This window comes from Scleropages formosus, chromosome 14, assembly GCF_900964775.1.
Source record: "Scleropages formosus chromosome 14, fSclFor1.1, whole genome shotgun sequence".
Classification (NCBI taxonomy): domain Eukaryota; kingdom Metazoa; phylum Chordata; class Actinopteri; order Osteoglossiformes; family Osteoglossidae; genus Scleropages; species Scleropages formosus.
Window position 1 is genome coordinate 26567029 of NC_041819.1, and position 276956 is coordinate 26843984.

At 50.7% G+C, this 276956-nt stretch overlaps 20 protein-coding genes across 43 annotated transcripts; 8 read left to right on the plus strand and 12 right to left on the minus strand.

Moving 5' to 3' along the window:
- Positions 1-1359: 1359 nt before the first annotated feature.
- cpap (centrosome assembly and centriole elongation protein) lies at positions 1360-11249 on the minus strand. The gene is made up of 17 exons (XM_018739811.1): positions 11184-11249; positions 9847-10245; positions 9438-9558; positions 8734-8985; positions 8365-8521; positions 8034-8139; positions 6156-7662; positions 5767-5899; positions 4633-4798; positions 4290-4547; positions 4096-4180; positions 3845-3969; positions 3473-3580; positions 3115-3255; positions 2594-2678; positions 2295-2415; positions 1360-1616 (listed from the first exon to the last, which is right to left on the minus strand). Exons 2-17 carry the CDS (start codon positions 10219-10221, stop codon positions 1424-1426), a joined length of 3933 nt encoding a protein of 1310 aa, XP_018595327.1. The 5' UTR covers positions 10222-10245; positions 11184-11249; the 3' UTR covers positions 1360-1423.
- Positions 11250-12424: 1175 nt separating this feature from the next.
- LOC108926925 (gastrula zinc finger protein XlCGF57.1-like) lies at positions 12425-16045 on the minus strand. Its single transcript, XM_018739934.1, has 2 exons — positions 15909-16045; positions 12425-14673 (listed from the first exon to the last, which is right to left on the minus strand). Exon 2 carries the CDS (start codon positions 14526-14528, stop codon positions 12882-12884), a length of 1647 nt encoding a protein of 548 aa, XP_018595450.1. The 5' UTR covers positions 14529-14673; positions 15909-16045; the 3' UTR covers positions 12425-12881.
- Positions 16046-19039: 2994 nt separating this feature from the next.
- On the plus strand, positions 19040-31502 carry mphosph8 (M-phase phosphoprotein 8). 5 transcript variants are annotated; one of them, XM_029257868.1, is made up of 17 exons: positions 19042-19438; positions 19649-19753; positions 19941-20648; positions 22562-22705; positions 23374-23529; positions 24927-26063; positions 26144-26228; positions 26665-27063; positions 27289-27414; positions 27531-27619; positions 28421-28561; positions 28923-29009; positions 29531-29685; positions 29813-29970; positions 30120-30244; positions 30383-30466; positions 31427-31502. In XM_029257868.1, the coding sequence occupies exons 3-17, from the start codon at positions 20538-20540 to the stop codon at positions 31466-31468; spliced, it is 3039 nt and encodes a 1012-aa protein (XP_029113701.1). In that variant the 5' UTR covers positions 19042-19438; positions 19649-19753; positions 19941-20537; the 3' UTR covers positions 31469-31502. The 5 variants fall into 5 exon arrangements, with proteins under 5 accessions (XP_029113703.1, XP_029113701.1, XP_029113702.1 ...); XM_029257870.1 differs by having other exon boundaries at positions 19040-19753; positions 24930-26063; XM_029257869.1 differs by having other exon boundaries at positions 19042-19753; positions 20262-20648.
- Positions 31503-32187: 685 nt separating this feature from the next.
- On the minus strand, positions 32188-60029 carry pspc1 (paraspeckle component 1). 3 transcript variants are annotated; one of them, XM_018739831.2, is made up of 9 exons: positions 59459-60029; positions 56293-56594; positions 55834-55929; positions 55488-55684; positions 55278-55362; positions 54664-54769; positions 46431-46488; positions 44279-44418; positions 42396-43011 (listed from the first exon to the last, which is right to left on the minus strand). In XM_018739831.2, the coding sequence occupies exons 1-9, from the start codon at positions 59825-59827 to the stop codon at positions 42781-42783; spliced, it is 1584 nt and encodes a 527-aa protein (XP_018595347.2). In that variant the 5' UTR covers positions 59828-60029; the 3' UTR covers positions 42396-42780. The 3 variants fall into 3 exon arrangements, with proteins under 3 accessions (XP_029113706.1, XP_018595347.2, XP_029113707.1); XM_029257873.1 differs by lacking the exons at positions 42396-43011; positions 44279-44418; positions 46431-46488 and adding exons at positions 32188-32242; positions 33107-33234 and having other exon boundaries at positions 59459-60028; XM_029257874.1 differs by lacking the exons at positions 42396-43011; positions 46431-46488 and having other exon boundaries at positions 44291-44418; positions 59459-60025.
- Positions 60030-62053: 2024 nt separating this feature from the next.
- zmym2 (zinc finger, MYM-type 2) lies at positions 62054-81348 on the plus strand. Its single transcript, XM_029257867.1, has 23 exons — positions 62054-62152; positions 64979-65764; positions 66883-67171; positions 67634-67796; positions 67895-68107; positions 70599-70749; positions 70860-70975; positions 71173-71298; positions 71385-71535; positions 72958-73130; positions 73297-73462; positions 73562-73596; positions 74445-74589; positions 75521-75648; positions 76352-76472; positions 76662-76820; positions 77686-77798; positions 77907-78075; positions 78215-78366; positions 78828-78942; positions 79146-79373; positions 79466-79604; positions 80408-81348. The coding sequence occupies exons 2-23, from the start codon at positions 64990-64992 to the stop codon at positions 80625-80627; spliced, it is 4047 nt and encodes a 1348-aa protein (XP_029113700.1). The 5' UTR covers positions 62054-62152; positions 64979-64989; the 3' UTR covers positions 80628-81348.
- Positions 81349-93335: 11987 nt separating this feature from the next.
- Positions 93336-94734, minus strand: gja3 (gap junction protein, alpha 3). The gene has a single exon (XM_018739801.1). The coding sequence runs from the start codon at positions 94732-94734 to the stop codon at positions 93349-93351; it is 1386 nt and encodes a 461-aa protein (XP_018595317.1). The 3' UTR covers positions 93336-93348.
- Positions 94735-102676: 7942 nt separating this feature from the next.
- On the minus strand, positions 102677-105930 carry gjb8 (gap junction protein beta 8). The gene is made up of 2 exons (XM_018739805.2): positions 105678-105930; positions 102677-104400 (listed from the first exon to the last, which is right to left on the minus strand). Exon 2 carries the CDS (start codon positions 104368-104370, stop codon positions 103597-103599), a length of 774 nt encoding a protein of 257 aa, XP_018595321.1. The 5' UTR covers positions 104371-104400; positions 105678-105930; the 3' UTR covers positions 102677-103596.
- A 16575-nt stretch (positions 105931-122505) lies between these two features.
- ift88 (intraflagellar transport 88 homolog) lies at positions 122506-132053 on the plus strand. 9 transcript variants are annotated; one of them, XM_029257810.1, is made up of 27 exons: positions 122506-122559; positions 123196-123301; positions 123509-123571; positions 123706-123765; positions 124408-124461; positions 124569-124632; positions 124752-124821; positions 125250-125340; positions 125588-125692; positions 125786-125903; positions 126021-126135; positions 126227-126458; positions 126676-126746; positions 126841-126927; positions 127021-127120; positions 127492-127578; positions 128343-128529; positions 128745-128853; positions 128945-129095; positions 129192-129307; positions 129404-129468; positions 129558-129623; positions 129715-129821; positions 129946-130006; positions 130821-130865; positions 131335-131448; positions 131776-132053. In XM_029257810.1, the coding sequence occupies exons 2-27, from the start codon at positions 123224-123226 to the stop codon at positions 131895-131897; spliced, it is 2538 nt and encodes an 845-aa protein (XP_029113643.1). In that variant the 5' UTR covers positions 122506-122559; positions 123196-123223; the 3' UTR covers positions 131898-132053. The 9 variants fall into 9 exon arrangements, 8 of the variants coding, with proteins under 8 accessions (XP_029113643.1, XP_029113644.1, XP_029113645.1 ...); XM_029257811.1 differs by having other exon boundaries at positions 125786-125888; XM_029257812.1 differs by having other exon boundaries at positions 125786-125888; positions 129404-129456.
- Positions 132054-132123: 70 nt separating this feature from the next.
- eef1akmt1 (EEF1A lysine methyltransferase 1) lies at positions 132124-134299 on the minus strand. The gene is made up of 4 exons (XM_018739946.2): positions 133931-134299; positions 133569-133651; positions 133125-133402; positions 132124-132645 (listed from the first exon to the last, which is right to left on the minus strand). Exons 1-4 carry the CDS (start codon positions 134066-134068, stop codon positions 132515-132517), a joined length of 630 nt encoding a protein of 209 aa, XP_018595462.1. The 5' UTR covers positions 134069-134299; the 3' UTR covers positions 132124-132514.
- Positions 134300-136849: 2550 nt separating this feature from the next.
- Positions 136850-155662, minus strand: xpo4 (exportin 4). The gene is made up of 23 exons (XM_029257808.1): positions 155573-155662; positions 149709-149814; positions 149473-149614; positions 148657-148795; positions 147829-147945; positions 147591-147744; positions 146163-146275; positions 143829-143986; positions 141907-142081; positions 141611-141787; positions 141341-141483; positions 141094-141239; positions 140428-140605; positions 140134-140293; positions 139879-140048; positions 138898-139072; positions 138515-138808; positions 138221-138401; positions 137950-138068; positions 137739-137869; positions 137497-137614; positions 137325-137417; positions 136850-137047 (listed from the first exon to the last, which is right to left on the minus strand). The coding sequence occupies exons 1-23, from the start codon at positions 155636-155638 to the stop codon at positions 136850-136852; spliced, it is 3453 nt and encodes a 1150-aa protein (XP_029113641.1). The 5' UTR covers positions 155639-155662.
- A 3622-nt stretch (positions 155663-159284) lies between these two features.
- On the minus strand, positions 159285-176136 carry lats2 (large tumor suppressor kinase 2). Its single transcript, XM_029258110.1, is given in 9 exon segments — positions 159285-160819; positions 161745-161851; positions 162791-162973; positions 163856-164438; positions 164539-165249; positions 165251-166017; positions 166112-166244; positions 171693-172405; positions 176024-176136. Coding segments are annotated over 8 exon segments (3366 nt in total). The 5' UTR covers positions 172098-172405; positions 176024-176136; the 3' UTR covers positions 159285-160342.
- A 2654-nt stretch (positions 176137-178790) lies between these two features.
- LOC108926861 (uncharacterized) lies at positions 178791-182586 on the minus strand. Its single transcript, XM_029258111.1, has 2 exons — positions 181884-182586; positions 178791-181203 (listed from the first exon to the last, which is right to left on the minus strand). The coding sequence occupies exons 1-2, from the start codon at positions 182065-182067 to the stop codon at positions 179975-179977; spliced, it is 1413 nt and encodes a 470-aa protein (XP_029113944.1). The 5' UTR covers positions 182068-182586; the 3' UTR covers positions 178791-179974.
- A 109-nt stretch (positions 182587-182695) lies between these two features.
- On the plus strand, positions 182696-183921 carry sap18 (Sin3A-associated protein). The gene is made up of 4 exons (XM_018739958.2): positions 182696-182839; positions 183115-183224; positions 183355-183477; positions 183616-183921. The coding sequence occupies exons 1-4, from the start codon at positions 182768-182770 to the stop codon at positions 183770-183772; spliced, it is 462 nt and encodes a 153-aa protein (XP_018595474.1). The 5' UTR covers positions 182696-182767; the 3' UTR covers positions 183773-183921.
- Positions 183922-184006: 85 nt separating this feature from the next.
- ska3 (spindle and kinetochore associated complex subunit 3) lies at positions 184007-190978 on the minus strand. Of its 5 annotated transcripts, none has more exons than XM_018739956.2 (13): positions 190928-190978; positions 189906-190100; positions 189145-189242; positions 188938-188999; positions 187509-187680; positions 186885-187335; positions 186675-186796; positions 186249-186409; positions 185965-186165; positions 185620-185811; positions 185272-185372; positions 184755-184885; positions 184007-184303 (listed from the first exon to the last, which is right to left on the minus strand). In XM_018739956.2, exons 3-13 carry the CDS (start codon positions 189239-189241, stop codon positions 184098-184100), a joined length of 1896 nt encoding a protein of 631 aa, XP_018595472.2. In that variant the 5' UTR covers position 189242; positions 189906-190100; positions 190928-190978; the 3' UTR covers positions 184007-184097. The 5 variants fall into 5 exon arrangements, with proteins under 5 accessions (XP_018595472.2, XP_018595473.2, XP_018595468.2 ...); XM_018739957.2 differs by having other exon boundaries at positions 186675-186775; positions 189139-189242; XM_018739952.2 differs by having other exon boundaries at positions 189139-189242.
- Positions 190819-193151, plus strand: cox17 (cytochrome c oxidase copper chaperone COX17). The gene is made up of 4 exons (XM_018739959.1): positions 190819-191014; positions 191305-191444; positions 191730-191856; positions 192871-193151. The coding sequence occupies exons 2-3, from the start codon at positions 191320-191322 to the stop codon at positions 191812-191814; spliced, it is 210 nt and encodes a 69-aa protein (XP_018595475.1). The 5' UTR covers positions 190819-191014; positions 191305-191319; the 3' UTR covers positions 191815-191856; positions 192871-193151.
- Positions 193152-195982: 2831 nt separating this feature from the next.
- On the plus strand, positions 195983-201294 carry popdc2 (popeye domain cAMP effector 2). 3 transcript variants are annotated; one of them, XM_029258049.1, is made up of 4 exons: positions 195983-196965; positions 198106-198214; positions 198977-199319; positions 200817-201294. In XM_029258049.1, exons 1-4 carry the CDS (start codon positions 196466-196468, stop codon positions 200897-200899), a joined length of 1035 nt encoding a protein of 344 aa, XP_029113882.1. In that variant the 5' UTR covers positions 195983-196465; the 3' UTR covers positions 200900-201294. The 3 variants fall into 3 exon arrangements, with proteins under 3 accessions (XP_029113882.1, XP_029113881.1, XP_029113880.1); XM_029258048.1 differs by having other exon boundaries at positions 198977-199459; positions 200817-200890; XM_029258047.1 differs by lacking the exon at positions 200817-201294 and having other exon boundaries at positions 198977-199731.
- Positions 201295-201415: 121 nt separating this feature from the next.
- Positions 201416-208315, minus strand: pla1a (phospholipase A1 member A). 4 transcript variants are annotated; one of them, XM_029258043.1, is made up of 12 exons: positions 208012-208087; positions 206948-207058; positions 206426-206645; positions 205521-205698; positions 205320-205428; positions 204407-204508; positions 203867-203959; positions 203538-203705; positions 202790-202879; positions 202068-202176; positions 201833-201988; positions 201416-201748 (listed from the first exon to the last, which is right to left on the minus strand). In XM_029258043.1, exons 2-12 carry the CDS (start codon positions 207015-207017, stop codon positions 201658-201660), a joined length of 1386 nt encoding a protein of 461 aa, XP_029113876.1. In that variant the 5' UTR covers positions 207018-207058; positions 208012-208087; the 3' UTR covers positions 201416-201657. The 4 variants fall into 4 exon arrangements, with proteins under 4 accessions (XP_029113876.1, XP_029113878.1, XP_029113877.1 ...); XM_029258045.1 differs by lacking the exon at positions 206948-207058 and having other exon boundaries at positions 206426-206642; positions 208012-208315; XM_029258044.1 differs by lacking the exon at positions 206948-207058 and having other exon boundaries at positions 208012-208273.
- A 316-nt stretch (positions 208316-208631) lies between these two features.
- On the minus strand, positions 208632-214308 carry hao2 (hydroxyacid oxidase 2 (long chain)). The gene is made up of 8 exons (XM_018739874.2): positions 214240-214308; positions 212900-213052; positions 212277-212428; positions 211605-211888; positions 211232-211450; positions 210987-211145; positions 209881-209950; positions 208632-209574 (listed from the first exon to the last, which is right to left on the minus strand). Exons 2-8 carry the CDS (start codon positions 213028-213030, stop codon positions 209519-209521), a joined length of 1071 nt encoding a protein of 356 aa, XP_018595390.1. The 5' UTR covers positions 213031-213052; positions 214240-214308; the 3' UTR covers positions 208632-209518.
- A 20326-nt stretch (positions 214309-234634) lies between these two features.
- On the plus strand, positions 234635-242309 carry wars2 (tryptophanyl tRNA synthetase 2, mitochondrial). Its single transcript, XM_029258118.1, has 6 exons — positions 234635-234737; positions 239380-239640; positions 240785-240865; positions 240975-241057; positions 241294-241412; positions 241745-242309. The coding sequence occupies exons 2-6, from the start codon at positions 239512-239514 to the stop codon at positions 242191-242193; spliced, it is 861 nt and encodes a 286-aa protein (XP_029113951.1). The 5' UTR covers positions 234635-234737; positions 239380-239511; the 3' UTR covers positions 242194-242309.
- A 6518-nt stretch (positions 242310-248827) lies between these two features.
- Positions 248828-270385, plus strand: tbx15 (T-box transcription factor 15). Its single transcript, XM_029257709.1, has 8 exons — positions 248828-249273; positions 254909-255128; positions 257958-258059; positions 261733-261904; positions 264401-264568; positions 266197-266261; positions 267278-267375; positions 268409-270385. Exons 1-8 carry the CDS (start codon positions 249084-249086, stop codon positions 269221-269223), a joined length of 1830 nt encoding a protein of 609 aa, XP_029113542.1. The 5' UTR covers positions 248828-249083; the 3' UTR covers positions 269224-270385.
- The last annotated feature ends 6571 nt before the right edge of the window (positions 270386-276956 follow it).

The window sequence follows — 276956 nt, forward strand, 5'->3', positions numbered from 1 at the left end:
TATCTGGGAAAGATCGTTATCCGACCCACCACCTTCAGGAGACCTGTGACATCACTATCAGTCCATTTGTCCACAGCAATGATAACATTTAATACTTGACTTGTAAGTGATTTTTACAGGGGAAGAGTTCCAGAGACAAATGGTACTTAGAAACGCACTAAGTGTGGGATAAGTCTGAATCCACTTGCTCTAGCAATTCCTGGTCTTTCCCTCTGACTCATACCACTAGCATCCATGGTTTTACCTTCAGCGGGGGAAGCTCTCCAGGAACCACTTGCTGGAAAGAACGTTGATCCATTTCTTCACTGACAGTGAATCACTGAGTCCACCCTCAGCTGCTCCATAACGCTCTGGTTTGGGCTCCATCACACAGAACAAGGCCAGACTGCAGTGTTTCCCAGTGAGCAGACATGGTCACTGGATGTGATCTGCCAAGATTCCAGGACCAGAGAGCGTTCAGGCAAGACCATAGCAGACCGTTCCTAACAGGGTCATCACATGTTCCAATCCCTCCCACCTGGGCAGCGATACAGGGCAATAAAGACCCAAACAGCAAGACACAAAAACACTCCCCAAACTATCGTTCACCAGCCTCCGAGGTGCACATCACAACCCATATCAACTGTCAGCATCCAGCTGACTTACTGCTCCAGAAACATAGCGTACCACCTGAAGTAGTGTGTATAATTACTAATGTGTTCTGCTGCTGCTACTGCCACTTCTTTGGCCATGTCACTTAGACATACTGTACATCACGGTAAATTACATTACTGTGCCATTTCTTCAAACTTTGCTGCTGTATGGCTACAACACCGTTTTGATGTTCTTCTGCACGGCAAACATTTCTGAAGGAGCCACAGATTCCCACTCATCGCATGTGCAGACGTACTTGGGCATTAGAGTGTTTCCTTATTCTCCTGCTGTGGATGTGATCAAAGTGAACTGAAACATTCCTGCAAGCTGAACTAGCGCACGCGCGCGCGCGCACACACACACACACACACACACACACACACACACACACACACACACACACACAGCAACCTCCCCCATCACATGGCCTTATTTGTGCATTATTGTTTAATTTTGTTGCGTGGAGTTTTCAGGGGAAATTTAGACAAAAACAGCTTTGTGCCTCTGAGCTGTTATGACAGCCCTGGTGCTCCTTCTGTGCCCTTTCATAACTGTCCTGCATGCGTTATAAACAAATAACTCCAGCTTTGATCTTACTTTCAGCTTCCTTGAAATGTTCGTACACAATGAGCTGTTTTCCACAAAAGCCCGCAATTTGTTCAAAACATTTATTTTACAAATACATAGAAAATAATTAAATTTAAATATACGCTATGTACATGTCACTACATTAAAAGGCACACGGGAGGCTCCTGGGACCAACACCTCCGGCAATGGCCATTGCAGAGTGCTAGTTCCTCGCGTCCACGATGACGTGCCCGTCCTTGTCCTTGATGCGCACTCTGCCTGTGGGGTACCTTGTTTCCTGACGACCATCAGAGTAGATGGTTTTAGCTGTACCGTCTGGGTACTCGCGTCTCTTGAACGTGGCCGTATGAACCTCCCGCTGACCGTTGTTGAACCTGATCACCTTGGACCCGTCCCTGTAACAGAGCAAAGAAGAGAGTGTGTCTGACGACAGAGGCCCAGGAGAGGGGACACAATCAACCAGCTGCAGGATGAAAGCCTAGTGTTGGTGCCGCTGCTGAACCCTTGAGCTCCTGGGTTTACACTTGACACCTTTTACATTTACATTTATTCATTTAGCAGATTCTTTTATCCAAAGTGATGTACATCTCAGAGAAATACAATTTGTGTATTACATTAGGAGAAAGAGAGACATAGTTGCAGACGTGTAACTCTTAAGTAAACCTAATTTGTTTCTTTCTATTTTATGCACCGTTGTTCATCTCTCGAGTAGGCGCATAAAACGCAGGATAGATGAACCCTGATCACCTTTCTACTATTTTTTTATAGGTACACAAACATTTACATGCAATACAGCAGTAGTGGCTGTATAAAGGCTTATCTGGGTATGATCGTAAAGTTAAGTAGCATGAACATTTACACCATACATGAACTTGAGAGTTCATGGGCGAAGCGAGTCCAGAAAAGGTGAGTTTTCAGGGCCTTCTTGAAAGTAGACAGAGCTTCTGCAGTTCTGAGTGAGACGGGGAGGTCGTTCCACCAAAACGGAGCTAGAACAGAGAACCTCCGTGCTTTACCTATTATTTTTATGTTGATAGGCTAGAATGCTGGACACATGAGACAGAGCTACTCACGGCTGCACTTCCATGATGGTTCCATCAGGAAATATACTCTCCTCCTTCCCATCAGGAAATAGATTTTTCACCGTCTGGTCAGGGAATGTGATCTCTTTCCGGCCGTCTGGGAAATGCTTTTCTGTTATAAAAGGGGGACAATGATGAGAGTTTAAAAACAAATGTGTGCGTTAGAGGACAACAAAAGAAGAAGCACATCATCACCAAAGAGCTCCAAGCAGCAGGACCGCAACGTAGCACCACACATAGTTGAAGGCAAAGAGCCAGTCACATCACAGGGTTTTCCTCCAATTGCTCACCGATCTGGTTGTTGGGGAACTGCAGAACCTCGATGCCATCCGGATACGTGGTGTGAGTGGTCTGGGCGTCAGCGTAGTAGTAAATCTGAGTGGAGCGAAAGAGCGCTCAGGGAGGCTGGAGGATCGAGGATTACCTCACCCTTCACTAATGCTGACCTTTATTGCAAAGGCCCAAACAACGGAGAGTCTGTGTTTATGGATATTGTCTTCCTTTATCCAAGAGCAAGACAGCACATTAATTTAGTGGAGCTTGGAATAGTGACCGGGAAGAATAACAGAAACAAGACTTTCACATTATCTTCAAATCACAGGCCTTACAGTGGCCTTGGTTGTTCGAGTAGTGAATGAGGTAAGCGAGGGCTGCTAAACTCTGGTTCCTGAAAGCCCAGGCCCAGACTCACACCTGCTTTCCTCCCAGCCCCCAGCATGGCATAAAGAGCATCATACAGAAGAGGACTGAACTGGAAAAAAACAGATACTGTGCAGAAAACCACCCCCCCCCCGGGGGCCTCGCTACTCACCACTCGCTGGTCAGCCATGATCTGCTTGACATCGCCGTTAAAGAACGTGATATTCACCGTCTGCCCGTCAGCTGACACCTCCTTGCGAGTTCCGTTGGGGAAGACGATGAGCCGACCTCCTGAGGGGAGCACCGTCTCGATCTGCAACGCAGAACAATAACACTTCCTGTCATGGGGTGACCCCAGGGTTCTTCTACAGTCTCTAAAGTACTAATACTGGTACACATCATACTCCGTGGACATGTCTTCACCTGGTCCAGCTGTCAGGATGTCACAGAGTTTTTGTAAAACAATTCTTATTAAGGACCTGGTCATCTGCGCCTTGACCCAACAATCCACCCTGACCTGCGCCCCTTACCTTTCCATCTGGGTGGATGACCTCCTCCTGGCTCCCCTTCTCACCCTGGTGCAACTTCTCCTCGTCCTTCACATCACACAACTCAACAGCCTGCAGCTCGCCAGTTTCCTGTCAAGGGCACCAAAAGCTCACATTCAAGATCGGAGGGGTCTGAACGCCTGGCATATTCCACAACCCTCTTGAGGGCAACTGATGGATGAGCTCATATAGCACCGTTCCCCACGGAAAGAATCAGCACTTCCATTTCCATCTCTGCTGTGATGACAGCACCATGCCTGTAACATCTAGAGGAGGCCATTCTGGGAGCCCCACACAATTCCCTCCCCCTCTCCCTCTAAAGATAACCGACAGATAGCTCATTTGTGGACTCACTGATGGGAGGGCGGTGGGCATCTCTGGACTCGGGGTGGCATTCGCCCCCAGGGGCTCAGATACCTGTCGACCTGTGGCCTGAGGGGCAGGGGTGGGAACCAGGAGGGTCTTTGCGTTGGTTTTACCTGTAACACCGAACATCATTTTGCTGTGTGGTAAATGTACAGCTGCAGGGTGAGGAAGGTAAGACTAAAGCAGAAAATCCAGCAAAAGCAAATAAAAACACAACACAACACAATACTGTGACACACTTCTGCCAGGCTGGCTGCTCTCAGGGGAGCCCCTCCTATTGGACACAGGCAGTGCTGGACTTGTCCTCATGGCTCCCGTTGGACTCTGAACACAAGGGAAAATATTAACGTGGTTTGGAACCTTGGACACAAAACAGACACTTAAACAGAATTAAGACCCCTAACAAAGTGGCTACAAATCACAGCACACTCACCACAGATTTGGACCTTGTGGTACCGAACTTCTTGGCACCCTGGGTCGACATGGGACCTTTCTCCGCCTCCTTCTCGGACTCTGCCTTCTTCCAAGCTGCCACTCGCAGCTTCTCCAGAACCCGGACCTCGTCGCGCAGGGCTCCGTTCTCAGCGCTTAGGGCATCCAGCTGTTGCCGGAGGCGGCTGTAGGTGTTGGACCAGCGGGCTTCCCGGCGCCGGAGCTCCTCCTGCAGGGAGCTAAGCTGCTGCTTAAGAGCCTAGGGTCACAGGAGCCGATGGGACAGGAATGGGTCAGTACACTGTCAGGAACAGGACTAGGACAGTACACGGAGGAGGTCTCACCTGGATTTCCTCGCGCTCCTTTTTGTCCGGCAGGGCCCGGGCAGCGGAGGCGTGCATCTCAAACACCTTGCGCTCCCGCTGCAGCTTCCGGGTCTCCTCCTTCCGAAACTCCTCCAGCTTGGCCAGCTCCTCCTCCTTCCTCTTCTCAAAGTCTGCCATCTCCTTCCTGTTGCACATCCCCAAACAGCTTCCCAGTCAGTGTCTTAAAGTGTGTTCACCTGCAGTGTTTCCATTTTTCCATCAGCTTGCCCATCACTGCCTTTAGCTTCCTTGCTTTTTTGTTAGTTTTATGACACTTCCAAAAGCACCACGTGTTTATTTACCACAAAGTAACATTAACAACACGCTATTTTGTCAGCAGAGAGGACCGCTGGCTGTAAGATGCCCAATCTTCTGGGCCTCTGCAATTCCAAGAGCACAAAGAGTGTAGAAAAAGACAATGGAACCTTTCCCACCCAGGTCATCATATGTTCCAATGGTGCAGAGCAGTAAGGACCCAAACAACAAAACACAAAAACAAAACAAAACAGCTTGTCCCCCCTCAAGTCGTGTCCCTGATGAGCCTCTGAGGTGCACATCATAATCCACATCCACACGTGAATGAACAGTGTTGGCACACAGCTCAGTTAAGGTAACTGGTAAAAGTGTAGTAAACCTTAAAGTAATATAATTTATTAAAGTGTCACCTTTACACTTATTGACATTTAGTCCCACTGTTATTTCCCCTACTTTCCTCAACTTCAATATTCTGCACAACCGTTTTTCTGTAACTTACTGCACCATTTACATAGAATGTATTCTCTTCACATTTAATTTATACAGGTTGCAGTACTTTAGTGTTGAGTACTGTCTTGTTGTTCTTTGTGTTAAATGTGTCTCCACAAGCATCCACCATGTCAACATCCTTGTACATGTAAACAAACTTGGCCAATAAAGTTTTATCTTCACTTGCTGTGAGCCGCTGCTGCTGTGCAGAGGCAAGGAAACCTGGACCAGGAACTCAAAAGCACCGACGCTGAGCCATTCCGCTACTTCACATCCTACTGCCTACCCAGCTGCCCCCCCAACACACACACAGGACCTCTGCCACGGGCCAATACACTGACCAGTGTGTAAACTTGACCAGGTATGTACCTGAGTGCCTCCAGGCCCGTCTCCCTCTCCTGCGTGAGGCGAGCGAGAGCAGCGTTCTCCAATCTGAACCGTTCGATCTCCCCCTCCAGCTCCACAAGCCGTTCCCTCAGCTGCTTGGACAGAGGATGGGGTCCTGTGGAGGGGGAGGAGCAATACATCAGGAGGTGGAGCATTCCATCAGCCCCAAACGCATCAAAACTGGTATTGCAGCACATGTGAACAGAAATAATTTGCTGAGAAAAGAATCTGAAAAAGAGTAATTTAATATGAAACATAAGTGTAATGGAAGTATGAAAGACCCAACCCGTGCAGAGTCAGGACTGATTGGGGCAAAAATAGCAGACATTTGTTGAAAGACGAGTGTGATGCTTTAGAGAAACAGGCCTTACCTGCTTCGGGCTCTGCTGCTGTCCTCGGGGGTTCCGCCGCAGGTACAGAGCACACAGCCTTGGGCTTTAGGGACGGGAACAGCTTGGCCACCAGCTGGGAGGTTGGTGGAGGTTCCAGACCATGGTCCAGTTTATCATCATGTAATTCCTGCTCTACCACCTTGAAACCTCGTGATTCCTGCTCCACCCCCTTCACAGTAGCCACTTTCCTCTTCAACACCGATGGAATGTCACTCCAGGCACTGGGGTCAGAGATGCATCTTTCCTCTGGGTCGTTACCATCGCCGTCCTCCTCTTCCTCCTCCGTGTCTTCGGGTTCCTCCACGTCGTTCCACGTGTCGTCATCGTCAAAGACAAAGCGCTCCTCATCGTTTCCGTGTCTTTCCTCTACCAAAGTTGATTCGTTGCCCCTGCTGTTGTGCTCCTGTCCTGAGGTCAAGCCCCCACTGCTGCCTCCTCCTTGGTAGGATGTCTTGTCATATGGGGTACTAGAGGTCACGCCGAAGCAGGGGTTGCTGGACAATACCACTCCTGAAGGAAGATCTTCCTGCTGTTGTGTTACGTTGTCTGGGTCTCCAAAAACCACACTGCTTCGACAGGAGGCATCGGTGGCGTCCTCGTCGTCCGTCTCCAGCACTCCACGTTCATCGGTCCCACCAATTCTACTCACCTTCTCCCCACATCCTGGTTGAAGACCTCTGTCCTTGGTGCTGACTGGAACCCTACTCTTTGCTTCAGCAAGCTGGGGACTTCCCGTACTTTTGATGGGGGTGGAGGAAAGCCGTCGGAAGTGCTGGTGCCCCCTGTTGGTTTGGCGGTCAAGCTGCAGCACTTGCATGATGAAGGACGAGTTGCTGGAGAAGGACAGCTCCTCGGCAGCCTGTTCCAGCAGCTCAAACTCCCCCAGCTCCATGCTCTCCTTCATCCTCTCTGCGTCCCAGCACTCCAGCTTCTCCTGGAAGGACAGCTCGAAGGAGTACTCCGGCTGGGGCTGTAGTGCCACCGGCAAGGGTCTCTCCTGCGGGGGCAGTGCTTGGACCCTGTTTGGCTGGTCCACGTCAGCCACCTTTGCTGCCATCACAGGGAGGGATGTTGGATCTGGCCTTCTGGAATGCGGGCGGGTGGCGGCTTGGAGCTTTGGCAGCTGCAGTTGCAGTTGTATGTGGTCACTCTTGGCTCTCCGAGACTCAGAAATGGCCATGTTCTGCCTCTGATGACTGCCAAGAGCCTTAGGTCGTGACTGGGGGAAAACCAGGCCCTTGTTTTCAGAATTCCTGGGAAGCTGTTCAGGGTGGTTCTCCTTGTTCAGACTGGTAGTCTTGCGTTGGATGGGGGGCCAACGGGGACTGCTGCAGGGTTCAGGGGTACCACCTGAACTGGTTTTGGGTGGTGCTGCAGAGGTTTTTTTCTTTAGGGGGGCAGCTTTCCCCCTGGTGAACCGAGAAAGACCTTCTCCACGCTTCAGAAAGCTTCGTTTGGGGTTTTGTTTAACCTCCTCAGTCGCACTCTAGAAAAACAGAAATGTCATGCCTCCCGTTACAACTCTTGGTACTCAACAATACTTTGGGCAGAGTGTTATGGCCTACAATGACAATGTCAAAGTGACTCTTTAGAAACAGTAAACAATAACAGAGCTCAGAGCATTAGCACACCTGCCTCTCATGACTGTGTTCTCACCCAATTCCATCTTGTTAAACTATTCTGAATGACCTCTTACGGAACAAATTTTCATGTCACGATGGGCATGTGCATCTCTTCATGCTCATCCTGAAGGTGTACTCAGTACAGCAGCCTCACTCTCATGTGGGCACTGTGTTCTAGATACCAAACTCTCCACTGTACTTCCTCTAGAAGAACCACAAGTAACAATCCCCTGACCTGCTGCTGTTGGATAGTTCTCAGTCTCTGCTCCTCCAGCCTCAGCTGCTCCTCCAGCAGCTCCTCAAAGGTCTTCTTCCTCCCTCCAACCCCAGGCTTGATGGGCCTGATCCACAGCAGAGAAGTCCATTAGTACTGTTTCACTGTGACAATGAGAGAAGGCTGCTGCCATGCGGCGCTTTAACTACAACACTGGAAGATTTCTGTTCAGTACTCCAAGACAGGACTGTAAGAGTCCTTTCGTGCGTTTTCTCCAGAAAACTGAGTATCTGGGACCTGGAAATGCTGAGCTCCTAGGACCTGTGAGCACTCCCGACCTGACTTGCCTCACCTGTCGTCTGAATGCGCAAGTTCTCGTGGTTTCTCCTCTGTGTCTGTGCTACATAACTGGACACTATTCTCCAAGGGTCCAGACTCCTCACAGCCTTCGTTGCTGTCATTGTCTTGGTCAAAGCTATGCCTCTCTCTCCAAGACACTGCTCCTGTTCCTGTTCAGGTATAAAAACACAGCAGTCAAGGCCAAGACCCAACTGATGACTCCCAAGAACCAAGTGATGACTGAATCACTAAGTTCAGTAATGAGGTTTGTGTCTCCCGGCTCAATAACGAACAGACGTTCGTCTCTCATTGGAAGTGCTGGAGCCACACAGCTCAAGAGCCACACAAGTCCAAACCTACTCATAAATGGGGGGGTCCCTACCTGCAGTCTTACTAGAATCCTCGTCTTCGCTGCTGTGTGGATGAGGGGTGAGGTGTCCTGCTTTACCCGGGGATGTCTTTTCAAAGCGATTTATACAAGTCAGCTGGTGCGGTGACATGGGACACAGCTGGGGGCCAGATGAAGGCAACAGAGAGGAATCTGACTTGGGCAAAGGGCTAGCTGATGCACCCCTCTGAGAGAGTAAAGAGTCCTCCCAGGACTTATCGCCACTGTGGCTCCTTTCTGCATAATCTGAAGAGAAATAAACATGACTTCTGAAACACTGAAGGGAGAGGAAGGAGAACAAGAAGAACCAGAACCAACATGAATACCAGGGAAATATCTATTTTCCACATCACTCAACCATCTGTCCCAAGTCACCTGTTCTGAGAATTTTCTAGCAGAAAGGTCAGTGGATGCAAAAGAAATCCAGAGAAATACAAAAAACAAAAACTCAAAACACCGCAAAAAAAATGTACTCCGGCATCAGTACTCACCTCTTTTCCCCTGATTGTTAAGAGACATGGGGACAATTGACATTTATTCATTTAGCAGACACTTTTTTCCAAAGTGACATAAAAGACTAAAATTGAAGAGAAGTGCATTTAGCAAACAGAAAAAAAGCATATGCTAGAAACATAAAAATGGTGACATAATGCTGAGTGCAGGAAGTACTGTAAGAGGTAAGTGGGTGGGGCTGGTACCTGCACCGCCTTCCTGGACAACCATGTGCAGGAGATTCTGCTGCTCCTGCAGGAGGCGGCGGAGCTCTTCTGTCTGGTGGCCATTCAGCTGCTCCTGCATGCTCTGCTGCCACTCCATCAGCTGTAAATAGCGCCCCCAGGGGCCAGGATGGTTACTAAACTGGATGGTTTCCTAGCAAAACCTACACAGCCGATCCGAGGTGTACTGTTTGCAGTGACAACGAAAAAATATTAACTCCTTGTGTCTATCTACCGAAAAATCCTTATCTTAAAAAACCCATTTGTTAAACAATATATTCCCACTAATAACTGACTACGGGGGTCTGCTCCACACTGCTGTCATGGAAGTACACTATTAAGTTTAGTTACTGCGAGCTCTGTCCAAGGTGAAAGTTACAAAGCTGCTCACCACTTGGAGTTTCTCAGCAAGCGGACGACCATTTGTTTTCAACTTAGACTCATCTATGTCCTGCTCGCGCTTTCTGACCCCAGACACTTTTTGCAGAGCAACGGCGCTGCCGCTTTCCTGTGGCTGATTCAGCAGACCCGTCTCCACGAGACTCAGTGAATCAACGCTGATGTTGGTGCTGCTGCGTGAGGCAGGGAGAGGTGCGAACTGAGATGCCAGAGAGTCGCTGAAGTCTTGAGGAGCCCAGCTGTCCCTCAGGGAGCTGGTGAGGTCCACGCAAGGGTTCAGAATCACACCGGCCCGATGCCTGCTAGGCATCCAGCGTGCCAGGAAGTTGGCTTCCGAAGGCTGGGTACCAGCTGCGGAGGACAACATGGTGGGATCCCACGGCACTCAGTCCTGATGGGGAAGAGTCCCACGCACAGAAGAGGTCAACAACACAACCAGGGCTCAACCCTCACCGGCCTTTTAATCGCATCCATCTGTGCAAGACTACAGCATCACACACACACATGCACAGAGAAAATCTACACAGTATTCGTGCCTGGCAGGTAAGAAGACAGGCAGGTACACAGAGAGTTAAGGAAATCTCTGGGTAGGTAAGTTTGTGCAAACACATAGTTAAGCATATTGGTACGTCATTAGGGAGGCAGTTTTCTAGACTAGCAGATAGTTACAGAAGTAGGTAAGCAGACAAAGTGTACACTTGGGTAAGTAGTTTGACAGGTTGTTATGTAGGGAGATAAACTGTAAATGTATGTGATGCTTTTCCCCAAAGCAACTTACAGTGTTGTTACACTGCTTTACCCATTTATACAGTACAGTGATTTCTACTGCATTAAGTCAGCGTAAGTAACTTGATCATCAAGGGTACTACAGCTGGGGAGGGGATTCGAACCCAGGACCTTCCGGTGAAAACTCCAAGCACTGCGCCACCTGCTGGCCCAGTTAGGGTTAGCTGCCAGTTAAAGTAGGTACAATAAGTGTGCGGGTATATAATATTATTAGGTATATAAATATAGGTAGATATAAGTCGGTGACAGTTAGTTATTAATCGAAGGAATTCAGTTCGGACAGGTTCCTGTGTAGTTCGGCAGCTCGTTTCCAGCTGAAAACTAACACGTCCGTGACTTTTTTACACCACCAGTGGGTGCAGTGGATCATACACTCCACCACTGTTCACTCGATGATGTCGTGAACCGGACGGAAGCTCTGTAAACTTCAGCTTCCAGACAGACCGGTAACAACTACATTTTACACATTTTACCTCCCTAAAGACTCGCCAGAGCACTGGGTGTGTATTTGTCTTCGTACGAAGCTCTGCGCACAATATTTACCTCAGACATCGGCCGTCTCCACATCCCCTGACAGAGTTGCGTCGCTGATCTTAGAGACGAAAGAACCGCCACAACAAAACAAAGCCCGCATGAGGCCGGAAGCGGAACCCGATGCTGAGGCTTGAGGGTAATGAAGTCCGATAAAGTCTGTATGTCCTTCGGTTAACCCCGGTGTTTCGATTGGAACTACATCTCCCATAATGCAGCACGTTCACCGTACGTTAAACTGGAGCGCGACAATAGGGATAAAGTAGCGCCTTGACGATGTACACATTTTGAAGACGGGGAAAGACACGTTAAATGTCCAATATCGAAATATGTTAGTTAGTTAATTCACAAGTCTAATACCCTATTTTTTTTTAGTTTTGGGACATTAGTAATGTAACACTTAGAAAACAGCGAAATGACGGTGTTGTACACCCACACACAGGCGGTCAAGCACTAGACTAGTATGTACCGGGACAGAACGGCCAGGATGTCCAACATTTAAGTCTATGTCCCACCGCAGTATCTCGGAGACTTTCGCTGACCCCTATATGACTGAAGGCGCTGTTAAATTTCAACGTAATCTGAATCGATTATTTCCAGTTTCCATGATGCCAAGCTAAGATCTGATGCCGAATCGCAGCGATTTATAATCTTCTCTATTAGAAATGGGGTCCAAAATGAAAACGCAGAGTAATCAGTTTAGTCACATTTTTTATTGTTGCTGTTAAATATTAAATACAAAACACACGGAAGAAAAAAAATCAATGCGTTACATCGTTATAAAACTGCCTCAGACATGTCGCAGCTGATATGTTGAATCGAGAAACACTTGAACAAGTTGAAGCTGTGGGGACACGTCTTTTGTAGTCTTCGAAATTGAGAAGATGCCCTAAATAAAGGTTATTCCACCCAGGAAATTGCTTAATACATACAATATGAATTTTAGTACACTCATCCCCTACTCGGTCTCCAGATGCCTGCTTTTCACGAAGCCCGTCCGCAATTATTAATACAATAATTGATACTATGCGAAACGGACTGAGATGCACTGCATTGTGGGAACTATGTACCCACGCTCTCAAGTTGCAGTCTGGCTTGGCAGTTAGTTCATTTACATTACTTCACTGAGCTAACGCTTTTCTCCAAAGCGACTTACAGTGTTAAGTTACAATTATTTGCCCATTTATACAGCTGGGTATTTTTACTGGAGCAATTTTAGGGCAAGTACCTTACTCAGGGGTACTATAGCTGGAGGGGAGACTTAAAACTGCAACCACTGGGTCCAAAGGCAACAGTTGTAACCACTACCCTACGCCCCACAGCTGTGTCTGCACTGCACACACAATTCTCAAACACTTAAATGAAACTGAATAAAATTAAATACTGTTAACTGCTATTCATTCTATTTTACTGTGTTACACAACTTTTACCTTATGCCACTGGGCATCATTTATGGGGACTTTGGGTGAACTGGGATGGACCTGGAATGCATGGGAATTTTCCACATCAAATTATCAAAATTTCACTATCCAGTTTTTCGATATTCGGCCAGTTTTCAGGAAGGAATTAGGACTGGTTAACAGGGATAAGCGTAACGAGACAAAAAATATCAAGTCGTGTAATTATAAAGTGCATACAGTTGTGAGCCGTTTGTAGCTGGATTCCTCACCGTTACCAATTTTGTAGCATTTTGACAATTAAACCGCTTGGTCATTGTCCTGTGTGCGTTTTCTGGTGGTACCACAGGGAGGAAGGGTACGAGAAGCGCTTCCCACACTGCTCGCAGCTGAACGCCTTCTCACCCGAGTGCATCCGCTTGTGCAACTTTAAGGATCCCGCATCGGCGAACCTCTTGCCGCACTCGGAGCAGCTGTGCGGTTTCTCGCTGAAGTGTCTCTTCTGGTGCCGTCGGATGGAATCGAGGGAGACGAAGCCTTTGCCGCACTGGGGGCAGCTGTACGGTTTTTCCCCGGAGTGGATTCTCGCGTGCAGCGCCAGGGCCTCGGCTTCGGCAAAGCTCCTGCCGCACTGGGTGCATCTGTAGGGCTTCTCGTCTGAGTGGATCCTCATGTGGATCGCCAGGTTGTTGGCCTGAGTGTAGCTCTTGCCGCACTGCGTACATTTGTACGGTCGCTCTCCCGAATGGATCCTCATGTGCACCGCCAGGTTGTTTGCCTGCGTGTAGCTCTTGCCGCACTGCGCGCATGTGTACGGCTTCTCCCCAGAGTGTATCCTCCTGTGTATGGTCAGCTGGTAGGCCTGCGTGTAGCTCTTGCCGCACTGGAAGCAGCTGTAGGGCTTCTCGCCCGAGTGAATCCTCGCATGCTTCCTCAAGGTTTCTGCCTCAGCGAAGCGCTTCCCGCACACAGGGCAGCCGTGCGGCTTCTCGCCCGAGTGCACCTTCAGGTGCTTTTTGAAGGAGGATGGGTCCGAGAAGCTCTTGCCGCACTGGGCGCACACGTTGGGCTTCTCGCCTGTGTGGATCCTCGTGTGTCTCTTAAGGGACGAGAGGCTGAAGAAGCTCTTCCCGCACTGGCTGCAGCCGTACGGCTTCTCCCCCGAGTGGTGCCGCATGTGTATCTTCAGCGAGTATGTCTCGGCGAACCTTTTCCCACACTGCGAGCAGCCGTGCGGCTTCTCGCCTGAGTGCACCTTGTGGTGCTTCTTCAGCGACGATGAGTCGACAAAGCTCTTCCCGCACAGGTCACAGATCAGGTACACCTTTTTGCCCGAATGAATCCGCCTGTGTTTCGCCAGGTACTTCGTGTTGGAGAAGCTTTTGCCGCACTCGGAGCAGTTGTGCGGTTTCTCGCCTGAATGGATGCGCTTGTGGATCCTCAACGTGTAGCCTCGTGTGAATGTCTTGCCACACTCGGAGCAGCTGTGCCCGCTCCCGTCTGAATGGACCGGCTGCTGTTGGTCTAAACCGTACACGTTGTGGTCGGAGCCTAACCAACTGGCACCATTACGAATGTCGTTCTCGTACTCTGCAACACCGGTAACGTTCCCAACCGGCTGTTTTCTATCTGGATTTGTGTCGTTGATTTCCCGTGTGCCTTCGACAGCCTCTCTGGATTCACGCATTTCAGTCTTTGGCGTACATTCAGTTAAAATCCCCGGACTTCCACTTGATTCACACTTAATTTCTTTGATGATTATCCCTGCGGCATCAGCGAGCCACGGGTCCACCTGCTGCTCCGCCTTTATGTAGTCGGGGTCCATGACTTCTGTTTTGATGTGATCCAAGTCCAGGCGGTCTGCGCTGCCCTCCTCTTCAGTGTTGAAGTTCAGTGCGGCGGCACATTGTGCTGTGTGGGCGGAGCTTAGATCGGGTTCGCTTTTGACACACAGAGCCATGACCCCGAGTGACCCCAGACTTCCTTCAGTCAGGTTTCCTGGGTTCTGCTGGGACTCCAGTCCACTAGGGGTCCTCTGAAGAAGGTCCGTCTGGGACCTGAACCCTGGAGGGTGCAGCTTTCTCACCGATTGCAGGACACCATTGCTGAACAGGAGAACAGGACATAAAGGGAAAGAGTCAGTGAAGAGAACAACCACCCTCCCCATCACAATACACAGTACATTATGAATTTATTAAAGAAAATATTCTGAATATGATGGGTGTATTGATGCCGGAAGAACATCGAGAAGACTCCCGAATTTTTGTATAGGCTTCCCTCGCATAACGAGTGCATGCTGTACCTGAAACTCTATGTAAAGACAACTCTCGGCAAACAAACTCGATTCAAACGGATGGGGGGAAATTAAGAAATTGTTCCTAGTCCACAGAATGCTCACTGGCTCTAAGAAAATATCCCAGTTCCTGCCTTTTAAACCGTCGCTGAAACGCATAACGAGAGAACTGCCCCGGACACCTTTAAATCCAGGTGCGAGACCAACGCGTTCAGAACTGCTCATCCACACATAACACAACTGTGTGCTTGTTCTTCTTTGCGTCTCCTCCTTTCCTTATTTTTCTTTTTCTTTTGTTTTATTGTGCTCTTTTACTGCTGTGATGTTTAAATTCTGTCACAAAAACTTCTTACAGTTGTATCCTGAAGGTACTGGATACAACTGTAAGAAGTTTTTGTGACAGAATTTAAGTTTTAATTTAATTTTAATTAAAAAACTAATCCCAATTCTCACTTGCAAGACGATCTAGTCCTTCCTTGGTGCCGAGTAGAAAAGTGTCGTCTGCGGTACACAATTATAAATGGAATCACACAAACAAAGTCATTAGTAATTAAACCGCGTTTCAGTCGAATTCTCCGGGATTTATCAAGTCGTTCCAGTGACACGTCAGTCTTTCCTTCTCCCTGTAGCGCTTTTTTCTCTAAAACGTCTCCTCTTCGAGGCTTTTTTTTTTTTTTTTTTTTATTGACGACACCTGATGATGCTTTTACGGGCTTGACTGAGGCGGAACTTCAACTTGTGTTTCTGAGAGACGCTACAGCTACACTAGTATTATTATTATTATTATTATTATTAACAACGACAACACAAGCCAGGGGACCCGACGAGGAGCGCTGCTCACACTTTGTGTCGCTCTTTACATGTTTTACTTGAAATTTTCTGTTCAAGTATCACTTCGCCACAAACTACACTCCTCGCCCGCCGCTTCGACGTCTCGCGCACGGAGCCCGCGCGCCCGGGGGTCACGCACGCAAGCGCGGTAAGTAACGACGGCAAACGACGTTCGCTGATCCCTCACGCGACGGATCGCCGAGAAGCGTCACTCACCGGCGCCTCCGCGGCGCGAGAGCAGCTCGAGCAGCGCGCACACGCAGAGGGGGCGGTGTCGCGCGGGCGGCCCGCACGCTTTACCACAGTACGGTACACTGCGGCGCGAGCGCAACTGTGCGGTACACTGCGCTTCCCCGCAGGGAAACAGAGTAACCGTGCGCGTGCTACCGCCCCCTCTTGTGGCGGAGGAGGAATTGCAGCAGTGAATGAATAGCGGAGGGGGAGGGGGAGGGGGGCGGAGAGAAAGGTGGAGGGGGGGAAGAGGAAGGGAGGAGGAGAGGAGGGGGAAGGGAAGGGGAGAGGAAGGAGGAGGAAAGGAAGGAGAGGATGGTGAAGGGAGGGGGGAAGAGAGGGGAGGGAGGAGGAGGGGAGGAGAGGAAGGTGGAGGGGGGGAAGAGGAAGGGAGGAGGAGAGGAGGGGGAAGGGAAGGGGAGAGGAAGGAGGAGGAAAGGAAGGAGAGGATGGTGAAGGGGGGAGGGAAGAGAGGGGAGGGAGGAGGAGAGGAGGGGGAGGGGGAGGGGGGCGGAGAGAAAGGTGGAGGGGGGGAAGAGGAAGGGAGGAGGAGAGGAGGGGGAAGGGAAGGGGAGAGGAAGGAGGAGGAAAGGAAGGAGAGGATGGTGAAGGGAGGGGGGCGGAGAGAAAGGTGGAGGGGGGGAAGAGGAAGGGAGGAGGAGAGGAGGGGGAAGGGAAGGGGAGAGGAAGGAGGAGGAAAGGAAGGAGAGGATGGTGAAGGGAGGGGGGAAGAGAGGGGAGGGAGGAGGAGGGGAGGAGAGGAAGGTGGAGGGGGGGAAGAGGAAGGGAGGAGGAGAGGAGGGGGAAGGGAAGGGGAGAGGAAGGAGGAGGAAAGGAAGGAGAGGATGGTGAAGGGGGGAGGGAAGAGAGGGGAGGGAGGAGGAAGGGAAGGAGGAGGGGAGGAGAGGAAGGTGAAGGGGGGAGGGAGGAGGAAGGGAAGGAGGAGGAGAGGAAGGTGAAGGGAAGGGAGGGGGGAAGAGAGGGGAGGGAGGAGGAAGGGAAGGAGGAGGAGGGGAGGAGAGGAAGGTGAAGGGAGGAGGGAAGGGAGGAGGAAGGGAAGGAGGGGAGGGAGGAGGAGAGCTGTCACACATGTTTATATTTACTGTATTTATTTATTTACATTTATTCACCACAATAGACAAGATCTACTTATCAGAAGCTTCTCACCAAAGAGACTTACAATTATCTACCCATTTATAGAGCTGGGTAATTTTACTGGAGTAATTTAGGGTAAGTACCTTACTCAACAGTATGACACCTGGAGGTGGGGTTTGAACCTATAACCTTAGGGTCTGACAGCAGCTCTAACCTCTACACCACCCTCATATTTCAGATGTGGTCCCCTGCATTATTTTAGCCCCCCGTTGAGTGTAAAAACATCGCAAGGTACAAAATCTTCTGTGTGCAGCCCTTCTTTTCAGGATGTGTTTTACCATGTTTTTTACATATATTTCACTTTTTTACCTGCTTGGTGCAGGTAGGCCTGTGTGTCTGGCTTGGAAAGCAGCAGCAAAAGCAGAATTTGAAATGAAATTTCAAGAATAATCCCAACAGTTGATATTTTTACCAAAAGACACATGTAATTCAGCCTTTTGATAGTTTAATTTTTTATGAGACCCCCCAGGCTTTTGGATGACGGTACAACGACAAACTGTGCAGTTGTGTTGAACACCTATGGGGGTGCTGTCTGTCCATCCGTCCATCTGTCCGTCCGTCCGTCCATCCATCCATCCATCCATCGTCAACAGCCGCTTGTCCTGGGTGGGGTGGTGGCCCAACGGCGCACCACTCCATCGCAGAGCACCCCAGGGGGATTTGAACCCCAGACACACTACCCAGCAGGCACTGGTCAAACCCGCTGCGCCACCACACCCCCTTTTCCTATAAACGTGGTATTTTTTAAAAACAGCCTGAGACACACAGCAGATATCGGTGTCCTGCGAGTAACGTGTCGCACTGCAGTAAAAATACTGCATGTTATTCGCCCTTAATGTATCCAATGCATGAAGTATTTTTGGGAAGGTGCCGCCTGTTGTAGAACAAGGTCTAAAAATAAAAGGTGACTCTTCGATCCTTAATTTCTCCTATCTTAGTTGAACATTTTTATGAACATTACTCCACATCTGTTTTTTCCCCTCTCGCCGCTCATCTATGGTGTGAAAAACCTGGTAACGTCACTCATAACCCCAGTTCTGCTGAACAAATTCATGGTGAATTAAAGCAGCCAGGCAGTTGTTAATGAGACTTTAGTCTGGAAGGTTCTGGCAGGGGTTCGACTGGCCTCTCCAACACCTCCAGGCCCTGGGGGCCCCGCAGGCGGGATTCTGTTCTAAATAAAGCGGGGGAACGCAGTGCAGCTGTGCGATGCTGTATTAAAAATGAAATATTAGTGTTTCCACACTTGGAAGCAGGAATGTTTAAATGCTCACAGACAAATGTGTGTTGTGTTCATTGGGAACATTTGCAAAACTTTACCACAGTAATGCCGCACACCATTGCCAACAGTACCAAATGACACCCGTGGCAGCATTTTATTGACTGTTACATGTGAGATATTAATGATTTGAAAAAAGATACATTGCAGCAGCAGCAGCAGCAGCAGCAGGAGCAGGGGGTTTGGTGGTGCAACGAGTTTGGCTGGGTCCTGCTCTCCAGTGGGCCTGGGGTTCGAGTCCTGCTTGGGGCGCCTTGCGATGGACTGGCCCGTCCTGGGTGTGTCCCCTCCCCCTTCAGCCTTACGCCCTCTGTTGTCGGGTTAGGCTCCGGCTCGCTGTGACCCCGCTTGGGACAAGCGGTGCGTGCGTGCGTGCGTGCGTGCGTGCGTGCGTGCGAGCGTGCGAGTAAAATCTGAGCGTCGCTCCATCTCGCCGCTAGATGGCGGCGGCGGGCGCTCAAGTGCTGAACGCAGCGCGATTTTACTACAGGAAAGACGCCCTTGAACCCCGCGGGACCCCCCCCCCCCCCCCCCATGTGTTCATACCCGAGACTGGACTGGCGTCTCCTTGGACAAAGGCTTCAGCGGAACAGTTACGTTTAAATTCCTAAAACGCTCACCCGTTCCGGCATATATAAACATGGGTCTCAAGAATATTTTGGAATCATAGCTAAATATATACTATATATAATAATATAGCCACTGAGGGGTAGTAGGTGGAACAAAGAAAGCGAGACAGTAAGTAAATGAAGGTAGAAATTCCGGAAATAGAACTGCTGGTTCTGGCTCAGTGCCCTGCTATTTACTATAGTACAATGAGAATAACCGCGGAGCCGCTGGAATAAATATATTAATCGTGCTGTTTGCCGATGGGCGAACTGCTCTCGCGGCAGGAAAGCGGTACCTTCGACGAGCGTCAACAGATGACGTCAGCGCGGTGAGGCGTTGCCTGGTTTGCGGCGGTGCTCAGCGCGGCGGCGTTGCCTAGCAACCGGTCGCTTGGCGCTGCAAACCTATCCTGCTGCTTGTTGATTGACCACGTTCACGGGAGGGGCGCCGCTCATTTTAACGGACTGAAACGGTAATGAAAAAATATTTGATGATACGCAATAATCCGACATAAAATCTGAAAACTGGCCCAAATTCTGTGGGTGAATTGCAGATCCAGACAGACAACAGGTCATTATGAATCCTTGGGCACAGCTGATCCAGGCCGTTTGCGGGGGCCTCGACCTGTTCTAGTCACTCTGCTCTGTTGTCTAACCGTGTTTTTTTTTTTCTGCCTCTCAAGACCCATCAGTGAGGTTCATCTGAAATGGCTGTTGTTTGTAAACAAATCATGAGCTTCCCATCACTGACACGATAACTTGACACTCTTTTGAAGAGTGGATTGCAGGTTAGTTTCATCACGTGAATACACTTTTTTCCTGTGAAGATGATGACGCTATAAAATTGTCTTTAGTTCTCTCGCTGATGTATATACAGATATATTTTTAACTACAACTACATCAGGGAGAGAATTTAACTATATTTCTATATAGTTAATATTATATTCTTTATTATCTATATTTCTTAACGCCAAGGCTGATTTTCTGGCGACCACTGGATCCAAGACAACCCCACCAGCTGCCGCATCTGCACCAGAGTATTACTGCCCTAAAGTGCGCAAAGACCTTCTAGTTCAAACTGTAACCAACTGTGCCCACTAAACTATCCCCCACTGACGCAATTGCACCTGCTTTACGTCCTGTGACGGTATTGGTTCGCTTTGATGCCGCTCTTTGGATCGTTTTGTCTGATTGGCTGCAGCCAGGCCTTAATGGCCCGCCTCTTGAGCCAAACGAGCTCCTGACCCCGCCCCTGTGTGCTGGAGCGGAAAAAGCTCTCCTGTTATCTCGTTCCAGTTCCGCCGGTATCCCCTCTGCGACGCAACCGAGCTAGCCCTGGCTCCGCCCCTCTGTGCCGTATCTCGTCACGCGATTGGCTGGGGGCACGTCACGATTGCCAGCCCCTTTGGACGAGCGCACGCTTGGTCCCGCCCCTCCGTGCCGGAGCGGAAAAAACTAGCGCTTGCCCAGAGCGCGCGGCCTGAGCGGGGGTGCGGGCGCGAGCGTTCGGGGACGCGCAGAAGTTCGTTTCGAGGGTAAAATAAAGGCGCGGACGATCGAAGACCTGCGGAGATGGAGGTTCCGTGTGCGGGAGCCGAAAGAGCGGAGCCCGGCGACAGCGAGCAGGACGACGAGGGCGATGTGTACGAGGTGGAGAAGATTATTGACATGCGAGTGCAGAAGGTGAGCGAGCGAGCGCCGCCGGAGGGCCGCGCCGGGGTCGGGGAGCCGGAGAGCTGGGGGGTCGGGAGCCGCTTCCTGCTGCAGCCGCCCCGAGGGGGGGGCAAGAGAAAGAGCGAGAGAGAGAGAGAAAAAGAAAGAGAGTGTCCTGCCAGCGAGCGGCCGCTCGAGCCAGCGGTGCTTGAACTCGTCACCTGACGCGTTTCTACCCGCGCACCGCTCTGCGAGCGCTCTCGCTGCAGACGTCGAGTCCGAGCGGAGGCTGTGTGGTGAGTGACAGCAGTGCACGCACTCACGCGCGCGCGCGCGCACACAGACACAGGGCCCCGGGAGCGAGGCGCTAGTAGTGACGTCACTCGATGAGACTTAATTTCACTGCGCAGCGCGTAGAAATTGAAAGTGTTCCGCACTCAGACAGCGAGCTGTTTGTTTGTTTGTTTGTTTGTTTGTTTGTTTGTTTCCTGGCCTCCCAGCTCTGTTTTCCTGTGACTGAGGTTTTCCCTCCTGGCCCCTGCCCACCACCACCACTAGTTGTACAGTAGAACATCAGAGGCCTCAGCGCACACACACACACAGGAACAGTGCCCAACAGACATGTTGCACAACAGTTATGAGCTGATAGGACCCCCCCCCCCCCAGGTCTTCTGGCACACCCCAGACATCATGTCGCGCTGCAATGGGGGGGTTCCACGGTACTCCGTCGTCACGAGAGGGTCTACCATGGCGGCGTCACGTGAAACCTGTGTGTTTGTGCACTTGTGTGTGTCTGTTTCTTTTGGGGGGGGGGGAATCTGTAACACTGGTTAAAAAAAAAAAAAAAAAAGGTTGAGCTCTTCAGAGTGAGTGAGCAAGTGCCAGAGAGCTGTGTGTGTGTGTGCTGTCGTCATCGCAGCGATAAATATGTGCGTGCGTGCACACACACACACACACGCGCTCCCTGTCTGGAGGAGGAGGTGTGTGGCTGTGGCCTCAGTTAGCAAGTGCTGGCAGCTGTCCTGCCTGGCTGATTCTCTGAGGACCTTTATATACACACACACACACACACACACTGGGGGGGTGGCTTGAATAGAGACACCTTTCACTTTGCGCACGCACACACACTCTTGCACAGTCCTGACATTGTAGGGCCCCTGTGTGAACACGCTCCCCGACGGCCCCACGTCTGCAGGACAGCGTCGCAGGTGCTTTGTTTGTTTGTTTGTATTTGGCTGTGCGTGCTGGAGAGGTGCCCAGCTCCGTCGTCCTGTTGGTGGGACCGTGGGCCTCTGCGACCGGCTCTGTGTGTGTGGCACGGCTCTGGAGTCGGTCCACAAAACCTTCGACTCCGACTCCAGTAACCCAGTAGTTGCTTCCGACCCCGACTCCGCAGCACCGGTGTGTTGAGCCCCGTCCTGCTCGCCGCGTGTGAGGACAGACGGTGTGAGACGAGCTGCTAAACACTTATGTCGCTGCAGGTGTCCGTGATGTCGCTGCAGGTGTCCGTGATGATGGCGATTGAAGGGAAATATTTAATTGCACAGCAGTGATTTCCGGGGGGGGGGTCCTGTCCTGATTTTTTTTGTACAAGAGGTTCCAAAAGTCCACTAAATGACAATCTCTCAGTGGGAGAAAGTGTAGGTCCATTCTGGAACTTTCCTTATGTGTATGCAGGTTGATGGAGTTGCTCCCTAGGTGTGTGTGTACACGTGTGTGTGTGTGTGTGCGCGCGCCTGTGTGTGTTGCTCGTGCCGCGGTTAGTCACATGGGCCCAGTACACTCCCAATACACCGCTCCCATCCTTCGAACCCGTGCTCAGGAGCGATCCAGGCTTGCCGCAAGGTGTTGCTCTGCACCCACGGCGCAGTTCGTCTGCAGAAATAGAGCCGCGTGGAACCCCCCATCCTGACCTTTGACCCCTGCGTGCCCATGTCCCGCAGGGGGAGGTGCAGTACCGTGTGCGCTGGAAGAACTACACGTCTGATGAGGACACGTGGGAGCCGGAGGCCCACCTGGAGGACTGCCGAGAGGTGCTGCTCGCCTTCCGGCACAGGGTGGCCGAGAGCAAGAAGGACACGGTGCCGGTGAGTCTCCGCCTCCTCCGGGTCATCGAGGTCATGTCTGATACCGGTGTGGTGGGGGAAGAGGGCGGGCTGGCGGGCGGGGGTGTCTCCGGCTCCCGTCCGGGCACCAATCCCAGATGAGTTTCCACCATCCTCCTCACCGTTATCTGGAGGCGTCCGTTCCAGCTTAAGCTCTTGCCCAGTGGGCGGGGCCTGGGGTTAGGCAGTGTACTTTTTCTGGGCGGGGCCAAGATGGGGAGGGGGTGAGGTAGTCAGCAGAAGGTGGGGTTTTGCCACAGCATTCAGGGTCAGTTATTGTTATTTTATGTCTTTCCAGCATTAAAGAAACAACAGCAGTAAAGCGCTGATACTTGTGTCCAGGCGACTGTTATGTTCCGGTCGGGACCCCGGTGGCGAACGGCTTCGGGTCGAGTTGTTATGCTTCCGTGTTCTTGATGGAGGAAGAACGGTGTGTTGATCCTGGGCTGCTGGACAGCTTTGCGCTGTTTGCACATCCTGCAGTGTAATGGTTTCCCAGTATGCACTGGCGCAGGGGTACACCTTCCCATCCCCCCATCCCTCCCTCCATGCTGCCGCGCGAATCGCACCCCCCTCCCCCCGACAGGCTGAAGCCACGCCCCCCTCGCATGCCCTCTAACCTCTGTGAAATCTCTGGAAATGAAACACAGGTGGAGCAAGGGCAGGCGGTAGGCTCTAGTGCAGGGCAGACGGGTCACCCGCAGGCAGCCGCGCCCCAGGGCATTGTGGGAACCCCCCAGGAGCAGGAGAAGGAGGAGGAGGTGTCAGGCGATCCCAGTGGGTCACAGAGAGACCCACCCTCAGAGGTAAGAGCCTGGCCGTACCTGAGCTCCGCCCACTTCTGTGCCCCCTCCCCCTTCCCCGTGGCGTGGGCGGGGCTCGCATGGCCGTGTTTGTGCGTGCTTTGTGCGGTGCTAGTCTGTGAGGGTGGAGGAGCAGCAGCTTGCGGTGGCTGTTGTGTTAGTAGAGTCCTAGAGTGTTTGCAGGGGCAGAGTCCCGTGTGCGTGTGTGTGTGTGTGTGTAGTCTTTCCACTCGTGTTCCTTTCCAGGCCTTTATTAGATTAACACTATGCTCAATTTTAGTTTTTTGGCGGGAGATCAAAGATCTTGCTGGGGAGTGTTTGCATTTCTGAAATGACGTGTGTGTGTGTGTGTGTGTGTGTGTGTGTGTGTGTGCGTGTGCGTGCGCGCGCGCAAACCACAATCCCTGCATTGCTTGGCCCGTTTTAATTTAAATGAGTTAGAGAAATGACAGAGATGCTCGTGGAACTGTTTTAAATGTCGTACAAATGCTCCCCCTCCCCTTACGGGAGTTTGGGGAAAACGAGCCTCAGAGTGATGGCAGAAAACAGCCCTTTGAACATCGTTCTCATATTCGATGTGGTTAATTATATACTGTATGTACATTAAAAAAGACAATGTAATGAGCTGTGTTTACGCTGATACTTCCTGAAGTGTCAGTCTCCCCCTGCTGTTGGGTGCTTGTGTCCACTTGTTGTTGTTGTTGTTAATAACGGTTCTCTTTGGTGCTCCGGGGGGGAAGAAGGTGACTCTTGTACCCAGAGCCACAGTAAGGGTTTTCATATCAGTTGTCACTAGAAGGTCACCGAAGGTCCACTTGTGACCCGCTTGTGTAACTGAAGGTTCCTCACTTTGCTGTAATAACACAGTGAGAAGTGACTGTCTCCAAGGACGTTGACACCCCCCACCCCCCCGAACCCATGCGTTGGCCCTGCAGGGGAAAGGCATGTTGCTGAGCCCACTCCCCTCTCCCCCTTCATCCATGTACTGCGTCCTCGAAGCCTGCAATGAGACACCAGAGCGCAAAGGATCATGGGAAGAGCTTGGGGCTCATGGCGCCACTGAGAGGTTTGATCTTTTGCAGCCTCTCTGGCTGATGGTGGCTCAGGTTCTAGAACAGCCCCCACCCCACCCCACCCCAACTACCTCGCACATGATATCGCCGAACAAGCGGTCGCTGCGTTCTCTTACCTTCCTTGTTTAGAAACAGAAACGGCGATACTGGCGTGTTCACGTGGCGAATGGCGATGAGCCGAGGGTGTTCCAACGGAGTTTGGCGATTGGCCCGTCGCCTCATGGGAAGTGGTTCTGCATGAAAGTGAAGCTGTGAATGGAATCCTCGAACCCTGGGCCCTCTGTACAGTGACTCGTCTTCCGCCTCTGTTCTCTCCCCTTACGCTAGAAGCTGCCGATGAAGAGCGACCTGTTCGACGCCGACTCGGAGAGCGAGGGTGACAAGAACAAGCAGGAGGAGGCGTCGCTGAAGAAGAAGAAGAAAAAGAAGAAGTCGAAGGCGGAGGCGGAGGAGTCTCCGGACACCTTGAGGAGAGACAAGAAGAAGAAGAGGCGAAGGAAGGAGAAGGACAAGTGGAAGCCGCTGCCGGGACCCGAGTCCGACGGGAACGAGTCGGAGGGGGCGGAGACGGAGCCGGCGCCCAAAAAGACGATCCAGACCAAGAAGCGGCCCGTTGCGCTGGAGGACGAGGACGACGAGGACGTCCCCGTGGCCCCCAAGCGTGTCGTGAAGGAGAAGCCGAGGGATGGAGGGAAGCTCAGAAAGGAGAGCAGAGCGGAGGGCAAGAAGAGGACACCCAAGAGGAAGGAACAGCGGTGCTCGCTCACCTCCACCGAGGAGGAAGAGGGAGCGGCACTGGCTGCCGCCGCCGAGGACGATCGACAGAGCGAGGCCCCTTCGGAGTCGGCCAGCTTGCAGACGGATGACACGACGGCCACGGAGAGCCTGGAGCCCCCGGAGGGCCCCTCCAAGGAGGCCGAGGCCAAAGCCAAGCAGAGGAGGAGCAAGGCGGAGGGTTTGAAGCTGCAGGGCATCAAGAACTTGATCCGTGAGAAGAAGAGCAAGAAACTGCAGCAGCACCAAGCGTCGCCGTGCGAGGCCACGCCCCCTCTGCGGGAGACCGCCCAGCAGAAGCTCAAGAGCCTGATGAGCGCGCGCAGTCTGAGCAGGACGGGCCTGGGCAGCGTCGAGGACGAGCACGTCCTCCTCTCGTCCGACTCGGGCGACGCCGCCTCCGTCCAGCGCAAAATCAAGGGCAAAGGGCAGGAGGGCGGGGCCCAGAGGGCCGCTCCCCCGAGCGGCAGCGGCACGCGCCCGAAGGACAGCGACGAGTCCAAGCAGGACGGAGCGGGCCCGGCCGCGGGTGCGAAGAAGCAGAAGGACACGCCGGAGAAGGACTCCCCCTCCACGAATCTGTTTGAGAAGTTCCTGCTGAACTGTGAGGCCAAAGACCGAGTTCCTCGAAGGCAGACGCTGCACGTGGCCGAGAACCGCGGAGAGCACAACCGTGTTCCCAGCGCAAAGGTGCATCTCCGCCGCCTTCCTCTCCGCCGCCTCCTTAAGGACCGCGGTTGCTTGAACTTTCATTGTATTTTCTGCTCCAGACGGCGGGGAAGCCTGAGAAGAAGGTGAAAGTGAAGGAGTGTCCGGCGAGCAGGCTGGACCACCGGGATGCCAAGAGCCCCGAGGGTAAGGTTGTCGATTTGCGGTGTGAGTCACGCGCTGTAGGCCACCGGGCAGCAGGTGGCGCTTTGCCCTCAGAAGGCATCTCCTCCAGGGTAGTTGCTCTGAAGTGAGATGGCACACTTACACGTATTCATTTAGCAGATGCTTTTCTTCAAAGTGTCTTACACTGATTTACCTATTTGTACAGCTGGAGCAATGTAGGGTAAGTACCGTGCTCTAAGTGTACTGCAGCCAGAGGTGGAACTTTTGACTCCAAAGGCGGGTAACTCCAAAGTAGCTCTAGCCATTACGATACCAGCTGTCTTAGTAAAAATGTGTAATGCGTGGGGGGGGAGAAAGAAAAAACTGAAGACAGTTTGTGTGGGTGTGTGTAATGGTGGTGGGCGCAGAGCCCGGCTGACGGGGTGTGTGTTGCGTGTCCGTGCTCTGGCCCCTGCAGCCCCGCAGCCCACCCACTGTGTGACGGAGGGCGAGGAGAGGCGGGCGAGGGGCGAGCGCTCGCCCGAGGGCAGGGAGAAGCCTGACGCTCGGAGTCGGCTGCCGGAAAAGGAGGAGAGGGCGGACGAGGCCCCGGCCAGGATGAGAACCCCGTCGGGCGACCCCCGGGAGTGCAGGGCGAGGGCGGAGGAGGCGCGCGCCGAGCAGCGGGACAAAAGAGCTGCGGGGGCCGCAGCCACGGTGACGTCCCCGGATGCATCGGAGGATGTGGGCGGAGCGGCGGCGGGGAGGTGGAAGGAAAAGAAGAGGAAAAGGGAGGACAGCGAGCCACGCCTCTACATCGCTTGCGACGACGGGCGAGAACCGCGGGAGCCGCCCACGCATGCCGACAAAGGCCCAGGTACCGCTCGCCACATTCCTCATGCTACTCGTAGGGACGATGGGTGCAGTTCAGGCCAAAGCGCCGTAGAAGAGTGTTTTCGATACGTTCACACGCCTGCTGACAGGGAGAACATCGTTGTCCCTCTCGGTCGCTGCTCCCGGTGCCTGACTGCAGCCACGCGTGGGAAGTGCTTACGCTGTGACGGCGTCTCCTGGTCTCTGCTCTCATACACACGTGTTACAGACAGGGGACAGGCATCTCTAAACCTGGGCGTGGACCTCAAGCTGGACTGGATGACACTGGAGGACTTTCAGAAACACCTGAACGGGGAAGACGAGGACTTATCTGGCGCAACAACGATATCACCTAGTGAGTGAGAGAGACGCACACGCGCACAGTCTCTCCACTGCCATCACGTCCCCTTGCAAGTGGATGCACCCTTCCATCCAGTGTTTGAGAGCTCTTTCCTTCCACCCCCACTCCAGCTGAGCTTCGTGACGCTGTGAAGAGCGGCGACTACCTGGCTGTGAAGCTGGCCCTTAATTCCAAAGAGGACTACAATCTGGATCAGGAGGTACGCTGTGTTCTCTGTGTGTGTGTGTGTGTGTGTGTGTGTGTGGCAGCAATGTAGATGCACTACTCAAAGAGCCCAAACAGTTGTTGGGCCCAAAACTGCTCACGTGACCCTGTCGAAAATTCCCTTATGCTGTATTATTGGAACCTTTACAGACAATTTGCATGCGTGATATATAATGCACACAAATGCATGAATGATGTTACATAACGGCTTCGTTATATAATCAGCTATTCTCACGATTCATGTTAAAATAATGGTAGAGTACACATTATTCGTGTGGATACAAATATAGAGTAAATAGTCTACTGTATTCATGAATGAATGATGATGTTTTTGCTTGTTAGTAATATTAAATATGAGGTAAATAAAAAAAGGGAATCGCAGACAATGTTTTGTAAGCAAAGCACAGTTGCTGCTGGACACACAAACGCTGAGACTGAAGAAGACATACGGTCCTTTGCGGTAGTGTGGTCAGCCCACGTGTTGGACGTTGCGACCAAACGTCGGGACTCGGAAATGGATAGGAAGGGTAATGGGAGAGTCACGTGTGACTGATGTGGGACGGACCGCTAAACTAAAGGGCGGTTTTCATTCAAAAAGCAGGAGAAGATGTACAAATGAGTGAATGATGATCATCATCTTAATTCGGGGCTCTTGAAGGAAAGAAAGAAACAGGCTCCATGTCCAGTTAGGGAAATGGTTCGTGCGAAGCACAAAGTGGGCCGACTAAGGTGGGAAGGATAGGATGGATGATGCGGTCGGGAGATGAACGCTAATGCTGATGCCCCCCCGCCGCAGGACTCGAGCGGGATGTCCCTGGCGATGCTGGCGGCGGCCGGGGGGCAGGACGACATCCTGCGGCTGCTCATCAAGAAGGGCGTGCGGGTGAACGCGCGGCAAAAGAACGGCAGCACCGCGCTCATGCACGCTGCGGAGAAGGTACCTGGCGGACCGTCCTCCTCCTTGCTCGGTCGAACGTTTGCTCCACGTCGCCGCCCTCCTGGTGCCCCTGCGCCTTGCCTCTTTGTCTCGTCTTCATTCACCTGTGCGTTCGTTGATGCTGCTGAGAACGTACGGTGTCCGCTGCGCTTTCCTTTCCTGCTTCGTCCTGCTGCGGCTGACAATGACGACGAGACAGAAATGTCACTAGAAAGATGTTTGCTTTTGGCTCCAGAGTGGAGGCTCTCTTTCTTTCGGACTCAGTTGCAGATGTTGTTTCATTTCCCTCATGTGGGGTGTGTTTTGTCACTCTCCTTCATCTAACCGGATTCCTGTTTTCCTCCCTCCCTCTGTCCATCAGAACTTCCTCACGACGGTGGCCATTCTGCTGGAGGCCGGGGCTTTGGTCAACGCCCAGACGCTGAGCGGCGAAACGGCCCTCATGAAGGTGCGTTTGCGTCGGATTCAGGGTCGAGGCACAACAGAGATGCGGACCAATGATGGAAGGGACCGTGGTACTGAGGAGAACCTTTAGCGAAGGCCTATTTTGGAATGACAAGGAAAGTATTTATCAGAGTACAGAGTAGTAATGGGAACACAAAGCAGCCCAACAGCAGGAGTGGAGCTGTCCTCCCCAGTGAGAGCAGTGAACGCTGTATGCGCTGCGGTCGTACCGGTCGGCTCTGCGCTGTCTGCAGGGGGTGGCTCGCCTTCTTCCTGGAAGAAAATCCTCCTGCTGCCTCGTGCTTTGAAGGCTCAACTCCGGAAGTTCCTCTAGAGGATAAACAGTTCACATGTGGAGATGATGTGGCTCTCGAGAACAGCACGGCGGAGTCGCTCTCTAAGCGCCACGCAGCGAATCGATGCTCAAGGCTCTACGTGTCGTCCCGTACCGGTGACACATCTTGGTAACGTGACTCGCCCGTGTCTGCCGTTAATCCCTTTCTTTGCGAACGTACTGCGTTGCAGGCGTGTAAGAGGGGGAACGTGGACATCGTGCGCCTGCTGCTCGAGTACGGTGCTGACTGCAACATCCTGTCCAAGCATCAGACCAACGCCCTGCACTTTGCCAAGCTCAACAACAACATCTCCGTGTATGAGCTCATCAAGGAGCACATGGACACGTGAGTGTGCGCTCAGTGGGGCGTCTGGGTCCAAGAGGATTCGCTCTCGGCAGGGATGTGTGCGGACCCACACCTCACCCCATCTCCTCTCTTCTCTCCCCTCTCCTCTCTACACACTCGAGTGCAGGCTGTCGAGCGTTGCCGAGGAAACCATCCGGGCGTACTTCGAGACGCGGCTGGCCGTGCTGGAACCTGTCTTTCCTCTGGCCTGTCACCGGCTCTGCGAAGGTCCCGACTTCTCCCGGGAGTTTAACTACAAGGCGCCATTACACAGTCCTGCGGAGGGTGAGGACAGCGTGCACGCCCAAACACACTCACACACGTGCCCTTCAAGCAGAATGCGTTAGTGTGTGGATCCTGCACTCGGCTCAGCCCCTCCCTGCCGCTCGCTCGCTCGCTCGCTCGCTCTCTCTCACTCCCCCCCATCTCTCCAGGGTCAGGCATCCTCCTCTTCATCTTCCATGCCAACTTCCAGAGTGTGATCTCAGCAAGGCTCTGTGGGCCCTGCAGTGTCCATGCCGTCGTGCTCAATGACAAGTTCCAGCTGCCCATCTTCCTGGTGAGTCGTGGGGGTTGTGGATCCGGCTCACAGGAGCACGCCACCGCTAGATTTGCCCGCAGTTCCTGCATTTTTAATAAGCTATGTTGATGGTTTTACACGTGTGTGTGTGTGTGTGTGTGTGTGTGCGCGTTCCAGGACAGCCACTTCATCTATTCGTTCAGCCCAGTCCCGGGTCCCAATAAGCTCTTCATCCGCCTGGCCGAGGCCCCCACTGCCAAGGTGAGACGGCTGTCGATCGCAGGCCTTTCACTTGAGCGCTGGGCCAACAAATGGGCACTGCTGTGCTTCTGGAGGGTGATCTGACTCGCAGCCCTGGGGGGGACAGCAGGTCGCAGCCCTTCGCCTGGCACAGTGCTCTTATGTTGTGGCTCTCGATCCATCTGAGCTTTTAATTGTTTTGCTGTGATTCAGCAGTTGATGGAATTGGTCACAAGATTCCAAGTGCAGTAAACTACATGTTTGCGTAGTATCCGACGTGCCTTTCTAATCGCAAAATTGAATTTGGACTGATGAAAGTAAAATGTTGTGAAATGTTTGAGCGCTCGCAAGAGGGAAGGTGGATTAAAAAAGAGAGTATTCCACAGAAATTAATAATTAATAATCGTTTAATGCATCTTTTGCATAACTCGCATGAGGATGTAGTTGATGACTCAGCTGGAGCGTGAGGGATCAGGAGTCCTCCTCCTACACCACCACAGCTTGACAGACCTGTAGGAGGGGGGAGGGGGAGGAGGAGGATTTGCCTTCATGCTGTGTGTTTGGCCTGTTTCATCACACCGGTGTTGCCCTCGTTCTGCGCCCCTACACGGGTATTTTAAGTGACTTATTGCTTGTTTAACTCAAGCTGGTTACTCTGAATTACCCATAATGTTTAAGTAACTGCCCTGTGATGGATTAGTGTCCCATCCTGGGTGCACTCCGCCTCGCAACCTTCGCTTCTGGGATGGACACTGGACCTCCACAATGTTTGGAGTGATGCGTGTTACACTTGTACAGCACGTTTATTTAGCTGCAGTAATTCAGGCCACATTTGTTGTTCAGCATTATTATTATTATTATTTTTATTCGGTTTATTATCCTTATTATTATTCAATTAATAATAATAATACTGTGTTCCTACTTGCAGTTTCTCACCTGTGTCTGCAAGACCTGAGCTCGTTTCCCTATGTGCCCCTCCAGGTGAAGCTGCTGATTTGCGCATACCGAGTACAGCTGCAGTGATGTGTGTGCGCAGACAGAGTCCAGCTGCACTCAAGCGCAGTCCAGACCAAGTTTAGGGTGTTCCGGTTCCCTAGCCTTGTCCCATAGGCCGCGCCACCCAGGACGAGAGCGGTGGCCAAGTTTCCAAAGTAACTGGATGTCAACACTATTGTTTCGCTGGGAGCTTCAGCCTAGCAGTGGTGGAGCTGTGGCGGGCGGGGTCAGCGCGAGGACCAGCGCTCCAGCGGCGGTGAGGACCCAACATCCTGCCCTTTTTCACAAACCTCTTTCCACGAACATGAGGCTGGCTGCTGCCCTGGTTTCCTGGCCTCACGCTGCTTTTCGAGGTGGTCAAGGGCTGCTCTGTGTCGGGGTGGGTTTGCTCCTGAGCTCTGCAATGTTCACGTTCCACTTTATACTGTTACTTTAATGTATTACTTTGCAGTTACTCCCCTTACTGGGTCTTTCGTAATCTGGCCTCTCCGGTCTAGATGTATATGGCAGTCTAGTAGGGTCAAAGGTCAAGTGCTCCTTCCCGTTGCCCCGGGACCAGAGGATTGGGTGCGCTGTGGAAATTCCAGGGAAGGCACGGTTTGCTGGTATCGTTAACATTTCAGCAGCTCGCTCTGTTCTTTGCCTCCACCGCCCCCACCTTGTGCTGCCATGACACTGGAGTTCCCTATTGCTCCTTATGGGATCCCAGGGGCTGGAGAGGGTCTGCAGACCCCTGAGCATTGCCGTCACCTGTGCGGTAGCTCGCTGAACAGACGAGGGCCCTCGTGCCCACTGGAGCTTCTGGAAGAAATGTATGTTAACACCATGTGTGTAGTTAGTTCACTCTACGGTACCTTTTTTTTGGTCTCTACCATTGTTTGTTACGCTCAATAAAAGCACCGAGAACAGATGAACTTCTCACCCCATTAGAGGAATAGCCATCTGTCACTCCGAGCAGTTTGTGTGGCTTCAGGTATGAGTAACTAGTTTCACAAGACCAATGTGTGTGTATGTATTTTTTTTTTTTTAGTTGTCATACAAAAGTTAGGATCACCTTGTTTGGTTAACTGACCTTTTGGGCTGTTTAAGATGTGCTGAGAATGCGTGCGAGAGGCAAGACTGCCATCTGGTCCCCAGCATTAATTATCCATTCGTTATGCAACGGATACTGGCTGGATTGAACGCAAAGGTGTTACGCCAGTGTGTTGGTTTAGCACAGGAAGTTGACACCGAGACGGCCTTGCGTTTCCGTTACCTGTGGTTTGCACAGCAGCCTGGCACCGCTGAGTGAATACTTGAGAAGGGGAGGTGTGATGTTCTGTGTGAAACATACTCCTTTGCAATGAAGAGCCACTGTTGCTTATTCAGCAAGGACTGTACAAACCCAGTGTATCTGAAGAAATTTTTGAATATGTTGGGTATACTTTTAATCGCTTACACTGTGTAATTCTCGGCATTAAAAATTGAGGCATCTTTAAAAGGACTGGTGTAATTTTGTGAATATTGTTAGGGAGGTGATTCCAAACTCTGCCAATGTACAGGTATTTATCTGCACAGCCAAAACACCACAGCGGACACCACACGTGTTGGATTTTAATTTTTAATTTCAGATTAGGACCCACAAACAGCACACTGCAGATTTGTTACAAAGGGCAGGGCACTTACCTTGTGATGGGACTAATGACCACATTCAGACCTACTGCTGGCGTGCAGGAAAGAGGGGAACAAAGGAGCAGGACTCTTCTGTGTGAGGGGAGCAGCAGCTGCAGCCATGCTGTAAATCCCAGGGACACCTGTCAAGACATGAGGAGACAGTGAAGAGACATGTCCAGACTTATAGTGCACATACGGGGGAACTAAATCTCCGTGACATTAAACTCCAAAGCAGAGGACAGAACTTCACAAACCCCACACATATAGGGAACGGCCCTAAAAGCAGAGGCTTGTTTCACAACCACGAGTGGCGTGTGAGGTTTTCACCAACAGGTCAGAGATCAGATTGAAACCAGCACTTTCAGTTTCAGTGCACGTGGGTGGACACACGCTCGAATACTGCAACCTCTGCACAGCTGATGTGAAAAGAGGATTCATACATCATGAAGTGCTGCTATGAATAAAACCTCTTCTGGGGGGGGGGCTAATGAGGCTCAGTGCAACAACACGACCAGGTACCAGCTACTGTTGTGCTTAATGAATGGATGTGTACCCTGAAGTTTCAGTATTCAAGCCCATCTCCCCACTACTATGCTGAACCACTTCAGTAAAAATACCGAAACGTGTAAATAGGTGAAACTCTCCTTTGCTTTGGATATTGTCACTTGAACAATGAGAAAGCTGAAAATACCTGCAAAGCCTGTTCAATGGACGCCTAATGATAAACTCCAATTTCCATTAAGATCAGCTGGACGGGGACCATCATACCATTAATAAACGCGTTCCTATTATAAAGAGGCTGTGGCCACAGACCCTCCCCCCACCTGTTCCTGGAGAGAGGATGAATGGAGGTGGCAGCTGCCACCAGCAGGGGGTTTCACTGCTTGCTGGAACAGCACTGCATCTGTTCCTGGGGGGGGTTTAGAAGGGAGGGAACCATGGGGCCATAGGCGCACGCACAGGGGCCGTCTCTGTACTGTGGGCTAACGGCTCAGGTTTAAACCCCACCCACCACAGGAGTCTGTGCTACAGGAAATGTAACGCAAAGAATGGGAGAAACTGCTGATCTGCTCCTACCTTTCGTTCCCCCCTGGACATTTCGATCCAATTAATAGCACAACCCTAGATCAAGTCTAACCCTAACCCTCAGGACAATGGGGTTTAATCCACATGAATCGGTCTTCTCATCAGTAATTCAGCACATCACACGAATGCCTGGCTGAAGAGGGAGGGACTGATGGTTTAAAATTATTAGCTGGGTTTCCATCACAGGTTTGGTGTTCAGGTTGTACAAAGTATCTGAAGAACTGAACACACTGCTAGGAGGCATCCGTTTCCAATGCAACCTCAAGCTCAAGTAACATCTCAAGAAACCACACAGTAGTAGCTGCTGATGAATAATTGGAGTTGCTGGTATGATCACTTTTGGACGAACCATGAGAATAACCACTGACACAATGTTCCAAATACACTTGCCCACGGCCATAACTTGCTGAGTGGTTCTCAAGGAGGTGTCTGGAGTTTTCTCAGAAAGAAAATACTCATCCCCTACACAGTGGGGACCCATAAATGAAAAACTTCCACAATGGTTCAAGAAAATACATAACCTTTTTCATACACCAGCTTTATTACTCAGTACAGTGGTACTTCTGCCTGCTACTACTTTGGGTACTTCATTTTACACATTGATTGTACCAGACATCTTGGGACAGATACAGCATTAGTGTCTCACACCCAGAAAGTTTTTTGTCCCTCTCTGGCGTCAGTATGGTTGTTATCTGGCTAAATAGGCTCTCTACATTACTCTGGACAACAGTGGTTGCTACTGTAAAGAAAGGGTAAGGGAAGCCTTAATCTCCATTCAAATGAAGGTCATCCAGTGAAACTTTTTTTAGTAACACTACAACAATATTATTTCTTTAAATCATAAACACCTTTGAAACAAGTTCTCCAAATGTCTCATAAGTTTAACAAAGTGCAAAAGCCACTAGAAAAGCCCGTGAAGCAAGACAGGCTTTAGAAATAATAGAAGTAACATTTTCCTTCTCAGGACCAAGTTTTTTCCCCCCATAAAAATAATGGAAATTCAACACCATCACAATGGGAATTTAACGGGGTCCTTAACTGAGTTATAAAAGGGACGGGTGTGTTGCGTATCACATGAGGTCTACAGGATCACTGGAGGCTGAACTAGGCTCTGAATTTTTTTGGCAGATAGCATTACAAAGTGTACCTCCACATCTAAGCAATTTACGCTGAAAATGGTTCTTATCACACGTAGTTAGGGTCACCACTTTTTCACAGGAGATCCAGGTTCGTTTCGTCTCAGCACAGGTTGTACTTCGTGCTGCGATGCTCATTAACAACAACACAGTGACACTATCGTGTGCTTTTTTTTTTTTAAACTTGAGGTAATGAGGAATCATCATTTCCAAAGTTTCATAGTAGTTCTTTTTCACACAGGATCAAAACTTGTTCAAGTGCTGAGACTTAAACTCATGGACAATATAAATGAGACAATGTTCACCAGAGCAGTCTTTGAGTTATCAAGCATAGCATGTTGAGCCGGCTAGACATTTGACCAACTACAATATAAAGAGAGCAGTTCAATAGAACCGATGAGTCAACCAGCTGAAACATTGCTTTATTTAAGTGAGCTGAAGCCATTTTGAGCAACCCTGCAACCTCAGGACAGCAGGCTACCAGTATCGTGGTTGCAGCCTTCACATTTTCCTAACCTGCTTACTGAAAGGGACACATTTAATTTGAGCTAATTTCAACTGACCAAAACTGTTCATTATAACAGTGATGTTTGGAGAAAGACTAAATTTTAGACGGTTATTACTCCATGAACTAGCTAAAGTGAAACGTGTGTGAATTGAGAAATGAACACAAATGCTCATCATCTGCCCCTGAACGATACTTGAGTGTGTCAGTATTGCCTACCACTGTCTTAAGAGGGTTCCTCGCTTGTTTTTCAGTGCTTCACGACAACTCAAAGTGCATTTCTCTTTAGCTTTGTGGGTGTGATGACCAGTGTGAGGTTCTGCTAGTTTCTCACAATGGTGTCTGAGAAGCTGTAAGGTACTGCTAGTATCTTTGCAACAAAATGGAGTACTTCGGTGTTGAGCCTTGTGGGTAGCACTACACACACTACGCCTCAAGATGTCAAGGCGCAATTCAAGTCAACTTCAAAGCCAATTCCTTATCTGTTTGTATACTCTGACTAGTACAGTTTTGGAGAAAAGCATCTCCTAAAGGAATACATGTAAAAATCTCCACCAGTGGTTTGAGGAGGTAAAGTATGTTGGTTATTCTACACAAAAAGTGGTCTGTATGTGAAACAAATCTTTCATAACAATTTAAACTAACTGGTTTCTCTTCTTTATAGGAATCCTCTCGTGATCTTCAGCACACACTTCCTAATCCAACTCTAAATGTAAAAATTCCATCAGGTCAAAGTAATATTTCTCTCTGCCATATCTAAGTGTGCAAAAATACTGGGGCTAATGTGGTTAAAATTACACAGGTTCCATTTACATATTTTTGTTGTGAGAAATTCTGAGCATACTGTAAACCTCAATACCTTAACAGACACCCAAAAATGCCAAACTGAAAACAGTTACCCATAGAACCTTATTTCTACAATTTAAAAAGTTCTTTTAAATACTGAAAAGCTGCATTTATTTTAAACATTCAAACAGACTGATGAATACAATTATGGAACTATTTTCCATAGTTAGCAGCAGGTATTTAACTTTCACTGTGTTCTTGATGGTAATTGATAATAAACCAAAGAAAGAAGATAGAGCGAGAGGGTTCTGGTAACCAAGCTTCATAAAGAATGAAAGTCAGAGAGATCACACAGTAAAATTCTAAAATCGACATTTTTCGCAGTGCATGATTTTCAAACCATTTTCTTAGTGCACCAAAAGTGGCCACTGAATTAAAAGAAAGTTCAAATAATACCACAAACTGTGAGAAATATACCATACAAGCACAACTTTACCGTACAAACCTTGACATAAGAACATGAAATGTGTTAAGGCTGATATTTCCAAACTAATATACTTTTCATATTTGGTTTTATTTAGTGCTTAAAGCAAGTTTAGCTTGTTTGGAAGTGATGGCCCCAATGAGGTGTAGAGAAAAGTGAGAGAATACCAAATGAAATCAAATCGTGAAACACGCAACATATGGCAGTAAAACACTGAAGATCATCACCCTTCAGCAGAGAGTCCCCCAAAACCTGAGAGTATGATCCTACTGAACACCTGTAAAATGCATCAAGAGAAATGTTAAGAACCCATCAGTTTTCCAGTGTGAATTTTGAGATCAAATACCTGCGGAAACTACTTGGTAAACATGACTTAGTAACAAGCAGAAGTTAAGGCCAAAGGTAGGCAAGTCAGGCACCAATAACTCATTATTTCAACTTATTTCATTAACAACTGTGCCAAAATTAACTGTGTAGAGCCTGATGTTGACTTGTTAAAAAAGTCTTTATAGAGCAATAAAATACCAAGCTTATGGTCACATAATTTCAACAAAATTGTTGCTTAAGAAGATAATTGGCACTTGGGTTATTGTAACATATTGCAAGCAGGTAGGAATGTTTCAACTGAGTACACTATAGAATTAAATACATTAGCACCATGCTCTGAAAACATTTGGACTTTGCTCCTGAGATTTTACATAGATATAATTTGAACAATTGAAGAACACTGTTGAGAGGGTAATACATAAAGTGAATAAGTTGTGTATGGTACCACTGTAGGAAAGGGTTGAGTTTGAGAACTTTGCTTTAGTTTGCAAGGCTAGAGAGCATATGGAGACCCTTGGTCTGCAACAGTAGGACATAGAAGGGACACACATACACTTCTCCAAATTGTACCCATTTTCCCAAACCCATTTTCTGCAGCACAGGTAATGACAGTGAACAGAATAACACACTCACCTGGGAGAAGGACACTCCTGAGGACTGCTGTGGGACAGTGAGCATTCACTGTGATTCCCTACCCACAAATATGTCTTGTGAGGGCTGGGATTTGTGTTTCCTAAACCTCACTGGTCTATGGATGTCAGAAATTATGAAACACACTCCACTTTTACCCTCTGATTAGTTCACACTTCAGTGTAGCCCCTGGAACAACCCATTGTGGTCATACACACATAACTTCTCCGTTCATGCAAGTTGATCAGACGAGTTTCTTTTTGAACCAAGATAGTGTACTGGAGATTTTAAATGGCTTCTATGGCAGACAAGCAAGAAATAGCCTCCCTCAAATTCAAGAAACAGGGTACAAAATTCCATTTATCATACAGAAAAGGTTTTCAGTGCAACATTACAAAGTAAACGTAAAATATCAAGTTCATGATATAGAAACCTTTTTTTGCAGGATAAAAGAGTTATAAAATAGAATCAGATATGACAAGCAGTTTCATGTTAATACTTATGAAGTCTTGGGAAGAAGGGGAATTAATCAGTATGGCCACCAGTTGCTGACCCAGAGACCTAGCAGTGATGAAGGAGCATTTTGAGTAAACGCAATAATCCACAACGTCCCAGGCACGATTTTACAAACAAGCTGTTATACAGCATACTTAAAAGAAGATTATTAAATCCTTTATTTGAACATTTTGACATAAGAACTATGGTTATAGGTTTCCGTGCAAAGAATTTAATAGACACAGAAGCACTAATTGTCAGTAGCTGGTTTGCATGCAAATTGTACTCTGAATCACATCTTTATTTGACATACCGCATGACATCACATACAGCTTGAATGTGTTTTTAAAGTAAATACAAGTAAATTATCATTTTAGCATGCAACTTGTCTTTGAGACTAGACCTAAATACTCAACTTTACATTTTGAGATTTTAAGTTGCTGCACTACAGCCCTGTACACTTGGATCCGCATGTTTTATTTCATAGCTGTAAGCATGATGGTTCAGGTAGATTTGTGAACCCAGAGGACAGCCTACAACTGTACTGCTGAGAAAGGTACTTGACCAGCAGAGTTCACATAAAATGTCCTGCTAAATAAATGGGGAGAGCCTTATCCGGTTTTGGGATTTTAAAAACCACTAGGCTACGCAATACCAGTTTATTTAAATATTAAATTAATACATTGTTGGGGGGCAAAACCATTTAAAGAAAATTGGTATTTGTAAAATGAGTGCAGCACATTGAACAGGATGACTAATTTTTAAGAAACTGCATGGATTATCTCCATTGAACACTCCTGTTGTCTATGATCACATCTATACCAGCACAAATTAAATTTTCAAGTGGTAGTTCAAAAAAGCAAGTTTTGTGCAACAGCTACCCCTCTTTTCCAAACAATTATTGCACCAAAAAAAAACTCACTTTTGCAATACCACTTTAAAATGTTTACATTTCTATTTATTGAACCGACCACACCACTGCACTTTATTCCAGTGTTTAGTAGTTATTGTGAACTGTAATGTAGTAGTGATAATACATGTTGTATGTTGTCTTCTGTTACACCGTGGTCCAGGAGAAATGCTATTTCTCTCCAGTATATGTTCTAAACATATTGTGAAAGTGATAATAAAGTTGACTGACTTTGAAATTAAGCTTCTCCCCCCTCTCAACTTCTAAATGATTTTTTTTGATGCTTGGTTGTACACTTTCATTGATATTCTTGTTTTTGCCTGAAGATATCAGCATTCCATTTTATTACCACAAAAGTGGCAGAATTCTTGCCTTATCTTTTAAACACTGAGAATTAACAGAAGACCAGAAGTTCAGAACTACTCTGGCCCCTTTAAACTAAAACCTACATGTTCAAAGTCATTAATTCAAAACAATTTTTTTTCAGCTCCTTGTTTCAATCCCATTTCCCCTTTGCCCTCATGATTTTTTTTTTGTTTTATCTTTTTTGAGCATTCATTACTACGATAGGTGCTTGTTTTACACATTGACAAAAAGTGAGACGAATTCTGAGAGATGCTTGTGAACAAGGACACAACTATAAGGCAACAGACGCACATGAGAAGCCAACACCATGTGTGAATTAACAGCTTGTCACATGAATTTCAGTATAAAATTCAGTTGCAAATTCTCATGAGTGTTCTTTATACGTGAGGAAGCCTGTACTTATCCATCAAAGCTTTAATTTCACCCATTCTTGCTTAGACAAACTTTGCAATAGTCTCATATAGAAGATTTGTCCTTACTTAATTAGGTTTATATATCCCAAACAGCATGCAATAAAAAAAAAAAAATAAAAATAAAATTTCTTATACACATGAGCAAATAGCTATATTTGTCATGGTGGCTGAAGGGCATTTGTAATAGATCAAAATGCTGTTACTTTAAATTTAAAACCTGCATGTTATTCTAAGTAGACATATTGCATAAGAATTGAATATAAGTAAAATTACCTTTAGGACAATAATTTTCATCTTTTGTAATTTGTTTGGTTATGCCCCTTTCACCATTATACAGAATCTGTTTTATGGCAGTAACTCTCCCTTATAATAACTGATTTATGAAATGTTGAAAGTAATGCCAATTTACACATCTGCTTCCTAGAGCAAGGCCATTGTTTTTGATGTTGTCACACCTTTCCCAACAGTGTGGTAGCTGACCTTGTACTTGAGAAACCTCAGAAAAACATTTATGATTGCAAAGAAGTTGTTCAGTTTTAGTCCATCACTAAATTATCAGAGCATCTGACAAAAAAAAAAAAAAAAAAAAAAAGGAGTATGATTAATTATGCACATTTATTATTCTGTGACAAATTTCAGTGACCTCAGCATGGCATCAATGAGGTCTCTTTCATGAGGCTCACTGTAGAAGGACAGCCATATGTAGTAGCCAGAACTTCTGTGGCCTTATCCATAATTAAGGTTTTCTGAATTTGAAACTTCAATTTGTGTTGAATGCGCTCTTTCAAATTAAACACCATGGAAATACATTATGCTTTTAAATAGGTTCAAAGTACAAATATTTTCATTACTGTTGATGTATGTTTCAAGTTTACTGCTGACATTCACAATCTTCTTAAAAAGCAGTCTAAGCAAAGAAATTGAGTTAAAGGGTAATAGACAAACGTTCAGGTACATGACCCTACCCACATAAAATCAATTCTGTCTTCTGGATACCATTTCTGCACATAAAACACAAATAACCTTAAGTCTACACAAATAATTCCAAACATATTTGCTAGTAACTTGTATGTTGTGTTTGGACACACACTATGAACCAACTTTACATCCTACATTAACAATACCCATAACACAATACAGTAAGAAAAAGTTGAGTAAAACCTTCAAAAAGAACAGCTTCCATATTCACTTGAAGAAAAAAAAAATTACATTAATGGCATATCAGGCTCATATAGAACGATAAGAAACATGTTTTACAGCATGCAACAAGAAAAATTTACTTTTATCTTATGTCCTGATGTCTACTACTCTACAAAGCAGAGACTGAGTGGACTGGGAGAGAATGACAATCATTTCCCCATCAAAATTATTCTATTTGAAACAAATAAAATAGGTCTGCTTAGTTTCAGGACAAAGCAACTAAGTATTTCACCATTTTACACAGCTGAATAGTTTTACAGGAGCAATTCAGGGTATGTACCTTGCTCAAGGGTACTACAGCAGCAACAGGGAGCGAGACTGAAACCAGCAATCTTTAAGCAACAAGGTTACGACATCCTTAACTGCTACTATGCTTGCTGCAACTGTGTGAAGTCTGGACCAAGAAGGTTACTTACATACAGCATCAGTCTGATTTCTACAATAGTTCCTCACATTTTTATTTAGGTTTTCATAGGTGTCACAGCTAAAAAAAAAAAAAACAACAAAAAAAAGTTTTCACATTTTGCAAACTCAAAAGCAAAACATGTGACCTATTGCTTCAAAACAAATCTGGCTCATCTAAAAAAAAAAAAAAAAAAAAAAAAAAAAAAACCTCAAGATTTGAAAAAATTCATTAATATGAAAATATTTTCAAAAGGTTATGAACTGACATTTTGTTATATATGGTATACATAACTAACAAAACCACATACATTTAAACTACTAATACTCGTAATACCTTTCAAGTATCACGGCACACATCTAGTGTTTCAAATCTGTGTTTTATTACAATTACCGAATTTCTGGAACAGAATACGGACTAGAAACTGCTGTATGGAGATACAAAGCAGAAACATGCAGTTCTGAACTGGAATACATACACGCCTATTCTAAGTAAAACTTATATTTCACAAACACTGATTGACCAAAAAAAAGATAAAATGAAGAAATTGATGCATGTGACAAGGCACCAAGAAATATCTAAAGGAATTTTTAAATATTCTGCCTTCAAGAAAATGTATACATTGTCTAAAAATGTTGTTACACAAACTACTAATGTGATTGTAAGTTTAAAAAAACTGTATGGCTTTATATTTAACACTGCAATGCTGACTGAATAATAACTTTCTCTTGATTGCAAATAAAGCCATTGGCCACTGTTACTGCACTTCACTACAATTCTTGGCTCTGGCTGTACCAAACTTTTTTTTTTTTTTTTAGGTGAAATTTAGTCCCACAACAAGGCTGAAAGTATTTGTCCAAAACAAGAATGAGGGGGTGAAAATAAAACAGGGGAGTGTGCCCTGATGTCTGAGCTGGTAGGAAGCCAGGACAACTAATTTCAACTTCAGTATCGACGGCGCTTGTTGTTGGGTCCATCAAAACCCGGCCCACCTTGATTCCCCCTCCCAAAACCTGGGGGCCCACCAGCGCCCCCTACTGGACCCACGCCCATCATGGGTGGCTGCTGCTGCTGCGGGGGTGGTGGCAGTGGCTGTTGGCCTTCTGCTCCTGGGCGGCCGCCTATGGGTGTGCCCATTGGAGGCGGTACATTGGCAGGGGGAAATCTATCGTTGCGCTACATTTGGTTTGGTTTAGAAAACCAAAGTCCAGTCCCAAGAAGCACAGAAGTTTTTTGTAAATCCCCACCAATTTTTTTGTTTTTTTTTTTTTTTGTGTTCCAAAGCCAGCAGACGAGTTGGATGTTGAGAGGGCAGGAGAGTCCCCAGGAGAACCAGGATCAAACATCAGAGGAGGAAAAAAGGAGTAATTTTATTAGTGATGATTTTAAAGCTGATCTACCAGTTTTCCCCAACACAGACTAAATAACAAAATGTGTCTCAGACACTGCTATTTGTGCACAAGAAATTTGTAGCTTTGTGAAACATAAATCCACAGAAATAGTGAAAACACACGTTTGTAAGCACAGAAATGTCAAGGAATTCACTAAAAAGAGTAAGGCAAAAGGTAGGTCTTTTCTATTTCCAGTGAAGGTGAAATGAATAGAAGCTTCATTTCATTACTATTCAAAAGTGATTTAAAAAAAAAAAACAAACATTCTGCCTCACTTAAGAAGCTTTCTGAAATTTTCAGATTTCTTATTCCCACTATAATCTTGACTAAATCTCAGGTAATCCTTGACACCACTGGAGGCAGACTGGCTGTTGTACAGCCATTTTTAACATAGCTACTGAAGTGAATAACCTTGTTTAAATGAACAAAGCAAGTATGTTCTTTAGTCTTAACTACTAGTACTCTGGCAAGGAACATGAACATTATAAAAAGTCAACATCTGCTTCAATTAAACATGCTTTGTGAAAACTGTCTAAAAATTCAGATGTGATACTTCAGTATTAACATATAAGGCATTTTATATGGAAAGATTCAAAGCAGGCATCACCACTGGGTTTTAACCATCAATGTAGCATTGGCTAAGCCTGTAGGAAAGTTTCATACTATGCTGAGGCTTGGTGTACAGTTAGAAATCTGTCAAACAATTCATCGCAAACTACAGTTGAAAGAAATTACTGTGGCTGTTATAAAGAACTGAAATAAATTGCTCAACTAATCTCTATTACAGTCTCATTCTTTCATTATTTTTTGCATGAAAGTACTTTGCTGTATTAAAAAAAAAAAAAAAAAAGCCACCACAGAGTTCAAAAACCCCTCAATCCTAGCCAGTGAAAACATGATGTGAAGCAGTGAGCTTTACACCTCTTTATCCACAAAATCATCTGAGTTCTTTATTTCCTGCTTTTGTACTTCCATGCAAAAACACCCTTGCGCAGCAAGGCATGATGGGCAACGGGAGTACAAATACAAAAAATTCTACGTGGATACGTTACCATGGTTCCATTATCGGGCATCATCGGCGTCCCCATGCTGGCCGCTCCATCTGGACCCAGGGCTCCACCACGGCCCATCACGCTCATGCCCATCATTTGAGGCCCTTGGTTACCACCAGTGACGGCTGGGTTATATGCATCTACGCAAGACAATGCGGTGGTCGTTTGTGGTCATGTTAAGAGTTCTGAGGGACCGTGCTTCAGACCGCAGTACACCGAGGCAGTGGCCAAACTGGACACCAGTATAATTGCTATGAGAACAGGGCGCTAGTGGCAAGCTGTGTGGGGCTGCTTTAGAGGTGATGGTGAGGACTCTGGGCCAATATGGTCCCAAGTTCTCCTTTTGTTTTTGTTCTGATCAGTTTGTGGACAATTGGGACTGCACGTTACTCCACTGTACAAGAGAAAACACTTCACCTACTAATGCTACAGCACAAGTACATCAGCTGCTAATTCACTACAGTAAGATCCCTATTCAGCACAACAAAGATATGATAAAGTATAACCTCTCCCCCCTCCCCGGACTTTCACGGTAACATCAATGAAACAGTTTGTAGTTAGTCAGACAGTTTGTATTACCATTTCGTATTAACATCACAACACCAAACTGTAAATATGCCAGGGTGCTACCCAAAAGCATACATCACAGGAGAATAGGCATCTGTAATGTCAACAGCTAACTGACAGAACCACTGTGACAAACCTGATAAAACGTAATGACTGTTAAACCTGTGAAGTGACCTTATTTATCTTTGTGTCTTTAATGTTTTTCAATGTGTGAATGCTTATGCAGCCAAAACAGAACTTCCTCTGGGATTAAAAACCTTTAATTTAATTCAATTCAAAGACCAACTTAATTGGTGCTCAATGTCAGTCTGAAACTCATTCCTAATTTAAACATTCTTGTTAACTCCTTTAGAGTAAAAACAAACCAAAAGAAATTAATTGCTAAGACACCTTTAACAAGCTTTGAAACCTGAAGTCTCATTTAAAATTATGCAGACAAGGTTATAAGGAAGTTGAAGAGTAAACAAATCTGGTAGAAATATTACAAAAGCCAAGACCAGAAACCTCTTGTTTATTAATAAAATAAATTATGGCTTGAGTATTATTGCAAAGATGTCCAAAGAACCCATAGAAGGATCATCACACAGATTGTGTCACTATGAAATGAAGGTCAGTAAACATATTGAAAAACTTTAACACTGCAAGTTCTGTTACCATTTCTTCTCAGTTGCTGCATTCCTGCACATTCAGCCCTTTTAGATTTCTCAGGTGCACCAAATTAACAACACAGGGCACAAATGTCAAGTTCACAAAAGACAAGAGCACAAAACTACAATACCTGTAGGTACTGCAACACCTGTAGTTTAGTTCCCAAACCAGACAAATTCCCTCTTCCAACTAATTTAAAGATTCAAAAAGAATACTGGCAGACAATTGAAAGGACAGAGTAATTTACACATGTGCATATACTATTAAGTACCATTATCCAGTGTAAATGCACTGGCAAAACGTATATCAGGAAGTTCAAAGTAAAGAATATAAACAAAACTTAATTTAAAAATGTCACAGATCTGAGACTAAAAAGTATATTCCAAATTGTCCTTTTATGAAAGATTCCTGAACAAAATCTCTAGAGGACATATTGTTTTTAAGTGTATCTTCTAAACGAACATGCTACAGCCCTAATTCCCCCTGCAGAGGGTGATGCTTGTAAGCGACACCTAAAATTGAGGGTAGTGTGTGGAACTTCCCAGAAACAAACTGAAAAACCATGTCTTTTGCTTGGTCACAGAAGTCACAATATTTACATGGCATTTCAAACTTAGATGCACACCTACATAGGTAATCTGAGAAATACACCAAGAAGCCCAGGGTACTGCAACAAGATAATGGAGTAGTTTGTACAATATACCAAAAACAGACACTAGAAAGGGTAGATAAAAAGTCATGTTTTCAAAGGCAGGATATGATCAGGGTCTATGATACAAGCTTCGCAACACTTCAGCAGCATGGCCTTTGCGCCCCTTTGTGAAGGGGCTCAAGTGCCTTGCGGAGTGCGTGCAGTCCCGAAGGCCCGCTTTTGACCAGCAAGTGCAGGAGACCCACACAGCTTCCACCACAGACCACAGTGACATCATGACCCTACCTCCCATATTTATCGCTCCACGTGGCCCCATATCACCCATTCTCATATCCTGTTCTCTCTGGAAGTGAAAAGAGTTTGGCACGGGTCAACCTCACACATACGCAGGTAATATTCATGATAATGGCAAGTAGGTCAGAGATGTTGCACAGGAACCAAATTAATACTAAGTGTTAACAATTCTCAACAGGCATGCAAGATAATTATTCCCATAACTGTACAAGAGTATGTAGGAAAAAAAAATCTGTACCAGTAAAATTTGTCATTGCAGAATTCAGTACTTTATAATTCCTGTAGTCAGTTCTGCTATAACGAGGCAGTTACATTCCTAAAGAATGAGTTGCATAGCAGGCTTATCGATTCAACGGTATGTGATGAGACATATTATATCCACTTTTGCAAGGATTATATGGGTTATTTATTTTTTTATTTATTTATTTTTTTAATTATAAGGAGAGAAATGACATTTCTGTCATGGAAATAACAGAATGGGGTGACCTGAAAAAGATGAAAGGTGAAGCCATTATAAAAATTTTAATTAAGTCTTGTAAAATACTCATGAAACAGGTTTCATTGTGTACTTTTAGCAGTGCTTTCATTCTTTCAAACGCATGCCTAGTTCATAAACTTCATTGCACTGAACTTGCAAATGCTGTAAGATGAGTGTTCAATCATTATATTCAATTTGCACAAGTTATAGCAGAAGAGACCACTGAATTTATTCTTATTTCCTAGTGTTTTAGGATGTTCATTAGATACGGATAAGCAGTTGGTCAGTTTGAAGTTGCAGGTTCAAGATCAAAAAAGTTCACTTCAGTTGTACGCTAAACAAAGGTAATTATACAAAATAAAAGTAGACAAAAAACGGTTGTATAAAGACAAACTGAAAAAGGTAAACTTTATGAACATAATATGACACTGCCCAAGTACATACAACATTTAACATACATGTGTCTATATATCCCACACAATGTATAAAACAGAAGAAAACTACATGTGCAGAAAAAACTGACAGTTCAAAAACTAGTGATATACAACTAGACAAGCCACCTATGATCACATTATGCAATGACACAAACATGAATATTCAAGATATACACAATATGAGAGGTACGGTATGTTGATGTTTATAAACATGTTCCTCTGCTCATCATGCCATTCACAGTACGAAACAAAACTGGCTTGCGTATCTGTGTATGGCTACACTTTTATGTGTATTTAACAAGAGCATTTAATGCTCATCTTGATTTAAGGGGGGATAACGGACATTATGAATATCCTCTAAATAGCACAATGAAGTGGTAAATTGTATTACATACGTAATGTGACAGGAAAAGTTTAACCTCCCAACCTATCCAGTGGCAAGTTAGATTCCTCCAAAAAATATTTTGTGAAAAATTTCATGTATGAAAAACTGTTACTGTATTTCTCTGGTTCTTAAAGTTCTGGTCCTTGATGTTTTCGTGTAGGTCTTTACACTTCATATACATTCAGTTAAATACAGCACCCTGAATGTGCCCTACTTTGTGTTAAAATTATGCATAGTGACATACCGAAACACCTCAGCTAGTTCCGTCACATGCAGTCTTTGCAACTGGGAAAATGTCTCCAAAATAACATACACAACATACGTACATATATTGATTATGAACACATCACCAAATGGTGGTCCTGGAGGGCTACTCAATGCACAGGTTTTGGCACAAGGACTTTTTCCTCACAGAGCTAACAGTGTTCCATTTATTGAAAGCTAAGACATAAAAAGAGCTTTGGAAAACCTTTTATCACAGAAATCCCACCAAGAACAGACCTGGGGACCTTCATTTAACATTAAATCAGGTTCAACACTGGCATTGTTTACATAAACAATGAGTGTCAAAATTAACTACATTTCAATTTTTGACAAAATGTAGATAAATGTTAATTTAAATGTGTGCATAAATAATTTTAAGCAAGTCCTGTAAAGCTTTGCAGTAAAGTGGATCATACAAGTAGATCTTTGATTTTAACTGAAAATTTAAAGTTGACATGCTGTGGAAATGTTACCAGACAGTCTATGGGAATTTTACTCAGCTGTAAAATACAGCACCTCCCCAGCTCCAAAAAATCATGTACATAGTCACCCTGTCATTTGGGGGTTTAGAATTAACTCCATAAGTCTGTTTTTACTGCAACTGTTATTCAAAATCAATATACAAAAAGGCCATTAATGCCAAGTTTCAATTCATTGCTTAAAACTGCACACTCACTGTATCTTTACTTTGCACATTTTTCAAATCTTAAAGAACTGAAAAGCACCGAAAAACTGAATAAAAAAAATGTGCTCTACAACTGATGACTCAGTATACACACAGTAAACAGTGAGCATTTAAGATCCATGTAAAACATGCACGTTAAATAAAAAAAAAATTTAAAAAAAAAAAAGACAACAAAAACACTTACCTTAGACTCATTTCAAACAAAATTCCTCTTTGTTTATCCAGAAACATTAGTGTACAAGACGTACCTTGGTAAACTGGAAAAATCAAATTATCATACAGCAAAAATTCTATTATTAGTTGTAACCTGACTGAGAAGTCTTGTTTAATCTAGTGTGCAAAGGAGGCTGGGCACCCACTGGCACATGGACCCCAGGAGATTTTTTTTTTTTTTTTTTGCCCCCCTCATCCCTTAACTTTCAGTTGGGAGTTTTTTGTTCCTTTCTTCCGTGGCCAGTAAGAATACTTATAACTTTGATAACATACATACATACATAGTCAGAGCCGCTTGTCCCATACGGGGTCACGGGGAACCGGAGCCTACCCGGCAACACAGGGCGTAAGGCCGGAGGGGGAGGGGACACACCCAGGACGGGACGCCAGTCCATCGCAAGGTACCCCAAGCGGGACCCGAACCCCAGACCCACCGGACAGCAGGACTGTGGTCCAACCCACTGCACCACTGCACCCCCTAACTTTGATAAATATATTGATAATGTATTCCGCTAGGCTGTAGTCAGCTTTCTTTGTTGTATTTGTTTCTTTGCTTTATGCCTTTGTTCGAGCGCTCTGTGTCATTACAGAGAGCACTCTGTAAAAATAAACTGAATTGAAAAGCATGTCCACGTGCATGTATATACACTTGCACATACATGCATGCGCGCACACATAAAGCTTGCACAGAGGGCTTCCTCTCTTTCATAAAGAGTACATTTAAAAGCTCCATTCTTGTGCGCGCGCGCACACACACACACACACACACACACACAGAAAGACGTGCACAAATACAGGATATACAACAGAATAGGGAAACCTGACAGGTTGAAGTCCTGAGAATGGTTATAAAATGGTGCGCTTCATACAACATGTTCACAATAACAAGAGAAAATATACATTTAGAATTAATGAAATGTTATTTATGTAAATCATCCTGGTGGAAATTGTTTGGCAAAAAAATCTGAATACTACAAAGGCACAAGTTATTAATATCAAGTTTTGAAGAGGATGAAAGATTGCTCAATAACATGCATGTGTTCAAGTGCATCTCAGAAACTCCTAAGTTACGAACAATAATTGAGCACATTCCAGTACTTCTATACGGCAAATAAAAACAGAGCTTCAAGTTCTGTGAGCATTAAACACCATTATATTAGCAAAGAAAATGACTGACATATTAGCAACTGCAATACAACTATGGCTGAAGTGCACAAACAAAGTAACTGGAGTTTAAGTGAGTGTTAGCTGAAGCTCACATCTTAAAACTGACTGCCTCCTAGACAAAATGGTTTTAATCAAAATATGTATTCTACCTTAAATTATTAAGTGCTTAAAATGTCTTCTTAAAAGTAAAATTTTCAATTCTTAACATTTTCCATTTGTGATTTTAAAAATTGGTGAACTGACACTGAAACTACCACCTGATTCATTATTGGCTGGGCAGTTTCTTACAATAATCATGAGCACCCCTATTCTAGAACCACTGCTATAGATACTTGACTTTACTAAAATATCCAACTGAAGACGACTTACTGAAGGCTCAACTGTAAATTGTTCCAAGAAAGGCACAGGTTAAGCTACTATATATAAACAGTACTGAAAATACAGTGGCTCCTTAGCTTTTAAAAACTTAAGACCACAAATCTGCTCATAGCTTCTTTTGTTTGTAACTACAAAGTCAGTATCAACAAAACATTAGTAGCACAGAACACCCCTAAATTTTTTCAATGTTTAGGTTTTTTTTTTCTAAAAGCAGACCTACTTTTAATTTAACTTCAAGTTAGATTAAAACTAATTCAAAATTTCTGATACATAAATAGCTTCTCTACAGAAGCTCATGTTCAATGTTGGCTAATGACAGATTCATCCCATAACATGTGCAATGTTTCTCATCTTTTTACTGATCACCATTGCTCAGAAGCACAATTGAAACACTGTGAAAGTGAGATGAGTTAAGGTGGTCCCAGGCTCCTATTCTGTTTAGGAGCTGTTTAGCGAGGTGAATAAGGTCACATTTGTATTGCTAAATAAAATACATAAGTAAACAAAAGACCATTTAAAGTAAAGTGGAAAACAGCTGTACGTCTGAAAGTTTATAACTTTTAACATTCGCAACACAATGAGCGTATATAGTAGAAACTATCTACACAAGGAAACAAATTTGGTCATGAAAATATTTGTATTTCAGTTGTCAGATATTACAACCATAAACCTAGGACACCAAGACAGGCTAAATACCAGTCTTTTTCTGAAGTTTACGACCATAATAGGAAAAAAAAAACTTAAATTTGACTGAGCTTGGCATTTTTCAGTTTAGTGGTAATATCATTTCATGTTCAGATCTACAGGTGTGATGTTGGGAGGGGAAAAGTTAGAAAAGCACATTATTGATGTCCTGCATAAACAAAAGTAATGCAAAACATTAAATTATTAGGATGTATTAATTTTCAATCTGAAATGAAAAAACTAATATATGCTACCCAGAAAATTGTGTCTGAACATGTTTTTTTTTTTTTTTTTTTACAGTGGAAGCAAATTATACAAGAGTTAAATGTGGTGCTCATGACTTCCTGATCATGGAAACATGATGTTCAGACTAACAGTATTAAGCAGTTTTGTTGGATTAGATGGGACCATGTCTGAAAATTGTAACAAGTTAGGAAGGGAGAGGGGAGTTCTGCAACATGTACAGACATACAATTAAAAGCAGGGAAGAGCACACAGCAGATAAATATGAAATTCTCTGACATTGCAGAGTACTGGTGGGATTATTCAATAAAACTGCAAATACACACTTTAAAATGATATGGGAAAATGAAAACAGAGATTATATATGAAACTAAGGGTATTAAACCCAGGAATTCAGAATAGGTGATTTTGCTGGATATTCTGCATACTTACCAATAAATATGAAAAGAACATTTGGTGTACTGAAAAACATTAACAGTACAAAAAAGCAAAACTGGCTTTAAACAGAATTTATCATATTCAGGTTATCAAATGTTCACTAATATCTAATTTTGCCAATTTAAATTCATGAACCAATTTGTAATAGCCAACTTGGTACAGTAACAAAATTTCCAGATACTCTGGAGTAATTTCAGTTTAAGGAACAGCCAATTGCAACACCCTTAATGAATGTAACAATTACATACAAAACCCAAAAAATGTATAAAACTGACACTGGGTTGGCTCTGCATTAGAGAACACACACTATAATACTTGATATTACTACAAAGCCTATCAGAGCGAGCATCATTCTCTACAACACTTCCTGGAGGTCCTCTGCTTGCAGGGTGCCTCCATAGACAGTGGAAAAGGGGAAAGAAAGGAGGTCAGTGCATCATTCACAGCGACAGTACATATCACACAGTAAAGTGTACCACAGCAGCAGAAAGCAAAGCCAAATATAATGGATCTGCTGCAATACAGCAAGGAGTGGTATTTCACTCCCCAGAAGGAGAACATAGAGACTGGATCCAGCACAACTGTGCATACCTGTCAGAATAGTGTCAGGTCAGACACATTTATACAAGTCTCCAACTGAGCACAGGAACAAACACAGACTCAGGAAAGTACTGAGAGGTCAAAGATTTCACTGTCGATTAACTCAATTTGTTCAAACTAGTATGGTAAGAAAAGATGGAGTAGACTCCTATCATTTAGAAATTATTCTAATAGTATATCTTATAATAACCAGTCAAGCATATATCAAGAGCTGTAGACCTGACCAAATACAAGAAGGACATAGAAAAAGTAGCAGAAGCAAATAGGGCCTTGAGAAAAAGTCTACACAGGTATACTGGGGTAAAGTAAACCCATCCTCTAAGATTGATCATCACCCACACTTTCATTTTAGTCTCTGAGAATCAGGATGCTAGGTGAGAACACAAATCCCACTAGTTCCTCAAAATTTTAAAATGGAACTCTCATTTATACCTTCAAACTTCTACCTTTAAGAAAAACCTGTGCAAATCTGCACTACTGTTATTTGCTGTATCAACATCTGTAAGTATTACCATATTCTCTGGTTCACATTTAAATTTTTAATTATTTTCTAAATAAAAATTTGTGCTTTGGCAACATAAGAACATTGAATTAGAATAATTATGATTACATGTAAAATGAATACCAGACATCAGTGTTTTAAACATGTAAGGAGTTTGAGTTGCACTCTGCAATTTATCAGTCTTCAGTTTTCAGTATGAACATAAGGACCTGACAGTATGCACATAGGCTTATAGAGTTATCCCTACATGTATCAATGCATTTCACACTGTTAACCCATTTATGATGAAAAGAGTTGGTTTCTTTAGACACAGAAAACAGAAAAAAAAATCTGTCCACTGTGGATAATTTCCACAACTTTGTATGAAAATTCTTAAACTTGAAACACATAAATCCCTAAATAATAGTGGAGGGCAAAAAAAACAACAGGTGCCTGACAAATACCCTCCGTATACTGAAGTACTGTCCTTCATTTAAGGCACTTTTCTGCTGCAGAACTCTGTATTAAAAGATCAGAGTCTGAAAAACAGTAAAAACATAAATAAATAAAATAATAATCTACACTTTAAAGGTCGGTTAAAAAAAAAAACACAATGAGAAACAGGTTAACAAAGCAGACAGAGAAGCACCATGCAATCCATGTTGCTATGTGTATATTGATTTGGCTATTGATCAGTCTTTCAGTAAGCAGGCAGGTCATAACCTCAGAAAGCAACAGCAAATGCAAACTTTCCCCAAAAAAGTTTCATGTTGATTTATAATTTCTACAAACTTACAATTTTAAGTTTGAGGGAAACTGTTCCTGCTACATAACCAATGTATAAAACTGAAAAACTTGACGCACATGATCAAAGGCATTTAAATGGTTCATGCATCCTGGAAGCCTCAGACACTTTCCATTTAAAACCATTAGCTACACTTGACACCATTGGTAAAATGGATCTAAGGGACCTCTTTCTACCCCACATCAGCTGTGTGTGGTTTGAGAGATTTACAGTTTACTGATACAGAAATGTTTAACTTGCTGCAATGACCACAGCGTTGAAACCTGAGCACTAAGAGGTCAAATGTTTTGCTTACTTAAAAAAAAAAAAAAAAAAAAAAAAAAAAAAAATCATGCAAAGAATGATTTCGGTTTAGAACAGATCGTTATATGGAGGGTGGGGGGGGGGTGAGCTTGGCTTAAATCCCAATTTAGGCACAACAAACTGGCTCAATATGGTGGACTGGGGTGGTCTTGGTTACATCAAGTAATAACTGAAATTATCTTTCGTAGGTCCAATCAATGATTTGTGGTGTCTCTCCTTATGTTGAGCCAGAGGTCACAGCAAATTGCAAATGCAGTATAAACAGAAGAAGCATCTGCATCCAAGGACCCGTGTGGGAGGTCACTGACCTCGCCATCTGGTCCGTTTTAGTGCGAAGATATCATTAACTTCAGGAAAAAAAAAAAAAAGAACGTAGGCAAAGGGATAGCTCCTTATGATGGAAGAGCAGAGTAAAGGGACTCTCATCCATATTATTTCAAACAGCTAATAATAGTCTATATTATTCCTAATAGCTGAAATCAGTATATTAGTATAGAATGTCCCTGAGCCTCCATGACTACTACTCAACTACTTTTTAAAGTAATATTTGATGAAAGACTGCTCAGTAGATTGCAGGAGAAACAGGACTCGCAACAGGAAAGCTCCATCAGAATTCCAGTGAAGAGGAGAAGGAAAAGCACATGTGGGGGGTATTGGGGTACTCACGCTCTCCATGTAATTGGGCTTAAACCCATCAGGCTGGCGTCTCAACTCTTCCTGCCCACGATGACGCATCATCTCCTCCTCACGACGCCGCCTCTCCTCTTCATGTCTGAAGGGGTATACATGTACAGTGAGGGAAATGTGGAACACCTACCTAAAGATCCAAATTCCTTCCACAACTACCCAAGCATGATGCAGGCTTTACTTCAAAAACAAATTATGCTACTTAACAAGCTCCAGAACTTGTCTGCCATATGAAAGTTAATATAATGTCCCAAGTAAAGCATGAATAATGCAACAATGTATATAAAGACCACATCCGGGAAATTAAGAGAGTTTGTTTTCACAATTAGAGCTTACTAATTGAAGTTATAAGCAGCAATGGACTGTGGCACCCAATCCAACAGACTTTGCTTCGTTTCTAAAATTGCTATTTGAATTAGTTTACTGCCATCAGGTTCAACACAATGTTCAAGTGAATCTGACAAAATTTTCCACATAAACATCTCATTTCCACCACCTCAACATCTACAGAACTTCATGTCCACCCAAACAACCTCACTGTACCACAACATATTTAACCTCTACCCAAACTACAACACTGTCCTACAACATACCTCATCTCTATCTGCTTCCGTTTCTGCAACTCCTGGTTCCTCAGCTCTTCCAACCGTCTCAGCTCTTCCTGGCGCCGCATCAAATCTGTGGGACAGAGAACAAAAACAAAGCTCAGTACTCAAACTTTATACTACATCAGTCAGTGTCACCATATTCTGTGCTGGTCACAATTTTGGCTTTGAGCTCTGGTATTTGGACAAAATACTCACCTTGTCTCATCATCATCAGCTGGTGCTCATGCCGTGCCGCCTCCATCTCTGCCTCCAGCTTCTCTTTTGCCTCACGGATATTGCGGTCCACCTGCTCACGTTGCTGTTTCTCCATCTCATCCAGGGCCTTCCAGCGAGAGGAGTACTCAAACTCAAATGTACCAGGCTCTGCAAATCGTGGCGGCTGCTCTCTCTCCCTGAGAAAAGAACAGTAAATCAATGTATTTACTAGACAACCTGGTGAACAGAACTACACAGTAAAAAACACCACTGGGATAGCCACCACAAATCACTAATGATAGCTCTCATTTTTTAATCCAATAGTGACCAAATAAAGTAAGCATACTTGTGGTACTGTGCAGTTTTTTGCAAAAGTTTTTCAGGAAGTCCATCTTCATCTTCAAACTGCTCCATTGGTTCAACAATAACAGGGCGGGGTGATCTGAGGGCACAAGCGTATAACTATATTTACATTACATTTGTGTGTACTTATTTTGTCAACACATTTTTTTTCCCAAAGCACCCTACAGTGTGAAACTACTTGGTGATTTACAGATTTATACATTTGGATAATTTTTACTGGAGCAATTTTGGATAAATACCTTAATCAAGGGTACTACAGCAGAAGGTGGGACTTTACCTTACCCACACAAATTACCTTCTTATTTTCACAAATAGGAATTTCACTTGCATTACACAAGTCAATTAATTCTTGAATACGTGATAGGGAAAATATAAGGCTTTACTCGTTTTAAATATGGAATACACAATACGGGGCCCTTGGGGTTGGCATTCAGTGACTCACGTGGTTAGCAGGAGGGCTCCCTCTGTGCATCGTTCCAGGGCTTTACGGGCAGCTGGCTTGGAAGCGAATTCCACAAAGCCCTTACCGGTGGGCCTGCCACGGTCATCCACCACCACCACAGCTCTCTCTACAGGGCCGAACTGGGAGAAGGCCTGCTCTAGCAGTTCGTTGGACACCACTGGGTGGAGGTTGCGCACAGTCAGCGCGGAGCCATGTGTGGCAAAGCGGACACGAATGGGCCGGTTCCTCAGCACTGTCCCGTCTAGCTCAGCCTTTGCTATTTCTGCCAATGTCCTTGTTTCCTGTAGAGAGAGATGTGTTAAAACAAGCCAAACACTTATACACTGACTTTCTGAACCCTCTGCAATCGCATCTGGCATACATTACGCTGGACGATAAAACATTACCGTGCAATACATAAAATGGACAATTATAGAAATATTAACTCAGAAACAGGGCAAGATTTCCCAGCTGGGAAGCTGGACAGTCCCACACAAAGAAACTAAGACAATCAACTGTAATGGAATAGCCCAAAAAAAAAAAAAAAAACTGTACAATTGTTTGCTGCCCTGTATATTACCTTAGGATTAACAAAAGGTGAAAAAGAGTTTCAGAGGAACGTCAACAGAAACAACCTGTGTCAATTAAAACAAAATTCAGAGAATCACCACCACGTAACCTCAAATTCAGAACTGAGATTTAGACATTTCACTTGATTACATTTACAGATTCTCATACAATTAATCCCTCACCCAAGCAAATTATAGAAAACACCACTAGCTGCATATTCAGTGCAGCTTCTATAACCAAATCCCAATATGTCCTTGATTCATTCATCCACTACCAATGACCACATGGTCATAGTCATAGCAGTGCACAGTACTTCAAGAAACATATGTAATGCAGTATGACATACTCTGGACAGGACATCAGCTCATTTCTGACTGTGGAAAAGTAAGACTTTGTAATGGGGAGTCCATGGGAAAATGTATCAATCAACTGTACGTTACGAATATGGCGAACAGCATGTAATTCAGTTGTATACCCTAATATTTGGCCAGTAATGGCACCCAGGCAAACACTTTCATTTACGTTTATATATTATATATACATTGCACATAATAACACATTTAGATTGATTTATTATCAGACAAAAAAAAATATAAACCTGGAGGTAAATACATGCCTTACACACAGTACTTAATTTGCAATGTCCCAGCTTGCACTGCACCTACAGGCATAAATTCAGCTGTTTTTGCCTGATTTCATGACTCAAAAGACGTGTACCCGAGTATGGTACGTCATACGGGACTTTTAAATGTTTCTTTGGACACGCTTCAGTTGTTAATAAGAATGATTTTTCATTGCATAAATTGAAAACTAGGTCTCAAAAGTCGAGAACTGTTATGCCAAAATTTCAGAACCCGCAAATCGAGAGAAGCCTGCAGATGCAGGCTTTCCTTTAGTATACTGTATGATAACTGGAGACAGTCATTCTCTACAAATACATACATTTCCTCCTGAGACAAAATAAAGCTGTTTAGATAAATTTCTGCAATTTTTAACAAGTTGTGTGAACTCCTCTTCTAGAAAAGCGGCACCATTTAAAAGCATAAAATGCCCTCTATAAGGCCACTGGGATTCAGTACTGCATCATGTCCATTTTGGGAGATACACTTAAATATGATCTATAGAGTGGACAAAAACAAATACTGTATTCTTCTGAAGCCCAGGTATAACTGCTATTGCGTAGGTGGTCATCACAAGAATTACGCTAATTTACATCCCTTTCTCTTAAGGGTGTCCATTAAAGTGTTTCTTTGTGATTTATTTTTGCATGATTTAATTTCACTCAAACTAGGATAAAATATAAACAAAAACAGCCAGTGTAATGGATTGTGTACTACTGCTACGTGCTGGAAAAATGATTTTCGGAATATTTATGCATCAATTACTATTAAAGTAACTAAAGACAGTAACTCGTTTCTATGTGCGTGTACACGCTGCGAACGGATCATGTTGCGGAGGTGGTTTTCACAGAACGAAGGCAATTTACAACCATTTGTCTAACCGGGTTAACAACATTAAACAGTATTTTTTCATAATTCATTCCTCTTTAGAGCTGGTAACAGTACTCCAAACTGTGATAAAGTACAATAGTGCATAAAAAAAAGGAGGTCTGTTGGTGAAACATTTTCATTGACCATTTTAAAACAACCTTCGAACAACACACCCAACACCTCCTTTTCCCCTTCTCGTTTGTTTTACCATTATTTCCTGATTACATTATTTTGCTGTCTTCTGCTGAAATGCAGTTGTTCGAGCTCAAAATTACAGCAATTAAACATATGTCTGATTATTCCTCTTTACAATATCAAATACCTTTCACTTGAGAACACTGCATTTTAATTGGCTGAATAGAAAGTTCATTAAAATGAAAGCAATAATATTACCGCTTTGCACTGTCTGGGAAATCTAAGCTACAATAATAATGCACAATCAATGTGAATGTATTCTGCTGAAACAATCAATGTTTTCAACAGAACGAGGCAAAAAGACACTTCCAACACACTAAGGAATGCGAGGTAAAATAATAAAAGCCTGGGTACTTTGAGGTAGAAAATCCAGCATTCAAAATAACTGAGGTAATTTAAGTGTTACTTGAGTTGAAAGCCCTGCTGCCTGTAGAGGAGGTGAGTGCCAGGTAAAAGAGACTTTATTAAGCCATATTCCTTTATTAAAGGAATGCGTAAGGAAAATAAAAAAGGACATTTCAAAAAACGTGAGGTAAAATCAATGAGGACTGACGACGTGAAATAAAATACCACACTTGACTTGAATGGCCAGCAGATAGACGAACACGTAAACCTGGTAAAACGGAGGAGGGACATTTGACGTGAAATGAAGGGAAATGTGAGGTAAAATAAAGGAACATTGAGGTACGTAAGAAAGGTCCGTCCGGGGGCTCTGACTGATGCCGCCTGAGGCGGCGCCACCGCCGCCATCTTGAACCCGCTGCGTCCAGACACACACAGTCACAGCACCGCGTCCGTGACAGAAACACGTCCCGACACGCACAGCGGCCGTGTGTGAAGGTACAAAGAGAGACTTTACGGCACCGCGGGCGGGTGAATGTGTGAAAAGCAAGGCCGTTTCGGAGCCGTACCAGGCGGATGAAGCCGAAGCCGCGCTCCCGGTTGATGAACACCTCGTTGGCATCGCCGTACTTGGCGAACATCTTCTTGAAGTCCTCCTCCGTCAGGTCCGTGGGCAGGTTGCCCACGAAAAGGCGGCAGCGCTGGGTGAACGTCTTCTCGCCGGGCCTGCGGAAGCTCTTCAGGTCCAGGGTCATCTCCATGGGCTCCCCCCCGAGCCCCGGCTCGGCGCTCGTCTCCGGACCCGCCGCCGGCGCTCCCGCCTCGGCGCTCGACTCCTGCTCGGGCCCGGCCGCCTCAGGCTTCGGCTTGGCGCTCGGCGGTCGGGGAGACGGTGCATTGTTGTTCATGTTCATCGGCTTAAAGTTTCGGTTGGCCATGGCTGCGGGTGTCGCCCTTTCGGCCACGGCGTCCTTCTGTCCCCGTGAAGCAGGAGCGCGTAAACGATTAGCCGCAGTCCTTTCCAAGATGGCGCCGGCTCGCGGCCCGCTGCTGCTGCAGTTCCCGTCTCCGTGACGTCACACACAGGCCCCGCCTCCTCCAATAAGCGCTTTTCTCATCCGCAATTTGCCCTGGATGCATCACGTTTTATCTCATCGGTAAAATAACCGAAATTATATATGCCGAAGCATTACAAGTGATCCTTTAAGAGGCATGATGTCCTAAGTGGCACTACATTAAAGCAGAAGCAATAATGAAGCCCCACATATCCTATCTCCATAAAAATGGAAATTAAATGGACAGTAGAGTTCTATGAAACAAAGAGGCAGTATTTAGCTACGATTTTGTCTCTCCGGATACATTAGTCTAAGTGACGAACAGTCAGTAAGCTGAATGAGTCTGTACGGAACCACTGACTTACAGGCGGCCTGTCCGGTGTCGTTACATGCGTGCACGACTTTCACGAGAGCATCCACGGAGAGGCGTGCCACGCGCCACTGTCAATTATTGTGCACATGCACTCTGTAAACAACGGCATGATATTACAGGGGACACAGTCACGTGGTCGTGAAAAGCAGAGGGGGATCCATCGTCATCATCCATTCGTCATCCATTCATCAGACATTCAATGTAACAGTGCCGTCGGCAGTCACTAGATGGCGCTACTGAGGGAACTTAGGACACTCGAGTGAAAACGCGCAAAAAATATGACAGTGGTGCAGGTAAATTAATAATTTACATTTATTCATTTAGCTGACGCTTTTCTTTAACGCGACATACGATGTTAAGCTACGTCCAGATACGTATCCGTTCATACAGCGGGGTAATTTTTACTGGAGCAATTCAGGGTAAGTACCTCGCTCAAGGGTACTACAGTTGGGAGGTGGGATTTGAACCTGCGACTTTTGGGTCTGACACGAGCTCTAACCAGTCGTGCGCTACCAGCTGAATAATCATGCCCCATGCACTAATACAAATAATAATAATAATAATAATAATAATAATAATGGCGAGAAGAAGAGATGTTTCTTATTCACCCTTTGCGATGTTTCCAGTACCATGGCATTATGCTGCACAACACTTTTTTTTTTCATATATTATTATATGGCGCTCTACCCCGAGGACAGACTCAATGTATTTGCAAGGTTACACGTCATGATTAAACAAAAGTCAGAGCGTCACAAACCGCAGACGGTTACAAGGCACTTTGTACATTACAGCGAAAAGCGGCACGGAGAAAATAAGGGCAGAACTAACCAGTTCAGCAAACGAACAGGAGCTTCGAGAAGAATAAGAATTAAAGTCAACAGCGAGCGATGTACTCGACGGCCGCTCACGTGCTGTGCTGTCGGGACCCAGCGCAGCGGCCTGTAGGGGGAGCCGCTGAGCCGCGCGTGTGACCCGCAGGCGGTCGAGGGAAGCGGTCCTGCTGTTGTACTACGGTGCGGTGACGTGTCCAGCCGGAGCTGCGTCATCACTCGGGTGGACACGTCGTGTCCATTTAACGAGCCGAGTGTTCGCTGTGAAAGAGGCTGGATGAACAGCCGTGTGTAAATAAATTGTTGACGAAGAACAGGGGATTCAGGGAGCCGTCACGCGCCGCAGAGTGAGCGGGACTCGCACGTCCCCTTCTGTCCACAGTCCGTCTACACTTCTCCTTATCCCCCACGCCTTTCCTTTCTGTCCATTATCCTCTTCCCCACACAGCCATCCTCAATTTCCAGTTCGCAGTGGTGTGTGTGTGTCTCTGTGTTTGATCGTTCTCTGCTCGACACACGGCAGTTGCACGTGCGACACCTGGACCGTGAGTGTACGAGCTGCTTGCGGCGCAGTGACCCGCCGCGAACGCGGCGCTCGACGGGCGCCCTACCATTCTGTGCACGCGCACGCAAAGCTTAAGGAAATCATGGTGTGGAGTCCGGACGTTCAACGCTGACTCAATGAATAATCATGAGGGGAAGGAAATTAACAACAAAACCTTAAAGGGCCCCATGGAGAAACCACCCATGTCTCATTATGGCGCTTCCTATTTGTACATTTTAACAGAAGCTTCGCCTAATTGCACGCTCTCTTCGCGGCTCGCTGATTGGAGGCACTGCGCATGCGCAGCGATGAAAGGCGAGAAACGGGCGACGGGGGGGGTGATTTCGCGGACAGCGCAGACGCCTCCCACGCGCAGCGCACGTACCCGCGTTCGCGCGCATGCGCCGTGGGATTCATGTCAAGGCACACAGTGGCGCTATATCGTTCCCAGCTCGACTCGGGTAAGACGTCCGTGGACGGCGCTTTTTTTATTGCAATTTACTGCTAATTGGCCAAAGTTTTGGAAAGTGTCGCGGGTGCGGGTCGGGCGCGCGTGGCGGGACCCCCCGCGGCTTCCGTGGCGCGGTGGCGCGTGCTTTAGCGGCGCCCCGGCGGCGAATTGCACCCCGCCTGTGATTTTCTCCCCCAGTCCGCGGTGGCGGGCTGCTGCTGCTGCTGCTGCTGCTGTTGCCGCCGCCGCCGCCGCCGTGCGCGCGCCTTAGCGCGCGCGCTCTCGCTCTCCCCCCCTCGCTCTCGCGCATTGTTCCGCTCGCGCTCTAATGGCGGCCGGGGCAGCGCCGCCGACTCGAGGGGCAGATAGAAACCCCGCACGGGGGGCAGGAAGTGAGGCCGCGCGAAGCGCGCCGCCCACAGGACCGGGGCACTTGGTGCGCGTGGGGTACGTAGGCGCGTGTGCGAGGGCTTAAGGCGTTTTCGGGGGGAATAATGGGGCGCCAGCGGGCAGAAAAGGCGGTGTGAGAGCGCCCCTGGCGGCCGCCCGCCGCACTGTGTGATTGCCCGCGGCGGGGGCTCACGGGTAACTTTCCAATTAAACGGGGTAGCGGAGGCGCGAGGCGCCCGTGAACGTGCGGCGCCGAGGACGAGCGCTGCCGTGGCCGAAGAGGACGCTCTTCGACGCCCTTCAGCGCGCCGCCGCCCGGCCGGGGAGGTAGGGCGCCTCCCAGCGGCACCGAGGGGTAGTTTGCTGCGACAGGCAGGGGAGCTCCGGTTCGTGTCGCGGTGGCTCGAGCCCCGGAGCCGCGCATCGTCTCAGGCGCCAAGCCTGGCTTGCGACTAATTGTTTAATTACTGCCCCCCCCCCCAGAATGGCGCAGTCTCGTGCTGGCAGCAGAACGGCTGCGTGCGCCACCAAGCCGGGGTGCCTCTTGCTCGTCCACCACGCCGGGGGGGGGCATCGGGAGGATGTGAGCAAGATGACAGGGTGCAGGTGGGGTCAGGGTCATGGTTGGGGTGTGAAGTACGGTTGAGAATGTTGGTTGGGGGGCGGGCAACTGGCGCAGTTGACGTGCGGTCGATCCCCAGCCCTACCGCCGATGCTCGGGGGCCCTGAATCTGACCGCTGATCGCCTGGTCTTCACATGGCAGGGGGCAACGGTCACTCTGGACTCGATTATTGATTATTATTATCGCTTGTATTTCACTTTTATTGCTCTGTGGATTTGCCTCCAGCATTGCTGCGTCAGCACCTCTGGGTGTTGACAGTGGGACAGGATGGTCGTCATGGAGACCTCCTGAGGGGGGCGCTCTTCCTCGGGGTGCGTCGTCGAGACTCGGCCGCCAGGGACGCCCGTCGGGTCGGGTTGGGTCGAGACGACCGCGTTGAGGGTTCTAGGTTCTCGCGGGTCGGTTCCTGTGGAGCCGCGTTGCGGTCCCGTGCCGGAATGAAGGGTGCGGTGGACACCTTGGGGGTCGCTCCCCTCTCTCGCCCACGCGGTCATCCGCCTTCCTGCATCTCTCTTTCTGGGGGGCACCTCCGCTGCCCGTGGGTTCGAGGACGTCCAGCAGGGGGTGTCACAGTTGAGGAGCTTTCGGCTGGGCCTCATAATTTACTGATGGGAGTGGTGTTTGAGGATCCAGAGCAGGCCAGCGAGTGGCACGGTGCTTAGAGGTGTGGTCGAAAGGCCCTGGGTTCGAATCCGTCTCCTGCTGCAGCACCTTTGACAAAGGTACCTACCTTGAATTGATATAAACAGGTAAATCAGTGTAAGTAACTTAACATCCAGACCTCAGTCTGTAAGTGAACTCAGAGTGAAGCATCTGAGGTTAATAAAGGCTATTAATAATAGTAATAATAATAATAAATAATATAGAAGGTGAGGTCATAACGAGTGACGGAACGTGAACCTGAACCATCAGGGTGGTGTCACATGATATCTGTAATTATTAATTCTTGCTGGAGCAAGTTGAGTGACATGGAGAGCCGTTGTGTGTCACTGTGTTATGCGTTTGTTTTCTCCCCTCGTGCCGATATTCCCCACAGGAAGTAGTTTCTCGTCCCCGCGAACGCCGAACCGCACCAAAGCAGGGGAGTGTGGAGTTTGCGTTTTTCCATCTGGTTGCCGAGTTCCTTGTCACTCCGTTGATGTTTAATTTATTTCATTTAAAAAAGAAAAATCCTTCTCCTCCTCCATAAATTCCGAGATGACGGCTGGTTACGGTTATGCCGCTACGCTCTGGGGGTGGAGCCTCCTGGGAATGAGCGGGTGGTGCCCCGACGGCCCACGCTTCTCTCCACCCACCGGGCACCACTCCCACCTGGTGGCGCTGTTTGTGCGTGTGGATTGGATTTCGTCCCTTCGCTCGGCGTTGCTCTCTGGGGGTCGGGTCTGTTGCCGCAGCAGCGGTGCGTCGGCGCTGAAAGGGCTCGGAGCCCCTCCCCCGCTCCACGCTCGCCGCGTCTTTCGGCCTCGCAGCTGCTCTCCGTGCCACCGTGTCTAGCCTACCCAAAGGAAACCGCGGTCTCATCGCCACGGCAACAGAGGAGTTGCATCAACACCTGTTGTTAGGTGGGGGCCGGGGCCGAGGGGAAGGAGAGGCGGTGTGTGCCCGGGATGCGACGCTGCCTCTAGTGGCGGTTTGGGGCTAATGGGGGCAGGTGTCGTACCGGTGGCAAGAAAACGTTCCGTTGTGTTGGCTGGGTTTGCTTTTGCGAGCAGCTGGTCCACGTGCAATTTATAGCCCCGGGGGAGGGTATGGGGGCACGTCCCGCAGTCGTACTTTACTTCTTCGCGCAACCGATAGGGTTTCTGCGCTCTGCCCGCCTACAGGTGCCTAAGTGATGGACGAAGGCTTGACGGAGGCTTCGGAGGCCAGCCTGGGGTGCGAAGACGCGAACGTGGCGTCGGAAGAGAGCTGCTACCAGGCTGCCACCGCTGCGGGGGACCAGAGCATGAGCGGCGAGTGCCAGAAGGCGGTCGGCTCCAAGACGACTGTCCCCCGCGGGCGTGGCTACGATGACGATGACGTCGTGCTTGTGGAGGCCACGCCCTCGGCGACGGAGTCCGGATCGAGTCCCGTTCCCGCTCCGGTATCTCGGCCGTCTTCCGCGACGGAGGCCCCAGGTCCCAAAGTCGCGGAGGTCACAGCGGCCGCCCCCTCGGCCCCGAACCGCAGCGAGCCGATCGTCATCGACGACGAGGAGGACCCGGCGGCTCCCCCGCGCTCCCTCAGCAGCACGGAGCCCGACTCGGAGATCCGCATCGCCAGCGTCACCACGTTGGGCTCCGCGGGATCTCAGGCCCCTCCTGCTGCCGTCGCTACCTCTGGTTCAGGCCCGGGTGCTGAGCAACGCGACATGAACTTGATGATCATGAACGTGACCTCGCTGCAGGATGCTGCCCCAGCAGCAGGGGGCGCCGTAGAGGTGGAAAAAGGTCTGCAGATCAGCAGCACGTTCAGCCTGAACCCGGAGGCCCAGGAAGGGCACGGCGAGTGTCCGGCGGGCGGCCGACCGACCGCGCACAGCGGCTCTTCGGGCACGTTCAATCCCGGTCGGGTCAGCACGGCGCGCGAGCCAGTCCAGAACGGCGAGACCGGGACGCACCAAAAGCCTGGTACGTGTGTGTGCGTGCGCCTGGGCGCAATCGAGGGCTCAACTTGGTTTTCTGCCTTGGTCCTCCAAACTTGGTACTTGCGTTTTGGGCCCCGGTCCAATATTGGGACGAATTAGAAAGATAAAAGTAAATAAATGGACACAATTTCCATACACAGTTGTTGTCCAAAAAATCACCAGTGACATTTACTCTGCTGCCTGGCAGACACACCCCAGGAGGGGGTGTAGTGGTTACACCTGCTCCCTTTGGACATGTGGGTTGTACGTGTGAATCCCACTTCCTGCTGCGGTACCCTTGATCAAGGTACTTACCCTGCACTGGTACAGTAAAAGCTACCCAGTAAAAATGTTCTATTGTGTTGTAATATGTCGTCATTCTCTAATTTTTTTCCCTATTTCCTGTGAGATCTGCATCCCCCTGCTGCTCGGAACGGTCGATTGTTGAGTGTTTCTCCTCCGTCTTTGTCTGCCCTCCTCTGTGTCACTTTCTGGTTACGCTGTTCTACTGACAGCATTTCGTTTGAGGGAAGTGCCCAAAATGGCAAAATATTGAGGATATTTCTCTTCTTCTATGGCAAATATGGGCTCTTTGCAGTGAGAAAACGGTTCCGCAATGGAAAATGCAGGCGACGCGATCGATGACGTCGTAATGAAGATGACGTGACGTCGTCCTCGTTCTGCACTGAGCCTCTTCCTATTCTACCTCGATTTGGTGTTCAGCTCTCAGGAAATTTACTGTACATTTATGAATGTATCTCACACTTTCTTCCAAAGCAACTTGCAGCATTAAGCTCTTTACCATCTTTCACCCATTTATAGTGCAGGATCATTTTTACTACATGGATTCAAGGCAAGTACCCCGATCAAAGGTGCTACAGTAGCAGGTGGGATTTGAACCTGCAACCTTTGGATGTGAAGGTGGCAGCTGTAACCGCTGTGCCGCCTGCAGGTATGATTCCTGTCAGAGTAAAAACGTTGAAGGGAACAGCTTGTGCCAGACAGTCGGACACCTGTTAACGTTGAGCTCGTGTTTGTGGATGGATCACCGATCTTGTATCGTCATCTGTCTTTAAATGAGCGTGAGGAACTTTTCCGACTTCTGTCTGCATTTTCCGGCAGATTCCTGGATCTCGCAGTCGGCCTCCTTCCCCCGAAACCAGAAGCAGCCGGGTGCCGACTCGCCCTCGCCCGCCGCACCCCTCCCGAAGCCACCCGTGCGCTCCCCGCTGGGGTCGCAGCCCACCACCCGGGCCGTGAAGGTCACTTGCGCCAACTGCAAGAAGCCACTGAAGAAGGGCCAGACGGCCTACCAGCGCAAGGGCTCCGCCCACCTCTTCTGTTCCACCACCTGCCTGTCAGCCTTCTCCCACCGGCCCGCCCCCAAGAAGAACTGCACCATGTGCAAGAAGTGAGTGGCTGTTCACACTGAGGACTTGGTGTCCTCCGAAGTCAGCTGGTAGTGCAGCGGTTAGAGCTGCTGCCTTTGTATGTGAAATTTTTGTGTTCGGATCCCACCTGCAGCTGCAGTGCCCTTGAGCAAGGTGCTTGGCTTAAATTGCTCCGGTAAAATTACCCAGTTGTATAAATGGGTAAATAACCAAGTCGCTTGAGCAAAAAGCGTCACGCAAATCAATGAATGTGAGCGGTAACTTACTACTTGTTTACTGTATCGATTCAGGATAAGTACCTTGATCAAAGGCAATACAGCCAGAGGTGACCTTTCTGGGTTCCCTAACGGCATTTGGAGCCGCTATTGTACTTGCCGCATTGTTACCGGCAGGCTTGCTGGCAGATGGCTGCCCTACCTCCTCATTTCCCATATGGACCTCAGTTTGACCGCGATGTGCACGGTCCTGCTCTTCTTCCCCAGGGATATCACGACTATGAAAGGCACCATCGTGGCTCAAGTGGACTCCAGCGAGTCCTTCCAGGAGTTCTGCAGCACCGGCTGCCTGGCATCGTATGAGAACAAGCAGAACCCGCCCAAGACGCCGGTCAAGACTAAGTGCACGGTGTGTGGGAATCTGACCGAGGTGAGTTGGTTGGGGTGGGGTCTGTGCCAGCTAGAACCTCTGCGTGTTTGTTTCTGTGTGTCTTGCCGTCGCTTTCAAACCTTTTTTTCCAATGCTAGATCCGGCATGAGGTCAGCTTCAAGAACGTCACGCACAAGATCTGCAGCGACATGTGCTTCAACCGCTACCGCATGGCCAATGGGCTCATCATGAATTGCTGCGAGCAGTGCGGGGACTACCTGCCCAGCAGGGCTTCGGCCAACCACTTCCTGGTCATCGATGGGCAGCAAAAACGCTTCTGTTGCCAGAACTGCGTCCGCGACTATAAGCAGGTGAGGTCCCGCCCCCGTGGTCCCGGATTTTTTTACCGTGCTCGCCGTCTCCTTCGGCATGTCCTCGCTCGATGTTTGTCGCAGTCAATCGCTAAGCAGCGGTACAGGAGACATGACTGTCCTTCACTCGGGATTTTTCTTCCGCTTCTTGACGATTAAATTATCCGATTGTCCTTTCATAAGACGGCCAAGAGGGGGTCCAATGATAGTGGTCTGTGCTCCTACGTCCTCAAGCAGACTGAATAGAGCAAACGTTCCAGTTTTTCTAAAGGAGAAGCTGTGGAGGAATTGTTACGGTAGATAATCGGTTATGGTGGCTCCTCGTGTCGCAAATGCAGATGCTGCTCGACTAACGATGGGGTCACGTTCCGATAAACCCATTTTAAGTGGAAAAATCATAAGTCGAACAAGAGGAGTTCCCGCATCTACCGACCATCATAGCCTAGCCTATCTTAAACATGCTCAGAACGCTTACCATAGCCTATAGCTGGGCAAACTTAAGCAGGAGACACACATGGGTATTTAGTAGACGTGATGCAAACTCAAAAAATGCTTTCAACACAGTATCGCTTGTTTACACTTGCGGTTCTTTACGCTCGTTGACATGATCGATACAGAGACTGTGAACGTGGTTGAGTGGATGCTGCGACTCCCTGCCATCGCCCAGCATCGGGAGAGAGTATCGTACTGCATATCGCAAGCGTAGGAACAGATCGAAATTCAGAATACGGATTCTACCGAATGCGTATCGCTATCGTACCATCGTTGCTTTGAAAAATCGTAAGTCGAACCATCTAAGTATAGGAGCGTCTGTATTTCATTTAAAATATATATTTGTAGCCACACAATTTCTTTGTTTCTAATCAACTTTTTTGTAATCTTATTTAAGTTTTAAAGACGTGCTTCCTTCACAACAAACATTTTTATAAAATTCGTTATGGAGTAAAACCTGCATTTCTACCCCCTGCCACTAGTTGGCAGCAAAATGCACTCAAGCGGAATATTGGTCCAAGTCACCTGTGGGTTTCATGCTTTTGCAGAATAAATGTCAATCAGTTATTGCACTAAAAATATATTTCCATAATTTTAAATGTTAGACTAGCTTGGTGTTAAAATGCCGAAATAAGTTTCACAGCATTTGTATGTGCTACTCAGGAAGTGTCTAGAAACGCTTTTCATTCGGACACACTTCTCTCCTGGTTTCCTGACGGCTACATAAATTTGCTTCGTATCACGCCTGTTTGCAGCTGGCAAAAACCGCAGTACTGGGCAAACTAAGTGCTTGGAGAATCGCACGTCTCCCTCTCTGACGCACTTATTTCCTTTATTCTGTGCTTCACTGTGGAGAAAAGCATCTGCAGAATGAATAGACAAACACATCATGTTAGGTCTTTTGTAAAACCTAATGGTTAAATAAATCGAGGGATGTCGGTATTGTCCGACTGTTGTGACAGGGTGTAAAAGGGACATCAGACCTTTACAATTTGAGTTACGGTTGGACTTCTGGTCCCAGTTGAGGAGCCAGTACTCTGCTAAAACCTGTAGATCCACGGTCAACACATGATGTATGATTGATCTGCACACAGTTCCCAGCTCTAGGGTGCCCTGCTCTGCGTCGTTTTCATTTACACTGTTCATCCATTTGTGACCGTGTCTCACTTGAAAACACTTCATCCCCGCGGACACGTACCTACGTCCTCAGAGGGGTTTATTTTGACCTTGAAAGGAACCAAAATTTTTATTTAAAAAAAATATATATATATTTCCTTTGAAAATACTTTATTATAATAATAAAATATTTTGCTGGTGTGCAAACAGATGTGGTTCCCACCCACGAAGTGAGAGAGCATGCCTCCCTTAAAGTGACAGTACACCCTTAAAAAAATGATATTCCCGTAATAAATAACAAAAACAGAAAATATGCATCTTTTGAGGAACTGGGGAATTTTTAGGGCAGGGGGATGCAAGTACATCGTTACCCAGCACTGTACTGCATGTGTTTGTGTCCTTTCACTACAACTGCAGTCATTCACCATGCTGCCATAGTGTACATACAGCACCCTAAAGAATTAACCGAAACAGTAATTGTTACCTAATATTTTGTCAGTAAAGTAATGAAAAATGAGGATGGAAGGTAGAGATGCGTATCGAGTTTATGAGCCGTTCCATCTCACGTCATCCAACTGCACTCTGCTCTCTACCTCCTAGTGCCACTAAATGTACATTTATAGAGTGTGGCCACCACCCTCTGTTCCTCCCTTTATTCATGAAAATTGACCAAACGTTAACCATGTTCTCTCCTATTGCCCCTGGGCAGGACACCCCCGCTGTGCGTGTCTTTAATAATACCTGTATGGAGTAATAATGCCCATGAGCTGCAGGGTCATGGTGTCATGACCCGCGTTCCGGCGGTGCTCTCCAACTCGAACCCGTAGCGCCGAATGTGGCTGCCTAGGAAGTGACGCTTGCGGTTGTGTGTGTTGTTTTTCAGGCGCACGGGAAGCTCACCACCTGCAGCGGCTGCAAAGCCCCCTGCAGGTCGTTTGACGTAACGCACTGCATCGGTCCCAGCGGCACCATGGAGCCCTACTGCTCCACCTCGTGCATGACGGCGCACAAGAACAAAGCCACCGCCGTCCTGGGTGAGTGTTGGGGGGGGTGGCTCCGGGCCCGACGTGATCTGTGCCGATAATCTGATCGGTCAGTTGGTCGATTGATGGCTCGGGATCTTTAATCACGTACACCTCTGCAGAGGCTGAGCTCACCTGTCATTACTGCAAGCGCAACGCTTTACCGCAGTACCAGGCCACGCTGCCCGACGGGAAGGTATACAGCTTCTGCAGCTCGGACTGCGTCACCAAGTTCCAGGTATGTTTGCATGTTTGTTTACATTCATTTGTTTGTATCTCTATCCTTTGAGTGTCATTCCAACATGTGAGGTGTGGTGGGAGTCCTGTGATGAGTCCGCCTTGTATGGTGAGGTTTTACCTGGTGTGCATTTGAGGTCTGGGTGGGTGGTGTGTTGTGGGTAACATGCCCTTGATTCCAATTCTCCTCCCCCCCAGAGTGCCAGCCTACTGGCCCCCGCCAACGGAGAGCCGGCCCACTCGTCCACGGCGGACGCCGTCCAGCTCAAGTGTAACTACTGCCGAGGGCTCTTCAGCCTCAAGCCGGAGATCCTCGAGTGGGAGGTGAGAAGGAAAACCCCGCCTCCCGGACAGAAACCCCGCCTCCCGCGAGTGTCGGTGTGTGAGGTGGTCTCCGTGTCCCCGTGCAGAACAAGGTGTACCAGTTCTGCAGCCGCACCTGCTGCGAGGACTACAAGAAGCTGCACTGCATCGTGACGTTCTGCGAGTACTGTCAGGAGGAGAAGACGCTCCACGAGACGGTTAAGTTCTCAGGAGTCAAGAGGCCATTTTGCAGCGAGGGTGAGACCTGCGTCAGGGCTCCTCGACTCTGAAGCATGGGGCACGCACACACTTAGCCCTAGAAAGATTGTGTGTGTGTGTGTGTTTGGGGGGGGGGTGTTTGTTGTGGTTGTGACCACCTTCCACCACTAGATGGAGCACTTTCATATACAACCTGCAGCTGCTTTGCAATGCAGGTGGTCCCCAATTTACAACGGGGTTACGTTCCTCCAAACCCATCGGAAGTCGAAAATGCATTTGATAAACACCTCTGCGCGACAGACTGGGAGATGCGAATCGCTGTCGCTGCCCAGCATCGCAAGAGAGTATCGTACTGCATACTGCTAACCCGGGAAAAAATCAAAATTCAACGTTCGTAGTACCGTTTCTACAGGACGCCTATTGCCAGCTCACCATCATGAAGTCAAGAATCGCAAGTCGAACCTTCGTAACTCGGGCACCACCTGTATTTTTGTTACTAATCTTTCATAACTGATCTTTGTCCAAGGTTGATGGGTGTTTGTTTACCCCCTCGTACTGCAGTGTAATTCTTACTCTTGGTTGAAGGTCAGTATCTCGCTCAAGGGCACTGCAGCAGGAGGTGGGATTTGAATTCCCGCAATGCTTCAGAGCTCAAGGCTACACGACAGAGTGCGCTTTACCGTTGTTCGGCAGGTTTCCTGACACTTCCACCCAGAGCACGTTGCGATGTGGAGACTCGAACCCAATCCGGCTGTCCCCATTACCACGCTTTAGTCACTTCTGTACTTTAACTCAGGAGCTGAGCCACCAGATGGTGGTGTGTTTGGACCCATCGCCTTGCAGTCAAAGGCATGGGTTTGAATTCCTTGATCAAGGTATTTCCCCTGAACTGGTGCAGTAAAAATGACCCTGCTGTGTAAAAGGGTAAACCAGTGTAAGTAGATCAATGTAAAAATGTTAGAAAGTGACTCTGGAAGGAAGTTTCAGTTACAACAATAAACATTAATACATTTCACATTCGCGCGACTGAACTAACGGTGGGGGTGGGGTGCTCAGTTGATCGCTCGTACCAGTGTGTTGTATGTGTGAAGTTACTTTAGTTACTACCTAGACATGGCAGTAATTTTGTAGCATGTGATGGTGTCTTATTCAATATTTAATACAATATTTGTGTTCTCCAAGTACGTGGTCACCCAAGGGTCCAGTCATGTGCGAATGGACTGCGGTAGCAGCAGGTTTGCCATTTGTTGACTTGATATTGACATTTCGATGTACCTTAATCGACAGCTGTGATTGGCTGACGCTGACCGTGTGAAAGGAAGTGCGTCGCTTTCCGGAGTGCTGCAGTTGAGAAGCTCTGCTGGCATCGCGTTCGCGAGGGTTGAGCGGTAAAACGTGACAGGCGCGCTCTCTCTCTCTCTCTCTCTCTCTCTCTCTCTCTCTCCCCCTCCCTCTCGCCAGGGTGCAAACTGCTCTACAAGCAGGACTTTGCGCGGCGCCTCGGCCTAAAGTGCGTCACGTGCAACTACTGCTCGCAGATGTGCAAGAGGGGCATCGTGAAGCAGGTGGACGGCATGCAGCGTGACTTCTGCAGCGAGTCCTGTTCCAAGAAATTCCACGACTGGTACTACAAGGTGAGGGGGTTGTGCTTGTGCTCTAAAGTGGCTGTGGTTTGTAGGGCAACCCCTCCCCCTGCAAAGTGAGGGGAGTGGCCTAGCGAGCTGGCGCACGGGGACTCCGGTGACGTGGAACCGAAGCCCAAACTCGTGTGTCTGAACGGAACTCCTGCGCCCCCTACAGGCGGCCCGCTGCGACTGCTGCAAGCTGCAGGGAAACCTGCTGGAGATGGTGCACTGGCGCGGCGAGGTGAAGCACTTCTGCGACCAGCAGTGTCTCCTGCGCTTTTACTGCCAACAGAACGAACCCAACATGTCCACGCAGAAGGGTCCGGAGAACGTTGCCATGGGTACAGTGTGTGCGCGCGCACTAGTGTCCTCGAGAGTGTGCCATCTTCCACCGTTGTGGTTCCAGTCCCACTAATTCAGAGACTGCCTTCTCTCTGCAGGCTACGGGTCACAGTCGCAAGGAGCCAAGACACCGGTGAGTGGTGTGTGTGTGTGTGTGTGTGTGTGTGTGTGTGTGTGTGTGTGTGAGACGATTGGATGCGGTCTACTGTTGGTCCTGCTCAGAATGGGCTCGCTTTTCCTCCCTGTCCCTGACAGGTGGGCACCCAATAGCACCTGGACCCCCAGGGGGCTTCTCTCCCCCCCACCCCCCCCCCCCCCCCCCCCTTTTTTTTTTTTTTTTTTTTTTTTTTTTTTTTAAACCCCTGGGGGTCTTGTTGTTTTCCTCTCCTCAACCACCTGGCTAATTTCAGATGATGTATCTCCAAGACTCCTTTCTTAGTGTTGAGGCGGTACCTCCCATTGTACACATGAAGGTCCATCAGGTTTGGGGACCTTCTCCATTCAACTCCACTCCCCTCCATTCCGCAGTATCTTCAACCCCACTCTGTGCTCTCCAAAAGAGTGAATTATTTGACAGCTGTGGCCGCAGCTTTCTTCTCATCTTTGCCAGACGAGTACCTCCTTCCCCGTGACACGCCATCCTCTCTGTTCCGTTTGCTCGAGTTACCATTTGGAAAGCGTGCTCACGGCCGCTCTTCCCGAGCTCTACGCCCGGATCGGCCGCCCAGCTGCGGAAGCATCGCTGTCGACCCAGTTTAAACTACAGGGTGTGAAAAGTAACGCGCCGAACGGAATCGGGTCTCGACCTCGACCCGCCACTGGGCGGCCACCACTCTCGCAAGGCGGGTGCAGAGCGGTCAGCCTCAGCTCCTCCGTCAGACGCCCGTCTTTGTTTTGACTTTGCTCTCTTCTTACCGCGGTCCAGCAGGCGGCGCAGGGCAGGCGTCTCTGACCCCCTCTCGTGCTGTCGCTCCAACGCAGGGCTACAACCAGGCGATGGTGCCGGGCTACGCCGGGGGCGGCTTGCTCAAGGACGCCAAGAACAAGGCGGTGCTCTGCAAGCCTCTCACCATGACCAAGGCCACTTACTGCAAGCCTCACATGCAGAGCAAGAACTGTCAGACGGGTGAGCGGCGAACCCCGAATGCAGTAAAATCGTGGCACAAACTCCTCTCTTGCACGGCCTCATTTTAACGAAAGGCACACGAACGCGCAGGTGGCTGCGCGGCGCAGGAGAGACGACACAAAAGGTGTAAAGTGCCGCTGCCCTCGCGCTGTACGGCGGGACTGCGCTTTGCCGTAAAGCGCGCTGCGTGAACCGTAAACATACAGACGATTAACGTGTGAATGTTTCTTTGTAGAGTAATTGTTATTCTTTCTTTAATCTCACGTCATTGACATCAGAACATATGTAGAAGAACAGTAATTGCAGTAGAGTACCTAAAATGAAATACGGTGCAAATAATTACATATGAATACCGTAGTAAATGCTGAACCGTAATTAAGTGACTAGTATGTTTTTGCTTGTCAGTTGTATTAAATGAAACGTGACTTGAAGGGAATCGCAGATGAAAATGTTGAGACCCAAACGGTAGGTGATGTGGTGCCTTGCGGCAGCCTGGTCCACCGGTGGTATCGCAACCTGGACCGCGTTGGGCGCGCCGACCGCCAGGACGATCAATAACAGGACGGACATCGACAGTCCGGTTGTTCGTAAGTCGAACGCATCGTGACTCGAGGAGAGGCTGTACTCAGATGTGAAGGAGCAACACGCAGAGAGGACAAGTCCGTCGAGGGTGAACTCTCTGTAGTCCTAGTCCCGTGAACTGGGTCGCGAACCAGTTTTGCCTCGTTTTGACCTTTAAAAGACGCAAATGGTTCATGCGTTCGATACCACTAAGGCAACGGTCCATTCAAACGCGTTTTACACCGAACAGGTGAGTGACTCGGGTAAACGCTCTGAGGTGGACCAGCTGCGGTCCTAGGAGGACTCTGTCCAGATGACCTTGACTCTGAAGCTGCGTCCCTCAGCGACCGCTGCGTGACGTGTCTTTCAGAGGAGCCCGGCCTGGAGGTGGTGAAGAAGGAGTATGTTCCCGTCCCCATTCCGGTCCCCGTGTACGTCCCCGTGCCCATGAACCTTTACGCTCAGACCACACCTGCACCTCTGACACTACCAGTCCCGGTAAGACGAGTGTTCTGATAACGGTCAGTACCGCTCGACCCAGTGTCGGTCCGGTCAGTTTTCCTTTCCGTGAATTTATCAGATGATTTTCTCTGAAGAGAAGCACACCAAGAGTAAACAAAAGTGCATCAGCAACAGATAAAGAGCTTTAAACACAGATACAGGATTATTGATGCACAGCTTATGTCCAACACCACCATGTTGCAGGTTCGCATCCCCCCCAGTAGCTCCTGTAGAAGTTAGATTTGAATAGCAAATACACAGATAATCATAACAGGTGGTGTTGGACTCATTTATAGAGCTGTCAGGAGATCAGGGGAGAAGTGGCTTTCAAAGAGATGGGTTCAAGACCCTTCTTCAATGTGGGAGGGATTCAGCAGCTCTGAGGGACACAGGGAGCTCATTCCACTAATTGGAGTCAAAACTGAGAACCTTTGGTCTTTGTATTTTGGGCACCTTGTGAGTGGGAACCCCAAGCATCAAGAGGTGGAGGAACTCAAGTGCTTTTGCTGGAGTTCAAGGAGCGATCGGTTCCTGTAGGTATTGGGGTTTGCATCCTATGTTCTCCTTTAACGTTCTGGTTACAGCCTTCCACTAGCAGAAACAGGAAGCCAGCAGGGAGATGGAAAGAATTTGTGGAAGCATTCGATGTCTTGACCTGTGTCCTGTGTTGCCCCCCCCCCCATCCCGGCATCCCACCCAGATTCCTGTTCCCGTGTTCCTGCCTGGCACCAGTGGAACAAACCCAGTCGCCAAGACCCAAACCCCTTCCGACTCGGCGGAGAGGACCGAAATGATTGCAGAGGAGAAACCTGACCGTGAAGGTGGGCTTTCCAGGCGTGTGCGGTAAATATCGCCGCTTGAGGTTATGGGGCTGCAGTGCGGTCTCTGTGCTCCGGGTTCGACTCCGGGAAGAGGTCGAGTTTTTCGCACTACGGTGGAGGGTGGATGGGCTCTGTCCGGTGTGCCGTCAGTGCGCTGAGTCCCGTCTCCCGCTCGACTGCGACCTCCAGAAGTGAAGCTGGAAGGCGTGGAGGGCGGCTGCGTGAAGGACGAGCCACTCAAGAGCGAGAGCCGCAGCTGTTCGGACGCGGGGGAGCAGGACGAGGAGGACGAAGAGAGCGCCGACCCGTACGACACTGACCTCGATCTGGAGGATGACCTGCCCCAAGGTTCGCGCGCCGTTTCTTCCTTTGCTCCACCCTGCGTGAGCTCTTGTCCTCGTGTGCAGGGCTGCTCTTCGGTTCCTTCGCATTTATTGTTCCACGGCGTGACGTTGAACCCGACGCATGCAGCAGGTCACGTGGGGTGTTGAACGGTCCAGTGATGCAAACTCCGCTGTGGTATTTCTGGCGCCGGGGTGTTACCCATGATCGCCGTAGTGTCTGCTTTCTGGATTTGACCTGCGTGTTCTTGAACATGTGTGACCGTGCGCATACGTCGATGCCCTCTCTCCAATTCGTTCTTAGCTCAAAACTCACTTTGCTAATAAGTGGCAGTCAATAAAAGATTAATAATGCAGAAAGTATGATAGTGTTAAAATGTTAATACTTCATAAGAAATTTTTATTTATTAAAAAAAAAACCTTACTGCTAAATTATCAGAATTTTTGTTAAGTACCATTCAACCGCTTCATCCCATGAACGTGTGCAACTCCTGATCACGACACCCAGGAACAGCAGACAGGAGCTGTGAACACCGTGGAAGTGAGCTGAATTAAGACGGCCCCACACTCCTGTGCTGTTTGTGTGCTCTTTGCCTCGGAGGATAAACGCAGGTCATGTCACTAGGCTACAGACGGGAATTTTAGGAAATGGGGTTTGGGGGCAGAAATGCAGCTGGGAAACGTTTGTGTCTCAAACTCATAACCCAGCTGTTCGAAACACACGGAGGGTGTATGGCAGTGAAGGGAAATGTGTGCTCATGCTGTTAGTGAGATCAAAGTGAATGCAACTGCAAGTGTTTTATGTGTTTGTCCACCTTGTATAACACCTTTGACCATGGTGTCTTTGGGTCGTTTTTCCTCTCCTCTTACAGTGCCGGGTCTGGACCCAGCAGCGGACCTCTTGATGGCAGAAATCAGCTTCTCGCTGCCCCCCATTTTGGGAGAGGAGAAGGAGGACAGCTCTCGACCCGTGATCAGGAGGAAGGTGCGCCGTTCGCTTCCTGTCCGGGGCGACCGTGGACCGCAGCACCTGTGCTGACCGTGCCGTACCGTGCGGCTGGAGATGTTTTAACCGTGCGTCCTGTCAACTTAGGGACACAAGAGGCGAGCGGCAGAAGAGGGCTCCGCACCGGCATCGCCCAGCGGCCCCACAGAAGACACCCTGTTTCCCCTGAAACCTCGGTACGGGCTGAATGCCTGGAAGAGATGGGTTCTAACCGTGACCACCCAGGCGCATGAGAGCAAAGCAGAGCTCCAAGAAGGTGATCGTCTGCGACACCAGTGTTTGTTCGAACTGTGAAACAAGAAAAAGAGGAGAGGGAGAAAAAAAAAAAAAACCTGGCTGTGTTCTCAAAGACGTCTGATGTTCCCCGTTCTCCCTCTTCCTGGCGCCCTGTGCAGCGAAGCGGGCGCGGTTGAAGCGGAATGTCCTGTCGCTCGGCGCCGCGGAGCTGAACCACGCATTGTCCCGTTTCGTCAGCGAGGTGCGCCGTCCCAGCGGAGACTGCTACGCACCCGACTGCATCTTCTATCTCTGCCTCGGCATCCAGCAGGTCCGCTGGGGGGGACGGGGGGGTTGTGTTGTGTGTTTGAACGCCGGCAGTGGAAGGAAACGTTCTCACGCCAACGTGAGCGGTGATGAAAACGTTACGTTTATCCGTTTGACGCTTTTCTCCAAAGTGGCTTACGGCACGAGGCCTTTCACACTGATTTACGCACTTATGCAGCTGGGTCGTTTTCTGCTGGAGCAATTTAAGCCAAGTATGAGCAGAAAGTGGGGTTTGAACCTGCAACCTTGAAATGCCAAAATCAGCAGATCTAACCACTACGCCACCTGCTGTTCACACTCAGAAGTGCTCCAGCTTCTCCATCGTAGTCTGAGGACACCGTTCTCAGGTCTTAATGCTAACGAGTTATTGGGGCCGTTTCCTCTTGGCAGATGGTCAGAATTCACGATTTTTGGACCGCCGGGATGTCGGCAACGTGCTTCTAACATCACGATTTTTCTCTGCAGCATTTGCGTGAGAACGGGAGGACGGACGACATCTTCGGTGACCCCTGCTACGAGCAGTTTGGACAAGCGCTGACAAAAGTTCTCAAAGGCTGGCAGCCCAGTGTTCTTCCTGACGGTAAGCTGTGTGCCGTGTGTTTCCTAAAATTCGCGGCTGACTGGACGTGAGCGGTCGGTCCTCCGAGCCACTAGACGGCAGTAAAATGCACCCAAACGATCAGAAGTGTGGGATCCGTCCTCCCGTCTCAGGTGGACAAGCAAGTGCTCAGACCCTCCTGATGCCCCCCCGCCACGTGTCTCTCTGCCTCCCCCCACCTCCAGGCTCCCTCTGGAGTCGAGTGGAGGAGCGGTGCCTGTGGAGCTGCCGGCTGCTGGGGGCGCACTCTCCCGCCTCGCTGCTCCGCTCGCTGGTCTACCTCAACACAAAGTACTTTGGCCTGCGCACCGTGGAGCAGCACCTGCGCCTCTCCTTTGGGAACGTGTACGGCCAGCGGGGGGGCAGTCCGCACGCGTGCATCCGCATCCCCTCCATCTCGCTGGAGCGCCAGGGTAACTAACGCGGGCTCGCGCGCCGTTCCGGTGGCGGACGAGGCGTCGGGGGGGGGGGCCAGCTTGACCCGTTCTCTCTTTGTGGCGCGCAGTGAAGACGGGCTCAGGGAAGAGGAAACGCAAAGACGAGGACGAAGACGGAACGGCGGACGACGACGGCGCGGCGGGCGCCTCCCGCTGCCCTATCAAGAAGCACGAGTGCCACTTATACGAGCTCTACCTCTCCAAGTGGTGAGTGGTCTCGTTGGGCAGGGCTCGTTAGGACTACGTTTCCCATGAAGCACTGCTCCTGATCTCCCGTAGGCCGCCTTGTCGCTCGCTCTTGCGTTCGTCCCGAAAGGTGACTAATACATTAATACACGGTTGATACACGCCTCACTTTATGGGGTTGGTTAATTTATGAAATGACCACAGGTCAAATTAGTGTCCTTAAGGTTTTGTGTACAGCACTGTATTACTGTTAATGTTGTTAAAGGTATTTGTATTGATTTGCTGAGTTGAGCCGTCTTTAAAAGACACGGGTTCAAATCCCACCTCCGCTCCAATAATCTTAGGTACTTAACTGGTTTAGTGCAGTAAAAATTACCCCACTGTAGGAAACTGGTATAAATTGAGAGTAGAATTGAATCTATTTAACTAGTAAATTAGATTTACCATAATGTCGACGTAAGGGTTAGGATAGGACATCGTAGTCGTGCAGAAAACAGCTGGATTGACACCGAGGGACAAAAAAACTCTGGGTCTGATACCCGAGCCGTGTGGGTCTGTCCCAGATCGTTGAGTGGAAAGAGTCGCCCAGAATAAAATGCCCTATGTGGAAGTAAGAATCGGCCGAACGGGTGAAAACACTGTTGTACAGGATGAGGAGCTGTATTGCTGCGTTGTATGAGAAAAGGGGTACATTTATTTTCATAAACCCCAGTAGCACTTGCTCATTCTACAGGGAGCCCTTTGAGGGCGGAGTCTGTTTCCAGCCTGTATGTTTTCTTGTTTGGTGCTCTCCTGCTAATCCATCCCCCCCCCCCCCGCTGCAGCCCGGTGTCCCTGAAGCAGAGGACGGACGTGTTCTACGTGAAACCCGAGACATCCTGCAAGACGGACAGCCCCCTGTGGTACAGCTCCACCCCTCTGGAGAGGACCGCCCTCGAGAGCTTTCTGAGCCACGCCCTCCTGACCAAGGACCTGTACATGGAGAGGAGCCGTTCCGATGAGGAAGAGGATGAGGTGGAGGAAGACTATGCCAGCAGCCAGTAGTGAAGTCCCCTCCCTCCCCCCAAGCCCCCCCCCACCCGGAGTCCAGCGACAGCACTGAAGTGGGGCAGCGTTCCAGAACAGACCGCCACCCTGCGCTTCCTGTTCCACTGACCTCTGATCAGCGACAGCTGTTGTGTGTCAGGAGGCCTCATGCGGTGACTGCTGAGTTGAGACCAGTGCCGCAGAGCAGGGAGAAGTGGCGGCACATTTTGAGGAGCGCTTGCTTGACTTGTTTTTGTTAATATATATATGACACCCATATATATATATATATATGTGCGCGCGCACAACACACACACACACACACACACACACACACACACACACAAAATCACCCTCCCAGTGTCACAACAGGGCCCCAGAAAGTGCTGCATCTAATTCTCGGGGAAGCCGCGTACGCCTGATGTAGCAAGCTCCGCCCCCCAGCCATGTGGCACCGTGATTGGCTGACCTCGGGCCGCGGATGAATTCGGAGGGAGGGTGAGAGGAGCCCGACGACGCCGCCGCAGGCGCACGGACAGAACCGGTTGCCCTTATCTCGGTTTTAACCTTGGACGCCGCCTTCAGAATAAAGAATGTTTGTTTATTTATTCTCCGTTATTTTAGGTTTGTAGCTTTTCTTTATGATGGGACAGGATCTGAACAGGGTTGTGCCATGTGTACCATTTGTTTTCCCAGCAGAGCATTAATTAAACCTTGCTGCAACTCTATCTACCTCTGTCTTGTATGTGTGCCCTCCTTACGCTGCCCCCTCTTAGGTCTTGGATTTTTCAAGGTACATTTTCTGTTTCGTTTACTTTTCTTTGCATTTTCCCATTTGTTCTCTCAAATGTCTGTGGCAGAGTGAACGCAACCCGTTTCCCCTCCGAGCCCATAGGGGGCGGTAAAGAGACGAAGCAGAGCAGTGTGGTACAGTACCGCCTTAATCCAACTCGCTTCCCCAGTGCTTATAGCTCCTGGCTACTGTCCCTGAGCGTCGGTGATGAACAGGTGTTTATGGAGACTTTTTTTTTTTTTTTTCATTAATTTTACATTTAATGTCGTTTAGAGCAACATTAAAGTGAGGGATATAATTTTCTGCAGAGGCTGAGCAGTGACTAAACAGCGGGATGTGTGTTTACTTTTGTATATATACATTTATTTGCTCTGAGTTGCCGGTAAATGTGACGTGTTAGTGCAGGAGCTGGTGTGCTGCGGTACTGCAGTTATTCACCTGCTCAAACACCTTGCTGTTTACTGTGAGCGTTGTGACACTGAAAGGTACAACAGCGGAATCCTGCCCATCATAGGACCGCCAGCAAGTTGTACTGCGGTCGCCTGCATCCCGCTGTCCTGCTCCCTGTCCTCTGCGGTGTAATGGACACGGCTGCAGGACGGAGGTGACTTGGGAGCTGTGGACGTTGAGAAGAGGCTTTGCTTGGGGCCCTGGGGTCGAGTCGCACCGGTATCGGCCGTGTTGAGGGACACTGTCGGCGCTTCCTCTGGAGTTGGAAGGGGGCAAGGGGGGGGCAAGCCGCCGCAGGGTCGCGGCTGGGTGAGTCATGCTTTCCGTGTCGTCGTGGGGTGGGGCGGGGGGGTCTGCTTCCCCTGCGCTTTCCAGCGTGTCATCGAGCGGAGAAACATCCATTGGGGCGGGGGGTCCGACAGGCCACACGGGGGCGTTCTTTCCACACACAAACGGCAACGCAGCCACGTTCACGTGTTAACTGTCACCCCACACTGTCCCCCCACATGGTATGAGTAAACGGCACGCTGACCTCCGACCTATAAATTCACCTTCACCTGAGCGTATGGTTCAAACGGGAGGCTGTGCACGTGTCACCGCACCAAAGGCTCCTTCTGAGATTCGTTACCCTATTAATAATATTTTGATGTCCTTGTGCTCAGGGACACGGTCAATTAGTGTAAACGGCGCAGCTTATGGGCCGCAACTCCTTTTTGAGAAATGCCAGCATTAGAAATGTGTTTGTGATGTGATGGAATTCACGCTACGTTATTAGTGTTACGCACTCAGAAACAAGCTGTTACCACGGTGATTTCGGACACGTGGGATGGTCACATGACCACATTGGCAGCGGAACCTTCTGCACAGTGTAAATGTGGAGGCGCAGCAGTCAGTCGTCTCCTTGAAGCTGAAGGAGTTGGGTTTGAACTAACCGAGGTACTTACGCTGAATCGCTACCGTCAGATTTACCCTGCTGTGCCAATGGGTAAAGTGGCATAAGTCGCTCCAGAGGCTAGTGTCACGTAAATAGAGGTTGTTATTAATAATAATTAATAAGCAGGGTTGAAGATGAGTATGGAAAGAGTGGAGTGATGAGGGGAGGAGGGTGGTCTGCAGATGGGAGGTCAATCCTGGTCAACAGAAGGGGGCGCCATCATCGCCGCACTTTGACAGGCAACTCTGTTTTCAAACGAGAGGGGGGTGGAGAGGTGGGGGGCAGGTGCGTCAAAACAGCTTTGCTTTTCTGTACTGAGAAGTAGCGCTGACCCCACACACGCGCGCACACACACTTGCATCTATATCTGTGCACAAAGGACGCGCCCCTTGGGTCACCATGGAAACCAGGTGATCCTGAGCGACTCGCGAGTAGTGCGCCGAAACGATGGCTACCGTTATTAGCGTTTCCCCTTGCTTTGTGTCCCTTTGCGCCGGCGCGGGTTCGAGCTGGCCGGACTCCAGGCAGCGTGCGCCATTCACCGCGCGGACGGCCGAAAAAACACTTTTCACCCCCGCAGTCCTTTTTGTTTGGGTTCGATCCCAGCCCTTTGAGGCGGCACAAAAGAAACGCTGCGCTCAGCAGGGTCACGCGGACGGCCCGGCCACGCGGGCCCCGGGGACGAGCGCGCCACAGCGATTAGGAGCTCTAATGAGCGCCGAAGCCCCGTCGAATCACATGATACCGGCTAAATGTGTCCGTTTGATTGTACAACAAGAGCGAGCGAGACGGGGCGTGCGAGCGCACACAGCTGTGGGGCGGGGTTGGGCGTGGGGGTGGGGGTGGGGCGCAATGGAATGGATGACAACTGCATTTTTAGGGCTTTGTGCGCATAACCCGCGCATTGTGAGGCCCGCGGGGAAACGGGCTCCATAAAGGAACAAAAGAACCGAAGGGGCAACTTCTCTTCAAAGATTCAAAAGTTCAGGAAGCGGTTAAGGCATCGGCGTTTTCCTTGTCCGCGCGCTGCTTTTCCACCCTCCTATCCAGCAGGCGGTTTGCGTTTCTGGATGTGTCCTCAACAGTGTCCTCTGCACCTGAGGTCGCTTTCCACGTCATCCCTCCCCGCTGAACCCGCGTCGCCGGGGGGTCCCGCCCCTTGGCCCGGTCCCTGGGGCGGGCGAGCGAGCGAGCGAGGGAGAACTCGCGTCGTTCCGCTCCTGTTTCCGATGGGAAACCTTGTGGTTTGTCCAGCGCTGACCCTGTCAGTGTCCCCGTCCACCGGGCGACGAACCGCTGCCTGCAATTCCAGGTGCGGCCTAAAGGTGTCACTGTGGAGCGACACCTCACGCGCACCCGCAGGCCCCTGTGACCCTGGTGGTCCTCGGCGACCATCATCATCGCCGGGAAAGATGAGGAATAAAAACGTGTCTCGTTTTCTTTTGTTTTATTTTTCCTCCAGTGCGGCTCACAGACCATCATACCGTCCACATGGTGAACCGCGAGTGACCGGAAGCTGGAGCGACCACACACTCCACCTCATCGCCATGTCTTTTTTTTACATTTATTTACTCCCCACAATTATAAGAACCGGTTGGCTGTTTGACCAAATCAAACCCAAAATTAAACATTAAAAATATTTTAAAAGTCATAATTTGATTTTTTTTCTTGATTTTTCTGCTGCGTCACTCAACTGACAACAAAAAGAGTTGAAATAGTTGAACCCATGCCTCGTTCATAAATAACTTTTATTTCAACGTTTCAAGTGATCTGAAGCACAGAGTTCAAAATGCGCAACCAAACAATTTTTTATTAAAATGTGCTGAAAGTTCTGTATTAAATCGAAACATTTTTTCTTGTACAACAAGACCGCTGCGGTCATTCACTCGGTGATCAGGGTCACGGCGGTCGGGCGCCGATCCTGGGCTCGGGCCACCAGGCTGGGAGAGGGACGTCCGGGACGGGACGATGGAGGCCGAGCAACTTTAACAATCATGTATATGGGATGCTGGAATGAACGGTCAATCACATTATGACTGGACCCCCATCAGTGCGGTCATGTGCGGACATTCTGTGTTCCCCGATCGAGTCCCTTGGTCCAGAGCATGCGCACGCAGGGGACCAGTCTGTCCTGCCCTGTCCCGTCCTGTGATGGCACGGCGCCAACCGGCCCTTCGGGGGGGGAGTTGGCAAAGGCATTCCGACCGCAGGGCGCAGCGTGAACATGTTCGCTGATTATGGGGTATAAATAGCCCCCCCGGCCTTTTTTTTAGCCCCCTCCTTGGTGTCCCCTTTGGCCATTGACAGACACCCGAGTCCACAGCTCACTCGGCATTCGACCGATAACGCGGTCAACAGCCCCGTCCCCCACCGCTCAGCCCCGACATCGTGGTCCTGCCCCCCCCAGATCCACTACTCCCCACCATGTTTGTTCATGGCCCATGAGGGTGACAGGTGGCACCGTGGTTAGAGCTCTTCTCTAACATTTAAAGGACCTGGGTTTGAATCCTGCCTCCTCCTGTAGTACCCTTGGCCACCATACTGACCTTGAACTGGTACAGTAAAATTTACCCTGCTGTGTAAGTAGCTCACATTGTAGAAAAAGCATCAACAATGTGAATATATAGATAAAAAAGTAGCTTTTGCTCTTCGGTCAAATCCTTTTACCACGTTTCCTTCTCTTGCTTCTTGCTTCCTCTCATCTGCCCTTCTGCTCAGGGGGATCAGGGGTTCTGCTCAGTGCCCATGTAGCGCTTACCTGTCACCTGTAACCTGTGACCTGTAACATGTCACTCACAAGTTGTAGCCCCAAACCCATCACCTGTAACCAATAACCTGTAACCCGTCACCTCCCTCCCATCTCCTGTCGGTCTCTCCATGGGAAGACGTGAGCACCCTTGTCAGTGAGAGATGTGTCAACATGCAGAGGGTGTGAGGGGTACGGGGGTTGGGGGTGGGGGTGGGGGTGGGGCATTTCTCACAGTCACACGCAGCTCCCAGCCCTCAGTCGAACCCGGAGCCCAAGCCTGCTCCTAAAATCCAGGTGTTTAGGAGGCCAGGGTACACAGCAGTAGGTGTGATTGGGGGGCACTTTGGACAGAAAAATCAGGAGGTCGTGTCACTATCAGAAGCCTGTGTGTGTGTGTGTGTGTGTGTGTGTGTGTGTGTGTGTGTGTGTGTGTGTGTGTGTGTGTGTGTGTGTGTGAGCGCGCGCGCGCACACCACAGGACACCTACTTGCATGGGTCCCTGTCATCCTGTCAGGCATGTAGGGGGAAGTCTCTCGATCACAAACACATGTCACACATGTCCCACCATTCATGGGTCTTGACTTGCAACCGAAAGGTTGTGGGTTCCAGTCGTGGGAAGCAAACAAACAAACCTCCTGCAGTGAAAAACAGCTGAAGTTGACAGTAGGCAGAGATGAACGTGACGATGCGAAGGGAAAGGCGGATCGTCTCGCACTCTCGTCCCTCAGCTTAGTCCAGCGAGAAGCTGTTTGGTGGGGACCGTGGGACCGATTTGCACAGGACCATGGAGAACCGCATCAGAACAAAGTGTGTTCTGTGCCCAGCCTGAGCATGTGACAGTGAGAGCCCAGTGAGCAAAGTGGGGCTGCGCCTCAGGGTCCCTCCTCAATGCTCTCCTTCATGGCGCCCCAGCCACACGCTTGCTTGTTAGTCCCAAGCTCGGGTCCTGGGACACGACTGCACGTTCACGGTTTCCTGGGACTGGAGCGTGTTCTCACAGGAACGCTAGAGCGGGAATGACATGGGAGGCGAACGGGGGAAGGGAGTCTGGGCTGGGGGACGTGATTCGGGTCCAGTGGTCCGTGGTGGACCAGGTGTCTGGAGACACGACACCCGCATCACTGGTCGGGACTCGGGAACAAGGACATGTGGCGGTGAGGGATCAATCAGAGCTGCAGTGAAGCATCTCGTCTCCAGGCCCTGAGACGTGTCCTCCACAGAGCGCTGAGAAATTCGAATGCGCTGAAGAGAAATACAGTATTAAAAATGCGGTATCTCTCAGGTAAGACATACTTGGAGCACACAGTTACACGTTAGAAAGTGTGGTCCACGGGTGTGAAAGCTGGACACTGGAGAAGCCAGATCAAGAGACACATGGACACATGGGAACTGTGCGGCTGGAGGAGACTCCTCAGGACACTGTGGGCATACAGGACACAAACAGGTGGATGCTGGATCAAACGAGACCAGAACCAGCAGAGACGATGAGACTTAAGGTTGTCGTGTTTTGGAGACGCCGTGAGAAGATGAGATCCTCGGAAGGGAAGGTTTGGTTCTTCTAATGGCTGGAGAAGCTGCAGGGGACAAGAAGAGAAGGACTAGTAGCGACCAGAAGGATGGACTCACCCTTCCCTCAACCCTACCAAGAAGAACATTGAGATAGTGCTCAGGTTATGTGGTCAGCAGGAGTCAACATGGTCTCCATGGCAACAAACAACAACAACAACTGGGAATGAAAGGGTATGAGATCCATTCTCAGCCTGGTTAGAATTTAGATCCTTGGTGCGACAGGACTGGTGGTCACTGGACCCCCCTGAGCTCTTCCTGGGAGGGGTTCACACATGAGGGTGGGGCTGGTGTGCAGCAGACCAGAACCAATGGGAGGCCGGAACACAGAGGGAGAACGTTCCGGAGGGAAAGGGGGCAACGGCCATGCAGGCAGGAGGTAAGTCGGGGAGAAGCCCAAGGTCCGAACAAGATGAAGCTACTAGAAACCCCATCATGTGATCAGCGAGGTCTCCCTGGAAAAGTCCAGACCTCAGAGCTGCGGTACAAGCTGCAGTGTAACTGTGGTATTTTCCAGGAGTTAAACATGTCCAGGATTTTTTTTGTTGTAATTTTTTAATTGTTCAGATTTTTCTTTACATTCATCCATATACTGATGAAGGACCGCAGTTTGCTGTAGGACCACTCTTGAGTTCGCTCTGGGATGTGTCATGAGGTGTAGCTGACCAGTTCTACCCACCTTCTCTGTCATTTCCGGGTTTTACCAAGTTCTTGGCTGAAAATTAACCCAAAAATGTGAAAAGTGAAACATCAGCACTGCAATTTACATGACGAACTGACAAGCTACAGACTGACTGTTCACTGAATGAAACATGTTCTCTCCATTCCATCAGAACCTCTTTCCTCCACAGAAGATCTGTAGGTGTTCCTCAGGGAGCAGTGCTGGGACCCCCTCCATTCTTTCTCTGCTGCTGTTCCTCAGTATTGCTCTAAAGTCACCCCATCGCTGTTCCTACCAGCACAATCTAGATGGTTCCCAGATCTTCCTGTCCTTGTCCTCCTTTAAACCCTTCATTTCAGAGCCAGTCTGCAACTGAATAAGTGACCATGACCTTGAAGTTAATCTGATGTCAAACAGACCATTCTGCATACATCTCTTTCTTCTCCCTCCACAGACCTTACTTTGAAAGTTAGAGGTTGCTCTTCAAAACATCTCATCCTCTGACCTTCACCTACTGTAAAAAACCCCAGTGTCACCCTGGTTGACCCTCTCCTTCACCCATCATGTCTCTCCACTGACCTAGTTCTGTTACTTCTTCATTTCAAGTTTTCCAAAGTCCATCTCTTCCTCATAGACATGGCCTGTCATCACCTCACTCATTTTCTTGTTCCTTTAAGATTGGACTGCTGCACCTTCTTAATGTTTGTTGTCATCCTCATGTCATCTAGCAGGACTTTGGTCCTCAAAACCTCCACCTTCTCTACGGCGTCCTTCACAAATGCTCCATTGTACCACTAGGTGTGCGGCGTCTCGGTGGTTCCTCCCAAGCTGTGAAGCAAACCTGTCAACATCAGGTCTGCTCCTGACCTCAGACACCTCCTGAAGACCCATCTTTTCATGCGACACCTTGAGACGGTTAACGCTCAGCTCTGCCCCCTCTGTAGTGTTGCACCACATTGCACTCGTACTATTGCAGAGTTTTACCACATGGCACTTGTACTATTGTGGTGTTGTACCACATTATACAATTATACTATTGAAGTGTCTTACCGCATTGTACTTGTACAACTGTAGTGTTTTACCACATTGTACATGTACTGCTGAAGTGTTTTACCACGTTTCACTTGTACCATTATCCTCTACTTTCTTGCCACTCAAAGTCATCTTGCAGAAAACGGTCGGCCGAATAAGGAGCAATTCTGCTGATATGGTACAAAAAAGTTTATTTAGTAACAGTTTTGTAAACATTTGAGGTAAATGAACATTTACATCAACTCGTTCTTACACAGTTTTGTACACAAGGCACTTGTCGTCGAGACAGCGTGGAAACAGGCTGCCGTTCCCGGCGCATCTAGATGATTCCTACTCCCTGACTGGCCAGAGACGTCTCGCTCGGCGCGAGAAATTCTACGACAAAACATCCTTCTCCTGGTCTGGGGAGGGGTCTTCACAAGCCACCTCCTTGCGGGGGTACTTCCTCACACCTATGTGACTGCATTTGCATCTGGGGGCTGTTTTGGGAAGTTGAGACCGGGGGGTGGGGGCTTAGGCTTAGCTTAGGAGGGCTGGGTGAAAGAACCATGGTAAATGCTGGGCTCTCGCCAGCGAATGAGATGTGGGAGGGGCAGGTGGTGGGGGGGTGGCTGGCAAGGTGGGGTTTGGCTGGACTGATGTGGCTAGAGCTGTGGAAGCAGGGTGGAGAGCGTGGCTAGAGTTGGGAAGGCGGAGTCAGTTTGCAGTTTGGGGAGGTGTGGGTGTGGCTACACTTGGGGGTGGGGGTGGTCAGGGGTGTGGCTCGATGTGGGGTGGGCGGGGTCGGGGGCGTGGCTATACTTGGGCATCTTACTTACCAACAAGTAATGTCAACATTAGCGTGGCGCTGTAAGGACACGGTAACATTGCTGTAATGTCACAAAACTGTTAGAGGAACGTTATTAATGCGTTGAGGAAGCGCCCGGGGGGTTTCCCTCCCTTGGCCATGTTCTCCATCATAAATATTCAAACTTTCTGCAGTCGTTTCAGACAAAATTAAGAGTCCTAAACTCAACAAATAAGCAACTTAAGTTATCACTATATCCTACAAGTTATGTTTTAAAATCACATTCAATATTTTTCAAATATTGTCTCTAATCCAAAGAGCCGCTGTGTTTACTATTAAGACATTGTCCTTTAAGGATTCATAATCATCGGCAGAACCTGTTGTCCATTTCTTCCTCTCTCTCCTACCAATATGAGCTTCATAGAACAGCGTTTAGCCTAAATGTGCAAATCTTCATCTACATGCTAAAATGTAAACTTTAAGAACCAAAATGACAAGATACCACACTTTTTTTGGTGTTTTTTTTGATACATTAAAATAGGTGAAAATAAAATGATACGTACATCTGAGAAAGGAAATGTTCATTGTTTTGGAAATAGTAAAAGTAGCCCTGTCACGAAAACGATATCTGCACAGTGTCTCCTCCGAGTGAAGGTCTCGCACAGAGTTCTTCAGCTTATACTGACCAGTGCAGTACTCCTATTCTTACCATGTTACTCTTTCTAGTATCAAATGTGTGTTATGAGCCCATTCATGAGAAATGAAATTATGATGATACTTTAAAAAAAAAAAAAAAAAAAACATCTACGTCATCAAAGGCTTTCTTATTTGACCGCTTTGAGGTGTTTGGAACCTTTGTACGCTAGAGTAGAAAATAGAGGCAAAGTGCATTCTGGGAGTTACCAAGAGCTTCCCTGTCATCGCATTTTTGGATCACTTGTTCGGGCCTCTCAGAAGAATCAGATATGCTACAGAAAAGTAGAAAGTATATAAATAGAAGTACATAAGATGGAGGACTGTGCATCGGTTTGCCGGTAACAGCAGTAGCCAGGTGTGTTCTGGGAAGGCGATCCAGTGAAAAACTAAAGACAATAAACGAGGGCGGAAGTGGGGTCTCGCGGTGGGGTGATGGACACGGGTTCGTACGGCCTCCCTTCACATTTCGCTTTCATTCTGTAGTCAGGTTCACATTTTCACATTAGCTTTCCTACCGAGTGGAATTTTTTTTTTTCCACCCAGTACCTTCCAATTTATATACAGTCTATATATATATATATATTAACTGGAAAGTATTGGCTGAATATATATACCTTTTTAAATAATGAAACCAATGAAAATTTAAGGCATCACACATAGCATTAAAATGTGTGTAGGCTACTCGTCTATCCACAAGTCATTCTTGACACCAAAAAATCATGGATTAAAAAAGGGATCGCGGTGTTTGCAATGGCACTAGGAAACACAGTTGGGTGGATTTAAAAAACTGTCGATACTCCCAGTCAAATCAGAGATTTAGACTGAATCAAGTGTCGTGCTCCTTCTTTGATGGAACACAGACAAGTAAAATATGAACATGTTGTCTGGAATTGTCGGGGTAGATAGAACACTTTGGAAATCCTCATTTAATATGTAAATGTGTGTGTCCACTACTTCAACTAACAGATGACTACTATTATCGATTTTTCTTTCGGGCGTTCGAAAGTAGGCGCACTTTCGGATGGCGGCGGCAGCGCGGCCGGCGGTGTCTCTCGTAGGGCCGCGGTTGCCCGCGCTCCACGTTCACAGTAGCTACGCGTCACGCGCTCCGTTAGCCGGCCGCGCTTTGGTCATTTTTTCCATCTGAGTATTTTCTTTTAAATCGAAACCGTCCCTCACCGGTGTTTCGTCTCTTCTTCCATGGGTTAGTCACGTTTTTTTCTTTGTCTTCCGATAGGAGTCCGAGCTGCAGCAGAGCCTCGGCACGTCGCCTTTCTTTAGGAGTTCAAACACACGAAAGAAGACCCGAATTCTCTGGACATAAAAGCAATAAACAGCATGACAACATCAGAGCACATTCAGCTCTTGCTTTAACCCACGGTGTGTCCCCACCAGGGTTTTTTTTAACCCACAATCCCTTTGGGCTTTTCTCCACTTCCAGTGCGAAGTCAAAGTGCACAAACAAAACTGTGCCGCAGCTTCCTGCTGTACACAGGGTTATTGGGATTTGACTCTGTGTGTATGTGTACCTGTGTGTGAACGCCCTCGGGAACTGCTCTGCTCTTACTTTGACAAAACAACAGACTCGTTCAATGGCAAAGGCGACACTAGTAGCACGAATGGCCTCTCAGTGGAGCCGATACCATTTCCCCGTGATGGTTACTCGGATTGGCTGCTGGTTTTATCCCGGACTGTGCGATTGGTCGAAAACTCATCGCAGCCTGTGTGATTGGTTGAAAACTCATTGCAGTACGCGTGATTAGTCAAAAACTCATCGCAGGCTGTGCAATTGGTGGAAAACTTATTGTAGGCTGTGCGATTGGCAAAAAACTCATCGCAGGCTGTGGGATTGGTTGAAAACTCATCGCAGGCCATGCAATTGGCCGAACATTCTAGGAGAACCCAAATGATTGGCTCTGCAGAGGTAAAACCGAGATATGTGGTGCTCTTAGACGCGGGCTTTTCAGTGAGCTGTAGTTTCGTGTCGACAGATTTCGGGAGGATCCTCGTTCAGCTAATCAATGTGGCCTTAATAGAGGGCAATGGAATTATGATATGATGTCAGTGCTGACAGATGGTCAAACACATATCAAAGGCGATCTTTTGTTGGCTGGAAGGAAAGTCGGAAGTGTCTGACAGGCAAAAGATATATTTCTAGCTTTTCTTACAAAATGTTTGAGGGAGAAAAAACAATTGCCGCCCATAAAGTATTAAGTACCAACCAGCCCAACACCATGTAAGGTTGCTGTGTGCAGTTCCTCAGTTCGTACAGAAGGCCTGCGGTCCTTTGGTCTTCGCTGCTACCGGGTTTACTATGAAGGGGACACGAGTGTATCAAACACCATGCTAGCATTAGCATGCGCATTAGCACACAAACGACGCAAGACAAGACCCTTCACTTGGGTGGTGGAGACCCCCAACATGTGTGCTAAAGAAGATGATGGTCTGACAGTGACAGACACTCCCATGTCATCTCCCACACACTCGAGCAACGGTAGTCATGGTCCATCGGTGAGAAGCACCTCCGAGGCAGCAGTCAGAATCACAGTGCTCTTACCCTCCTGCCTCCTCGTCCTTTGGACCTTTTCACGAGACAGAACGAAGACGTGTCTCCTGAGACCACCAGGTCTTCTGGGTGTATCAATGTAACGAAACCACGAGAAGCGGTTTGACCAGGAATACCGGTCCACACAACCCAACAGCTCTTCGTAAACCTTTCGCGAATAAAATCAGTAGAGTGGGACGAGTCATAAGTGCCTTTCTTGGACATTTCTAGCCACAGGATGTACACGTTTGTTTCAAAAGGTCTCACTACGTGTGTTCAACTGGTGGAGCTTCTGTCTCGCTTCGAAGTTGACGTGTGTGAGCCTCACAAAACCTGTCGCCACGAGGTGCTACAACTCACTGAGTGCTCCGCAACGCCCTGCTGCTCGTACATTTTTATACCATGGAAACCGTAGCCTAGAGCGCCCTGCTTCACGCTGCTTCTCTTTACGTTCTTTTGGGGGGGGGGTTTTTGCTATTTGTGATTTTCTTACATAAAAGTGGGAGGGCGGGGCCTGCGGGTGGGACTAGACGGCCAGGTCATCGGGCCTGGCCCTCACGCTGCCAGCCTTGCTGGCTCTGCTCAGGCGCCGCGTGTCCGCCAGAACAGCGGGCGGCGGCTCGTGCATCTCCACGGTGGTGGTGAGTTGGCCCTCTTCCGGCCCGCTGGAGCTACCGGACATCGGCGGATCGGCACTTTTGGAGCGCTCCGCTCCTGACTCGTCGTGGATGCTGCGGCCGGTCGGAGAGGAAGCAGAGGGCGAGGAGCAGGCCGAGGAGGAGGAGGAAAGGGACGCGGCATTCCTCTCCTTAGTCTGCTGCTCGGTGGCCATGTTGGCCCAGTTCTGCTCCGAGGCCAGCTTGTGGTTGTGGTTGCTGGTGGCCCCCACGGCCCACTGGGGCCCCCCACCGCCGCTGCCCAGGTAGAGAGTGGTGGCAGTCTCCCGCACCTCCTCCCGGAGGGGCTCTATCTTGAACTCGGCCGTGGGCGCATACGTGGACCGCGTGGCCACGTCCGTGTAGTTCGGCGGGTAGCTCAGGCTCCAAGGAAGAGTGGTGGCTCTCGCAGGGGCCGTGGGCTCGGCGTCAGGCTCCGCCTCCGCCTCCACCTCTGTGTGTGACGGTGACTTGCGGTCAGGCCGGAACTCGTCAGCCATTCCCTGCTTGAGCTTCTTCCATCCCAGGTGGTAGATCTCCAGGAGGTTGAGCAGTAGAGAGGCGCAGGCCACCACCAGCATGAAGATGATGAAGATAGTCTTCTCCGTGGGCCTGGAGATGAAGCAGTCCACGGTGTTGGGGCAGGGCCACCGGGAGCATTTGTACAGCGGCCTCAGCCTGAAGCCATACAGGAAGTACTGACCCAGAATGAAGCCGATCTCGAACACGGTCTTGAAGATGATGTTGAAGACGTAGGTGCGCAGCAGCGCGCCCCGGATGCGGATTTTCCCATGCTCGTCTCGGATCGGCGGCTTCTCCTTCTTGCCCCCGCCGCCCTTGCCGCCCGCGTCGCCTCCTTCCCCTCCTCCCATTTTGTAGAGGAGCTCCTTCTCCTCCTGGAGCCGGGCTGCCTTGCGCAGCTCTTCCTCCTTCTCCTTGCGCTTCTCCTCCATGCGGACGATGTGCAGCACATGGCCCAGGTAGATGAGCGTGGGCGTGGAGACAAAGATGATCTGCAGCACCCAGAAGCGGATATGGGAGATGGGGAAGGCCTCGTCGTAGCAAACGTTCTCGCAACCGGGTTGCTGCGTGTTGCAGGTGAAGTCGGACTGCTCGTCACCCCACACCTCCTCGGCGGCGGCCCCCAGCACCAGTATACGGAAGATGAAGAGGACCGTGAGCCAGACCTTTCCAATCACAGTCGAGTGTTCCTGCGCGTTCTCAAGGAGCCTCCCGAGGAAGCTCCAGTCACCCATCCTTTAAGATTCCTAACCTGCAGAAAGAGGACAGTTGGCAGTGAGACACACGGAGGTGAGAGCGAGGGACACGTTCATTTTCCAGCAACGTTTTACAAAACCTAAAAACATTCAGAAGTTTTTTGTGGAAGTAAAGGACATTTATAGGAGGCAGGGTCGCTCCGTCAAGGCCCTTTGTCAGCTTCTCTTGGTTGGGGTGGGAAACAACACAGTGGGACCCTTTCTGTCCCTTCTCAGTCAGCTGAGCAGTGTTCCAGCACATTCCCGATGTGACGCACGCAAGATGAAGACGACATTTGCGCCTATTCACAGAATGTTTCATATGAACATTAAGGCATATGCCATATGGAGATGTGCATTAGTGAGGAGCCATTAACCTGTGTCTAGGGGTAAACAAGTGAGTGACCTGTCACAAGGTCAGCAACCATTAAAAATGCGATTTGTCACCGTTGAGTTTGCTGAGTAGCACCATGAGTGGACCGTTCGTCAAAGTTTATAATGTAAAAACTGGTACACAAGGCCTGGTGTATGTTGAGTTGCAGATGTATTCTCTCTGAAAGACACTTAAACCTTACAGATGAATTGCTAGACTCAAAACCAGTTTGGCAAAAAGTTTACAAAAATGAATTTCTAATTTGATTTTAAAAACTGTGCTCTTTTTGATTATTTTTTGGAGAAAATGCAGCACCAGTACAAAAACAAGCAAACCAGAGTCCCGCCCACTAAATGAAAGCGACTACTTCAATTAAAGGGACAGTGCACCCTTAACAGCAAACATAACAGAGAAAAAACAAGAACCTTTCAAAAAACAGTACTTATTTTCCAAAATACGGAAATTCGCCGAGGAGGGGTTACATGTACGTATATTTGTCAGTCTTTATGTATTTTGTTGTCACCACTTAATAATATTGTGCTCAGTTCACTGTGTTTATATAACGCTGGTACAGCATCCTAGGCTAATGAATTCACACAAATACACAACAGTAACTGATAATTAAACCGTTATTTAATATCAAAGCAGTGAAATAAATAAGAACAAGGATGGAGACATGAAATATAGTAACAATTGGATAAGAAGGGTAAGATAAATATTATGAAATCTTAGGATTTACACCAGGTGACCAGCTTTGTATATTTCCTCTACTTATCTACCAAGGGGTTTTGAAAAGGCACTGAATCCGAGCGCCAGGAAAAAGCAAGAAAAACTCAGTAGATCTCTACGATGTTCCGTCCTTCAGTGACGTCACAGAGTTCGCTCGTTTCCCGCTCTTTCTTACGGGAAATACGCGCCGTTACGCGCTTTCGCGGAACGTAGCACAATTGAGGGTCGTGCGGCGGGGACCCCCTGTGGTTCGTTCCTGCGAAGCAGATCTGCTGTTTTCAACGTTAAAACACGACGCAATAATTATGTCCCGTATCGATCATAATATATATATGTCACAGTCACAGTCACGCGCCGACAGTGTTTATTTCAATTTGTACAATTCTTGTTTCTATTATCACTAACTGCTAATGTTACAGTCTGTTCAGCCTTCATTTTTATTACCTTTTATTTTGTCTCTAGTTTTGCCCCTGTCATTATTAATCACGCTTACATATTTCTATTGACATTGCTATCTCCAATGTTTTGGTTGCATTATTCGTGACTGTAACAAACTCCTGTTTTAGTTACTGTTACCCTATGAAGATACAGTTTAACTATCAAAAAGTAACCACACAAAGTTATTTTTTTAATGTTCAGCTGAAGACAGTGTAACTGATTTGTTCTGCATTTTGGCTGAGAAATATCCTCGGGTACAGTAACCTGAATCAAAGTAACATTTTATTTTTCTGACTCTCTTCAGATGAATAGACCGGATAGACTTTAGTCCGTTAAATATTTACATTTATACTGTTATCACTTCGTTGCTCAGTGGAGGATAGATTAATTCATTTTTTAATTAGCCAAAAGAGTAAACGAAATTGTGTGCACAAGCGGATCAGCACCTCTTGGAAATAAATTCCAACGTAAAATTAACATTCTTTAGGAAGGGTGAAAAATGTTGGGCTCCCGAACTAATCTTTAACTACGCACTTGATGAGCGAGTCTCGGGCGCATCTCGACACACGTGATTGCGCACAAGTATCCCCCCCTGCATCCCTGCATCATCCCTCCATCAGCCCTCCATAATTCCTCCATCATCCCTTCATCATCCCTCCAGAACCCAGAGAGCCCAGCATAGCAGCGCACAGAAAGAAGCTCTACACCAGTCACCGTGTTTCCCACAGAAGGGTAAAATGTACTCAACATTCCTCAAAGGAACGCGGTGCTTCACACCAAGCGGCTTTTCTTGGTGCGCGCGCGCTCACAGTGTACAGCACGTTCCCCAAAGCGAGAGAAGAAGGAGAACTTACTAAAATGCTCTGGTGTGGCGAGTAACAAATCCATCGACTAGGGCTCTAAAACTGTGTAAACCTGGAAAGGAAAAAAAAAAAACGTTCAGTTAGTGACTGGAGCAGAAGCTAAAACAACAATAAATGACATTAATCAATGAATGAACTATGAACAGGATACGATCCATTGCGCGCGCGTCAAAACGTGTTGCAATTATTCTTATAATTATTATTATTATTATAGAAACACGCAAAAGAGAATAATAAATTCGATGAAATTACGCAATAAAAATAAAACTACTAAAACCCAAATCGAATTTAATTTTAGGGTTATTTTTTCACGAATTAGTTAGTCTACCATGAAAAATAGTACAATTTAAATTCCATTTTAATTTTGTGTCGTACTCCATGTTTGAATTTTATTCAAAGAATAAACGTATAAAATGTATTAAAATGTATGCATTTTTAATACCTAAAGCAAATGCATTTTAATACCCAAATCTATTTAAGATACTTTTACATGTGCGTCTTTTGAGTAAAAGTTTTGTTCGGTGATGAAATGCAATCTTTGTACGAAAAATTCACTCAGTGACGTTCGGACTTTCGGCTAATTCGCAATAACTAAACGTGTCATTTCATTAACTCGGTACATTATTTTTGAGGAAAATAAGTGAACTTACGCAAAGGAAAAAAGGAGGATGTGTGCACTTATTTTGTGTGAATATTTGAACATGTGAAAACGTGAAAGTGCGCAAATGTGAATAACGGGGGGGGGGGGGGGGCGCTCCCGTCCCGCACAAATGCTACTCTCATCAGAATCCAAAGTGCTGATGGATGCGAATACCTTTGGGGGTGGGGTCGGGGTGGGGGTGGTAGCCAGCGGCCCCCCGTGGCCCCCCAGCGGCCCCCAACAGGACTCCGGCACGCCATCAATAAACAGATTAACGTTACAGTCACACCTGTTTTTTTTTTTTTTTTTCCCACAGGTTTTACTGTATTTACTATAGTATCCATCCCTGAGCCTACTGAGGTACACTCCCGGTTGTGTCTATTTTTTACACCACTATCTGCTACCAGGTTACCATGTTTACTGTTACTGCGCATCCAGGTGAGAAAAAACAAACCCGAAACAACCGGACTTGAGCTGAAGGAAGGAAGATGGAAACACTGTTTTCCCTCATATAAGAATTAGTAGAAAAGCGAGTTACGAACAAAGTTCTATTCCGCACGTGGACACAGTAGTGAGTAGATAATAAAGCGGTGCGCGAGCTCGGTAGCACCGTGACCGGGTGGCCGGAAACTGGAAAGAGCCCGAAAATGGTAAATGGAAGAGAAGCGGAGTGTCAGTCATAATAATAATAATAATAATAATAATAATAATTAACACTCGGCTGACGCGAACTTGGTTACCTCACACTCTCGTGCCACTGCTGGTGCCAGAGCCCGAGGGCGCGAGGCATCAGCCAGAGTCTCGCGCGCAGCAGCAGCTGAGCAGCAGCCCTCCCCTCTCTAACCCCTCTTTCTCGCGGCCCCCCTCCTCCTGCCTCTCGCGCAGTTTGTGCCCCTCTGTGCCCCCCTCCTGTGCCCTTACCAGCTCTCGGGAAAGCAGCCGGCCACGCGCGCCCCTCCGCCGCGCACCCTCTGCTTCGCACGTGGAGCCCCGAACGCGCTCTCGCGCGCGCACGCACACAAAGGAGAGAAAGAGCCGCCTAGTTTGCGGAGGCGCGTGCAGCTCGCAGTCGGCAGTCCGCGAGACGAGGCTGTCGCCCGTTCCCGGCCATCGCGACCGTCACATCGTGTGAGCACGCATGACCGAACCGTGAGAGTCATCACTCTGCACGCGCGCACGCCACGCCCCTGTCCACTCCCGAAAAGAGTCGTCAGGCGCGCGCGGGGGCGGGGCGGGCGGCGACGGCGGCGGTTGGGGGTTAGGGGTCCGAGTGCGAACCCGGGACACTTGTCACTGTTTCGTTCGTTCCCCCGCAGAGCTTCTGTCCGCCGTCGGGTGCGCGAGCCGCCCAGCTTTTCGCTCCTTCCTTCCTGCTGACCGCGTTTTAGGCTTTTTACCTCCTTGGAAAAGTTGAAGGGCTTGACTCGAGCACGCGGTGCGGTGCGCATTGGCAGAAGAGTACGTTTTTACCGCGGTACAACGCGGTACAACTCTATACCCGCTGTGGATAAATAAACAGCAAGTAATGACGCGCGAGACCACGGACACAGACCGGAGCGCGCGCCCGGGTTAAGCGATCTCCTAACGCACGCGTTCCCCTTGCGGTCAGCCTCTCCTCTGGACCACCGTGGCCGCTGGAACGGACCGTCTCGGGGTCGCGGTCCACTCTGGGGGTTCGAGCCCAGAGAGCGCGGGGCGGGGGCGCTGGTGTCATGACCATGAAGTTCCTGGGAATCCAAAAGCGGTTTTACCGTATTTTGTGTGTTCAACCATAAAACACTGGGTTCCGCGCGCGGTTTCCGCCCAGCTCTTCCCGCACTTCCTTCAGGTGAACGATCGCCGTCCTCCAGGGCGCCGACTGTACCAAAACCCCACGTGCAGTGGCAGATGGTGCCCTCTGACGCGACCCGAAAAGGCCGGACATCTATCGCGTCGCCATGTGGTCCCCGTGGGGCGCGCGGCTATGGAGCGCGCGGACATGATCATGTTCAGAGTGTGGAGCACTTGGAGACACTCGCGGTGATGGAGGTCGGGGCCGTGCGGTGTCAGTGTGCACTTTGTCATCATGTTAATAAAGAAATGGGAATAAAAGCTTCGTCGCCTTCATTTCATATTTGTTTGCATGTCATATCTGGGGGCTCCGAACCAGTGCTGTACTGATGACTGTTCGTCGGGTCTCCAAGTTATTGCACTGCTGTGATAATTTAATAATTCCAATGACCCTTCAGCTCGTTCAGGATGCTGTACTTACACTGTGGCCACAAAGTGAATTAAAGAAGTTGGCAACTGAACAATTTCACTTTTCTCCAAAGTGACTAACAACTTAACATTTTTATATATTATTTATTTATAGAGCTGGGCAGCTCTATAAATAAATAATAGATAAAAATGTTAAGAGTAAATACCTTGTTCGAGGGTACTGGAGCTCAAGGGGAGACTGGAACCTGCAACATTTGGGTCCAAAGGCACCACTTTGGAACCACCAGCTGCTCCACTGCAAACCCACAACAGTAATGCCAGAACTGCTAAAATATGAATTTATGAAGAAATTTATGAAAAATTTCTCTGCTTTGCAAAGTGATTGTTGACTATTTGACGAGTTCTTGTTTTTTTGTTTCTTTACACGAATATAGTAAGTTTGTAGTCACTTTAACTTTGTGTGCTTTCTCACTTAGTTTGGGGGGATTGCATCTATTTCCAAACCACCTAATATTTTCTTTAGAAGCGCTGATTATAACCATAAAACAAAATATTTTATTGAAAAAACTATTTAAAATGACACTCTCAGTTTCTGTAACATTTAAATTAAAGTTAAAACGTGTCTCGCTGTGGTTCCAGTGACATGATCCTGAATACAGAATTAATGTCATTTCTGCGATATCAAATGAGCTGGGATGGGGGGTCTATAGAAGTCAATGTGAAAAATTGCGGACAGGTGTAAAAATTGTAAGGCTACTTATTTAAATCAATTCCTAGAAAACAAGTTAAAATTCTAACTGTTCTCATCTTTGTCGGCTGACTGGTTGCACTCAGGGTTCGTGATTTCGGCCCCAATGAGGTGAAATGATCCCCCGTGTCCCTCAGAGCTGCTGAATCCCTCCCACATGGAAGAAGGGTCTCGAACCCACCTCTTTCAGAGCCACTTCTCTCCTGACCTCCTAACAGCTCCATCAATGAGTCCAGCACCATCTGCTATGATTACCTACGTATTTGCTATTTGAATCTAACTCATATAGGAGCTACTGGAGGGATGTGAACCTGCAACGTGGTGGTGTCACACACATAAGCTGTGTTCTGTACATTGTTTTAGAGAAAAGCATTTTGTAAATGACTGAATGAAATGTAAATGTAACCCTTGAGAAAAGTGGCCCCCATCCAAAGGCCAGTGTCTGGGTTTCAGTTTTTATCTGTGGATGTGAATTTCACCGCATGGTGGCGCCATTGAATTGGTGACCAAATTTCCACAGCTGAACATGATAAAAAAATCCTAGAAAAGTGGAGCAGTGATGGTGAACAGAAGGTGTGTGTGTTATGAGCACTGGAGTGAAAATGAACTCTCTTCCCCTTTATGGGTAGCACATAAGCAGGAAATTACACAGGTCCCAACACGGAGCCCTGAGGAACTCCATATTTAACGCTACTCTTCAGCGATGAGGTTGAATTACCAATGTTCCGGATAGCGAACACAGTGTGAGACAAAGCGGGGGACCACTGCTCACACACTCCAGTGGTGTTGGATGTCTCCAAATGTTCATTGCTTTTGTGAACTTATTACTGAGGTCAAGTGTTTGTAGGGCACTGGTTGTAGAAGCGCTGCTGAGACCCTTCTGGTGATGTGGTCATGGTCATGGCCTTTGGTTTTGGATGTTAGTGGTCCACTCTGACCTCAGGCTGTATTGTGTATCATTGCATTTCTAGAATATTTCTATACATATAAGGGGGTGCGGTGGCATGGTGGGTTTGGCTGGGTCCTGCTCTCTGGTGGGTCTGGGGTTCAAGGTTCTCTTGAGTGCCTTGCGATGGACTGGCATCCCATCTTGGCTGTGTCCCCTCCCCCTCCAGCCTCGCGCCCTGTGTTAACAGGTGGGGCTCCAGTTCACTGCGACCCTGCTTGGGACAAGCGGTTTCAGCCAGTGTGTGTGTGTGTGTGTGTGTGTATATATTATATTATATATATATACACTTTATATCGCTACTTAAAAGAGAAAACACAAAACGAATTTAGTCGAGTGAAAACAAAATGTTACCCTCGTTTTGCTCCTCAGTCACACTGTGGAACATCACACCCTGGTTGACCATGATTTACTCCACAGCAGAACATGCAATTTGCTCATTCTCTGTACAAATACAGTACTAATACACACACACACTCTTTCTGAACCGCTTGTCCCATACAGGGTCGCAGGGAGCCAGAGCCTAACCCGGCAACTCAGGGCGTAAGGCCGGAGGGGGAGGGGACACACCCAGGACGGGACGCCAGTCCGCCACAAGGCACCCCAAGCGGGACTCGAATCCCAGACCCACCGGAGAGCAGGACCTGGTCCAACCCACCGCGCCACTGCGCCCCCCAACAGTACTAATAATAATACAATAATATCAATGGTAGTAATAATGATAACAACCTGGAAAATTATCTCTTTTTATTGAAACAAACAGTAAAAATGAGAAATCCTTCAGTGGATAGAAATAAAATTTATATTATTTGTAATTACAAGTGTAAAGTGACGTGAAGCAAAACGAATGCGACACGGACAAGGAGGCCTTGTGCGACACGTGAGAAAACACAGGTTGGACATCACTCACAACTTTCAGTGCTACACACCAACTAGTGATCAGCGAAACAAAATCACAGCATGGAAAAAAGGAAACAGAGTCCAAGGGGTGCGAGAGTCTGGGGGGGGGGGGGGGGTGTTCTGGACGGATGGAACGGAAGATCTTAGTGGTCAACAATGTTCTCACTCTGCTGTGTCAGAGACGTGTTACGTGGCTTTGCGTCATACCAGCAACGCTGTGCCAACGGGAGAGCAAAACGACCGCATGGAAAAGGCCCTTAGAAACCTCTCCCGGCGGTCGCCTGTGGTCGACCCAATGAATCGGTTTCTTATCTCAAGTCACTCACAGTCTTTCATTTTACTAACGGGGTTTGAAGTCGAGCGTTAGAGCAGGACGGCCCGTCCGTCAGGGTTCAGGGTACAAGTCCACATCTTGAACCTCGAACCCTGAACCCAGCTGCTCTCTCCCATCTTCAGATGGTTATGAGTCCTTCCGCTTTGCTCACAAACGCTGATTTTGTCTTCATGTGTTTCACAGATGGATGCGACCTTTGCATTTCTCAGACCGATGATTACAACAGCAGGTCCCAGTTGGGACTTGATTTATAACCAGGTCCTTAAACGCAGGAGCACAGAGCTGTGGCACCTCAGGAAGGACATCCCAGCCCTGTGCCAGACAACCCTGTAAGTGCACTTGAAATATTTCCAAGGTGGAGCGCTGACCGCTGGCGGGAGGAGTGACCGTCAAGCGAGATAAGAGTGCTGCGTTCGGGGAGCCCGGTGACCAAAGTCCCAGTTTGTAGCGTTAGTCAGCACACAAAGGCATAATGGATGTGGGCCAAATGGCACGCAGTGTTTGTTTTTCCAGCGTAGAAAGGTGGTGTTTAATTAGCCCCGCCTCCTCAATTAGCCCTAACCCTTACATTATCCCCACCCCCTTCGACTAGCCCCGCCCATTCCTTGACCCCAGTCTCTTCCAGGGAGAGTCACCAGGGGGCGCCGTGGAGCTGCCGAAGCTGTTTGCAGCTGTTTGCAGCCCATCGCCGGTCAAGGCATGCTGGAGGACAAAAGTTCGTTCTTTTGGTTTTCCAGGAGGCTCTTGTCGCTAGGTTTGGAGCCCGAGTGGGCGTAGGAGCGCCTCCCGGAGGAGCACCCAGAGCACCGCATGAGCTCCTTGATGACGAGGTAGAGCAGCTCGGCCACGTTGAGCACGATGCAGAGGCCCGAGGAGGCCACCATGAAGAGCGTGAAGATGGTCTTCTCGGTGGGGCGCGAGATGAAGCAGTCCACCTGGTTGGGACACGGCCACTGCTCGCACTTGACGAGGCGCGGCATGCGGAAGCCGTCGTACAGGAAGTAGAGCGCGTACATGAAGCCGACCTCGAAGAGCAGCCGGAAGAAGAGGCTGCAGATGTAGGTCCACCAGAGCAGGCCGGTGATGTGGATGCGCTGCTCCTTCAGCACCTTGATCTCCTCCTCCGCCTTGTCCCCTTTCTCGCGCCGGATGGTCCTCTTTTTGCCGTGGTGGCGGTACGCCACGTGCATGGCCACCAGCAGGGCCGGTGTGGACACGAAGATGAGCTGCAGGCACCACAGGCGGATGTGCGATACGGGGAAGAAGTGGTCGTAGCAGACGTTCTTGCAGCCGGGCTGCTGCGTGTTGCACGTGAAGTCGGACTGCTCGTCGCCCCACACCCTCTCGGCCGCCACCACCAGGATCGTGATGCGGAAGATGAAGAGCACCGAGAGCCAGATCTTGCCCAGGCTGGTGGAGTGCTTGTTCGCACCGGTCAGCTGGGCGTACAGCGACCCCCAGCTCATCGTGCCGGCACCAGTGGCTCCTCACAGCACCTGCGGGATGGGGGGGGGTTGGCGGTCAGTCGGTCCACGCGGCTGTGACGTGTACTTTGTTTCAATAAAGAGACTCATTGTTTTTCAATCAAATCAATGCAGGAAAGAAATGCTTTTTTTAATCCAAAAAAAAAAAAAAAATCACATCCTCAAAATATTCTAGTGTATAAAGCATTGAAACACGATTCACTCGCTTATACATCAATGTCTTCTGTATGTCTGTGGAGGACCTCAATATTCAAAGACACCGAAACATTTATTCATTTAACTGATGTTTTTCTCCAAAACGACTCACAGTGTTAAAGTTAAAAATTAGTTAGCCATTTGGGTAACTTTACTGGAGTAATTCATAGGAAGTACTTCACACAATGGTAGTAATGGCTAGAAGTGGGGATCAAACCACTGACTTTTGGATCCAAAGACAGCAGCTCAAACCACTACACCACCAGCTGTCACATGGTAAGACCCCCCCTCCCCCCCCCATCTGGGTACAACCCTCTACAACCAGCTGAGTGTGAAACAGATGAGCAACTACTGAGTAAACAGGGTAAGACCTCACAGTAACCCTAACCTCAACAACATCTCAAGAGAGAGAACTCAGTATCTCCTCACAACATGTCAAGATCCCTCAGCACAGCAGGAAGGCTGAAGATGTGCTGCTCTCCTTCAGTTCAGCAGCACTGAGGAACATTTTGCTCTGAAGGGCAGGTTTCTCACAGGGAGAGAAGAGGAGGAAACTAAGACTCCTTTATGGTCTGAAATACCACTATCATGTTTCATGAAACCATGAACCAAGTGTCCTTGTTTCCACACATTTTTATTGTTACTCTTTACTGGACATTGATACACGAAACGTGTGTGTTGTGTCCACTCAGTGAGACCACACACCACACGAAACCGCTCGCAGGAGCCAAACTCAGTAACGCAGGACGAAAGGCTGGAGGCAGAGGGCACACACCCAGGACGGGATGCTAGTCCATCGCAAGGCACCCCAAGCGGGACTTGAACCTCAGACCTACTGGAGAGCAGGACTCAGGAGAACCCACTGTGCCACCATGCCCCCCTCAGTGAGGGAAAGTGTTTCGCCTTTACTCCCTTCTGTTTCGTGAAACACAGTAAAATGCAGTAAACCCGTGATGACTTTGTCGAGAAAGAAAATGAATCTATTTATTCGCTCCGAGAAAAGGGGATAAAAGGGACCAGATGGTGAAAATCAGACTCATATTCATTTCATAACCATAGTCGAGATGAGAATCAAAAGCTGTGTTTCTTCTCACCTTCTTCCCGACAGCCCTCACAGCAGCGCTATCCGCGCTCCTCGCGCTCCTCGCGCCGCCGCCGCCGCCGCCGCCGGTACCACGAGCTGCTCCAAGGACTCCGTGAAGGAGAGTCTCGCGGCTGCACGAGCTTCGGAGGCACTTGACTTGGGGCGATGTTGGGAGGAGCTCCGCAGCGCTGACTTCTCAGGTCTGATCTTCTCAGATCTCTCCAGATCTTCTTCTCGGATGTTCTAGATGTTTTCCAGCTGTCCTCCGCACCAGCTTTATAGTCACCTGCGCTGCGCGCGGGGGGCGGGGAGGGGGGGGGCGACACCTGGTCCGCGGCACTTACCCCACCTGCCCGTTCTTTCCCACGTTGCGTCGCGGCTCCTCGCGGCTCCCTCTGGGTCTCGAACCCAAAGCGCAGCGACGAGACTGAACCAAAACGAGGGACAGCAGTCGGGGATGTCGCCCTGTAGCGTGAAGGTTGTTGGTTCGAATCCGCAGCGCCTCTTGCGCTATCGTTGGTCAAGGATCCCCGTGAAACTTACTCTGCTGCATAGGTGGGTAAATCCCTGCGAAGTTCCTTATTCAACAGTGGTGAAAATACAGCACTAATAAGGAGGTAAAGTGGTGTACAAACCGTGTTTTCACTATGTTGTCCACCTGATAATGTATGGAATTTGGAAAGTGCACTTGTTACATCATATCCTCTTTATATCATTTCCCTCCTTTTGAAGCTGTTTGGAGAGAAGAGAACATCTCCTGCATGCGTGTAACACACTTGTGGGAAAAGTGAAGAAGATCTGGAGATGTACAGAGCAGCTTCTCATTGTTATATATCCTTTTTCCTCTGTCTGTGTGTGGTCATTTACCACGGTGTGTGTGTTTGTGTGTTCGGGTCCCCCTGATGTTTGCCGGAGCCCCTTTCCCTCGTTTCCATCACCGCACACAAGGGCCCTTTCTGGGGACAATGCGGCGTGTGACCTGTCCACACCCGTGACCCCAACACCTGGATGGAGACTAACTAGGGGACGGTGAGCTGAGGACTGATCTCGGAAACTCGAGGAAAGAAGCGGAGACACATCCCAGACGGCAGATCACCGTGTCCTTCATCGCGAGGACGGCGGAGATGTCGAAACTGGATGGAATTAGAGGTTCTCTGAGAGACGGCCGTTCCTGCCACGAGTGTCTCCCTTCTTTCTCCCTCCATCACTCAGCTCTGGATTACGAGGCATTTCCTTGCATTTATGATGTCCTGACGGATGTGTGGAGCGAGACACTCTTCTCCAAAATGATGTACACTGATTATTAATAATAATGCTTATTATCACTGTTTTTAATTATCTGACACCTTTATCCAAGGTGACCTACAGCAGTAGATGCACTAGACCCCCACCTTTCAGAATGATTTACCCATCATACAGCAGAGCAATAGAAACACACACACACACACACACACACTGCAGGACTTTTAGATTCACCAGGTCCCCTGAAATGTGTGTCTTTGGGACATGGGTGGAAAAAAGAGCACCTGGAGGAAACACACACACAAACACACACTGAGGAACATGCAAACTGCACACAGCAAGTCAGGTTGAACTCGCATCAAACTGCACTGTTCATGTACTGTGAGCCCCCCCCCCCCCCCACACACACACACACACACACACACACACACACACACACACCACTGTGTCCCCCAGAGCAGAAACCAGTCACTATGTGCTCGTTCTCACTTTCAGTTTGCCTCACATTACATCACATTCCCAACCCCTGTCAGCCCTTGTTTACTAGTTTCACCTGTTCTAAGATCACTGATCATGTCCCTGTTTGGACTGTCCAACCCTTGTCCACTTGTCCACTGACAGTTACTTCATTAACATTGTCTCCATTCATTTCTTTTCCCTTCACTCCTGTTTTTCCATGAAAGGTTCAATAAACACACACTGAGTGTTATATTGTCACGACCATGACAGCACCTTAACCAGGAGCACCTGGCGCCAGTCGGAGCACTCGACTACAAAAAAACCCTTGCCTTGCTTTTCCCCCCAAGTCCTTTCCCTCCTCGTCCCCCGGTCTCATTCCACATCTCCTTGGAAGACCACCACCCTCCTTATCTCCCGACCACGACTTCTGATTCTCACTTCTGTCCAGTTCACCGATTGACTGACCGTTCACCCGTCCCGACCACAAGAACACGTCTAATCCGTGGTTCTAAATAAATGATCCTGCACTTGGGTCCAGCCTCCCCCGTGTCCTCTGTTCTGCATGACACGTGTGTGTGGTGTACAGTGTGTAAAAGGTGTGAAAGAGCCGAACGAGTGCAGGTAGGCAGTATTACTAGAGTATTACAGTGTACAACACAAGTGAGTACACCCCTGTGCAATATCGGTGGCGCAGTGAGTAGTGCTGCTGTCTCATAGCACCTGGGTGGTGCGAGAGGATGTGGGTTTGAACCCTACTCAGTCTGTGTAGAGTTTGCATGTTCTCCCTGTTTCTGTGTGGTTTTCTGCTGGGTGCTCTGGTTTCCTCCCACACTCCAAAGACATGCTGTGGCAGTTCACCCATAGTATGTGAGTGACAGAGAGAGTGTGTGTGTTCCACTGATGTATGGATGAGTGACCCAGTGTAAGTAGTGTATCTAGCAGTGTAAGTCACTGCGGTGAGTAAGGTGTGTGGAACGATAACACTACACAGAGTTCATTGGAAGTTGCTTTGGAGAAAAGTGTCTGCTAAGTAAATAAATGTAAATATGACTTAAATGTGAAATTATTCAAGATTGTATCACCTTACAGTAATTGCATTACTTCTAAGTTGGACAATAGGGTATTTTCTCTTATGTAAATTATTAAAATTATACTCTTATGTCAAATTTAAAACTAACAGTGTAGATTTACTATATTAAAACAACAGGCCCCACAGTAGGAACTCAGTACACCTTTCGTTACTGACATTCAGATCTTTTATTTTTTCAATACTTCGAATGTCCAACTTTATTTTTGATGACAGATTCAATCACCACCTCGGCATGAAGGTGATAGAGGTGTGTCGCACAAATTTCTGGAGAAATCTTCTGCCATTCTTCGGAAACAATGGTGTTGTCTCCGAGACAATGTGCTGCTCTACCTTCCTCTTTACAAATACCCCAAAGGTGTTCTTTTGGAGTCAAGTCATGCAACATACTTGGCCAGGTAATAGTTTTTAATTTTTTCATCTTTAGAAACTCTTGCGTGATTTCGGCAGCATGCTATAGATTGTTATCATGCTGGAATATTACTCTTCTGCCAAACTTCTGCAGACTGGGAATCATCTTGTGAGCCAGTATTTTGGTAAATCCACAGGCATTCATGGTGCCATCTATAAATGTCATCTCTCCAACACCTTCTGCGCTCATGCAGCCCCATACCATGACACTCCCACCTCCGTGCTTCAGTGTCGGGACTATGCATTCACTGTGGCGGTCCTGGCCAGGTTCACGCCAAACATGCAGGACCCCACCTGAGCCGAACAAATTTATCTTGGTCTCATCTGACCAAAGGATGTGCTCCCAATATTTATCTGGCTTCTTGTCATGTTCTTCGGCAAAGTCTAACCTTGCAGTTTTGTGCCGAAGAGCAAGCAAGATTTTTTTTTCTTGGATGCCGTCAATAGAGGTTGATGTTAAGCAATGTCTTTCGCATTGTCTGAGCTGTCACGGAAATGCCGATTTCCACTGATAACCCCTGTGCCACGTCTGAAGCACTTGCCTATCTGTTCTTCAGAGCTAGATTGTACAATTAGCGCACTGTCCGTGGCGTCATTTTAGGAAGACGGCCACTGCGGCTCCGATTAGTGGTGCTATGGTTCGTTCTACATCCACTCTTTACTGCTGCAGCTGTGTTCAAACTGATTTTTAGTTGGTCATCGATTTTCCTGTATCCCTTTCCATCTTTGAGAAGTCTCACAATGAGCTCTTCAACTCCTCTGGCAATTCTTTTCCATGTGGGGCCATGATGCAGACATGCAGATAGACAGAGCCCACAGGTCCAATACTGAGAAAGTTCTGGCGTTCACAAGTCATTTTATAACCATGTTCATGCAAGTAGGCTAACTGGAAATCACAGGTCTCCTCAGTGATGTTTCAATGATCTCAGGTTTTCTAACGCGTGTGTCCGTGATCACAGGTGTATTCACTTGTGTCTGTTGTTTTGTTGTCTGGACTCTACAGACATGAGGAAGTGAGTTGGTGCTGTCCCTGGAACGGAGGTGTAACAAAGAGTGCGATTATGTGACAACCGGCTTCCTTGTCTTGGTCGTCTCGGTCGAGGCGAGAAACGGGACCGAGGACAGTTCGGAAGTTCCTGGAAGACGATTGATTTCTCCGCGTTCTGCCAACGACACAGCCAAACATATCAAACAGATTGTTTATGAGGTGCAAGAGAAACAGCTCCTGAAAGATTATTTTCCAGCGGATGAGGTGAAAAACCTCCTTTGTCCTACTCTTCACAAACGCGACATTGTTTCCGTTGAAAAGAACTCTTTGGAGATCTTTCGAGCCGGTTTGGTGGACCAGTCGCCAGCTCCGGGGTCACGTTCCAGCACATTCCACTTCAGTTCCACTGGCCCTGCAGGACAACGCCCTGTCCTGCTCCGGGGGGGCAGGGCCGGGGGACAGGTTGACGCCGGTGTGGTAACCACGTTTTTCACGTTTCTTCAGGTTAATGAGGCTGAAAATGGGGCGACTCGAGCGCCTTCCTCCTCCATCCCTCATGACAATGTGGTGTGTGAAGAAGTCACCGAACGAAGCCACAGAACTTCCGTTGTTCCAGCTCTACACTCATACACCGTGTCATTTAATGGGTGACTTCCCATAAATGATTGTCTACCCAAGACCTTGGCCCGGGAATTGGACGCTGCTGTTGGTTGTTCGGAGCGCGTTTGCGCCTTTCGATCCAGATACTAGAGGGGTAGTTGACATTCCTCTGTCTGCATCACGGCACCACTTTCAACTTTCCATCATTAGCTGGGAATGCGGTCACGACGAATGTGTTTTTGCCTTCGAGCTCAGTTGAGTCCGTCCCCAGGCGACTCCGTGCTCCGGCAAAGGCTCTTTCCAGCGGTTTCTGCAGCCATGGCATTCGAACCTCGGGCGTAGGAGCGGAGCTGGAGCACGCAAGGAAGCCCAGGGGTTCTGTACAGCAGGACAGTTTTGCAGGGGTCATGGTGACAATCCACTGTGTTACCACTGTGCGGGTGTGGTAAATTTGCAGGGGTAAAGGAGCGCGCTCAGACTGAACCCTTGCACGGCCTCTTGACCACTGACACACAGTACTTCACACTCCTCTCACTCAAGGATCCTCTTCTGGTCACCTTTTCCGTTTGGTGCAAGACCAAAAGAGTCACCGGGGCCTCTGGGAAACGGGAGGGTCGAGGGCATGTGTTACCCGACCGGCGAAAGCGCATCGGTTCTCCACGGTACGGTGACACGAGGGGTTTGGGTGTCGAAGGAGAACTCCAGACGCGGTAGGAGGCCACTTCCTGCGGATGGCAGGTCTGGGCTCGGGTCTGGAACAGCCGCATGGCTGCGATCGTCCTGCCGCCGCACCGGTAGATCGGCGGCTCTCGATGCTTCTTCCTGATGAGTTGCTAGAGTATAATTCGTTTTAAAATTTGCACGAACACCGATTTCTTTCATAAGAACGAAGACTGACGTGAGTCACTTTTCCCACATGAACTCTTCACCTTCATGCGGTGAGGTCAACGAAGCCCGTGAGACACCTGAGCCCATGAGTACAGATCACACCCCACGGGGGGTCACATTGGCCCTATCTTTTCATTCTTGACAGAAACCAGAGAGCAGGTTTGACCGGAGGTGGGATGTGACGAGTTACGCTTGCAGTTATACTCTGTTACTTGTACTTTAGTACATTTCTGGAATAACTGCACCTTTCGGTGGAATCTTTGGCATGTCTACTTTTACTTAACTTCGCCTTTTTTTCACTCAGCATCACTTTGTCACGAGTGACCGACATCACAGGTGAGGAGATAAGGGCTGACGGCGCGGAAGCGGTCCAGTCCCACCTTCGCCGACACGCTGCGGAGACGTCGGAGCCGCTGCTGCGAAGCCAAAAGGCCATTTTCTATGTCGGAAAAAGATGCGAGATTCTCCTCGGCCAATAAAACAACGAGACGACGCTTTTGTTCTGCTTCGGGAAGAAGGCCTCAGGCTGGAGGTCATTACACGGAAACGGGTTCCTTCTGAGAAGCAAGAAGGTCATAACTTTGACATGATGAGAGAGATGGTGTTGAAGAAAGGACTCAAACTGGCACCGAATGAAAACGTGAGAGGAAAGGCCTTAAGAAATGCTGCTAAGAACAAAAAATCTTGTTCCCTCTTCTTCTTCCTCGTACCTGTCTGTGGTTCCCTGCACGACTACCTGCATTTTCCTGCACGGTCAGCACTTTTCACGTCTTCTGTCCCCATGGCCTGTCCTCACAGCATGGACGGCTCTTCTCCGGGTTCCTCCGTCTGAGTGACGGCCCTTCCGGGACCCGCAGTGCCACGAGAGCACAAGTGAAGGGAACACATATTTGTAGAGGGAGAAGCACCTGTGGCGCTCCACTCCGTTCCTCTGCTCCTTCTGGTTGGAGGCGACAGAAGCACCACTGAGAACAACCTTACGTTTTACAGCCACCTCTGTCACACGCATCTGCAAGGCATCTAGAAAAGAATTAAACATGTCCAGCTCTGCAAATGACTAAAGTCATCAGTCCGTGGCTACCTGAAAGCACGCACACACACACGCACACACACACACACACACACACACACTGAGACACACAAAGGAGGCTCAGTATGATGCTCTTGTTCTCTCGAATCTGAGCAGGGCTCCTACTCTTACATTACTGCCTGTGAGGAGCTACATTCACTTTGGGATGAAACCCCCCCCCCCCCCCCCGTGTTCCCAGAGGTCAGCAAAGCGGCCGATCGGTGAAGACAGACTCACCTTCCCGAGTCACGTTTACTCTGATTTTTACCTTCATCCTGAATGAAGGTGAAAGGAGCTTGTTACACCCCAACCACGCTGCTACACTCCTCCAGCTCAGCCCACCCGGTGGTCCCACACACAAAAGGTCCACAATCAAAAGCACAAAGGTTTTCGGTTCAAGCTGCGATGTGGTGGAATTACCTTCGCCTGTCACACAGAACTGCTGAATCTCCCCCTTCGTTCAAGAAGGTTCTCAAAACTGACCTCGTTCACACCCACTTCTCCCCTGATCTCTTCGGCAAAGGCTTTATGTAGCTCCTCATGTGATGTACACTGGTTTATACTGCGGTATGAGACAAATGAACTGCAGTCTGGAATCTGCATCCAAATCTCTCCTTCTGGTGATGCCATGAACTCATTGTATTTTCTCTAAGATGTACATCATATTTGGAGAAAAACATCTGCTAAATGAATAAATGTAAATGTAAAGAACTCAGGACCTTCTGCTCGCAAATAATAAATGACCAGCCGCCACCTCCAACAAAGAGTTCATGTAAAGATCTCAGGGTCGCAGGAGGTCTAGGTACACGTAGGGTGTTAACCCCCCACGAACCATAACATACTGCAAACAATTGACTTCTGGCCATGACCACACAGGGAACGGTGAGGGGTATTGAAAGGTCAAGTTCAGATGATGCAGCTCCGAAAGCCTTTTCCCTCCAAGACGTCCCGGTGGACCAAGTGGGCAAAAGCAGGTCGTGGCGGCTGGAGTCAAGACGCGATCCGTGTTGGACCACGCAGTGGAATCAAGGATAGCATCGGGGCCTCCAGATCCTCCTTGAAATGTTGTTTTAACCAAATTCTCACCAAATCTGAACCGCTTGAACGTCCCTGCAGCTGAAGAGCAGGACGGAGCTGAACATCTGGAACCATATTGAGACCCGTTGGATTTCCACAGTCGCTCTTCAGACTTGGTCATCATCAGAGTCATCATTCAGGTCGAAGACCCATCCATCATCATGATCCACACTCCAGGACCACACATGACCATATCAGTGTGGTCACCAGACAGACTGCAGTAGCGTCCATGGTCACCGTCCATCGCAGTCCCCCCCAACCATGGTACTCATGGTGGACACCAGGCCAACCACAGCCCTTCTGCACCATTGACACTGGCAATCCAAGAATGGCCCCGATTCCAAACCCAGGTACCATCAACAGGGTAAAAATAAGCAGAGTTCACTCTGTGTGCAACGCATGGCATCACAGGCCATTCGGGTTTCATCACCTGCCCATCAGCGAAAGAAAAAAAACAATGCGGCGAGAGACACGGCTAGAAGATCTTGGCGGCGCTGCACCATAAAGAGATGCAAAGTGAATCGGACCGGGGCGGCCACACCCCTCCGCACCGGGAACACTGAACTTTTCCACGCCGGCGTTCCCAGAGTAACGTGAACCCGCTGGAGCTGCAGGCTGCCAACACGTTGTGCCACGTGGTGGGTCAAGTTTCTAAAGTACCACGTGTCCCATGATTTGTACCACGAATACAGGCTGCTGTTGAAAAGCTCTGAAGAAAATTCTCAACTCCTACATTCAGCCTCCGCAGCGCGATCATCCAGGAGCGAGAAACAGAGGTGCGTGTCTGGGGCGATCAGTCCACACAATGTTATTGTTTGTTATGATACCTGACGCTCGTCTCCAAGGCGACGCAAGCGTGAGCTTTCTACACTAAGCTGCTTACACCAATTTACTCATTTGGTCAGCTGGGTAATTCTGGGTAAGTACTGTGATCATTGGTGCCAAACAGGAGGGAAGGTTCGCACCCAGGTCCTTTGACCAGCGTGGGCTGCATCAAAAGTACGCAGAACGTCACGGTTGCAGAGTGACTGCAGTAAATCTGTAGAGTTCACTGTCTTTACTCTGCCTTTCCACCCGAGATACTCGGGCTGTACCCGGTGCCCATCGTCTCAGCTCAGCCAGGCCTGTCGGTGGAGCTACGTTCTTTCCGCCACATCCTCGAGGGACCGCGACTCATCGAACCCTCGTCTTCGGACGTGCGCCGCGAACCGAGCGACTGGAAAATAACACGAGGAAATGTGTACCGTGGTATATTGTGGTATTTCAGGTCAACGGTGACCTGGTCGCATCACCTGTCTCGCCGGCTGGCGGACTCGCCAAAAGCGGAAAGCGATGCCTCGCCACCGGGACCGGCGAACAGACCTGCGAGTGGCGCCAGGTTCTGGGAAAACGACGGGACAAAGAGATCTTCCCTTCCCTCTGATCCCGTTACTCTGCTCTCACCATATTCCATTACTGTAATTGTCCTTTCCACTGTCCCCACAAATAATAGGAGGACACCTGGGGGGGTGGGGGGGCTGAGAGATGGGAGGGGGCGCCGCTGCCGCCGCTGTCCTCTCGGGTTACCCGGCCGATGGGGGACACACCGGGATCCAGGGGGGTTCTCACACAGTGCGGCCTTTGTGCGCCGCCACCACGGTACAAGGGGGCCGTTATCCTCGGGTCAACGGCGCCGCCGGACTGGTCCCGCCCCCCTGCCACCGTACCCCCCAGGGGTTTTTCCTCAGGGTGCTGATCACAGACACACACACACACACTCGCTGATGCACTTTGTGAAAACACACATTTTCTCCAGGTCCTCGCCTTGGACACACACACTTGCACACATTGTCACCGTCACTTATTGTCAAGAGTGTGTTTTACACTTCTGTCCTCAACTTCCCCTGCAGTTTCATTCTTCTCACACCACCAGTTTTTCTTACGCATCGTCATTCACTGACTCACCTGGAGTGACCTAGGTTTGCACATTAAATTATTCACTATTTACTCTTTTAAATAGCTGGGTAATTTTTACTGCATCATTCTAGGGTTGATCCACAGTACAGCAGCAGGATGTGGGGTTCAAACCCAGGACCAGTAGAACGAAAGGCAAGGGTTTTAACCGCTTTGACACCTGATGCTCTGAACCCCGTGGAGAATATATATGGGGCGGCATGGTGGCACAGCGCCTGGGTGGTGCGAGAGGACATGGGTTCGATCCCCACTTGGTCTCTGTGGAGTTTGCATGTTTCCCCCCCATGTCTGTGAGGGGGTGCTCTGGTTTCCTCCCACCCTCCAAAGACATGCTGTTCAGGTTCCCCCATAGTATGTGAGTGACAGAGAGAGTGTGTTCCACTGATGTCTGCTAAATAACTAAATGTAAATCTGCAACAATTGGCACAAAACATGTGTGTAAAATGGAGATGTGCCTTTCTGTCCACAAGTTCAGTTCCTTAACCACTCTCTTCCTCCTGGAGTCTGTCTGTGGGCCTCTTAGTGATGTGCTAACATGTTGAGGCAGGAGGCACAGTGTGTGCGCTACTTCCTGCATGGGGGTTATTTACCGTGCTGGGTGTGGAGGGTATTAACTGTGTTGCAGGTTCCAGAAAACACACCTGAGTGTGGAGGGCGAGAGCAACGTTGCAACATCGGCCATCGTTTCCCGTTCGGGAGCCTTTGGGTTGCAGTGGCGTGACCCAGCCGGATCATCGCGGATTGTTACCCCGACGGCCCTGGAGCCACACCGACACCGCGGGGCGCATGGGACGCTACGCCGGGCCGGCAGCCTTCCGTGGTCGGACCGCATTCTTGTCCTGCCACAGTCACCATAACTCAGCGCGTTCGGAGGCCGAGGAGAGAAGGATCCGGAACAACCTGCCCGGCAAGAGCTGCAATTTATGTGCCGAAGCACAAAGAGGAGGCAAAACCCCGACGGAGAAAGGTGACGTAGAAGAAAACACACACTTCTGTAAACACCTTTAACGAGCAAGAAAACAGAAAAGCTGCATCTCGCCATACCCAGGGTTGAGAAACTCCGTCGAGTCACAACAATATGTGAGCTTTTCTGTAACTTTGTGGTACCAGCCTGAGCTGCTGGGTCATCTGAGTCACTCTATAATTACTGTCGATATGACCGTAGCTGAAACCATCCTAAGGGGAAAAACAAACAGAGAAACACCATTGCATATGTTGAAAAAACATGGAACCCAGCCTTCTAGAAAGATCTATGGACAGATCTGTGGATCTATGGAACATAGAGCTATGAGCTATCAATGGACATAGATCTATGGATCTATACCTGCATGTACAGCTGGTAGTATAATGGTCAGTGCTACTGCCTTTGAATCCGAAAGGTTGCAGGTTTGAATCCCCCCACCAGCTGTAGTACCCTTGAGCAGGGTACTTACCCTAAACTGCTCTGGTGAATTTACCCAACTCTATAAATGGGTAAATAATTATGGGTATCTCAACATTATAAGATCCTTTGGAGAAAAGCATTGGTTACCTGAGTGGAAGTCAACCTATGGTACAACGGGGCTCCCGCTGGTATTTAGGCAGGGATTGTCCTTTAGGTGACAGTATGTCCCGCTCACTGTTTCCAGGAGAAGCTCCTTCCTCTTGACCGTCTTGAGCTGGGCCTCCATTGCGCTCAACTTGATCATCAGCTCTCTTGTTTCACTCAGTCATATGCTTACAGTAGAGTAAGACAAAGGAAGTAAAGAGTGGTAGGAAACACAGTACGTGTTTGTGAAACTCATAGCCACTATGGTGAAGATCACCAACACATACTGTCCTCGCCGTTTCCTTCTCGGTCAAAATGGGGTCTAGCGACGGATGTAAACTCGTGAAGATTGCAGCTATTACGGTTGTTACCTGGAAGACGCGGTTGATTCCCACGATGCAACGGTGGAATTGACTGCAAGTGGCACAAGACCCCGACTTCACAAGGTGGACACTGTGGACGGGATGGCTGAGGAGATTCGAGGAGACTCAAGGTTTAAGGTCTTTGTGAGGAGTGAGTTTTCTGGTCGACAGATGGATGTGTGGCTTCAAATCCCACTTTTGGAAAACTTGTTATGGGATTGATTTCCAGCAGAAATCCTACATATTAACTGTGTATCACATTGTCATCCCTTTGAAGATCATCTTATGTCCCCAAGGAATGGTAGAGCCCTTAGGAGGTTTGTCAGAATGGCTGAGGGGTCTAAGGTGCTGCACTCAAGATTGTCTCCCTGGCTGAAGGCTGGGTGTTCTGGTCTCCCAAAAGAGGTGTAGGTTCAAATCCCACTTCTAACACCACTTTAATTTTGTAGAACTTGTTATGGGATGTGTTTCTCACCAGAGCACTGTAATCATACATCCTAATCGCTGGTTTCACAACTTCCTAACTTTGTTTGATTTACACAGAAAAAAATTCTTATATCACCAAACAATGTTTAAGCCCTTTGTGACTTTGTCACAGCAGCTGAGCGGCCCAAGGCCACAGACTCAAGGTTCTCTCTCTTCCTGAAAGCTGGGTGTTCTGGTCTCCAGACAGACATTTTGGTTCAAATCCCACTTCTTACTAGCCAACGCTCTGTAATGATACATGCCAAAGCACCAGAATCAAGGTCCAATAGGTGTTCTGGTGTCCTAAAGGAGGTGTCGGTTCCAATACCACTCATGACAGAGGTCTTACTTTACAGACATGACGATGGAATTAATTTCTCGCCACTGAAGCATAATGATCTGATCCACGCTGGTCTAGCTTCACATTAACAACTCTTCAGTGATCCACTTACGTCACTCGTGTGTTTGTCGCCTTACCCAACCAACCTAAATACTACAGATTCCGCCGGTTTTGCGTAACACAGCACAAACCTGGGCGGAGCGGCGGAAAGCAGAACCAAGGCGCAAAAACACAGAGTGATGGAACTGGAGCACCGCCCACTACATCGAGTGCCAAGGGACTCAGACTCAGGTCTACAACAATTCACCGTCCGCACTGATTCACGACACCTCCCTCGCTGTTCGTGGGCGCTCGTCCAGGGTGATGGCGGTGACTTGTGAACATGCGGCCATCGGTGGAAAGTGGCTGGAAATGTATAATTTAGTTTGGAACGGTGGAAACGTTGCTTCTCACAGAGGATGGACGATGGCCGGGCCTTTGGAGCAGCACTTTCTCGGAGGTGCAGCTCTTACGAGAGAGTCTGACAAGACCGGCTTTGTGCTCGCTCACGTTGACCTCAGGCACGTGGGAGAGGCGTGGAAAGCACGAAATATTTTATTACCCGCAATGCCACATATTTCTTTTTTACTTTATTCAGTATCATAAGAACAGAAATGAAACTTCCAATATTCCAGATCACAAATCACAAACATAAAATAACATCCTCACATTTCATTATAAAAACATTTCCCGACACAAACGTGACAGGGCTTACTCACTTCTCCAAACATCTTGTTTCACTAACACAAAAAGTATTAAACATCAGAATTTAAAAGCAAATATAAATATCCATTATGACAAAAGGAACCTGGGACTTGAAAACCCTTCGCCGAAAAGTGGTTTAAGTACAAGGTTTAAAACACATGTGTACCACACCCACAAAAAAATAGTACCAGGCACCCATGCCAGAACTGCCACATTCTGATTTAGCTCCGTCATTAAAAACCATGAACATCAAACAGTCATACTAAACACACAAAAACAAAACACTGTAAACACTATAAAATCTACAAATCAAAATCAATTATCCAAACAGTTTTTCTAAACAAAAATCTCCGTCCTCCACAGCTGTCGGGTGGGACTCTTCCCCCGGCCCTGACGAACCGAACCTGGGGGGGAGACCCCACCCGAGAAAAGTCAATAACTAATAATCCCGAGTGATCGAGTACCGCTATGGAGGAGGGAGCATCTTCTCGGCCCTTTCGAGTGTTGTAGCGGAGATCGACCCAGCCCCCCTCCCTCCTGCGCCTTTTCTTCTTCCTGCTCACTCCCACCTAGTCCCATGAAACATCAGGGAGAGCTGGGAGTGTAGTGGTTAGAACAACTCCCTTTGGACCCAAAGGCTACAGTTTTGAGTCGTACCTCTGGCTGTAGTAGCCTTGAGCAAGGTACTTACCCTGAATTGCTCCAGTAAAATTCCCTAGATGTATAAATAGGTAAATAATTGTAACCTTAACATTGTAAGTTACTTTGGAGAAAAGCATCAGCTAAGCGAATAAATGTAAATGTCCAAGTGACCAGGTACGTCCCTCTCCTCCTCGGCCCCTCAGAAGTGCCCAGTGGAAAAGGAGACCGTGCCGCACTGGCCCCGGACAACCCCCGACAATGCCACGTATTTAACCCAGTTGCCGGGAGCGGAGAGATGAAAAGGCCGCTAGCGGAGCACCGGTGGAGAATAGTTAATCGGGACCTTCGGTGACCCTTCCGAGGGCCACTCGGTAACCGGCGGGACGACTGTTTGCTCCGGCCTCTGTCTGATAGTTCAGGTATTTCCGTGGTTCCGCAGGTAAAGGGTCAAAGTCCTTCCCTGGTTTCACGTCGAGTCCTGCAGCGACCGCGCGCCGGTGACGGAGGGCGGGTGGGAGGGAGCGGGAGAGGGTGACGTCCCGGGGTCCGAGACGAAGGGGCAAAGATTGCTCGAGGGAGGCCCGGGGGTGAAAGGGACACGGGTTCGAAGGCTGACATGCCAGCAGTGTGCATCAGCAAAGGCTACATACACAAAGACAAACACTTAAATGGTGAAAGTGATGCAAGAAGGAACATTACAGCATGAGCAGGGCTGGAGAGATGGGGGGGCAACGTGGGGCCATCAGTGGAAAGTGGCTGGACATGACTCTGTTTTTGCGGTATTCTTCCTACATTAGTCAGAACCGATTTCATTTTCAGTAAAGTTGTCTGCTTAGCCGCTTGATTTGGGCTTTGGGTTAGAAAAAGCATCAGGTGACACGGCTGTGGGAATTAATCGTGACGTGTGGGTGCGATGCCGTTCACTCGGAGTCCCTGTGGGGACAAGTATCGCATCATTCCGTACGTAATCAGCCACGGGATGCATTGGGTCCCATCCAGGGTGTACCCTCGCCTCACGCCCAGCGGGTGGCATGGGTGGATCAGCGGGTCACCGGTGGAGCGGGTCACCAGCTTTAAGTTTCTCGGCGTCCATATCACCGAGGATCTCACATGGACCACTCACACTAATGCAGTGGTGAAGAAGGCCCATCAGCGCCTCTTCTTCCTCAGACGGCTGAGGAAGCTGAGGATGAACCAGAAGATCCTGAAAACCTTCTACACCTGTGCAGTGGAGAGTATCATTACTGGCTGTATCACCTCCTGGTACGGTAACAGCACTGGACTCAACCGTAGGTCTCTCCAGAGGGTGGTGAGGACAGCCAGACACATTGTGGGGGTTGAGCTTCCCTCCCTCCAGGAGATCTACAATAGGCGGTGTGTGAGGAAGGCACAAAGGATCATTAACGATCCCAGCCACCCTAGTCACGGACTGTTCCACCTACTCCCCTCAGGTAGACGGCACCGGAGCATCCGGGCCCGCACAAGTCGGCTAAGGGACAGTTTCTTTCCTCAGGCCATTAGACTGTTAAATACGCAGGGCAAAGACTAAAATTCAAATCCGCTGCTTTATTTCCCTGTATTCTCTGTTTTGTTTTTTACTTCTCTATTTTTCTTAATTATTTATTTATTTATTTTTAATCTATTTTTATTTATTTTTTATTCTTCTTATGACATACTTTTAATACTGTACTTTCTGGAGCTGCACTCAAGATTTTTCACTCTTCTCTACATGTTATGTTGATGATGATGTGACAATAAAGCTTGTATTGTAGTAGAGCTGGTGTCTCAGAACGCCTGGGTGGCGCATGAGGACGTGGGGTCAATCCCCACTCGGTCTGTGTGGAGTTTGCATGTTCTATGTGGGTTTCCTCTGACTGCTCTGGTTTCCTCCCACACTACAAAGACATGCTGTTCAAGTTCACCCACAGTACGAGTAACATAGAGTGTGTGTTCCATTGATGTATGGATGAGTTACCCAGCGTAAGCAGTGTATCTAGCAGTGTAAGTTACCGGGGTGAATAAGGTGTGTGGGCTGACAACACTACATAGAGTTCATTGGAAGTCGCTTTGAAGAAAAGCATCCGCTAGATAAATAAATGTACATGGCCTCTGCTTCTGGGATAGGCTCTGGACCACCATGATCCTGCTCTGGACAAGTTCATCGATCATGTTTGGTCAGTGAAAACCTCCGAAATGCAGTTTAGCTGTGCTGTTGCTGGAGGTAAAATAACTGGATCTGTTACATAAACAAACGCACTCGGGTCTCCATCGCACACAGTGCGAACACCACGTGTGGAGGGGAAGGAAGGCGTCGCAGTGAACGGAATGTGGATCCACCGCTGTGCTGATGGAACTGCTCAGACAGGTAGCTCAGCGGTGCGAGAATAACAGAAATTCACGTAATCAGGTGTAAATCCCATGGTTATGTGCAAACATCATGTCATTGAGGAACTGCAGGTGCTGTGCTGTTGCTGGAAGGATGTGGCTTCAAATTCCCCTTCCTGCTTCGGTACTCTAGATACCATGAATTACAGTGCAACGTGACCCAGCTGTGTAAATGACTCGACCACTTCAGCACCTTGAAAAAAAGCATCACCAGGCAAGTGAATGACTCACTGCATTTAAAGCACCAACTCTTTGCCAATAAACTCTGTTTTTGGTGCTGTGTAGCACACTGCAAGATTTGTATTTCTGTGTCATATTCAGTTTTAAAGTAAAGTTGTAGAAAAGACGTTTAAGAGAAGTGCAGCGCATTACACAAGAAAGTTTCAGGTGCATAAGCGCACAACTATGACGTGACGTTATTTTCTAATACGTCATCAAAACTCGCCCACTTCTAGCCGTCAGCTTCTCATTTTGTATCCTAGTAATGATCTCCGACCAATGAGAATACTCGACTTAGAGTGTCAGAAGGAATGACTTGCCTTTGTACCAATCACCATTTTGAACGGGTTCCTAACGCCCGCCTACGACCCGCTGCATCCTGGGACATGGCAGCCTTGGATTCGTAACCGTCAACAAGCGGTTCTCTCGTGAGGTATTAATATTCTTGATTTTATCAGTATGAAATGCTGTTTTTCGGGGCGGTTCTACTTTTCTTATATTTTATACGCGACAGAGGAGTTGTTTGGGCGCGTTGCTGTGCAGAAGTGTGTCCCCATCCCTCGCGTTCACGAGTCGAATGTGTCGAGTCGAGATAAATGATAATCATGTCATGATGCTAGCCTAATCATGAAATAAATTCTGTGAAATATTAAACTTTAACAAAGAATAAAAGTATAAATATATCTTCCGATTTGTCACTGTTTAACGCACCGTGGCGACACGGACAGTATCAGTATATAAATTGAATTCAGGTAGTGTTAGTTACCAAGAACAAGTCAAGTCTTTGTATAATTAATTATTGTAAGGTATTTATTTTTTCATAATCATCATTCAGTATTTCAAGCTTGTATTTATTGCTGGGTTTTCCAACTGCAAAAACATGTCCAGAAAGCGAAGCAGTGTAGCTTCCTCTGACTTGATGAGAAATGGTGTAAAACAGGGTAACGATGCCAATAGCGATGTGTAAAGTGGGTGTTGTGCTGTGGGGCTGTAAACGCGGTACAAACCTTGGGCACAGTCTCACACACACGCTCTCTCTCTCGCTCTCTCTCGTTCCGTTTATGAAAAGTTGCGTGTGGCCACCAGCCATCGCCACGATGATGGAGAACGTCCACCTGGCCGACGAGGACGACCTCTACTCCGGCTATGACTACAATCCGGCCTTCGACACCGAGGTGAGGCCACCGGGTGGCGCAGCGGTTGAGGTCAAGGGTTTGAGCGTTCACCTCCTCTCAGGTGTTCACCCAGGAGCGCGACCTGCAAGTGACGCTTTCGGTGTCCGGTGGTTTCTTACCAAAGTAAAATAAGTGCGGTGAAGAGTGGCGATGAGTAGCTCTTGAAGCTCCCTTTCTCTCCGCTGCCTTCACCCGGCGTGTCCTCAGGAGCTCGACAACGACCCCGGCTTCCAGCAGGCGGTGCGGACGAGCCACGGAAGACGGCCTCCGGTGAGAGACCTCGGCTTCCCTTTGTGGGCCGCGAGCCACTCGTGCGCCGACGGTTCCCAGAACCGCAGTCGGAAGGAAACCCTGTTTGCGGCGCCCGGTCCGTAAGGAGTCCGTCTGCCTGCTTTGTGTTTCAGATGACGGCCAAATTTCCTGGCACATCCACCGGAGGACGGCCCGTGGGCACCTCCTTCGGGGTGAGTGCCGCTCGCGATTTTGCCTCCTGCTGCTCCTGTGTCATGATTGGTCACCTGACTCATCTTAGACAGCCTCCGATTGGCTGGCTGTCTGAGTTCGTAACATTTACATTTACACCGGTTCATTTATCAGAGACTTTTCTCCAAGGCGACGTACATCTCGGAGAAAAATACTCTCTAGTTCATTACATCATACATTAGAGATTTGGATCCAGACACGTAGCTCCAGAGTACGGTCAATTTATCTCATACCACGGTATAAACCAGAGTACATTACACAAGTAGCTGCATAAAGGCTTTTCATTATTAAACAAATAATTATTAAAAGAAATATGGAAAAGGAAAACTGTTTCTCTCCTTGCAATAGATTTTCCTCCAGCTTATTTTAACCCTGTGGGGACATGTTTACTGGTGTAACGCCTGTATGACATGTGATCAGCTCACGAGCATCGTTGATACAGCAAGTTATCAGCACTTATCGTGCACAGAAATAATCCCAGTGCCTCATATTGAAGCTGTGTGTAGATGCATGATTTGTGTTTTGCGGAGGAATGTTTGTTTGTTTGTGTTTCGTCTCTCTCTTCGGGATCAATCAAGTTCTCTCCTAATCATGGGATCCAATCTCTTTGTTGGAAAACGCAGCTCCGGAACCCGATGGCATCGTCTCTGGGGCGGCCCATGACGGGCGCCGTGCAGGTAGGCGTTGGATGGTCCCTGGTTGAGCAACTCTCCGTGTGTGCGTGCTTGTGTGCGTGCGTGCGTGTTACCTGACCACACAGTGACCGCGTGTCCCTGTGTCTCAGGACGGAGCCGCTCGACCGATGACCGCGGTACGAGCAGCTGGGTACTCCTCGACGATGGCCAGGGGTGAGTGACCGTCCCAGGGCAGCCCCTCCAGGTTGGGGGGAGGGGTTGGGTGGGTGTTTCTACGTAGGAAGTGTTTCATAATCAGGGTTTTATTCACAGTTTAATCCGGACTTTTCCAGGCTCCACCTTTGACCCCCTGGGACAGTCGAAAGGAGCCGCCCCCCCCCTCGAGTCCCGCAATGACGACACGTGGGTTCACTCTCTTGTTGGTGTAGAAGGAGGACCAGGCACAAGCTCACGATGACCTGGTCCTCTTGTGGTCCTCCTCTCAGTAACAGCACAAGGAGCGCCCGCACACACACACAGTCGTTCCTCGTTGCCCTACAGCTGGTTGTTTGTACATTAAAGATGACAGAATCACATTAGATTAACAGTTATTTAGGGGTAATTGGTAGAGTAACGGATAGAGCTGCTGCCTTTAGATCCAGAGGTCACAGGTTCGAATCCCACTTCCTGCTGAGACTTCATTAGTGATGTTGGGACACTGAACAGTTACCATACCGACACCATGACTGCGAACAGGTGACTGTAGGTACATTCTGCGCTTCCAGTGTGTTCAGTCACCTGATCAAAGTTTCTATGCTGTTCGGTGTTTTGCGCATCACATATCCTTTCAGACCGGAGGAGAAGATAAAGATCCTGGAGAAGAAGGTGAACGATCTCATAGAGGAGAGCTGCATGGCGCAGAGTCGGGGAGACATGCAGCTCGTAGGTGTTCCCCATCGTGGCCTCCACGTCCAGCACATGCCTGTGGCCCCTCCCCTGTTAAATGTGGCACATCCCATAAGCCCCTCCCCCATTACAGCATCCTCGTCAGGACAAATATTTAGCTCCTCCCTCTTACTTTCAGCACATGCTCTAAGCCCCGCCCCCACCGCCACACCCATACCTAAGCCCCTCCCCATTAGAGTGTGCGTGAGGAGCTGACTTTGTCCCACCCGCACTGCTCCCCCAGGCTCTGGACAAGGCCAAGGAGGCCGGGCGCAAGGAGAGGGCGCTGGTGAGACAGCGGGAGCAGACGGGGACGGCTGACCACATCAACCTGGACCTGACTTACTCCGTGAGTCACCCGCAGCCTCCCCTCCCAGGGGGGGTCGACACGAAGGATGTGTGCCGGTGCGCTGAGTGCCAACGGTCTCCCTTCCCACCCCAGGTGCTGTTCAACTTGGCCACCCAGTACGCCAACAACGACATGTTCCCTGAGGCTCTGAACACCTACCAGGTCATCGTGAAGAACAAGATGTTCAGCAACGCAGGTGAACGGTGGAAAGGTGACCACAGGAGTAGGGCAATAGATCACAGCCAGTTTTACTCTCCATCCTCCCGATGTTTGTGTTGAGTGACAAGTCTTTAACCCTTCATCAGGACCCTTCATTCTTGTGCTCCAGGGCGGTTGAAGGTCAACATGGGGAACATCTACTTCAAGCAGAAGAACTACCCAAAGGCCATCAAGTTCTACCGCATGGCGCTGGACCAGATTTCCAACGCTCACAAGGAGATGCGGTGAAGTGGCCTCACACAGCTCAGTAGGCCAGCTTCTGCCTGGTTCCGGCATCCGACATCCACCAACGTTCTTCTCCTCGTTCTCCTCCAGCATTAAGATCATGCAGAACATAGGCGTGGTCTTCATCCGCATGGGCCAGTACTCGGACGCCATCACCTCCTTCGAGCACATCATGAGCGAGAGCCCCAACATCAGGACGGGCTTCAACCTCATCCTGTGCTACTACGCTGTCGGCGACCGCGACAAGATGAAGAAGGCCTTCCAGAAGCTCATCTCGGTGCCGCTGGGGATCGACGACGAGGAGAAGTACATCCCGCCGAACGTGAGAATGCCCCTCGCCCCCAGCGTCCTCAACGCAGCTCATCGTACACACACCGCAATCAGCAGGGCTCTGCACTCCGACACACGGTGCACCTGTCGATCCTTTGCTTCCACACCGGCAGAGGATTCAAAGAGTTAGGCCTAGAGGGTCTGGGGACCCCCAGATTGATGTGTGTGTGTCAGAGTCTGTAAGAAGTGGCCTTGCTGTGTGTTCACAGGATGACCCCCACACCAACCTCGTCCTCGAAGCCATCAAGAACGACCAGCTGCACCAGATGGAGCGAGAAAGGTGTATGGAAGTTTCTAGAAGCTTCTCAGAAGAATATGTGTGTGAACGGGGTGATGATGTCAGAGCTTTGACAAATGTCCCGCGTTTTCCACAGGAAGGCGCTGGCTGAGAAATTCATCATGACTTCGGCGAAACTCATTGCCCCGGCCATCGAGTCCTCCTTTGCAGCCGGGTTTGACTGGTGAGAGCGGGGAGGCCGACGCGGGGGTGTCTCGGGGTTCGACAGCTCGATGTGAACACCCAGACACAAGGGGCGCTGTTTCTTCCTGTGCAGGTGTGTGGAGATGGTGAAGAGTTCCCCGTACGTGGAGCTCGCCAACGACTTAGAGATCAACAAGGCCATAACATACCTGAGACAGCGGGACTTCAATCAGGTACACACACACACACACACACACGCACACACAGACACTCTTCTACCGGATGCAGTGCGATGACGTTCCGTCTGCCCACCTGTTCCACGTCTCCATTCTGTCTTCACCTCACGGTGTCTCTTCTGTCTCTGGCTCTCTGGCTGTCTGCATGGACCTTAAGAATGAGGTATGTCCATATGTGTCCTTCCCCCTGTATCTGTGTGTGTGTGTGTGTGTGTGTGTGTGTGTGTGTGTGTCGTAGTGTTGTTATGTAGCATCTCCACGTCACCATGTCATTGCTGCCACCATCGTAGTTGTCGTTCCACCCCCATCCCTTAAAATAAGAGCTGTGTGGTTAAAGTACCGTGGTGTGTGTGTGTGTGTATCTGCAGGCTGTGGAGACGCTCAAGATGTTTGAGAAGAAGGACAGTCGGGTGAAGAGTGCTGCCTCCACCAACCTCTCCTTCCTCTACTTCCTGGTGAGGGAAACACACTGAACGTGCACACTTGGTGTCGCGGGGGGGGGGGGTACATTACTCAGGTAAAAACACAGTTTGAACTTGTGGGAAAAATGATAGTATTTAATATCTGTTCAATAAGTGGGATGTGCTGTTCCACTAACAGTCCATACTGTGAGTTGGACGAATGAAATAAATACAGAGCAGAGTCTGCAAGGTGTTACTGACCATCATTCTTGTGACACCTGCACTGGCACATGGGTATGAGTTTTACTGTGCTAATTCAGGGTAAGTACCTTGATTCAGAGTATTACTGTACGAGTGGGGATTGAGTCTCATGTCCTTGGACCGCAGGGCTCCGCCTCTCACCACCGTGGCACAAAACCAACGTTTACATCGTTTGTCATTTAGCTGATTCAGCACCGTCATCCAAACTAATAGGTCTCTGTTTCCCAGTGAGTGTTTACTCTCGACTATATTTACACTGGAGTATTTTTACACCGGACTATTTTGTTGTAAGTGTGTTGTACGAAGGTAAATATTAAATATTTGGAATATGAAATATTCCAAAGTGGTCAGAGAAGTGGCAGAAAAGTAATGGAGCAAAAGCACATTGATGTGAAAATGGAAAATCACAGTAAAAAGTACAAGTAACAGAGTAAAACGTAGCTAGTGAGTAACCCAGCTCTGGTTTAAAAAAAAAAAACCCTGTTTTTTTCACCCTGGTATTCCAGCTGTCTCACTCTATCTGTCCCCATCCCCGTCCCGCCCCCGCGGCCCTGCAGGAGAAGGACTACGAGCAGGCGGACCGCTACGCCGACCTGGCCATGATGGCCGACCGCTACAACCCGGCGGCTCTCGTCAACAAGGGCAACACGCTGTGGGTTCGAGGAGATCATGAGAAGGCGGCCGAGTTCTACAAGGAGGCCCTGAGGAACGACGCGTCCTGCACAGAGGGGCTCTACAACCTGGGTGAGGACACACAGACACACACTGATGCTTGCAGACGCTGGTCTTGGGGGCGCAGGACTCTCGTGTCTTTGATACTTTGTTTCACAGCAAGGTGGAACAACACCGTGGAGTTACTGTGTCCAGCATGAGCAGAACGTGTGTGTGCATGTGTGCGTGCGCGTGCACGTGCGTGAGCACCTGAGAATGACCTGTGCTGTGGCTCTCCTCCCCCACAGGGTTGACCTACAAGCGCCTCGGTCGCCCAGAAGAAGCTCTCGACTGCTTCCTGAAGCTACACGCCATCCTTAGGAACAGCGCCCAGGTCATGTACCAGCTGGCCAGCTTGTATCCTCTACCCAGGATGCCTCGCTGTCTCACGCACGCGCACATGCACACACCTGCCGAGCTGCAGAGCCTTAACCGAGGGGGCGCGCAGGTACGAGATGCTGGAGGACCCCACGCAGGCCATCGAGTGGCTCATGCAGCTCATCAGCGTGACGCCCACAGACCCGCGCGTCTTGGCCAAGCTGGGCGAGCTGTACGACAGCGAGGGGGACAAGTCCCAGGCCTTCCAGTACTACTGCGAGGTGGGTTCTGGTCCCAGTGTTATAACTGGGGCGTGGAGCGGGGGTGGGGTGGGGTGGGGGTGTGTGACGCGTGTCTGACAGCAGAGGGCGCTCCAGTCGTTCAGGTACTCCCCCTCCAGCATCGAGGTGATCGAGTGGCTCGGCGCCTATTACATCGACACGCAGTTCTGCGAGAAGGCCATCCAGTACTTCGAAAGAGCCACGCTCATCCAGTGAGTGTTTCCAGTGTGTGTGTGTGTGTGTGTGTGTGTGTGTGCACGCGCGCATGCGTGCGCACCTGCACTGACCCTACCTGTGCTCCTCTGCAGGCCCACACAAGTGAAATGGCACCTCATGGTGGCCAGCTGCTACAGGAGGAGCGGTGAGATCTTTGGTGAATAAAGACTTGCGTGACACTGTGCGTGTGTGTGCGCGCACGCACGTGGGCCCTGGGCTCCTGACCCCCCTCTGTGTCCCTGACAGGTAACTACCAGAAGGCGCTGGACACCTACAAGGACATCCACCGCAAGTTCCCGGAGAACATCGAATGTAGAGTATCACTTCCGTACACTTTGTCTGAATAGTGTGTAAACTGTGTGTGTGTGTAAGCTGTGTGTGTTTGGCGTCGCTTTTCCTGCAGGTCTGCGGTTCCTCGTGAGGCTCTGCACTGACATGGACTTGAAGGAGGTGCAGGACTACGCCACCAAGCTGAAGAAGGTGGAGAAGATGAAGGAGATGAGGGAGCAGGTGAGGAGCTTCAGGTCGCCCCCTGGTGGCCGTTCTGTGTTTTGCTGCAGCTGTGGTCAGTCACACACCCTCCTTCCCTCCCTCACCTCTGCGTGTGTGCGTGCGTGCGTGCGTGTGTCCGCAGCGGGTGAAGTCCGGCAGGGAGGGCAGCTCTCGATCGCGGCGGGACGGCAGCGCCAGCAGCGGTGAGCACAGGGCACAGGGGGCGCTCCTTCATCTTCTTCAACTGCTGATGTTCCACTGATTGTCTTCTAGAGTGTGTGTATGTGTTTTTGTTGTATAGCTCATTCTTCATGTGGATATTATTTTCTGACTTTTGCTCTTTCTCCACTCTGACCCCCCCCCACGACTCAGTGGGCTCCTCCCCGATCAGCACCCCCCCAAAGAAGGCCAGTGGTACGAACCCCCTACCCCACTAGTCACACTGATAGAAGAGCTGTCACCGGGGTGGGGGCTGTTTTGTGTGTCCAGCTCTAAAACTGAAGATCTGAACCCACACACACACACACAGAGGGTCTGGTCCATCTGGAGAAGCACCCTGACATACATACGTGTCCTGTGTGTGTGTGGTTTTGGGAACATGTGAATGGATGAGTCACACGTGTGCATACAAAGACTGTGTTGTTACCTTGTTTTTACCTGTTTGTGGTATAGTGGTTAGAGCCACTATAGTAAGAATTAGAGGTTACAGGTTTGAATCCCACCTCCTGCTGTAGTGCCCTTGATCAAGGTCCTTACCCTGAATAGATACAGCAGAAATTACTGTATAAATAGCTAAATCAGTGTAAGTAAGTAGCTTAAAACCATAGCTCATTTTGGTAAAATATGTAAATATAAAGGTAAGGTGTGTGTGTGTGTGTGTGTGTGTGTGTGTGTGTGTGTGTGTGTGTGTGTGTGTGTGTGTGTGTGTGTGTGTGTGGATGGGCTGCCTTCTTCTTCCAAACTTCACTCTGCTAAACCTGTGCTTCTCTGTCCTGCCTTCTGTCCGTCTCCTGCCAGCGGGCTCCTCATCCCCCAGAAGTCCTCCTCCTAGGAAGGTCCACGGTACGATTGGGGGGGGGGGGGGGGGGGGGGGGGGGGGGGGGGTGGAAGAGAACGTCTCCACATCTCCCCCTTTTCAGCGCCGTCGCTTATTCCACTTTTCCTGCCAAAATGTCTCGAATAGATACACTAGTGTGTGTGAAGCTCCAGGGTCCCGAACACCACGCTAACGTTAAAAGGAAGGCGATTTGCAGGAGCATTTACCGTAGTAATTTGGCAGACGCAGACTGCGATAGCTTTTTGATCATCTGTAATTATTATTAATGGTTATTGATACTGTTATTACTGAATTGAGACACGGTTGTTGGTTGTCTTGTTCTTGTACCGTCACTTGATTGGCTGTAATAAGGCAAACCGCCACGTTATTGGGTTTCACAAGACTTCGCTGCACAATTGGCTGGAGCCACCTGTGGATTCATCCGATTGGCTGAGCCAGGCTGTGGAACCATCTCATTGGTTGTTCGTTACCCAGACAGTGGACAGAGCAGCCACGGTACCAGCGCCAAGGGGGAACGGCTGAGCGCCAAGCTGCGGGCGCTGCCCGGGTCCAACGAGCCCTACGAGACGAGTCGCCAGCAGGTCCTCGGTGAGTCCCCCCCGTCCCACCCACCCTCGCCGCGGGGGGCATCAGTTCAGTGGGTCATGCTCTCGTCTCCAGCCACGCCGTTCCCTTTTATCATCTTCGTGAAAGGAGGGTTAATGAGCATGTTTGGTAATTAAGATTAATTAGCTTTTTCTGCTGACTGGCCAAGGGCCAGAGTGTCGTGTTTTTACCGTCTGTCTGGTCCTTCTGCCACAAACGCGGCTCATCAGTGGGGTTTGGACGAGGAGACGAACTTGGTGAAAACCACACGTGCAGAGAGAGACCGCGTCCTCTGTGACACACTGTAGTAAAGTACCATGTGTTATTCAGATGCCTCCTACGTGGACCCGCTGGGACCGCAGCTGGAGAGGCCCAAGACGGCGGCGAGGAAGCGCAACGAGGACGACGAGTTTGCCGACGAGGAGCTGGGGGACGACCTGCTACCCGAGTAGCTCCTCCTATCCCTGCACTCAGGCTGGAGGGACGGACGGATGGACACAGGCACACGCACACAGGCACACGCACACAGACCCATCCCCGTCACTTTTTAAGACGTGTTGATCCCGTTTCGCTCGTGTACCCCTCTCTTTACGAGTTATAGGTAGACATGATTTCCCTGTGCAATAAACGTGTAGAAAGGAGGCAACCGTGTCCCAGCACCACATGGACCTTGGGAAGTGTCCTGCTGCGGCTCCTTTATTGCTCCAGGAAGTGGAGTCGAACCCCCTCTGGGGCCACAAGCTGGAGTCTCGCTGTTGGGGTTGCGGCATTCAAGCCTGCCTTGACACCATGTTTTACCACATGGAGAGGAATACATGGATGGATATAGGCGGTTAAGTGTTGCCCGGGTCAGACCGTCTTCCTGGGGCCATCTCTGTCGCTCCGAGAGCCGTGTACCCACCGCCAGCTGGACATCAGCCTAAGGAACGTTCCAGAATCCCACATCTTTCAACAACCAGTCCTGGATCATGTCCCTGCCGCGGTACAGAACATGCACACAACGTCACGAGTCAATTATTTCACACAAAATCCATATGGTAAAAACATGGTGCGGTTTCATCCGGGAGCTTCAGGAGTCCAGGCTGGACGAGTAGTTGACGTAGCAGCGGAACTCGTTTGCCAGGTTGCGGTTGTGTTTGGGAAGGAAGCTGCACATCTTCACACCCAGCAGTTTCTCTGCATCCTCCTCCATGATGGCACCTGCAACGAGACCATCGTGTTCTTACCATACTCAGGTCATGTGATCAGAACCCGAACGGAATTCTTACACGACCTGCGTTTACCCTCCCCGCCAGCAGATGGCAGTAAAAAGCACACACTAGGGGGAGCAGTGCGGTACAGTACGGCCATAATTCAACTCAGTCCCTCAGTCTGCTGTTCCTGAGCGTCACTGACCAACAACATGAAGAACGTTAACCGTGTTTATGGGAAGAATCGGCCAACAGACGCGAAACAGGCGTTTGGAGACAAAAATACAATAAATAAGATACAATATAACTGAGTAAATAAACCTTTTACTGACTGTAACTTAGTGATAATAGTGACTTTGGAGTTACGAACACAACGAGCTGTTAACACACTTCCTACATGTCTTTTGGAAGTTCACGTCATGGAAAGTCGTGTGGCCTCTACTTCGGGAGGCACTCGGGTTCAAGGCTCAGTGACGCAGCGGCACTCACCTGTGCACAGCAGGACCTTCCCCTTGGTGAGAAACCTGACCGTAACCGCCACCTTGCTCAGGCACTCCTGGGACAGGTACGGGGGGTCGGCGATGACCATGTCGAAACTGTGCGCGGTGACCTCGGGGGGCAAGAACAGCGGGTTCGAGTAGTCGTAGAAGACGAACTCTTCGCCGTAGATGGAGAAGCGGCGGTCGTACTCGAGGAGGACCGGCAAAACGTCGGCGCGCCGCTGCTTCAGCTTCTGGTAGACGCTGGGGGTGCTCACGCACGCTACCCTGTCACACGACCGCATCGCAGCCAATCAGGAGAAGGAACACGGGTCACATCACACGAACCGCAAGCCTGGGATCTGAACGCGCCCTCATGGTAATTAGGGTTATAATGTCTTTTGTTAATTAACCCTAACCCAACTGACTTCACATACATGTTCGGAGTGCTCACCTGCCGCCCTCGCCAGCCTCCCGGGCGACCTCCTCGGCCAGGCGCTCCGCAGTCTCCTCGCCGTACCAGAACTGACTCTTACTCTGCAGGGCAACACGTCACGGTCACATTTACCCTCATTCACCATTTGCACAGCAGGATCATTTCTACTCTATCAGTTCAGGGTGAGCTCCTTCATCACGGGCACTATAGCAGGTAGTGGGACTCGAACCCCTGTCCCGCAGGTGGAAGGAAGGCGGGAGCTGAACGCACCGCCGCTGCGCCACCTGCTGGCCACACGGAGAAAACGTACGGATTTCGAGCAGAAGTCGTGCAGGGATGAGCGAGTATTACTATCATGGTACCGACTGCCCTTCACCCACCCAGTCCTCGTCCACGGACCCCACGGCGAACTCGTCCGTCTGCGGGGCTCCGCGCCGCGACTCTTCGCTGTAGAACTCCTGCAGAGCTGTCAGGGCGGCGCTAGAGAGCCGCGGGGTGTCGTCGTCGCTGTCGCTCATGGCGGGACTCGGGACTCGGCTCGGGGTTCCAGGAGCTCCTGTGTGCGGTTCGGACCAGACCGAGCGTGCAGTCCGAACGATATAACCGCGTTCAGCGACCGTCAACCGCGCCGTGAACGCCTCTTCTCGCTGTTCGCAGCCGCCGCCACCAGCTGCTCCACACGCGCATCCACGCTGCCTACGGCCGCCGGAGAAGGACAAACAGACTGAGGACTCGGAGCTGAGAGAGAACCGCGTTTTCAGGCGGCCGGTACGTCACTTCCGGTTCCCCCTCATCGCGGTAGAAAAGTACGGAGCTCCTTTTTTTTTCTTTCTTTTTTTAAAAATTATCATTGTTCTCATTTGTCAAGGTAACTTATAACCGTTTACATTCTCACAGTTTTCTATAAAGCGACGGACAGCAGCCACTTACACTGATTGACCCTGCTGTACACTCTGCAGGAGGATCACAATGTTGTGTTTAAAAACTTGCTTTGAAGCCTGAAGGTGCGTTTCACACAAGAGCAGTTAGTGCACCGCCCCTCACCTTCACCCTTTACCTTTCACGCTCACAGTGACTGGGGGAAAACAGCTGTGAGCTCTTATGTCCAAAACAATGTGGACTGGGCCTGAGTCCCAGTCCAGCTATACACGGGTAAAACAAAGTGAACAATGTAAAAAGGCTCATGTATCGTTATTCACAACCCTGGACAAAGGTGCAATATGAGGAATAAGCTGTAATGTCTGTTCATGTTGGTACAGATGGACCCCTCCCTAACACAATAATGATGACCTGGCCATGTAAATAACAGTAAAAATGGAGCAGTATGTGTAACTCTGGAGGAACTGATCACAAGTAAACACACGTGTAGAAACAGCTGAAATGCTTTGGATTAAACCATCGTACGACACACACAGCTGAACTTGAATCTCCCCCTGTAACCACGGCGACAGTGATATCGGACTCCACTACCCAGAATTCAACACAGAACCAAGAGCCCCCACTGCACTTTAAGGTTCATCAGGTTGTATGTGAGAGAGAGAGTAGTCATCCCTCACCACTCCAGTTCAAACACCTACATTTATTCATTTAACCAACTTTTCTCCAAAGGGACTTGCAGTGTTAAGCTACTAACCATTATTCATCCTTTTATACAGCTGGGTAATTTTACTGGAGCAATGGAGGGTAAGTACCTTGCTCAAGGTTACTACAGCTGATGGTGGGGTTCAAACCTGCAACCTTTCAATGTAAAGGCAGTGATTTATCACTACACTATCAGTTGTCCAAGTTCCACACAGGCACTTGCAGCCAGGCTTCAGTACCATCATGGAGACTCTCCCCCCATCCATATGAACCCACGTGCCCCCCCAGAACGCAGGTACCACGGCCTGAGGTTCAACATACACGTGGAAGTGTGTCCATGTACGAAATGGTAAAGTGTGCATTTTATTTGAGTTTGCTTGAGGTTCACGTCAGACAAAAAGAAACCAAGTCCATGTCCTGTTTAACAACACAAAAGGTGGTTAAACATCTCAGGAGATTTCGGTCCTGCAGTCTTTCACCTGTCCTTCATGGTGCAGCTAGACACGGGCCCTAGGAACCCCACGGTGCCGCTGCCGCTAACCCAAACTACTGGTAAGACACAGTCAAATCAAAAACATAAAACACACAGCAGGGTGCACACTGCCCCAGCGTGTTACACACCTCAGAGAAGAGCACCACTCAGAGGTTATACTGTACGTTTATATACACTTGCACATATCAGGCATTCCAAAATTAAATATGACAACGGGGCGCCGATGGAAATTAAACGGAATCTCCTTCTAATGCCCAGCTAGAAGTCTCCATCTTCACTACCACTGACAGTATTTTTGGTTCATTATTGCTGCAGCAACATGGTCTTCGACCCCCTCCCACCCCCAGCATGGGGCAGACGCCTGAAGACAGCCAAGGGCCTGGAGCCGTGGGGGGGTCACGCCGTGTTTGTCTGGAGGGGGACGCTAGTGAGGGTTCCAGGCCCAGAGCCCTCAAGGGTCCGATTCCATTGACCAGGTCACAGCCTCAGATCCACAGACAGCAAGGGGGAGATAAAACACACAAAGTGGAATAATAATAATAAAGTGTTCTGACATCATCCTTAATATAAAAACATTTTTTCCTCCCAAACACATTTTCCTCTTTCTCATCTGAAAATATATGTACACCCTTAATAAACAGATGCAGAGAACAATTTGGCTGTTCATCCCCAGCAGTGGGCACAGGGGCTGCATGGTGCCCCACAATAAGGCTTGTCGTCATGGTGACCCGTGCCCACTCCCCCCAACCCCCTCCCCCACACCCCGGTGAAGCGGACCCTGAAGCCGAAGCTCCCGACAGGTCTAAGACAACACAAATGAGAGAACAAAGGCACTGTGGGCGAAACGGGAGGGGGGCAGGAGGACCGAGGGGCCATGTGCAGCAGGGAGCGCTCTCAAACAGCAGCACCTCCCACTGCTGAAGAAACGACCAGATCTGACAGGGATGCAGGGGGCAGGCAACGGTGTCCCCCTTACCTAAGAATCCCAGTGGGCTACACGAGTACAGCGGGGGTCTCTGGCACCCCTGTAGGGGGGGCTATGGGGCAGGGAGGGGCGCTGCTGGAACATTCCTTAGTCCACCATCCTTAAAAACGGCATCGCTGTCCCACTTCGGCAGCACGGCCTGTGCGGGTCGCACCCTGGGCCGGGATGCTGTTTACGTACGCGGCGGCGCACTCTCGAGGCTGTGGGGGGGTAGTGGCGGTGGTAGGGGGGTCCTGGTGGTTATTTGACGCAGAGCAGCCCCCCCACATTGGCCACAAACTCCTCGAGGCTCTTGAGAAAGGCCACCTTCTGCTTGCGGTCCATGGTTGGAGGAGTGCTGCTGGCACTCAGCTTGTTGAAGGCATCAGCCAACCGCTGGTAGATGACCGCATCCCGCTGATTGGAGAGCAGTGACTCCACCAGCTCTGAGTACTCGGCCTGGGGGTGGGGGCATTGATATCATGAAAAGCTCAGGTGGATAGCTGTGAAATCTTGTTACGCAATGCGAGTGTGTGTGTGTGTGTGTGTGTGTATATATATATATATATATATATATATACACACACACATATACACATACATATACATACATACATATATATACACACACACACACACACACACACACACACACACACACACACACACACACACACACACACACACAGTGACCAAACTGCGACCACAGTAGACCTCGCAAGGCTGCCCATCTCACCTGGTGTAGGCACACAAGGGTGTAGAGTGCTTCTCCTGCAGCCACCGTCATCTCCATGTTATGTTTCTGCAGCACCAGCATGTCAAACACGAGCTGCAGGAGGAAACAGGAGTTTGTCGGATGTGGATCAAGCCCAGAGTACGTGACAATGCAGGAAGGGGAGGAACCTTACTTTGAGGAAGTGGCGTGTGGCGATGAAGAGGGGCGTGTCCGTCTCCTGGGTCTTGGCACACTGCTCCGCCAGGGGAGTGAGGGCCTCCAGGCACAGCTGACTGACCTCAGAGCTCATCCTGGAAGAGTGCGGTTAAGGATTCCTAATGATCCACATGAATGTTAATCACACAGACTGCTTGTGCACAGGAACCCAGAACACACACCCAACACAATGCCCCGCAAAGACCGTGAGGAGGATACGAGGTCATGCCCAGCTCCAGGGAGTACATGAGGCTCTTAAAGAGGTCCTCCGGGAGCTGAGGGATCTTCTCCGGAAAGATCTCGCAGATGAAGGTAATAAGCTTGTAGTACTGGTTACACAGTGAGGGGAACTGCGGGGGGAGGACACACCAGTGAGGAACCCCAGCCGCAGTGACACGGTTTCAAACACTGCAGTACCCTGTGGACTCACCTTGAGCAGATCCTGGGACATGAGAGGCAGCACAATGTTGACCCCGTAAAGCACCACGTCAGCAGCTGACACAGAGTGCCCAGCCCCTGGGCCCTGGTCCTGCCCCCGGAACACCTCATCTGAGGGCGCGCGAACACACGCGCACACAGAAGCCGTTAGTGTCTGAGCATTGCTGAAACATACCGTACAAGTTGTACTCCAGCATTAGCAGCAGAGATCTCACTGAGCGCTGCAAGAGAAAGAGCAAGCAACAAAGAGAGGCTAACAGTACCAGTGTCGCTGAAGTCGATGAACTCCTTGGACAGCAGGTTGGTGAGGAGCTCCATGATGAGCAGTAGGTCCTGGTACTGGTCCTCCTCGGCCGTCACGTCCACACGTTTGCGCCCCAGGTTGTTTTTGGAGTACACCTGCAGCAGGGTCAGGCACGCCTCGTACAGCTTCATGGACTTGGACTGCAGAGGAGGAGGAGACCAGTGAGGAAGGGGAAGAGTCCACCCAGACCCCCATCCAGCAACTCCCAGAAGCATTTGGTGCTCACTCCCCACCCAGCGCACCGCACTCTCACCTCCCCCAGGTAGCAGATCTGCTTGTGCGCCACCTCCACGAACACCTCAATGATGAGGTTGACTGTCTCTGGCGTGTTCCTGTATACCTCCATGAGGCCAATGCAGTTTGAAAGGAAGTCGACGAGGAAGCTGAAGAGCGCCGCCACATTGTCGATCTGCGTGGCCTCGGCGATACCGCACAGCGCCTCCAGTGTGGCCACGATCTCCCGCTTTACTTCTTCCTCCTGACAGATCTGCTGGAAGTTCTCCTGGTTGATGACATTGAGGAAGCGCTGCTGAAGTGGCTGCAGCACCTGGGGAAGGGAGGAGACAGAGGGTGCGGTCAGCGCCGGAAACACTGCATGAGGGAAAATGCTACTTGGCACCTTGGCTGGGTTCTGACCTCGCTCCAGTATTGCTGCTTGGTGTCCGTGTCCATGTGGGCGAAGCCCCCCATGACCAGGGCTTTCATGAGCGAGCGCTGAACAGAGCTGGACAGCAGGTGCAGGGGGGGGCTGCGGCTCGCAAACTGCTTGGCCAAATTCCACCAGCTCTCACACTGGACCACGAGGTTGGCCCTGGATTGTGGGGGCGGGGGGGGCACACAGAGGTTTCTCCAGTGTCAAAGAAATACACTACAGTACAACTTATTCCAACACAGTAAACCCTGAGTGTAAAAGATGTAATCGAGGTACCTTTACACTTCGCACAGCACTTCCTTCTAACACTCTGGTTATCACGTGAAGGAGGAACAAAGTGACACCCCCGTAGAAGAGTGTTTAGATTTCCCTTGTTAAAGACTAGATGAATCATTAATACTATTTTCTAATGAATATACTCGAATATGACATGCCCTCCCATCCATTAGTCCATTAAATCAAGCATATCCTGCATGGCGCCCAATCAGGAAGGCACGTTTAGAGAACCGTCACATGGCAGAAAAAACAAATGACAACTGAAATTTAAATTGAGTTCATACATCAAATATAAATACATGAAATACAATCACCAAGGATCTTCTATAAAGTGATAGTCATGGGTAAACAATCTAGTGGCCTGCTGGAAATGGAGATGACGAAAGAAAAAAACTCCAGACCAACATTAAAGTTGGAAAAAGGAACCTTACGGCTGATGGGAACGCAAATCGGACTGACGTATAACAGCTTGCTAAGACACAGTAAGTGACAGACATGATCAATATCAGCATTCCACAGAACTGTAGGATAAAAATACATATAAATTATATTTTTAGGGGGCAGCTGGTAGCGTAATGGTTACAGCTGCTACCTTTGGTCTCAAAGGTTACACGTTTGAATCCCATCTCTAGCTGTAGAACCCTTACACACACACACACACACACACACACACACACACACACACACACCTTTCCCTTCTCTCCACAAGTGTGACCAGAAGCTCCACTGTGTCGTTGGCGAGGTCCGGCTCTGAGCTCCACACTGACAGGTTGTTGATGACCTTCTCCAGCAGGTATCCCACAATCCACTGGGCACCCTCCGTGTCAGCCCCGAACGCCGTGCTCAAGGGGATGCTGATCTGCGAGGGGTGTGACGACAGGAAGTGAGACGGGTGTGAGCGCAGGACTCGGAGGACCTCAGTCCCACTGCGCACTGCACGTCACCTGGCTGTAGAGCTTGTCGTCGACGAGCAGGTAGGTCTTGGCCCAGCGGCGCAGAAACCACATGATGTCCTTGCCCATCTGGGGGCTCAGGAGCCCCGTGAGACTGGCCCTGGTGGCGCGCGACTCCACCTCCGACGTCCTCAGCACCGCCGACAGCAGCCTGCCCAGGACAGTTAGAGCATCGGCGGACTTCAGGTAGCCACAAGCTAGAGATACCACTCTCCCAAACCCCAGGTCTTCTTCACCCTGCCAGGACAAGATCTGAGGCAGCACCACTGCACCCTACCAACTCACCTGATGACCGAGTCAGTCCTGTTGCATCCTGGGATGGAGGAGGCCTTCTCGCCAGGGGAGCCGAGGATCTGCAGCGTAGTGTTGATATCCACCTCGGAGGAGTTCTTAATGGAGTACTCCATCACCTCAGACGGGATGAGGGGGGTTTCACCTTGGGGGTCATCTGCTAAGAGGTAGCCTGTGTGCAGAGATGCCACCAGTTAGAGACTTGGGGGATGAACAAAACACCCAAGACAGAGTCTAACACACACACAGACACACGCACACACACACACACACAGATTGGTTTCCATGTGAAGAACAATGACCATGGACAGTTCATTCGTACACTACACTGTTGCCAACATACAAATTTGTGTAGTTAACATATTTCCATTTATATATTTACTTGCATTTTCTTCACTCTTCTAAAATTTCAGTGAAGCAGAAGTTTACTGTTTACCCTTCATGTCATTAGATGGCACTAAAGCACACAAACACAAGACCACCATTCAATTCACCTCCACAGTGTTTACAGCTCATGTCTGGCTTTACTGTGTCAGGGGTAGTGTCCATCAAAAATTGGCATTCGGTGGCCATTTGTGGGACAACAGATTTTCATTCAGACATTACAGTTAGAATGACCAAACGGAAAGAGAAGGTGACCAGAACCAGAGCCTTTCTAACCTGTGACTAGAATGAGCCAGTGGATATCTTCGTAGAGGTCATCCAGGACTTTGCGGTCCAGCGACTCAGGGCCCGATTCCGCCAGGAGGTGCTGCTGATGCCGCTGAAGCTGCCCATGTAGCCGGGTGACACGGTCCTCTAATAAGCTGGAGACAGAGAAAGGTCAGAGGCCAAAGACAGGGCACATTCAGACACACACATGGTTCAAACAACCTGAGTGAGAGTAGGACCTGACAACAAGGCCGACCTCGTGAGCAGAGGGATGCAGTGGTCGGCCGCAATCCGTCCCAACATGCCAATGCTGGCCAGCTGGTCCGAGAAGAGCTCCCGGTCATCCTCCTGCAGCTCGTTGATCTCATCCTCATCATGCGACACCACGCCATTTGCTGTCTGAGGGAAGACCAGTGTGCTGAATTATCGGTGTACAGATGAATGCATGGGGAAAATTATGGGATGAGGAGAGCAACAGAAAAGAGCAATAGATGAGACGGACAGACACATGAGCGACGGGCCTCACCAGGTTACGTGTGCCATCAGGAGCAGCCAAGTGACACTGTATGTAAGAGTTGAACACCTGCACAGCAGGCTGGACAAAGCAACCGCGGGGGAAGTGCTCTTCATCCTGCACCAGGGTGAGCCACGACTCGAGCAGCTTGTCATACGCCTCCATGTACACCATATCGTCCTTGTCCAGCTGTGGGAAGGCCAGGCATCACATCATTCATTACATCGCTGTTACTTAACTACAAAACTACACCTGTAAAAACAACCAAAAAGCAACGTAACGTCATTAAAACTGAGTACAATTCTCACCACTTCCTCCAGGGCAGCACTGCACCCAAAAGAGCAGGTGAGATGAGTGAGGCAGTTGATAAAGGAGGAGAAGAGGTCACTGGGCAGTGCCGTCAGGTTGCGTCGGGGAAATGTGGTGATCAGGTTGCTGATGATGTTGGAGATGCCTACAGCTTCTGAGTCCTCGATCTCAATCCTGGGCACAGGAAGAAAACACAAGAGACACTAAGAAGTGAGCTTCTCAGTTTGAAAGGGACGACTTCCTCTTACTATTAAATGTTAGTCAAGACTTCCCTCCTATAAGAAAGGCTCTTTTATGAGAACTTCAGCTAACAAACAATTTATGCCATAAACATTGGCATAACAAGCAAACTGAAAAAAGCTTTATGAGAACAGAAATTAAAACGCGAGTACGGGTGATTTCAAACACCGTACAAGGTGAGGATCCCCCACAACGCAGGGTGTGACTTCTTCCATGTATCTCACTTGTCTCATAGCTATATGCTGGTAAGCATCTCTCAAATCGTGCGATTTAGACTGTAAAATCAAACTTTTTTTGCTTTTGTGCTTAAGTGCTCAAAGTTCACAAGGCAAAGACTTAATTTAACTTGAAGTAGCAAACTACTGAATCCTCTTGAAAAGGCAATACCATTACAAATGACATTGATGTGATTCACTGATCAGGTATCAGAAATTATACTTTACATTTACGCAACTTTATTTGGCAGACGCTCGTCTCCAAAGCAACTTCAAAAGAAGACTATGGCGTTATCGGCCCACACACCTTATTCACTGCGGAGACTTACACTGCTAGATACACTACTTACAATGGGTCTCTCATCCATACATCAGTAGAACACAGACACTCTCCCTGTCACTCACACACTATGGGTGAACCTGAACAGCATGTCTTTGGACTGTGGGAGGAAGCCAGAACACCCGGAGGAAACCCATGCAGACAAAGGAAGAACATGCAAACTCCACACAGGCTGAGCAGAGATTGAACCCACGTACTCTCGCACCACCCAGGTGCTAGACCAGAGCATATCATGGCAGCATTTAAATTAAGTGGTAGAGTTTTGTTAATCTGTTTATTTCGCCACAACATTAAAGTAATCTTTCACTCGCTTACTGGACTCTTTTCTCCAAGATAAAACTTACAATGGGAGGTTTGTACATTAAGCTACTTATACTGATTAAATCATTCGTACAACATGGTCATTTTTATCGCATCCATTCAAGGTAAATGTCTTTGCTCAAGGTAGACAATAGCAGGAGCAGTAATTTGGAAACAGGACCTTCGGATTCCTGTGTGACAGCTCAAGCCTCTACACCTTGCTGTTGAATTGGAGAGACACTGAAAACAAACAGTAGACCAAGTGACCCCCTGACTGTGGGAGGAGCATCTGAGGATGCTCATCTGCACATCAACGGGACGGGATACGATCATTTTGCGGCCATCTGGTGATGCAACTGGAAAATGTTCCTGAAATAGGAGGTGGCGTAGCAGGACGGAGCCCAGTGAGCACCCCCCCCCATCCCACGAGTCATTTCTGCTCCTGAGTCACACGTTCCAAATGCCAGTGAGCAACACGGGGGGAGGGGGGCTATTTATACAACAGCAAAGGCCTTGTAACTCCCTCCCACCCTGTCCAAGACACACACATACACAGATTACTATTTTGCACACAATGACTCCAATCACACACTCACAGATACAGCTCCATTTAGGTGCTGCTCAAATGATTCAGTTGGTCAGATGGAGTGCTGTTACCACACCTGAACCGGTGTAAGTCTATTCCCAGCTAAGGTGTAAAAGCACACCTGAGCACCTGCTCATCAAGGAACTCGTTGATTCAGAACTAGCCAATCACATAGCTCCCAACACAACTGGGGGATCGGATTCCATTGGCTATCGTCAAACACACACCCTTCCGACTTACCCATTGATCATGTTGAGCAACCCCTCCACCAGATGTGCCAGGTAGGACACCTGTGCACTCTCGTCAGGGAAGATGGGTCCGTGCAGCGACGCCAGCTGAGCGAGGCACTGAAGCGAGTCCTGGGCCATGTCCGAGTCTTCGCGGATCTTCCTGTGCACCTGGGGAGAGCAGGGGAGACATTCTTCACTTCTGGGCCACACAAAACGTCACGAACTCGTGTGGGGTCCCAACCTGCCTGATCTCCAAATCCCACAGTAGTGCAAGTCTTCAGAGATGCTTTCCACCTGTAACTCACTCCCCTGTAAATCCCAGAGTCTTGCTACAGCAACTGTGTCCAAGTGACGACACAGTGCAGGTAAATGATGACTCAAACGCAAACCCTACCAATTGCAGAATGGCCCCGGAAGTCTCTTTACCACCAGAAGAGTTGAAATTTTTTTTTCAGAACTTGCATTAAAAGAAAAAGGTCTATCCGAGTGGTAAAGGCAGGTCTTACTTGCTGGTGCCCATCCACCGAATGGACGTCTCCCCTGGAGCTGGCCGATCACAGGTCGCAGCACGAGCAGTTCAGAATGACGACTGCACAGGAAGGCTCAAGCCGACCCCCCACACCGGCACCAGGAACCCGTCCCCAGCACAGTGTCCACCTCGCTATCCACTCCACACCACCGGCACACACACGGGTGCCACTGTGAGGGCTGGGTCACCGCGTCTCCGAATACCGGTCGCCAAGGACACCGTCAACCCAGTGGCGCGTGCAGAGCCGACCAGTGCCGGGAAGGACCGTCCCTTTAATGTGCTAAACTGTGAATGGAGGTAGGGGTGTGGGCCAGGGGGGCGTGGAGAGCGATGCCAGATGGCAGGAGCTGCACGCGTTCTAAAAGCAGCGGTAATGATAGTCATGCACAGCACTCGAGCAATGCTGGAGCACGGCTTTAATTAGCCCAGGGGAGGGCGCACAATCAAAACAAGGGGCCGGGAAGCCCCTGTATGGGGGGGCGCTATTTATAGGCAGGAAACAAAGGGCTGCTGCACAAACGAGTCCTTACAGCCGACGGATCACCTGACCTCCATGCTCACGGCGTCAAAGGCACCTCTCCGATCAGGTGACTGACAGGAGAAGGTGAGGCAACGTCGTCACAGCAACATCAGAACCAATCCCAAGGTGTCTGGGGGCGGTTCTGGCTCACACCAGAGGTGTTCGGCAAACCAAATTGACCTGGAAAAAGGAGGTATGGCTTCCAGGGAGGAGGACAGTGGCCTAGGAAACGCGTATTCATTCGCCGCTTATCACTCATGAAAACAACGAGACAACTGTGGTGTCGAGGTATGTGAGAATCGCCAAGCATCCTGCTCAGGAGCCTCTTTCAGACCCCCTGTGCCTCTTAAATCTACAAAAAACCACCCGACAGATCGTCTTTAAAGGGGAGGCGGGGGCAGGGGGTCGATCCCATCTCCATCCGGCCTTGGCGAGACGGTGGCACAGTCCTCTCGGGTGACATGTTAAAAGGAGACACAAGCCCTCACGGGGAGATGGGGAGGAGGGGCATGACCCCAGGAACTGGGGGGTGTACGGCCCTCTTCAGGCTGGGTCCCAGAGCACAAGTCAGGCATGCCACAGACACGGAGGCCCAATCCCAGGGGTCTAATCCTTGTATTGGTTCACGGCGACCCTGACAAGGTTGGGGGGGTGCTGTACTGCAGACACATCCGCTAGGGGCAGCTGGCAGAGGGAACCATGGTTACCTGCCTTCACCTGTAAAACGTACAGGAAACACAGCTCCCTACCACAAAACACACCTTCTCACCATCACTGGACCTGGACACACTTGTGTGCCGACACACTGACAACAAACACGCCTCCCTGAACTTTATCCAAAACTCAAACGAGTCTGATCGCCGACACTCAGGAACACAGGACATATACTGCGAACACTGTTAAAGCAAGAGCCAAATCAGTGAGTTGAATCAAGGTGATCCCACACTGCTGTGCTGTCTGTGTGCTCTTTATCATCATCTATTAGCTTGACAGGTAAACGCAGGTCTTGTTCGGTGAGTTTCGCACACGTTTTAGAAAACGGCTAAATGAAAGAACTGAATTGCGAACTGGAAAAAAACATTGTGAACAATAGAGTTATGAGTCCCTGAATGTGAGGAAGATGAAAGAACTGAAGATGATGAGCAGAGCACATGAGAAGAGGAAGCAGCAGACTTTAGCGGGGAAGTACAATGAGGATGCAGGGTGACAAGAGGCCACAGAACAACAGGAAGCGGAGCCAGAGGTGGTGCAGGAGGGAACAGAGGAGTGGCCGCCTGTGACGAGGAGACACTCACGGTGAAGAAGAGGTCCATGACCCGTGTGTCGAGCAGTGCCTCGCGCCAGGACTCCGTGGGCTTCAGGGTAACATTCTGGGTGGACTCGAACATGGCGATATAGTGACGTCCAAGTGCAGCAGGAATTAAGGCCAACAGCAACACTGCCGGTAGTGCAGAGAGTGTCCAGACCATTTCCTCTGTTAACCCCTCCCACACCGCTTGGTCACACCTCTCTGAGCAGCTCCCTGTGAACAAATAAACACTTGGGCGCTCTGCAGCTGGGAGGGAGGGTGACAAGGGACACTAAAGGAACACTGATCAGAACCAAAGACCCGATGAACACAGACACTGCAAGCTGTGGGGTCAGGGCAGGGGTAGCATGACACCTGAAGGAAATTTTAAATAAATAAAAAAATTAAACCTGCTGGTTCTCCCCAGTTTGGGGATTGAATTCCATCAAGAAGGGTCTCGAACCCATCTCTTTGAAACCCACTTCTGTCCTGATCTTATGATAGCTCCATCAATGAGTCCAACACCATCTGCTACAATTATCTATGTATTTACTCTCTGAAAGTCACTTCTATAGGAGCTACTGGAGGGATGTGAACTGGCAACACGGTAGCCTCAGACACAAAAGCTGTGTCCATAATCCAATGTGTGTTTAAAGCTCTTTGATGTTGGTGCCTTTTTGTTTACAGAGACGTAAAAGACTTTAAAGGAAAAGCTTGCGATAAATTAATGTAAAGCTCCAGCAAACAGTCCTCTGACTTACTCAGACATCCAGACTGACACCAAAAACCCTCCCCATAGAGCTGAAGCACACCGCGGTAAGGACACAGACGGCTGCTCCCTCTACACACTCTCTTACTTTGTCAAACTGCCCCCTCTCACCCCTTGTCCCAGCAAGTGGAATAACATCTCAGGAATGCTGCCCGATGCTGCCCCTGAGGGGGGATGTGGGGGGGGTGGCGGTCGTGCTGCCGTTCCACGCGTTGATGGGGGGTTAACCCAGCTGGGGAGCAGCGGGTGAGAAGTGTGGCAGTGGCAGCTGGTTTACACATCCCTCCGCGCCTGGAGGTCTTTAATAATATAAAAAAAAAAAACAGGGGACCTGGGGTGGAGGGCTGATTGACGGGAGCAGAGGTGTACCCCCCCCCCCCACCCCTAAAGGCACCGGGGACATCTTGACATGTGCCAGCTATTGTCCGCAGAGCAACTCCCTCAACAAACAGTTCAGCCTTAAGAGTCAAACAGTGTTAAAAAAAAAAAAAAAAAACAACAGAAGCAGAGAGTAAATAACCAGGAGTTACCATAAGCCAGTGCTAATCATGTTGCTATGGCGATAAAGCAGTAGGAGTAAACGGTTCGGAGTACATGCTCCAGGTCTGCAAGGAGTCAATGATGGGTGACCCAGGTCCCACAGCTCTCCACTCAAATGAAGGATATGGTTGGGAGGCAGGAAGTTCCAGCTGAGCACCTGATTGGCCAGGGCCAGATAGCGCTGGAAGACAGAGGACATCTGAGCACTGAGGTTCTCCCTGCGACTGAACTCCTGAAGCACCTCCATGGTCAGCACGAAGATCTGCCGCAGGTCATCTTCCTGGATGGAGAAAGACATACCCGTTATGTGCGCGCGCGCGTGTGTGTGTGTGCGCGCACGCGCGCTGGGGGAAGCCAAGCTGACCTGGAAGAGGCGCTTGCAGTTGCCGTGAAACTCCATGCTGAGGCCAATGTTACTGGTCTTGCTGGAGCTGGAGAACTCGCTGAGCAGGGCTGTCAGGATGGAGCAGGCCAGTGTTTGCTGTGGGGTAACAGAGGTCACAGGTCACTGCACCGCTCTAAGGGTCATAACCACCGCAAGAATGGGACTCGGACAAGCAGCACCAGCAAACACCGCGGTAAAACAAGTGCGTGTCTGCAATCTCGTGAAAGCAAAAGGAAAGCCATTTTTCCAATTAAGTTTACCCCAATTATGGTAAATACAGGATTCCTAAATAATACATTAATTACTGATGCCACATGGTAAATTTTAATGGTTCATCACTATGTTCAACAGGAATTCCTTTCAAACAAGAAGGGCAAAGATTGTTTTTTCCTTTCTCTGTAGCACACAGCCCACAACGATTATTCATAAATCAGTATTCTGTAAGCCAGTTTATCTAATCAGTCTAATGAGATGGATCAATGTGGAATCACAGCCAGGAAGCTGGGCCACCAGGGCCAGAGGTTCGAGCTGGGGGCGTCAGTCAGGGTTCCGCTGATAGCCTACATACAGTCCGGTTACAAATGTCAATCAATAAATCAGGACCCTGTTGCCCTCGAGGAAGACCCTGCACTGTCATGTCAATGAGCATCACCTGCTGGACAAACTGCGGAACTGGACGGAACTATAGACTGACACCGACTGGCGTTGACAGAGGGACTCTCGCTGCTATTCCTCCTCTTGGGTGAGGGGATCAACTGGGATCCCCCTCGGTGGATCAACACGTTCAGCGAGCCCCTTTCCTCTTACCACTGTGGGGTTGCCGCTGCTGATGAGCTGCCTCACTTCGTGGAAGATGCTTTTACAGTCGATGGACTTGTCCAAGGAGCCCCTCTTCACGATGACAGCGACGGCCAGGAGGATCTGCTCCCTCACGTACTTCTGCAGACTGGCGGTGGGGTTGGAGAAAACGGGGCGGGGGGGGGGAATGAATACAGAAGCTCGTTTCGTAACCGTCCCACACGGCACTGAAAACACCAAGCGAGCTTCAAAGCTCCAGGATCAAGAGACAGGTTAAAGATCGAGAAATAGGACCGAATCCATCCGTACCATACCGGAGGCCTGATGTTTTGCCTAAGAGGATAAACACAAAAAAGTTCGGAGAAACCAGACTGAGTGCATATTTAAAATAAAAACAGAGCCTCAGTACTTCTATTTATTCGTTTAACAGTTTTCTCCAAAGCAACTTCCAGTGTCAAAGTACCTACATCCATTTACTCAGCAGGACCCTTTTTACTGGAGCAATGGATGGTAAGTACCTCCCTCAGTGGTACTATAGCAGGATGTGGGGTTCAAACCTGGATCCTTTGAGTCCAAAGGCTCTAACCACTAAAACACCTGCTGCCCGAGCAACCTTGACTGAGGTTCTGCGGCAACATGGCATCCCGCTATCCTCAATTCTGGCATCAACTGAGAAGGGATCCGGCTGGGAGAATTTGAGCGTCAAGCCAGCTGCCCCAGGAACCTCAATGGGGGGGCAGTCTGCTTGCTTTACATACCTACAGCCCGACTACTCAATCACCTTGCACCTGGGCACACACAGGTGGACCCACACAGAGGACTCACTTGGGCCGCTGTAAGACATAGGTGAGGAGGAATGTCCTGAGGGACTCGATGCTGGCCTTCTCCAGGAGGACCCATTCTCGCACCACGGCCTCCATGATGGCGGTGGCAGCCTGGAAGAGCACGTAGTCCACCCTGCTGGTCTCTGCGAGTGCAAGAAGGGAGATGTGTCAAAAGAGCGAAATGCACCATTTATCTTCTATTTGCGATGGCAACCGGGAAGGGAAGACGGCACTTACCGAGGATGTGCTTGCAGATGGCGAAGGGCGACTTGGACTTACGGAAGGACAGGAACACGTGCTCTGCATGCTGGCGCTGCTCGGTGCTGACCATAGATGGCGGCGCCTGTAGGACGAGACCGGGATGAGTACACAGTACGGAGGGATGCGTGAATGTCCCTGCAAAACAACACTGCTGGCAGTAACTAGAATGGGGTAGTGACACATTGCTGTAATGAGAACATTTGCCCAACCTTAACCGCTCAGTTTGCAAACTGGCAGCCCAAAGAACACTTTTGCAGAGCAGAACCATGTCATTTGGACCACAAATGGGGGTGAGATGGGGGGGGACACTTTCATAAAGTCAGCTGCGGAGCGGAGCAAAAAGCCCACGAGAGCTCCACTGCCCGCTGACATGACAAATAAAGGTCACAATGGGCAGCTTAACGCAAATTCAAGAGCGAATGTGACACCGCTGCTGCTAGAGCCACGACCACAGTCACCTCCTGTTGGGGCGCGAGTGTCGCCTAGGAAACAGCGCCTCAGCGCCATGGACACAGCTCATTAATAACTCGTAATGAGAGGATTGAAACTCAGGGCATGGCCCAGACTGGGCGTCTCATGTGGCGTCCAATCGACAAACAATTCAAAGGCAAAATCAACAAAACACAGAGCAACGTCAGCTCAGGAGCTGGCGTCACACCGGATTACTGTGTTCACACTGTTTATTAAAAACGGGACATGAAAACCTGCAGGACAGCAGAACTACCAGCTGTTTCCAGGTTGAGTGGGTCACCTGCAGCTGGACACTGGAGTTCTGATGTACAATACACCAATTGGGACACTCAACCTGAGTTCTCCGACCACTACGCCACCTGCTGCCCTAACGGGGAAAACGATGTTAGTAAACTACAATCATTTTAGTGTTAAGAGGTGGAAATGAAGCACTAACACCACAAACTTGTGTTGTGCATTGGCATACACACCCAGACACATGGTTGGGCCTTAACCCCCCCACAGATGAGCCCCCTAGTTTCTCATTCCATGCAGAGCAGTTGGTATAAAACCCCACCAGGTACAGAACAGTCTGGCTGCTGATATGACTGAAAATGGTGAAATGAATCACGATGATACACAGATGCAGTTCCACAAACTCCAGAAACATGCAAAAACATCCCCCGGCCCATGGCCCCTAACTACACTCGTACCCAAATATACAATGATGGGCAGCCTCCACATACATGCTCAGCAGGTACAGTCCTCATAAGAACAGCAGGAGCCCATTTCCTGCCCCTTATGCCCAAACACCAGGGTCACGGTGTCGAATACAACGGTTACCTGTGCAGCTTTTGTTCATTTCATTCCATTTGAACGTAACAACAGTAAAATTCCCAGAAAATCTCCAAATTTCCCTGTTCGCAAGTGAACCACATGAGTTCGAGCCACTTTTGAGCCGGTATTTACCACGGTCCTGCACTGCGACCTGAGGCTGATTCCACGTTCAATCCCTGTGCAGGGAAGTGGTCAAACAGTTGGAACCGTCATGATAAACCCCCCTGAACTCAAAGGGACAGGACGGGTAATGGAGTTCTTCTCCCGCATACTTACTGTGTGTTACAAATACATGTTTCATTTAACGGATCTAATCAGCTCTGTGAAATCCTCCATTAGGTTTAGGTCCCTTAAACTGGGGTCAAATTACCAGTATTTCGTTTACATTTACATTTATTCATTTAGCAGAAGCTTTTGTCCAAAAAAACGTACATCTTAGCAGAAGTACAATTTATGCATTACATTAAGAGAGGTTTGGGTGTAAAGTGTGTTCACGACCCACAGTCGAACCTAAAAATCACCAAAATGCAACCATTAAAACACTGCCGAGAAAACACAACCACTGCAGTAATAGTTGATACTGGTGACACCAACTAATTGGTACCAGCTGCCCCCTGACATCATGCTTAGAGCTGTTGCCTTTGGACCCAAAGGTTGCAGGTTTGAATCCCACCTCCATCTGTAGTATCCTTGAGCAAAGTGCTCACCCTAAATTGCACCAGTAAAAATTACACAGCTGTATAAATGGGTAAATAAGCAAGTATCTGCACATCGTAAATCACTTTGAAGAAAGGATTCAGTTAAATGAGCAATTGTAAATTAATTATAACATAATACCAAACTGAACAGCTGATGAAGTGGCCATTTTTGTACGCTGCTATATGGGATTTTTTGTGACGCGGGACCCCGTCGTGCAGGAGGTCACAGTACCCTGCGGGCAGCATAGTGGCACAGGGAGTAGTGCTGCTGTCTCACAGCTCCTGGGTAGTGCGAGAGGACATGGGTTCGAGCCCTGCTCAGTCTGCATGTTCTCCCCGTGTCTGTGTGGGTTTCCCCTGGGTGTTCTAGTTTCCTCCCACAGTCCAAAGAGATGCTGTTCAGGTTCACCCACAGTGTGTGAGTAACAGTGTGTGTGACAGAGCGTGTGTTCCACTGATGTATGGATGAGTGACCCATTGTAAGTTGCGTATCTAGCAGTGTAAGTTACCATGGTGAATAAGGTGCATAGGCTGATAACACTACGTAGAGTTCATTGGAAGTTGCTTTGGAAAAAAAGTGTCTGATAAATAAATGTAAATGAGCGTGGAAAAAAGTAACGGTAAACGGTTCAGATCGGTGTAAAGAGACAGGGACAGAGTGCCCCACCAGACTCGTTTATATGTTCCACTGTTCACTCTCACATACCAATATGTTCTATCATATGTACTGCGGTAACTGTAAATACATCCCTGCTGAGGGCCAACAGGCTGCAGACACTTTCAAAACAACTATTTACATCAACACATTGGGTGCTGTATTTACAGTATTTTATAAACCCCACATAGCAGGCGTGCTCCTGTTGCCAGTGACAGCTGGGATGGTTTACACAACACTGAAGGGTTTCCAACCCCATTAGCATCATAATGCTGATTTTTGGGTTATTAATGTTGTAACATTTCAGACTATTATGTTTGTGAAGCCAAATAATCTTTCATTTACATTTATTAATTTAGCAGAAGCTGTTCAACGCAACTGACAATTATTTACCCATTTATACAGCTGGGTTATTTTACCGGAGCAATTTAGGGTAAGTACCTTGCTCAAGGGTACTACAGCTGGATGTGGAATTCAAACCTCCAATCTTTCATGTTATAATAAAACCTGAACTGTACAAATTATCTTGCAGTGTGTCCAGCAGCCTTTTGAAAGAGTTTTAAAAAGAAAAAAAGAAAAAAAAAAAAGAGGAATGGAGAAAGAATAGATGCAACGGTAAATTTGTGCTCAATATACAAAACAAGTAAGTAAAATCATTTAACTTATAACACCATGGGATGTAGATCAGGTGCGAAAACGAACTTGTTTGGATGGGATCAGTCGTAACACAAAGCCACACGGTCGACGGTCCTTCCGTCTCAATGAACGCTTTCACACAACCGTCAGCTGCAGTAATACTTTCCGTCACACTTTTGTCTTTCCAGCATAAATTACCACATAAATGTGTGTAACCACGGTAACGTCCTTAAATTTGTTACTCTGACAGGAGAACCACCAACCCAAAAAAGGGAAACGCACAACAGCATCACAAGAGCAGAAACTGGTACACACATGGCTGTCAAATACGCAGTTACACTACTGACGGGCCGAGAGCAGACGCTGGAGACCGGTGGTGTCCCCGATAGATAAACCACCTTAGGACAGAGCGTGTGTCCCGGAAGCAAGTACTGCACACGATCACGGTCCTGCCCCATCCCAATGCCAGTTTTCAGGCCAAACTGCAGTACCACAAATTGGAAGTTTCCTTTCATGAAAAATGGAGCCCAAGAAACACGTGTCATGTCACAAGGCTCTCAAATGTAGGCTCTTTCTGGCACAGGACGGGCTCCATGCATTTTTTCTAGAATTATTAACGGCATCAGCACAGAATCCCAGTGGACCCTGGATCTCTTTGCACTGCTCCACACATTTGTCCACCACGGTAACTTTAATCCAATAAACACCAAGGTGTTTTAAGGAAGACCTGAAAGCCAGGAACAGGTGGCACAGTGGTTACATCTTCCTGACTGGCTTCAAAGAACATAGGCTTGAATTCCACCTCTTGCTGAGGTGGGATTCAAAGAAACCCAGATGGACCCCCCCCAGACAATCCCCCCAAATAGAAAAAAAACTAGCTGTATAAATGAGTAAATCATTAAGCTTAGTCTACATGCCTTACATTGTAATTACTTTGGAGTGAGATAATTAAATTAAATAATGCAGTTAATCTTATGCACTGCACATGGGTGTGAAATGAAGGCTCATATTTACATTTATTCATTTAGCAGATGCTTTCCTCCACAGTGACGTCCAGTGTATTTCACCCAAAGCGACTTACGCCGCTAGATACATTACTCACAGTGAGTCTCCTCTACATACGAGTGAAACACACGCTCGCACGAACAGGCAGTTTAGAGTCAGCAATTCACTTGAAAGCATATCTTTGGACTGTGGGAGAAAACCAGAGCACCCAGAGGAAACCCTCCGAAAAAGGAGAACGTGCAAATTCCGCACAGACTGAGGGGATCGAACCCACGCACTCTCACACCACCCACAGTGGTGGCTGTTGAGCCCCCGTGCTGCCCATCCTATCATAAACCCCCCAACAGCTGCGTTCTAAGCTCATGGGAAATGTGGAGGTTCTACTGATGACCTGCTGTAACTAACTGTCTCACACGCACTGCAGAACCTGCAAGCGAACACCTGAGATGCCAGAAAGGACAAGGCTGCAAACGAAAGAGAAACACACAGGTGTTAAGGCAACGTGATTTTAAGGATACCCCACCTTGGACCCTGCCCCGTTTCTCGTTTTACTACAGTAAAGGATACTCCTCCGACACCTCCTGGGCACGGAGGTGGTGCAGCGCGACCTAAAATGACCTCAAACCTCAGCAGAAACACCGAAGCGAAGGCAGGTAAAAGACCACTGCGGGCGCGGTAAACTTTAAGGAACAGTAAAAGTGAGGAGCTCTGAAAAAGTGGCCCGAAGTGTGTTCAGTCCGTGCGGCGACACGTTCGATGGACGCTGACGTGGGGAGGGGGGGTCCGGTCCGCGAACGTTGTGCGAACGTTCGTTGTCTGCAGGTTTAGTCTCCGAGGCTAAGTTGGGCCGCACGCAGCTCTCTTGTCTGTCGCGTGTGAACCTCAGTGGGTCGTTGCAGCACAGAGAAGTTGTCTGGAGGTTTGACGACCGTTTCTCCGTCGGTTACTTGCCTCCATGGCGATAAGTTAGCTCGCGGTCCGCTCCACGAAGCCATTCTTTCGCCTCAGTCAGTGGACGTGAAAAAGCCCCGCTGGCCGCTCGCTCGCCGCTCGCCGAGAAACGCGGACACACTCACACAGTCCCCGTCCGGAAAAGAAAAGCCCCAGCGAGGCGGAGGCTCGAAGTCGAACCCGGGGCCGGTGGGTACGAATTAGCCCCTCACTCACTCACTGCCGCTAAGCCTAAAACTCCTCACCTGCCTGCTGCGCTGTTTTTTTCCCCCTCAGAGCCGCGGCACTTCCTTCGACAGGGTTTCTGCCGCGAGCCGGAGCGCGAGAGGCGGCCGAGCAGAGCTCGCGCAGCCCCCGCAACGGAGAGCGACTCGGCCGCCGCGAGGAGCCCCGCGCGCCGCCGAGCCCAGCAGCAGAGCAGCCCAGCAGCAGCAGCCGGAGCAGCACAGCGCGCAGTCAGCGGTGTGTGTGCGCCGCGGCGGCGGCCCCCTCCCCGTCGGAGCCCCGCTGCCCCCGTCGCCGCTTCCCCACCCGCTGTGCCGGCGCCCTCCGCCCCGCCGCTCGACCCCCTCCTCCAGCCCGCCGGCGCCCCGACGAGCCCCGCTCACCATGAGAACTTTGGCGGCGCTCTCCAGCTGGGAAATCACTTCTGGTGCCCCGACCGCCGCCATCATGGTCTCTCTTCAATGACGCGCCATGCGCCGCGCTGCATTGTGGGAGCGAGCGCTGGGCGCGGGGGGAGGGAGGAGGGGAGTGGGGATGCCCGACGTGCTCGAGCGCGCCCTCGCGTTTGCCGCCGTTACGCAATCAGCGGGAACGCGCCCGGAACGCGATGGCGAAAGGGCGGCGGAGTTCGTTCACACAAACTTACACACACACGCACACGATTCCTTAACCGCTCGGACCCGTGACAGCAACCACGGGAGCGCGAGAGAGGAGTTGGCACTGTGGCATTGTGGGAAACACGGGGCTCCATCTTGTTCTCGTGGGGCCCGCTCGTGGTGTGGCTGAACACCCCCCGAAACACACGCCCACTCACACTCACACTCTCTCTCCTACTCTTACTCCTGTAGCACTTTCTAGGACTCTGTGTGTGAACCGTGGCGTTTGAACGTCTCAGTTTCCAGATGTTTCTTTTTTGCGGTGATCGAGACCCCCGAAGATACACTTTACTAGTGAAACATCACGTTACACAGTATGGTAAAAAGAACGCGACTGTGTGTCTTTACCGTGTCAGGAGCCTAGGCTCTGGTGTCTTAGTTTGAGGGTCTCTCCTACTCTGTGTGTGTGCGCGCGCACGCGCTCTGTGACAAGGACGTGATGTGGACTTGCTGGACACACTCCTGTCCCATCAGGGAACAAGACTCGTTCTGTGTGTGTGTGTGTGTGTGTGTGTGTGTGTGTGTGGTGGGGGGGCGGTTCCTCTTCTGCACAGAAACGCACATAACCGAGTGTCCAAAGAAAGGACACGACTGGTGGTGCTGGAGCGCGGTACGCCGAAGGGACAAACAGTGTAAAAACAGTGTGAGACGCTGCACGTGCACAAACGCAGCCGTGTCCTGTTACAGTGGACAGGAATAATCATACTCGATAATTACAACATCTGTCACTGTGCATCTTGCATCCGGTTGTGGTCCAGTTGTGGTCCGGTCGCGGTCCAGATGGTGACACAGCTCTCAGGTTCAAATCCCATCTCTTAGTGTTTATCTCAGTTTCCACGGTTACGATGAACCGAGCGGATCGTGAGCTGCTCCGGCTCGACCCCCCTGACCCGTGAGAACGTGGTCGTAGGTTCAGGACCGCGAGCGGAGCCACGTGAACGAAGACCCCTGTGCGTCTCCCAAACGCTGAACTCGTCACCGAGACCCAGCAGAGGAACAGCTTCTCGGGTATTCGCGCATGTGGAGTTACACACACGCACCCCCAGCGCCCAGGCCTGGATCTGAGCTTCGCGTGTCTCCATAACATACCGAGTTACTTCAATACGCAGAGAATAATTAGCTTCATTTGCGTTTGTCCTCCCCGTAGGGTCTTTACCACGTTTCCCAAGTGTACAACACCACTGTAAAATCTGGAGGAAATCCACTAGCAGGTGAATGAGGACCTGCGGACACTAGGTGGCGCAGCGGTTAGCGCTGTCACTATGCAGTCTGGAGGGTATTGCTTCAAATCCCCTCCGCTGCAGTACCATCGATTACTTCACTTAACATGCATTGGGTAAAAATGATATATTTTATACAGATAACATTTTTATATAAATGTGTTAATCGGTGTGTCTTATCTAACATTGGAAATCTAATAACAATAATACAATTAAACTACTAAACAATAATGTTACGAGAGTTTGAATGTAGTTAATTTATACATTCAAATTTATAAATGTAAAGAGAGCTAATAATAATACAAGTATAATAAAAAATACAGTCAAATTACTAAATAATACAGTTATGAGTATGAATGTAGGTAAATTATACATTTAATTGTATAAATGTAAATTTGAAGAGAGCTAATAATAATACAAGTCTAAGGAAAATAATAATACAGTTCAATTACTAAATAATAAAGCTATGAGAGTGTGAATGTAGTTAATTTATGAATTTAAATGTAGAAATGTAAATGTGAAGAGAGAACTTCTTAAAACACGGATGAGACGTGTGCGAAAAGAGCCCATGAACACGTCAACATTTGCATTTTGGAACTTTATTGGTGTTTATATTGCGTGTGCTGCTACAGACGTACAAGTTAATGTATCCGAGACAGGAGGTTAAGGAGAGTAAACATACAAACGCATACGTGTGTGTGTATAAATACATGTTCAGGAGTAACTGTATCGCCGCTTTATACACTCAAGGGTATCTTACGGGAACGAGGGGTCCCACCGAGGCACAATATCACTGTTACATACCGTGGGAAAGTCAGTAAATCCAAGTAAGGCGTCGGCCGGGGATTGTCAGCCGACACGTCCGTCCAGGAAAGCGTGCAGACACACACACACACACACACACACACACACACACACACACACACACACACACACACACGCACAGGGTCACACTCCTCTGATGTTCATTCGGCGCTCTGTCTTAGTGGACAGGAAGTGATGACCGGTCGCTGTCCCCTCTTTTGTGAGTCACGGACAGGGATTGTCATGGTATCCGACCGAGGACCGCGGCGCCACTCGGGTCGAGTACAAACACGTCAGGACACTTTACGCTTTTTCTCAACCGTAGTCCTGTCCTGTATGACGTGTCTGTCCACACCGTCACCACCACTATGACCACAACCATGACCACAACCGCCACCGCCCAGGACTACCCAGGGCCTGCGGATGAGTGCGCCTTTCCTTAACCGCCTGCCGGGTGGACCGCTACCTTTACACACTACAGCCCACACACACGGCAGGCTCCTGGTGACCCCCAGCGGTGTGCAGGTCATTGACAGGTGATCAGTATGGACACCTGGGACAACCAGCCCGACGAAATGGACGCTGTAAAGGACCGCAGTCGGAGGCCGGACCGTCCCCTTACGCTGTGAGCGAGGGCATCGCGTGGCACCACACGCAGTCGGCTGACCGTCACCCTTCAGGACAGCGTCCTGCCCCCTCGCCACATAAGGAGCATCTCACAAAAGGACCGTGTGTCCACAGACAGGACATCACACACACGTGTGTGTCACAGCGGGACGATTCCGCAAAGAGCGAACGCACACACACACAGACGCACACACACAGAGCACACTGGAGCAGTGAGCAAGGGTAACATACACAACCCAAAACACAGCATTTGGCCCCAAATTCTGAAAATAATAATGACCATATTTATGGTCCAGTATTTCTGTCCTGACCTCTGCTGGGGGAACAAGGTGTGTTGCTCCATGTCAGCTCTCACGTGCAGGTCTCTCTCTCTCTCTCTCTCTCTCTCTCGCTCTCGCTGCCCCCTCGCACTCCCCCACAGGACCAGCCCACGAGCGAGGCGAGGGGGCTCCGCTCCCATCCCCTCCCTTCCCTACCCACAATGCACCACAACGCATCCGTTCACTCAGCACTCGCTTCTCCACGACCACACGTCACACGCTGGCGGCCAAACCCAGAATCTTTACAAAGGAAGAAGAGTGCGAAAAGAAACAATAATACAAATAAAATTATTATTAATAATAAAGATGAAAAAATAAAAATAATAATAATAAGCAGCTTTAGGTCATGAAACTATATTCATAAGATACAAACAGTTATCACGTAATGAAAAACGTAACAAGAAAAAACAGGATATTTGTTGCTTGTATATATATATATACATACACACACACACACACTCACAACTTATTATACATACATACATACATACATACAAAAAGTATCCTGTTCTATTTAAATTTTTCGGTATTGCACATGTTCATATCAGACTAGTACACCACCCCCCCACCTCCACCCCCTCACTGTCTCTCAGACAGGTGCAGTCGTCCTCCTCAGGTGCATCTGCTCGTCTCCTCGGTCTCTAATACTGCACGGGTCCCGGGTGCGAGAGCCCGACAGTCGCAGCAGTAGTGGGCCCCGGGGCCACGAGTCGAGCAGGACCTCCCATGGTGTTTCCTGCCGTGCCGCCCGAACCCAGAGCCTCATCTTGAGCGCAGCTGCCTGGTCACCTTTGTGTCCTGAGACCAAAGAAGTGGTCCAGTGTCCCGTCCCTCCGGTCCAGTCAGCTGGTAGACCGCAGCCCCCGACGGGAAACGTGGTCTGAACAGTAGCCACCTGGTTTGCCAGGGTCGTGGGGATGGGACCTAGGAAGGCTAAGTGGGCGGAGTCTTCCTGGTATGTGACAGTGAGTTAGCCCCGCCCACTCTCCCCATCACTGGATCCCGACTGAATGGGAGGAGCCGCGTGCCTCTCCCCCCTCATGGTCATCTCCATCTGGGCTTTCTGTGGAGCTCTGAGGGTCCAATGGAGATGTGGCAGGATAGGTGCTTATTTATTCAGGGTCAGGGCGGGGTCTGGGCGGGGTCGGCCAGGTCACCTTGCTCCACCCACACCTCTAGCGCCCCCTGCGCTCTGTGTGTGACAGCTGCAACGGCCATTTATCGTACAGACGTTCCTCAGACACTCTGTGGCCTTCCGCTCCACTTGCTTTCCTTCCTTCCAGCCCCCCCACCTTCGATGCTTTAGCCGTCTTGCCGAACCCCCAACTCAGAGCGTTCCTCACCTCAGTTTTTCACTGCGCCTAACTGTGCCCCACAATCCGCACGCTGGACATGGATTTTGATCCCGCTCTGGAGCCGGAAACCCTCCAGTGTGGCCCCAGGCGGGGGTCCCCTGAGAGGGATCCACACACACACACACACACACACACACACACACACGCAGAGCGGCTGGGGGCGCGGGTGCTCTACACGTACACGGGCTCGCAGCCCTCCGCAGGCTCATCATCTGGTTGGGGGCTGCCGCCTGCGGGGGGCACCGCCTCGGGGGGCTTCGGGTAGCGGAAGGGACAGCCGTTGTCATCGAAGAACCTGCGGAAGGTGAACTCGTAGAAGGCGTGCTCCGGCTCGGCTAGCTTGCCGTGGGGGGGGCCCACCTGCTCCCCCGCGCTCTCGGCCCAGGCTTCCGGCCCATCGCCCTCGACCGGGTCGAAGTTGGACGTGTCCATGGGGTGGCTGACCTTGGGCCGGTACGGCGCCGGCTGCGTGCGCAGGTTGCACGAGAAGTCCACCTGGCTGAAGAAGGGGTGGGTCTTGATCTCTCCCGCGCCGTTCTTGCCGAGCCGCTCTTCGGCGGAGCAACACAGGCGGCTGATGAGGTCCACGGCCTCGGCGCTCAGCTTCACCTGGGGGGGCACCTGCAGCGTGCTCTCCCAGTTGATCACCTGAGGGGGGATGGATGGATACCAGGGTCACGCTGCGCCACACCGAAAAGGAGGCTGTGTACAAAAATGGAGTCTAGATGGGTTTGAATCCCCACCTGGATTCAACAGACCTCCCGTTGTACCCTGCAGGAACAGCCCAATAGCTTTTCCTTTGGAATTTGAACCTAATGACCTTCAGGCGCAAACGCTGCGTGTATGAGACGGCACCTTTCAAATTCTCAAACGTGAGATTTGCAACCATCTTTCAGTGATTTATTTTATTACGTTTACGCTCCGAGGCAACAGACGGCCATAGAAAGGACCCGAGAGCAGCAGTATGGTACGGTACCGCCTCGGTTCAACTCACTTCCGCAGTGTTTACAGCTCCAGTTCGGTGCTCCTCACTGTCAGTGATCAGAAACCACATGAGGAACGTTGAACATGTTCATGGGATGAATTGGTCAACAGTCGACATCGAATAGGGGCTTGTGGAGAGACTATATTTTCATTTACAGCACTTGAAAATTAGTTTGTAATGTAGGTCAAATTCCATAAAATTACAATTACAATAAATTGCAATTGCAGTTGAATTACAAATTATTTATTATTATAGCTTTATCTGAGATGTTTGCAAGAGCTAATCTATGAATAAACCGAGGGGTGTCTATATTATTATGTGTTTATTGCTGCAATTTAGTGCTAAAAGTGTGTTTGGAGTTATGAACAAAATGAGTTACAAACAGGTGTGTTCATAAGTTGAGGAGTCATTGGACTGACCCCACTCACAACATCCCATGCGGACGATTAAAATAGGGGCTGCGGCATGCTGCAGGGTGCATAAACAGAGCCCTTCTTGGGATTCAACCCTGCAGCCTTTTGGTCATGAGCCCCACCACCACCCCCCACGCAGCCCCGCGCTCCAGAAAGGATCAATAGAGTAACCAACCTTTAGCTGGGTTTCGGTTGGTGTGGACGCCAGGAAGGGCGGCTGTCCCACCAGCATCTCAAACAGGATGACCCCCACACTCCACCAGTCGCACAGCTGGGTATAGCCTGCAGGGGTGAAGTGAGCGGAGCGTTAACCGTCCCAGCCATACACACGTGTCACACACAGAGAGCAGCACCACGGCTCTCGCCGCCCTTGAGACCTGGTCGCACTAACCCTAACCCAGCTGACCTCCAACCTTTTCTACACCTGTGCCATGCGCTCAGTATTGACAGCTGGAGCTCCCAGTGCCTTAACCATTCTGCCTGGGGTTGTTATTATGTGTCTCCTGCGTATGAAACAATCTTAAGGAAATAAGGAAAATTATTTTGGATTTGTTCATCTTTCATCATTAAATATTACATATAAATACCTAAATATCGTTGTCATAACGATGGTGTGGTGGTTAAAGCTGCTGCTTTTGGACTTGGGGATCACAGGTTCAAATCCTACCTTATGCTGGATTGAGGTACTTACCCCAAATTGATACTGTAAAATTTACCCTGTTGTGTAAACTGGTAAATCAGTGTAAGTAGTGTAACACAGCAGTTTGCTTTGGAGGCAATTATCAATAAAGAAGTAAAAACTCAGTAACTTAGTGAATATCAGACAGTATGAATCCACTCAGCCACCAAATGGGAGGAGTTCACACCGTCCACCTGTCCATCTGTCCACCTGTCGTCATGTCCATTTCTCTGACGTGTTTCTCTGCACTGAGGGACTCATTTATACAGGAGGGTCATTTATACTGTATTACTTCTGGGAAAAAACCTTGATCAAGGGTACTGCGGCAAGAGGTGAGATTCGAACCTGGGTCCTTTGATCGCAAGATGACGGCTTTAAATGTTGCGCCGCCTGCTGCCCTTCTCATTTAAAACATTTTTACACATTCTTCAGCAATTGACTGTGTTACTACCAGGCTTTTACTCTTGCGTCACGACAATAAGCCACCGAGAGGGCAAGCCCCGCCCAGTGTGCCCCTGGCCACGCCCCCTGCACCCACCCACCTTTGCGCAGCAGCACCTCGGGTGCGATGTAGTTGGGTGTCCCCACCAGCGAGTGAGCGAGGCAGCGCTGGTGCTGCCGCATGGCCCTCTGCTCCAGGCTCAGTAGCCGGTCGCCGCAGCGGCAGTTGGGGATGTCCTCCCACAGGTCGCTCGGCTCCATGCTGTCCTGCCGGGCGTGGCTCCCTGCAACGGCACGCGGGTCGCGACCCCACTCACTTCCTCTTATATAACACACTGCCGCTTCCCACGCCCGAGAGCACAAAGCGACGAGGGCCTGCGGTGCTGAGCGGAGGAAGCTTCCTGAGCGCTCGCTATGGCGGCACAACGGGTATCGGCCGGGGCCTCACGGCCCCTGGGCCGTGTGGCCAAACGTGGGTTCGAATTCAGCTCGGCGTGTGGAGACGGTACGTTCAGTTTATTTTCACAGAATACGCTTCTCCCATAGTGACAGAGAGCGCTGAACAAAGGATCAAGTGACAAAGAATGTCCTGCACGTGTTCGCGCTGGTTTCCTCCAGGTGCTCTGGTTCCCTCCCACAGTCCAAACACCCGAGCAGTGTGAGACTAGCGCCACCATGTGCTCTCCTTCTCAGTTACAGTTTGGCTCCACGCCTCATTTCCTGCTTTTGCCTGTTATGTTGTCAGTGATCCTGTGCCTGTGTGGACTGTCCAAACCATGTCCACTTGTCCACTGAGTGTCATTTCATTGTTTCATTGTTTCCATTCATTGCTTTTCCCTTCACTCTTGTTTTTCATTAAAGGTCCAATAAAGACACAAACACTGAGTGTTGTGTGCCAGTGTGCTGTACGGTGTGTCAGAGGTGTAAAAGAGCTCAACAAGTGCAGGTAGGCAGTATTATGTTATTACTATAGTATTACAGTGTTACCCTATAATAACGGAGTAACGAATGAGCGGAAACTGCAGTCCAGCTGCGTTGTGATGAGTAATGTTAACTGCCACTCAAGTGCCCGGCAGGGGGAGCCACAGGGGAAGAAGGGTGTAAGAAGACGACACCTGGCCTCTGAGGCTACGGCAACGGGCCCACTAGCGCCCCCCGGTGCTCACCTTTCTGGTAGTACTTGGAGTTGTGTGTCCAGCGGAAGCCGGTGCAGAGACCGAAGTCGGTGAGCTTGATGTGACCGTCCAGGTCGATGAGGATGTTGTCGGGCTTGATGTCGCGGTGGATGAAGCCCATCCGGTGCACGCTCTCGATGGCCAGCGTGAGCTCGGCGATGTAAAAGCGCGCCAGCGGCTCGGGGAAGACGCCCATGCGGATGAGCAAGTTCATCATGTCCCCGCCGGGGATGTAGTCCATGACGAAGTAGAGGCTGTCGCGGTCCTGGAACGAGTAGTAGAGGCGAACCACCCACTCGTTGTCGGCCTCGGCCAGGATGTCGCGCTCCGCCTTGACGTGCGCCACCTGGTTGCGGTTGAGCACGTCCTTCTTGCGCAGCGTCTTCATGGCGTAGAGGGCGCCCGTGTCCACCTTGCGCGTGAGGCACACCTCGCCGAAGGCGCCGATGCCCAGCGTCTTAATCTTCACGAACATGGACTTGTCCATCTTGGCGCGCTTTAGTCGGTTGTAGTTGGACTCCTTCTGGTAGAGCATGTTCCGCATCTGCTCCTGCTCGGCCTCGGAGAGCCCGGCCTGGGGACAGAGGGTGGCAGGACACGGCGGTCGAGAACTTGCAGCAAACAACGATGATGAAAACCGCATCGCCGCGAAGCCGTGCCACACGTCCACTTACCTTGGACATCTCCTGCTCCAGCTGCATCCTACGGTTCAGCTTCTGCTGGTAAGTCTTGATCACGTTCTCCACGTGCTGCTCCATGTAGAACTTGAAGGCGAAGGGCGAGTAGCTCTTGATGCGCGACTCCCGCTTCTCGGTGTCCGGCGCGTTCTTGCGCACCGGCACGGGCGACGTCTGGATCTGCTTCTTGTCCTTGGCCGCCTTCTCGCCTTTGCCGCCCTTGGTCTTGTCCTTAGTTGGACCCACTTTGCCGCCGCTTCCGCTCACGGGCTCCTCGGCCGGACTCGCCGATCCTGCCTCCGGCTCAGGACCGACCGCCGGCATCAGAAGGTTTTTGGGGTAGGGCGGAGGTGGGCAGCGCGGCTCCGCTGTGGCGTAGTCGGTGGGCTCCAGGGCGTAGCTCTCACCCGCGCCGTAAGCGTGCGGTTCGGCGGGCTCCGGCGTTTGCGCCGGCAGCCAGCCAGGGTGGCAGGGCCCCACGGCCGTCTTCGGCTCCGGCCTCAGCACGCGGATGCTCTTCACGGGCTGCTGGATAGGCGGCGACGTTACCGCGGTGATGGTGTGGGGGGGGCTCAGCGCGGCCTCCTGCTTAACGGCGCCCTGTCGCACCGCCATCCCTCCGGCGCCGCCACCGACCTTCCCCGGGTTGTTGAAGGAGTTGGTCCGACTCGGCACACGCACCTCCCCTCTGAAGGGGCCCTGGGGCTGGGGGGGGCCGGGCGGGGGCTGCCTCGGGGGGGCCCGGCTGGCCCCAGTGATGCTCGAACAGGTCCAGGTTCACGCTGGCTCTGTTGGGGGTCAGCAGGCCCTGGGGCACTTCGGAGAAATCGGGGCCCATGACGGCCGCGGCCGCCTGGGGCCGCGACAGCATGTGGACCTGGTGGGGGTGTGGGTGGGGGTGGGGTGGGAGGTACATCCCGGAGGAATAGCCGCCGCCCCCCGCGGCCCCCTGCATGCTGACATATCCGTCTGGCGCCGATGGCCCGCCGGGCATCTTGCTCTGGAAGGAGGAGCTCCTCTGCAGGCCGTAGCCCGACGGCTCCATCATGTGCTGCCGCCCGTGGCCGTACTCGTAGTGGGGTCCGCCGGCGCCCCCTGGCGGCGGGGGCTGGAGCTGCAGGGGCTGGCCTGGGACGGCAAAGCTCATGAGGGCGTCGCCCGGCGGGTAGGTCTTCTGCTGGGCGCCCGGGGGGAACATGGGGGTTCCTGCTGGGTTCTGGGCCGCCATGGAGGTGGGGTAGGGTCCCATGCTCGGGGGCCGCCCCATGTGGTTTCCCATCGCGGGGCCCATGTAGTTCATAGACGGGCCCCCCATGTAGGGTCTGCTCATCTCCCCAAGGCCGCCGGCGCCGTCTGCCCCGTAAGCCGCGCCCTTATACATCATCGCCCCCATCTGGTGGTAGGACGGCATGGCGCCGTCGCTTGTGGCCTCGAGCGCCGGCCGGTGGTCCAGGGGGTTTGGCACGGCCCCTTGTCCTGCACAAAGCGGATATCGTGACACACGCTGAAAACGCCCCGACCTTCATCGTTTTTTACAGGACCCGTCGCAGGGGAGGGGGCTGGCACTCACCGGGCGAGGTCTGCCGGATGACGCGGACGATCTGCTCGTTGCGCGGGTCCAGGTAGCCCATCTTGCTGATGAACTCAAGCGCCGCCTCGATGTTCCTGCTGCCGGTCTGCTTGAGGGCACGAACGGCCATTTCCTGCAGCGCGGCGCCGGCGATGGGGTCGCGGCAGGAAGGGGGAGAGAGCAAGGCAGTGCGTCAGTGCCTTTGTGTTCCCGCATCGGGGTGCGCACCGCCACCAAGTGAAGGATGTGGCCGTCGCACCGCGGGGTGCGGAGCGGAAACGGCAAAAATGTCGGGAATGTCGGAGTGGCAACACGGGGGGCCGCGATCCCAACATCGCGGGTCCGGCACAATGTCGGTTTTCACGCGTTTCATTAGTTACAGCTGGGAAAACGCTGCACTGAAAACACTCCAGCAGAAAGCAGGGAGGCATCGGAGGAGATCTGCAACATGCGGAATACCTCCGGTCGAACCCGCGCTCGGCACCGAGAGTCGTGCGGAACGCGCAGGTTCCCTCCTCTCGGATGAAACACACGTGAGGCCGTGATTCAGGCCACCAGGTGGCACTGTGGTTAAAGCCACCACTGGACATTCAAAGGACCTGGGTTCAAATCCCAGCTCCTGCAGTAGTACTCAAGGAAGAAGGTACTTTACTGATGCAGTAAAGGTCACCATGCTGTTTAAAACGGTAAATCGGTGTAAGCCACTTTGGAGAGCATCAGCTCAATGAATCAATATGAAAAAAAGAGTAAATTCGAGCTCTGTGTGTGTGTGGAGCTCTTGCAGATGCCGTGCCGAGCAAACCCACACCTTACCGAGGAACTCACCCCGAATGGCACATGAGCTCATAGCGCAGATATTTGGCCGTGCGCACACGCACACACACACACACACACACACACACACACACACTGGCTCCAGCGTCACCTCGGCCGCCACATCACAGCCAATCAAAGCCACACGACACAGATGTTCCTGCATCTGTCAGAACCTCAGATACATAAAAACACTCAGCAGCTTCTGCTCTCTAAGTGCTCGTCCAGTGAGGGTCACGGTGGTCTGGAGGCCATTCTGGAGGCACCGGGTGCGAGGGAGGGCGCAGGCTTTTTACTGTCGTGCTCTCATCTTCATAGTAACTTGACTGCAAGTGAAACTGATGAGTGATAATAAAAATGTTTTGTCCCCTCAGACTGTTCAGTGCTGACTGATCCCATGATCACTGTCATTGATCGCTGACAGGCGCTGTAAACACTGTGGGAGGGAGGTGAATGAATGCGGTATTGTACCACATCTGTTGCCTCGGAGGGTTTAAACTTCAGAACACAGAACAGATAAGGACATACAGTTACAAATATAATAAATCCAAAAACTGTTTGCGTCTTACAAAATTTGTTCCACAGATGTTTGCAATGCGAGGAGTGTGTGTGTGTGTGTGTGTGTGTGTGTTTCCCACAATGGCAGGGATGGTGGTGCTGCTGGTAGGGGGTGCAGTGCGCGCACACACACACACACACACTCTGCCCTTGGATGGATGGCTCACACGCTTTTCGAGAAGACCGACCCCGACCTGGAGGAGCTGGGACGTCTCTCGCTCCACACGAAGGAGGAGGCTGATGAGAGGGGTGTGTGTGTGTCACGAGCAGAACGGCCCCGCCGAACAAAAACAGTCGGACGCACACTCACGTGCAGGAAACCGGGGGAAACGCTCGACCTCTATTTACGGTCGCCGTTCAGAAGTCCGGTGGACGGCCTGGCAGCGCGTCGCCGTGGTGACACCTAACGCAGCACACACCGCTGCGGTTTAACTGCGCCGCGGCCGAGATGAAGCGGCTCTTGGGTTTGGACCCATTCTCAGTGTGCCGGACTCCCAGAATCCCTCATTCTAAGCCCTGCATATCTAAAGGGAGCTGCACATCCGAAAGAGTCACGTGAGAAGTTCCCCCGTTTGTTTACCTTGTTCTACATCATTTATACACTGCGCATATTTATCCTCTGTCAGAGCGGCTCAAAGTGGAGCGTTCAGCACAGCACACAGCAGAGGAAAAGAAAGTTTAGGCTCCGCCCACTGTCCAGCTAGGCTCCACCCCTCAGTGCATGTTCTCCCCTGACTCCTCCCCCCCACACCCCACTGCAATCTGACTCCTCCCCCCCATACCACACTGCACTCTGACTCCTCCCCATCACAGGACACTGCACTCTGACTCCTCCCCTCACACCACACTGCACTCTGACTCCTCCCCCTCACAGGACACTGCACTCTGACTCCTCCCCTCACACCACACTGCACTCTGACTCCTCCCCCTCACAACACACTGCACTCTGACTCCTCCCCCCCCACAACACACTGCACTCTGACTCCCCCCCCACAACACACTGCACTCTGACTCCCCCCCTCACAACACACTGCACTTTGACTCCTCCCACTGGGCTCAACCCCCCCAGCACAGTCATCCTCGGCATGTGGGGGCACCGCTGTGCTCTCCTACAAGGCCCCATTGTGCTGAGCGCTCCAGCAGGGAGGGGCCCCCGGCGACCCCCCAGGGGGAGCTCACTGGACCACCGAGCGCCTAAAATAGCAATGAGCAGGAACAGAGACACACTGAGCCCCACTGACCGCAAACACACAGAAACACACTCAGACACGCAGCATCATGGGAAAATTCAGCTGATGCTTCTCTCCAGAACTTTAGTGGCATCAGGGATCCACCCACACACACACACACACACACACGACTGCCCTCGCTGGACCACCAACTGTAGCAGCCCTGTGTCAGAACCCGCTAGAGCGTCACGCCGCACCAACGTTCACACGTGTGTGGAGTGAGACAAGACCCCCCCGCCACCCCACCCACAGCGACATTCATCTCAGTGCGATCTGGAGGAGTTTACCGGGGTAAAATGACATGGCGGGATGCCGCATTCGTGAGCTCATGTGGGAGAAACGGGATGGGGTCACACCCAGTGGTCACAGCCCCCTCACCCTCCTCATGCCAAGGAGCTCTGGCTTCGAACCTGAGCTTCTTGAAAAAGCTGTGACCTCCTGCACCGGTCTGGGACCTCGTCTCCCAGGATCTCTACCCGGTGGGGTATTTACGGTCCAATGGACCGTTCCACGGGGGGGGGACGAGTACGGACACGGAAGCACTCTGGTCTGACCAATGGATAACGGTCCACTGAGCCGATCGGTCGGCAGGACAGAACGGTCAGCTTGCACAACGCTGTGGTCGGGAGAGGTCAGCATGGTCCACACGGTCAGCTCCAGAGGACCTGCTCAATGACACTGTGTCACGGCCCACAGTTTGACCGTCCTGCATGGAAGCACCGGGAGGTTTGGAGCACAACGTGTTCCAGGAGTTTCCGATATGCTGTTCTCGAACCGCGACCTCGGCTCTCGGGGCAGCAGATGTTCAGTGCATTCCTGGAGTGAGCGGGCGAGCGGGCGAGCGAGAAGAGAGGGGGATTTCCAAACACTGGAATCCTCTCTCTCTCTCTCTCTCTCTCTCTCTCTCTCTCTCACTCACTCATTCTCCCACCGCCATAGCGGTACAAATCCAACCCCTCACCCCTCTTTATGAAATTAATTTTTCCCCCTCAGATTCATGTCCCGCTTTACTGCACCAGGGTGGCTGTTACTGCTACTTTTACTCTGCTCTAAGGTTAACTGACAACCGCAGCACTGATGACCGGGGATTAGAGCACAAGGAGATAATTAACACTGACTGATAACTGTATTGCTAATACAGCGATAATACGTGAAACCACAGTAGCAAGTGGTGGCGTCGACCGTGAACTCGTTGACCGCTACTGTCCCCTGGGACCAACCGTGAGCAGGAAGCGGTCCAGAAGTCGGGAGGACGTTCCCTGGACACCACGAGGACGCGGTCAAGAGGCGCTGCGTCACGGTGAGCTCTGTAACCACACGTGGGCGTGAAGTGGGACCTTGGAGAAGCAGGACAGGAGACATATAGACTCCCCTGAACTGCGTGGCTCGAGGACACCTGGACAGGCAGGACAGCAAACAGTTGGATGTTGGATCAAATGAGGTGAGAATCCTCACTGGAAGCACAGGCGATGAGGGGAGAGGTGAAGGAGGAAAAGGAGGACGAGCAGCAGCCAGATGGAGGGACTCGGCCGCAGTGAGGGTGGACACAGCCCCTAAGGACACACGAGGAGCACGGAAATTTCTGGAAGGACTCTGTCCACATGCTCACTGAGAGTCGACCTCGGATCAGCGGGACTCGACAGCGCAGGGGGTGCAGTGGTTAGAGCTCCTGTCTTTGGAGCTGGTGGCTGCAGGTTTGAATCCAACCTCCTGCTGTAGTACCCTGAAACAAGGTATTTACCCTGACGTGAGCCAAGAGCAGCTGCCATACGGTGCAGCGGTAAAACATGGTAAAACGGTTTCCCTGGGTGAAACGGGATTATTCTCCACGGAGACTGTGAAGACAGCAGGAGAGCAAGATACACGGCGTTGAGCCTCAACCACACACACACACACCATCACCACCTCCCTTGCAGAAACACAGAGGACAGGAAGGAAAAGCGCCCCCCCCCTCCCCTGTCCTCCACCAAAACATTTCCGTCTCCCTGCGAGTCCAGTTATGTAACGTGTAACGTCGCCATGCGGAAGTGGCCCCAGGCATTGTGGGTAAGGAGGAGGCCACCGGTGCTGAAGTGAACGGCTGTTTCTGGGAAAAGCCCCCCCCACCCCTCGGACATGGAATGTGCCAGAAAAAAACAGATATGCTGGCTGTGGGAGGGAGGAAGAGGGAAGAAGCCAAGCTAATAATACCATCATTCCCAATGATCGAACCCGTGACTCGGAATGACTGGAATGGGGGGTTCGTGACCCGGCAGCGTGACCCCTGTCGCACGTCTCCGGGGAGGGGTGCTCCGAGGGCCACGCTCGCACTCGCCTGTACCACAGAATGGACCTCGGACCCTGGTCCTGCGCCCGTTTCCACGTCAACGGGCCAAACACTGCCGTCGTGCACAGGGAGCCCTTGACATGTTTTTAAAACACAACAATGAAGCGGAAGAAATAAGCTGTAAATATTGAAATTACGGGGGGTGCGGTGGCGCAGTGGGTTGGACCACGGTCCTGCTTTCCGGTGGGTCTGGGGTTCGAGTCCCGCTTGGGGTGCCTTGCGACGGACTGGTGTCCCATCCTGGGTGTGTCCCCTCCCCCTCTGGCCTTACGCCCTGTGTTACCGGGTTGGCTCCGGTTCCCCGTGACCCCGTATGGGACAAGCGGTTCTGAAAATGTGTGTGTGTGTATTGAAATTACTGCCAAACTCCAGGTTGTTTAGGCCACGCCCCCCCGAGTCTAACGCTTCGAACCAGCGACACGAAGACCTCGAGACTCAAACACACCGCTGACATGTGTCCACATGACCAGGACCGTTTCATATTTTACAATCAAGGGCAGGATCGATAATCAGGCGCTCTGCCGCACAACAAGTTTGATATTTCAGGCCTTTGATCGCGATTTTTCCACCGCCGTGCACCGTCACGAAGAAACGGCGCCCCCAGCTGGGCGCCGACGGGCCGCCCGCGCTCGAGGTTCCGAACAGCGCAACGTACCTGGTCACAGCCGGCGTTGACGAGCTCCTGCAGCATCTGCTTGTTGACCTCGCCGCCGGCCTGGGCGGAGCCAGAGCTGGAGGCGGAGCCCGAGTCGTTGGCAAAGGGCATGAGGGACTTGCGGATTTCGCGCAGGGCGCTCTGGTACTGGTTGAACTTCTGGGGGGGGTGTGCCTGCTGCTGTTGCTGCTGCTGCTGCTGCTGCTGCTGCTGGGTGGGGAGCCTCCCTGCGGGATCCTTGCCCTTGGGGTCCCCGCCCCCGCGGCTGGCCCCGCCCCTCGCGCCCGCGCTCTGCAGCGCCTGGCTCACCAGCTTGGCCGGCTGCTTCAGTCCCTCCTTGATCTCCTGCAGGCGCTGGCGCGTGTTGCCCACGTAGGGGGCGGCGGGGAACGTCTTCGGCCTCATGGCGGGCCGAGGGCCCCCTGGACTACGCTAACGCGCACACACGCGCACGCACACTCACACACGCACGCACACACGCACACGAGCACACGCGCTCCTATCGCTCCCTGGTCCTGTGGGTCTCACACCTCTCCTCCCAGGTGAGGTGTCTGGAAGATGAAGACTCGGCAGCTGCGATGGGGTCGTCGGGGTCGCGCTCAACACACACCCGCTGATCACATGGCCCTGGAGGTCGAGTCCCTCCACGTCTCACCGCCTGTCAATGTGTGCAGCGGTGCCAAAACCTCGTCTCATCGTGGCTCCCGGCGCAACTGCAGGGAAAGACAGGACAGTGGGAGGAATGAACTCAGCCATTGGTGAGCGCGTGTAGTTGGGTGTGGCCTGCAGATACTGATTGCGGCGTGGTCATTGAGAAGAGGGTGTGTCCGTCACATAATGAGGGGGTGTGGTCTCTGCATAATGAGTGGGCGTGGCAAAACAGGGTTTATTGAACTGTGGTCATGCGCAGTGTAGCCCTATTGCTAGGGGCTCATGGGTCCATATTCAGAACCCCCACAAGGGTCACTTCCATGTTCAAACCTCCTAATGGGACTTCCCAGGTGGACGTTACATCCAAGCCCAGGTGTTCAGAGCCCCCTTCACAACTGAGCTCCAACAGGCCCAGCATATCTCAGCTCTGACTTGAGCGTTTCCCAGAATGCCTCACACAGCATTCGTGCTCATAAACACTCACACGCAAAGCGGTGGCGCCCTTCTGGATTCAAACCTGCAACCTACAGATAAAAAAAAAACACACACACTGTCTCTTGAGTGTAACAAAGGACTAAAGTGCAGATTCTGACCCATAACCAGCACATCAACAGGTTCAAGGACCTCAGTGACTGATGAGTTCATGCACAGCCATTAATATTAATATTAAGGGTAAATACTCAGCCTTTTCAGGGTAAGTACCGTCATGAAGGGAACTACAGCAGGGGTTGAGATTGGAACCCGTGACCATCTGCTAGTAAGACAGTGACTAACCGCTCTGCCACCTGCTGGCCAATGAGGGAACACTTCGCATCTTGTCTTATACTGTATACAGGCTGTGTCGAGAGGGGTCTCAATCGAGAACACACACACAGCAGTAGGGGGCGCTCGGTACTGTATGGGTTCTAACAGAAGAGCCAAGGCAGGATGCTCTTCCTCTCCGCAGCGATGACCGACCCAGTGACCTGAACGGGAACGCAGCCAGTCCGCCTAATTTGCATATTTGTTGGCTTTAATGACTTGCACGGCTGCTGTCCGACTACCCAGACCAGGCGGGCCTCGAACCCTGGGCGTTTCGCTCTTCCTCATTGGACCCCGGGCCTCAGCCTAACCTCTCCCTGCTGGTGCTCATTGGAACTGCACTCTACACTCACACCCTCTTTGGCTTCCAGAAGGGGGAGAGCGGTGAGGTGGTTAGTAAACATGTTAGTTAGTAAACAGTTAGTAAACATGTTTGTTTTTTAGAAAAAAAACCATTTCAGTTCATCACCTGAACAACTCTAGTGCTCCTGTGGTCCAATAATTTTGTCAGTCTGTCATTAAGATGAATAGTAATACTGTATACTGTGTTGTGACAAAGGGTAAATTATGAGGTAAATGACCACAGTGATCCCCCCCCCCCCAGATCACCTGTGCAGGTAACCTCCCACTGAGCCAATAAAGGAGACTGATTCTCCTAAAGCGAGGCAGCTGAACTGAAAGATGGGAAAGGAGCGTATTGAGGAACCACCGGGGGCAGGACAGTTGAGGAAACCCGCTTGGGTCGGTACCCGTGTGACACCGGTTGGATGTTGCGTCCCATCTCGATCCCTGGTTCAGTTTGCAGAGGGAGAGTAGTTTGATTAGAGCCTGTGGGGTGAGACGCCCTGGTGGACAGGAAGTCGCTCAGAGGCCCATTTCCCAATCGCAGGGTGTCCACTGTGCTCCCATTCCACACATTCCAATCAATTCCAATCCAATCCATTCCAGTCCACTGCTGTGAGACACAGTCCAGTCTCTTCTGCTGCGCTTCAATTCAATTCAGTTCCATTACATTCCAGTCCAGTCAGATGCAGTCCATCCAGTTCATCCCTTTGTGGTTCATTCAATTCCAGACAATACCAATCTCCTCCAGTCCGGTCCAGTCCAGTCCAGTCCTGTCCACCCAATTCCATTCCATTTTGGTCCACTCCAGTCTAGCCCAGTACATTCCATTCCATTCTATTCCCGTGAATCCACTCCAGCCCAGTCATTCCATTCAATTTCAGTCCAGTCTGTGCAGTTCCACTCCATTCCCCTCCACTCCGCTGCATTCCACTCCATTCCACTCCATTCCACTCCTGCTCATTCCACACTGGCACTTTTACCCGTCCACAAAACTCTCTATAATTATTGGGCTGCGCAGCTGACAGCATTTTCCTCCAGTGCATGAAGCTCTGCAGGCGGTCGACTCGAGTGGGGAGGCCGTTTATTACGATTATGAACACAATTATTATTCTTTATTAAGCTTATGAACACAGTTATTATTTATGACACATGAACACACATCAAAGGGGAAACGATCTCCTTTGTTAGAACAACAAATTATGCGCGTTCGTCAATATTTGCGTCTCCAGTTACTGTGTTTCTCAGCGACATTCTGCTTCTTCTTCTCATTATTATTATTATTATTATTATTATTATTATTATTACCAGCAACATGATCGTCTTTTATCTGGACTCTCGGACCCGCGACCCGAGCAGGAGACGCCGCTGCAGCGTCATCACCAGAAACGGACACAACACAAGTTCGCACATCATAATTCACAATTAATAATTCATAACGTCACGTCGGAGGTGGACAGGAGACCCGCCACGCGAACCAGTGAACGTGCGCGAGCTTCTGGGAAGTTCTCCTCGTGGACACCCCGGGCTTTTCTCCACCCTTAAGCCTTAGGCTCAACAAGTGACGGGAACAAAAATGTGAGAAACTTACGCAGTGCCAGTGCATGATTCCCACCGCCCGACCTGCCTGCCTCTTCTTCCTCTCCTTCCTCTCCTTCCTCTCCTCCGTGGTCCCAACCATCTCCCGGCCGCAGGGACCCAAACATCGCGTTCGGTCTCCAACTTCACGTTTGTGGTCTTAATCATCTCACTCGGATCCTAAACATCTTCTCCGTGGTCCATCTCACCTCTCCAAAGCCCTAAACATGGTTCATATTTCACGTCCTGTGCTCATCAGCTTCTCCCATGTGAACCCAAACATCTCCTCGTGCCGTGGTGTAAACAAATTAATAAATGTAAAGGCGAATCGTCTTAATCATAAATCAGCTTACTGGTCCGAAACATCTCCTCCGCTGTCCTCATAATCATCTATCTCTCCGAAGTCCTGAACATCTCACGTACGGTCTTCTTCTCATTTCGTGGTCCTAATGATCTCACTCTGGCCCTACACATCTTTTCTGTGATCCCAGACATCTCCTCGTGGTCCTAAGTCTTAACATCTTCTGTATGGTCCTAAACATCAGATCCTCGTGGACCTAAACTTCTCCAGCAAAGCAGTCCACTGTCACCAGGAAGCGCTGAGACTTCAGCCTGGTCGTTTCTAGCTTTAGAGGGAGACTTTTTTGGCTCCGTGGCCCATCGGACCCACGCAGGAACCCCGCACTCCACTCCACTCCATTCCACTCCATTCCACTGTATTCCGCTCCACGGGATTCACTGTACGGCCGTGAGTGAACGCGCTCCGCTCGGACCCTCGGCCCGCTGCCCCCCCGACCCCCCCCCCACCACCGTCCGTCCCCCCGCCGCGGATACAATGTTTCCCTGAACGTCCCACACTCCGCCACGCAAGATCGGGCCACTTCCAGACAGCTTTCACGGAGGTCCGCTCGTCGCAGCCGCGCACACACACACACACAAAGACACTGAGAGCGAGTTACCTGCTCCTCGAACCCGGGTCCGATCACTCCCGGCCGGGGCTGCGCGCTCCGCGACGGGGCTCCATTTTCTCGCGACTCCGGGGCAGAATTAGAAGGCAGCGCGAGCTGGACACTTAGCGCATAGTTCGCATTCCACTGGGGTCACGTGGGGGAGCGGAGGGGGGGGGCGTTGCGCGTCAGCGGCCCGCGTGCCCCGGGCGGGGCGCCTCCTCCAGCACACTCGCTCCCCGCGAGGCCCTTTAGCCCGAGGTGCGAAGCGACGCACGGCGGGAACGGAAGACCCTCGGTGGGTCCCGAACCCACACCGTAGCGTAGTGGACATCGTACTGTCCCTCTCGCAGTGTGGGGCTGGGGGTGGGGGCAGGTTGGACAGTCTTGTATTCAGGTTTGGGGACTCAGTTAAATAATTATAACTGCATATTATGTTAAATTTGTGTTTAATTTAATAAATGTCACACATCTGAAAACTAATTTTTATTAGAAGTTGGTCTTTGTTGGACCTGGCCTGTGAACCGCGTAACCATGGCAACGGTGTACACAACACTGAGCTAACCTGCTAGCAGCGAGGACAGCATGTCCCGTGTCCCGCCGTGTGGGATCTCGACCCATTCTCCCTCCACCTGTGTCCCTCGACTGCAGGTGTGTCCCAGGTGTGTCAGGTAACCGTCTCACGTGGACAGATCAGACAGTCTCACACAAGCAGAAATGTCCTATAAGCTCCACTGATAATGTCAGTATTTAATCCTGCTGCTCTCTCTAGGTGGCGCTGTCTCGCACATGTGTCCAGTAGCTCAGGTGAACGAGACAGGTGACAGGTGTATCGCCACAATCCGTTTGGACACTGGGCACTGCAGTGAGGACAAAGAGTTGACCTTGGCAGCTGGACACATGGCTGCATTATAACTACAGGCTTCTTTTGAGTATTGATCATAACTCGTTCCTCAAAATCTCCTAAGGAGAACTCTCGTAAAACTTTTTTATTTTTATTGAACTCGAAGTTACCATTCGTCTAACTGGGAAAAATATTTATTTATGGAAAAAATATACTTTGAACCTGAGTCCACACTGTCAAAACAGCTCGGAATACCTTTAAATCCAGCATTAAGACTTACATGTTGTGAACAGTGTCTGTAACAGAATAATGTGTGGCACGGTGGTACAGCGAGTAGCGCTGTTGTCTCACACTGCCTGGGGGGTGCAAGAGGAGGTGGGTTCAATCCCTGCTCAGTCTGCGTGGAGTTTGTGGGGGTTTCCTCTGGGTGCTCTGGTTTCCTCTCACAGTCCAAAGACATGCTGTTCAGGTTCACCTATTGTGTGTTTGTCTTCCACTGATGTATGGTGGAGTGACCTGGTGTAAGTCACTGCAGTGAATAAAGTGTGTGGGCTGATAACACTACATAGAGTTCATTGGAAGTCTCTTTGGCAAAAAGTGTATGCTAAACTAATGTGTGTGTGCACTCATGTTTTCTTCTCTTTTCACTATTTTAGTTGTTTTACTCTGTTGCTGGGGGTGCGGTGGCACAGTGGGTTGAACCACAGTCCTGCTCTCTGGTGGGTCTAGGGTTCGAGTCCTGGTTGGGGTGCCTTGCGACGGACTGGCGTCCTGTCCTGGGTGTGTCCCCTCCCCCTCCGGCCTTACGCCCTGTGTTACCGGGTAGGCTCCGGTTCCCCGTGACCCTGTATGGGACAAGCGGTTCTGAAAATGTGTGTGTGTGTGTATGCTAAATTAATGTGTGTGTGTGCATTCATGTTTTCTTCTCTTTTCACTATTTTAGTTGTTTTACTCTGTTGTTGGGGGCGCGGTGGCGCAGTGGGTTGGACCGGGTCCACCTCTCTGGTGGGTCTGGGGTTTGAGTCCCGCTTGGGGTGCCTTGCAATGGACTGGTGTCCCGTCCTGGGTGTGTCCCCTCCCCCTCTGGCCTTGTGCCCCGAGTTGCTGGGTAGGCTCCGGTTCCCCCGCGACCCTGTATGGGACGAGCGGTTCTGAAAATGTGTGTGTACTCTCTTGTTCTTGGGCGCTGTGGTGGAGCAGCGGGTAGTGCTGGTGCCTTGAAGCTGTGGGTTCGAATCTCATTCAGCCTGTATAGGATTTTCATGTGTTTCCCCCCCCACAGTCCAGAGACAGGTTCTGGGTGGACCGGCGACTCTGCATTGCCGGGGGGGTGTGCCAAACTGGTGCCACAATCAGGTTGCACCCTTACACTTTGGTTCCAGGATGGGCTCTGGACCACCAGGACCCTGCACTGCACATGACTGATAATGGATGGATATTATATTCATTTGTGTTAAATGCTAATATTTACTGGAAACTGCTTTAGTGCTCTAACCCTGTATATACAATAAACACAGTATAATTACTGGAAATGCACTGTATTTTACAGGAACTCCCACAAAGCAATTCTCGATGACTGGAATCGCTCCTAACGCTCCTGTCCCCTCTCTGCTGAGCCACTGGCTCTAAACGAACGGTAAACCAAACTGCAGAACCTCCTTCCACAGAATTCTCTGTTTTAGCACTTTGAATTTAAAGCAACAGGTAAGGCTTTCCTTTGCCTTCTTAAACTTCCACACTTTCCTTAAAACTTCTCGTTGAGCCCTCATGACGACACTCGGTGTTGATTTAACGGGATAAAAAGTTCAGTTTCTGGGAGATGTTTGCAAGTGTCTCATGGCTAATATATACTATATATATATATAAATAATGAGTACACAATCTATACAACATGAGCACCTGTTATACTTTCCTCTGTAGTGACTCACACTGCCAGGTTTTTACACCGATTTACACTACTCTACCCATTTATACAGCACTACAATTTTTACAGCATCATTAAAACTCTCAAGGGAGCTACGACACAGTGAGGGTGGGATTCGAACCCAGATGTTTATATAGATATTTGCACAGATGTCCTGTTGCTGTGCCACTGTGTGAGGGTTCGAGACCCTGAGAGAAAGAAGGGAAGGACTCTGGTCTCAATGAACTGTTTAATGACCGTTGCGACGTGCTGGGTGATGGCGGCACATCGTGCGAACAACAGCGAAAAGGCGTCGCACGACTCCATGCGCTCGAACCCTGGTCCTCCTCGACCGCCTCGCTTCACAGAGAACACATTTAGAAGGAGAAAGAGGAAAAGAACGATCATTTGCACACAGATTCGAGGGTTCAGGTCACGGGGAAGAGGTTCGGCGCAGATCAAAGGAGCACGACGACCCCCCCAACCCCAACCCCAACCCCTGTCCCGGGCCTCGCTTCACTGGGCCTCACTGAGCTCCTCATAACTACAGCAGATCATAACTCATGAACAGAAAGATGAGAAATGAGGCCAAAGATGTAAATCATGTAGTAAGTGGAGCTTTTCCTCAAACCCTGATTATTCTTATCCCCCCCGCAGGGATTCAACCCAAACACGAGCGGGAGGCTCTAGTTCATAAGACGCAGAGCAGCTCGGTGAAGCCCAGCTGAGATCGACGCCCAAAGTGACCGCGGAGCAGCTCGGACTCACATCCTTCTGGATGTGTTCCAGTCCCACAGAGGAGATCGGGTGACACAGCCACATTTTACCCATCAGCCTCTGCACCTGAACACTCGACCGCAGCCCCCCCCCTTTCCACCAGAATGTGGGCCAGGTGACACGTCGGGACCTCGCCTTCACCCGCCCGACCCCATCGACCCTGAGGGGCCCCAGGGGGCCACAGCATCGGCAGACCCGCCCCCAGACCTGACTGGACCAATCGGAGGACAGCATTCGGAGCGGGGTCTAACCGCGCGGTCTCACCCCAGAGTGAGTCACATTTACCGCTCATGGAGAGGACTTCTGAAGACTGCAGCTACTTGCGCCCGACAGTTACCTTGTTTTACCGCTGTGCTGGAGGATGACAAACTGTGAGGAAGGGAATTAAAAAAACGAGCATACAAAAGGCTGTAGGGACGGAGCCCACGGGGTGTGCCAGTCACTCGAGAGGAGCGGCGGATATGCAGAGATTGTTCAGGGCGCAGACGACGCGCACCACGCGGTCGAACGTGGTCATGTCGGCGGCGCGGTCGGACGCGAACGGACTCTCCACGGGGCCGTTGAGCATGGCGTAGCGCTTCTTCGCCATGCCGATGACGCGGCCCACGTGCCTCCGCAGCGCCCTCTTCTCCTCGTCCTCCTCGCCGCCGTCGCACCCCGCGACCCGCAGCTGGGCCCCCCGGGCGGCGACCGCCTCGCTCGCATCCAGGTCGCGGTCGGCCAGCACCACGTCCCCGGGGAGCAGCTTCCCGAGGAGGCCGCAGCGCTCGAGCAGCTCGCGGTCGCTGGCGTGGCCCGGCGCCCCCCTGGACACGAAGGTGACGACGCCCTGCGGCGCCACGCCGATCAGGTACTTGAGGGACCTGGCGGGCGCGTCGACCGCGTCGGCCTCATCGTGCCTCTCGAGCGCCACGCTGAAGCAGTCGACGACGACCACGCAGTCGGGGCAGGCGGAGCGCACGGCCGCCGGCAGGTTGCGCCGCAGCTCGTCGCGCGACGGCCAGAAGACCGTGGTGGGCACCAGCGTGGAGGACATGGCCTCGACCACGGCGCGAACCGTCCGCGCCACCGCCGCCACCTGCACGCCGAAGCGGTACGCCAGGTCCTGGTTGCGCAGGTCGAGCCGCAGCCGCATGAGCGCGAGCAGCAGCTGCTGGAACTTGGAGAGCTTGAGGCCCTTGTCGGCGCGCAGGTGCGGCGAGAGCAGCCACAGCACCGTCTCGAGCACGAAGAAGCTGGGCAGGCCCGTGTAGAAGCGCACCTTCTCGGGGTCGGCCCTGAGCGCCGCCTCCGTCAGCGACGAGCGCTCCGCCAGCTCGCGCAGCGCTCGCACCTCCCGCCGCAGGCGCGCCACCTCCTCCTCGCAGTCGGCCGCGGAGTCCGAGCACGGGGACGGGGCGGGGCCCTCGGCCCGGGGCTCTCCGTCGGCGGGCCGCGCGGGGGCGTCGGGACAGCCGCTCGCCTCGGCCCCGCCCCTCTCGGGGAAGGGCTCCGCCCTCGGCCCCGCCTCCAGCACCTGGCCCTGCAGGAAGAGCAGAGCGTTGGCCGCCTCCACCTGCGCCTGGTGCTTGTCGGACACGTCGAAGGGCTCCGTCCCGTCGGCGGACAGCGTCGTCCCGAACACGGAGGGCACGTAGTCCGGGGAGCGCGGGTTCTTCACTTGTTTACCTGGGGGGTCCGAAAGACACACCTTGTTCTACCGGCGACTCTACCGGCATTTATACGTCACGTTTTCCTCCAGCGTGACCGACAACGTGGACTAAATGAAGTAAAGCAAGCTTAAAAGTGAACGGAGGAGCAACAACAACAGACAAAGCGCTTGAGACGCAGACGGTGGGTTACGGACACAGCTTAGGCTTGCGTGTGTGACGCCGCCGTGTTGCCGGTTCACATCCCTGCAGTTGAAGCGACACAAATAGCAAATGCGCAGATGATCATAGCAGGCGGCGTGGGACTCATTGACGGAGCTGCCAGGAGAGAACTTCTGAGAAGCAGAAGCAGCAGCCGCTTCTCTCCTGGCAGCTCCGTCAACGAGTCAAGAGTCCTCCTCCTGAGTCCGGAGGGATTCAGCAGCTCTGAGGGACACGGGGAGCTCGCTCCGGCACACCAGGGCCAAAAGCGACACACTGCAAGCGCCTCGTAACTAGCGTGACACCGGCGTTTGAAGAGCAGCCCGGGTAGGTGCAGCTGGGAGAGGAAGCCCTGCGGTGGGACCCCTGTGGTCACGTGTCCGGAGGGCCGATCACGTGACCGAGGAGCGGAACGAGGCTGCCCCGCCCTCCACGCGCACTCCGCCGCGCACGTCGTCTTCACGAGGAGAACCCGCGTTTCCATGGAGACGGACCCACCTGAGATGAAGTGCGTGCTGCACAGCCTGCTGCCGTCGTTCGGCTGCCAGCCCTGGCGGTTCACCGCCGCGATCCAGCGCTGCTTCCTCTCCGGGTCGCGCGGGAAGCGGTAGAAGGAGAGCGTGGTGCCGGGGGTCCTCCTGTTCCGACAGCCCACCACCACGCACGTATGAACCATCTTCATGAAAGCGCAGTGACGGTGCGGCGGCGGCGGATCCGCTCGCGTCTCTCAGCACATTGCCTGACTCCCAAAATGGCGGCGCCAACACGGGACAATATGAGGCTCGGAGTCGTCAGAGCGCGGGGCGGAGCCGCCTCCTCGAGCGCTCGGCCACGGACTCCTGCGATTGGCTAGCGAGCATGGGCTTGTTCTGCGATTGGCCAGAAGCCGAGTGTTCCTTCTGCAGTTGGCCGGCAACTCCAGTACTTTTCTGTCATTGGCCACCAGTCCAGTAATCGTTCTGCGATTGGCTAAAGTCCCAGCAGCCGGGATGGCGCGTTGCCAGGTCAGACAATACACTATGAAACATCAGGAAACAACTGTTGTTGCTCTCAAAGAAACAACTACAGTTCGTACTGAAATTGGAACCGATTGCTGTGATCAGCTGACCCAAGTTCAACTGACCACAGTACGCGGCGAATTCATTTTTTTTTAATTCCAGTGAACTGACTATTTTAATAGCAGTTCTAAATGGAGGGGTGCAAGCGCCGTAAATTTTTGTTACATCGCGACACCGTTTATACTATAAAACCGGATGCGACAGGCTGTGACCCGGAAGGGAAACTGCTGTGTACACCGGATGTAGTCTTTGTGGCGGCTGAGCTTGGTGCGGTAAGAAGTTGGAATAGACGCGTCTGAAAAAGCGAGTTGTGACCGACAAAGAATGGCTGTGGAGTCGAGAGTGACGCAGGAAGAGATTAAGAAAGAGCCCGAGAAGCCGGTGGACCGAGAGAAGGTGAGCTGCGCTCTGTAGCTTTTTGTTGGCTTTGAACAAAAAAAGCACTGCTGTACTGGTGTAGCTAGCCGTCGGTAGCCGGAACACGAAGAGCTGCTGTGTGGTTTGATAACGCCGGCGTTACCCCTGCAAGTAGTACATGGGGTTCGCTCGTTATAACAGCTTCGCACCCGTGCTTTGTAACTGCTGGTCAACTCGCTCTCGTCTCGAACCTGAGTTTGCCGTGGCCTCGCCGGTACCCTCTTTTTACCCCGTGTTGTCCCGTTGTACCGCAGACCTGTCCGCTCCTGCTGCGCGTTTTCACCACCAACAACGGGCGCCACCACCGCATGGACGAGTTCGCGCGGGGCAACGTGCCGTCCAGCGAGCTGCAGATCTACACCTGGTGGGGCTTCCTCCCGGCCGTTCCCGCCGCACTCCTTCCGACCCCTTTCCTGATTCTCAGCGGATCTGTGAGCACTACAGTGTTTAGGAAGTCGCTTGAAATGTGGTCTCACTCCTCTGCCCTCCCCCAGGATGGACGCCACCCTCAAAGAGCTCACCAGCCTAGTGAAGGAGGTGTATCCCGAAGCTCGGAAAAAAGGCACGCATTTCGGCTTTGCCATAGTCTACCCAGACCCCAAAAGACAAGGTTACAGGTGAGGTCAACGCTTGTGTTGGCGTGATGTCCAGCAGAGTTTTTCATTTACTGAAAATGTGTTGACTGTACACTGTTCTGGATCCCAGATAGTGGAAGTTTAAATTGGCGAGTCAGATTTCCCTCTGGTTTATTTCAGAGTGAAAGACATCGGCAATACGGTGTCGGGCCGGAAGGGAGCCGATGACTCCATGACGCTGCAGTCGCAGCGGTTTCAAATCGGCGATTACCTGGACATCGCCATCACGCCTCCAAATCGAGCCCCACCCCTCCCCAGTCGCATGAGGCCCTATTGATGGCGCTCTGGCTTTCATTTGTTCCACACTTCTAAAAGGACTTTGAATAGTGCTTTTGTTTATTTTTAGACAAGTGTTTCCTTAACATTGAGCCTTCAAACTTAATTTTGACTCTGGCGGCAGAATACAAACCAGATTGTTACTTTTAAAAATAAAGTTTCAGAAGTCTTCTGGCACGGTCTCAAACTGTGTGAGAAATTGTGAAAGATGCACCTTCCCACTAGGAGCAAACAATTCTATTTTAGTAATAGGATTATGTACATTTTTCAGGAAATGCAAGACCAAAATTGCAGTGGTGCAACCCACACTGAGGACCCTCATATACTCAGCAGGGTGTCCTTAAGGTAGCATTCTTGTCTCTGCCTTGAACCTGGCCGAGGACCCTGAACACAAGACCAGAACTTTCCTCCTGCACTTGCTGCAGCCTCCCAAGCTCTGTGAGACACAGGATGTATAAGTGGGCCTTGACCCCAGTGCTTGTGATCCTCTTAAGCTCCTCCATCATGAAGGAGGGAGTCTCCCTCGCACCTGCTGGAGAGAGAAGTGTCCTTATCTGTTAAATGGGTATATTTCAAAGTGTATAAGTAGTGCAATGCTATACCAAAGCAGTTAACACACCACCTTACTCACTTTAGAGTATTACTGCAGATGCCAGAGGTAAGAACTTAACCATTTTGGGAGACTTGATCGGTGATTACATAAAATTTGAATTTTTTTGTACAAATGGCTCTGCTCAGCAAAGAATACGCCTCTTACATTCCTCCCCAACGTGTCACTGAAAACTATATTGCTCTGGAGCAAAAATGTGTGGTGGAACCTTTGAAGGTAGTGCATCACACTCTTCACACTCACCTGTTCTGAACTGTCCAGGATCCACACAGTGACAAAGTTAAACTGTAAGGACCGAGATGCACAGACCTTTGGAGCTACTGTGAAATTTCAGGTGTAGCTGTGCGGGCAAGTCGGCTGCCTGGTCACTTACTGCAGTGCTTATCCATCACAGCACGGTTGATCTTCCCGATGGCCTGGTTCATGCTGCTCAGGGGCATCTGGCGCAGGTATCCTGGCAGAGCCGCAAACTCATCCTCTGACACGGGGGCGAGAACTTGTGACCTGGTGTGAAAGCAGTAGCTTTTAACTCTATGACACTTTACAAAGTGACTCCTTTCACCCATTTCATCTTTATTCTGCTCCATACCATTAAAGGTTTGTACTATACTGGCTTCATTATGCCACCATACCCAAAGAGACCATTTACTGATGTGCAGCTAAAGCAGGTGTACGTCTTGTTCAAAATGCAAAAGTGAAATCTTTCCACTTTAAATATTCAATGTGCAATTTTCCCTTTCCCCTCAATTTTATGGTTTACAGTTTCCCAAAAGCTCATCACCTGGTAAATACTGTTAGTCATTAGAATAATAATGATCTGTTTCCAGTGTGGAACGAGAGCTGCATTTATTAAAGACTCACATGGCCCAAGGTGGCAGGCTGTCGCTCACCTGTTTTCCTTTCCGCTGGCAGCTGTGGGTGACCGCAGGACTGTGGATTTGGGACTAGGCGGAACCATGGCAGGAGTCCGTGTGTTTGACTGAGACAGGAGCTGCAGTAACACGAGAAGATTGGTTTGTAGAGAGGGAATCACCAGTCCTCCAGGTAACAGGTGTGTGGTACAGGAAGCCGAGCAACGTGTTCGAAGTGGCCATTCTGGGCCCCGGATGGCAAGTCCCGAAAGCAGAGTCCACCTGTAGGCTGACCAGTGAACCAGGGTTCAAGGCCTTCATGGATCCTAGTTAAAATGGGCAGCAGTACCTGATGACACCACCACGAGGGACCACTGAGCCACTCACTTTGATGATGTCCTGAGTGAACAGACTGACATCAGGCATCTGTGGCGTGTCGGGAGCCGGAAGGTGCAGGGTTTGGCTGGATTGTGGCGGCGGGGACAAGAGGTCCCACTCCTCGGGATGACTCTGCAGGTCAGGGAGCTGGGGCTCGTTCTCCACGAACATAGCCACTCTGCTGCTGACATTCTCATTCCCCTTTGACAAAGCAAACACAAAGCAGTAGTCATGGCAACCCCACGTTAGGGTTCCAACATCTGAACATTAAAAAGGGGGACAAAACCCCAGCTCCTGCAGGTCGAGACTTGGTTCACGCCTCTGAAGGCCAGTAGTAACTCTTGTGGGACTTACAGGAGCCACAGAGCTGGTGATGAAAGTCTCCAAAACTGGCATCTCAGGTGTGGACTCTTCCCTTGGTACAGGCCTGGCTGCCATGCTGGGGAGGTCACACAACGAGGTCTTGTCATGTTCTGCATCTCCACTGGGGGGATGGGTCTTCACTTCATCAGTAGCAGCAGAGTCCGAACTTGCCATCTTAGTGGACTTCACAGTCTACATTGGAGCAACCAATCAGATATAAAGACAGCCTTCAACACACGTACACACACGTACACACATCTAACAGTGCCCCTCACACTCATGAGCTTGCTGACATATGGCGTCTCAAACACAGGCAGCTCGGGTGAGAGCTGCAGAGCAGAGCCGAGCAAGTCATCAGGAGGGGAATGGGGGGTCTGCTTCTGGTTGACCTTTGACACCGGGGTACAAAAATCTGGCAGCTTGACAGAGTGCAGCTCTATAAACAGAACAAGAACAGAGAGGGTTAAAGGGGTGAATTAAGAGCCATAGGTCATGGTTGGGGAATGAATGTGATGAGAAAACGTTATTCATTTTTGTGTGTTAATAACCGATACCATCAGTTTAACGTTCACAAAAGCAACTTGCACTCAAACTGACAATATAAGAGCTTCAAATCCATCCATCCTAAAGTACAATTCAGAAGCAAGTGATGAAAGTGTGCGGTTAAGTGACGACAGGTGTTGCTGAGCATGCTGGGATACCAAGGGCCTCCTGGCTGTGGCCTGGCGGGGCCGTTGTGGCTGCAGTGGAGCAGTTGGCCGGTTTCTGATCAGGTCCCGCATCGGCGGGTGCTGCAGTGTCCCTGTACAAAACACACGAGTCACTGGAAAATAAGAAGCAGAAATCAAATGATGATTGTTCTCCACATGGGATGGGTGCCCACAGCCTCCAGGGGGCAGCGCCGTGCTTACCTCCAGGCCTTGGCAGGCTGCTTGCGCAGCAGCTCCATGGTGAAGTCGTTGTTGAAGCACGTGGTGTACTCGGAGATGCCAAAGTCCTCCAGACGAGGTGTGGGGGCGTCCTCGTCCATCTGCAGGACGCACTTTGGCGTTTTGGGCATTTTGGGTGGGTCGAGGAGGGGTGGTGTCTCAATAGCGATGGTCGGGCGAAACCCCGCGGAGAGAGCTCCCACAGACTCCATGGGTTGGAATCCAGACAGGCCAAAGTCAGAGAGGCGGGGGGTGCGCATGGTGTCGGGCGTAGGGGGAGGGGGCGCCACAGGGGTCCTGCAGCTGGCTGGCTGTTGAAGTGCATCAGCCTCCTTTGCGTCTTGTCCTTCCTTACCCTCCTGCTCTTGCACTCCTCCATCTCCATCTTGTTCCACCACTAGGGCCCTGGGGTCCTTCTCAGGACCTTTGGCCTCTGAAACAAGACAAGAACAGCAGAGTGAGGCAGATGTCCAATGCATGTCACATGTCCACAGCAGGCGGTGAGGACCCAGTAGCAGTTCTCAGGAGCAGCAGGGTGTACAGCTGCTTCATGTGACAGGAGACAGGAAGTGAGGGTGTGCTGTGTGAGGGAGGGGACGCGCGCACCAGTGGGCTTAACGGTGCTGTCCAGGGGTCTGTAGCCATATTTCTCGTAGTGCCTCTGGATCCTGCGCAGATCCTCTGTCGTTCGCTGCTTCAGTACCAGACAAGCGCGGATGAATGCCCTCGTCTCCTTCTCCTCCGCTGTCCAGCACGCCAGCTCCTCCTGTACCTTCCCCTGAACACGAGATGAGGACACGGCTGTCCGTCAGCGAACCGATGTAATGGAAACTGGGGAGCCCACCCGGTGCTGCATCCCAGTATTCATGTGCTCCACAAAGGCCACCTTAAGACAGGTTCAACTGATGAGCCTGTGGTGCTGTGACAGTCAAGGAGATAAACCAAAGTGATTTTATCAAAAGAGCCAAACCAAATCCTCTGCCATCTATTAATTTATTCATTTTTCTCCAAAGTGACGTACATCTCAGAGAAACACAATTTGTACATTACATCAGGAGAAACAGAGACATAGTTGAAGACGTGTGATTAAGTAAACCTAGTTTGTTTCCACTTTATGCAGCGATGTTCATCTCACAAACAGGTGCATAAAACTCAGGATGGAAGAATCCTGATCACCTTCCTACATTTTTTTAAATACTGTATTTCACCTTTATAATGATAGAGCCATTGCCTTACAGTACAAGGTCCTGGGTTCAAATCCCTGCTCTAACTATAGTACCCTCAATCGATGGACCTAGTAAAAAAAAATAAAAATTACCCTACTGTATAAATGGGACGGCTAATAGTGTAGAGTTTGATTCCCACCTGAACCTGTAGTACTCTTGAGCAAGGTACTCACAATTTTTTACTACAGCAATTTAGGTAAGTCCCTTAACACTGTAAGTCATTCTGGAAAAAAGCATCAGCTAAATGAACAAAATGTAAATATATGTAAGTAGCTTAGTGTGCAAACCTCACATGGTAAGTTGCTTTGGGAGGAAGTCACAGATAAATAAACAGTACCCATTATTATTATTAGTATTATTATTGTTATCATCATCATTGATAGCCTATAAATATCAAACAGGACTGAACAGTTTTATGGTAAAATAAACAGTACACCTGTAAGAAACAGTACAGTAAATACTATAATATTAAATATTTACACTGTTACAGTAGCTTACTGTACTAACATTGAGTCACTTTGGCAAAAAGCAGATAAATCAATAATATTAATAACAACAGTAAAGACATTAGAGGTGAAAACACAAAGCCCAGTAACACTTGTGCTTTGAATATTACAAACTAGTGAGCAGAAAATACAATACAATACAATACAATCCAATCCACTAAATAAACTAAATATCGGAATTTCACAGCCATCCGTTTCTGTGACTGGACATTTACAGCATACAAGAGACCCCTCCACAAGGTCCTCCTGGACCTTGAACCCAAAAACTGTTGTTCCAGAGAAGAGAAAACCTGACAAGAGTACCTTCAGGTCCCTGACTTCAGTGTGAAGTTCACACAAAACCTTCAAGGCCCCCTGGGTGCCACCTGAAAAGAGACGTTGGATCAACGCAGAGGGCCGAGTGTGTTTATACACATCATGTGAGCCTCCCGCCGTACAGCTGTTCCTTGAAAAAGCCAGATAATACGGAGATCGAGATGCGGCGAGTGTAACAAGCGTGTTTACCATCACCCGGGTTTTTCTGTGTCTGTTGGAGCTGAACGGTTTCGCTCTCCAGGGTCAGGGCCAGGCTGCGCAGCTTCGCGAAGAAGCGGTCCGACGCGTTCATCCTGCGAAAAGATTGCCGTCCCTTAAATTTAAAACATCCGGCGAAGGAGCATTTGGACAAAGTCACTGTACAGTTTGACAATTACATCATTCATTCATTCGAAGCTTTTCTCCAGAGCAACTCGCAGCATTAAACTACTTACACTGATTTACCGGCCATGCATTCATACTTACTGAAGGGCACTACAGCAGCAGGTGGGGTTCAAATCCAGGCCTTTCGGTGGAAATATAACTATAATGCCAGATGTGGTGTAGCGGTTTAGAGCTGCTGCTGCCGCGGCCTTATGTTATGGCACCTGCTGCTGCTGCTATTTCATTACCTAAAAATTATTCTTACACAGGCTTTTTGTGTGTGTGCATGTTGTATCATGTATAAGTACTGAAGTCATACCACATTTTTAATAGGATTCAGTTAAGTTACGCCGGGTTACAATGAATGAATTCAGCACTCACTACTGGCACTGTCTGTCTGTGTGATTTGATAGGGAGACTCAGACTGAGCCACACAGGCTGCGGAGTCTGACGAAATCGTCCATAAACACTTAGAGATACCGATACACTAGTCGGAGAGTTACATTATTTACACTAAATTAACTCATATCGTGTGTTTACAACGACACAAACATGCCAATGTTTCTGTTTGTGCGCTCTTACTGAGCTCTTACCTGCCCGCCGACAGCTGCTGCCTGCCAACGATTTGAACACTTCGCAATTTGGCGCGAGTTCCGTTTTGGACTCCAAGGCTCCTCCCCTTCCGGTGTTTTTCTTCCGGTTCCTTTTTTTTTTCTTTTTTTTTTTAATTTTAAATCTCTCTTCCTTTCCCGGCTTTAGTTTCGGACGGATACAGACTATTTATTAACCTTTTGTGTTATAGAACAAGAAACCGCAACACATTTATTTTTTTTGAGTGTACAGTATGTTCAAGACATAAGTAAATGTGAATTTCACACACAGATAGATAAGATGCTTTCCTCGTAACCCTAACAGAAATGTAATTATTGTTGTAATTGTGAATGAATCATGTTTGTTTCAGTGAAATACAAAAAAGTTTTATTTGGAGTTAAGAAGTGCCGAAATGTTTGCATGTCTGAGCGCCACTGGCTCTATTTCATTTGTGGTCACAAGATTAATACACACACAGTGATGTGAAAGGAAGAAGCGAACGAAATGCACACCTGTTCGAATGCATTTGAAAAAATCGTGTTTTTAGAAAGAAAATCAAGGCCCACGCCAAAGTTAAAGTTTCTCTTTAAATGCTAAACTACAATAAGGATCATAAATTGTTTCACAGTATAATTACTTCTAAAGGGACACCGACAATCTCTGACTAAACACTAAATTTACAGCATGGAAACCGATATAAATAATCAGATAATATTTTAAGAATTATTAGAACAAAACGATGCACGATTAAGTCAAGCAAAAATTCGCTTTTAGTGCATCAGCAGATCTGCAACCAGAGTTTAGTGAATAAAGTTAGTGCATCAGCAGATGAACCAATATCAACATTGAACGCCTGCCGGCTTTGAAACACCCAAGTAAAACACTGAGATGTGACAGATATGTCCCCCTGCGCAGTACTCGGTTGTCCTTGGCTCGAGTACCGCTATTGGGGCTGCTGTTGCATCTCGGGAACTGTAGTGAATGTTGAGTTGGAGCGGTGCGGTTTACCGTGCGGGAAACTCACCTTCCCAGAGCCCTTTGCGCGGGAGCGTGCGTATGTTTGGTGTTCGGTTTCGTAAAGAAGGGCACACGTGAGATACCCTTCGCCAAGGTACGTGCTCGTATTGGCATTATCTTAGCTTACCGCTTTAGTATTTTAGTCCGAGTCTAAGGTGTTTTGGAAATTGTTTGTCTCTGTCGCCTGTAAGTTGTAGTGTAGCGCGACGGCGCAGGTTCAGGCGTTTTGCGCGGCGGTGTTCGTTCGTGGGAACTTCCGCGCGTGTCCGTGACGGTGTGACCGTGTCTGTTCCTCGCCGGTTTTCGTTACTACCGTGTTCGTGCGTTGAAATGTGTGGACGCGACAGATAAAACACTTAACCCCTGTTTTGCCATGAACTCCAGCGAGAGAAAGTGAAGATGTCGAGTCTGTCGGCGGCGAGCTGCGCGTCCACGTCCAACCCGGCCGCCGGGAGCGCGGAAGAGAAGAAGCCGCTGAAGCCGTGCTGCGCGTGCCCGGAGACCAAGAAGGCCAGGGACGCGTGGTGAGGGACCCTCTTTCCGTACCATATTGTACTGCACCGCACTCTACCATACTTTACCAGACCACAATGACACTAGCGCACTGTACATCTGTGGACCACAGTAATACTGCAGTAAACCCCTGTGTACCACGATATACCTCTAGCACGGTGCACAGTACCGCAAAATAGATTGTACCCCATGATAATATTACACTCGCTCACTAGATGATCTCAATGTACCACACTGTACCACATTGTACCGCAGTGACTGTACAGCAGCAGGGTGACCTTATCCTCCCTCTCCAGCATCATCGAGAAGGGTGAGGAGCGGTGCTCGGAGCTCATCGAGGCCCACAAGGAGTGCATGAGGGCGCTGGGCTTCAAGATCTAGTCCCCGGGAGTCAGTGAGCGAGCGAGCGAGTGAGAGAGAGCGGTAGGTCTTCACAGCAGCTCGAACCCCAGTCCACTGACACCCTGTTAGAGTGTGAATGTGACCACTGAAGCCCTGAACTGTTTCTTGGGTGGTTGTGTTGACTTCTGGCTTTAGACGGTATACCTTTGTACCACGTTTAAGAGTAACTCCGCTCAGGGACCATGCCATTGTAAAGGGCGGCTGTGAGCACTTTGTGCCCCCCTCCCCCCCCAGCAGACGGGACTCACTGGTCCACTGGGCCTTTTGTCTGTGGAGATGGGCTGTGGCGTGACCGCAATGTGCTTACTGAGCGCTTTGCTAAGCGTGGTGCGGACATGCGCCCGCACGCACACGCTGCCACTCAGTCACATGCCTTACTTGACCCCTCTGTGTCGTTCACCCTTCCCCCCAGTAGGGGGCGGCACAATAATAGTAAATTTGTCACCAGTTGTGTTTATAACAGCAGAGTGACTTTTACCAAAGTTTTGTTTGTTCTCTAAACATCTCAAATTGCTGTATTAAGTCAGAAACACTGATTCACTATCAGACTTGTTAATGTTTAGTTCTATTAAAAAACTAATTTAAAATGACTGAAAATGAAAATATTTTCAGCAGAATCTCCAACTGAGTGTCAGTTACAGACTCTTATTCCATAAGTGTGCAAACGTTCCTCATGTTATTGATGAGCAGCACTCAGGAGGTGTGAACACTGTGGAATTGAGTTGAACGAAGGCGGCCCCACTCTGCGCTTGCGTTCGATTGCTCTTTGCTGCCACCTGTTGGCTCGGAGGGCAAACGCTGCTCACGTTCGTCGCGCCGCGGGCAGAAAGTGGCTCGTCGAAGGCGATGAAATTAGGAAATAATGTTGGTATGTTCGAGAGTTTGTAATGCACGGAATCTCACACAACATGTTTCTTTCTTGTGTGCCTGTGCATGAGAGCATCGTCCTTTCACTTTCTGCATTTTGCTTCTCGTGTGAAATTGCATCGTGGTGGCAAACGTGTGTGATTGTCACACGGTGTCTCTCTTTTGCAGTGTGTTCTGCAGGGTCGCCGCGGTGGGGGCCCTTTCCTCTCCTTTATTTATATCGGAAAGCAAAGAATCTCCTTCCGCCAAGAACGTCTCCCTTTGTTCAGCGTTTCGCCTGGCCGCGTTGCTCCTCATGCCGTCTCTCCCTCTGCTTGGATGGGGGGTGTGTGCGTGTGTGTGTGTCTCTGTCCGTCTGTTTGTCTGTCTGTCTCGAGGGGGAGGGCTTTTTTTCTTCATAACTCATGTTCCATAGATAAATTGAAATAAAGTAATCCTATGCAATATGACATCCGTGTCTGGGTTTTGTTTTTTTGTACGACACCATGTTTGACCTCCAAAATGAGGTTTTGTAACACATTAATAATACATAACCACCACAGTCATACCCAAAGTACCATCCCACTGCTGCTCTTGCGCCCTCAACTGGTACAGTAAAAATTCTCCTGCTGTATAAATGGGTAAATCAGTGTGTATAGCTTTGTGTACAAACCATGTACTGTAAGTCATTTTCTAGAAAAATTAATAATGAAGTTCCCCTCTTCGTATGCAATAGAAATTGTGCTTCTGGACAGCTGAGCCCTCGTGGTGTTTATCAGTCTCACACGCTGAGGTCGCACCCGCCTCCGTCCCCCCGCTACGAGCCGTGACACCCGCGCTGCCTTTAAATAGATCGAGAGTCCCCGGGGGGGATCTTAAACAGGACATCGTGTCCAATGGAGCCGGAGCACGTCAGCACAGCGAGGGTTCGCAGCCCGCCTGCTGGGGGTGTCAGTGTTGTCTGAGGTCCGTTTAGTGCTGCAGGGATCACGAGACACATCCGCGTGTCCCTTCCTGCCCCTCGTTCCCCAGACATGGGGTTGACGCTCTGCTCCCCCCAGGGCCTCTGGGGGGGCCGAGGCTGTTGGGAGTTTGGCCTACAGGGGGCAGCAACGTGCAAGATGTTTTTCTGTATTGGGTAGGTGTAACAAATGGGGAGGGGGATGTACCCCCCCAGTGCTCCGGTGAGCGATCAGTCAGGTCTGAAGGTCAATAGACACCTGGGGCACAGAGGGCTGCTGCGTTTTACACCCAAAGGTCCCAGGTTTGAGTGTCCTCTCCTGCTGTCGTACCTTTGCTCAAGGTACTTACCGTGAGAGAGCGAAAATTACCCTGCTGTGTAAACAGGTCTGCCGCCACCGTGACAGCACGACTGCGTTTCACTCTGTGTTCTGCCCCTGTAGCCCCCCCAGGAGACCCTGTGGCCACGCCTCCTGCCCCTGACAATGTGTTGTGCACAATAACCATGTGGCCCCCCTGGCTGAGATCAGCGTGCGCACGTGGGGATCATATCTTCATCCAGAACCAAGCGCTGCTCGAGGGGGTGTCGAGCTGCACTCCTCCGGTACCCCGGACCTCGCCCTGTCATGGGGGGGCGTGGCCTATCGGGCAACAATGACAGCATCCAGGAGCCAGTGCGTAAACACACTTTACATGGTTTTTGTAACCGTATGAGGGGTTTATTATGGAGCGCTCCATGGCCCTCAGCTGCCCGCGGTCTCAGATGGGTGCCGTTAAAGACGAACGCTTCGACCGACTTCTGAGCAGGTTCCTGCGCTCCCATTACATCGTTCACAGGCTTGGCAGAGACCCTCGTTCCAGCGTCTCAGACCGATTTATTTTTATCTGCTCCGCGCTTCTGTGGATTCAGCTGTTTCACATGTCCTGTAATGACCAGAATGACCACACTGACCACAATACCCAAAATGCCCACTGCTCTGCAGGGTGACAACTTGACACATCACTACACACCTGAGCAACTGAGAATGAACAACCTCTCTCCTATTGGTGAAAGCAACTCACTATAATCACTACGCCACCTGCTGCCTGTCTGCTGCAAACAGACTTGACTGAACATTAATGGGGACATTAATATTAATATTAAAATTAATGGGGAATTAGATCTAGTTAGTTAAAATTAACATTAAAATGTCCCTCCTACTTCCTGTTAGACCTGCAATTCCTGACAGACACATCTCCATTCACTGACATCTTAGCTGTTCTCTCACCGCCCTTGTGTGCTGTGGTCAAGGTCTTTAACACCAACTGAGAAGCTCTGCATCTTGTCCCATGGCTCCGATCCGCTGTGGGCAAGAGGAAGCAGCAGCGTTCTTGGTTCAATCACGACCAGGCGTTGGAGAAGTGGGGTCCATATGCCTTCGTTTTACAGCGTATCACATTATACAAGGTGTCCCTTTAAACCATCGGCTGCGGCCTGGTATGTAAGAGTGGGGGGTTTGGGGGGGGGGGTGCCAGCTGTGAAATTAGACCAGTGCTGTAATCGTATCTCTTTCATCATCTATAAAAAAACTCCCTCGAAATCCCTCGCTGCCTGCTGGCACCAGCTCTGGTGCCCCACTGCTAACAGGAAGCAGTTTTAGGGAATCCTACTTCCACCATGGGGACCAGACTCACAGAACCGAGTCCCACCGTGGAGACCAGACTCGGAGAACTGAGCTCCACGCTGGTGACCAGACTCATAGAACTTGGCTCAACCATGGAGACCAGACTCAGAACCGAGCACCAACATATGGACCAGATTCATGGAACCAAGCTCCACCATGGAGACCAGACTCGGAGAACTGAGCTCCATGCTGGGGGTCCGATTTAGAGTAGCTATCTCCAACTAGCCAGTGCCAGAGAATGTAGCTCCACGATGGGCCCCAGTCTCCACACTAAAGAACTCAGGGACCGCGTTGTAAACTGGAGGCCCAATTTTGAGGTAGTATTAGTCCATTCTGGACATCAGCTCCCACACGCCAAGGGAATCCTCGTCCCACACAGCAAATGCGCCTCTTTCCCTGACCCTGGATACACGGTGGAAATCTATTCTGGGGTCGTTTTAGGGTTACGCTTCAGGAGAAGATACTCCTAGATTAACGCGGCCGCTCCGTAGGTGTCCTCCACGTCGCCCGCGCTGCTATCATAAGTGGCTCGCCTGTTGCGTGTCTTTGGCGCTCCGCTCCTTGCATTTCAATTCCTAACATGGTTATCCTTGTAGGGCAGCCCGGCGCTCGGCCCCCTCCCCCCGCCGCCGCCACCGCCGCCTGTTTCCGAGAGACACGCATTCCAGTCGAAGCACTGCGGTAAATAGGGAGAGAGAGCGGCGGCACAGGTTCGAGGTGAAAGTGCTCAGGGAGACGGGGGGAGAGGGAGCGGGTGAGACGCGGGTGCCCGACCCGAGGACAACCCGAGTCCAGGATCCGAACCGAGGGCGGACAAGTTGGGCTCGTTGAGAAGGAGCCCAAGAAGCGCGTGAGGTCTGCGGTCCCGAGGGAATCGCGCGCCACGCCACGGCAACGGGGACCACGGTTCTAACAGCCCACCGTTGTTTTTTCCCTCTTCTCAACGTTCGGTGGACACCTTCCCAGAATAACACGACGCGGTTTTGACGCTCCGAACTTCTTCCGGTTCACATACGGTCACAGCCGGAGGAAGAGCGCGACCGTTTCGGCGGCACCGGGTTCCCGAGCGCCTCTCCGAGTCTTCGGATGGTTTTCTGAAGACGCGGAGTCGCTGTCGAGCTAACTGTTGGGCGCGGGGCTCTCGGCCGGTTGTGGGGACCATGTGGAACGGGAACTCCTCCCTGCTCGACTCAGTGCTGCATGGTCACCCACCATGCGTGGAGTGGTCCAACAGCACGGAGGGCGCCCTCTACCACCTGGGCAACACGCTGCTCTGGCTCGGCTACATGGGCGGCAGCGGTGCCTTCGGCGCCCTCTACATCTTCGGCTGTCTTGCGCCCGCCTTCCTCTGCCACGCCCTGTGGGGCTGGCAGCTGGCGTGCGGAGCGGTGCCCGCGGTCGCCTGGAACGGGCTGCTGGGGGCGCTGTGCGTGCTGCAGCTGGCGCACATCATCTACCGGCTGCAGAGGAACCGGCTGCCCGGCGAGGAGTTCCGCAGCCTGTACGCGGGTGTCTTCCTGCCCCTAGGTGTCCCCGTGGCCGTATTCAAGGAGGTGGCGGCCGCCTGCAACTCCCAGGTGCTCTCCCTGGCTGAGGAGGAGACCTACGCCTCGGAAGGGAAGACGCCCATCGACCGGCTCTCGTTTCTGCTCTCCGGAAGGTGAGTCTCTGTCCAGCACAGCAGACAGCATTAGAACTTGTGGTCCCAGCTCACATGCGGTGGACGACACGACTAAGCAGGGTCATCGTTGAAGCGGTAGCATCGCGTTGGGGTAACTTACCGTTGACCGGATGCTCCATGTCTGCTCTTGCTCTCAAGGACCTTCAGAGCAGCTTGCAGGTCAGGAAGGTTTTCTTAAACACGGTAAATGTGTTGCACAGACAGACAGAGTGGATGTTACTGTACTGTACCTTGAGCTCCCTCTGTACCTCGGAGCTGCTGAATCCCTCCAAGCCTTCAAGAAGAGTCTCAGACCCAGAGCCTCTTCATTCTTGACCTCCTTGTGACTTACACTGCTAGATACACTAGTTTCAAAGGGTCACTCATCCACACATCAGTGGAACACACTCTCTCTGTCACTCATACCCTATGGGGGAACATGAACAGCATGTCATTGGAGTGTGGGAGGAAACCAGAGCACCCAGAGGAAACCCAATCAGACAAGGGGAGAACATGCTAACTCCACACAGACTGAACAGGGATCGAACCCACGTCCTCTTGCTCCACACAGGTGCTGTGAGACAGCCAACGTGGTGCCCGTTTATAGTTTATATAAATTATATAAGAAAATATATGTAAATTATATAATTTATTAGTAATTTTTACACCAATTCATAACCTGGATAGGCTCCGGACCACTGCGACCCTGATCAGGGCGAGCAGTTAATGAATACAGATGGATGGATTGGTGGTTAACATTAGATATCATAAGAGAGCATAACAGTGCAGTTTCCCCTCATTCACAAACACAAACACACACACACACACACACTGTCTGAACCACTTGTCCCATTCGGGGTTGTGGGGAGTCGGAGCCTAACCCAGCAACACAGGGCGTAGGGCTGGAGGGGGAGGGGCACACCCAGCACGGGACGCCCGTCCGTCACAAGACACCCCAAGCGGGGCTTGAACCCCAGACCCACTGGAGAGCAGGACCCGGTCCAACCCATTGCAGCACCGCGCCCCCCCCCCCCCCCCTCGTTCATTACTGTATAGTTACACTGTTGTACTGTGATTTAAAGCTCAGCTTTTCTAGGCCTCTGGTCAAATTACCTGTCTTTCTGCCTGTCTTTCCGGAAGGATCCGCGTCTCTCTGGAAGGCCAGTTCCTGCATTACATCTTCCCGTACCAGTTCATGGACTCGCCGGAGTGGGAGTCGCTCGGGCCCTCGGAGGAGGGAAAGTTCCAGGTACCCAGATACAGGAGCGTCACGGTCGGCGTGTCGAATCGCCCGGCGGATTGCTGCTCATCCCACAAACTGCCCGCTACACAAGTCAGTCGGAAATATTCTTAATCAAATTCTTATTTCACATATGGTGAAAACTCTGATATAATGAGCATTTTTTACATAGATTTCATTGGAGCATTGAAATAAAAAAATGGGTAATAAAATGCTCATTTCGTTTGTCCACACGAACATCACAGTACCGCAGCACAACTTTTCCAGTAAAACTTATGGCTCGAGTACTTACAGAAATAAAAAAAATTTCAAAGATGCATATTTGAATTTATTACACGTTTGATTTTACAGCCCTTTTTGTAGCTGCCAAAATGAAGACAAAACACTGCACGGAAATATGCTGTTTATTACCATAGATACTTGCATAAATTGAAACCTGTCCAAGAATCCTTTTATATATACTGTTGTTTTTTCACATTCATGAAAGTTCACAAACTGATACTGCAATAAAAGTGTTATAAACAGAATAGTGTCAAAGCAGATTTTCACACTATGGCAAGATTTAAGATTGTCAGTGCACGTTATACTATAGATTTTACGGTAATCCGGTGAGTGAACGCAGGGGACCCCTGCACCCGACAGCGCTCACAGAGGCCCCGACTCAACCGTTTTGACAACTTTGTTTTGAAACGAGGGAAAAGACAGCGGGGTAGCGCCCCGAAGGCCGCGGAGGGGAGATGCTCATTTGACCTTTGACCTCGGTGTGCCCAGGTCACTCTGACTGCGGAGACGGACTGCCGCTACATCTCCTGGAGGCGGCGCAAACTCCGCCTGCTGCTGTGCCGGGACCGCTACATCTCGTGCCTCTTCTCCGTCATGCTGGGCAGCGACATCGCCGACAAGCTGTACGCGCTCAATGACAAGCTCTTCGCTCGCAGCAACGTGCGCCTCGACATCCGGCTGCCCAGCCTTTACCATGTCCTGGCTCCGCCCTCCTCCGCAGACCGGGGTTCCGCCCACCAGGCGCTGGCCCCGCCCGCCAGCGCGCCCGAACCGGGTACCGCCGAGGGCAACCCGGAGCCCCCGGGCCAGCCCCCCCGCAGCGCGGCCTCCGGTGAGGACTCCACCAGCCTGGTTCTGGAGGACTTTGCTGACATGACGGGCTCCTTCATGGAGTATGGCAGTGAGAGGGATTATTTGAAGTAGTAGCGTGGCTGTGGGGAGCTAGCGCGCTCGCTAGTTGCTAAGCCACACGTAAGTACGGGGGGTGGTGGCACTTGCTCTGAGGAGATGGCACGTTCACTAACCGGGCTGCGGGGGGAATGGGGGCATATGACCATATGACCACATGACCACGTGAGCGTAGCGCACGACGGCTTCCAAAGTGACGTCGAACCCGGGGTCAACAGGCGGGAGGCACACAGTTCATCCAGTAGCGCCGTCTTGGTGGAACGTCATGGAGCTGTGAGGAGATCAGGAGAGAAGTGGCTCTCGAAGAGATGGGTTCGAGACCCTTCTCGAATGTTGGAAGGATTCAGCAGCTCTGAGGGACAGCGGGAGCCCATTCTGCCACATTGGAGCCAGAAGTAACAATTCTTCTGATTTTGGACCCTTGTCAGTGGGACCACCCAGCAGCCACACATAGATGTTACATTTACATTTATTTAACTGGCTTTTTATTTATATACATTTCACGTTCAGCTGAAATCCTCAATATATTACAGTAATTAGCATTTATTAATCTATCTGAGAAGTTTCTTCAAAGCGACTTACAATTTTACACTGATTTCCCCCTTTACACAGCTGGGTAATTTTTACTGCACCAGTTCACATGAAGTACCTTGGGTGCTGTAGCAGGAGGCGGGATTGAAACGCAGTTAGGAGCAGGAGCTCGAACCACTAGGCCTCCTGCTGGTCATTACACACACACTATATAATTCTATAGAGATATTTTCGGAGTGTGAACATGCGTGTTGGAGGTGCGTGTGGCCGTCGCTCCGTGTCCATACACACACAGCTAGACACATCACACCTGTCGCTGAGCTCCGGAAGCTCGGTCACGTCCGACCGCGGGTTCGAGGAGAGGTCCGTGTCCCAGAGCGCGTTACACACACACTCCGTTTCCCCACTGCTCCGGAAGGACTTCGCTGCGGTGGCCCAGGGTGCGAGAGATGGTCGCTGAGAACCTACCGGTGGCATTTTACACACAGCTCTGAATATGACACACTAAGGCGCAAAGTGGTCCTATTGTGCTTCCGTCTGCTGCGTGCGAGCATGTCTGCTTGAGGGTCGCGCCCCTGCGACCATGCGCTCCCAAAACGGGCCGCGATTATTAATGATCTCTGTTCCCTGACTAACTGGGTGCTAAAGTAACGCTTTCATCCAGAGTCGCCATCACTACCTGCGCACTTCACCGCACAAACATGGATATTAAAGTATTGAAACTCAGGGTAAGTAGAGAAGTAGCAGGGAGTGAGGCTTGAACCAGCAACCTTCAGGTTCTGAGCTGATCACTTTGAGTGTTGCCTGATGTGATCGCGCGAGCGTGCCTGCTCGGACGGAGCGAGCGGAGAGTAATGGCGGCTGCGTTCTTTGACCCCCCCCCCCCCAGGGGACCACCTGCCGGGACGTCCTTCCCACCGTCTGCAGAGAGGACGGGCGCCCCTGGCTCCCACCGACACCCCCAATCTCTGAGGGAGGCTCCGCCCACTGGATGGACTCGCACACACTTAGCTAATGGACACAAGTGGGACAAGCGGAGGGTTGGGGCAAGAGGGCCTGCTGCACCCCCTCCCCCTCCCCCGACACTCTCACCGCCGTATCTCCTCACGTTCATTCCAGGGACCGCTCGCCAAAGACGAGCGCTACAAGCCTGTCCTGTTCGCTCTCGAACCCGACCCCCCCCGGCCACCGAGAAGCTCCGCCCACAGTACGACCCCACACCCAATGTTCACGTGTGATTGGTGGTGTTCGTGAAGTTCTGCCTTATTCTGCTCACTCTCAAGGACCTCAGCGGTCCTCTGGGTTTTTGTTTCTTCGTTTGTTTGTGGAAAAATGTTTTATTTCAAATAATAAAGTGTGTTTGTACATCAACGTGTGACGTGCGTACGGGACAGCGAAGGGGAACGAGCGCGTGGCTTTCTCCCGAGGGTTCGAGGGACACGACCGTGACCCACAGACTCCACACTCGAGACGTCATTAAGCACAAGGTCGCGAGCTTTCATTTTTATTGCTGCGTTTATGACACGGGCGTGAACAGAAGACACACACTTACACACGGCGTCCGGCCTTCTGCTCCAGCTGCGTGTGCGGAAAGAGGGTGCACGTTTTTAGGTTCATGCTTGCGTTGGGCGTGCGAGCGTGTGCGTCCGGAGCACGGCCGTTCCGCAGTTGGCAGGTGCGTCGGCGCTCAGGTGCGGATTATTTGCATATCCGCGGCGAAGCCCCGCCCCTCAGGGGTCCGAACAGAGATGCACAAAGTCATGTGACCACGGAGTGCTCTTCCACAGGTCGACGTGCGTCACGCACAGCGGCGCGTCCTCGCTGCGGCACAGACATCGCACAGACATCACACACGTCATACTGCGTGGGAGCGCGGGCGTGCGAGAGAGAGAGAATGGCTCGTACCGGCGAGGGGGGAACTCCGAGAGGCAGATGGACAGGAAGCGGACGTCCTCCTTCCTGTTGAACCAGGTGGCCGTGTTCTGCATGTGGATGGAGTCCACGGCGCAGAGGGACACCGGGAGGGGAAACGTCCGCTTGTAGACACTCGTACCAGTGTGTCTGCGGCAGGGGAGAAAAGCGCCGTCAGAAACGCCCACGCACACGCGCGCACGCACACACACACACATGCGACACCCACAGCTTAATTCTCTGCTTCGTATCCGGGTGTCCCAGGCTCCTGAGGGTCACCTGCACCTCGGTGCTCCTCGTCTGCGGGGACACCTCCATCTCCAGCAGGATGTGTTTCGCTGGGGGGCGGAAAGACACACGAGTCCTCGCGATACCAGCGCCGGAGTTATGAACGTTCAGACATACGAACACGGTCCCGTTTATTTCTTTTTAATGGCGTTATTATTATGCGTCTGCAGCGGAGCGAATGCGAGCAGCGCTTAACGTCCGAGTCGCAGCGTTCAGATAAAGAGCCTCCAAACATTAGAGCAGGGTGGTACGGTACCGCAGTACAGCGGTGTGGTGCGGTACCGCCTTCATTCAGCTCTTCTCCGCTGCGTTTACAGCCGAGTGTCAGCGATCGACGACGACACGAGGAACGTCGAACATCGTTATGGGATGAATCAGTCAACAGTTAGAACTGAACGGGAGTTCGCAAAGAAGTCTGACTTTAAATTTCATTTTTAAAATTAAATATTTTAATTTTGAACTTAAATGGAGCTTGAAAATCAATAAAATAGAACGAAAAATTGTCTTAAATACATCTGACATTTTTAGAGAGCCTCACAAATCAACGTACGCGCACGCACGCTCACAGCCCCAGGTGTTCCCGTAAGGCGAGGAGCGGCTGCGTACTGGGCGGCGTGCGAGCGCGGGTCGCAGCGTAACGTGGGACGGTCCTGTGACACACACCGCAGTACGGAGGCGCCTGCGAGGTGAATAGGTAGAGCTTCTCCTCTTCCGGCGGGAGGGCGATGGTAATGCCACTCTTCTCCTGGAGCCCTGTCAGGGAGACACGCACGCACATTTAGTTACAACAGCACATCCTCAAAAAAGATATTTTTAGAAACATTTTTCGGCTTTCTCGGAACCTGTCCAACCCCCACCAGCTAATACGTGGCAGCACATAAAACAATACAACGTCTTCTATAAGCTGCATTAATACGATGGGGTGCTTGGGTGGCGCGAGAGGATGTGGGTTCGATCCCCACTCAGTCTGCATGGAGTTTGCCTGTTCCCCTCCTGTCTGCGACGGGGTGCTCTGGTTTCCTCCCACAGTCCAAGAACATGCTGTTCAGGTCCCCCATAGTGTGTGAGTGACACAGAGAGAGTGTGTGTGTGTGTTCCACTGATGTACAGATGAGTGATCCATTGTAAGTAGTGTATCTAGCAGTGTAAGTCACCGCGGTGAAAAAGGTGTGTGGGCTGATAACACGACATAGAGTTCATTGGAAGTCGCTTTGGAGAAAAGCGTCCGATAAATAAATAAATGTAAACGTAATACTCAGCATCATACACGTCTGTGTGTCCTCTACAGAGGGCAAAAATCAACAGCTACGTTGGTTATTTGCTAAAAGTGTTTTATGAGTGCGTGCGGCTGCGTATGGGTGCGTATGGGTGCGCGCGCCGGGCCGGAAGAGCGGCCGCGCCGGGACTCAACCGATCCGCGGACAGGTGCCGTCGAAAGTCTCCCGACAGTCCAAGCAGCGCCCGTCGAGGAAGTCCTCGTAAGAGGGGCACGGGATGCCCGCCAAGGGGCACGAGCCGTTGAGGGCGCTCATGTAGAGGTGCACCGCCCTCATGTGGTCGCAGATGACGTAGCTGAACACTGGGGGCGAAGAAGCGGGAGGGAAACGCAGAGCCGTTACCCACAATGCTTTGTGCCAATTGATAAGAAGAGCGTTTCGTGCAGAATTGCTGAGAACGTGACGGACGGGGTGGTAGGGCGGGGGTTCGGGCCTCGGGGCTCGGGCGCGAGCTCGCTCTCACCGGCGGGGATCAAGGAGCGGGTGCAGCCCGGCTGGTCCTTTCCTCCGTTCGGGAAGAAACTCACGTGTCCGATGGGGATGGAGATCCCAAAATCTGCAGGAGGAGACGCGAGGACACGCGGGTCACCAGGCGCCGCCCGGGCCCACGGGTCGCACGTGTCCGCGGCTCACGAGAGCGAAAGGGGGCGACGCGGCCGGGGATCCGTACACGCCTCACCGCGTCTCGAAAATCACTTTGGCGGCAGCGGAGTCATGAGAATTCACGAGAACGCGGCCGTTTCCCGTCAGCATCAGGCTAGCGCTAGCAACACTAATGCTAATCCATACTGGAAGTTATATTCCGGAACATTCTTGGGACTCAGACACTTATATGGAGAAATTAAGAGACTTGAAAATGTGTGTATTTGTTGACTTATAAATGAGTGAAGTTATGGTCTGATTGTTATGGTTTGTCTTTGCTTTGTCGTGTCCTGACACACACACACACACACACACACACACACACACACACGGTGGTGTAAAGAGCTGATGCGAGTCTCACTGTCGGCATCTGTGTGTATGGCCTCCACGAAGAGTGCGTCCGACGGGTCCAGGCGGTCATATCTGTCACGCCTGTTCACCAGCGGGCCGGCGGGATCCAACCCTGATGTCGGGACCAACAGGAAATGAGGACGTTGTTATAAATACAAAACGATACATTGAGCTGATTATTTTCTCCAAAGTGACTTATAGTGTAAAGTTACTTTACTATTATTTACCCTTTTATACAGCTGGGTAGTTTTACTGGAGCTATTCAGGGTAAGTACCTTGTTCAAGGGTACTACAGCCAGAAGTGGGATTCAAACCTGCGACCTTTGGGTCCAAAGGCAGCAGCTCTAAGCACTACGCTACCAGATGCAATACAGTACAATACAGTACAACAGAGTACAATGAGGTACATTCTGAAATGGTCGCCATAGATGTTCTTCAAAGCGACAGAATGATGATAATTGAACTGTATGCAAGATAATTAATAAGTTAATTATATATGAACCAACTCCCCTTGATGCTAAATCTGCTCCCCAAACACACAGAATTTCTTTGTGATTCAATTTTTCATTCTTTTGTGTGTGTGTATACATACATATATACACACACACACACACACACACACACACACACACACACACACACACACACACGTAATTTGACTCATTGAATTTGAAAATGAATTAAAATGTTAATGTATATAGAGTATTTTACCCATTTGTACAGCTGGGTATAATAATAATAATAATAATAATAATATTATTATTATTATTTCCAAAGTATCTGGGTTCTCCAACCCCTGAATTCAGGACACCTGATGTACTGTAGAAGACATGTTGTTACTTTTGAACTTTCAGGGTAGCGCTTTGCATCTGTGTGCGTGTGTGTGCGTGTGTGTATAAAGCGGCACTTCCACACGCGTGTACCTGTGATTCTTCCCACCTTCCCCCCGAACAGAGTCCCCACGAAGCCGCACACATGGGCCCCCAGGCTCACGCCGATGAGGTGGAACGACTCCAGGCTGCTGCCCTGGTCCTGCGGCAGAGGAATCACCGGGAGCTCGCGAACGTCACGAGGGGTCCGCTTACGGCGGGGGCGGAGTCGGACGGCTGGGGGCGGAGCCTCACCTTGAGCGCGTTGATGAGCACGGAGACCTCCAGCGCCACGTCCTTGTAGTGCTGCACCACCAAGGGGTAGGGGAAGGAGGCCTGGTAGAGCCAGTCCACTGCCAGCACGTTGGCCTCCCCCACAGCCAGCAGCGTCTGCGCCAGGGGGGTCACCCAGGTGGGCTTGGAGCCCACAGCCCTGGGGGAGAGTGGGCACACGCTCGTATATGTACATACTGTGTGCGGAACATGGTAAAACCTCACCTGGGCCATGGAGATGAACCCCACATGTGGACCAGACAGGTGTGTGTGAACTCCTGTTTTTACATTGTTACCCGTTTCATTTATATTAAATTCTTAACAACGCGAATAGAAAACATAAAGGAATGTTATACAGAGAGCAGAACAAGTGCCAGGAGAACTAAAACACAGAATATACACACACACACACACACACACACACACACACACACACACACACACACACACCTCTTTTAGTCAGTGGAGGTCACATGGCATCGACACACTGCTGAACATGACCGCGAAACACAGTAAAAAGGACTCTTCCCCAGACTCTACTTTTATGAATGTGAAATCTGATCGGGTATTGTCTGTTATCGCGCCTCCTGCGGTTGCCATGGAAACCAAGCAGTGCATCTTCACACACTAAAAAGTAGTGAGTGCACACGCCGGTGACGAGTGACGGATGTGCACAGGTGTTTCCGTCACCTTCGGCTGTGCGAACAGCTCCAAAAGACAGAGGCAGAGAAGATTCAGAAAAAGAAACCCGAGAAACTGTCTCACTGTGGTCTTGAGCTGCATCAAATCTATGGATTTCTTTATACCAACCTGTCTCACCTGTCTGCTCTGACCTCTACATCCTGCGACTTCATGAGCCCCCAGGTCGCGGTCCCGCCCCTGCTCACCTGTACCCATGGATGATGATCCTGGTGGGCAGAGAGGCGTTGAACAGGGGACTTTGGAGCAGGTGCGACAGCGCCTCCTTCTGGAAGGCTCTGGGACAATCTGGGTCGCTGCGGGAGAACTGGAGGAACTGCACGCGCAGCCGGGGCGTCTGGCGGTCCCTCTTCCACGAGGTGGTGTTGAACTGTCCACACTCCTCGCTGGGCTCCGAGTCGCCCCCTGCTGGCACGGAGCGGAACAGCTAGTCAAACTGCACCGCTGCACTGCCCCCTGCAGGTGGAAGCGATGCAGCGTCGTCGACGCGGGTGGTGCTTTGGCGTCTGTCCTCTGCTGTCGAGGGTTTTATTCATCCGCTCCTTTTGTTTGTCCACTACGGCCTGGGAGATTTTTAGCCATTTTATGATGTTTTGTCACGGCACCGAGTCACAGCAACACGGAAACGGAAAACAGGGAAGTGACGAAGGTGACGGCGGATAGAGAGGAAGAGCGACACACTGCAGTGCGTCCAACGTGTCATCGAGTACCTACTGCTGTCCAACAAAAGCGCCGTCCAAAGGGTCCCGAGTTCAGAGCGCCAGACAGGTCAAATGTCATCTCTGCGAGACAATCTGTCACCTGGGTCACCTACATACCGTCTTAGACAAGGACACAGTAGTAACAAGAGAGTATTACTGCAGGACTGAATTATTATACAGTATTACAGTACTGGATCATTATTTTACTACAGGTTTGAGTTCTGAGGGCAAAAACAAAGTGAAGCTGCACAGATTGATGCTCCGTTTCCTCCAGTGACATGGAATCATTTACATGTTTAAATCCTCCTGCGTTTAACGTCACACTACGTACCGTAACACAGCGCTGTAACCGCGGGGAGATCAAAGCACAGCTGGGACACGTGACCCGCGGCCCTGTTTACTTTTGCTTCTGGCCGCTTTGATGTAGCGAGCGGCTCTTTTGCGTAAGAGTCTCGAGCAAACAAACAGGCGCATCTGTGACCGCAACCCCGGTTCCAAAGGCCCCCCAGCAGGAGTGCGGTGAAGCGGCGTGGGAGCGAGAGTTTGCTTGTTTGTGTGTGTGTGTGTGTGTCTCACTTTCCCAGCGGAACGGGAGGGGACCAGTTCATTGTCTTGGCAGGGAGAGGAGGAGGAAGACGTGTACAGTACAACACAGTACAATATAGTAAACGGGGAGACACTTCACTGGAGACGCACAGTGACGATTAACTCATGTTCCTCTCGCACCTGTAGCCAAGAAGGTGATCATCAGTGTTAGATACACCAGCTGCGGCAGAGCAGTGTTAACACACACACACACACCGTACTGCCTGCAATTTACAATTACCTGAAATATCTCTTTGGACTGTGGGAGAAAACCGGAGCACCCGAAGGAAATCCACGCAAACACAAGGAGGACATGAAAATTACACACAGACTGACTCGGATTCGAACCCACGTCCAGTCGCGTAGTCCCAGCATTGTGAGACACCGGCGACCCCGGATTTGCTTTCTTACAGCGTGAACAAGTGTCCCCTTGTGTGATAGTGGTCAGTGTCCAAACGAAGGGTCACCTGTCCGAGGGGGAATCTTACCGCGTGCGCTGGAGACGCCGGAGCGAAGGATCAGAGCGAAGAGAAGCGCGCGAGCTGCACGGTCCATCCCAGACGCGCGCGCACGCGCCCACACACGCTCTCACACACCGGATCGAGCTCCGTCCACCGAAGCGCTTGCTATTCGCCCGCAGGTTTTGTCGGGAGGGCCCGGTTGCGGGTCCCAGGACGAGCTCTAGTCCCGTTCCACGCGCTCGGGGCGCGAGAGACGTAAATACACTTTAATCCGCAGGATGAACTGAAGCTGTCAAAGCGCCCGACATCAATCATTAAACCCCTCGGGGGGAGGGGCGGGGGGTGTGGCCACGGAGGGGGGGGACTGACCGCTCTCTCACAGAACAGAAGCAATGGCCCATTTTATGAGCCACTTTAATACAGACACAAGTAAGAGACGCTCTACTTTACCGTGTTTCACACCGACATCCAGACACAATGAACACAGTTTGCACACCGTTCATTATTTTATTAGGCTTTATGTTGGTGGGAGGTGGGGGGGGTTGTGGGATCATAAACGTCTCTTCGTATCCCACCTGTTCCGCTCCCTTCGGAGGCAGGTGTGTGTGTGAACTGCGGGGACCAGGCGTCCCAACACACACACACACACACACACACACACACTGCTAAAACACGGAGCTGCGGCCGTCCGTCCATCCGATCGCTTGGCGGCGCCGTTGCCATGGTGACGCCCCGTCGCTGCGGCCGCTCTCCCGTCCCAGGCAGGAAAGGTGTTTTAAAAAGCAGTTCCACACCGTCGGCCCACGCTGCCCAGTTCATGTTAGCCCCCCTCCCCCCTCCACGGGGACACTGTGGATGCTAATATGCTAATTAGCATGAACCACGGGGAGGGGAGGGGAGGGGAGAGGCGGGGCGTATTTATGTAGAACACGGAAATCCAGCTAATAAAAAGCAACCTAATGTAAATAACGCCATACGCATCCAATCAGCTTCAGCCTGTCGCTCCTGCGTCACTGTTCACCCGGAAGCCCCGCCCACTTCGCGTGTCCCAGGACCACATGTAGGTAAAACACTGCTCCCGGGGCTCGACCTCATCACGCTCTGGTTTCAGCTCCGGCGACAGAACAGAAAACTCTCATTTTAATTGAAAGAAAAAAAAAATCACTGAATCAATTAATCAATTTCAAGAAGTCCGCTGGAAACCTACAGTCAGTCAAGTCGTCACACAAACTCTTTTTCCCATCATGCCTCAGTGTCTCCCGGTTTCAGGTGTTTGTTGAGAGAATGAGTTCCTTTTAAAGTGTCTCCCTCAAATGAGGACAATTTTCCTTCCCGTTGAACCTGTGACTGTTGAAACAGGACCACGTGGTCGCTGTGAGAACAGCCTACTGCTCTATATCTATAACTATCTATGTATCTCTATCTATAACTCTCTACATCTACAATTGTATCTATAAATCTATATCTACATATGATTAGAAGATCCACTGTGAACAAACTCGCTCCCTCGCTCCCCGGAGCCCCTGTTTCCAGGTTAAAGTTTGGAGAATTGGATGAGGTTCCTGTTGATTTCCGAGACGTTCCGGCAGCCTGCGGGGGGGGGGGGGGGAGGCAGACACAGAGCACAGTGTTGGAGTCACATGCTGATACAGTCCCCTGTGGGATCATCTTTAGTAATGTTGTGTCTGGAAAAATCCTGCCAAGCAGAGCTGACAGTTACTCACTTTGATCTGTTAACCACTGCGCCACCTGCTGCTCATTCATTGTCTCACGCTCACAAACGGCAGATTGGCAGTTAAGCTTTAAAGAAGTTAAAATGAAGCGTAAAGAACCACGGTACAGGGTGGCGCTGGAACGGCGCAGCAGTGATGACACCGACTGGCCGTCGACACTCACCGGCGAGAGCCATACACAGTCGGAACTCGTCGTTGAGGATCTGCAGGACCTCCCTGACGCCCTCTTCACCCTGATGGAGAGTCCGCTGAAGGTCACTGAAGGTCCAGCGACCAATTGACCGCCAGGATTATTTTCAGAGCTATAATTAATTTTACACAGTAGTGACAACAGCCCCAATTACCCATAAGCCCACGGAGTTACTCCAGGGTGGCCAAGTGGTTAAAGCATTGCACTTCAAACCCTACAGATGTTCTTGACTGCGATTTGAACCCAGCTCCTAGCGTCTGTTACTGAAGTCTGGAAAGTTTGTCATAATAACCAATACATCAAAGGTGCTAGAATCCAGGTTTAGTCTGTTAATGAAGAGTGGGTTCAAATCCCATCTCTGACACCAGTTCTGTTTTAGAGTTGTCATTTGATTGATTGATTGATTGATTTGTAGCAGTGTGCTGGACACACACACTCCGAGTGTGTTTCACAGTAATGTCTCCTCAGTGAAGACCACCTTACGTCCACAAGGGATGGTTGAGCTCTTTGTTTCTTTGTCAGGATGACCAAGGGGTCAAAGGCGCCAGACTCAAGGTGTGATACCTTTCCGAAACACGGGTGTTCTGGTCTCCGGATGGAGGCGTGGGGTCAGATCCCACTTCTGACAAGCTTCTAATTTTAAGGGCTTGTCAATGCAATTGAGTTCGAACCCAGTGCACCGTAATGATACATCATGGCTCTGTTTCACGTTATTGACCCAGTGAAGATGATCTTACGTTTAAACCTTTCGCAGCTTTATCACAGTGGCCTAGTGCAGACTCAAGCTTCTCTCCCATTCCACAAGATGTGTGTTCTGCTCTCTGGACGGAGATGTTGGTTCAAATCCCGCTGCTTTCTATGCAGGGTGCCGTGATCAGCCATGGAGCTACAGGCTTATTTCCCCATTTTTCGGACATTAACGTGACCCTACATGGTATTTCGACAGGCAGCAGTTTACGTCTCTCAGCTATTGAGAAGTTCATCACGTGATGCTTGCAACCTGCTGGACGGCGATGCCCTGAAAGCAGCGTTAGCAGCGGCTGCGCGGTGGACCGAGGGTTGTGGGAAACGTGTCGTACCTTGTAAGCCAGGCCCCACACGGCCGGTCGGCCAATGAAGACGCACTTGGCCCCGAGGGCCAGGGCCTTGAGCACGTCGCTTCCCGTGCGAATCCCCCCATCGAGGTAGACCTCGATCCTGCCCTGGACCGTGTCCACGATCTCGGAGAGCGCGTCGATCTGCGGGAAGCGGCAGAGGGTCGTGGGTTCGAGACCCGGAGGCAGGAAAGGCTGCCCGGAGGGCAAAGACAGAGGGAGCTCCTCACCGTGGCAGGGTCGCCGTCCAGCTGGCGCCCCCCGTGGTTGGACACGATGATGCCCTGGACGCCGTGCTCCACCGCCAGCTCGGCGTCCTCCTTGGTCAGGATGCCCTTGATGATGATGGGCAGCCGGGTGAGCGACTGGAGCCAGTAGATGTCCTTCCAGCTGATGGACGGGTCCAGCGTGTTGGCCGGCACTCCGTACTCCTCGGGACCGGCGTTCTCCTGCAGGGCGGCGACAGAGACGCTCGCGTTCATCGGTAATGTTGTGTGCTCAGGACGGTCAGATGGTCGAGCCCAGATTCACGCTGGTGAGAAGCTCTCAACGGGCCTCACGTGACCGCAACGTGACCGCAACACGACTTGGTCGGCCCGCTACCTCAAAGACTCCGTCGAAGTTCTTGACGCGCAGGTGCGGCGGCAGTTTGAACTGGTTGCGGATGTCGTTGCGGCGCTTGCCGGTGTACGGCACGTCCACGGTGAGCACGAGCGCCTGGTAGCCGAGCGCCTCCACGCGGTGCACGATCTGCTCCGACACCTTGCGGTTCCGGTAAACGTAGAGCTGGAACCAGCGGTAGCCGCCCGGCGCCGCCGCCACGATCTCCTCCACCGAGCAGGTCGAGTAGGTGCTGGTGATGTAGCAAGTGTTCACCGCCTCGGTGGCTGAGGGGGAGCAGGCAAAGTGTGGTAAAGAAAGGGCGAAAAGGGAGGGGGGGCAGTGTGTGGAAAACAAGAGTAACAGAAGGGGAGAAGAAAAGGGTGAGGGAAAAGTGTGGTAAAACAGAGTAAAAAGAGAGAACTGTCACTTTCTGCAGGAGACACACACAAGACATCATGTATGAACCACAATATTCACCTTAACACCCCCCATCTGTGTGTATTTTACCACATTTACTCTACGCACAGCCTTATTTAGCCAGTGAGAACCCAGAACAACACACACACACACACACACACACACATTGAGAAACACACTTTTACTTTCAACTGTACTGTGGTGCGAAGGGCAGCAGGGGGCGCAGTGGTGAGCGCCTCTCTCCTTGCCTCTCACCTCTGGCTGTCGCCACCTCACCCTCGTGCCACGCCAGGCAGTGGAAGGCTGTGGGAGCGATGCCCACGGGGAAGCTGATCTCCGTACCCTGTACCGTGGTGCGAGTGTCACACACGGAAACGTCGCGCAGGATCCGAGGCCGCAGGCGGATTCTGGCACAGAGCGCAAGACGGAAAACTGCGGTGAGGGACCGGCAGGGGGCGCTAGTGAGCGGTACACTGCAGTGTTGGGGGTCAACATTGGGCAGCAGGTGGCGTGGCGGTTAGAACCGCCACCTTTAAACCAAAATACCCAGGTTTGAACCCCATCTCCTACTGTAATACCCTTGAGGAAGGTACTTACCCTGAATTGATACGGTAAAAATTCACCTGCTCTATGAATGAGTAAATCATTGTAAGCAGTGTAACACATTAAGTTTCTATGTAGAAAACCTCGTTGCGTAGTGGTTATAGCTGCTGCCTTTGGACCCAAAGGTTGCAGGTTTGAATCCCCCCTCCAGCTGTAGCACCCTTGAGTAAGGTACTTACCCTAAATTACTTTAGTTGCTTTAGAGAAAAGTGTGAGATAAAGACAAACATGTGCGTATGCAAATGAGATGTAAATATGTTGGGCTGCAGCGGTACCGTTTGAACGCCAGCAGGTTGTCGTCCCGCGTGCAGCACTCGTCGGCTCCCGCTGCGTAGTAATCCCACGTGGCCTTGGACAGGTGCTCCTTGGCGTACTCCTCGAAGTCGGTGAGGCAGACCATCGCCATCTCGGAACACTGCGCCCCCTCTCTGCGGCACAGAGTCACCGTCACCGGAACCGCACAACAACCGTACGAACACAACTAGGGCTGGAAGTCTGTTTGTAACTCATTTTGTCTGTAACTCCAACGTTACTTTTACCAGCAAGTCATAATCAGGGGCTCGTTCACCCAGTATCATTAACCGCTTGTCCACCTCAGGGTCATGGTGCTCTGGCGCCTATCCCAGACGCGCAGACACTTGGCCGAGCGGCGCACACCCCGGATGGGACGCCGCTCCATTGCAGGGTGAGTCAAACTCCGCGAAAGGCTAATAATTCACATATCGCTCCATGAAGTAGGTTCTGTTTAAACTTCACATGAGGGTTTTATTAACTAAAAAGTACTTGGAACTATTTTACTAATTTATATTATTATATTATATTATAATATTAGGGGCTGCGGTGGCGCAGTGGGTTGGACCGGGTCCTGCTCTCTAGTGGGTCTGGGGTTCGAGTCCCGCTTGGGGTGCCTTGCGGCCGACTGGCGTCCCGTCCTGGGTGTGTCCCCTCCCCCTCCGGCCTTCCGCCCTGTGTTGCTGGGTGGGCTCTGGTTCCCCGCGACCCTGTATGGGATGAGCGGTTCTGAAAGTGTGTGTGTGTGTGTGTGTGTGTGTGTGTGTGTGTGTGTGTGTGTGTGTGTATTAAATATTAAAACTAACGTGACTCTTGGTCCCCATAAAGTCCTGTTCAACACCAGTTCCTATGAACGCGGTTAACGTTCCTCATGTTGTTGCTGATCGGTGGCACTCAGAGATAGAAGACAGGAGCAGTAAACACTGTGGAAGTGAACTGAATTAACATGGTACTGTATCACACTGCTCTACTGTTAGGTGCTCTTTACTGCCCCCTATTGGCTGGGGGGGGGGTGAACACAGATCGCGTTCACTCCAGGACAGACGGGCGTTTGAGAAAACAGATAAAGGGAAAACGATGCGACAGGAAGTATAAAAAAGAGTAAGAAGTTTGTATCTTTGAAAGTCTGTAAGAGGAGGAGCTGCTGGGGGTCAGTGGTCAGTGACCACTGTTTATTCACTGTACACTGCCTTATTGAAATGCAGCACAGCCTCCTCTCATTAGCAGTGGACGGTTACTATGATTTTATCAATAAACACTTACATACACACACACACACACACACACACACACACACACACACACACAGAGTTCACAACTGTACCTCAGCAGTTCAAAACGAGTGAAACGAAATTCTCTCCTCGTGTCCGGCTGCCCGTGCTGCTGTGTTCCATTTGGTGTATGCCCACACACACACACACACACACACACCCTTTGTGCCCCCAGCTGCACTTTGAGCCCTCGCACAGTGAGCCACAGCACTGACCTTTTGGAACTAGACCGCAAAACAACGAGTAAAAGTTTGCTCCTCTTCCGAGACCCGCCAGAGCCGGCCTGTGTGCTCAACACACATCAGTGTGTGTAAACACACCCAAGCGGACGGTGTGGCCTTTAGTCGGTCAGCCCAGGTAAACCAATGCGGTAAACACCCTGGTTTTACATCCTGTGTGATAAGTGGACTCTGTGGCCGTTCACTGCTGTCCGGCTGCACGTGCGGCTCAATAGAGGCTGGTTGGGTTGTGTGTGTGTGTGTGTGTGTGTGTGTGTGTGTGTGTCTGTCTGTCTGCGGGGCAGCAGCCCAGGGCCACTGACAGCGCCTTTGTGTCCCTCAATAAAGTGGAATCACACAGATGAACAATGGCAGGGAATGCGACCCCTGGCACTCCCCCACGCCTTTATCCACCCTCGCGCACGTGTGTGTGTGTGTGTGTGTCTGTGTCTGTGACTGTTCATGTAACAGTGTTTTTGTGTGTGTCTCAATGTGTGCATGTGACTCTGTGTGACTGCATGTCCTTCGCTGGCTCTAAATGTGCTGATGGGTCAGAGTGCAACACGCAATACCGACCTGCACGTGTTCGCACCGCACACCACACACTCTGCTCTTTACACGCCAACCCCACTCAGCACAACACACCTTCCTCAAACACAGTCCGTCAGAGAGCGGGGACGACTGCCGACGACGATCGAAACGGCGCTTTCGACCCCCTCTAAATGCCTTCGAGCGCGAGACCCTGAGTGGCGCCCCCTGCTGTCGGCCCCTCTGCTGCTCCGGTATGGTGGCTGCGGGGACGCGAACCCGTCCCGAGTCCCTACGCATGTTCCCGTTGGACCGCACGCCCCCTCCACCGCTGCGCTCGGTGTCGTCATCAACGACGGTTTAAACGCTGCTCGCCGGGAGCTCACCTGTTACAGTTGCTGATGTTCATTCTCTCGGCGGGAATTCGGCAGGTCAAAGGTCATAATCTGGAAAATACAACGTCATTCATTCCCTCGTCTGACACTTTCTCCAGAGCAGCTCACAGTGTTCCCTTCTCACACGAAACCCCTTACATCGATTTACCCACTTTGCCCAGGGCCATTTTTACTGTACCGAATCAGGTTAAGTCCCGTCATCAAGGGTCAAACAGCAGGAGGTGGGATTTGAACCCGGGACTGATAGGCAGCAGCTGAAAGCACTGCACCTCCTGCTGCTTCTCCAACGTTCTCTGGGCCTCCTGGAACATGGTAAATCCCCGTATACCTGCGTGTACATCTCCATCTTGGCGAAAGTCATTGAGATTTTTGATCTACGCAACCCAGGTTGTCCTAAATCGAACCCACGACCCCACCTGTTTAGTCCTATTGCCCTGTTTTTATATGCTCTTTTATATGGAGCATATACTTGTATATATACAGTTTGTTTGCTTCATATAGTACAAATAATGCACACTTTATATATATATGTATATATATACACTGTATATACATATACTTTTGAACATGCATACTTTTAACTTTTAAATATATACCTGCATATTTCTGTACACACGTACATGAACACAACACACAGGTTTACACTTCCGTTTGGTCACGTCTCTCGAAAGAGTTACTATTACGAGTTATTCATGTTCGACCGTGACCGCGGTGCGTGTGACCCGTTCGCACTAGAGGGCAGTGGTTCTTCAGGAAAGACCGAGACGAGGTCTTGGGAGGAGCCCCACAGGCCTAGGCCCAGCGCTCATCTCCACGGAAACGGCACGGGCCCGGCGGTTCCACTCGTACCGGAGCCGCCGCCTCCCCGTGACCGACTGTGAACGCCGAGCTCTGAGAACACGCACGAATATAAACTATGAATATGAACATGAAACTATGAGCGTCAATAAATTCAGGTGACTGAACAAAAACACGGAGCTGCTGACGTGTGTGTTGAGTGTCGCTCGCTGTGCCGCACGTGACACCTTTTCCTTCCTTGCGGTACAGTATCGGTTCCAATAACTGCCCCATGATTATTGAAATGGGCTTTGAGTTCTGCGAACGTCGTCCTGCTCACTCGCACCTCTAGAAATGACGGCAGATAATAAAAATTGATTAATATGGAGGAACGAGTTGGTTCTACCCATTACTGTATTGCGATTGGTCATCATCATTATTATTATTAGTCCAAAATCGAACCCGCGACCCCCCTCCAAACTGCCGACTCCACCTGTTTAACTCATATTGTTCTGTGTTTATACTCTATATACAGAGTTATAAACACATGGCTGCTGTTGTCATGATTATTATTATTATTATTATTATTATTATTGGAGGTTGTACTTTATGCTGTGGCCCCTGCGGCTCCCGCGGCCCTTTGTGGTGCCTCATTCAAATTATCGCGCGCCGCTTATTCAGGTGCTTTCAGTGCGTTGGGGCGCCGGGTTCTGAGGGAACGCTTCTGGAATGGCGCCCGGGTGCGACAGCCCAGCCTGGCGGCAGCACGACCCGTCTGTTTCCCGGTGCGGCGCGGGTGCGAGGCTCAACTGGGGCCCTGACGCATCGGCCCTGTTTCTCCCTCCCTCCCTCCCGCCGAGCATCTCCCCGACGTCTGAGTGTCCCACCGGGACGCTTCAACGGGCTCGATTTTGCCTGGCCCATATTGCCCCTCTGACGCCCCCCTTCCCCGTCCCCGGGAGGGATGCGACCCACCCACCCAGCGGTGCCGCCCCCGGCGCAACGAGGCTCTCACCTTCTCGTCGGAGCTCCTCTCGCTGCTGCTGCTGCTCTCGACCGCGTGTCACCGGCTTCTTCTCTCGAGGGGATGGATGTGTCCAACTGTCCATTGGTCGTCCCTGAGCTGCTGCCCCCCTTTTGTCTCCGTCCTCACACACACACACACACACACTCGCGCGCGCGCGCGCACACACGCGCGGTGGCCGTCAGCACTACAGGGGTCACTGTTTCCTTTGTGTGGGGCTGAAAAAGGGGGCCGAGTGCCGGTCCTTTGTGTGGCTCTGTGTAGTGACCGGACCCCCTCAGGTAAACCCACCTGACTCGTCCCGTCCACATCAGCACACACAGCTTCCTTCTCACCTCGTTTTACTCTATTGCTGGGACAGTTTAAATTAAGGCTCTCAATCAAGGGATTTGAACCTGTAACCTTTTCCTTTGGACCAGAACCAGTAAATCACCATATGGGCCCGAGGGCTTTATGGAGTTACTGTACGGTTCCCAATATCCATATATTCATGTGTATGCAACCGGAACTAGTGCTGCACCTTCCTTGGGTTCGACTGCAATGACTCTCCAGAGTGTTGGACCGTGAGACAGAACCAGAACAAAACACTAAAACCAGGTAGGAGAGATGAACTGGGAAGCCAGTTGACCTCAGCTCCTCCCACCAATCCTGTGCTCCTCCCCAACTCTCAGCCCCTCCCCTAAACCCTCAGCCCCTCCCACCAACCCATCAGCCCCTCCCACCAATCCTCAGCTCCTCCCCCCAACCTGCCAACTCCTTCTCCAACCCTCAGCTCCACTCACCAATCCTGTGCTCCTCCCCTAAACCCTCAGCCCCTCCCACCAACCCATCAGCTCCTCCCACTAATCCTCAGCTCCTCCTACCAATCCTCAGCTCCTCCCCCCAACTTGCCAACTCCTTCTCCAACCCTCAGCTCCTCCCCCAAAAAACCCTCAGCTCCACCCACCAATCCTGTGCTCCTCCCCAACTCTCAGCTCCTCCCCTAAACCATCAGCTCCTCCCACCAATCCTCTGCTCCTCCCCTGACCCATCAACTCCCCCCCATCCCTCAGCTCCTCCCTCATTCTTACCCACAGTTTGAGTTTATTACGATTCTAATAGTGGAACTCATTCAATAAGCAGTTCAGTCATCAGCTCAGCATCCAGTCCAGCCAGAGGGACGAGGACCAGGACAAGAACAATGTCCTCAGAGTCCCACCCCATGTCACGCTGTCCAGGTGGAACAGCATCTGTCTGTTCAATGTCCACAGACCAACACTGCAAGTGTACATGGGACAGAAATACTGCAGTGCGCTGTGATTTCATCGGTGGAATGGGGTGGACACAGAGGACGCTGTCTTCAGGGGTGTCCCTGGTGCGCCAGGCTGAACCGACACGTGGGGTCCGGGGTGGAAGGTGCGTCGGCTGCTCGCCCACGCAGCTGCTGCTCTTATGACGGGACACTGATAAGATCACTGTCGGTGGACCGGCGTGGCCACGGGGGGGGCGTCCTGGACACGAGGGGTGTGCCGTGTGCCACGTGAAAGCGTGAAAGCGTGCGAAACGTGTTCTTCACACACAGCCACGGGGATCAATGGCTGCCATGTGTCTCCCATGAATCCCGTGTGTCCCGGGTTTGAGAGCTTGCAGCTGAAGGAGCCTTTTTAGTGTCGGTTTTACAGGATGACCGCGGTCTCTGAAGGGCTGCCAGCAGCACCGCGTCCTGCCATTGCCCCGCCCCCCATGGTGCTGTAGGGCTCCGTCCCTTCAGAGCTACATGCCTCCCTAGGATCTGTCCCCCAAACATTTACACTGACTTTTATTCATCTAACAGTCGCTTCTCTCCAAAATGAGATACAAACCAGAGTAAAGACGGATTATGGACACGCAGCCTGTGTGTCTGACACCACCATGTTGCTGGTTCACATCCCTCCAGTAGCACCTATATGAGTGAGATTTGGATAGAAAATACATAGATACTCAATGCAGATGGTGTTGAACTCATTGATGGAGCTGTCAGGAGATCAGGAGAGAAGTGGCTCTGAAGGATATGGATTTGAGGCCCATTGTGAATGAGGGAGGGATTCAGCAGCTCTGAGGGACACAGGGAGCTCCTTCCGCTACATCGGGCCAAAACTGAGCATCTTTGACCTTTTGATTTTGGACCCTGCTGAGTGAGACCACCAAGCAACCAGAGGTGGAGGAGCTCGGTGCCCTTGCTGAGCTATAGGGAGTGACCAGATCCAGTAGGTATTGGGGTTCAGGTCCTTTGACCACCTTGTAGAGCGTAACCAGAGTGTTGGACTTGATAGGGGCAGAAAGAGAAAGTCAATGGGGAGGGACAATGAGGGGAGACACATCTTCTCAGAGTTGTGTTCCACACATTCATGTGTCAACTCAGGACAGTGGGATCACACACACATGCGCACACACACACACACGGTGATGGTTCCCACAGGACATCCCAGTCATTTTGATGGCATCATTTCTGGTATCCGGTGCTCACTTGGCCTGTTGATCAGCTCCTCTCAGTGGTGTCAGTGGTTCAACCCCCCCCCCCCAACCCCCGCTGTGTTACAGCTGCCGGGTGTTTCATTAAGGGACCTGTGAAGTGACGGAAACCATGTCCCCTGTCTGCAGGGCTTTGGCAGGAGGTGGCAGCCACCCCCCCCCCCCCCCCGCTTCGTGGTTGTGGTTCTGCACTGCGGTTCCCTGATCCGTCTTGGACCTCAGTACATCAGGGGTTCTCGACATCTCTGGGTGCCATGGTTTCCACATTGCCCCAGCTTTCTATGTGTGTGCGTCTGTGTGTGTGTGTGTGTGAGTGTGTGGAATGCTGGCAGACCCCCTCGCTTTATGAGTTTTAAACTAAGCGCAGCGACTGCGTGTCAAGATGGGATCCGCTGGTAGCAATTAAAGACCCAGTCAAACTGACTTGCCCCCCGCCCCCCACCCACCCCCCACCACCCCGCCCCTCGTGCTCCGTCGCCTCGTCCCGGTTAGCTTTGTCGCTAATGCACAGTACAGGCAGTGAAGCGGTCGAGGAGAAGGTGCCGGAAGGAGACGGACGCCCTCGCTCATGTGAAGCCCAGATTCCATCCTTGTCCTGGGTCCAAAGTGTCCCCCAGCTCAGAGGAAGCATTTTCCTGGGGGGGTTTGTGGCAAGAAGGAGGAAATGTTTCTGCTGCCCCCCCCCCCACACACACACACGCATATTTAATTTTCAGCAGTTCGCTTTGACCGCAAACTCGACCGTGTTTATTCCTCACCTTCAGAAGGACCGTCGAGCAAGATCGGTCGCCTGTGTGCGGCGATGGAGTGACCCACTACTCAGTGGGTCTTGTTCCTCAACCACTTGGGCTCACTTGAGGTTTTCTGTTCATTGTCCCTCCTTTTTACCTTGACTTACCCGGGTTGTCGTCAGACATCTCGTATGAGGACCGTTACTGGACCGCGTAGTCTGGTTCAGGTGCCCAGCAGACTTTAGAGCCGGACCATGATGGTGGAGGATTATTATAATTCATCCTCACGGGTGCTGGCTGATAGCAAGGCATGCGCGCGCATGCACACACACACGCACACACACACATAACTCAGGATGCAAATTCTCAGCTGGATTTCAGCCCCTTATTTTCTGCATATTTCAGTTTCATGAAAAAAATTATAAAAAGAAGTTGCTGTCAGAAATTCCTTTGACTGCATTTGACTGAGCGGAGCGTCGGCCCAGATGGTGCTGAACGTATTGAATTTAAAGCCCTTCTGTTCTCCATCCCTCGCATCGTTTGGGGTCCAATCCCCAGGGTGCCGATCTCAGAACCCTGCAGGGGCCGCTCTTTGAGCACTAAGGTACCGGATCATGTGCGAACAACTTATTCCCTGGAAACATCAACTTTCCGTTCCTGACTGAGACGGACGTTCGGCGCCCGGGTTCGACCGGACCCCCGCAGGCCCGATGGGTTCTGCTGCAGCTCCTTCTCTCTACAGGACAGCAGAACCACGTGGCCCTTCATTTGACCGTCTCTGAATTGACTCTGACTGGTGTGTCTGGGTGGCACAAGGGGGAGCACTGGGGCCTTACAGCTCCTGGGCTGTGGGTTCAATTCCAGCTCTGTTTATGTGGAGTTTGCATGGGTTTGTTCCAGGTGCTCTGGTTTCCTCCCACAGTCTAGAGCCACATAGCTTAGATGGATTGGTGGCTCTACACTGTGTGTGTGTGTGTGTGTGTGTGTGTGTGTGTGTGTGTGTGTGTGTTGTACTGCTCTGCCGTACAGATGTGTCAGTGACTGTAGGCACTTTACCACAGTATACCTGGATGCAGGTGTCCCATAAACACCAATTAATGATCAGATCAATTAATCACAGAGTGCCAATAATTATTGGAGAGAAGTTTCTACTCAATTAATAAATGTCATTTATTTGCAGAATGAGCTCAGGAGCCAAGAGCTTCTCTGTCTGCTCCCCCCCCTACCCCCATGTACTGGATGTTTCTCACGCTCCCTCTGTCTCTGTCTGCCTGTGTGTGTGTGTGTGTGTGTGTGTGTGTGTGTGTGTGTGTGTGTGTGTGAAATTTCCTTGCTTCGACACACTTGGACCCCATTTGCGTTTACATGAAGCGATAAAAATTGAATTAGACTTTTTTCACAAGCTGTTGTGAAACCCTGACAGTCCTGGGGGGCCGTGAGGACGCGGGGGGTAAATGTTTAATAAAACACTGTATCTGTGTGTGTGTGTGTGTGTGTGTGTGTGTGTGTGTGTGTGTGTGAGACAGCGCTAAGCTCTATGTCCTGCCATATGTGACCGCCCTCACCTGAGTGCCCCTTTTACCCAGAATGCACCCTGGTACAGCAAGAAGCCAAGAGCACAGAGCCGGGCCCAAACATACACCTCGACAGTGTTACAAACTGACCCTGTGATCTTACTCTGCACTGATACAGTAAACGTTACCCTGTTGTGTAAACAGGTTAATCACTGTTGGTGGCTTAGTGGAAAAACTTTTATTAAAGAAATAAATGCAAGTACAGGAAATATGAAAAGTAATATGATTCTAATACAATATAATAGTGTGATTTACAGCCTCCCAAAAGCACAGTGTGAGTTTTTACATCACTTGGGCATCCGGCCAATCAGAGCAGCCGCACGCTGCGCCAGTGTTGCCCGGTGACACACATCACACCACGGTGACCCCTGTCCCTCAGTGTTCAGCTACTTACACTGATTTACCCCTTGGCACCAAAGGATCATTTTTGCTGCCTCGATCAATAGAAATGCTGCAGGAGGTGGGATTTGAACCTCTGACCTCCTGGTCTACTGGTCTAAAGGCAGCAGCTCCACATACTGGACTGGAACTTGCGATCCTGAACGATGGGAACGCTCGCAATACCGCTGTAAAGAGTTTACCGCATCGACAGAGTTTCCTGTGTGTTCGCAGAGCGGAAACACACTAACGCGCCGGGCGCTGAACCTGGACGGACGCACCATAGGTCCGTGGACGCGGCACCCAGGCGAGACCCCCACGCCCCCAACCCAACCCCTGGTGCGCATAGAGTTGGTTGCCGTGCCAACGACAGCTGTCCATCAGCGGGCCGCTCTAATCGCTAAAAGATGAGCGCACATCTGGTCAGCAGCGCAGGGTGCGCGTCACACAAAGGGCTCTTCATGCGAATAAAAGCCACACGTCAGTTGTGCTTCTTTCATTCCTGCGCAGCAGAAATTTATGAACTCGTCACGACGGGGCAGGGAGGGGGACAGCGAGACGCACGTGTGAGTCCGGCGTCCTGCGTCCGGCGGCCGCGTCGCAGGGGTTCCGCTTAGCGGCGCTGACAGCGATGAAGCCCCGGGGTGGAAACCTGCGGCCGGCGGGGGCGGCGGCCGGGCAAACTTCAAAGAGAGGGCGAGGGTGGGGGTTTGGGGGGGGGGGGGTGCACGGTATAGCACGGTAAATGGGAAGCAGGAGGAGCGGGGCTGAGTGGGAAAGAGGGGTGGGGGGGGGTGGGGGTTCACCACCACACAGGCGTCCTGGCCCATCGGTGTGTGTGCTGTGTGATGTGTGGTGTGTGCTGCCTATCTGTCTATCTATCTATCTATTTGGGTCCTGATCAACACTGTTACTCCCATTCTTCTATAAAAAGGAATCTGTGACCTACAGACGCTTTTTTATGACAGATTTTAAGGATTCAACGACAGCGATGCCCCCGCAGTGCACCCAGCGCTCTTTCAGATCCGAGCCCAGAGTTGGAACGCCGCACAGGAGCCGGTTAACGCTCCTCTGCCGGAGATTGATCGATCCCCTGCTGAGACAGCAATGTAGCAGTTCACAGCAGGCGGGTAACCCGAAGGTCGTCGGTTCAAGTCCCAGGAGGCGCTCTGATGCGGTGTGCCGGAGAGACGTATATGAGGTGAAAGGAAGCGGGGCTGTGTGGGAGTTAGCGAGGCAGCTAAGTGCTAAGTCCTAGTGGTGTCCTGTCCTATCGGTCCACCTGAGTGACCAGCAGGTTTGACCACGACCGCAAGGAAACCGGAACGAGCGGTTTGTGCGCGACGTTCGCCTATGATGTGCTGCGCCGCCCTGCGAATAGCTGTAACGGTGGGGGGCGGGGGGGCCACTGCACTCGTGCACCTGTCCACCAGCTGCGGGGCTTCCCCCGCTGACAGATTTACAGGTGTTCCCAGGTGCGCTCTCAATCTGCGGGGATTAGCGGGAACCCTGTTCGCCTGTCAGCTACAAGCGGACCCGGGTTCCAGCGCTCAGTCAGCAGGTGAGTCGTGCGAGGGCTGCGACTGGGAGGCCGCGCTGCACACGTGCGCGTCGGAGACGGCGGCGAGCGTTCATACGGTGTTCGCGCAGCTCCGTAACAGATGTGGGCGACCGGCGTTGCTGCGGTTCACGGGCCGTCACGGGCCGTGGGTCGGTCACGCTGAGTGACGATAGGGCCGGCAGGGGGCGCCGCCGCCGCTCATCCTCTCATCTGACGCTTTCGTCCAAAGCAGCTTCAGTGTTTGAACTCTTTACACTGATTTACCCATTTGTACTACAAGGTCATTTTTACTAGTCCCACCGGTGCGCCAGCAGGTGGCGCTGCGGTTGGAGCTGCTGCTTGTGGAGCTGCTGCTTGTGGAGCTGCAGGTTCGGATCCCGCCTTCTACTGTATTACCTTTGATCCAGGTACTTACCCTGAGAGTGTAAAAATTACCGTGCTGCCTACGGTCTCCCCAGAGAGCAGGAACACGCTGACCCTGCAACAGAAAACCTAAATGAGAACGTTGAGGTGAGACGTTAACGTTCGGAGGCAAAACTCGTACCCGGAGCCCCTTCGGAGGCACGAGGCGAGTCTCCTCGTGTGGAAGCGAGGAAAAGAAATACCGCGGTGGAGGAGAGGCTGGCCTCGGGCGCGAGCCGCGCTAAGGGGGGTGCGAACAGGCCGCCCCTCCTCCTCGGAGAGCGAGGCCTAATGAGGGAAGGCCTCTTGCTGTCGGCGGCTCGGCTCGGCTCGGCGTTGCGCTGGGGCCTCGCACCCGGCCCGGGGTGGAGGAAATCAACACCAGCTGTGCGGAGGAACAAGGGGGAAAAAAGTCATTCTTTAAATACATATTTCTTTTTGCATCACTTCGGCGTGTGTGTGCGTGTGCGCGTGTGTGCGTGTGTGCGTGTGTGTGTATGTGCGTGTGTGTGTGTGTGTGTGTGTGTGTGTGTGTGTGCGCGCGCTCGATGGCAGCACAGCTACCTTTGATCATTATCAGACACTTCTCTCCACAGTGAGGTATAAAATCAGGGTAAACAAAAGTATAAACAATGCAGAGCTTCTGACACAGACACTGGGTTATGGACACACAGCTTGTGTGCCTGACACCATCATGTTGCTGGTTCACATCCCTCCAGTAGTTCCTATATGAGTGAGATTCAAGTAGCAAAGACATAGATAATCATAGCAGATGGTGTTGGACTCATTTAAGAGCTGTCAGGAGATCAGGAGAGAAGGGGCTCTGAAGGAGATGGGGTCAAGACCCTTCTTCAATGTGGGAGGAATTCAGCAGGTGTGAGAGAAACAGGGAGCTCAATCCACCACATCGGGGCTGAAACTGAAAACCTTCAGACTTTTGATTTTGGACCCTTGAGTGAGACCACCAAGCAGCCAGAGGTGGAGGAGCTCAGTGCTCTTGCTGGGCTGTAGGGAGTGACCAGGTCCGGTAGGTTGTGCTGTTCAGATCCTTTGGCTGTCATCATCATCATCATCATCATTATTATTGTTGTTGGCAAGTGACAACTGTGCTCCAGTCGGGACGACGCACTGAACTTTTTACACATACTCACGTGTGATATCTTCGCCTCTCTTCTCGTGTGGGACGTGTGCCACAAATGACCTCCGTCGTCACGCTTACCTGCGATTCCAGAACATCCCGGAATCGATAAAATCGAGACGTTTGCTTTGGTGCCGCCAGTGAAAAGTGAAGGCGGCAGGACGGAAGTGCCGTGGGTCCGGGGTGCGAGCACTAAGCCGTAGAGTCAGCCACGCCTGGACCCCCTCGGGCCCTGATCAACAACCCACTGACGCAGCATCCCCTCGGTGTCAACATCCACTTGACCCCCCTGCCCCCCCCAAGAGGACCCAGGCAATCCTCACCCCCCCCAGAGGACCCTCCCCTCTGCACTCTGCGTTTTATTCTCTCCCCCCGTCGTGCACAGCTGTATTTCCCTGTGAATTGTGCTCTCAGCAGTTCCCCAGGACACCGTCTGTGCGAGAAGCGCTGCACCCGGGTTCGACCGTTGCCCCGGCCCTCGTCCTCCTCCCCACCGTGCCTCTCGGTCCCAGAGGTGGGACGGGTCGGGGTTAAACACAGCGGTTAACTGAGATGCGATTGAGCGTAACGTGAGTCAGCCCTAAGTGCTTTTAATTAGTCGGTGGGGTTGGGGGGGGGGGTCTGCGGGGTCGGGTTTTACCCACCGGGTGCCAGTTCAGTTCACCGTGTTTCAAAATACGCCGAACCCTCATAGAACAGGGTCCTGAACGACGAGAAGCCAACAGTCTATGAAAATACAGACCTTTCTTCACACAACAGGCTTATTATTCAGCACAACAGCATTTCTGCCCACAAAGTGCTCACTGTATGTCCAGAGAGGAGGAAAACGAGGTGATAGAGGAACGGTCACTCGCTCGGTCATCCTTTGCTCTCTGTGGCAGGTTTTTAAAGGGAACATTTCAGTGCCAGTGCAGGTCACCTTGTACACCGGTAAAAATCTCTCCCGCGAGGGATCATGGATCAGTCAGAGAAAGTGGAGGCGACAAATATGATTAATAAGTCCCTTTGGACCAGGGGCCGGCGGTCAGTCCGCCCGCAGAGCAGTCGTTGCTGTAAGGACAGTTTGAGGTGCATCCGGAGGACGTAAAGGGAGCGCTCACCAGTGAAGCACTTCTTCAGAATGAGAACCTCATTGTTTAAAGCGCCAGCTGCACAGGAACAGAGTGAAACAACAGAGTAAAACATCTTCCTTATAAATAAGGTCTAATGCACAATAATTTATAATTAAGATAAAGATAATAAAAGAGGCTCTAAAAATACCAACAAATTTCAGTTGATTTCAACAAATTAACCCTTTTATTTGAGGTGGGTGTATTTAGCCCAATATAGCAAAGAAAAAAGAAAAAAAAAAAAGAAGAATAATTGATTATTATTATTATTATTATTATGGGGGGAGTGCGGTGGCGCAGCGGGTTGGACCGGGTCCTGCTCTCCGGTGGGTCTGGGGTTCAAGTCCCGCTTGGGGTGCCTTGCGATGGACTGGCGTCCCGTCCTGGGTGTGTCCCCTCCCCCTCCGGCCTTACGCCCTGAGTTGCCGGGTAGGCTCCGGTTCCCCGCGACCCTGTATGGGACAAGCGGTTCTGAAATGTGTGTGTGTATTATTATTATTATTACATCAACATTTACATATATGACTTATATATCAAAATATTTACAGGTCCACAGTAGGGACCACAGACAGTGGAGGCGTAAAAACTTTTATCTTTAGAAGTTGTTGAGGTTGTTGGTTTAAATCCTGGACACTGACCTTTACTGATGCAGATAAATAATCTTGTTATTTGAGAAATGGATGTATTCAGTCCAGTATAAGAAAGAAAAAAATATAACAACAACAACAACAATAATAATAATAATAATAATAATGTTCACGGGTCAGTGTGGAGTAGCAGTCAGTCAACACTGAACTCTGGACCTGAGGATACAGTAAATATGCTGCTTTATATATGAATAAAATTATACTGTTCCCTGAAATCTGGAAGCTGAGCTTGGCAGTGCAGATGTGCCAACTTGTGATGGTATCCGCACACACACACACACACACACACACACACACACACACACAGACACACACACATACAGAAAGAATCAGTTAAAGTCGTGATAAATGCCCAGGCTGATGCTCGCCCTCTTTCTCTCTCTCTCTCTCTCTCTCTCTCTCTCTCTCTGGGTCTGGTTTCAATTTCTGGGAAGCGAAGCAGTTGTGAAAATGGAAATACTTTGCCTTGTAAACCCATTATTGTCCAGGATGTCCTGAAAATCCTGCCTTTATAACTTCATTTGTTTAGGACACTTTCTCGTTTCTCAACCACATAATCCTGCTTGTGAACAAAGGCTTAGCGCCGCACATAAACACTGTAACGGATCCCCTATTAGAAAAACACATATCCATAGAAATATATATACATTAAGCGAAGGCGCACTGGCCAATTTTTTCCAGATGGCATCAATAGATCATATTATTTACATATATGGTATTGGGTTTCCACGGCAACCCGGCTCAGTTTTTCACCAGCTGCCTCAGCGGGACTCGCAGAGGGCAGCCCTTTGTCCCGGGGACGAGGAAGCACCCGCCCCCCCGCCCCCAACAGGTCACGCCTGTCCGTGGACACCCACGGGCCTCGGCGTGCTTTTAGTCCACCCTGCAAGCGCGGAGCTCGGCTCGTTTGCCGAGGCACGACGGGTGGCTGGCGGCGAACCCCGCTCTCTCTCGCTCCCTCCATCTCGCCCGCTCCTTTTTCCGCACGGTCACGGGCGGTTATAGGCTTCCCTTTCCATCCAAATGTCTCTGTCCATCAGGGTACCGCCGATCGGGCCTCTCGACGACGCTCCGCCGCAGCCCCTCCCCTAGGGGGCGCCGGTCACCTGGGGAAAGGGCGCCGCGTCCCTCCCGCTTCTGGGGCCACGCTGAAAAAGAGGGAAAACAATGACATAATCTCAATACAATGTCTTATGAAACTGTACATGGCCCCAAAGCTGATTACTGATTGCTGTGAATATGAAGCAAATATTGTAATCATTTTCAAAGATTGCTTCCATCGCTTCCGCCACATGCGCATGGATGTGGCGTGAACTTGGCGAGGGCGTTTGACGACGCTGCGAATCAGTGCCCTTTCAAAGGCCCCCCTTTCCTTGCTTGGCCGCGGTTCAAGCCACCAAATTTCCCCCCCCGCTTGATTATTTGGGCACAAGAGGCCGAGCGGCGTGTTGCGTGAAACACTAAACGGCAACGCCGACATCCCACCACATATTAATAAGCCGCTTTTGTTCCAGCGCCGGCGCTGCAACACGATGCTCGCAAGCTGCTCAACAGACCGTGAAACCGAAGACGTTGGCGGGAAATGTCTCGAGGGCACATTCTGTGTTCCAGTCTCTTTCCCAGCGTGCAGCCAGACCCAGGCACAGCGCAGAGCACGTGTGGAACGATGGTCGGTCATGATCGTGACCCCATGACCTTGCGATTGGACAGCGGGCAGAATGTGGGAGCACAGCCCTGCGCTTAGCTAGAGATGGGATGCAAACTCACACTCTCATGTAGGGCCATTGGGTGGGAGGTGAACCCATGATCTTGTGATCAGACAGCGAGAGGAATATAAGCTCCTGATTATGTAGAGAAGGGACATGAACTCACACCCTCATGTAGGGTCATTGGGAGACATGTGAACCCATGACCCCTTGATCAGACAGCGAGTGGAACGTAAGCTCCTGCTAAGGTAGAGAAGGGATATGAACCCTTGCAGAGGGCCGATGGGTAATAATGTGGGTTAAGATAGCAGCAGTTGATCCTCCACACCAGCAGGGGGCGCCGACACGACTCGCAGTGATCAGATGTTTCCAGCTTCCTTCCACTTCTGAAATGTTTCCCTCCGAACCCTGAGTCCTGAGTCACTTCCTCTGCAAGGAGAACCTTCTGAAGGATGAGCGAAAGCTGGGTTTCTGTGGTTCTCCAGTAGGATAGTTGGTCAGTACCATGGTAAGGAGTGCATTACCTTGTCATGGACACACCCCTGATGTGTGTGTGTGCACATGTGGCCCCATCAAACACCCCCCTCCCCTCATTAAAACCCCCTCTGTGGGGCAGGTGGTGAAGGGGGGGGCACCTGTGCACCTCCCCCCCCCTCCCCCAGGGTATAGTGTCGCCCCACATGTTCATAACAGCAAAACATGAGGTTGGGGCAGTCAGTGCTGTCAATGTTGATGATGTCATTGTACCACACTGAGTGTCATTATACCATGTTACTCACCCATGATGATGGTGTCATTGTACCATGATGATGATGTCATTGTACCATGCTGAGGTGTCAATGCACGCAAGCTCCGCCCACCACATCAGGGCAATGAAGGGCTCTGTCGTACTCGGGACCGAGCCCATGAGACTGAGCTCGAGAGGCTGCCGGTGGGGTCCATGTGCGCCGGATCCCCCCCTCCCCTCCCCTCCCCTCCCCTGTTGCCCCCCCACAATTAGCGAAGATTAAACTGGGCAGAAATGGGGACTGAAGGGGAGGGAGGTGGTCCAAGTGTGTGACTTCAGCGTAAGGGGATCCTCCTGAGGGCCTCATGGGTTCGAGGCGCGTTGACAGCACTGGGGACGGTGGGAAAGGGGAGCGGCATGGGGGCGGGGCTGCTGAAATCAGGCCTCAGGCCCGACATCTTTATTTCGTTATCAGCGCTGTCCGCACCCTGCACCCCCCATCCCCCGGAGGACGGCCCCGACTCCCTCACACACAGAGTACTGGAGGGAGGAGCCTCGGGAACGTTACCTGGGCGAGCCTGCAGAGCTCTCTCACTCACTCACACACACACACGTACACAGTGTAAGTGAGTTACACTGATTTGCCCCTTTATATAATAGGGTAATTTTTACTCTATCAATTAAGGGTCAGTTAAGGACACAGCTGGTAGTGTAGTGCTTAAAGGTGCTGCCTTTGGATCCAAAGGGCGTGGGTTTGATGCCCACCTCCAGCTGTAGTACCCTTAAACAAGGTACTTATCCTGAATTGCTCCAGTAAAAAATTACCCCGCTGTATAAATGGTCAATAACTGTAATGTTAAAACTATAAGTCGCTGTGGAGGAAAGTGTGAGCTAAAGGAATAAATGTAAATGTAGGTGCTTTGATCGGGGCGCTACAACGGGAGGTGAGATTTAAACCTGGACCTTTGAGTACAAGGCAACGGCCCCTAACCACCGTGCCACCTAGTGGCCCCACCCACACACACAACGGTTAACGCACCTCAAAATAGAACCATCTAGAGAGTGAAGGCCTTAATTAAAGGGTGTTTTTAACGAGACGGTTATTAAGTTGTCAGGGAGACAGCGACGCCCCCCATGGGGCGGAGCCTGAAAACATAGCCGAGCATCGCGGGAAAGTTCACCGTCGACAACGAGAGAGAGGCAGAAAAACAACATCACTGGACCATGAGCAGCAGCCGCTGTGTGTGTGTGTGTGTGTGTGTGTGTGTGTGTGTGTCTGCTTGCCGCAGTTGGAGCAGAAATCACTCGCAGATGAGCGAGGAGATGGAGCAGAAATCACTGACAGATGAGCAGCGCTCTTCACTCAGATCCACGACATCTTTAAACGCGACTGACGGCTGTGCCTCGCTCGCCCTCGCTCGCCCTCGCTCGCCCGCCCAGGAGTGTGTGTTGCCAGCTGGAGGAGGAGGAGGAGGAGGAGGAAGCCAAAAAACAGACAGAAACAAGCAAACATGAGAAGGAGCGGACAAGACCTTATTTATATTAATGAGCATCACGGGGCCCGGGGTCGCGTCCAAACGCACAGCCGGCGCTCGGCGTCGCCCTCCGCGGGACACGTGAGATTGGCCCTGTCAGCCGGGCTGATGTTCGTTTTCTTTTGCGGTCAAATTAGCAGACGTTTCGCCTTTCAAGCCTCAATCATCCAGCGAGGAGCCTGCACCGCACTGCTGCTGGTTCCCATTAGCCGACACCGGGTGGGTGTGTGTTTCCATGCCTTTGTTATTGGGGGGGGCGGATGCGAGATTGCAACCGTACCACCACCCCGCTCCCGCCACCCCTGCCCACCTTTGGCTGCCTTGTCTTGTTTTACGCCCCGATGCCCTTGCGGTCGGGCCTTCGCTTCGCTTCCACCCCAAGTGGGAGCGGAACCCACACCCAACCTGTGAAGAGGCCACCCCCTAGCACACCTTCTAGCCTCAGGTGTGTCAGTAGGACGGGGCGGTGGGGGTTCGCAGTCCACCTCCTGGCTGGTGCCTGTGAGATCAATCGCCCCACATAAGATGAAAGTGTGCAGCGAAAGCAGACACTTCGGGGAAAAGCAGGAGTGCATTAAATTGGTCACGGGTTCGAGGCTCCGGAGGGACCCCCCGGCTCTCGATCTATGGAATGCCTGTAAATGGATCACACTCTGCGCTAGATCACATCCATGTGCCCGGATATTAGTCTCTCGCTTCAGTTTATGCCCTTCTGCTCTGAGGGGGCGTGGCCTTTAAAGACACTGAGCTGGTCACCGGGAGGGTGTGTGATCAAATCCCAGTAATGGGACCCTTGAGACAGGAACTCCAGTAAAAGTCCAGCTCTTCTTCATCGGGTTGAGAGTAACACTGAAAAGCTAAAAGAAAATTTCTGCAGAATAAACGCGTGACAAACAATTATTTAACATTAATTTACATATTTGAATATGTATGCAGACAGAGAGAGAGAGGATCCTTAATCACTGCGCCTCCTGCTGACCAAGACATCTAGGGAAGACTGAAGGAATTCGCACAACAGCCAGTGAGTCATGGGGTGTGTAGTTGTAATCTACTCTCGTCCTGTGGGGTCATGAGGTGTGTAGATCTTCTCTACCGTGGTACCCTACCCAGCACCAGGGTAAAGTGGTTCTGCTGCTGCCGCAGGTTGTATGACCGTGTTTGACCAAACAAACCGTGTGCGGCGGTGTGTTCGCCAACGTTTATTATTGTTCCTGAAGTCCCGCTCTGAAAAAATAAAGCGGAACAACATGGCAAAGAGAAGGAGGCATGCGGTGGAGGGCTGAGGGTTCGAAACAAGACCATGACTTGTGCCATCGCCCGGGGGTTGGGGGGCTTACTGGGGGGTGTCAAACCTCCCTGACCCGTCATGTCAGTCAGACAGGGCGCTGAAGGCGAAGGCTCATCTGTCATCGGCCACATGCCCCCTGGGGCTCAGAACACGCCCACCGGCCCACAGGCCCCGCCCCCTCAAGGGCTCGCATGTTATTACAGCTGGGGGGGCAGACGCTGCTGCTGTGGTCACTGTGCCCATAACCAGAGCGGAGGTCAATAAACTGGGACCCCAGTGTGTAGGGGCAGCGTGGGGGTCCATAGCAATATGTTCAGTGAACAGGGGGTCCACACACAGGTCCTCCGGGGGTCACACAGCTCGGCATCATGGGAGAGAATATGGTAAAAATGTGAGTAAGAAACAGATCCCTTACTGGGACGTTTCAGACATTTCCAGTGGCTGGATGTTGAGGAGTTCCCTCCATTCTCCTCGTCTTCACGTCCCGCATCGTGTTACCATGGCGAGTCTGGAGGACACGTGTGTGTGTGTGTGTGTGTGTGTGTGTGTGTGTGTGTGTGTGTGTGTGTGTGTGTGCGCGCGCATGCGGCTGCATGAGTGACGGTGCTGATGGACCTTCGCACCTCCAGCTGACAGGCAGGTCGGGTTCTGATAGAGCCACATGTGGGGATGGATGTAGACCGTTTTGGGTGGGAATGAACATACGCTGCATCTCGCTGAGGGTTGCTGGGTCAAACGTGTTAGCGGGTCATTGTGGGCTCTGCAGCACTACATATACAGGAGAACCTGGGAACAAAGGTGTAAATTACCTGTTCTTGTGTAAATTTTACTTCCTCTTTCTGCCCCTATCAAATCCAACACTCTGGTTAAGCTCTAGAAGACGGTCAAAGGACCAGACCCCAAATACCCTACTGGCTCTGGTCACTCCCTACAGCCCAGCAGGAGCACTGAGATCCCCATCTTTGGTTGCTTGGTGGTCTCATACGCAAGGGTTCAAAATCTAAAGCCCAAAGGTTCTCAGTTTTGGCCCAAAGTGATGGAATGAGCTCCCTGTGTCCCTCAGAGCTGCTGAATCCCTCCCACATTGAAGAAGGGTCTTGACCCCATCTCCTTCAGAGCCCCTTCTCTCCTGATCTCCTGACAGCTCTTAAATGAGTCCAACACCATCTGCTATAATCATTTGTGTATTTAGTATTTGAATGTCACTTCTATAGGAGCTACTGCAGGGATGTGAACCAGCAACATGGTGGTGTCAGACACACATGCTGTATTTGTCTACAATCCAGTGTGTGTATACAAGCTCTTTGTCTGTTGATGCACTTTTATTTAGTCTGAGTTGTAAGTCGCCTCTGTCTGCCTGTGACGTTCATCAGCGGCACGCAAACCCACAACGTGCCGTGTCGAGCGCCGTGACGGACATGGAGCGAAGCAGACGCCCTCTGACAGGAGCTCTGCGCTGCACTGTCCACACGTCCCCGGCTGAGGACAAGAAGAGCGCAACACATAAGGAGGTGGTTAGGACCCGTAACCGGTGGGGATGAGGGCACGGGGGGGGTTGGGGTCAGGGGGATGCTGCACATGTGGGTGGCCAGGAAACAGAGGCCAGGAGCTGCGAATCTGCGTAAGGAGCCAGGGGCCCTCGCACCCGGGGCCGGCGCGGCACAGTGACGCGACACCGAATCAGAGCCGGGGTTTTCCTTACACTCGGCAGTGTATCGCCCCGGGAAACGGTGATGAATATGGAGCGATACTCGGGCGCTTTGGGCCACGTAAATGATGAGCAGATGTGGGCTGTAACCCAACACGCATTCCCCGTGTGCGACAATGTCGTCAACGCAGACCCGTCACCAGGAGCCTGCGGGACAGCCGTGGGTGAGTGCCGGCGAGGGTTCGAGGACACACCCGTCCACACACCTTTGGGAGTAACACACACCGCCGGGGGTTGTCACCCAAACAGGCCGCCGCACCGCTACCGACGACACACCTGCTGAGGAAGCACAGATAGGGGGCGCTATGCACAATTGAATCTATCTATCTATCTATCTATCTATCTACCAACCACTGCTTTACGCTGTAGTTTCTTTCAGAAAACTTCATAAATAAACCTTGGATTGATTACTCAATCTATGTATTTCTCACGACTTCGCGGTAGCTCGTCTCTTCTGTCCCTCCCGAGGAACCGTAGCGCTCCGCGCACGTGACCCTCTAGAGATCCAAGATGGCGGCGCCCTGTGTGAGGAAGGCGAAGCGGCTTCTGCGGCTCATTCATCCGCTTAGCGGCTCCACGGTGCGGTTCGCGGGCGGAGCGGCGGCGACGGCGGAGGTAACGCGGCGCTTCGGTCTCACCTGCCGCTCGGGGGCGGATTGTGCGGACGGGGGTCACGTGTGACCGCGCGAAACACGCGGGTTCCTCGTGGTGTCAGAGTAGTGTGTCCTGGTGCGGTTGGAGCTTGTTGGACAGCCTGAACTTCTTGTTTCTCTGACCTCCTCTCCTTCTTTATCATAAATCCAGAGAATGGATTATTCCTTTCATTCATTGTCTCAACAACAATATTTAAGTATTTTTTTCTGGATGCGCGTCGCCTGGTTGGGCTTGTGACCTTGCACCAGTCAGCTTTTGATTCCCCGACTTACGTCCGAGCCCCGCTCCATCGAACCTCGAACTGGACGTAAGTCGGGTGTATGTTGGCATGGCCTGTGGAAATCGTGTACCTGTACAAAACTCTTACATGCTTACTAATCATGATGTTTCTGAATGCACGCTCGTTCTCGGAATAGTAGTCAGGGAAGGGTTAAATCCAGCAACAGTTTCTCCTAGTAACAAGGTTACTCTAGGACGTGGGTTCGATCGCCTGCTCGGCGTGTCTGAAGTTTTCATGTCCTCCCCATGTCTCTGTGGGTTTCCTCCCGGTGCTCTGGTTTCCTCCCACAGTCCAAAGACATGCTGTTTATGTTCCCCCATAATGTGTGTGTGAGTGACAGAGAGAGTGTGTGTGTGTGTGTTCCACTGATGTATGGATGAGTGACCCAGTGTAAGTAGCGTATCTAGCAGTGTAAGTCACCGCGGTGAATAAGGTGTGGGCTGATAACGCTGCATAGAGTTCATTGGAAGTCGCTTTGGAGAAAAGTGTTTGATAAATAAATAAATACGTGTAAAATGTAAATGTACACAATACCGGAGTATCATCTGACTGTCACTGCCATACACACACAGCCGTTAGCAGGGGTAGATGTAGCACCAAGTGTAATTTTTAGAGGAGAGGCTGTAATTTACCCATTTACAGCGCAGGGTAATTTTTACTGTATCAAATCAGGGTTAGTACTGTGAAGGGTACTACAGCAGGAGGTGGGATTCGAACCCTGGGCCTTTCAGTGAGAGGTGATCACTCTAAGCACTACACCTCTCTTGGACATGAAGATAAAGTGGTCAGAAACAGGTCTGTGGTCTCACTGCCGGTCTGCATCCTGGCTGTGACACCGAGTGGTTGCAGGTTCTAGTCCCAGGAATAGGGCTGCCTGCAGTTCCATATCATGCTGGATATTCTGAGTCATCCGTCCTATGAAGGCACGGTGTGGACAGCAGTCAGTCGTCTGTCTGTTGTCCGTCCCGTCCCCCTGTCTGCTGTGGGTCCACTCCCGCGTCCAGGCTCGCTTTGGGTCCAGACCCTTTTGCTCTGCTCCGCTCCTGTCCTGCTTGTGCTGCTGTGTTTGCTCCTTACAGTGATTTACCCATTTATACAGCAGAGTAATTTTTACTGCCGTTCAGGGTGAACACTTTGATCAAGGGCACTGCAGCCAAAGGTGGGATCCGAACCGGTGACCTCTGGGTCTAATGGTGGCGGCTGTAACCAATATGTGTAAACAAACGTGTGTGTGTGTCCACTAACAAGAGCATCAGTGTGCACAGCAGTAATAGTATTGGAGGGGGGGGGGGGTCCAGCGCCCTCCCTTTTCTAACACCTCCCCCCTCCCGCCCCCCATGATGGACGAGCTGCGCGAGTCGCCCTAGAAACCAGAGCTGTATGTTGGCCCCGTCTGGGTTTCGTTAAGGTGCAGTCTAGAGGCACTGTGGAGGTGTCGGGGCTGTGTGGGGGCACGGGGGGGGGGGCACACTATGCGGCAGGGGTTCGTTACCAGGAATAACATCAGAAATGAGGTGTTGGTTTTCATTTGTTGTAATTTCCACCAAATGTGGCTGCAGCGGGGGAGGGGGGGGTTGGAGCACTTACACTCGGCCCCAAGGTGTGAGGTGCGAAAACAGCGCAGCGTTTCCCTGAAGAACGAGGTGTTTGGGCCCCTCGTCAGGATGCCGACCGGAGGTGTGAACTGAACTGAACTGCACGCAGGTCTCTGGGCCTCGACCACAGTATCCTCCTGGTCTTGTTTCTTCGAACCTCTGACCAGGTGACTACACGTGCAGGTGAGTGTGGTAGCACTTCTCAGTGAGGTCCCTGGGGAGAGCGCCACGTTCCCCAGGGTCAAAGGGGGCATGAGGTTGAGAGACCATGTTCTCAGTGGTTGCCATGGGCAACAGCATTCCTCAAGGTCCACTTCCTGTTCCCGCCCTCATCGTGTCAGTGGGAGGAGCCACAAGGTGAGCCCCTCCCTCAAGTCACATGGAGCGGAGTCCTGCGCCAGCGTTCAGCGTGAGCTGTGTTCTCACGCCCGATGCCTTCTGCCTTAGCGGTTTCCGGAATGTTCCAGCAGGCCTGGTCCGGGGGCTGTGGGTGCAGTCAGTCGGTAGCCCCTCCCACCTCGCCATCAGGCCTGCGGTCTGGACATGACGGTGTGCGTGTTAACTGGAAGCGCAGCGTGTGCGCCGTGACGGCAGCGCTCTCGGGTCGCGCTCCAGCGCTCCGCCCGCTCTGGCGCCCTCTTGAGAGCTCCGCTGCGTCACCGTTATGGGGTGCGAGTGTGTTTCTGCTGCTTGTTTCCTGTGTTTTGCACCTGTGACTTTTGGACGAAGCCGCAGGAGCGTGAATCGCCCGTTAACGTGCCATGTGACTTGCGCCATGCTTTGCGGGGAACTTCAAGCCCTGTGAGCAGAAGGCTGTCGGTTCGAGTCCCAGTTTGGAGCGTAGCTGTGGGAACACTGGGAATAGTGGGCGGAGCCACTTAAAACTGTTGGACGAGGCCGCAGTTGTACAGCTGTGCCTTCGGGGGGCGCCGTTCCTCCGGCTGCTCCCGCACCCTCAGCCCCGTTGTTCTTGGAATGGGCTCCTGCCTTCGTGCCGGGGCAGGGGTTCCGAGGAGGCGTCCCACTTCTCATTAATCAGGCGGTAGGACCCCCGCCGTGTGTGTGTGTGTGTGTGTGTGTGTGTGTGTGTGTGTGTGTGTGTGTGTGTGTGTGTGTGCGCACGCCCGCACACAGCACAGTGTGAAGCGCACAGGAACCTCATCAATCTCACCTGTCGGTGCCGTCGGCCACAGATGGGATCAGAAGTTCCATTGTGCCCCCTCCCTCACTGCTGGCTCAGCCCCCGCACCCTACACGCACACACAGACACACACTCACACTCGTGCTCCGTCCTTTTCCACATGCTGAAGTGGCTCCTTCTGCTCTAATGTGAAACAAACGCATGTGTCATGTGGGGGAGGGGGTAGGGGGGGGGGGTCATTCCGTGTCCCTGTCCAGGTGTGCAGACGTGCACATTAACACTGATTTCCTGCCCCATCCTTCACCGCGGTGGCGCTCTGACATCGGGGGGGGGGGCATGCCGCCTCTTTCACCACGGTGTCCATTTTAATAGGGCGCTTCTGTCACGGGGGGGTCCGCTACCGATGACAGGGGCCTCGACCCCCCCCGTGAAACGGCCTTTCGCCGGGGTGGCGCTGAGGTCAGGGGTCCCGCTCCACACTGTGATTTGTGGCCATCATCTCCCGCACTGTGCGCGCGTGCAGGTGGAGCTGTTTTTCCCTTCCGAGCCCATAGGGGGCAGTAAAGAGCACCCAACAGCAGCACAGCGCGGTACAGTACCGCCTTATTCCAACTCACTTCCCCAGCGTTTACTGCTCCTGTCTGCTGTTCCTCAGTGTCACGGATCAGTAACATGAGCAACAGTCAGTATTGAATATTAAATATGTACTTTATGACCCTGCTCTTCATCGTTTGTTGATTTTAAAAAGAAAAAAAAGGGGCATACACACACACACACACTCTCTCTCTCTCTCCCCCCCCCCCCCCCCCCCCCCCCCCCGCAGTGTCTCAGCCAGGTGTGTGCTGGGTTCTCGTCCCATTTTAGATTTACAAACAGCATTTAAAGTGGATCTCCAGCCCCAGCCGCTCTTCATCCAACCACCCCACCGCCCCCCCCCATGTTCCCGATGAACTCCTGAACGCAGGCTGTGTGCCGGGTGGCTCTGTGTTTGAGCCCGGTTGGACCGCAGCGGTACCGACCACCTACGGGGTGAAGGATCTCCAGCACTTGTGCTCACCCTCTTCTCTGGCAGCTGCTCTGTTTGACTGATGCTGCCAGCGGGGATCGACCGGACCACCCTGGACCGGTCCAACTGGGCCCCGAGACCGAGACGCGGTCCTAACCCCCTCCCCCGGCACCCCTTGGAAACCATCGGTGTGCTGATAACGGTCATCCTTGAGTTACTTCTCCTGCGGACAGACGACTCGGAGATTTACGAGCGTGAATCATAAACGCCGTTTTCCCTGGTTGTGTGTGTCGGGGGAGGGGGGTTCTGATTGCGAAAACAACTGGACCCTCCGTTCCCAGTGAGCGCGACCGCACTGGGGCTCCGCCCCCTCCCCTCGCTGAATGACAGGCGTCCAGTTTCCTGCTCAATTAGGCGTTACGGCCTGCTGGTGTCATCTTCGCTCCCGTGTGTGGAGACACTAACCCTGCAGGACCAGCGTAGAGCAGTTCTCCACACACCATGACCGTACAGGACCAGGGTAGAGCGGTTCCACACACACTTCCTGACTGACCCCTTTCCTTCTCCTATTCCCCCCGCAGAGCTCCGCCCCTCTCGACCGCATCTTCTCTGGGATCCAACCCACAGGTATCCCGCACCTAGGCAACTACCTGGGTGCTCTGGAGAGTTGGGTGAACCTGCAGGACCGTCACAGCTCGGTCCTCTACAGCATCATGGACCTGCACTCCATCACGGTCCCCCAGGACCCGACCGCGCTGCGCCACAGCATCCTGGACATGACCGCGAGCCTGTTGGCCTGCGGCATCGACCCGTCGCGGACCGTCCTCTTCCAGCAGTCTCACGTGAGCGGTCCAGACCTCGGTCCCGCTGCGTTCGTGTGTTTGTGTGTGTTAGGGGGCTACGGTAACGAGTGCGGTAAACAGGTGTAGGAGTTACTGTTTGGACTGTGGGTGTGTGACCGTTAGCCGTGATTCCGGTCCAACGCCTTTGCACGTCTGTGTGAGGCCTGCAGGTTGGATTGAGAGCAGCGCCCCGGTTGTGTTGCGGTTCTGCCGGTCTGTGTGACGTTAGCAAAACGTCTGCTTCAGAAAGGGGAGGCGCTTGCCGTTTTACCACGGTATTTACCTGTACTTGCATGTAGGAGGGGCGGAGGGGTGGGGCACAGCTCCTGACTGCTGGTTGACGCCATGAAGTACTTGGACAGGTACACACACACACACACACACACACAGTCTTCACTGCTGGCCTGTTTTTACTCTGGCTTTACTTCATGCCACATGCTTTGGCCGGGTTCGAACCTCCTGGTGGATGCGCCAGTCTGGTCCACGTGTCCAAACAGGAGCGATGCCCAAGTAAAACAGCGCCGAAGTCACTGGGCCGTGCGGGTGTGTGTGGTGGTGGTGGTGGTGGGGGGTCGGGGGGTGTTAAAGAGTCCCTGTGACGTGTTGAGCTGCTGGAACGGCACCCCCCCATTACGGGAAGTGGTGCCTTGGGGGGGGTTCCTGGAACATCCTGGATGTGATGAAGGTGCGGGAGCATGGTAAATTTTACTTCATGTGTCATAAATACTGTTTGTGTCCTCTTTGTGCGTAGTGTGTGTGCGTGCATTATTACGCAACTTATTCACTGTTGGCTTGTTGCATAGTCAGTATTATGTTTTTATATTACACACATTATTGTGTTTAATATCAGGTATGATGACTCAGTGAATTATGAAGCTGCTTGTACAGCTATATATTATATACAGTATTCACAGTATATTGTGTGTTAACCTCCTCCTGAAGGTCGACTCTCGTTTCCCTTCATTTTTGTTACCTAATTATGATTAATGATCAGAACCAATAAGTAATTCTCATACTGCCGTATTAATAGAGCGGTTTAATGGTGGCGCTTCAGACCTGTGACTCTTTACATCATGACTGTGTTCTCTTTAGTCATTGTGTGTGTGTGTGTGTGTGTGTGTCCGTCTGTCCGTCCGTCCCACAGGTGCCTGGACACGCCACGCTCAGCTGGATCCTGGGCTGTCGCACCAGCATGCCGCGTCTGCGACATCTCCCACAGTGGAAGGTGTGTGTCGGGCCCCTTGGAGGCCTCGGATGGGAGGACTGTCCTTTCGTCATGCCGCGGTAAACACGGTACAACAGCGGCGCTCACCCGTCCCTCTGTGTCGCTGCAGATGAAGAGCCGGCAGAGGAACGAGGGCTACGTGGGGCTGTACACCTACCCCGTCCTGCAGGCCGCCGACATCCTGCTCTACCGGTGAGGCCCTGTCACCTCTTTACCCTGATTTACTGGGCTTTACCGTAGCCAGGTGGCGCAGTCGTTAGAGCTGCTGCCTTGCAGCCGATGGTCCTGGGTTCGAATCCCCCCCTTGCTGTAGTATTCTCAATGAAGGTACTTACCCTGAGTTGACACAGTAAAAATGACCCTGTTATATAGAAGGTACCCGACTGAGATCCCGGGTTCGAGTAATCCCCGTCCCCCCCGTACCGCAGGTCCACCCACGTCCCCGTTGGAGAGGACCAGGTTCAGCATTTGAAACTGGCTCGGGACGCGGCTCGCATATTCAACCACCACTACGGGCCCTTCTTCCCCGAGCCGCAAGCGCTGCTCAGTGAGTGTGTGTGTGTCTCTCTCTCTCTCTCTCTCTCTCTCTCTCTCTCTCACACACACACACACACGCCTGCGCCGCAGCCTCGCTGTCCTCTAATGATCCCCATCAGAAGAATATGCTGCTTCCACTCAAGCGTATGATGGCGCTTTGATTAAAGAACATTTGATCGTTGACCCCCTTCCCCCGTCACCCCCCCTTTCATATTTCATAAATGTCATCACAGATGTTTGGCGTGTCGCTGTCCGCTGCGTTTGGAGGTCCGATGGGCCCCGGTCCGGGTTCCGCTGACTCCGTTTGACCCTGACTTCCCCCGCTCCCGTTCTCGAACCCAGGCCCCACGAGTAAGGTGAAGTCCCTCAGAGACCCCGCGGTTAAGATGTCCAAGTCGGACCCGCAGCGTCTGGCCACGGTTCTCCTCACGGACTCCCCGGAGGACGTGGCGCTCAAGTTCCGCAAGGCGGTCACCGACTTCGCGTCCGAGGTGACCTTCGACCCCGAGGCCCGGCCCGGCGTGTCCAACCTGGTGGCGATCCACGCGGCGGTGCTGGGCGGCACCGTGGAGCAGGCTGTGGCGCAGGCGCGCGGACTCGACACGGCGCAGTACAAGCAGGTGGTGGCCGACGCGGTCATCGAGAGGCTGCGGCCCGTGCGGGACGAGATCCTGCGGCTGCGGCGCGAGCCGGGCTACCTGCGCTCCGTGCTGGATGAGGGATCCCGCCGCGCCCGCGAACTCTCCGCCCCCGTCCTCCGCCGGGTCTACCAGCTCGTGGGATTCTCGTGAGCGCGGTGCCGCTGCGGTCCGGAGGAGGAACGCCTGCTCACGTGACCCTAGTGGACAATATTATTATTATTATTATTTTTTTCATTGTTTCCATTCATTTTTCCGTTAAAGGTTCAATAAACACACATTCATTTACATTTATTTATCAGACACTTTTCTCCGAAATGGCTTCCAATGAACTCTATGTAGTTATCGGCCCACACACCTTATTCACCACGGTAACTTACACTGCTAGATACATTACTTACACTGGGTGACTCATCCATACATCAGTGGAACACACACTCTCTCTCACTCACACACTATGGGTGAACCTGAACAGCATGTCTTTGGACTGTGGGAGGAAGCCAGAACACCCAGAGGAGAACACGCAAACTCCACACAGACTGAGCGGGGACCAAACCCACGTCCTCTCCCACTACCCAGGCACTATTAGACACCAGCGCTACCCGCTGTGCCGCCCGTACTGCCTATCATACACTGAGTGTGTTGTGTCGGTGCGTAAGAGGTGTGAAAGAGCTGAAGGAGTGCAGGTAGGCTGTATTACTATAGTACTACAGTGTAATTAGAGTAATGAGGGAAAGTGCACTGTTGTAAAATCTGTTCTAATAATAATTTTCTGCTGATGTGATGGAAGCGCTGTTCTGTGAGATGTGTGTCACTTTGGAGAAAAGTGTCTGACGAATGAATAAATATGAATGTAAACTCATGTTCACTGTCACTGTATTGTTATAAAGGGATTTTATGATAATTTAGTGCAACTGGGTGTGAACGTCTGAAATCTGAGGCTCATAAACACAAATATTTACCGTTGAGACAAACAGAAATTGTGTTTGATTTATGAGAATTGGTTTTATGAATTGTGTTGCAGGAACGAATTACCACGGTAAGGTGGGGAAACACTGCACTCCGGGAGTCGCACCTGGACCCTTAAGGTGCAGTTGGAACCGCCTACTGTGTTCGTCCTTGACCGCGGGCCCTTTCCGAAGCAGTTGTCTGTTGCCGGGGGTTACGGGTTCGGCCATCTTGGAGCGTTAATTACTCTGTCAGCAGCGGGGACTCGCGCTCCAGCAGCAGTGGGACGTTGCAGTCGTTCACTGTGCTCCTTTGTGTGCTTAGCAGTCTTGCCCCGCCCCCAACCCCCCAACCCCCACGACCTCAACTCCATGACGTCAGGGAACGCCAGGGTCCTGTTTGCCACGCGGTCGACGCTCCGGCTCGCACCCTCGCCCCGCGCCCGCGCGTTCACAGCTGTGTCTGTCCCCTGCGAGTGTGTGTTTGTTTTGCTGCTCGATGCCGGGATGTGTGATGTCTGGAGGGCGCCGTGGCGATGACGGAGGTGTGAGCGCAGGGTGGAGCCGGGACGGTTAACGCTCCCACCCGCTCCTCTCGCTTTGGTGAACAGGCCGCTGTGCAGGCGCCGTGTGACGGTACTCCGTAAGGACGTGTGAGCGTGACCCTGTTTACAAAGGTCACTGAGGTCATTTAGAAACACACACACACACACACGGGATTTTAAACAATCACCTTTATTTTTACATGAAATGGAGACCCATCACATGGTCTGTGGGGGACCTTCTGGAGCACAGTAAGTGTGGGACAGAGGTCTCCACCCTGCTGCCACGTGTCCACATGGGGAGATGGTAGGAGGACAAGACTGCAGGAACTGGGAGATGGTTGGAGATCCAGATGGCTGGAGGTGGTGACAGAGCTGAAGATGTCCTTCTCCACAGCCCGAGCGAGAGCTGCAGTGTCGTCCGTGGAGAAATAGCTCCCTCATTCCTACCGCGTGCCGAAGGCCCTCTGCAGTTACCGTGGTATTTGTGGAGCCCCGCGGTTCAGCTAGTGGTTCTCCCATGCTTCTGAGGAGCAGCAGGTGTGTGAGGAACGTCCAGGAGCAGCAGGTCTGCTGAGGTGCTGTGGAGATGTTTCTCCAGGAGACACTCCGGTCCTCAGACTTGCTCTTGGGTTCAGAGCTCAACGGACCTCCGAGAGCAGGGTCTCTCAGGGCTGAGAGGGGGGTGGTTTGTGGGCTCCTGTCCCAACTGGTTCATCTTCATACTGAACTTGTGTGTATTCGGGGACTTGAGTGAGAGTGTGAGTGAGAGTGTGAGTGAGAGTGTGTGTGTGTGTGTGTGTGAGTGGGTGTGTGTGTGTGAGAGAGAGAGAGAGAGAGACTCATTTCCATCCTCTGTCTTCCACGGAAAAAACTAAATCCAAACAAAAATAAACGAAACTACTGATTTATTTTCCCTGAAGTCGCCTTTAACATTTAAAATGTAATATTTGTTTGCCAGGTGACTCAGTCGTACACCTCGTGCACAGAGCTCGTTTTTATACGTATAGCTTCATTTAGGTAGGACCCCCCCCACCCCGAAGGGCAGTGCGATGTGTAGTCCGGACCCGATGGGTTCTAATCCCATGTAAAATTCGCAAATGCAGCTCAGCAGTTTAATATATTCATCCCACCCTATAGACACAAAAATTAATAATTAATAACTAGTTCTGGATGCATTTGTCTTTTAATTTTGTCGCAGTATTTTTTTTTATTGTTCTCTGACTCGCAGCACATTTATCTGACGCACGGTGTGGGGTTTGTACACTGATTTACTCTATGATGATTGTACAGCGGACTTATTTTTACTGTATTAAAGTACCTTATCACACGGCCAGGACCGGGTGGCGGCTCTAACCACCAGCTGTCCCCATATAAAAAAAAATGTTTCAGCAGTTAAATGATGAATAATTTTGACGTGAAACAATTAAAAAAATTGAATTTAACAAACGCGCAAATTGAAAATAATTTAAGTTTATTAATTAGCTATTTCCTGTAAATGATTCCTCCACGTGCTGTTTCCTAATTATATTTACATTACATTTATTGATTAATACATTCATTAATGATACTGTTGTAATAAAAGACACGGAAACATGCGGTGAGTGATACGGTCAAGTGTGCGTGTGTGTGTGTGTGTGTGTGTGTGTGTGTGCGCGCGTGTGCGCGCGCGCGCGAGAATTTCAGACAGGCCGCAGGCTCTGGAAATGAAATAAAACGACCCTGTGTTTGTGTGTTTGTCAGGTGCAGGACCGCGTGCTGTGGACAGAGTGTGTCCTCAAGTGTGTGTCCTGTGTGTGAAGGACGGTGTGTTGCGGACAGGGTGTGTCCCGCCAAGAACAGCTTGTTGAAGGTCACGCGCGTGCACGTGAGCGCGTACCCGCCTGACAGGAGCGTCTCTCTTCAGAACGGGACGGTGTGTAACGGGGGGATCAGTGTTTCTCGGGGGGGGGGGGTCAGTCTCCACTGACGGCTTTTATCTACTCACTTTTCCAGCTTTAATTAAATTCTAAAATGTTTCACTTTCATAAACATTTACGTGTATAACATAAGCGACGTTTTACAGATTTATATATACAGTATATATAATATCATTTACACATATTTTGCATACATGATTTGCTAGAGGGAAGAGAAATGAAGTGTGAAGTTTGCAGGCGGATCAGGTGTTAAAGCGCTTCTGTTGCCTTCATAGTTACAGTATTTTACTGTTCGTCACGTAGTATTTCTCATGTACATTTCTCTATGAGTATGATTATGATTATGGTTATGGTTATGTTCCGCTGCGCTTCATGGCCCGTTCGCACCGAAATCTGTTCGTAGCAGAACCGTCGCGCGGGATTTTCAACAATAACTGCTTTTGTCATTTCGGAAAACATATGTAGCGAAAATGGAACAAATGTGATGAGCAAATATGGCATTATGGATATTTCACTGTCCGCTTAATTATATGTATTAATTATCTATTTCCTACCTTTAATTTTAACCCATTTTATTGAAAAACAAGAGTTACTAACGTTTCCTTACCCCGCTGGAAGAATAAAAGGGGACACGTGCGAACAAATAGCGTTTATTATTATTAATTCATGTTATTATAAAGTGCTATTTTACCGGCTTTGTAATTTTAGGAAAATTTATTAATGTCCATTAAACCGCAGAGACCCGAATCCTCCGCGTTTCTCATTTCTCCGCAATAACGCGACCAAAGTGCTGTTTTTACCCACTTATATAGAGTCATTTTCAATATTGTTCTTCGTCCTGGATATTTAATCGCTCACAATTAATGAGTCATTTCGCTACACTGTTTATGGTAAAATGTTTCTCCTCTTTTCAATAAATAATAAGACCCTTCATATCGGACTCATTTAATCCTTTATCAATCAGTGCACTTTCCGACATCCGACCAATAAAAATCATTTTATTTAGGATATTACTATGAAAAGATAGGGTAGCATTTTATTATGATATACAGTGATATACAGTATACATATATATATATATATATATATATATATATATATATATATATATATATATATATAAAACTTTATTAATCAGGGAAACTGACACACAGAAATTAGAAAATACATAACGGAAAGGAGAAAGTGGCCGTTTCCACGCGGAGCTGCATGTGGACCGACGTGGACTGAACGTCTGCGCGAAGGAGTGGAGCCGCTTCACCGGACTCCGCGTGGGCGATGCGCGCGCGCGCGAAAAGCGCTTTTCCAGGCGCTCCGAGTTCTGCGCGTTCCGGCGCAACTGGACCTCTTATTATCTTTCAATTTTACGATTTAATAAAATGTGTCTGAACAAGGTTTCCGTGAAATAAACACGAGCACGTGCAAAGATAATATTACAACTAAGATGTAAATATGTGCACAATCATTGTCCTTTGTTTTATTACACTGAGTGTGAGCATTATTAGCTCCACAAAGCACGAGGGAAACGTGATTTAAACGTAGGGAAATATTGCATATTTATCGCGCAGTGATAATAAAATGTACTTTTCAGGAGAGCCGTGACTAATAATTAATATCTCGTTCTTTTCCTACTATTTCCATTATCGGAGGGAACGCGCGCAGTCAAGTGGAGAAACAAACCTGAAGCAAACCTTTTCTTTCAACTTTTTACCTTCTACTCTTTTTACTTTGTTTTACCATCAGTACTGTTATTCCGCACTCTCCTTTTGAAACATTTACTGAAATTATAAATCACACTGAAGGGTATTTGTGAAATAAATGTGAGTCAGTTAAAAGTGTAACACACTGTGTGTGTGTGTGTGTGTGTGTGTGGGGGGGGGGGGGGGGGTCGCCGCAGGACCGAAATAACGTGGAAAATATGAAGGGAAAATGCAGCGAGACCCCCGAATACACGGACATTAATTCGCACATAGAGAACATTTTCATCTACAATATCTAGCGCGTCCGCGCTCGTGCCTGCACTTCCGGTCATCGTGTCCAAATTGTGTGGTTCGGCGACAGAGCGCGCGCTCCCGCTGTTTCCCCCGACACGTCCCGTCTTTATTGGTGTTTATAATTTCTGTAGAAATATTTTTTAATGTGCAAACGTGCCGATTTTAAAGATGCTGATGTCCTCAGTTAAACTTAGGACGCGCCAGTAATTATAATTTTATTATGACATCGCAAAGTTTAAATCTCTTTTCTGTAAACTGTGGCTAATTAAGGTGTGTAAATAACAGTGTAAATAACAGAGTAAAACCACGTCTTCCGATGTCTCCAGGCCTGGTGATTTTCCACCTCGTCGACGTAAAAAACAATTTATAACAACCGTTTCGGCGCGTAAACCTTTCGATACGTGTTGGCTTCGCTGTGTGTGTGCTTTACTGTGTTTCACTAGTTCATTTACTGTATTTTTAAATATAAACGAGAAGCACAGATTGAAATTAAACTATTTTATTGTTTGGCCTTCAGCTGTAGGAGTTGAAACCTCATCCTCACTGGTGCGCATCCCAGTGCTCATCCCAGTGCTCCCAGTAAAATAGAAACACATAGTGACCCGCAGTGACCCGCAGTGACCTACAGTGACCTACAGTGAGCTGCTCCAACTCTTCACTGTGCCTGAAGGTCACGCGGAGAATCTGTATGCATAACTTCCAAAAAGGGTTCCGAATATGTGACACATTAGACTACGATGGATTGATTGATTGGTTAATTGATTCACAAGTTGAATCACTGGCGCTGATCGAAACCACCTGCGTGAAACTTTTTTCATCACATATTTAATAATGCGACAATAATCCCAACGCCTGAGCCACGATTACTGTCAAAGAGGATTATGTATTTCCTCGAGTGGGTCTCAAACACAAATCTGTCCGGGTTCCACAGCTCTCTTTTCGCTGGCATTTATTCCGCTTTTACTGTGTTTAAAGTACTTCAGCGAATAAAAGAAAAAGGCAATAAATCAATTATATGTTAAGTCCACATTTTTTTTGCATGTTCGAGGACAATGAACCCCCACGCGTGTAGTATACCCTGAGTGGGTCGGAGGGGGGGGGACCCCACGCTCCACTTGAAGGTCCAGCTCCAGGTTCCAGCACCCCGAGTGTCTCATTTTCCTGCTGTCTGATTGGACGGCACGGTTTGGCTCGCTCTCTTTCCGCGTTTCCCATTGGACGCTGGAGACGTGACAGTGATGAGGGGGCGTGTCCTGCGAGCTTCGGAAAAACAAAAAAAAAACTTCTCCAGAAGTGGGTATCAATCAGAGAGACGGAGAGAGTGAAAGGAGCGCGAGACACAAGGAAGGGGAGACAAGGAGAGCAGGAGGAGGAGAAGGAGAAGAAGAAGAAGAAGAAGGAGAAGGAGAAGGAAGAGGAAGAGAGCGAGGAAGAGGAACCTCAGAAGGAAAGCCGTTACCCGGACCCCCCCCACAGCCACCCCGCCCCTCCGCTGCGCGATCATGGACCTCCGGTCGTGAACTTGGGAGAACGGGTCCTCGTGCCGGTCGCAGCGCGTGGGTCATGGTGGCCGAGCCGCCGCCGCGCGCCGCCCTGCTCTGATCCTGCGTGGCTCGAGGGAGCGGCTCCGCGCGCCGAGACATGAGTGACAGGAGGCGATCTGCCGCCGCTCTGAGCTCCAGAGCCCACGCGTTCTCCGTGGAAGCGCTCATCGGCTCGCACAAGAAGAGGAAGATCCGCGCCTGGGACGCCAAGGAGCTCGGCGTGTCCGTGGAGAGCCTGGCGGCGGACGGCGAGAGCGCGGCGGCGCACGGCCTCGACGTGGAGCCCGGTGGGTGCGCGCGAGCGAGCGAGCGAGCGAGCGAGGAGCGCGCAGCGTCCACTGCGTGTGTCCGCCGTGTTAGGGGGGAACCAGAGTAAACGGTGCGGCACAAATCATGGAGGACATAAAATAATAATAATAATAATTATTATAATTATTATTTAAAAAATACATATATATATATATATATATTATACTGGCGGTAGTATCACTACAGTATTTTGGAAAGTTTCCTGCTGCATTTACTTGCTGCATAATTTCTACAGCGCACCGAGCCAAAAGTTACGGGTTAAAAAAATGTGTAAAATTTCATTGTTTATTTTTTTAAAAAAAGATACTTCCTCGGGAGTCGATTCTGCATCGTATAGATTATGTACGTGTTGCATTATTTAATATGTTTAGGAAGATGGAAATGAAATGTCACGAAAGCGCCGTTACTGCGGTGCTTCACGGTTCGGCTTTTAACTTCTTAAAGTTCAGTTTGATCGCTGTGATCGTGCGATTCGCGGAAAGGACGTTGGTCGGTGGGACGTCGTGGATATTATTTCATATGAAACTGAAAATAAGAACATATGCCATGCATGGGAGCATGTGCATGATGTAAAATAAAGAGTCGTTCTTTTCTTCAGTAATATCACTTAATTATGTAATAAGCAGCTCGAATGGATTAATGTTCACTTGATGTATCAAGTGTGTAAATAGAGTAACGGCGGAGAAAACTGCAGAAAAAGATTTGAGCACTGAGACACCCTGGAGGGGGTTGGAGGGGGGGGGTCGGGTCGGGTCGGGTCGGGTCGCACCCGGGTCTGGGTTCCTAACACAGGACGACAAACGAACGAAACGAGACCTGATCGTGTTTCCTCTCCGTCCTTCACCGCTGCACGTGACCTTATGTTATGGTGTGTAAAAGGTGACATTCTGTTGTCCCGCTGGGCGCGCGCGCGCGTGTGTGTGTGTGCGCGCGCGCTCTGAAAGATCACATTTACATGATCCATGTTATATTCAAATACATCTCTGAATGTGTGTCTTTGTGATTTGTGATGTAAAGCGCACGAAGCCACATGTACACTTCCAATCAATGTCGAGTATGTGAAATGTACCACGGTAAACGCTCCCTGTGCGGTAATAATGAGCGAGCGGTAGGCCCGTCCTCGGCAGCACGACCGAAATGTCTCATATGCAGTAATGCAATATGACGGGAGGAGTTATATGTCTGTAATGCGTCGAACCTCTCGAAAGAAGTGAGAAAAATATAATAAATATAATGGAAGTATTTCTATTTGAGATCCCGTTCACGAACAATAATATATTTTCTCTGTAAAAGTAAGAACACTGGTAAAAACATTGTGCTTAGCGTGTTGGGCCTATTGCACGTTGTGGGACAGAAATATTAAAACTGCGTTAGGATAACAATAATAATTAGGAATAAAAAATAACAGTAACGGGAATCTTAACGACGAACAATTTTATCTAACTCTTCTGAACGTTATATTTATTTTATTAACTCAGTCGTCTTCAGTATTTGTTGGAAAAAAATAAAATGAAAATTGACATTTTCATCAAATAACGCACAATATAGCAATATTGTAACGGGTGTTTAACAATATTAATTCAATTAATTAATTTGACAGATTTATTCTTGAATTTGAAAATCCCAAAATATTATCAGGCTCGCTACATTAAAATCAGAAGAACACAATTAAAAAAAAAAAAAAAAACAGTTTACCATTCGGTTTGTTTACTTAAATTTCGACTATAAAACGAGCTGTAAAATAAAACCCATCTGGAAACAACGTTTCGCTCTGCGCTCCTCTGGCAAAAACGACCCCCTCGAATCAGCGCCCAAATCACGGATGACCCCGTTTTTTCGCCTTTCAAATGTCCAGTAAGAGGGACTGGCGGGATTGTTTTGCGGCACGTGTCACTATTTAGGAGACGTATTCTTCTATTAAGTATTATTACCAATAATAATTCGTGTTGTTATTAATAAGGAACAGTAAAAACTGGACACTTGGCCCGGAAGAGGCGAGTCGCGTGTGACCTTCTCACCTCCTGAAGCGCGTTTTAATCCGTTATTGATAATTTATCGATAATGATCATGCTCAAAATCTACACTTTCCGTCTGACTGGCCGGACCGCGGCGACCGCGATCGGTTCGTTTCTAAACCGCTCCGCTCAGAACCGCGTTTTAATTTGAGTGAGAAACGCGACGCGCGCGACTCAATTGCAAACTGCGCCCCTTCTTTCAATGATGCTCATCAGCGGAGCCGCCGAACGGAAGGTGTGTGTGTGTGTGTGTGTGTGTGTTTCCCACGAGCGCCTGAGCTCTTGGAATAAAGCGCATCAATCACTGCTGCTGTGACAGTCTGATAAATTGTATCACGCGTCAAATACAGTCATAGAGGATATTAAACCTAATTCACCCGGTTTTACTAGGTCACTCTTTCTTACTACAGCATCTCTGCAGGACGAAAGGACTTTTGTTGAGAAGTTCGGAGTTGCGCTGGAATCTCTGCCTCGCGCCGCTGGAAACGTGTTTCCGTCCGTCATCATGTGTGTAGCGTGTTGTACACACACACACACACACTGTGTATACACGTCGTACACGCGCGGGTGCCCTTTTTTCTGTGTTTTTTTTTTTTATCGCGGGCGTGTGTGTGTGTGTGTGTGTGTGCGTGCGTGTGCGCGCGCCGCAGTGGGGAGAAACACCGTTCACTGGAGAAACACGAAACACCGCTGCGTGAGAAACGCGATGAAAACCGAACGCGGCTTCGCTTCATTGAACGTCGATTTGGTCTCGCGGGCGAAATCATCTCTACACACGAGTCGATACATTAATTTTTCCGAACAAAGTTACTTTTTTCACAGGGAGCCCAACTGCATAGTTTAGTGCTTCATACAGGAAATATTGCGCGAGTTATGAGTCCAGCGAATTATTTAAAGCGGCGCACGCGCAAAGTGACAGGTTACCTTTATAATTAAGTGTAATTAAGCGCGAGCCACGAGTCAGAGGTTTGTACTCTATTCACTACGGTTCTTTATGGAACATTTTTTAATAGACCATAAAACGGCCGTAAAATATGGAAAGGTACCATTTTAAGGCACGCTAATCTGGAGAGAATTTTATGTGAAATGTGCAGGTTTAATAAATTATCTTTAACTCCTTATGCGCCTTGACCCTCAATTCCCACACGTGCACGCGCCGAGCTCCACAAAGGAGGCGCTTTCTCCGTTCCTCGTGCACGCGCCCTTCGCGCGCCTGACTGCGAGAGATGAACTGGCCCACAGTGTGTGTGTGTGTGTGTGTGTGTGTGTGTGTGTGTGTCACGCGCACGTGGACACAAACCGCCCGCCCTCTTTAGAAATATGGTACACACACACACACACACACACATCTTCAGAACCGCTTGTCCCATACGGGGTCACGGGGAACCGGAGCCAACCCGGCAACACAGGGCATAACGCCGGAGGGGGAGGGGATACACCCAGGACGGGACGCCAGTCCATCGCAAGGCACCCCAAGCGGGACTCGAACCCCAGACCCACCGGAGAGTAGGACCGTGGTCCAACCCACCGCGCCACCGCACCCCCGAAATATGGTACAGTATAATAAAATAAATAAATTCCCTCGGCGGTCTCTGAGCTGTCCTGTGTCCTGCGTCCTCTCTCTTGGGAAGACACGTCTCGAGGGACTGATGGACACCCCAGAAGGGGGGGCCGTTACCCTGGTAACCCCTCAGTCAGTCAGTCAGTCCATCCATCCATCAATGACTCAATCAATCAATCAAGTTGAACTTTCTCTGAGACATGCTGTGTTGGACATATTTTCCAAAAAGCTTCAAAACGCAGAAGGTAACCCCCCCCCCCCCACCCTCACCCGGCTCTGTGGGTAAAGAGGGTATTATCCCGTGTAAAAACGCAGTCAGCCAGTCCAGCGCATTAAACGGCGGTTCATTTAAGTGTCTCGCGGGCTCACCGGATACGAAATTGTCAGAAGAGCCGCTCGGGGTTTGGAGCGAACAACCTGCTGCGTTCCGGGTCGCTCCCTCGCGCTCCCTTATGGATCATTTTACCACAGTTTTTATGCGCTTTGACTCGTGCAGCTCGCAGTGTCCTCGCAGTTTATAACGTGTACAGGAGGTGGGCTGCGGGGGGTCGGTGCTCCTTCCTGTAGATCCCGGTTCTGTACCCCCCACCCCCCCCAAATCCGCTCCACTTCACAAATCACATATTTGTTCTGTTCCAGATGCCGCAAACACTGCGGCTACAAATAGCTGTGAGGTTAAAAATTAATGACATGGGGGGCAGCAGCTGGGGTTAAATCCCAGCTTCCTGTAGCTGAGCACCCAGGGCTGAGTGGCCTGTGAATGTACCTGTGGCTGGAGCGAGGCCTGCAGTAGCCCCCTGTAGCCAACAGTGTCCAAGGAAGGAGGGTGTTGATGAGCTCACCTGTAGCCAACACCACAGAGCAGCAATATAACCCTGCGGAGGTCACCTGTAGCCAAGGTCTCCCAGGTGGTGGAGGAATCCAGCCTGAAAAAACTCTCCTCTTCCTGTCTCCTGTGCCCGACCCCCTCCCCCCTCCCCCCCACAGCGCCCACTATTATCCTACCGGGCTACAGGAAGGTATACAGGGGAGGTGTGAGGCGAGACCCAACCTCATACCGGCACAGCAGCTGTTAAACACGGGGCTACAGTCCTTTTACACTGTTATACGGTGTTAGCTGTATGACTAAGCTAGTGCACTTTCCATGACTGGTTGGTGGTGACCTGTGTGTGTGTGTGTGTGTGTGTGTGTGTGTATGTGTGTCGGTTGCGGGGAGGCCTAGGAGCTGAGACCCTGATGCAGAACACAGTGCTACTGACACACTGTGAACACAGTGAGTGGAAATAAAGGGTAAAATCGAGTGCTCGCGGACTGAGTGTGTAAATGTTCACCTTGTTTTTGAAACGCGGCCCTCTGTCGGACCCACGGGACGCGCGGACTCGGGTTCGAAACCTACCGCACACCTGCTCCTGTGCAGCCTCTGGCTTTATGCATTTTGTCACTGATGAGCGCTGCTTTCAAGTGCAATCGCGTGGACAAATCCCGGGTGGAAGCGCGTGGGAACGACCTCCAGCCAGAAGGCGCCACATGCGAATGAGGTTAAAACCCCACCGTCACGGTGACCGTGGTGTTCGTAGCCCCGGGCTTCATGGGATAAAATCGGCTGAAGTGAAGACCCGCGGACGGGGCAGGTGCTCAGTGCGGTGCCGAGGCGCGTGGACAGATGACCCGCGTGGCCAAACCGCGCTCACCACAGCGCGCCCTTCCACGTGTCCCTGTGCGCGTCACACAGCCGGCTTCCGAACGTCGGCCGTGGGCGTCGAACTTCACACTTTTTTTATGAAAGCGACAGGAGCGCGCGCAGGCAGAAGGGACACAGCGCGCAGCCTCTCTGTGCTTTGATTGCGTGTGTTTAACTCCGTGTGCGTACGTGTCCGTCTGCAGACACACGCACGCAAATGAAAAAATCAGTGCGATCAAATGCAAATGAGTGCGGCTCCGCGTGACCAAACCCTCACAAACACACACAACACACACAACACACGCAAGACAAACGTTTACACATTTCCCTAAACACACGTTTCTTTGTGTTCCCAGAGTCGGAGGCCAGCCCGGGCTCGGAGGGCGAGGTTCTCCCCGAGCGCTCCTCGTGCTCCTTCGCCTCGGCCCCGGAGCTGCCCCCCCCCGGCGCGTGCGACGCCACGCCGCCCTCGTCGCTCAGCTGCATGGAGGAGATCCAGGTGGAGCTGCAGTGCGCCGACCTGTGGAAGCGCTTCCACGAGATCGGCACCGAGATGATCATCACCAAGGCGGGCAGGTGAAGCGGGGGCGGGGGAGAGGGGGGGGGAGGCACGTGCCAGGTTCCAAGCCAAGGGTTACACGATCAATGAAGATGCTGCACAGCCCACTAGTCGGTTTAAACGAAATATTACACCAAATTTTTCACACCAAATCGGCGGGGTGTGCGCGTGTGTGTGCGCGTGTGTGTGCGCGCGTGTGTGTGTGTGTGTGTGTGTTTTTTTTTTGGGGAGGGTGACCTGTGTGTTTTCCACTCAGTTTCTGTGCGGATGAAGGTTCGCGGAGAGACATCCAGCGGTACAGTAAGAGTCCAGCTGTTTTCGGGACAAACTCTCACTGGATTCGGACACTCTGGCTCATAATGACACTATAATATATAACACACACACACACACACACACACACACACACACATTGTCTGAAGCCGCTTGTCCGGAGCGGGGTCGCGGCGAACCGGAGCCTAAACCGGCAATCTATAATATATATTGTTGTATTAAATATCTGCTTATTAATATATATATATACATGAATCTACTTAATAATAATAATAATAATAATAATAATACCAACAGAATGCCGAAATGTACGTGTTTTAATTTTATAGTATCAATAATGTAGAAAATACTCATCTGACACTTTTACTACAAAATAGTCCCATTACTGTACATTTTACATTTCTGCCTAAAACGGTAGATTATATAATGTATTAAAGCGTCGTTTTTTGACATTTTTCTAGAGTCAAGGGGATTTTAAAAGTATCGCAACGAGGCTAAATATGGAAATGTACAAAAGGGAACTTTATTCGCAGCGATGGAGAAGAGCGAAAGTCGCCCATAAAACAATAAAACACAATAATTTAATGGAAGAATAAAGTAAATGAGCTCAGGCTCGCGGAGCTGCTGTCCTTTGATCGCACTCAGCTTTACACTTTCTTTTTAAATGTCATCTTTCGTGTGTGGACTGAAAGTCTCTTTTATTCGAAAACGACAAATTGGAAAATAAAAAGGGGGGGGGGGGGGGGCGTGTAATCTTTTTATTTTATATTAATGCGCGACTCTTGAATTTGAACACACAACTGATGCTCTTTTTCCTCGTTTAAGCTCGTGACCGGCGTTGTTGTTGTTGTTGTTGTTATTATTATTATTATTATTATTATTAGTAGTAGTAGCATTATTATTATTATTATTATTATTAGAATCCCACTGAGCAACTCCGGCTCTGCGGTCTTTGATTGTTCATTAATTAATGATCGGTTTCCAAAATTCACAAATATATTTTCGAAGTTTAAACTCTTCAAGTTGTTGTTATTAAACGGATGACTTTTTCGTTTTGCTCTTATTATTTTATCTTTCGCAGGAGGTGAAATTAGTATGACTAATTTATTAGAACATTTTCTGTTTCTTTTTCAAGCCAGAAATGGAGAGAATATTAATATACGTTTGCTAATGTTTATTTTTGTTGTAATTCAGTTCAACAGTTTGTAGCCTTTCCGTTAATACATGAAACCCCAGTTATACCTTGAGCACCGGGCATCTACTGGAAACTTACACAACAATAATAATAATAATAATAATAATAATAATAATAGCACCAAATATTGTTTTATTATTATTTATATTATAATAACCAACTGGGGTGCTTTTGTTCCCCTCCATTCGTTCCAGTGTAATTACTTTTATATTCTATTTACACTGGTGAACTGTGGTGAACGCCCTTTAATTTCTTCCTCCATCGTAAGTCTTTTCCTTCACCAGAGAGCATTTATTACGCGTCTCCACTAATAATGAGCCCCTAAATTAAAAAAAAAGAGAAACGCCGCTCTTTTCATTATGGAGGGAAAGATTTATGGTATTTAATGGGAAAAAAAAACTCAGCTTTTTAATGGTACAGCGGGAGTGCGCTGGAAATGTGTGTGTGTGTGTGTGTGTGTGCGCGCGCGTGTGTGTGCGCGCGCGCGTGTGTGTGTGTAGTAACACTGTAGTGCTGCTGCGTTTCCACTTTATTTCCAGGCCGCTGCAAATTGCTGGAATCGCTCACAGTCAATTGGCTCCAGATTTAGTCACACAGCGCAGTTTCTCTTCCTTTTCTCACTTCACTTCACTGCAGTAAAACGGCGTCTTTACCCGCTGGAACTGCACTGACCCCCTATATCTCAATAATAATAATAATAATAATAATAATAATGACAGAACCTCCGCGTCTCCGCTCTGATTTTTCTCTTTCTGATTCATCACTTTTATATCTGCTCTCATTCTATATAAAACCAATAATTTTATACAGAGGACCAGATATGTACATAACATGGGTCGATGTTTGTGAAATTCTCATTTCTTTAAAGTTTTTTGTCTGGTTTTCACTGTGTTTTTACACCTTTATTACACTTTTTATACTTTTAATTTGAGCTTTTCCAGCGCACCTTCACAAACAGCCACTGACAGTGTGGGCGGGGTTCGAATCCCATTTTTACTAGTTTTTGGGAACACAGTTTAGTGGAGCCATCACAGGAACTCGGAAAGGTTATTAATAGGTTGTTGATAGGTCATTAATATGTTATTATCGATAGGCTATTAATAGGCGCTTCTGGGTAATACAGAAACTAACAACTATCGATGCGTCCCAGTCCGAGCGGAAGTAGAGCTGTGGGACTCGGGGGTTCAGCTGATTTCCACACACGGGGCTGCTGAGGACGGGACCCAGGTGTCCCCTGGCCCCACCGTCCAAGGTGCCCCCTGGCTCTGTCCTGCCGCCATCGGTCTCCATCCCTCCGAACTCCCGAGTCTGTCCTTCGCTTGCTTGTCCCCGTCACTGTGGACTGACCCCTTTTTTCCGCTCTTTCCCTTTGTTGCAGGAGGATGTTTCCTGCCATGAGGGTGAAGATCGTGGGCCTGGACCCCCACCAGCAGTACTACATAGCCATGGACATCGTGCCCGTGGACAACAAGAGATACAGGTGTGCGTTCCGTACGTCCCCTCGACCCTGCGAGAGACACATGGGTCCCTCATTGTTCTTCTAGTACCAGGCCTCGGTGCGTCACGCTGCTAGGATACCGTGGTAAAGAGTGACCGTAGCAGTAATTACTCCAGTCAGAGGTACCGGTTCTGACCTTTTCCATCAAGGAGACTTCTGGGTTTCTCTTGGATTTTGTCTTTCCTTGGTATCTGTTGTCCAAAATTCCCACCTGCTATTTTTTTGTTTTTTTTTTTTTTAAATTCTGCCATTGAACTAAAAAGATTTCTTAGTGTCAGAAATAAGAAGAAACATTGTGTTGGTTTTTCTCAAAATAAAAAATCTGCACAGCCTGAAATATGTTTTTAAATCGAGCAGCAAAGTGCGGAAGATGTATGTCCACCAGGCTGCGTGTCCAGTGCAGTGCAGCACGTGAATGTCGCCCTCTGCCACACACCACACCTTCCGGGTCGTTTACCATAGTTGTAATGGAGAGGTTGGGGGGGGGGGTGGTAAATCCTGGTAGTTTGTTTAAAGCAGCTGCAGGGTATTTGAATAATTTCACACCAAGGCCTTTGGACGGAGCCCATGGTGCGAAAGCAGAGTGTGAACGACTCCCCCCGACCCCCCCAACCGCCTGTGATCAAAGCACACGTGTGTTTTTCCAGCGAGGTGTTGCTGGAGGTACCGAATATTGCGAAAGAGAGAAAAAAAACAGCAACTTCCTTGTTCAAATGCGAATATAAACATGGATGTGGAACCAGCCTGAAAACTCTGGTTAAGCCAACCGGCCGTGACCCGCATAGCCAGGTAACATTTACCACATTTCGCTTTTACCCACGTTCAGATTTGTTGGAGATTTCAGCGGCTCTTTGGTTTCCCTTTGAATGGGAGGTCAGGATGAAAAATAGCCGAAAATTCTTCACGGCTCCCAGAATAAAGGCAGGAAACGAACGTAAGATGGTCTGAATTACCGCGGTGTGGTGCGGCGAGGTGAACGGCACCTCGGACACAGCAAAGCTGGTAAACAGTAACCTAATACAGGTAAAATGCGTTGTTTCCCCCCACTTGAATAAACATTCAATACATGTGGTGAAGGTGAACTTAATGAACGAGGCCCGTCTGGTACCGCAGGGACCAACGGTCACCAGCGCTTAGAGGCGGTGGTGCCGCTCTGAAAGACATCTGTATGGACCGGGACCGCGGGGGCGCGAGTCGGCACTTCTGATTGCGCAATGCCATGTGTTCATGTGTTCATATGTTCATATGTATGTATCTATGGAGATTGTGAGCCTTCGCTCCGCTTTCTCTTTGTTTGCCGAAACGGGTAGAATGAGGAAGATAAATAAAAGAATGTATTTTGGCCCCAGGTTGGTCACCCCAGCCTCTATTTCAAAGTCAGGGGCCTGTAATTTCGGTGACGCCCCCCCCCCCCTCCCCACATACAGCTTTCCAATCCAACCAATGAGCTGCGAGTCTGGGCTGCTGGTCTATTTTACCCTATTTTACGTTGTCCTCGAGTCGGGACTTTTTCCCTCACTGCTGCCTGTCCACGTCCATGACGCAGCTTCATCCCCTTTTCTGCACAGGTTCAGTGCTGATTGTCACATTTATTAATTTATTAATATTAACCTTTGGTGGGCTGGTAATCCATTGTGATCCGTGGGAAAAAAAAAATCACATTTATTAATTTAGCGGACGCTTTTTTTTTTTTTCAGAGCAACATTAAGCTACTTATGATCATTTTCCCATACACACAGCTGGGTAATTTTTACTGTAGCAGGCCTGGCTAAGTACGTTGGTGAAAGGTGGGATTTGAACCCACAACCTCCAAGCCACAATGCAGAAGTTCGAACCCCTACACAGCCTGTTGCGCCTGATGATGGGTGTTATTTTTTTTAACCTGGGGAGCTCAGATTTTTGAGGGACTCCAGCAAATGTGATGTGATCCAATTTCCAGCTGTTTTCTTGTGAAAGAGCCCTGATTTAAATTTTTTTAGTACATATTTTTAAATATTTATGGCAGACATGGAGAGGCTACTCCTCTCGGTCCTCTCTCTGCTGACCTGTCGGCTTTTGGCCGGTGCTGTTTCGCCCAAGACCCAGGAGCTCCACAGAGCGACAGGGATTAATAATTTCTGACATATTTCTGGCTCTCGTCTCTGTCCATCTGAATTTGCAGCTGGACCCCCCGTGCGGGTGAGTGGAGGTGGGGGTATGGGGGTCACGAACAGCCGCAGGACCCTCTCGGCTAAAGGCCCAACACAGCTGTCCGTATGAAACGTGTCGATGGTCTGGTGGAGTTGACCAGCAGAGGGGACAGTAACAAAGGGGGATCGTAAATAAGAGACATACGATATGCAAATGAAGTGGCGTTTGCCGCATCCTGCCCTGTTGCCGCTGGACTCGGAGGCATGCAGCTCGCCGTACGTGCTCCCTCGTGCTGTATCGGGCCCCTTCCCCGTGCGTGAGGCTCGCGTTTAATAAAGTCGAGGGGCAGAAGAGAGGAGACAGCAGTGAGCTCGCCGGGGTCCCCCGGTGGCCCTAAACGCCACGGAGACGAGCCCTTCGCGGTAAAACGGGCTTCCTCTCGCGGCCAGCTGGGCTCAGTTACGGAGGAAATAAAAGACGAAATGTACTCTGTGCCGGGGAAGGAACGAGCGACGCCATGAATCAAACGTCGCGCGGCTCTCTGACGGACACGGGTTCGAGGGGCCGACGCGAGGGCCGGCGCTTCCCGTCTTTAATCAAAAGTAGATCTTGAGGGCGAGGCCTTCAAAGGGAACCGTATTGGGAACCGAAAGTGCATGCAGGGTCTTGGAAGGCAAACGCACTTGTAAAAATTAAATTGGATATTTTCCTTGGGGGGAGGGGGGGCGTTCCCATAATGCACTGCAGCTGCTGCTCCTCCAGCGTCGCCGGATTGTGCGGCTTTCGCTCGCAGTCCCGTTCCGGAATTTACGAGCGAATTGGCATTTGTGGCCCGTGTCGGTCAAAAGCGGAACTTTCCTTCGCAGCCAGAATGTGTGCGACGTCGTCGTCATCTAGACCCACAGTGACACGTCCTCCTGCTTTCTTCTAGATCCTTCTCCGGGCTGCCCTTAAAGGAGCCGCCGGCCTCCCCGACGCTTCAGTCGGGAAGGAAGGGATCGTGACCGTGTCTCGGTGCTGCCTGCTCCTCTTTGGAACGTTAATACGCAAATCACAGTGGATGCCGCACACACACGCGCACACACACGCACGCACAGTCTAGGGGGGTGTCGCGTTCACTCCAGTCCTTATCAATCACGTTTTTGCCACATGGCAGATGCTTGAGAGATGAAAGGGCGCTAATCGAGTTTCCAGCTCTGTCTTGGGCTCCTTTAACACCCTTTAACGTGGAACGTGACCCCAAACAGCCCTGCAAACAGGAAACGGGCCCGAGGGGGCGGGGCGATAAGAGAGCGTACAGATGCCCCGCCTTCTTGCCCGTGTTCCAGAACATCTTATAAGATCCACTTCCTGCCGAAAGTCGGGAGAAATTTCTGTCCTCTTGTGGTGTGGGAGGGGTGAACAGCATGCAGCCCCCCCCGGTTCCACATGGTTTCTCTGTCCTTTCATTTGATTGGTTAGTCCTCCTTCCACTGTGCTTGATTGGTCAGCCTGTGATCCCTCCCCTTGTCTCTGATTGGCCCAGGTACGTGTACCACAGCTCCAAGTGGATGGTGGCCGGAAACGCCGACTCGCCCGTCCCGCCGCGCGTTTACATCCACCCCGACTCGCTGGCGTCCGGCGACACCTGGATGCGCCAGGTGGTCAGTTTCGACAAGCTGAAGCTCACCAACAACGAGCTGGACGACCAGGGACACGTGAGTGGGGCTGGACCGCGGTCTCCACCACCACACACACACACGCGCGCACACACACACTCCTTTGGAAACACACCTGTGACACACACACTTTTGGGTTGGCGTTCCAAACAATTTTACACGTTTCACGGCCTCCCTCTCACTTTCACACCTCTGCAGCTGTGCAACGCTCGTAAAGCCGGTCTCATTGACCGTGTGCCCGGTCGGTCCGGAGGGGTCCATCCTGTTGCCCCGCAGGATGGCCGCACCCCGTGACCCCCTGCGCCGCACTCGGCTCAGCGCAGCCGAATCAGCCGCGTTCCTGCGGAGAAGCACGGTGTTGTTGGTTCGGTCCCCGGCGTCTGAGTGCCGCTTTGGAAGGTCGCGACTCGGAGACGCTGTGTTTTCACACACATACACATGGCTGACGCTGATTTGCAGTGACAGGGAAAATATTGAAAAGCCAAAGGAAACAGCGGCATGTTCCGCTCACACACTTCTGTACGTTAAAGGCAGTTTAACGATGGAAAGAGCGTGTGGAGTTCGGTTGCTTCTCTTACTTACGGTCAAGTTACGGTCTTCAAAGATGTGAATGCGTTCCAGTTTATTTATTTCCTTTTAACAGGATGTCATTAATTGATGTGTTTGCCGGAGAGCGAAAATGACCTGTAATTACAGAGGCGGCCAACAGGTGGCAGTAAAGGGCGCCCGACGAGAGCGGAGCCGCCTTCGTTCACATCACTTCCACGGTGTTTACAGCTCGACACCAGTGTCCCTGAGTGTTGGGCGACCAGTGAGAACACGAGGAACGGCACACGCGACCGGTTGGTCAACAGGAGGAATTTGTGGACACGACACATTTTTGTCTTCGGTCATTTACGTTAGTTTTAATTTTCAGGTTTCTCTAAGGTCATGGAAATAATAAATATTGTCAAACAGTCTGTCTTTTAAAATTTATTGTAGCCGTATTTGAGGTTTTTATAGAACCTAACAGGCAAATAAATCAAAGGACATCAGTATTAGTGCTGAGTTCCAAAAAGCTGATATTCCATATTCCATAATTTTTTTTGAACGATCCTGCAGTTTCAATGTCGGCTCTTCTGGGCAAAGAACGTCAGACTTTGGAGTCAAATTCATGTGCAGAGGAGCTTCTGCTGTGGACCGTAGAGCGAAAAACGTTCCTTCGCCAAGGATCAACGGGTAACGGGCTTATGTTTCATAACTTAATGAGAAATGGAATTTGGGCTGCGGTTTGACAGAAATATAGAGGAGAGATCAGACTTTTATTGAAGTTTTTTTGGGGGGGGCGAGCGCTCGCCGTCCCGCAATAAACGTGTCATTTATGGAGAGGCGCCGCGGCGAGGGGTGTGATCCGGACGTTTTGCTCCTGGATGAGGCTGCGGGAGGTGCAGCCTGAGGAGAGCAGCACATGTAGATGAACATAATCGTAATAATACGTAATCGTAACCACTGGTGTCTTTTCTGAACCTTTCCTTGAAAGACTCTTTGGAGAGACGAAAAAAACGAGTTACAAACATCTTCTTGTCCCGCTCGTGGTTGTAAGTCGAGGAGTCGGTGGCTGTGACTCCACGAGGATTGCAGTGAAGGAGTGGAGTAAAGCAGGGCATTTTACTTTGAAACGTTGTTAAAATGTTAGTGGTGCGGAGCTCCTGTCCGGAGCCGTGTTCCTCCCCAGCTGTGGGGGTTTTTACTCTGTCTTACCCTGACCGTGAGGGTTTTACTCAACTTTACCATCTCTTACCCTGACCATGGTGGTACCCCATCGAGGGGAAGAGACTGACCAGGTCTTTCAGCCTTCTGGGGGAGTTTCTGTCTGGCAGGTTGTCCAGTAGGACCCCTTTGCCCCCCCCCCCAGGGCCCGTGCACTGTGGACACGGAGACGTGCTCAGCGGACCCGCGTCCCCGTGTGCTCTTCTCATGTGGAGACTCAGCCTCGGGTCACATGACACGTCACCAGGCCACTTCCTGTTTTATGTCGTCTCGCCACGAACCCCCCTGGGAGGCTCAGACGAGACTGGGTGGAGCTGTGTGTGAGGGTGCCCCCCCGCCCCTCCCGTTCCCACTTTAACTGGGCGTCGAATATGGCAGGCGGGAGCACAAGAGGGGGGCCGTGGGGGGGCCTCACACCGCACCGTCAAATATCCCAGAAATATTCCAGTAATGCGTTTCAAACCTGTTTTTGGGGGGTGGGGGGGCAGTGGCCTGTAATTAAATGCGGCCAGCTGGACAGAGGGGGGGTGCGACCCCCGCAGTCCCACCCTACCCACAAATGTTTGGTGTAGCAGGAGGTGAAAAGCAGTTGCGTATACACACACACACACACACTCCCCTTGACCAATGCAAACTTGGAGTTATTTCTATTCCTGACACTCCGTCTCTATGGCCTCTACTCGACACACAAACGGACACAAAGACACCCCCCGCCCCCCCGCCCGCCCGCCCCCGCGTACGTCGACACGCACAGCTGCTCACGCGCGCTCTCCCGTCCGGCCCCAGATCATCCTGCACTCCATGCACAAGTACCAGCCGCGCGTCCACGTCATCCGCAAGGACTTCAGCAGCGAGCTCTCGCCCACCAAGCCCATCCCCAGCGGAGACGGGGTCAAGACCTTCAGTTTCCCCGAGACGGTCTTCACCACAGTGACCGCCTACCAGAACCAGCAGGTCAGTCTGCGGTGCCTTAACCGCCTTCGGTGACTCCTCACATAACGACATACTTGGCGACACAACAAGGCGGCTGTAAAAATTGGCATCGTTCTGCTAAACAGCAGCATCCAATCAGATTTCTCCTGCCCGAGAGCAGTGTCCAATCAGACGCCTTCTGCCCAAGGGCAGTGTCCAATCGGAATCCATCTGATAGGCAGTTAGAGGTGTGCACTAGGTTTAACTCTGTCCAACAGCACTGTCCAACAAGGAATCTTCCTCATACTAGAGGTGTCCAATCAGAACTCTTCTCACCAACAGCATTGTCCAGTTACAAATATGCTGACCATAAGCAGCATCCAATCACAAGTCTCCTGCCTAGCAGCTCTGCCCAGTTGGAAGTCTTCAGCCAATAACCAGCTGGTGATGTCCAGTCAGTCTTTAGGGAAGGAGTGGGGTTCAGCTGAACTCTTCAGCCTATTACAGATGTCCAATCAGAAGCCTTCAGCTAAGTGATGTCCAATCAGAAGCATCCAGTCTATGAGAGGTGTCCAGTCAGGAGACATACATTTGCATTTATTCATTTAGCATACGCTCTTGTCCAAAGTGACGTACATCTCAGCAAAAGTACAATTTATGCATTACACTAAGGGAATGAGACATAGCTGCAGACATGAAAGTCTCAAGCAAACCTAGTTTGTTTCCTATCACTTGCTACACCAAGGTTCATCGTTCAAGTAGGTTTATAAGACACAGGATAGACAAATCCTGATACCCTCCCACCAATTTTTTTAAATTATAAGATACACAAATGAGCAGAACACACACACACACACGCACGCACGCACATTTTCTGAACCGCTCGTCAGGAACCGGAGCCTACCCGGCAACACAGGGCGTAAGGCCGGAGGGGGAGGGGACACACCCAGGACGGGACGCCAGTCCGTCGCAAGGCACCCCAAGCGGGACTCGAACCCCAGACCCACTGGAGAGCAGGACCTGGTCCAACCCACTGCGCCACCGCACCCCTCCATGAGCAGAACAATACCGGAGTAATGGCTGAATAAAGGTTGTATCCGGGGATGCTTCTGGAGTTACGATGCGTGAACAGTTACGCCGTAAATGAGCTGGAGAGATCTTGGGAGAAGTGGATCTGGAAAAGGTGGGTTTTCAGACCCTTCTTGAAAATAGAAAATAGAGTTTCCGCAGTTCTGAGTACCTTGCTCAAGGGTACTACAGCTGGAGGTGGGTCTCGAACCTGCGACCCTTAGGGCCAAAGGGAGCAGCTCTAATCACTACACTACCAGCTGCCCTCAACTTCAGTCCATGTTGACAGTGTGGGCAGCAGGGGGCGCAGCGCTTAGTGATCTTGCCTCATATTCAGATTTCAGCGTGAACGGCACGCGCGGTCGGCGAGAGACGGCACCGCGACAGCGTCCGACGCGCGGGGCGTCCAGCGGTCGGGGCTGCGGAGCCCCGGTGGACTCGATGATCCCCGCATCGGCGGTCGTCCGTCCGTTTTGTCCCCGTGTCGCCGTGTGCCGCCACGCGACCCAAGCGTTTCGGACGAGGGCGAAAGCGACCCTTTTAATACGCTTCTGTGCAAGCGTGCGTTTCCATAACGACGCCCTTCCTTTGTTTGTGTGTAGATCACTCGGCTGAAGATCGACCGCAACCCCTTCGCCAAAGGCTTCCGGGACTCGGGGAGGAACAGGTCGGCTTTGTGCGTGTGTGTGAGAGTGACAGCGAGAGAAACACGATGCATTAAAAGGATACAGATAAGGATGCACTGTATTTAATGGGTTATTTAGTTATATTTAATGAAGATATAGTAATTTATATATTATGTATTAATTTAATACATTTAAGAAATATTTTTTTTAAATATATAAATGACAAATGTGATATAAAAAGCGGCGGTGCAGTCGCTGCTCTAGTACTTCCAGCTACTGCCTTTGAATCCCACTGCTGCTGTGGTGCCAGTAAACGTGGTACTTACCTGGGCGGAGACAGTAAAAGTGACCCTTACACCCTTTTACCCGCTGACTCGGCACGGCCACTTTTACTGCATCAGTCCACGGTAAAATCGCAGTAAGACATTTTAAAGGTCTGCTTGGGACTTAATTCTTATGACAATTTTGTCAACTAGACTACAAAGTAATTTTTAAATCTTTGAATCCTGCACACGCAGACAGAAACATTACCGCGGTACCGAGGGTAGTAGTCGCTCTTTACTACATTTTGAGCTCCATAAATTTCACGGCTAATTGATGCTTCATCGGAGCCCTACGTAAATGTGAGCGCCGAGCGGAGGAGCGCGTGACGGGCCGACGGGCCTCCGACTCGTCTTTGTGTTTTACGCCTTTGCGCTTTGAAGGGCCTTTTTGGCTCCGGCTTCCGGAAGGTTCCCCCTCCGAAGCTGCCAGGCGCACTTGACTAATGATGCAGGAATGCGTCAGAAGCTGATTGGCTTGTCGCGGTAATGAGGCGGCGCGCCCGTGAGTTACGGCTCCCGGGAAACGGCAGCGGGAGCGCGGCTTGTCGGCCCTCCCCCCCCCCGGGGAGTAAATCAGGCGCGGGGGGGTCGGGGGGGCAAGTCGGGCCTTGAGATGAAACACAGCACAGATTTATGCTCTCTGCCGACTTCCGCTCACTGCCTCTCTCTCTCTCTCTCTCTCTGTGTCTCTGTGTCCCTCACACACACACACACACACACGCACACGCGCGCAGGACGGGGCTCGAAGCCATCATGGAGACGTACGCTTTCTGGAGGCCGCCGGTACGGACGCTGACCTTCGAGGACTTCACCAACATGCAGAAGCAGCAGGGTGGGTCTTCCCCGTTCGCCCCGCCCCTTCAACAGCTCAGCAGCCAATCAGGGTTTAGAATTCCGGTGCCGCGCTGAGCCGTGAAATGAAGTCACGGCCAGTTGACGTCGCCGGCGCCGGAGGACACGGACAGCGTCCCCCGTAGTCGCCCTTTTGCTCCGTCGCCCCCCCACGGCTGTTGGCGGCGCTTTCATCAGCTCAACATCTGTTTGTCATCAGCTTTTGCAAACAAATGAGATGTTAATTAAGCTCCGCCCCCCAGTGCGGTCGAACCCGGCGCAGCCTCTTTCATGGCTTTGAATTTGAGCGGCTGCCCTGGGAGGAGGGGCTCCGTGACCCCCTGCTGCTGCAGCCTGGTCCCGTGGTGTTTGGTGTGAATAGAAGTGTGTTGCTCAGTCCAGCAGGGGGCAGAGCAGTTAAATGTGGCACAGGGTCCTCAAGGGTCCTCAAGGGTCCTGGAGGTCCGTTCTAGAAGTTTCTGTCCACCACGTTACTACTCCGGTCTTCAGGGTGAAGTGTTTCCGGAGCAAATTTAAACCGTTTTCCTTGTTTCGGGGCAGATCGGACAACAGTTCAGCTGCTTGGTGACTTTATTTACCCCGGTAAAGTGAGCAGGGGGCTCAGCGGTTAGAGCTGCTGCCTCACACTCAGGCAACGGGTTCGAACCCTCCTCCTGCTGCGGTTCCCTTCGCTGAAAGACTTACCCTGCACTGATACAGTAAACATTACCCTGCTGTATAAATGGGTAAATCAGCGTAAGTAGAGAAGTAGACGTACAAATTAATGAGTGAAAGAATAAATGAATATAAGTGACATGTAAATATAATGCAGGCTGGACAAGAGTTGTGCTTACAGTGTACGGCTGATGCACGATGGGAAGATCCCCTGCATTGCGTGCGACGAAATGTGATCCGTGTCCTCGGCACATGCTGACTGCCGTGCGTGCGTGTGTTCGTGCGGGCGCGGCGCGCGCTCTCGTCCCCTCCCACACAGCGACGCTCACTGCGGCCGCCTTGTCTCCCCGTGTGTCCAGGAAGCAGCACCGGCACGTCCCCCAGCACCTCCAGCACCGGCACTCCCTCCCCGTCAGGCCCCGCCCACCTGCTCTCGCCCTCCTGCTCCCCGCCCACCTTCCACCTGGCGGCCAACACGTTCAACGTGGGCTGTCGCGAGAGCCAGCTGTGCGGCCTGGGCCTGAGCGAGTACCCGGCGTGCGCCCGCGCCAACATGGCCGCCCTGCAGGGCTACGCCGGATTGGCCGACAACTCGTACGGGCGCCTGCAGGCGGGGGGCGCCGTCGCTTCCGGCCAGCCGTCCGAGCCGCCCTTCCTGCCCCAGAGGACTCCGTCGCTGCTCGCCGCGGGGATGCCGACCGGCGCCCACTCTTCGCTGCCGGGCGGCGCCGCCGGCACCGGGGGCACCAAAGTGGACGCGTACGGCGGTCAGCTGGGCTCCTTCCCCTCCTCCCAGCTGCAGTACGTGATGCAGACGGGGGGCGGCTCCGGCTCCGCCCCCTCCTCCTCGTGCTCTTCCTCGGCCGCGTCCGCCTCCTCCCACATGTTTGGCGGCGGGGGGCACCACGTGCAGCAGGGGTCCTACAACGCGTTCCCGCTCCCCGGCCATTACAACCTGTACGGATACAACTTCCCGGCGTCCCCGCGGCTCGGCCCCGCCCAGGAGAAGCTGTCCCCCGCGGCGTCCGGCGCCTTCGGCGAACGTCAGTACCTGTCCAACAGCGTGGACGGCGTGCACATGATCGGCGGTACTGCCGGCGTCCAGCAGGGCGGCGCTCAGTGCGACGGGCGTCCCTACGGACCCTCGTCCCAGATGTCGGTGCACATGGTGTAGGACGGGCCGGCGAATCGCCGACGGCGCCGGTGCCCCGTGGCCTTCCCAGTTCCGCCTTCTGTGCTCAGACGAGAGGACGTTGACATGATTTTGAGACCGAGTCGTGTTGTTTGTCCACGAAGGGGCGCTGTGCAAAAATATTATAGGGATGTGTGAGTGGACTCGACACACTTTAATACTCCTCTGTGGACATTTGAAACGTGTTAAACAAAGAAAATGGACAGTCGTGTTATTTAAGCGCCTTGTGGGAGTGGCGTCCCCATGGGTGGACAGCGCTGAGCTTACATCTCCCCTCTCTGGCGCTGCCTCCGAGGGGGAGGTTTGCTAAGGGCTCATGGGAGGGATGGACACGTCCAGCTCACGAGAAGCGCTGGACATTTTACCCCAAGAGTTGTCCTTAAACAGATTCCTTAAACAGGGGACGAAGGAGAGCCAGAACGGACAGTCCTCAGGCTGGACAATGCCCAGAATGGACGGCACCCGGGCTGGACACCCAGCCAACAGAGCCGAAGGAGACCCTCCTGCTGCGGTTAAACACTCTCATATCAGCTCAGAACTCGAGTGTCTTCATTGGACGTTGCGTTGGGACAGTTACGGTGACGCCACGAGTTCGGACCCCTTCTGCTCTCGGCAGCAGCCGTGTCTGTCAAAGGGCGCAGGAATTCCGGGCAAGGAGAGGTGGACGGACGGCACGGACGTACTCGGCGATGGAAATCCCGAATGTGGGTGGACGCGGGTGGAAGAGGGAGAGAGACTCCGAGAAGCGGGACGCCGGTGGACGAGGAGGACGGCGGAGGGAGCGGAGGCCCGCGGCCGCTTTCCGGATTGTTCCGAGCGCGGCCGAAGGCCGCCGGGTCGCGGACGCGCAGAGCGGGGAAGACGAGCGGAAGGACGAACCGCGGCGCCGCTGCGCGCCGGTGCCGATGAGGCCTGGGGGTGACGGTTACCGTATGTTTTCGTGTGTTCACCGTGTTTCACTGTGTTTCACTGCGTTTCATGTGTATAGCGACGATGCGACTATAAGAGTGTGACGGGCCGGCGAGGAGCGTGCACAACTTGGCAGCAGGTCAGGCTGGAGAAGGGGGTGTGTTGTGTTCTGTAGAAAGGCCCGACGGAAGTGTACATACAGGTGCCAAGCACTAAAAAGCTCAATAAACATTTTGGTCCCTTTCCATGCGTTGGTGTGTGTGTGTGTGTGTGTGTGTGTGTGTGTGTGTGTGTGTGTGTGTGTCTCTGTACACTCGCCCCGCTGTACATGTCATGTTTGGATTTGCAGGACTTGAACATGCAGTTGAGGTGCGTCGCTACGGAGCCGCGCTCCCCCGGACGCTCCTCCCCGCGTACCGCGGTACAGAGTTCGCCATCAGGCCCAATTACTGAGCGTCTTTTTTGTTGACGTGGATGAGCTGTGTGTTGCTATTGGAAACACCCGTGTGCCGCGTGGGAGTCACTCTGATCCGAGGGGAGAGCGTCTCCCGTCTGTGTGCTACCAGGGATACCTGTCAAACACACTAAAGTCATTACGGATACAAGCAACACATGCTGCGGTCAGTAGGACCACATGTGACACGCTACGGTCATGAGGAACACATGTAACGCGCTATGGTCATCAGGACCCCACGTGACACAACCTACGGTCATTAGGACCACACGTGAGACGCGCTACGGTCATGAGGAGAGCACGTTGCAGGTCAGAGCTACTCGCTCCACCTGCCGTTGGTCTCCCGCGTGAACTCCTGCAGACGACGGGAGTGTGAACACGCGGTCCTCATCTGAACGGAGGCGGCGGGTGGCGCTGTGGTTGACGCTCTCACTTCGCACGAATCCCACCTCGTGCTCAAGGAACCTCAGCCAAGGAACTTACCCTGAACTGATACAGTAAAAATGACACCACTGTATAACCGGGTAAATCACTGTAAGTGGAGGTGGTCCAAGCGCATTCCAGTGATGACTTCAAAAATTGCCTTGTACTACGGTAACTGACCTGTGTTCACGGTACTTTGTACAGTAACTTTCTTGTTTTTACGCACATCATTCTCATTAAACTAATATTAATACAGTATAATAATATATAGTACAGTTTCATTTTTGATGCTGCACTTTTATTTTCACTTTCAGTTCCACCTCAGTTGTCTTCCGCTTGCTCTTTTCGGCACCAGAACAGCGACGATCATATATCATAAATCATAACTCGTACATCATGATACGAGATTCCCTTTTTTGGGAATCGTAAAGGCAGAAGAGTTGCGTGAGTAAATCTCAGTCGCTGAATGAGACCCACCAGCGGGCGCGATGTTGCGGTCGTCCTAGGACTTTACGACCAGACGTCAGGCCTCCAAAATGATACCGCTACAGTTCAGGGTAAGTCAGCCGGTAGCTCGCGGTGGTTCCGTCTGCTCTCTTTGAACCCGAAGGTCACAGGTTTGAATCCCACCTCCAGCTGTAGTACCTTTCAGTGAGGTACTTACCGTAAATTACTCGAGTAAAATTACCCAGCTGTGTAAATGGCTAAATAACCGTAAATAGATGAACATCGTAAGTTGCTTTGGAGGAAAGCGTCAGAAAGCGAAAGGGAGACCCGTCCGCTTCGACGGAAAAGATCCGTTAATGACGTTAGTCTCGCGGTCGGCGGGGGACTCGGTCTCTCCGAGGGGCCACGCGTGTCCTCTGCCTTTTTACCGCGCTTCTCGCGCTCTCTGCAGACCCGGTCCGAGAGAGGAGGAGGAGGATGATGATGATGATGATGAGTGGCCCCGGGGCCCCAATGGTGGCAGATCGCTGTGTGAGATGCAGTTGGGGGGGGGGGGGGGGGGCACGTTCCCACAGTCCCCAGCGCTGCGGCTACACAGGAAGCACTTTTTTCCTTCCCTTTCAACAGCGCGGCAGACGGAGGCGGCGGCGATAGCGCGGCCCCCCAAGACAGGTGGTCCTGATAAAGGTCCGGGGCCCGATCTCACAGCGCCGCGGCCCCCCCCGGCCCATTTGGTGCCCGTTAAGCGCCGAAGCGGAGCTCCCCGCCACGCCGCTTCCACCTTCAAATGAGAGAGGTCCGGTTCGCGTCCGGAGACCCCGCGGATCGCGGCCGGGTGCGAAAGAACCGTGTGACCTCTGACCCCAAGTCCCCTCCCGCCACCCCCACCGCACCGAGGAGCTCAAAGAGAGGGGGGGAGTAGTCGCGGGGGGGGTGGGCGTTTCGTGGCCTGGGCTCGGATTGGGTTTCGGGCTCGAGGAGCCGCGCGGCCCAGGAAATTTGCACTTGAAAAAAAGTGCGGGTTCTAGGGAGGAATGGTGTGCAGATGTGGGCCCCCGGCGGGGGGGTGTGGGGGCCGTACCCAGATACGGGGAAACAGGTGTCGTCGTCCCCCTGCCAGGAGACGTGGGCTGGGGGGTCGGCGCTGTTCCCACAGCGTTGGGATGAAGCGCTGGAACCGGAACCGAGAAGAGCTCTACAGCTGAAGGTCCGCAAGTCCGGTACCGTCCGTACCTGTACACTAATTTACTGTACTGTAAAAGTACACTAATGCCAACCACCCAATGTGAACAACCTCTTGTCCCAAAGGGGGTCGCAATGAACACAGGGCACAGGGCTGGAGGGGGTGGGGACACACCCAGGGCAGGACTCCAGTCAGTTGCAAGGACCCCAAGCGGGACTTGAACCCCAGACTCGCCAGAAAACAGGACCCGGTCAAACCCGCTGCGCTCCCATACCCATCCGTGCGCTAATTCATTTTCTTCAAAGTGACACAAAAATTAAAAAAAGTGGAGTAAATGAAGCGGGCTGCGGCGACTCGGGGGTTTGGCCGGTGCCACCCCGGGTACGTCCCCTGCCCCCTGTGCCCCCGGGATAGGCTCCAGCTCACCGCGACCCCGCTCAGGACAAGAGGTTGTTGCCGTTGGTCGGTTGGTTGGAGCAAACAAACGAGAGTAAACCAAAGTACGTGACCAACAGACAAAGAGCTTTAGACACAGACCTGTGGTTTCGCAGAAGCACAGTCCGGGTGTCCTCAGCGCATCGCACGCACCGCTGATGGGACGCATACTGGTGATCATGACAGATGCTGGGAGGGAAATGTTTGCAGGTTGGAGGTCCGGAGAAAAGTGGCTCTAGAAGAGATTGGTTCGGACTCGTCTCCAACGTTGAAGGATTCGGCAGGTCTGAGAGACACAGGGAACTCATTGCGCCACACCGAGAACCTATGGACTCCCTTCCGTGGCCGGTTTGGACAGGTGCGCCAGGTGAGGACGACGACCGATCTCCTCCTATTGGAGCCTTGATCCTGGTGCCCGACAGCAAAGAGCTTCAGACAAACACCCATCTGTGTGAAGAAAGCAATGGGTGTGAAACCTCAGCTTCAGAAGTGAGGGTCTGATGAATAATGTGGGGGGGGGGGGGCGGCGTCCCGGGGGGCCTCACTGGGGGCTGGGGGGTGGGACACCACAGGAAAGACAACATTTAGCTCAGCCATCCTGAGTTTTCCCATGATTTTACACCACATTAGAGTCCCGCTGTGGTGCTCAGCAGCTCGGTCTCTGCAGTTATCATTATGTTGCTCTGCTGTTTATTGGTATTTTATATTGTTATTATAGGGGGTGCGGTGGTGCAATGGGTTGGACCACGGTCCTGCTCTCCGGTGGGTCTGGGGTTCGAGTCCCGCTTGGGGTGCCTTGCGACGGACTGGCGTCCCGTCCTGCGTGTGTCCCCTCCCCCTCCGGCCCTGCGCCCCGAGTTGCTGGGTTAGGCTCCGGTTTCCCGCGACCCCGTATGGGACAAGCGGTTCTGAAAATGTGTGTGTGTATTGTTATTATACAGTTAGTGTTTCCCTGGGCTAAAGACAGCTGGACAGACGTGTGGAACTCCCACAAACACAGGGATTTGAAACAAAAGAAAGGGACACAATGCCGTCACCAAGAGGCTGTGGAAATGTGTAGCTGAAAGCTCCACTTACCGTCTCGCACCCGCATGAAAAATGGCATCGCCGTGTCAGAGGCGTGTTCATATTTCAGTGTAAAACATGACCATTGGGGACGCGTCGCGCGGCAGTGGACGTGATTGAGTCCTTTGCAAAGGACAAGACACGCGTGACTTCAAGAAAGCGGTTAAGGCACTTCGGATGCACGGAAATAGGTAAGCTGCCCCCTAGCGGTCGCCCACAAAATGCCCCCACGAGGTGCCCGAGGAAGACGGTGCCCATTGGACAGAGATGTGACTTGATGTCAGAACTGCGGAGAATCAAGTCAGAAGAACATGACTCATTTCACTGCCATTCTTCTCCAAAGGGATCTACAGAGTCAAGCTATTTACACTCATTTACCCTATTTATTCAGCTGGGTCGTTTTACTGTATCAGTTCAAGGTTAGTACCTTGATGAAGGGCTCTACAGCAGGTGAAATTCAAAACTGGATTCTTAGGGATGGGTTAATTGCTAAACCACCTTATTTACAGCTAATAATAATAATAAGTTGTGCCACAGGGCTCGGTGATGGGTCCATTATTGTTCTCACTCTATATGTTACTGTTGGGTGGTTTTATTCGCAAACACAATGTAAGTTTCCACTCATATGCTGATGACACACAGCTATATGTTTCAATGAGTAGCGCTGCTGTCTCACAGTGTCTGGGTGGTGCGAGAGGATGTGGGTTCGAACCCCGTTCATTCTCTGTGGAGTTTGCTTGTTCTCCCCGTGCCTGCATAGGTGTTCTCCGTGTGCCCTGGTTTCCTCCCACAGTCCAAAGACATGCTGTTCAGGTTCACCCATAGTGTGTTAGTGACAGAGAGAGTGTGTGTGTTCCATGGATGAATGACCCAGTGTAAGTAGTGTATCTAGCAGTGTAAGTCACCGCAGTGAATAAGGTGTGTGGGCTGATAACACTACATAGAGTTCATTGGAAGTCGATTTGGAGAAAAGTGTCTGATAAGTGAAGTAAAAAACGTAAAAACTTAACCTGATGACCCATCACATGTGGTGTCTTTAGCTAACTGTTTTAGCAATATGAAACCCCACACACACACACACACACACACACACACACACACACACACACGGTCTAAAACTGCTTGTTGACCGGAGCCTGGTCCAGCAACACAGGGCATGGAGGGGGAGGGGAGACACCCAGGACGAGATGCAGGTGCGTTGATAGACACCCCAAGCAGGACTCGAACCCCAGACCCACCAGAAAGCGGAACCTGGCCAAACCCGCCTCTCCACTGCATCCCCTAAACTACAGATGAATAAAAATTTTTCAGTAAAAATTAAAACAGAGGTACTTGTGGCGGGTGGTGATGCCAAAAAACTCATCATCACGCCAATCTTTACAACAAATGGTATTACCTTCAAGCGTACTGATTGTGTCAAGGATTTGGGTGTCCTGCTGGATGGAAAGCTGTCATTTGTATCGCATGTAAATGCTTTGACTAAGTCGTGCTTCCTTCAGTTAAGAAGCATAGCTAAAATGCAGCGATTCCTTTGTAGATGGGATTGTGAGAAACTGGTTCAAGCTTTTGTTTCCAGCAGGCTGGATTACTGTAATGCTTTGTTGTCGGGTTGTCCATATCAGACTGTATCCAGGCTACAGTTGGTACAAAATGCTGCTGCAAGAATTGTTACTAGAACTAGGAAGTACGACCATATGACACCGGTACTTAAATCCTTGCATTGGCTCCCGGTTGCATTTAGAGTTGATTATAAAATCCTACTTTTGACCCATAAGGCAATACGTGGCATTGCTCCGGCTTACCTTTGTGGGATCATTGATTCTTATATCCCAGAACAATATCTTTGTTCATTGCATGCGGGTTACCTTAAAGTACCTGTGATCAATAAGACCTCAGTAGGAGGTTGCGCCTTTAGTTATAGAGCACCTAAACTGTGGAATTGTCTACCAGTTACTGTCAGAAATGTCCCTTCTGTCTCAGCCTTTAAATCCAGGCTTAAGACTCACATGTTCACTCGGGAATATCACTTACCAGTGTAATTCCCGTTTACTGTGTTTTATTCTTCCTTCTGTATGAAACCTCATAACCTCATTAAGTCATAATTAACTAACAATTTCTTTCCTGCCGAGCATCGTTTCCCTACGATAAGACCTGAGGAGACCGGCGGGCTGTGATACCAGCACCCCACGCTGACTGAAGCTGATGACCACCTGCCATGATGGACAAGATGTAGCTTTGTGAAGTGGGACATAAAGTTAACACTCAGTTACAATGTTATTATCATCACATCACTTAAAAGTCTTTTTTCATCTAGAATTCCCAGGAGGGGTGGGGGGGGGGGGGGGGCACAGTCACCTGGATCCCCAGAGATTTTTTTTCTTCCTTGGTTTTCAGTTTGGAGTTTTTTCTTTCTTTCCTCTGTGGCCAGTAGGCATAATTATAGCTTTAGTAACTGCATGGATACTGTTTTACTCTAGTATACAGTCACCTGTCTTATTTGTCATATTTTTTTGTGAGAAGAGCGATATAAAAATAAATGGAATTGATTATTATCATTATTCTTTCGTAATAATAATAATAATAATAATAATATGGAAGTGTCCCTGACTTTGCTGCACATCGCAATGTCCTCCTGCTTTTCTTGGGACCTCCATGCAGCGGTTAAGACACGCCCCCCCAGCACCCCATCAAACTGCGTCCAGCTTCCAGAATGTTCTCTTCGCCATCTTTGCCGCGGCCGCCACGTTGCCTGGAAATCGGTCTGAGAGGCGCAGTCCGCGCCGCTTCAAACGCGTGGGC

What these genes read in the sequence shown, in the direction of transcription:
- cpap (XM_018739811.1), bottom strand. Translation starts at nt 10,221, where the DNA reads ATGTTGTCCTCCGCAGCTGGTACCCAGCCTTCGGAAGCCAACTTCCTG. An exon ending in TTGCTGAGAAACTCCAAGTG is followed by an intron (nt 9,559 to 9,846) that starts GTGAGCAGCTTT and finishes CGCTATTTACAG; the next exon opens with CTGATGGAGTGGCAGCAGAG. An exon ending in ACCATCATGGAAGTGCAGCC is followed by an intron (nt 1,617 to 2,294) that starts GTGAGTAGCTCT and finishes GCTCTGTTACAG; the next exon opens with GGACGGGTCCAAGGTGATCA.
- LOC108926925 (XM_018739934.1), bottom strand. Translation starts at nt 14,528, where the DNA reads ATGGCTCTGTGTGTCAAAAGCGAACCCGATCTAAGCTCCGCCCACACA.
- mphosph8 (XM_029257869.1), top strand. Translation starts at nt 20,538, where the DNA reads ATGGAGGTTCCGTGTGCGGGAGCCGAAAGAGCGGAGCCCGGCGACAGC. An exon ending in ATTACACAGTCCTGCGGAGG is followed by an intron (nt 29,971 to 30,119) that starts GTGAGGACAGCG and finishes CCATCTCTCCAG; the next exon opens with GGTCAGGCATCCTCCTCTTC. An exon ending in TCCAGCTGCCCATCTTCCTG is followed by an intron (nt 30,245 to 30,382) that starts GTGAGTCGTGGG and finishes TGCGCGTTCCAG; the next exon opens with GACAGCCACTTCATCTATTC.
- pspc1 (XM_018739831.2), bottom strand. Translation starts at nt 59,827, where the DNA reads ATGGCCAACCGAAACTTTAAGCCGATGAACATGAACAACAATGCACCG. An exon ending in GGAGCCCTCCTGCTAACCAC is followed by an intron (nt 55,930 to 56,292) that starts GTGAGTCACTGA and finishes TTGTGCCCTCAG; the next exon opens with ATCACCCCGCCCTGTTATTG. An exon ending in AGCCCAATTACATGGAGAGC is followed by an intron (nt 46,489 to 54,663) that starts GTGAGTACCCCA and finishes TTTCACTTCCAG; the next exon opens with AGAGAACAGGATATGAGAAT.
- zmym2 (XM_029257867.1), top strand. Translation starts at nt 64,990, where the DNA reads ATGGACGAAGGCTTGACGGAGGCTTCGGAGGCCAGCCTGGGGTGCGAA. An exon ending in TGTGTGGGAATCTGACCGAG is followed by an intron (nt 67,797 to 67,894) that starts GTGAGTTGGTTG and finishes TTCCAATGCTAG; the next exon opens with ATCCGGCATGAGGTCAGCTT. An exon ending in GAGCAAGAACTGTCAGACGG is followed by an intron (nt 74,590 to 75,520) that starts GTGAGCGGCGAA and finishes CGTGTCTTTCAG; the next exon opens with AGGAGCCCGGCCTGGAGGTG.
- gja3 (XM_018739801.1), bottom strand. Translation starts at nt 94,734, where the DNA reads ATGGGTGACTGGAGCTTCCTCGGGAGGCTCCTTGAGAACGCGCAGGAA.
- gjb8 (XM_018739805.2), bottom strand. Translation starts at nt 104,370, where the DNA reads ATGAGCTGGGGGTCGCTGTACGCCCAGCTGACCGGTGCGAACAAGCAC.
- ift88 (XM_029257809.1), top strand. Translation starts at nt 123,224, where the DNA reads ATGATGGAGAACGTCCACCTGGCCGACGAGGACGACCTCTACTCCGGC. An exon ending in AACGCTCACAAGGAGATGCG is followed by an intron (nt 126,136 to 126,226) that starts GTGAAGTGGCCT and finishes GTTCTCCTCCAG; the next exon opens with CATTAAGATCATGCAGAACA. An exon ending in CCTTCCAGTACTACTGCGAG is followed by an intron (nt 129,096 to 129,191) that starts GTGGGTTCTGGT and finishes AGGGCGCTCCAG; the next exon opens with TCGTTCAGGTACTCCCCCTC.
- eef1akmt1 (XM_018739946.2), bottom strand. Translation starts at nt 134,068, where the DNA reads ATGAGCGACAGCGACGACGACACCCCGCGGCTCTCTAGCGCCGCCCTG. An exon ending in GGTCCGTGGACGAGGACTGG is followed by an intron (nt 133,652 to 133,930) that starts GTGGGTGAAGGG and finishes GTTGCCCTGCAG; the next exon opens with AGTAAGAGTCAGTTCTGGTA. An exon ending in GAGGCTGGCGAGGGCGGCAG is followed by an intron (nt 133,403 to 133,568) that starts GTGAGCACTCCG and finishes GTCGTGTGACAG; the next exon opens with GGTAGCGTGCGTGAGCACCC.
- xpo4 (XM_029257808.1), bottom strand. Translation starts at nt 155,638, where the DNA reads ATGATGGCGGCGGTCGGGGCACCAGAAGTGATTTCCCAGCTGGAGAGC. An exon ending in GTGCTGCCCTGGAGGAAGTG is followed by an intron (nt 141,788 to 141,906) that starts GTGAGAATTGTA and finishes GCCTTCCCACAG; the next exon opens with CTGGACAAGGACGATATGGT. An exon ending in CTTGTGGAGAGAAGGGAAAG is followed by an intron (nt 139,073 to 139,878) that starts GTGTGTGTGTGT and finishes CCCACAATCCAG; the next exon opens with GGCCAACCTCGTGGTCCAGT.
- LOC108926861 (XM_029258111.1), bottom strand. Translation starts at nt 182,067, where the DNA reads ATGAAGATGGTTCATACGTGCGTGGTGGTGGGCTGTCGGAACAGGAGG. An exon ending in CAGCACGCACTTCATCTCAG is followed by an intron (nt 181,204 to 181,883) that starts GTGGGTCCGTCT and finishes CGGACCCCCCAG; the next exon opens with GTAAACAAGTGAAGAACCCG.
- sap18 (XM_018739958.2), top strand. Translation starts at nt 182,768, where the DNA reads ATGGCTGTGGAGTCGAGAGTGACGCAGGAAGAGATTAAGAAAGAGCCC. An exon ending in AGCCGGTGGACCGAGAGAAG is followed by an intron (nt 182,840 to 183,114) that starts GTGAGCTGCGCT and finishes GTTGTACCGCAG; the next exon opens with ACCTGTCCGCTCCTGCTGCG. An exon ending in CCCAAAAGACAAGGTTACAG is followed by an intron (nt 183,478 to 183,615) that starts GTGAGGTCAACG and finishes GGTTTATTTCAG; the next exon opens with AGTGAAAGACATCGGCAATA.
- ska3 (XM_018739952.2), bottom strand. Translation starts at nt 189,241, where the DNA reads ATGAACGCGTCGGACCGCTTCTTCGCGAAGCTGCGCAGCCTGGCCCTG. An exon ending in CAGCCTGCCAAGGCCTGGAG is followed by an intron (nt 186,797 to 186,884) that starts GTAAGCACGGCG and finishes CTTATTTTCCAG; the next exon opens with TGACTCGTGTGTTTTGTACA. An exon ending in GCCAGCGGAAAGGAAAACAG is followed by an intron (nt 184,886 to 185,271) that starts GTGAGCGACAGC and finishes CTTTCACACCAG; the next exon opens with GTCACAAGTTCTCGCCCCCG.
- cox17 (XM_018739959.1), top strand. Translation starts at nt 191,320, where the DNA reads ATGTCGAGTCTGTCGGCGGCGAGCTGCGCGTCCACGTCCAACCCGGCC. An exon ending in AAGAAGGCCAGGGACGCGTG is followed by an intron (nt 191,445 to 191,729) that starts GTGAGGGACCCT and finishes CTCCCTCTCCAG; the next exon opens with CATCATCGAGAAGGGTGAGG.
- popdc2 (XM_029258048.1), top strand. Translation starts at nt 196,466, where the DNA reads ATGTGGAACGGGAACTCCTCCCTGCTCGACTCAGTGCTGCATGGTCAC. An exon ending in TCGTTTCTGCTCTCCGGAAG is followed by an intron (nt 196,966 to 198,105) that starts GTGAGTCTCTGT and finishes TCTTTCCGGAAG; the next exon opens with GATCCGCGTCTCTCTGGAAG. An exon ending in CGGAGGAGGGAAAGTTCCAG is followed by an intron (nt 198,215 to 198,976) that starts GTACCCAGATAC and finishes CGGTGTGCCCAG; the next exon opens with GTCACTCTGACTGCGGAGAC.
- pla1a (XM_029258043.1), bottom strand. Translation starts at nt 207,017, where the DNA reads ATGACATTTGACCTGTCTGGCGCTCTGAACTCGGGACCCTTTGGACGG. An exon ending in TGCTCATCAACGCGCTCAAG is followed by an intron (nt 205,429 to 205,520) that starts GTGAGGCTCCGC and finishes CCTCTGCCGCAG; the next exon opens with GACCAGGGCAGCAGCCTGGA. An exon ending in CGGCACCTGTCCGCGGATCG is followed by an intron (nt 202,880 to 203,537) that starts GTTGAGTCCCGG and finishes TCTCCCTGACAG; the next exon opens with GGCTCCAGGAGAAGAGTGGC.
- hao2 (XM_018739874.2), bottom strand. Translation starts at nt 213,030, where the DNA reads ATGGCGATGGTCTGCCTCACCGACTTCGAGGAGTACGCCAAGGAGCAC. An exon ending in TGAGGTGGCGACAGCCAGAG is followed by an intron (nt 211,889 to 212,276) that starts GTGAGAGGCAAG and finishes GCTCCCCCTCAG; the next exon opens with CCACCGAGGCGGTGAACACT. An exon ending in ACTGTGTATGGCTCTCGCCG is followed by an intron (nt 209,575 to 209,880) that starts GTGAGTGTCGAC and finishes CCCCCCCCGCAG; the next exon opens with GCTGCCGGAACGTCTCGGAA.
- wars2 (XM_029258118.1), top strand. Translation starts at nt 239,512, where the DNA reads ATGGACCTGCACTCCATCACGGTCCCCCAGGACCCGACCGCGCTGCGC. An exon ending in TCCTCTTCCAGCAGTCTCAC is followed by an intron (nt 239,641 to 240,784) that starts GTGAGCGGTCCA and finishes TCCGTCCCACAG; the next exon opens with GTGCCTGGACACGCCACGCT. An exon ending in GCCGACATCCTGCTCTACCG is followed by an intron (nt 241,058 to 241,293) that starts GTGAGGCCCTGT and finishes CCCGTACCGCAG; the next exon opens with GTCCACCCACGTCCCCGTTG.
- tbx15 (XM_029257709.1), top strand. Translation starts at nt 249,084, where the DNA reads ATGAGTGACAGGAGGCGATCTGCCGCCGCTCTGAGCTCCAGAGCCCAC. An exon ending in CGGGACTCGGGGAGGAACAG is followed by an intron (nt 266,262 to 267,277) that starts GTCGGCTTTGTG and finishes ACACGCGCGCAG; the next exon opens with GACGGGGCTCGAAGCCATCA. An exon ending in CAACATGCAGAAGCAGCAGG is followed by an intron (nt 267,376 to 268,408) that starts GTGGGTCTTCCC and finishes CCGTGTGTCCAG; the next exon opens with GAAGCAGCACCGGCACGTCC.